At 41.7% G+C, this 215059-nt stretch overlaps 1 protein-coding gene, 2 long non-coding RNA genes and 1 other non-coding gene across 4 annotated transcripts in view; 3 read left to right on the forward strand and 1 right to left on the reverse strand.

Annotated features, from left to right (window-relative positions):
• Positions 1-6137: 6137 nt before the first annotated feature.
• Positions 6138-160741, reverse strand: Grb10 (growth factor receptor bound protein 10). Its single transcript, XM_026403659.2, has 17 exons — positions 160634-160741; positions 153713-153817; positions 108705-108771; positions 83607-83826; positions 79658-79802; positions 43754-43910; positions 36484-36599; positions 35382-35450; positions 33764-33901; positions 32319-32429; positions 29699-29797; positions 19078-19155; positions 18017-18133; positions 17087-17153; positions 16769-16856; positions 11505-11598; positions 6138-9233 (listed from the first exon to the last, which is right to left on the reverse strand). Exons 2-17 carry the CDS (start codon positions 153803-153805, stop codon positions 9087-9089), a joined length of 1806 nt encoding a protein of 601 aa, XP_026259444.1. The 5' UTR covers positions 153806-153817; positions 160634-160741; the 3' UTR covers positions 6138-9086.
• Positions 95376-95481, forward strand: LOC113193259 (U6 spliceosomal RNA). The gene has a single exon (XR_003302121.1). It is a non-coding gene; the product is annotated as a U6 spliceosomal RNA (small nuclear RNA).
• A 34160-nt stretch (positions 160742-194901) lies between the features above and the next one.
• LOC113193246 (uncharacterized) lies at positions 194902-197436 on the forward strand. The gene is made up of 4 exons (XR_003302120.2): positions 194902-194982; positions 195339-195413; positions 196466-196519; positions 197295-197436. It is a non-coding gene; the product is annotated as an uncharacterized LOC113193246 (long non-coding RNA).
• Positions 197437-209618: 12182 nt separating this feature from the next.
• Positions 209619-215059, forward strand: part of LOC144253500 (uncharacterized) — a 15957-nt gene continuing 10516 nt past the window's right edge. The window contains exons 1-2 of the long non-coding RNA XR_013343294.1: positions 209619-209702; positions 210117-210213. This is a non-coding gene — a long non-coding RNA (uncharacterized LOC144253500). The remainder of the gene's footprint in view (positions 209703-210116; positions 210214-215059) is intronic.

The following is a 215059-nucleotide window of genomic DNA, read 5'->3' on the forward strand; positions in this document are numbered from 1 at the left end:
TGTATGCCCACTCCATTTTCCCAAACAGTTCCAATTAGGTCATTCCACAAATTCCAGCACTGTCACAGGTAAAGTCCACTTTAAAGATGGCTTCCTGCCCTTGGAGCCAGCTCCAACACAGCCTGTAAGTTCCTAGTACTGCACATGAAAAATTATGGCTGGAAACTTTCTGTCTGGATAATTGGCAGAACCCAAGCACCATCTTCCTTCCCCAAATCCATTGAAATGATGGATGAGATATGTGAAACAACACTTCAAAAATGAGATTTTGGCCAATTTCTAGAAAAACAAAAGTTGACGGAGTTTTATTGGGGCATAGAGCTGAGAAAGCAGCAGTGAGAAAAGCTCAGGAAAACTGCAGAGAGCCTGGGTGCTAGGCTTCTAGGCAGACCTGAAGAGGCTGCCAACTCATACCAGTGGGCTGTGTTTGGAGCAACACACTAAAGGATTGGATACAAGGCAATAGAGGGCAGAGTGGCTGTCACCACAGGTGTTTGTTTCCCAGGCTAAGAGATAATGTCATGAAAGTGTTGAAAAGAATTTTGAAGCAATGAGATTGGTAGAGTTGAGAGAGAGCTCTAGGGGGGGCAAGGTCAGGGTCGGGGGGCCGGGAGCCAAAGATTTATACTGTTGAAACTGGGACCTTAGAGAGGAGCAGAGTGACACTGATGAGACTCAGTACCTCTACAAGAGCCATTGGAGAAAAGGGAAGAAGAAATTGTAATTCAGCCACAGAGGGACACACACCAAAGGGCTCCCCACCCAGTCTCCCATGAACTGATGGGCCTTAGCAAGGGAAGAGCAGGGAAGGACACCTTATGAAGGACAGCATCTGTGAAGGTCCTGAGGCTAGAAAGAGTGTGGTGTCTTCAAGGTCCTGCAAGAGAGCCAACCCCAGAGTACCATACAAAGTGGGGGCTCTTGCAAGCCATGTTATATAATGTGTATCCTCTAAACTGTAATGGAGGGCACTGAAGTGTTTCTAGAAAGCTGTTCCCTTATTTTTTGTTTTAAAATCACTCTGTTATGGTTTTGATGTGAGTTGTCCCCAAAAAGCTGACATGTGAGACAATGCAAGGTGGTTCAGAGGAAAAACGATTGGGTTGTGAGAGTCTTAACCCAATCAATGAATTAATCCCCTGATAGAGATTAAATGAGTGGTAACTGAAGTGGTAGGGTGTGGCTGGAGGAGGAGGGAATTAGGGTGTGGCTAATTTTTTATATATTTGTATATATTTTTTTATATATCTGTATCTGCAGAGTGGAGTCTCTCTCCGCTTCTTGATCACCATGATGTGAGCTGCTTCCCTCCACCACACGCACTGCCAGGATGTTCTGCCTCACCTCCAGCCCTGAGGAACGGAACTGGCCTTCTCTGGACTAAGACCTCTGGAACATTGTGCCCTCAAATACACTTTTCCTCCTTACAGTTGTTCTGGTCAGATCCTTCTAGTCACTGCAGTGAAAAAGCTGACTAAAACAGGACCAGAAAGAGAGGAGTGAAAGTGTTCCATTCTTCAGCTTTGGAGAAAAGCACGGAAATTCCGTGGAATGTGGTGGGACTTTGGGATGGGCTGGGGAGGGCAGGGCACTGAGATGAGAAAGAGTGCAGGGTAGGGTGCTGGCTAGGCATGTGCATGTGTGTGCATACATATTAGGAGGCTGCTGGGGAGGAGGGAGGGGTCGGAGAGATGGGAGACTTCATGGGAATGAAGCCAATGGGCAGATGATGAAAGTCATGGACTGAGAGGGAAAGACTGGTGGGGACCAGCACTGGATCAAGGGATGGAAGGACACCAAGAATTTTCAGTTTGGGAATTCAATTTTAGATAAATTCACATATTATCTGAGCGGAGACGTCCTGTGGGCCTTTCAATATTATGAATTTAGAGTCCTGAAGAGAGGTGTGGACAGGAAATAATGTCATGAGTTGGAACTGTTGCAAAGAATTTTGAAGCAATGGGACTGGGTAAAATCACTTTAGAGTTCTCACAAATTTAAAAATCTACAGAAAAAGAAAGATAACTAACTAGTAGTGTCATTTTGATCAGCAGTTTTTCTCCCCATAGACAAATCTACATAGGAAATGACATCCATTCCCGACAGTGGCTCTTTTCCCTTTTCCTGTCTTCCTTCTTATTAGCTGTGGGTTTTATGGGGACTATGGAAATGCTTAGAACACAAAAGAAAGAAACAAACCCAATACAACCTAATACAACCCAACCTCAAGGTTGAGACTTATATCAGGGTTTTCCAGAAAAATGGAGCCAATTGGAAATTATAGTGTATATGTATGTATGTATTCTTTATCTATCCATCTATATTTGGGGCTAGGAGATTTATTAGGAGAATTGTCTCATATGATTATGGAGGTAGTCCCCCAGCCTGCCTTCTGCAGGATGGAGTACAAGGAAAGTCAACCGTGTAATTCAGTCTGAGCCTGAAGGCCCAAGAACCAGGAAGTCTGAAATTCAAGGTCTGGAGAAGACACATGTCTCAGCTCAAGCAGAGAGAACACATTCTCCTCCCCTTCCATTTTGTCCTGTTCTGGCCATCAACGGATTGGATGATGTCCACCACATTAGTGAGGGTGGATCTTCTTGATTCAGTCTGTGGATTCAGTAGTGATCTCACACACAGAAACACACACACACACACACACACACACACACAAATAATGTTTTGCCACCTCTCTGGGCATCCCTTAGCCCAGTCAAACATAACATTAACCACCCTAGCATGATTGATGTTGGGGATGGGTAGGTAGCTCTGTGATGGGGGTAGTTCTGGCCATTGTACCCTGTTAGTAGTCTTTGTTCACTAGATGATAGTAGTTCTCAGTCGTGACAACCAAGAATGTCCCCAAGCATGGTACATTTTTTCCTGGAGGTGATGTGCCCCAGGAGAGAAGGGGCAGAGGATGTTATGATCCAGGGCCGAGGATGGAAGCACATCCTACAGTGGTGGCATTCCTTTATAGTCCAACCTCTATAGGGGCAGCACGTGGGCTTCTCTCGTGTGACCAATGCCAGCAGTGTGTGTAGTGGGGGAGCCATATAGTAAGTGAAGATATGACAGAGAAGGCTCATGTGAGCACACTAGGGAGGATCCTGGGAGAGGAGATGGGGCTTCATGCTGAGGCCACTGTCTGAGAAAAGTGGAACCCTGGAGACTGGTGAGGTCAGGGTGAAAGAGAGGAGGCCACCCTGAGGTGTCTACTGTGGACCCAATGCACAGAGAAATGTCAAGGGAATCTAATTTTCCTAGAAAATCCACTTTGCCTAGAAGCTGATGAGAATATCAACTCAGTATTTTTTTGTGGTGGTGGTGGGGGGTGGCAGGGAAATTTGTAATTTTAATGACATTTGACTCATCTTATTTTTCTTCCATAGTTTGTGTCTTTGGTATTGTATCTAAAGTTACCATCAAACCCAATATCACCTGGAATTTATGTTGTATTATCTTCTGGGAGTTTGATAGTTTTGTTTCAGGTCTGTGATCCATTTTGAGTGAACGCTGGTGAAGTGTGTAAGGCTTAAGCCTACATTGATTGATTGATTGTGGATGTTCATTTGTTTTAGCCCCATTTGATGAGAAGACCCTCCTTTCTTCACTGAATCGATTTTGTTCCTTTGTCAAGGATCAGCTGGCTGTATTTGTGTGAGTCTATTTCTGGGCTCTCTATTGTATTCCATTCAGGGTGTTTCAAATCACTGGTTTTGGACTATCCATGGGTTATGTAATCAGTTTTGAAGTTCTCATGATCAGTATTTATAAAAAGTGGATCAGAATGAAATATAAAAGAGGAGTCATGCTATTTTCTGAAACTGTTTTGTTGTTGTTGTTTGTTTGTTTGTTTTTTTTTTTTGGTACTGGGGATTGAACTCAGGGGCACTTGAGCCACATCCCCTATATTTATTTTATTTAGAGACAGGGTCTCACTGAGTTGCTTAGCACCTCGCTTTTTCGGAGGCTGGCTTTGAACTCGCGATCCTCCTGCCTCAGCCTCCCAAGCTGCTGGGATTACAGGCGTGCGCCACTACGCCCAGCTGAACCTCTGATTTTTATCATGTACATATATGTGTATGCTGGGTCATAATATCAAATTTATTTCTTACTGTTAGTTGCAATCAAAACCTTTAAAACCCTCTATAATGATACCTTTCTATGGAAATAAAGGTCAAGATTTGTCACACCTGAAAATGAAAACTAAAAAATGACTACAGAAAGCTCAAGAGGCAATTCTTATGGCCAACAAGCTACTTCTATGATTATATTTTATTTAAAAAATTATATTAAAGTGTTCCTAAGCTTTGTTCAGCTTTTCTTCGGTGAATGTTCTTCTTCCATTTCTGATGATTTCTAGTTAAGTAGTGACAAGGACTTGGCTTGTCATGCGTGATGGCCCTGGTGTCTCTGCAGGACCTGAGTCCCCTGCCTGGGGCGGGGTGGGGGAGGTCTATGGATCCTGATTTATAATCAAAGACAAGGTGATCTGTTTGTCTACTTTAAATGAATTATAACCAACCCACCAGTAACCAAGTTTTTATGACTTACAGTGGGATTTTTATGCATATTATATCTTGGATCCATCTACAGATTGAAGACTTACACTGTATCCTAGGGAACAAATGACACCAATCTACTATTCTCAGCTGTGCCTTTTTTCCCTATTCCCCCAATGGTCACTGGCTTCCCCTCTGGGAGTGCCATTTGTCTTAAAGTGCCCTCTGCTGGCCGTGCAGAGATCTGCAGCTGTGGTTGCTCTGTTACCTTGTAGTCTCTGCTAGATCTCTGTGGCCTGGTGAACAGCCCCACCGCCTCTGTGGGGGTTGAGGATGGCAGATGAAGGCCAACTTTGTCTAGAGTGGATTTTTCACTTTTTATCGCTGTCCTTATAAATATGACATACTTCCAAGATGAAAGGGGCTATGACTGACCACGTGTGGTGAATATTTTTATATTTAACAAGCACATTCATTTTTCATTAAAATAAACAAACAAATGAAAAAAAATCCTTTCTATAACTTCACTAATCACTCAAGAGTCAGGCACAGAGGCATACTCCTGTAATTCCAGTGACTCAGGAGGCTTGCAATTTCAAGGCCAGCGTCAGCAGCTTAGCAAAACTATCTCAAAAAATAAAAAGGGCTGGGGAGATAGCCCAGTGGTAAAATGTCATTGGGGTCCATTCCCAGTACTGCCAAAAAAAATTTTTAGAGTGGGACAGTTGCAGAAGACCAAGGTTAAAGTGTGCTGACCCTCATTTTTTTTTTTTTCATTCTATTTGGTGTTTTGTGTGGCTGCTTGCGGCATCTTAGTTGGAGTTACCATCTAAGTCTGCATTTGAGACTTGGGCCCACTGGGGCCTCACTCACTCTGGATCTTTGTTAGAACTGTGGAGCTCTACAGTGACCTGGCTATGTCATAAGGAGAGTAGTAACAGTGTCTGTTCTACCTTTAAGGTCTGCTTGTCTTTGGGGGAGAGCTATCAGAAATCAAGGATTCAGATTCTAAAACTAAATGACAAGGGCGTTCTGAATACTATAAGTGTTTTCCTGAAGTTAACAGGTCAGGCATGTGATAATATGCACTATTCCTCTGACTGACTGGGGGAAGGCAGGGAGATGGCATGAGATGGCAAGACAGGTCTGAGTGGCTGGTCATGAGTACATTAGGGTTTCCCCAGGTGAGGGCCTGGAAGCAACAGCAAAGGCATCCATTATCTGAATCTCTTTGCCAATTTCTTACATGACTAATTTCTTATGTGTCAAAACCTCTAGTTCTTGATATTTTAACTGTCCCACCACTATGGGAAAAATGGCACTATTGGAATCGTCAAATGTGAATGTTTTGAGTTTGAGGGTTCTTGGCTAAACCTTTGTGGCTAACTGACTTGCTTTGAAACCTGGGATTCTTGTGGCTGAGAATGTCCAGGTATAGTCATGACCTGGAATCCCACATTTACTCAAGGCTGAGCAAGCTTTCACAGGACAAAGTACTACCAATTCCTTGTGCCAGCTCCTAACTAGTGGCAGGAAGCCCATTTTTTAATACCGTATGTCACTTCCAAAGGTTTTGAGTGGATAACCAGCAAGTGTTTTTAAATATAGAGAGACATAACAAACAGCAGAAAATGAAGAACACTGTATTAATGTTTATTTCTAATTACAAGAACCAGAACATCAGTCCCTTATTTGTACAAAAATACCTGAAAGTTTACAATTAGGTTCACGAGCCAAAGAGCTATATACATAATGAAGCAAAGCACATGGAGTAAAGGTTTTGTCTCTTAATTAACACCTTCTGCATTCCCTGAAAACGTTCACACGTCAGGACATTTTTATGGTCACTGCAATTTGCACTATGACACCACAAATCTACGATGAGCTAGTCCTGCCCTCATAAAGGCGCAAGGATCAGTCAAATTGTCAGGTATTAAGTGCAGAAAGGAGAAGACAAAACATCTAAGCTGAGGCACATGTTTATTCAAGGTTTAGCAAACAAAAATAAAGAAAAAACAAAAAGAAAAAAACACATTCTGGAACTCTAACACCTAATGGAACAGAGCTTACCTATTAAACTCTAATACCCAAAGCATTTGGCGTTTTTCCTTCTCGACTTAGTCCAGGTTGCTACATGGAGTTCTCATTTAGAAAAGAAAATCACAGGCAGAGATTAAAAAGTCAACAGGCTCCAAAACAACCCTGAGCTGTCCCCTTTACATTCATGTCAATTAAATACAAAAATAAAAGTCAAATGTCCTTCAGTCCCTGGCTTGGGGGCTAGACGCCCACGACTCAAGGGACTTGCTGTTTTCAGATGGAATTCCCAGCTACCTGCGTAAAGGCGGGAGAGCCAGGGCCTTTGGAAGTCTGCGCCGCACGAGGCGGTTTATAGCAGCCTCCAACAATTCACTTCGGCTGGGGAAGTACAAAAGACTGCGTCAAACCAGCTACATACAAAATTATGAATCAGAGTCAAGCTTTTATTTCTCCTTTTAAATAAAACGCATACTTATAAATATGAAATACTGCACATCCTAGCTGTCTATGGAGAGGCATAAGAGAGGGATGATACACAATGGGGACTGGTCTGCGTAAAAAAAAGAAAAAAGAAATCTTAGAATTGCTGCTTAAGGTTTTTACCGCAAACCAGTGAAGAGAAACAAGGTACAAAAACGATAGAACTGAAGTAACCGTCTCTAACATGGAGATCAGTAAAAGCATGATGCTAGGCAAGAACTTGAGAAATTACCTCACTGTCAATTATTTGATTAACTGGCTGCCAAAGAAAGAAATACAAAAAGCATTTATGGTTAAAAAACATATCCTACTAAAGAAATGCTTCATTTGTGAAGGCAGACATCTCATGGAAATGGATGGAATAAACCAAAATACAATGTTTCTATCCTGCGGACCGACTTGCAGCCAGCCGGTCTGCCTCACTGAAGCACAACACACATCTTTCCTGAACTACACACATCAACACAAGGGCAGAGAGAAGCGGTTCCTCTGGGAGCACACATCAATGGGTCGCATCTGGAACAATCCAGTGGCCAGCACAGCTTCAAAGGAGCCTGTTGGACATTGTTTTAGAAAAGAAAGCTTTCTGCTCACCACAGTAGTCTGCATGCTTGTCAAGGGAGTTTAGTTGGTGTTGCGGGGTCAAGCGTCAAGAAATAGCCACCTTCACACCTGACAATCAGCAAAGGGGACACGCAAGGGGTCTGCTATGGAATACAGGGGACTGTGTTACAACTCAAGCCACAATCTGACCATCTCTTTTGAATGGGAAGCAAGTGTCCGGTTGCTAAAACTCCCCATTGTCCACAACCATTGTGAGGTACATCTGCCCTTAAGCCATCAGAGGAGGCACCTCTGGCCGCTCCACATCTGCTGGCTTATGGGGGTTTTCAGCAGGATGCAGAGGTTCATCCAGCAAAGACCTTCAAATGCCAACCTGCACCTGAGCCCTCTGCAGCAGTTCCTTGTCTTTATCACTATGGAAACCCACAGGACCCAGCACAAAAGCCACCAGGGTGTCATGTTCTTTTTAGATCCTTTAATTCCCCAAGAGAGATCAATCATGAAATGACCCAAGCCACTGTAGGGTCTGAATGATCAAGGCAGTGATCATTCTAGAACAGCTGCAAAAAATGTGAGACTGAGGGTACCCCAGGTGGACTATTTGGCATCCACCGCCAGCAAAGGATGGGTACCAGGTGTGTCCCAAGAAGGCAGTCTTACATCAGTCTAGAGGCGAAGTCATGCAGCTGTGCTGTGTTGGGGAATAGTGGGGTTTCCAATGTAATAAAGTCTCCTGCACCGTGGAGAACTAGACACACTACTAACAAAAGGATCAGACATCTACGCAGAGAGCAATGATTAACAGACTGTGGTAGCTCGACTGAGTCCACGAAACATGCCAAATGCTGACCACAGTTGACACCTTTTAGTAATTTTGTTTTTCTTAAAAAAAAAAAAAGCTTTTCAAGTATACTGGGAAGGGCTGGGGGTGGTTTTTTAAATTTGAGAGCCGAATCCACACTGTGGCAATCTCTAGATATCTTTGGGGACCAATCTGCAATCTGAAGTCATCAATTCAAAAATTTTTCTGTCTCATTTGAGTTGAAAAGCCACATCCCCTCCTACCATAGGCTGAATACAATATTGACAACAAAGGAGTGCAAAAATGTGATCAATACAAAAAAAGTAAACATATCAGTTTTAATTGTCAAGATTATTCCAGGGCAAGAGTTCATTTCCAATTTCTCTTCGGTTCTTGTTCCTAAAGTGGCCCAGCCAAGATGATCATTCCAGTTTATTCTCAGAATTGTAATGGATCTCTCAACACCCTCCCTGATTTGGCCAATGCAGAAGGAGGCAATCTGGCTGGATCTGCAGCAGCAAATCTTAACAAAGTCCAACAAACCAGTCGATCTTGATTGGCTGGCACCAAAAAAACGAACCCATGTTGCTCTCAGTCCCAAGGTGCGGAAGATGTACGTTCTCATCCCTCGTTTAGACCTCTTCTTCCTTCCAGTGTGCACTTCCTCCCTTCTTCCGCTGAGAGGATGTGTGAGGTCATAAGGCCACTCGGATGCAGTGGTGCTTCAATTTGCAAGGCAGCACTCCTTTGTTGAGCTGGTAGAAGTCGACCAGCTGGATCAGGTCAGAGAATTTGGTGTTCCCGTCGTCCAGAGTGAAGAAGGTCTGCCCTTCATCCTCAAACTGGGGGGACACAAATAAACACTCGCCAAGTTAGAAGATAAGACGGTGGGAAGAACCTGGGCCCATAGGGAGTTGCTATGGATGCTTAAGAGACACACAGGGGGGCTGGGGATGTAGCTCAAGCGGTAGCACGCTCGCCTGGCATGCGTGCGGCCCGGGTTCGATCCTCAACACCACATACAAACAAAGATGTTGTGTCCACCGAAAACTAAAAAATAAATATTAAAATTCTAAAAAAAAAAAAAAAAAAAAGAAAAAAAAGAGACACACAAAGAATCTGCAAGGTGGGCTAGAAAACTCAAGAGTTCACAAAGGCAGGGGAGCAGAGCCTCTGTGCCATGATGTGTGAATGATGCTGGGCGGGAGACTAAGGCCAACTGGCAGGGCTGGTTCCCCTGATCCCTGAGGAGGTCTGGGGGAAGAGCTTTAAGCAGCTCCTAGCTCGCTTTGCTTATACGGTAAGGTTGACCGGTTGACTAGTAAGTATCCACAATGGGACACAGGCAACCTTTAAGCTCCGAAGTTCCCTATTGCACGTGTGGCATTATTGTAAGGGATTAATAAGATCATATGGGTAAAACAGCTTTCCCAGCTCCTGGGACTATTTTGTAGCTATTTTGTTTATTAAAGCAAGAATTCCACAGTACCTCTAAGAAAGAACTAGATTCTTAACATCTATTTCAACTCAGTAAGTTTTAAATCTAATGCCTGCAGTACTGTGCCAAACAGAAAAGTTACCCTGCCCTGTTCACATTGACAAGGGAAGCTTTAAACCTTGGTTGATTAATGAACTTAGAACTACTTCTTAACTAAAAGCAGTATTAGAGCCAAACACACATCCTGTAGCTTGTTTTCAAGTTCAGAGGCTGAAATCCTATAAGTCCCAAATTGCTATTGCTCTTTGGGGCGGGAGAACGGCGTCACAAACTTTGCCAACATGAAAGACCTTTTATTTTACATTTTAAGTGAAGAAAATTCTAACTTTTGCATCAAAACATAATGCAGTGGGGAAAAAAAAGAATTGCAAATGAGGCACTTTCTCTTGAATGATAATTCTGTGCATATAATGTTTGGTGGAACCTGAGAAGCCAGAGCTCAACCCCAGATTCTGTTCCTTTCCCCTAGAGTGGTGTGGGGCAAAGGCTCATTTTCCTCATCCATAAAATGGGTACATCAGAACACAGTGGGAAGCAAGAACAGAAAGTGCCTCAGAGCATATTGCTTCTTATATTTCACAAAAGGAAACCAAGATGCCCTTCTCCTTCCTTACTACCCCTGGGTTTCCTATTCTTACACTACTGTTGAGACTGTAGTGAAGTTTTGGGGTCAATATTTTTAGAAAACCCTAGGCTCAACCATGTGAAATGGGTACATTTAGTTACTTCAAAGACTTCTCGGGACTACTTCTTTGTTCACCTGAGTGTCCAAGAGGAGAAAGTGTGGTCATCTTTTGCACAGTGTTTCCTGGGCTTAGGTTCCACAAGAGATATTTTATAGTAGCTATCTTTACCTCCAGAAGTGTATGTAAAACATTTGATGTTAATTTTGTGTATTGTATCCCTACCTAAACTGAGTTCCGGGAAGTGCTGAAGTAACACAAAAATCATGAACTAGAATTTAAACTCTGGCATAGTAAAGGAAGAGTTAAAGTACATTAGAAAGTATAACAATAATTGCTTGGTTCAAGCAATAACAATAACAACAAAAGGCCGTCTGTAATGATGTGGCAGGATAGTTCAAAGGTGAACTCAAAAGGTTTCTGGTAGTTCAAAGCTTTTCTGGTCTGATAGCCAGGTGCAAGGAGGAACAGTTTCGCTTTGGGGGGGCGGGCACTTGACCATAATTAAGCTTTTCTACAATTTTCTTGAGTAGCTCCACTATATAACAGCACTAATTAGACAATTCCTTAGATGCAAATGGTCAAGGGTCAAACCTGCTATTCACCACCCGTCTTCTACATACTTGTGCTCAGGGCCACCTAGCTCTTTGGTCCTCATCATCCCCTACATTCTCCTATCTGCTGATCCTCCCAGTCAGGTGGCCCCTTCGGTTACACCTAGGAGCTAAAAGGCACATGGGAAGCCCCAGCACAGGATAAACACTTCTAGCATCCTCTGTAGGAAAAACATCCTAAGATTGAAAAACAAACTTCTACAAAAACTCTTGCAAGTTGCTTGAAACCTCCTCGTTGGTTTATAACTTAAAAATTGAATGAAGAATGAAACTAGAAAACCCAAAAGCAAGAACTGATTTAAAAATGTCACTACTTACAGGTAAGATCTGGAAGTTTTTAATCTTCTGGTGGTGACACAGTGTGAGTACAAATGCCTTTGGATTACTCTGACTGTCACGGAGGAGGAAAAGCCTGGGGGATGGAAAATCAGCAATGAATTGTGAATGACGATTAAAATCCCAAACTACACACACACACACACACACACACACACACACACACACACACACCTCCTAGCCCTGTTCAATAACATGGACTTGAAACCCTGATGCTTTAGTGCTTTGGCATTCAAGTGGCCTGGAGTGGCAACATCAGCCATAGCACCCACCGGGTACTTTTGAAATGTCATTCTACATTGAAAGGAACCAGGGATTCTTAGGAATGTGACTGACTCCAGGGAGAAGGCTGGGAAACTGCAAGATGAAGCTGGAACATCTTGTGCTGGAAAGTCAGAAAGTGCACAAAGAATGGTGGGGACATGTCAAAATGACACTGGGGGCAGGTTGACTAAATTTGGGCATCAAAATAAATCACAGAAGCATTGGATTATAACCTATAAAATATATCAGGAATCCACAAATCCATAGGTATTAGAAACAAATGTGCAAATAAATTAGCAGGGGTGAAAGAAAAGTTTGTCCTTAGAGGAGAATATCAAGGAGTGACGGATGGAAGAACTACCATTTGGCAACTACCCAAGTAACAATTGATTAAGACCACCTTCAATGGATGCTAAAACCAGCAGATGAAAGTTTGATGAGAAACAGAATGTTTTCATAATCTCAAAGTGTCTTACTCCTAATGTTTATTTTTTAATAAAATAGAAAGCATTACAGAAAAGGGAAAATAGTACAGAACCAGGTTAAGACCTTCTTCATCAACTGTTCAAATTACTGCCACCAGGAATGAGGCAAACAGATCTCAAGTGCTTCCTGATAGGATGTGTTGAAGGTGATATCACATCATGCACTTGGGATGTTTCTACCCAAAATGCATATCCCCATTTTAGTCCCTGGAACATGGTCTAGTGGAAAACAATTCATTACTAAGAACTGGCTTCTACTTAAGACAAGGTCAAGATTATAAACACCTGTTCTAGGAAATGAGAATATACAGGATTATGATATTTTTCCTCCCTTTTGCTACGAAGGATACAATCAGGAGTAGGAGTAAAATTTGAATCAGTGTCTGGAGTAGATAATACAACTTCAACGAAGCTCATTTCCTGATTTTATAATGGCACTGTGGTTACATAAGAAAAGTACTTGTTTTTAGAAATTTCACACTGAAATAATTAGGACTTGGGGGGCATCAAGCTGCAATTTACTCTCAAATGGTTTGGGGGAAAATATTACAGGAAAAGAATGATAAAGCTAATGTGCCACTACGTTGGCAAATGGGACATCTGGGGTGAAGTATGTACCAGATCACTGCATTATTTTTGTGACTTTTCTACAACCTTGAAATTATTTCAAAATAAAATAATACAGGGAATAGCATAAAGAAGCATAGAATCACTGAATCTAATCAGCTAAATCTTCAGTTTCTAGATTGTAAATGTTAAAGATCGAAAAGCAGCTAAATAGGACTGGAAAATCCCTATCTGAAAGACAAAACAGATTATTTTTTTTTTCTATAGCACTTCTCATAGCCTTTAAAATGCAAACATCCATCATAACTCTCTAAGGGCTCTATCACAAAGAGTATCCCAGTCTTACCTAACTACCCAATCCCTTTTTATTAAAAAAAATTTTGCAGCAACTTGTACTCTTCAGAATATCCTTTGAGAATCGCCACCCAGATCTGAATTCTACCGTTTGGCCCAGTCAGGCTGGAACAGACAGTGCTAAGAACCACGGGTCCCGTTCCCCAGCTACAGAACATACTCCACAGGAAGAGAGAGAACCGGAAGCTCTGGGTCCTCTCCTGGAGGATCCCTCTTCTTTTCCCAGAGTCATATCATACCAATAAAATATGGTTACAGGGTAGAATCTCAGGAGCTTGATCTAATCTGAGGAAAAGACAGGGCTGCCCCTTTCTCTGTTACATGACTACCTGTTTCCTTCCACAGAAAGAAAACTACAGACAAACACGTACATACAACCTATGACTGTTCATTCTGATCACCCCTGAGAGGAGCAGGCGGCAGATATGTTCTCTGTCCCTCAGTTTGGGGTGGGGTGTGTAGGGTCTACCCAAACACTTGGATTTATACAGGCACTGCCTGAAGGTTGTCCACCTGAGATGATCACTAATATGGAGGAGGCTGTCAAGTTAGCAAGGATCCTGGATTTGCCACTTCCTAGCTTCACAATCTTGGGTCACATGCCTTCTCAGTGTTACTTTCTTCATCTGCAATAAAACCTCTCCCGCAGGACTGGGGAGAAGATCCCACACAGTGGCTTGACGTATCAAGTTATTGCAAGCAGCACACCGTGGGGATCCAGTGATGCCGAAGAGTGACCATCACAAGGAAGAGGCAGGGAGAAGCCAAGCATGTCTAGACATTGCTACCGAGGTTAGGAAGTCCTGAACAGGACCCAGGAAGGAGAGCAACAAGAACCAGGGTATGAAGAATGGAGGACAGTGATGGCTTACTCACTCCCTGAAAGAATTGTGAATCTTTTGGGCTAGGTGATGATGGTGACCAGGTAACATTCCAGCTCACCATTATAAGGGACTTTTGCCTCAAGTATTTCATAGCTGTATTAATCCATTTAGTCCTCATAACGACCCTGTCATCCTCATTTTGTGAAGAGGGGTGTGGGGCTCAGAGAAATCAAGCAACCACCTCAAGGTCACTATGCCAAAGCTGGTGGAGTCCCTGGTCCAGCGGGAAAGGATTCCTCTGTACAAGGAATTGTTTTCCTTTGGGGGAAGGGAAAGCTTTAAAGAACTCAAGTCTCACCGAAGAAACCTCCTTCCAACAAGTCCAAGAACATGGAGGGCAGACAGAAAGGCAGCATGACAGGCAGCATGGGGACTGATGTTCATGTCAAGGGCCCAGCAGGGCTAGGCTGGAATGTGGGGGTGGGAGAGAGGGAGGTGTCCTTATATCCTAAGGGGGCTGGCAGAGGCATGGAGAGAGCTAGATATGTCCTTGGAAAGATTCTTCTCCTGATGATTCTGAGAAGAACAGGAAGGAACCCGGCAGTGAGCTCTGTGCAGGACTAGTGGACACCAGAGTTTATACTCACACACATAGGCATGCTCAGTCACATATATGACCCCAGAAATATCAAGAATATTTCTGGGGGTCCTATAAGGCTTTGCTGTCTCTTTCTTTCTGGCCCTGCTCTCTAACTCCACATATCACTTCAGGTTCAAGCCTCAGGAAATACCCCTCTATTGCCTTAGCTGTTCTTGCCCTGTCTTTCAGAGTTATTTCCTTTTCATTGTTTGACATTCTAAATTGACTTGCCTTCATTAACTCTGCAGGGATCAGTAAAGATTAGAGATGGGTTGTCTGAAGCACATTTCTTCCCTAAACCTTGAAACTAGCCCACGAGCCGTCCCTGCGTCAGAGCTGGATTAGCCGTTATCTGCACGTCTGTTAGGCCAGTGGACACATGCTTCTTGGCCCTACATAGCATCACAATGAGCCCCCTGTGTAGCCTTCACTACACAAACAGTGTGATGTCACCTGGCACGTGAACTGGCTCAGCCTCCTTAATGAACCCCACAGACACTGTGGTTAATTGGGACATGCCTAGAACATTCAAGAGGCCAACAGTTGAAGGGGGTTCACAGTTACAAATGGGCATAAGAAAATACACATCTATCCCTAAATTTTAAAATGTCACAGAAATTTCAAATGTTAGGCTTTTTTCTCAAGTATGCCAGTAACTTTAGAGGAGAAGCATACTTTTTTTTATAAGAAAGGAGTTATTTATAATGGTTTAAAAGAGATACTCTATGACACAGGTGATTATCAATTATTAATTACCTACAGTAATTAGCTTTGGAACAATTATATAGCTACCTGGGAAACAAAATGAGACCTATTCTTTATATAATACCTAAATATAAATAAACTCCAAATCTATCTGGAATCTAAATAATAATGATGATGAAAATAGTAATGATAATATAATAATATCTAACATATGTAATAATAATAAGAAACCAAAAAACCAATAAATGAGGAACAATACCAGTACTAGAAAATAACATAAATGAACTCCTCTATGATTTCAGAGTAAAAAAAAATAAAAAGTATTTGTAATTAAAAAATATAGATTAGAAAAATGGATAGAAAGTATAAATAGCTCAGAACTACAAAAAGAGTAAGAAATCCAAACAGCTTTTAAGCACAAGGAAAGAGGCTCAGTCTGCTTTATGAGAGAAGTGCAAATTACAGCTTTTCTCTCTGATGGAGGAGGCTATGGGAAAACAGTCACTCATATGCTTCTGCTGGTATGACCATGTGACACAAACCCTGCTGAGGAGAACTGAGAGCTACTTCACAATATTATGTAAGCTTTCCACCTAAAAATCCCCCTTTGAACGACTCACCAGCAAAGAGATACCAGTAAAATTAAGAAATGACACAGCACTGTTTGTCACAACATAAGGGACTGGCTGGAAAAAAAATCATGTTCTATGTACATAAAAGAGAACCCGAGAATAGAATAGAAATGAGGAATGTTTCTATGTGCTGCCATGGGACAATCCTCAGGACAGAGAAAGAAAAATATGTGTTATAGTTCAGATATGAGATATCCCCTCCTAAAGTTCAGGTGTGAGACAATGCAAGAAAGTTTAGAGGCAAAATGACTGGGTTATGAGAGTTTTAACCTGATTAGTGCATTAATCCTCTGATAGAGATTAACTGGGTGATAACTATAGGCACATAGGGTGTCCCTGTGGGTGTGCCTCTGGGGCATATATATTTTGTCACTGGTGAGTACAGTTCTCTCTCCTTCCTTGTTGCATGCTAAGGTAAAAGTAACAAGAATGTGTATAAACCAAAATGTACAGGCAAAAACATTTTTTTCTATTTGTCCACTTACCAAGAAAGTAAAAATAACTACCTTTGCATTCTTCTCCTACTCAAAATTCATCTAAGAGGTAGAGGAAAACTCTAGATACAATCTGGACAGATATGGGTTAGAATCCCCTCTGCCCCTCACTAATTGGGCCAGCCCTGCACAACTCCTACAATCTCTGAGCCTAGATTTCTCCTCTTTAAAATGAGGATAAAACTACTGCCTATCTTACAAAGATGTTTGAGAAACGGAATATACACCCAGCAAAATGAGAGCTCAACAGATGACAGCTCTTATCAGTGGAGGTCCCTTACCCATCCACGAGGCCTTGCTGCTTAATGATCCTGTGTGATTCCTCTCTGGTGATTCTGCCATGAAACCAATGCTGAGTCCTGTGAATCACTGTGGGGGTAAGAGAGGAGGTGAGGAAGGTGACATCTCTGCACAGTGGTTTCCCTGAGAACATAACCCAGAGCCCTGACTCCCACAGCTGTACCTCTGTGGTGCATTCCAGGCCTGGGCAACAATGTAAAGTTCGGGGAGTGGAGGGTATGGGTGGGTGGGGGTGTGGAAGGTGAGGACTGTTTAATTTTCTTTTTATACAACAACATTAGGCAACTTGTCATGCTTACCTGTACTCAGGGTAGAAGGATGAAGGGGACTTTGGCTTCCCAGGATATTCATCCTCATGCTTCTCTTCTGCAAAAGAAATGCCCACATTAGCACTGAAGAAAACAGACTGATGCACAACAAGTCACCTGACTTCCCACCTCAGAGCGGGTAGCTGACCAGGATGCCACGCATCATGTGAAGACCCTGTCTAATCACCAAGGATGAAGAACACATGGATCACAGTGGTGGTTAAAAACAAACCAAAAGCATAATGGTGCATTTCCAACCATCCCGGTATTGAAACAGAGACACTTGCTTCTCACATAGAAGATGTATGATAGAAATCCTAAAAAATCTTAGCAGAAAAGCATGAGCTTGGGTAAACTCAAGCAGTTCTCAAAGCATGGGTCTTGAGAATCCCCATACTTGGGAACTTTCTCCTTTTCTCAAAGTACTGGGAATGCTTTCTAAGCCAAGGTCCTGGATTTATATTTTACACATGATCTTTAAAGACTCAGCTGAAAGATGGGTGATATTCTTCCCATCTGGAGATTTAGAACTTGAGCCTCAAAGATGAAGGAACTGTTTGGGTACAGCCCCCGCCACCCCCATATGCCCAATGGCCTCATTCAGGACAGGCTCTGTGCCCTACACAGACAGTTGCTAAAAATTCATCAACAATAATAGTTCTGCCCATGAACCAAAGAGGTAGAAGGTTCTGTTCTTCTCTGCCCCTTCCATGGGATCCCATCCATAGGGAGGCAGTGGGGGCTGGCTGGGTGCTGGACGCGTGGAGGACTCAGAGGGGTCAACTGCTTCCCGCAGTTCCTTACAAGCATCCCCTCCCTTGCCAACACCACAGAGCCATTCTTTTGGAAGAACAGCAAATGCAGGGGGGGCTACCACCCACAAGGGAGCCTCTTCTTGCTGGACTGGGGCCATGGTCTTACCCGCCAGGCATGGCCCTCTTCCAGGGCAGCGCTCTGGGCTTCAGCCGGATTCTCTATCACTCTTCCTGTTTGCCCAGAAAAATCCATTGCCACGAGGGAGTTCTCAGAGACACTGCGCTGGAAAGAAAAAGCCATAAATTTGTAAGAAGCAAGGAAATCAGTACAGAGGGAAATTTTGGCATGAAATGATCATAAAGATAGCCAGGAAAGGGTGCCCTATCTCCATTTCTGAACCCCTGATTCAGGATAAAGATCCACAGATTCAGGTTGAAAATTCAGAGGCACCTTGGGCTAAAAATGGCTTTGATTTTTCTTAAGAATAAAAAATGATCCTGTCTTCTCATAGTATTCACAAGCTGCTGGCAAGGTCTCCTGACACCAGTAGGTTATGGACTGCACTGCCCTTTACTGGTTTCCTGACCTGTGCTAAAACACATCAGAGACATGAAAACACAGGGTGAGACTAGTCCTCAACTGTAGATGACATCTTCAGGTGTGTTAGCTCAGGACAAGTAATACTGGACTCTCGATGGAGTCATCTGCCATCTCAAAAGAACAGATAAAGAAGGATCTTTAAGATCATATTTTGAAGTCACGACATGTTTCTGTGTCTCTGGGAAGCAAATCACATACTGAAGACACAAAAGGAGTAATAATAATGTCTCACTTCTAACCAAGGAATGATCTCACCATAATGGCCAACAGCACCTATGGGTCCCATGGCTTGAAGGAACAAAATCCCAGACAGAAGAGGATGCTCCTGTAGAGCTGGAAGTTGCAGTTGGTATTTTTAGCACATGAAGTTATTTACCTAACAACCTTGAGTTAAGATGTAAGGATGGGAGAAGGATGATAGAGAAATTTCTTCCCTGAAGCATGATATTGAAGTACAAGATTCGTGTTCTGGAAAATGGAATGCATGAGACATACTGGTTTCCTTGGAATGTGTTCACTCTTTCTGGAGCTTCCCTTACCAGTTCTTGTGAAATGTTGTCTACAAAACACGGAGACACAGCAGCAGAAAAGGCTTCTGAGCTAGGAAAGGCCAGCCCTGTACTTACCACTGGTGTAGCAAAGGGAGACAGCAAGGCTTTTCTCTGTTGAGGGATGCGGTAGTTCTGATAGAGGAGCATTCCATACTGAAGAGAAAGATAAGAGTCAGCACCAGGAGGGTAGTAGGAGCCCCAAGGTCCCAGCACATGTAAAATACCAAGGCTGGGAAGGGCAATGTTGAGTACAGAACAATGAAAAATATTGTTAACAGCCCCCACAAGCCGAAGCACATTCAAGATGGCGCACTTCTCTCAGTTCTGTCTCAGTTCTGCTATTACACTGCAGGAGATGAGCACTGACTGGTTTTGGAATGTTGGAAGGGGAATATACAAGACAGTGACAAATGCAATTATAATAATAGGATCAAGAAGAATTAACCTCACTGAGTGCTACTATGGGCCAAGTACTGTCTTAAATGGTTGTTGTATTATTTTCACTTAACCATCTCCATTTTGTGAGCTATGTACTATAACTTTCCCCATTTTACAGATTATGGAACTGAAGCACAGATAATGAAGCAAATAACCCAAAGTCTCAGGAAATCAATGATTTAGAATTTGAATATACCAAAGCTAATGATTCCCCTGACTACCAGGCTTACTGCTTAACCGGCTCAGCAGTTTGTGCTTTATTTTTCTTGGTAATAAGTACCCAGGGCATCGAAAAGTCTTACACACATCCAACATCCCAACCAACACTCCCAAATTACTGGCTCACACCACCCACTTGGAAGATAAAAGAATCAGGAAGAGGAAACAAAGTTATCAAGCAGAGTGCATCTTCCTCTTGACATTCCTTCAGGGGACGTAAGCTCCGATCCAGCTCTAGGTCCTACAGTATGTACTCATTTCTAAAATAAAAACATTTAGAACATGACAAAACAGTCTAACATAGGTATAATTGTATTCCCGTGAGAGGAGAAGAGTGAGAACAGGTCAGAAGAAACAACCCAAAGTGACAGTCGTCATGAATTTTCCAAAATCAACAAAAAGACATCAAGCAACAGATTCAAAGAGTAAGATAAATAAATTAACACCCAGACACATCATGGGAAGACTGCTATTTAAAAAAAAAAAGAAAGAAAACGTAAAAAGCAACTAGAGAAAAACATTCATTATTTTCACAGAAGCACTAGAGGACAGACGGCTGATAGTTTTGTACAAATGATGAGATCCAGAAGACAATGGAATGGGAGCAATTATAGAAGAAAATAACTGGCACAACCAAGAAAAAGTTCCTTCAATAATGTAGGTGAAACAAAAATTGAAAAAATTTCTAAGGCCCATATTTTAAAAATTGCTAGGCTGAGTTCCTCTAGTCCCATAAAAAGAATGCAAATTCAAGAAAAATTAGAGTACAGATATGGAAGTGAATAAAATAAAAATTGAGTATATTAAACAAAACAGCAAAATTTCTTAAGGTATTTTAAATATATACAGAATTAATATTCATAATGAAAACATTTCAAAATGAGCAATGGGGAAAATGGATAAGTCCTTAGGCTAACCTGAAAATTAAAAAAGGACTAAATTATAAATATAAAAAAATATAATAAGTTAAAGATGCATGTTGTGATATCCAGGTTAACCACTAGAAAATAATAAGTGAATATCTAAGAGATAAGTTAACAGAGGAAAAAATATAAATAAAATTACTTGACAAATCCAAACAAGAGAAAAAAGAGAGGAGGGACAACTTGAAAACAACTAGCAAATGGTAGGTTCAAATACAAATACTAATAACTAATAATCACATTAAATGATACAATTAAATTAAAATAAATGTTCCAGTTAAAAGATGAAGATTATTCAGTAAAGAATAAGATGTGATGCTTATCAGTGATATTCCTTAAACATAAGGACCCAGAAAGTTGAAAAAATATGGTTAAAACAAACTATGCAAACACTAATCAAAACAAAGCTATATTAATATTAGACAAATTAAACATTAAGGCATGGGGCATTACGAGGGAAAATGAAGTGTATTTCATAATGACAAAGAATTGATTTACCAGGAAGACATAAATATCCTAAACATTTGGGCACTAATAACAGACACATTTCAACTTATTCACATATTTTCATGTACATATATGCAGTCATCCCTCAGTATCCCCTGGGGTTTGGTTTCAAGATCCCCTGCAAATACCAAAATCCATGGATGCAAAAGTCACCTATAGAACATGGTGTAGTATTTGCATATAACCTACTCACTTTAGATCATTTTTAGATTATCTAAAGTAACTAATATGCAAATGCTATGTAAAAAGTTGTCCTGCATTATTTAGGCAATAATCACAAGAAATCTATCTATCTATATAAGTTCAGTAATAAACACTTACCCCCCAATTTTCTTTTTAAAGAACATTTCTGATCTGCAGTTGGTTGAATACAAAGATGCAGAAACTAGATATAGAATGCCAACTGTGTGTGTATGTGTGTAAATGGATAGAGAAAGAGACAGAGAGAAGTAATGCGATGGTAACCTTGCACAAGGAAAAGTCCCCTGTCCAACCCCACTCCTGGAAGGTGATCTCTAAGTCTTTGGAATGTCCTGCCTGAAAGAAATGACTGGGTTTAACTGGGGTACTTGGCTAGGCCATATAGTAAATAACAATGTGATTTATGCTGGGACTTTGGACCACACTTATTAACTTGATTTTTGGAAGGGCTGCAGACTAAGGTCAGACACATAGGTGGTCAGCCACATCTATATGGCCAGCTATTACACCAAGGCTTGGGTAAGCTTCTCTGGTTGGCAAATCTTTGTGTGTTTGCACACATCTTTGTCAGAAGAAGCAAGTACTGTGCACATGACTTCTCTAAGAGAGGGCAACTGGAACCTCCTACCTGGAACTCTCTCGGGTCCTTCCCACACACATTTTCCCATTGCCAATTTTGACTTGCATCTGCTCAACGTAATACCATGAATGTAAGAGCTTTGCTGAATTCTGAGTCCTAACAAATTAATGAAATTGAGGCTCGTTCCAAGAGCACTGTGCACATGCATGCACACACACACACACAAACACTCACACAGGCTGAACATCCCTAATCTGAAAATCTGAAATCCACAATGCTTTAAATCCTGAAATTTTTTGAGTACTAATGTCTTGCCCCAAGTGAAAAATTCCACACCTGGCTTCATGTGATGATGAGTTATAGTTAAAACACAGGTGTACTAAAATTACTGTATAAAATTAACTTTAGGCTATGTGTACAAGAGTATGTAAAACATGTAAGAGTTTTATGTTCAGACTTGGGTCTTATCTTCAAGATATCCCATTATGCATATGCAAATCCTACAAAATCTGAAACAAAGTTCAAAAGCCAAAATGCTTTTGTTCTCATATTTCAGATGAGAGGTAATAAATATGAATTCTGGGCTTATATAAAATGAATTTAAGATTCACTAACATGAGGGGGATTTATCTGTGCAGGAGACATATACTCATTAAGATGGATATGAATAGACAGGAAATCCATCATGTCCAAGTGGGCTTGGGTTTCCTGGGTCCCTGCAATTCCATGGATCCATGTGCCTAGCTCAGACCAATGACAGTCTAATTAATTTGATTGCCCTTATTGAATGTCTTGAACGAGATACTTAGATCATTGGTTTTAAGCCTTATTTTACAAATATATTTATTTATTTATTTATTTAAGACAAAAAATTTGCCTCTAAAGTTTTATAGTTGTGATTTAGTTATATTTATGATTATTCAGTTGACATACACTCTAATTTTCTTCCATATTTCATCTTTGATCCATAAATTATTTAATATTGTCTCTAAGTTGGCATAAAATGATACTTTATTTGATTATATCTACATTTGTTTTCAATTACTAAGAAATTTGAGTGTTTTTCATTTATTATCTGCATCCTAAGACTATTAATTTATGTTGTTTCAATTTAGAAATATGAAGGCCTAGATGGTAGTAATTTATTTATATGTAATCTTAATATTGTTTAGATATTAACTTATTATATATCAGCTCTATCATAAAGTTACCTTCTTCTACTTTCTTTTTTAATTTAAGTTGACTGGATTTTAAACATGTGTATAATCCAATTAATGTTTTTTTTTTTTCTTAAAACTGTTTCAGAGACAGTATGACTCCAGAAATGTTTCTCCTTCTTTTGCAATACAGATTTCTTATTTCTTATTCTCATTTAATTGAATGTTTAGATTCAATAAAGAAGAAAGGCAACAGTGGCTATTTTGCATGTGTCTGTAAAGCAATTATAGAAATGTTTCTGCAATAAGGATAGTGGCAACACTTGGCTAAACACAGTCAATATCTTGCCATGGTAAAAAACATTCTCCCCATACAATATGTTAGCAAAATAAGTAATGTTAAAAATATAAATGACATAAACAAATTCCTAAGAGTTTAAAATTACAAATGGGGTAGAGTTTTGGGATCTAATGAAAGGAGTCTATTTTACTTTGTATCTATTGTATACTAATAGCTTCCCATTAATTCCTACTTCTAATTCTTATCATAAACACTGAAGAATCACAGGATGCCACACTTACATAAAATGAAAAAATTCCATTACCTTAAAATTTATTATACATGTGACCTTTCTGTTCTTAACTAAGGCCATACGTAAGTTTTTTTCTTTATAAAAAGATAAAACAAAGTCATGGTCAAAGAATGATTCATGAAATGACAGTAAACTCTAGGGATATAAATGAATTTAAGATTCACTAACATGAGGGGGATTTATCTGTGCAGGAGACATATACTCATTAAGATGGATATGAATAGACAGGAAATCCATTATGTCCAAGTGGGCTTGGGTTTCCTGGGTCCCTGCAGTTCCATGGATCCATGTGCCTAGCTCAGACCAACAACAGTGCATAAAGTGACATATCATTTACAGTCAAGTAGTTAACTGGGGATGCAAAATCTTCCTGGACTTTTGTGGCTTCCTTTTGCCATATTGGATGTGGGCAATGTTCAAGATGGCAGCCGCTCTCTACCTGTCAGATTCAAGCAGGGCAGCGGCAGGAGCTAACTATAAGCCAATGACACTGAGGAATGTTTGCTAATTGGGAATAATCTGAAATATCACATCATTTGATCAACCTTTTTATCTATCCTGCATTTTGGAGAATTTTAAGAGATTTTTGCCTTGAAATGGGGACAAATCCTGCTACAAAATACTTTGAGACCCATTAGATTTGAAAGATCCTCTTACAGGGAAGAAGATCTTCTTCTAAACCAGGGATTTTTACACTTTTAGATTTAAAAAAGAAATAAAAATTTGGGGAAGGAAAAAAAAGCCATCGTTGCCTTAAGTTTAGCAATTAAATTTATCAAGTAAGACAATTAACATACACATAAAAATTAACCCAAACCCATTACTTGATATCAAAATTTTATAAAATAAAGGACATCAACTAAGTGAGGTATACATAATCTCAGACTCAAGGAGTTAAGTTCTTTACCATGAGCACAGTTAGGCTCACGTATAGCTTTTTACATTGGATCTTGTCTATTTTGCTGCATCATGGAGTACAGAGATGAGGACTGGCTTTTGGGAACCACAGGTCAAAATCCTGGCATCCAAATAGTCTGTGACCTTGGTGTGAGTGTGCAGCAGGTAGGTATCATTGAAAGGGGAGGGGCTGAGGCACCCTGAGCTATGCAAGTCTTACTATAACTCTGAAGATGCTCCCATCTCGGGGATCCTCAACGCATCACAGGACCCTCAACTTCATCAAAATTCATCTGTACTGAGACCCGAGCCCTCCCCCACTGGATTAAGCAAAATGAAGTATGTCAAACTCCTGGCCTTGGACTTGGCATAGAGTAAGCACTCAACAAAGTTACTCAGTATGTGGATGGTTTACTTTTGTTCTGCACAACTTTTTCACTATGCTGAGATGACTCTGTTCTCTGCATTTAGCACGCTGCTTCCCATGGTTGCCATGAATTTTCTCTTTGTTCCAGACACACATTGCTGTATTTTAACAGCATTAGTGCAAGACAATGTGCCCGGTTTCTCAGCAGTCTGCCTTTCTGCTGAACATCTAATTTAATTGCCTTTCTAGTGTCAGCTCATTTAAAACCAAAGCAACCACAATTATAGATTCTTGGATTGATGAAGCGAGACCTCCCTTTAGGGGATGAATTTCTATAGCAGTTTAAGAAACTTTAGAAGACAAAGGGAGGAGGTAACAGATAACTGTTATTAAGTTTTAACACTCCCTGCACAGACCCTACTATATCCAAGAAATTACTTAACAATGTACTATGAAGAAATGAGGAACCTGATTAATCTCTGCTGCTCTGTGTTCCAATAGCATCTTCCTGCAAAGCTGAGTGGAGCCCTGTTAGGCTTTTCCTAGGTATACACAAGATATACGACTTGTTTGTTTAAAGTGTCTCTGTGCAAGCACCTACAGATGTATGAAGGTCTTAGGGTTAATTTAAATTAGTAAGGTTTTCCTTCCATAAAGGATTTCCAAATAATAAAACTGCTATTTCAATATTCCTGGCATTGATTATTATCCACTAAACCAGAAAGGATACCTGGATATAATTAGGCAGAGTAGGAAGGTAATTCTTTATGATTCAAGACTCCAGGGTCTCAATTTTAACAGTTGTTCCCAAAGAAATAATCCCCCTCATGTCATCTACTTCTCCAGGTAAGGACATAAAACATCTGATGCACTTTTAGGGGACAAGTGTGTTTGAGGGGCTGAAGCCAACAGGGACCTCTCATCACTTACTACAGAGAAGACCTGCATATCCACCATAAAAAAGACTCAACCCAATGTTACTTTAGTCTATGCTGGTGTCACACTGTGGAGGCTCAAAAGGGGTTCTTACAGAGTCGCCAGTGTAAGCTCCCTGTCTGGTGACCTGCTGCACCCATCTCAGGTAGATTCTGGCTCTGTCCATGATATCCAGCATCCAAGAGGCAGATACTACATCAAATGAGGAAGAGTCAGAGGTGCATGGGTAGGCTGGTTCCTGCTTTGACTCCATTATAATTTTCTGAGCTCTGCTGTGTTCTGTGCTCTAAGAAGTCCTTGCCCTCAGACTTTTGGAGGTGAGTTAGTCAAAATGCTAACCTGATCCCTGACTGAACACAGTACTAGCCCAGGAGGGACGACGGTTTGTGGATCCTGCCTGGTCCTGCTCTCTGTAGCTCGCTGTGCAGCCATGACCCACTCCAATAAGAAGGCTTATGAGCATGGACTAGTTCAACACACCGTCTTAGAAGCCACCCTGTGCAAATAACCAGGTACAAGATGTAGAAGGCATTTTAGCAGGTTTCTCCCCTGGCTTCATATAGCAAAAATTCCTGGAGCATAAAACACCTTGTTCTACAGGCAACATGGGGATGCAAAGAGAAGGAGTCATCTCCCCTAGAATCTCAACTCTTAATTATGCTTTTCTCTTCTTTGATTAAGACCATTTGACAGGGGGCCAGGAGGGAGGAGACATTTCAGAATGTCCTAGGAAAAGACATAGTTTTTGACATCTTGAAGCCTGCTCAAGAGGATAGTAGACCTTGGAGTGTAACTAGTTAGGACAGTGACTCTCACAGCACTGGAAATTGGTCCTCATGGCTGCCACTACCATGTTTATGCAAAGTCTAAGTTCCCAGCCTCCTTAAAAATGGTAGTTTTTTTTATCCTGAATGCCTCTGGAATCGGGGTCTCTGGATTAAATTAATACCCCTGAAATGGCTGGGACACCAGGGCTACATGTAGAATTAGATCTGCAGCTTCCCAGGGTCTCTTAAAGAAGAAAAGGAAGAAATCATGGTAGTCAGGAAAGGGATTCAGGAGCCCGAGCACTGAACTCTCATCCTGGCTCTGCCCCATCCATCCAGTGGCTATACCTCGGGACTTCGAGTTGTCATCTGTACAATGGGATAATGATATGTATGTCATAAAGCTACTGTGAGGAGGAGATAAGGTAATGGATGTAAAGGGCTGAAGAGCGCTTGGCCCATGGTAAATGCTCAACAAATATTAATGATGTTATATTAACATTAACACTACACAATACATCACTGTTAGTGCTAATGACAGAGACAATACTGCCACTTCCCTTCCTGTGACTAGCTATGCTTTGGCACCTGTTTTTACTCATGGTACAATGGTTAAGAACTTACTGATTTTATTATGTATTACCTAGTATAATAAAATTTATAGTTTCATAAAGCATACTGCCATTTTCCTTTTTCATTTCCTTTTTTGCCTTTTTAAAAATAAACTATTCATTGGTGGAGTAAAACAAACAAACATAAAAATGTCAAAGTTCCACTGTGGCCTCTGTGCTCCTCTGCCCAGCTGATTGTAATCTCTTCTCCCCCCCAGACTCATACATATGCATGCACGACAGCAAATACAAACACACACTTCAATTTTTACTCCCTTTCTTCTTCACACCAACGTAGTGTATTCTATACATACTGTCCTAAACTTTTCATTTTGATTGTTAATAGTTTTTCCACAACAGAGCAGAGACCAACCTTTCTTTTAACAGCTACCGAGTGTTCCTCTCAATGACTGACATCCTGTAACTTAAATTTAACCGGTGCCCCATTGATGACAGACTTAAACCTGGCTTAGAGAGAATCGAACTATGATTTGTAATATCTTATAATAATACCGTCTCCTTTTCTATTGTGAATCAGTAAAATTTTGTTTTAATATTTGTGTGTGTGTGTGTGTGTGTGTGTGTGTGTGTTAGTGGAAAAAAAATAAACAGACTAAAGTACTGGGAGGCAGACATAGGAAGCTATTAGGGTTTGGATCTGGAATGTTCCCTCAAAAGTTCATGTGGGCCACATTCAGAGATGCACTGATTAAATTATGAAAGATGTGGCATCATGAGTGGATTAATCCATTTGATGGGCTAATAACTTGAATGGACTACTGGGTAGTAACTGTAGACAGGCCGGGCATGCTAGAGGAAGTATGTCACTGGGGGCATTGTCTTGGGCACTCTACCTGTCCCTGGCCCCTTCTTCTCTCTCTCTCTCCTCTCTCTCTCTCTCTGCTTCCCAGCTTTCATGAGCTGAGCAGCTCCTAGACCTTCTGCCATGATGTTGTGCCTCACCTCAGGCCTAGAGTAATGGAGTCAACTGACCATGGCCTAAGGCCTCTGAAACCATGAGCCGAAGATAAACGTTTCCTCCTCTAAGTTTTCCTTATCAGGTATTTTGGTCATAGTGATGAAAATCTGACTAACACAGAAATCTCTCCTAGAGCTTATTTTCTGGGCCTCCTCTAGGAGTGTTTGAAGCTAAGCTTCCTTCCACTTGTCCATCTCCTCAGTTTGTTTTACTCAGAGCCTCTGGACCAAATGAAAAGCCACTGTAGTTTAGTGAAGGATGGAAGTTGTTGTAAAGTAATCCCTGGACGACTGCATGCATCAGCCACGGCTGGCCAACTATCTCCTCCAGAAACTGCTGGATGCCGAGTTCACCTTGGTCAGCTGATGAGCAACCTGAGTGCCCTTTACTGACATAATTAATTACAGACACATGGGATGTACTATATATGTACATGTGTATGTGTGTGTGTGTGTGTGTGAAAAGAAACACTGAGGAAACAATGTGTTATGTGCTTTTACCGTTCTGTTTGTAGCTTTACTAGGTGATTTTAGTAAAGAGCTATAGGACATCACTTTGACAATTACTATGATTGTCACCAAGGGCACTGTCTCATGTAAGGTTTTATTTAATAAATTCTTTTAGAACTGGTCAGGAGATATTGGCTATGCTGAACCAGACAGTTTGGGGTCATGCTTCTTCTCATGGCCCTGGCTTTTTGGAAGTTGAGTCTACTCAGCCATGAAAATAAGTGACCTGTCTCATCTATTGCTATGGTTTGGATATGGTTTGTCCTGAAAAGAGTTGTGTTGCAGGCTTATTCCCAGTGTGGTGCTTTCGGAGGTGGGGCCTAGTGAGAAGATCTTGGGAGTATGTCTTTAAAGAAGATGTATGGCACCCCAGGTTCCCCATCTTCCTGTTTGGAGATGCAATCTCTTCTTGCCATGTGTGTTTCTGTCATTATGTTTCGCAATGACAATAATACAACCAAAAGACCTCTCACGGGAGCTGAGCTGATGCAAGTACCATACCCTTGAACCTTCAGAAATAAGAGCTAAATAAATCTGTTATCTTTATAAGATAGCCTACCTCAGGTATTTTGTAATAGTAACAAAAAGAATGGAATAATATATCTATTATTACCTGTAACCTAGTATTTCTCAGTTAGGGGCAATTCCTTACTCTTGGGCCCTCAGGAGTCATGTGGAAATGTCTAGAAGTATTTTGGTGGTCTCAAAAAACAGGAATGCTGCTATATGTCCTATAATGCACAGAATTTCCCTGGCAAAGAATTATTCCCTGCAAAGTGTCAACAGTGTTGAGGTCAGAAAACTGGGTTCTAATCTTAATATTAAGTCCTCTGTTAGAAGCCTCTGAGATCTTATTTAGAAGGATGCATAACTACATCTGAAAATAATAACATACTGTGATAGAATGCTGGAAAAGTTACAGGCATTTTCATGCCAGAATAGACCCCAAGTCAGACTGCTCATTTTCCACAAGGAGATGTAAGTGCACCACACACCGCAAGTCATCAAGTACCTTGAGGAGTCTGAACGCTGTCATCCAGCAGATTCTGGTTTGCTCATCCTCGGCACAGAGCAGTCTCAGCTCTTTAGCTTCATTTTTCACTTTGTTTGGCTGGAGGAGGAAAAAGGAAATCCAATCAGCGCAATGTGGTGAGTGTGGAGCACACTTTACGGCAAGGCAGAGCTGCACAGCACTCAAACCCAAGGCAATCAGCTGTGGTCATCCATGCAGAGAGCATAGCACATGCACACTCTCCTCCAGGTAGATATAATCCTCTTTCACACAACATAGACTAGACCAGGGCTGGTTGTAGCTACTTATTCCTTAGCTGAAGCATATACCCTTCCCTAGCTGGGAACTGCAGAGCAGTCAGACAGCCAAACAAATCACCATGAGGGAATGAGCATGTGAAGAACGATGGAACAAACAGGAAGATATGTCCACCTCTGTTGAGGGGATACTGGAATCTATGGGAGGACAACCTCTTTCCTGAGTTACAGAAGGAAAGGTCTTCAAAGTCACTCTCCCAGGGAGACTGAGAAGGTGGCTGGGTGTATTAGCTGGGAAGCAGGGAGGCCCCCAAGGGGCTCAGAGGTTATGGAGAGCCAAAATGGTCCCAATGTGGACCCCCCAGTGGAAGTCCAGAGAGGAAGGGCAATGCAGAAAAGGCATCGAAATGGAAAAAAAAAACAACCCAAGACAGGTAGGGGCATGTCACATATCCTGTGGACCCAGAAGAATGACAGGTTTGCCTGGCAGAGGCAGGGCTAGGAGCTGAGGGAAAAGCCTGTCACAGGGTAAACTAATTTGGGCTTCCACTTGAATCCCCTGCTGCAACTCAAAGAACAGTGCTCGGGGTGGACACTGATTTTGCCTTTCACTTCAGGAATCTGGAGGATCCAGGGGTGAGAATGACTGCCCAGCACTCAGGGCACCCTGTAAGTACAGAAATAGGAGCAGAGAAAAGTATGTAGCTGGTGTGGGTCAGCAAGAAGGGTGAGGAGCTTCTCCTGTGGTCATCATGGGCTTCTATCTGGTTTGAAGTAGATTCATACTATAGTGGTCTCCACTTAATCTCTGGGATACATTCCAAGACCCCTAGTGGGGACCTGAATCCATGATAGCTTCAATTCTATAACTGAACACTTACCAACCCACAGTGGCTTTAACTTTGGCAGTATGCGTGGGAGGGCAGAAGTAGCAGATTTCTTTCCCCCTCTTTACATTTTAATGGGTATTAGATTTGTTCTGATTATAGTTCTCGGGAACCTTAGCATATAATTCTTTCCTTTCCTTAATAAGTCCAGAACTTTCATATTTTTCCTTAAAAGGAACATCTGATGGCCTCCCTTCAGCATATCTGGATTACTGGCAACACTCTTGAACTTTCGAGCCACTATTTAAAGTGAAATAAGGGTTATTTGAAAATAAGCACTATAAGTACTGCAGTAGTAGATCTGATAGCAGAGAGAATGCTATAGTGACTAATGGGCAGGTAGTATATACAATGTGCATATGGTGGATGAAGGGCCAGTACCCTGTGCAAGACAGAGCCTGAAAAGTGTGAGACAGCAACATACTACTCAGAATGTTGTGTCATTTAAAACTTATAAATTATTTCTGGAATTTTCTATTCAATATACTTAGACCCTGGTTGACCAAAGGTAACCAGAATCAATAGAAACAATATCAGGAATAAGGGGAGCACTACTGTACCTGATAATGGTATTTCAGGAAGGCACTGCTGTTGTGATACAGTCTGAGGAAGGGATCCCAAAGTTCTCTTTTCCCATCAGAATGAAGCTTGAGCGCTGGCTCGGAACTTAGCCCACTGGGGTGAGTTCCAAGCACAACCACTCACTAGCTAGCTAACATGGGCAATGAAACTGGATGGTTTCCTACTCTATTAGTATCCATGGAATAAATAATAGGTATGAAACCATTAGTAGAACATTCCATACATAGTAAATATTCAGTAAAGATCACGTACCATTATGATTGTCAATCTTGCCATTACCTCACTGGGGGCAGAACATGGTCCTGCAGGCATGTGTGTGGGTATACGTGTGTACATGTGCATCTTTGTATATGAGTGTATGTGTATTTGTGTGCATATATGTATAAGCATATGCACTGGAGTACACATAGTATTGTTGGCCACATGCACACAAGTGTGTATGTATATGTGCACATCCATGTATACACATGTGCATGTGCATTTCTGTGCATATGTCTGCCCACGCTCGTTCATATACACAGAGTGTGGGCAGTGCTGTAGTCATTCCTATCTGATTATCCTCATGACCAAAGATGCTAGCTTACACAGTACCTGGAGGTTACAGGTGACAGGCCAGGGGTCTCCTGCCCAATTGACTATCCTTCTCCCACTACTAATACTTGGCTCAGACATAGCTCAGTCACACCTGGTCCTAAGTCATTGAGCCCACCAACTGCATTACCCACAACACTTTCTCTTGAGCTCTGAGCTACTTGAGAATCAACATGTCATAAGAAAACATGAAACTGTATTTCTATTAAGAACAAAAGAAGCAACGAGCACATGGTGAGCAAGAGAGGAATTAGTCATTAAAATTCCAAGTCCTAGCCTTTGGACAGCCTCATGGTAGAGTACCTTAATGCAGAGCCCATGGTCCGTGGGAGCGCTGTACTGCTTCTTCCCAGCGATCAGGAAGAAGATGTTGCTTTCCTCCAGGTCAGCCAGCAGCTGCAGGTGTCTGGGCTCCTGCAAAAACAGAGGTCGGGTCTCAAGCACAGCAAAGAGCAATTGTTCTCACATCTTTGTAAGCAGAAGACAGCCTGTGCATGCTCACACAAACTCCTCTCCTGGCATTTTAGAGACTCTGACCATGGGGTGAATTAAATGTTAAATGAGAAACAAACTTGCACAGCCCTCACTCAAAAAAACCTCACCTTTCAAAAACTCAGACACAAGACTATTGGAATGTTTCAATGCTTCTGCCAAATCACAGCCTCATGATTCAAGTAAAACCCAGGAGAAAGCCTGCAGCCCCAAGGTCAAAGTTAAGAGAACATTCTATGTTCAGGGCCATACCACCGATGACATACTGTGTACTCGAGTCCCCATGGTGCCTTCAGTTTTCACACTGACAGCCTGGCCCGCCCTTCTGAACTCTCCAGCCAAGTCCTATTTCCTGCTCTATGCTACAAACTGTTCCTGGCTTCAACACGAACGAGGATGATGAGTAAGCCATAAATCAGAACTGGGACGTCAAGGAGTTGCCCTGCCCTGCCCTGCAGGCGATCAAAGCCACTCAATGAAGATACCCTTTCGCCCCAGATAGAACATCATCTAGCAGCTACTGAATTCCCAGAGCCATAGCTGCTCAGCACCTTCATCTGGGCTCCCCCCATCTCCCTACTCTCTCCTGGAAAGAGCAGAAGAGACTGCAGCTCTTCAAAGGCAAATGTTCAGCCAAGTTTGGCTGGACACAGCTCCTAATGCAGAGTGTTTGTAAGTCATTCCCAAGAAAAGAGTAGGAACAAATGTGCAAAACGTCCACAGGAGACCTCCAGGAGGAGCCCATAGGAAGTCTATAACGTCACCTGCTTGGTTTTGAGGTCTGCAGCTGTTTCCCATCTCTCACCCCCTCTTCCCAAAGTGCACACACATAGAAAGTACAACTGACTACAGAAAATGTCCATAGCAACATATGTTAGATAGGCATTAAGGTGGCAATAATCTTGCAAACATCCTATGGCTAGTTTGCATACCAGCTTCTAAAATTACAAAACAAGTCAATATTTGTAGTGACTTAAGTAGTCAGAAGGGTCTTCTTGTGACCCATAATCGGGGGGAGCTGGGATTGAGCAGCCCAGGGGTGCAGGAGTGATGTAGCAGGCCATCCCAGATCTATATTATCACCCAGCTTCTGAGGCAGCCCAACAGAACTGTCATTCTTACACAATTAGCTTATTATCAAATCATAGAAGAGGTTAAAATCCATTTTAAAATGAAACCTAGGTTCATTCTTAGTCACATCATCCTGGGATAACTGGGCAGAATTGGTACTTGTGGTGGGGGGTTTTCAAACTCACCTTTGAAGTTCCCTTTGTAGAGCAATAAAGGCCTGATCTGCGCAAACACACGTATAGCTTTTTCCAAGATTTTCTTCCCAGCTCTTTCACATGCAAAAACCCTTGAATTTCAGGACAGCTGCTGGCATTCAGAAAATTCTGAGGAAAAGCAAATTTTAAAAAATCAGATAATGCTAACATAAAATAATTAAAATGGAAATGTTATTGTTGCAGTTGACATTTTCTGAATTATTAAAATGGGGTTTTTTTTTTTTTGGTCAAACTGAGGTCTTGCTCCTTTCAAAACTCTAAAATCCCATCTAAATTGGCATTGTGTAGAATATAATGAGCACTGAAACACAGGCAAGCAAATTAATCTAACACTGGTTAAAAGCATAAAGTTATAATTTCCTTATAAGGCAAAAGACTTAAGGATTCTGCTCTTTGTTCGAGTTTTCTAAATAGTATCTAATCTGATTATCAGAACTAGGAGAAGAACAAGTACCAGCAGCAACTGATTAGAAACACTGAGAATTGAGAATAAGAACCAAGCTGCCACTTTTACCTCTGCGTTCTTTCAAAAAGGAGTTACATAAAAGGTATCTGTCCATGAAGTACCTGGGACGCCGTGGTGACAGCTCACTGTCCCAGTTAACAGCTTTTATATAGGCAGCTTTATGCATAAAATCTTAGAACACACACTCACACACACACACACACACACTCTCTTTCATGGGGAAGAAAAAAGACGGGGCGTGGCCTTGGTGAGTCCTCAGCCCTGGACGAGAAGCAGACAACGTCCCTCCCCACAGGTCTGGATACTGTTGGTTTGTTCTCTCGTTTGACACGTTGCACACAGACACACGTCTGGGGGGCAGCAGTTACATTCCCTTTCACATTCCCGACTCCCCAAGAGGAATGTGAGTCGGCACTCAGCCCAGAGGCCCTGCTGGCCCCATCCCCTGGAATGGAGTGGGGACAGACCAGGTTTTTTTTTTTTTTTTTTTTTTTTTTGAATACACGTTAGAAAGCAGAAGAAGAATTCAAACAAGTTTCCTTAATTTTAATGTATAGTAAGTTACTTCTAAGGACTTTGTGGGACTAGGGTGTGGCTCAGTGGTAGAGCGCTGCTTGCCTAGCATTCACAAGGCTCTTGGTTCCATATCCCCAGAATCAAACACACACACACAAAATTTTTTTTTAATAAAAGTAAAAAGGACTTGGTGTTTTTTTTTTTTTATCATTCTTCAATCTGAAATAAGATTCAGTATTTTTGTAGAAATTTCCAAGCAGCCGGGCAGTGGCCTGTCCTGGGAACCCATGCACAGTTAAGACCACAGCGTCTCCCTCTTATCCTCCTCCTGGCCCATGCTCCGCAATGGCAACATTCAGATTGCTTTTAAGTCACAGCAAGTTTATTCTGGGTGTAAATGCTTATTTCGCTTTGAAGGAGCCTGGCTACACACAGATTTCCCAAGCACACATTTATTTCTGGTTACTCTAAACTCCACTAAGAGCCAAGGTTAATATGTGATTAAGGACCCAGCCTCTTCAAGTTTTTACAAGCTGCCATAACAGTTACAAGAGGACTTTTATCTGGAAACTGTATTTCAGCAGAAACTCTATTTTCGTCCAGTACCTGCAAAAGCTGGGTCTGACTGCCGTTGGACTGCTGGCACCAAGTAACCATCTGTTCTGGGAAGAAGTTCTGAGGAAATGAGGAAAAACAAATATGTTAAAGGTTAGCTTCAAAGTTGGGGAAAGCACACTTACAGGTCTGTCCATGTTAAAAAGTTCCTATCGGTATGACTGTGCACATCTGTACTTTAAACAGCCCCTTTTATTCCCTTATCACACAGTGGAGACACCTCCTTCAAAAGGCTGCATTTAGTTTTCTCACACGAAGGATCCAAGTTTGGAAAATATACTATATTAAGTACAGAATTCATGTCTCACGGCATGTCCCATGGCAAAGAGGTACACCGGGGTTATAACTCAGTGATGAGAAGCATGGCATGAAATACAGAATTCCTGAAGTGTATAAGGTGGGCACAGTTGTGTGGGAAAGCCTTTTCTGCTATATTACCCAGAAAGAATTATCAGATTTCTTCCTATGCAATAAAAAAGGCAGATAAACTATCCATGCCAGAATGGACCTAGATCTTTCCCCAAGTTGATGCTGCTCTGTCCCCTGACTCAAGTTAAGAGCAAGTGCTATGGACGTTATGAGATTCTTGCTCCTGATATGTCCCAGGACAAGTGTCTCTCAAAAAAACAGAAGAGGAAAGATCAGTCAAGGAGACTACATCAAGACACCAATCAATCACATTGATTGCTCTACTCATTCTTCTGGATATAATCACAAGATAATATTTGCTATTTTCAGAGAATCAAGAGTATTTCTTCTGCTCAGTTTTGATCAGTTTGTTCCAATTTCAATACTAAAATAACTAAACAAGCCCAGTCTCTCCTCCCCCTTTTGACTTCCAGACTAATGCCCTTTCCATTGTTACTATTTGAAGGCAACTGCTACCTTTAGCCAGTCACAGGAGTCTTTAGTTAAGTGCCAGAGATTGTTTTGGGCAAGGACTGCCTTCGTGAAACAGCAATTCAGATTCTCACACCCATATGCTGACCCACGGATCACAATGATGTTATAATCTGATATTACTAAATACCCAAGCATAAACTTTTAAGATTTCAATAGTTTCAAACCCCAAACCTGAAGAGGTAAGACTCACCACTGGATTCTTAAAAAACTCATACTTCGCGTAATTCTTCCTGAATAAGAATTTACTCTCACTTCCCATGGTACCTTCCACCTGGACCACCAGCTCATGGTCTTCCAGGAACCTTTCTGCAGGGTAAAAGTATCAAGTGTGAGATAAGAGAGGCAAAATCTTCAAGGCAGTTTTACAACAAATTACAAAATCTGGCTGACTTTCCTGTTCTTAAATGTTGTGAACGAAGATGAGGTCAGGAACTAAACTAAATTTAAATCTCTCTTTAATGCACTATTCGATGCCTAAGAGGTCTTAAAATACATAGAATGCAGAATTCAGTTCAATATGGACTTTTATATACTTCTTTTACATTGGGCATCAATAAAATGTTAAGGAGAAAGTCAAATGATTTTTGCCCTTACATTAAGAAATTTCAATGCTTATGAAGAACAGAAACTGGGAAAATATTCAAAGACAAAGGAAAGTAGGGAAGTCACTGTGCAATGAGGTGTGGGGTAAATAAGAGGAGAGGCTACAGAGGTGGGAAGGCATGGGGAGCCTTTGGATTCCATAAAATCTGGTTGCCTGAAACCGCCCTGGGAATGTAATATGGGAGCAGGCACATGATGCTGCTCTCAGACAGGATGTACCAATGTACTCATCTTTCACGCTGAAGCCAGCACTAACCACATCATGGAATATTCTCATCAACTGGATTATATGTGAAGCAAAGAAGAAAACACTACACAGAGTACTCATTGTGCACGTGCGCACGCGCACGCACGCACATACTTCAGAGCATCTGGAAAGGTTATTTTCCCCACTGCTTGTACACTTGATTAAATGTGAAGCATGAAGAACTTGGCCTACTACCAAAGAATACGTGCTTAGAGAAGCTTTGCCTTTCTGCTATCTGATGGAGGTTACATCCCCTCCCATGGATCTGAAAAACTGTAATCAGGCTGGGATGGTAGAAACAGGGGAAATAATTACATCAAATGATGCAATAAACAATAATGAGTAAATCTGGATTAGGGTCAGTGTGTGGACTTGCACCAACGTGGTACAGAGTGAGGTGCTATGCAATGGACAGAGGGCAGTTCTGTCCTTCATGGAGCCAGAACTTAGTCTCTAAAATATAGACTCTCATCTTGTACGGAACAAACAAAGTTTAGGGAAAAAGCATTTCCAAATGAAACTCATCTCAGAATTTGGAAGAATTTCTGCCTGTAGAGGACAACTGCTACCAAGGGTATTCCTCTAACAGGGTCACTGTTGGCACTAGGAGCCAATTTTGGGCGGATATGTCCTCGGCCTTGATTTTGATGTTACAAGGAGCAGTCTTCCTAGCAGAAATGTATTTAAAGCCAGGATTTATGAAGGAAAGGGATTTTTGTCCCTGTTGTTGCCAAAAAAGCTCACAGAACCTCTGAGGAAGGGCCAGACCTGGCACCACCAGCAGACCTGGGATACTTCCCACTTGTCCCTGTCTGGGAGGGAATTTTGCCAGCAACATGTAATCTAAAACACAGACCTTATGTTTTGCTAGGACAGAAAAGAAGAGAAAAATCATACAATTTGAGCATGTGACTAAAACTCTGATGCTTGTTTTTTTAAAAAATGCCAGACTCAAGGTTGTTCCTTTAAAATAGATGTTCTGGGGAGAAAACAAATCAATGACTTCCATTAGAATTTTTTTATTCATGGAAAAATTTCTTTCTGTTGTTACAGGAAACACACACACAAAAAACAAAAACCAACAACCTAATAACCTACTGATGGTTGGTTTATAGAATAAAACATTTTTACCGGGTAAAATAAGGAGAAATTAAAAGGGGAAGAGGCAGCTACCTACGTGAGGATGTCTATCTCTAAAGCAAAGGGTATCTTGTCTCCAAAGAAGCCTGAGGAATCAAGAGGGACCCTCAAGGGAGAAGTAGACCTAAGAAGCCCATGGTCAAAGAGCATATGCTCTGATCTTGACCCTAAGCCCCTCCTTCCCTCTGTACTGGAGATCCCCTGGGGCAACTGCACACAACTGTGAATGCACACAGAACTGCCCTTAGTATCACACCCCAGGTGGACGGGGGGGAACTGCTGTCCTGGAAAGGGAGACCAGGGGACTCAGGTTCCACTGTGGCCTCAGATAACCAGTAGATTGCCAAGCTGGCCAGTATGTGGAGCATGCTTCTCCTACTCAGGTCATTCTGGTAACCCCAGAGGGGCTTGAGATCTCTAGGTATGGCTTCTAGTTCAAAAAGGGTGGATGAGGTGGCAGGTAAGCCCCCTTCCTCAGGGATCTAGAACCGTGTAGCCTTAACCTGCCACCAAATGCCCCTGGGCACAGTGTTCACAGAAGTCAGTGAGTGGACATCATCAGTTCAAAGTTCTCCCATCCGGTTTTTAACATTCACAGGGCTGTCCATAAACCCCCTATTGTTCTAGTGGCTCTAAGTACAACCAGAATGCTACTTTTCAGGGCGGTATTCCGAAGTCACTGACTGTACACAAGAAAAGGCAAAAATTCCTTTAAGTACATTTGTATTTTTCAAATTTCTAAAATGATGTCCAGTATCTACACTATAATCCTATTCCATGAGAAAAAGACTTAAATGTCAGACAACACCACAAAGAAAATTTTGTTTCTCTGCCTTAAACCAAGCAGCTTTCACGTGACTCTTCGCCATACCCCTCTAGTTGGTGGTGGAGGGACACCACAGAACTGGTGCACAGAAAAGAGGCTGGAGTCCATTGTCTCCTCCTGACACCAGCTGCTGCCCCTGGGCTTGCCTGAGCCAACCTCCAGCCCTATTCAGCACATCCTTCCTCGGCACAGCCCACGCAAGGAAGAGAAGAGAGTTGTCAATTAGTTCAGGGCTTTTCGGGCTAAGAAACTGGGAACAAAGAAAGCTTGTCTATGGAAAAATCACCCTGATGCTGGGACAAGCCCTGTAAGTGGCTCTCTATCTATACATATTTTGGTGAGGAAAGAACATCATTCTGTACTCCTCTAATGTAATAGGGAGCCCCAGACAGAAAAATCAGTCTGTGAACGGTTCTGCCTGAGAACTGAGGATGCAAATGGGCCAGTTTTCTCCTTCGACAACTTTCTGCGTAAGTCAGTTGTCAGCATCCAAAGCAAAGCAGCTGCAGGACCCCAAAGAGTTACTCTCACAGCATTTCTCACCCAACTGGTAACAAACACAAAGCTGGAAACAGCTCCAGAAAGAACGGTGGCTTTTCCTGAGACGTTTCCGCCAATTTGCAAAGGATAACAGAAATCCTCAAATGCTTGAAATCCACAGAATCTGTCCGGAACCCTCTTCTCTTTACTGGGTTGTGAAGGGCCCCCTCTCCTAGAACATCTGTTCTTTCCTCTGTGCCTAATGCCCACATTTTTTAGAATTTGAATGTGAGAGCCTAGCCCCACCACCCCCAGACTTCACAGGATGGAGTTTATCTGCAGTCCCACTTTCAAGTTCAGGATTATACCAAAATGCCATTTGGTATACTTAAATATGTATTCTTCAAAAGTCCTTTAAAAAATTCATTTACTTGCTATGTGTGCAGGCTGACTGTTTAACATCACCATGTTCTCTACATGGGAAGCTGTGTTGGCCAAAGTGGAGCTTCCAGAAACTCTTTGTGCTGGGGGAAGAGGGATAGGGATGCCTTCCAAAGGACCTGGCCCATACCAGCACCCTGAGCTATCTTACTATTGGCTGCTGAGTGGCGTTGATCAGGGATGGTGTTGCCACTGCTGAGATCAACTCTCAGATACTGAGACTAAACCATCTCCAATAAGCTGGTCTTGTGGGAAGTGCTAATTATCAAGAGAGTATTTAAAAGGACCAAGAGAATGGAGCAGGACTCCTGGCAATTGCAAAATATATAACATGTTCACCTAAGATCACCAATCACTAAGGGACTTTGCTGACTACCAAGGGCTTTGCACCAAGTTTCCAAGGCACCTTGAGTGGTGAATGCTCTCAGGTGCTGACAGGAGGAGCCTGGGAAGGGTGACAGGCTCCTGGCTCACAGGTCTCTGCCCATTTGACCACAATGCAATGCAGAGAGGGCAGGGCTAAGTCCCATCAGCCAGAGACATAGCTCTACAGAGCAAGGGAGGCGGTCACTGTTCAGCTTCTCCATCAGTACAGTGGAGCAGCCCAGATGGGAGCCCTGGAGGCTCTTCTCTAGAGAGAAGGAAGCCACCTTGGAAGGACCATCTTGGGAATTGCCCTTACTTTCTCCAGAGCTATCATTCCTTTCTGTGCGTGAAAAAGGTTTAATATTGTTCAGAATCTAACATTGTATTTGGTGAAGTCAGTATAGTAATTGTACTTTGAAATCCTCAATTTCTGAGGTCATATACAGTAAAAAAATGATGTCAGATTGAGATATCTTAAGCCATTCATAATCAGAGGACGGGCTAACATTCTGCCTTAGAATCTGCCTAATGGATATGCAAGCACTGCTTCTTTTTTGCCCAAACTGTCATCCCCATGTATGTCCATGTCCCTATGTGAAAACCCAACATGTAACTACTTAAGAGAGTTACTCCCTACATAGAGATAGCAGCATCTGGGGATGTGGGACAGGATGCCCTACCTGGAGCATCGGTCAGACCTGAGCATGCCAGAAAGACCCAGAAACATGCACTAGAGCGTCAGTCACCACCAAGAGTTCCTCACAAGGCTGTGGTCTTCATAATCATCCCAGGGTGAGTGCTGAGACACCTATAGGGCTCTCTGGAAGAGACCCCACAGCCCAGTACCTGCACCTTCCTGCCAGTGAAGTCCTGACAGTCAAATGCTGCTGAATCATGGAAGAAATAAGATTTCCCCCTAATGAGCAACCGTTGTTGCTATAAATTAAACAACATGCTTAGATCACACATTTAAAAAAAAAAAAAAGCATAAGCAGAGAAGTTAGAAAGATGGGAATGCAGAAGCAGAACCTGTCCTGGGGGTGCTGATCTTTCCAGATAGTATAATTTGGTGACTCTTAAAAACTCTCACAATCCTCTGCAAAACCCAGCCTATATGAAAACATGACCACTTGTCCCTAATGAGAAAGGAATTGATGTTAAGCAAGGCAACTAAGGAAGGATAGTCAAGGGAACTTCAAGTATCTCTAAATTCTGTTTGTGTAAGGCCATTAATTTTGTTTGTTTGTTAAGTAGGATCTAAATTTTTGACCAAAGTGCCCTGTTCTTTTTTCAATCATTTTTCTTGATTTCTTACTCCTCCCCACCTTTGCCTTTAATTTTAAAATAAACCATCATCCCTTTAAAACATGTATTAAGTCCATCCGTGAATAAGACAAAGAACAAAGAATGAGACATAGAAATATCATATTCCTAAGAATATTGTGTATGAATGGGTATTGATTTCTTTACCTCCTCAGTGTAAGTTGTGACGCATTCATTTATTTCCAAAATTTTAATGTACAATTTGCCTATCCACTGTATAAAGTTGCAGAAATCAAGGGCTATAAGAAATATCTGAATCAAAATTTCTAAAACATTCCTTATATGTTAAAATCTTATGTGTATCTGTACCACAAGCTCTAAGTGTGCATCATTATATTCGTGTGTTAAATATCTGCAGAAGTGGGCTGGTTGTAGGTCAGTGGCAGAGTGCTTGCTTGGCAATGCTCAAAGCACTAGATTCGATCCCTAGCATTAAAATGAAAGAAAGAAAGAAAAAAATCTGGAGAAGTCCCTTCCACTGCTCCTTTCAGATAAAAAGAGTTTTCTGACTTTTGAATGGGCTTTCAACAATATTTACTGTTTGGTACTACTATTCAGACTCATTTTTGCAGTTAGTATTCTGCCTATGGTTTTCATACACATATGTGTGTACACACACACACTGCACATTTCCCACTGTTGTTAAATTTCTAAGTTATCTGTGTGTCAACATATGATTCTGGTGGTTTTATCAGACTACTGTAGGATCCAATCACAGATGTCCCAAACCAGAGATTGACCAGAACAGTCAGTCCATCTCCACAGGAGCAAGGGTGACATCACAGTCGCTCACTGTAGAGCAGGTGAATGAACCTGGCAGAAGGCGGCTGTTGGTGACAATGGAAAAGTTCTGTTGTCATACAAACAGGCTGGCCATCAGGGGAGATGGGAAAGAAATCAGCAAAAGCTCTATCTGCTTCCTTTAAAAGAACACATGTATCTATAAAAGTCCAGATGGAGCTGGAAAAGTGACTTACAAATGAAAACTCAAATTTACATTGTGTCATTTAAGCCTATATTGTACCCTATCTGTTGGAAGAATTTGGTTAAATGAACATTCTAGACCTAGAGATTTAGATTCAATTGATTAATGTTTCAAAAGGTTCATGAGAAGACTTTAAAATTATGGGAAGTCTGCTATCTGAGTTTTATTTTTCTTTTTTGCTTTGAGAAGTGGAAGAAACATAGCTGTTGATTTAGAGAAAATTCTGTCTTTAAATATATATCTATGGTTTTTCAGGCACCACACTTTTTCCAATAGGAATTTAAATAGAAGTCTGAAAAGCTTCTTTATCCGAGACAGAAAATCTGAGAAAAACAAAACTTCAAGTCAGTTCTGGAAATAGTACATATTTTCAAATATTCCATGATATAAAATATTCTCTTTGCTTTCTCAGCATAACCACACAGTTATGTGTGTAAGTGAATGGGCGGGCGGGCGGGCGCGCGCGCGCGCGCACACACACACACACACACACACACACACAGAGGAACACACCATCAGGGCATCACCAACCAGCTCAGAAATGCTATGAAAATATCAAGCCTAGGATGCAGCTGCTTTTTGATGTGCTCCCTTCCCAGAAACCTGGAACCAGGGCTCCCTTCTTAGCCAAACACACTAGAGTGGCAACTACAATCCAATCCTGTGATTCTCCAGCACTCCCCAGGGCACTGCAAGGGTGCCCTCTCCCTCTCCTGGTTCATAGATGTGCGACAAGCCCCCGTGGCTCTGAAAGGAAGGAAAGGAGCTGAGACACAGAGAACCTTGGTGCTATACTCAAGTCCTTTGGAAGTTACCACCTTCAACCATCCAAGGCAAGATTCTCAAAGCACCAGAGGGGAGAGGGCTAGGAGGGAGGAAAAATAAAACTTAGGAGGAAAAAAAAAAACCAGCAGCAGAAGTCGAGGGCAACATGTAAGCTGCATGTCAACTTAGCAGAGGGCAGTGAAGTCTCACTTTTGGCATAGCGTCTTCATTTGACTATACACTGAGGTTTCCAGGTGCTATCCCTACCCCAGGCTGTTCCTTACCTAATCCCAGGTGGGGGTGGTGCTCCACCAGTGTCCAGCTGTTGTCATCCACGCAGTGACTTTTGTAAACCAGCAGCTGGCACAGGTCCCTGGCCGTCATATCTGTCAGAATCTCCACCACCTTGCTTGTTCCATCTTCACTAAAGACTTTAACGTCCTGCAACACACAAAGGGGACAGGTACGGATAAACAATTTTGTACTTATAAGAAGTAAAACCTGAGACAAAACAGAAAGAGTGAAAATAGTATACTGTGTTAAAACACATGGACAACTTTTTTTGGCTGCAGTGATGCACGATGAGGGCCCGTTGATGTCCCCTTTCTTCTTTTTCCTCCTTCCCTTTCCAGCTCTTATGGACAGAGCGGGTAGGATCATGACACAACATTTTTAAAATGCCCACGACATTTCACAGGAACGTGGAGCTCACAGCCAAGCCACCAAACTGGCTCAGGAAGCAACAGAATTCACTTTAAAATACTGACGGTGGTCTCAGGGGTTGGATATTTTATATTTGAACCAACTGCAAAAACAAGCACACCAACAAAAAACTCCTGTCAGTTTCCCCTTCCCATCCTAACTTTTGATGACTCTGTTCTCCATTTTCTAGGTTCTGGGCCACCTGCTCCTGTGTCCTCCACCCATCCCACATTCCCTGAAGCTGAGGAGGAGGAAGAGATAAATGAACATGCATATGCTAAAGTTTAAATCAATAATAAAAGGGCTCAGTAAGAATACAGTCATGACATTACAAGCAGGCTTCATTTTTCTGGTCCTGTTCAAATCCATAAAAACCTAACAGGTCACAGGCAAAGGGATGGTCAAGCAGAAATTCAGATTTACAATTCAGATTATAAATACAGTTGGTCCCGGCCTCAACACCGACAGGGACGCAATCTTTAGAGGAAGGTGAGATGTGTTTAAAACAAAACAAAACAAAACAAACTTACCTCAACTGCATGGAAAAAGCAGTCAGAGGGATAAGACGGCATTTTAAATCCTGATTGCCTTTCGCACAGGAGTTTGTTCCTGGTCTCCCTCAACTGTTCCCAGCAGGCTGGGCTCCCCCTTTCAGGCTGTGGATGCCAGTCCTGCTGGCTGTGCCCTGACTAGCTGCTTCTGCCCACCCCCAGCTGTCTCACTCTGGTCCTTAGATGGTGAATCAAACCACTCCAGTAGCCCAATCATGTCCTTCCAGGGGCTGATGTAATCACCACACAGGCTCCTCTCCCACTTTACTGCAGGGAGCTCCATGGCAGAGGTGCGGGGCGGCGGTGGGTGGGTGGGGGGTGTACAGCTAAGGATGATGACGACAACAACGACAACAACAACAACACACCCTCAACATGATCGACCAGAAAAATCCCTGTTCAATGTCCTCCCCAGGCAGTGAATCATGGCAGGCAGCTCAGGCTGGAGCACGCATGTTCCCTGGGTCTAGACCAAATCTCCAACTAACCTTTGTCCCCCAGCTGCTGCCGTCAGTGGCAGCTTTTAGAAAGCTGGTCTGCCACCGGGTGGTTGAATGTCCCTGCTCTTTCCAACTCCTTCTCATGTGTTTTGCACTAAGGTTTTGTGAAGGGGTGCTGGGACGAGTGCAGCTGCATTGGGGGACAGGGCTGGGAAGAAACTAGGATTGCACCATTCTGGACAGATGGTCCCTACGGTTGCTGGTCGGTGGTCATCCTGAGGCTGGGACACAGTTAAAGTCATGCAACCATGACAAGGGTAAAAGTCATACCCTGGGCCAGAGGTAGCAGGAAGGACCTTTCTCTGAGAGGCTGGTGGACTGGCTTGGTGGACCCTTGCTTTCCACCCTTCTGCACTTCCTGACTCAGAGAAAGCCCAGGATGGGTCAGGACTGGAGGTCTTGCTTTCAACTCCCATTCACTTCAAAGAAATCCACCTCTCTCTTTTCTGGAATGTAGGTTTAACTCAATGAAAGCATGTTTTCATGATTGAATTGGTCTATAAAAATAAAATTTTATGTAAGCTGAGAAAATATGTCTCTGGTCACAAGGTAAAAACATTCTTTATTAAAATGCTTTAATGTAAAAGACAAACAGAGGATTGGGAAATATAAATGCATTCAAACAATGCCTCGGACACATGCTTATTGTGATATCCTGTATGTCTCCTAAAGCAGTGTATGCTTTCCCCTTCCCACATTGTGTTTCCTGATGTTCTTTCTTTCCAAAGGTTCCAAATGAGTTCATCTGTGATTACAATACAGATTTTCTCCTCTAGGAAGGTTGAATAATGTTGTAGTAGGAGTTTCACATCTCTCCAAGTTCACTTAACATTTTTCCCACCCAGATAAGCTGTGGCACCAGTTTCCTAATTTTTTTAGACTTATGGTATTTTTTTCTTTATTCTCTCCTCTCTTGCTCCTTGGAAATTCCCCCAAAGGTCTATATACAGTCTGAATACTAAAACCTATGATGTGTTTGGACGTATGTTTACCTCCTCTCCTTTTGGATCCCCACAAAGGCCAGAGTAGCAAGACCACGGTATTGTGGGTTGGGCAGGAGGCTGGGCCACTACTGTAGCCTGAGGCAGGGGATGGGCACAAGAGTACATATGGTCTGGTTATGGCCTCTGTCCCTGACGCAAGCAACTTCTGGCTACTACCACAAATATTAGAGCCCTCAGACCACACACCCAACACAAGTCCCCAAGACAGAACATCAGGAAAAGCATTACATATGCCAGTCATCTCAATTCGGGTCAATGCAAGGAGCTGTAGATGAGAATGTGTGAAATAAATACGCAACACTACACAGAAAGACCCCACCCCACCCTGCTGCAGAGCTTTGAAAGTAGGAGTTTCTGGAAGAAGCATTTTGAGCCACCTGAACTGCCTCTTAAGTAACCACCTGGGAAGTGCTGGGGGGTTCATTCAGATTGCAAAGGAAGGTCCTACAGTTCAGGGGTCAGCTGCTCCAAGTCCAGGGCTCCTAGGGAGCAGCCTGGGTCCTCCTGGTTCATCCAGTACTCACACTTATTGCACCAGAGTGAGCACAGAAGGTTCTCTCAATCAGGTCAAGACCCTGTCCCACAGCAACTCACAGTTCATCAGGGAAAGATCAATACCACAGGCAGTAATTTTCCAGGGGAGCTCTGTGCAGAGAAAAGATGAATCTGGGTAATATCAAGAGAAGGTGGAGAAGTTGGAGAAAATTCCATCCTGGCTCAGCCATCTACTAGAGCTGTGAATTCAGGCAGGTAACTACCTGCCTCAAATTCACTTTCCTTCTCTTTACCAGGGGGCACTGCTCAGAGAATCGGTGTGGTGGAAGTTACGGCACAGGGGTGCTTTCAAGTAGAAGCTCTTAAAATCAGAATAGGCTGCAATTCTATTTCATCAGTTATTAGTTGTAGAAATTTGGCTGAGTTAATCAGCCTCCCTGGGCCTCAGTTCCCCTATCTGTAAAGTAGGAATCCTTAAGGAGCACTGGCCTCATGATTTTCACGTATCTGCCTTGAAGTGGGCTCCAGCTGAAGACCTGCGGAACGACCAGGGAAGGGGTGAAGGTGGGACCCTGAAGACTGCTTCCCACTCAGATTCCAATTCTAAGAAAGCAGACTTCATGACCAGTATGATGCAGTGGGAATGATTCAGTTGGGAAAAGCCAACTCCCAAATCCTCAATTTCCTTTTCTCTACTGCAAAGAAAACCAAATAGCTAACTGCTTTTAAAAACAGTAATATGAAAGAGGGTGTAATTATGTCAACAGCATAAAACTCTCTTTTAGAGAGTGGGGGAGGAAGCTTTGACGTACCCTTGGGCTGGTATGCCACTGCATCCTGTTATGGAAGCTTGAAGCAGTGGTAGAATGTTCCACCATTTCCAGACTTTCCGTGGTCATTTTTTTATACATTCACTGTACAGAGAAATAAGTGTTTCATTCTTTGCAAATTTGAAGGAAGGAGCTTAGGAGTAATTAGATCTGAGGGAAGAGTCAGCTCCATGGTCCAAACTCCACTCTGGGACGCCTGGCTCTTAAATCTCAGTGGTCCCCAGCAGGTACACAGTGAGGGTCTTCTGGGCCCTTCCAGTTCCTAATCTCAGCATAGACATCCCATTTCAGCTTTATGCAACAGACAGACTTTGCTGCTGCTGGCTGACTTACAAGTTCAGGGAATCTCGTTACTGAATTCAAAAGACCTCCTGACTTTGGCAGTGAGCCTCTGCCAAAGGCTCAGTGATAATCACCTTATAAAAATAGAAAATGGGCCACTCTCAGCTCTTTGCCTCCCTCAGAGCCGTCTGCAGTGCAACATGTCCCTGGGCAGACAGCCCGGCCCTGTGGTGCACAGACTGACCAAGAGTTGCTGAGGTTCCCCGCCCCCAGGCACCCATACAGAAACCAGGACCTTGTAGGGCATCTGCCCCAGAAGCTGGTGGGCCTAGTGTTGTCTTCATTCTTCTTCACTGGAGGTACTTCTTAGGTCAAGAACTCTTACAGGATGTAGGCTGGAGTTTTTTTTTTTTTTTTTTTTTTTTTTTGTAACTCCAGAAGCCTCTTCTGAATATTGGGGAGTAAACACTTTGGAGAAGCTGGGTTGTAATCAAAGAGCCAAGAGGAGGCTGTCCTCAGGAGGAAGGATACGCCATGGAACACTGATGGGGTCCTATTTTAAGTGGTACAAACCCTTTTTTATTGTGATTCTATGGAACCTCAAGCAAAGAAAGCAGGAAGACCACTGAGCCAAAAGCAGGTAGAGAAAACCAAACGCTGAAACAGATATATCACACCCCTTACCAGATGTGCAGCTTTTTTTTTTTCTGGAAGGCAGCAAACCTGGCACAACATGAAGGAGAATGGAAAGTACTGGAGCCAGAAGTTGAACTCAGGGCTCTCTCATTCCATTGCCCTTGTGCAGAGGTCACTGGACTGGTAAGATCTACTCACCGAGGAAACATTAGCAAGGTGCGCCCCAGCACCTAGAATCTTTCTTGCCAGGAGGACTCCAAGGCTCATGTGAAAAGGCTTTTGATCCTAGGTGGTCCTAATGTTTCTAAATTTGGTGGGGAGGAGTTCTTTATACCTAGGAGGTTTGAGGTAAACTCAACTGACTTTGAAACATGCAAGAGGCTAGGTTTAGTTAATTTAAGTGAGAAAGAACAGAATTCTACCAAGATTTTTTTTTTCCACTTTTGTTCTAGATGTTACTTTAAAACTAAAGGAATGATAACCAAAGGACTACATGTGAATATATGGCTGTGTTCACCATCATGAGAACATACACAATAATTCTGTTCCATTACACTTACTCAAGTTTACTTCAAAAATATTTGCTTTATTAATCTATGGATTCCAAGTTTTCAGTGAGATTTTAAAATATTTTAAACTTGCAAACCTCTTCCAAAAGAGATATAGTTCTAAAAATAACTTTAAAAAAATAGTTCTTGAAAGTCAACCATGGGTTTGGAGACACAAACAGGACTTTACTCAGTTCTGAATGGGTCTCTCACCAGTTAAGTAACCCCCCACAACCGTTTTATACCAGGCAGAGAAGTTTATCTGGAAGAATTTATTTCGTTTTGGTCATCTGTGTATATATTTTTAACTTACCTAAAATGGCTATGTACAGCCTGTTATTTTGACAAAAGCAATTTTTATAAAATGGTCTCATTTATAGAAAATAAAACTGAAAACTACTTTGAAAAGAATCTTTGATGGTGAATTGAAGAGTAGCAAAAAGAAGGTATAGTTACTCTTTATCCACAGCAGGGAATACATTCAAGATCTCTAGCAACTGCTGAAACTGAGGATTCTATACACATTTTGATTTTTTTTCCTGTATGTGCATACCTATGATAAAGTTTATTTTATAGACACAGTAACAGATTAACAATAAAAGCTTAAAGCACTTTATAGCTTCTGTTTGGTACCATCCAAACTGCCAGTGTTAATAATGTCCTCAAAGCCCAAAGTAGTAACTAAAATTAAGTTTACTTGAACATAAGCAGTGCAATATCATGGCAGATGATCTGGTAATCAAGATGGCTACTAGATAATTAACAGGTGGGTGGAATATACAGGGTAGATATTCCAGATGAAGGGATGATTCATATCCTAAGTGGGATGCAGGGTGACAGCATGAGATTTCATCACCTTACAGACACACAATTTAAAACTTAACATTTATTTCCAGACTTTTCCATTTACTATTTTCAGATAGTTAACTTTGAATAACTGTGGAAAGTGAGAGCATGGGTAATGGGACAACTGTATGCTATAAAAGGCTCGGGAGCTGTGACCATCCATACAAGTATCCTCATGTCCTTAATGGGCATGGTATCTTCAGAAAATCCCGATCTGGGTTGGGGACCATTTCAGGGGGTCTCCCCAAAGCAGATCAAGGCCCTCTTAGAGTTATTGGAGTGAAGATTCCAGAACAAGCACATAACTGTGCTTTGCTGTTAGATTTCTGTTTCCAAACATGACTCCTTTTTTGTGTGTATGTGTGTGTGTATTTTAAGAGAAAACTGACATTCAAAAGATGGCTTGGCTGTAAGTGCTGGAGACCCAGATATGGACCAAGTTCTGTTATTTAAATTTTCACTTTAATCATGCACTGTCATGACAGCGGTGGGACCAGGTACAGAGTGACAATTGAAGGAATAGCCATAACCCTCCCAGTCACCTTCAAATTGGTAACATCCCAGAGGAATGCCCATGGAATATTTGGAGACTATGAAAACAGGCCAGGTTTACCAAAAGCTAAGCATTTTATCCTTGCACCCTCCTTCCAGAAAATGCTGAACTTCAGAAAGATGCTGCAACCTCCAACCTATTGTATTTAGATTTAGAATTTATGTATTTGCCTTTGAGTCAGAGATGACCACAAAACTGAACTATTAAGAGATTAGTAACTTCTGACACACACACACGTACATATTCTCTCTCTCATATATATATGTATATATATATGTATATATACACACACACACAGAAACATTCATATGTACATATAAAATGTGCAAACATGAATGTGTATAAAGCATACACACAAACATGCATTTAAAGACAAAACACATGCACAGTACACATGTGCACACAAGTTCACACTAGCACATACACGTACATACCAACATGTGCACAAGTGCCGACATGTTCATACATGTGCACTCCCACATACACCTAAATACAGATACATACATGTGCGCTCAGGTCCATGTACACCCTCATATATGCAAACATATGCATGCAAATACGTGTACACATGTATATATACAAACAATATACATACATAAATGTACAAATACATATATATATATATATATATATATATATATATATATATATATACACATACAGTATATAAGCATACATAAATACACAGGCATAGACACATACATTAGTTTTTTGTTGTTGTTTTTTTTTTTGCAAAAATAATGTGTTCATTGTAACAAATTAGAAAAATACAATAAACAGCCAAGGGAAAACAGTTCCTAATAATAACTGAAAATTCCTAGACTTACTGTTGCAGGATTCTTTGCACAGATATTTACAAACAGACACAATGCAATCATTTTGCATCCAGTTTTACAATCACACTTACGTAGCTTCAGGCTATATCATCAACATCTTACCAGGTCAACGTTTCTTTGATGCCTTATAGTCTTCAAAGTATCAAACATGAAGAACAGTTGATTCAAACACAAAAAATTCTCCAATGTTTCCCATTGGAGTTTTCTCTAATCGTTTGTTCTTGTCATGGCACTGCTAGGAATATCCTTACCCATGAGTCTTAGTTGTATGTTTATTTTCTTTAAATAAATTTTTAAGTGTAAGGATCTATTATAATATATCTCCAATAAAGAAACATTTTCAAGAATGGAAATGATCACCAAATTTTTGGTAGAATATTCTTGCTTAAAGTCAAATCTTTTGAAAACATATGGGAACTGTGAACAAGTCCATTTAGCATCTCTGGATTTTCAGTCTCTCTGCTCAGTAAACACTTGGTGAGTACCTTCTCTAATGCAGTTTTCACTCCTCTGAATAGCTATAGTTTCCCTGTGGAACATGCCCCTGCCCATGTCCAAATTGTTCAAAAGCACAATATTGGAAAGAAATTCTGGCATAGCACAGATTCCGAAACCTGCTAGTCGGGATTCAAGCTGCAACTCTGCTGCTTGCTGCCTGTGTCAACCCCTCTGCTGATGTTTTCAGCAATAAAATGGGGGATTGCCCCATAGGCTTGAGGGTCAAGCAGCATAATGTTCCTAATAGATTAAGTACTAAGTAAGTGATCATTTTGAAACAGATTCATGTGTCTTCTTCTGTGGCCAGGTTGCTAGGGGGGCATCCAGTGCTTGTAAGACAGCCCGGGGTACAGCTCCAGATCAACACCTCTGTAGCATGCACCTAGATGGCATTTGGGCAGGCAGAAAAGAGGTTATCCTGCAACTTCTTCTCCACAGATATTTAGGGTAGTTTGAACAGTTTCAGATTTAATCAGCTGGGAATCTTGTAATTAGGAGTTTGCCTTCTAATCACAGAAGCCAAGGTCTGATGAAAAAGGAAGTGATGGTTTGAGAAAAGGAAGTGGTCCCCCCATCATATACTGACCATCAAGGGGAATAGGAAGTGAATAGAGTGCAAAAGCAGGAGACCACAAGGGTTGGAAGGAGGGCTGTGGAGGGGTTTTCTACTTCAGTATCTTCTAGGTGATCAAGAGGTTGAGATATGATTTCTAAGCAGTTGATCTGATATGATCGTTAAGCAGGTAACCAGATGATCTCCAAGCGACTGATCAGATATGGTTGCTAAGCAGGTTACTATATGCTCTCTAAGTAGATGATCTGATCTGATCTCAAATAGGGTGGCCAGATGATCTGTAGGCAGTGACCTGATGATCTCTAAGCAGGTGACCAGATGATCTCTAAGTGGTAGACTTGATATGATCACTATATGGGTGACTATATGATCTCTAAGTGCCTGATCTGATATGATCTCTAAGTGGGTAACCCAATGATCTCTAAGTGGCTAGAGCTGATGATAACTAAGCAGGTGACCATATGATTTCTAAGCAGGTGACCATATGATCTGTAAGTGGTGGACCTGATATGCTCTTTAAGTGAGTGATCAACTGATCTCTAAGTGGTTAACCTGATATGATCACTAAGTGGGTGACCTGATGATCTCTAAGCAGCCCATCTGAGAATCTCTTAGCAGGTAACAGATAATCTCTAAGGGGTGAAGAAAGCTTTTGGAGGACAGGCATCTCCAAAGCATGAATAAAGGGGATGTAGTCTGCAGTGCAACTTTGGGCCCAGCCTCTTCAAGACCAGAGTATTCAATGGGATTAAACTCTGACACTAAACCTTTCCTGAGGTTGCAAAGTCTTTTAGTGGAACTTGCTACACTAGGACTGCAAAAAAGTAACTTAAACATATCTCTTAATTTAAGTCTTAGATAGAACAATCGCATTTTAGCATTTTCTGGTCAAAAAAAAATATATAAATGTGGCTGGAGATATAGCTTAGTGGTATAGCACCTGCCTACTATACGCTAGGTCCATGTGTGAGCATTACAGAAAAACAAAACAAAACAAAAAAAAACGAACACAAAAAAACCCTATATGACATTTTACGGAAACATTAAAAAATTTAAGGATGAATGATAGAACAGCTCTGATTCATGTCAAAACATCACAAAAGGCAGTAGCTCATATGGTAAGGCTGAGACACAAGGCCACAGGCTGACGGATATGGGAGCCAGGCAAGAGGGACATGGGGGTTCATCACAATATTCTGTCTACTTTTGTGCAGTTTTAAAGTCTTAAAATTTAGGAAATAGACTAGGGAGAAAAAAAAAAAGCCTAAACATTCTATGCATCTTTTATTCTTGTGCTACGACTAAATTAAATGAAACATGTTGCCACTTTTCCTGCTCAATCTATTGGAAGAATTCAATGGTTTCTCTTACTAAACATAAAATTCGGGAAAGAAACAACATTCCTTCACCCCCTTCCTTAGCAGGGGCTGAGGGGGGAGGCAGATTTTGCCTACAAGGGATATCTGCACTCCCCGTGATGACATGTCTGGTTGTCAGAATTAGCATGAGTGTGGAACTGCTGTCATTAGTAGTGCCACATCACTTAGACGACAGCAATGACACTGTCATCTGACAGCAGTGCTGGAGGACTGCTGTCACCTAGTGGGTGGAAGTCCCAGATGCTGCTCAGCTTCCAACACTGCACAGGGAACCTTCCACAAGGAGTGATCTATACCAGTGCCAACCCTGCTGACTGCAGAGCAGAAAAATCCTTGATGAGGTAGTAAGGAAGCAGTTTGTTAGGGACAGGTTGCCAGGAAGCAGGAGCTGGCCTGAGAGAGGCTTCCACAGGCACCAAACATAGAAGCAAGTGATATTAATGGAGTACAAGTCATTTACTAAAGTGATAATAATTATGTCATAAACAAATGGGAGAGAAGGCATTCCTTACAATAAAACATCAACCCAAAAACACAGAATGAAAGAGTTAGAAAGACAAGAATCATTAACACATGACAAAACTAGTCCATGAAAGTCTGGTGGGAACAGAGTATTAATACAGTCTCAAATTACTTTCCCTCGAATTATTTCTTAATTACAAAGGGAAAAGCAGTAACTTAACAAGGAGAAACTTAGCAGACAACACCTAAAACAAGCATTAAATACTGATATCAGTACAAACTGGACAGATTATCACATGAGTATCTTGAGGTGATGTCCAGAGAAGGACATATCCTCCCTTCTGAGGACCTGACTGAACTCCAAGGATGTGCCACACAAACCATACTGGGTCCTTCAAGAAAAAACTGTTGGCCAGATGCAGTGGTGCATGCCTGTAATCCTCACAACTAGGGAGGTTGAGGCAGCAGGATTGCAAGTTCAAGGCCAGTCTCGAGTTCAAGGCCAGGCTCGGTGACTTAGAGATGCCCTGACTCAAAAAGAGAATAAAATAAAATATAAAGCCCCCCCAGTTTCAATCACTAGTACCCAAAACCAAAAACAACCAAAAAATAAACCTCTCTGCTACCAGAGATGTGGAAGGGCTGAGTTTCACGCCATGGCAAAAAAAAAAAAAAAAAAAAAAAATTAAAGAGTTTATTACAATGAATGCAATTGGTTTAAGAGTCAGAAAAGCAGAAAATCTTTAGGATATAATAGGGAAAATCAAGGAAATCTGAGTATGTTTTGCAGGCAAAACACTGTGCTTTATTAATGCTAAACACCCTAATTTTAATAACTGTACTGTGCTGTAAGTGAACAACCATGTCTTTAGGAAATGGACAAAGAGGTATTTAGGAGTAAAGGGAACTGATATCTGCAAGTTAGTTTGAAATGATTCAGAGAAAAGAATGGTATATATTCATGTATTAATGTATATACATGCATAAATGTAATCTCTACATATATGCATACACACATGCGCGCACACGCACACACAAAAAAATGCTTGAAATGTGCCAAGTATTAACAACTGGGGAATCAGAGTAAAGAACACATGAGCTCTTTGTATTATTACCACAACTGTTCAAGAGGGTAGAAATTAATTCAAAATGGAAGTTAGAAAAATATGCTGTGTGAAAGTAATGGTATGTGGGTCTCTTCTTCCCACCTGGCTTTTCTCAAGTGTCTTTTCACATTGCTAACCATTATCCCCAGAATATGAAACTTAACAGATGACACTGAGGGTATTTGCTTGGTTGGTCTCTTTACCAAGAGCGCTTCCATCTCTTCTCCACCAAGCAGTTATCTTCATTCTTCTGGATATTTATAACACAATACACGCAGGCACCATGGCTCAGTCCGAGTCAAATATCTCACCAGGGGTCAACAAAATATCCCCTGAGCAAATGTGGAGCTCTCTGAGGTCATTCCTGGAATCAGGCCGACTTATAGATGTGTGTCTGTACCAGCCCAGGCAGGTCCCACAAGGCTGGCCATCACAGGGCTCCAGGCTAATGCCTATACTATTTTGGTGGCTATGGGAAGGCTGAGGTCAGGCACATAGTGGGGAAATGAATTTGCAACCTCACCCAATGCAGTTCCTCCCAACCAACCTAAAATTAATCGAGTATAATGAATTTCCTTTTAAGAAAATACTCTGGTTTTACTAGGGCAATTTATAATACAAGATTTTATTTTATTTTTTACTCAATTTTGGAAAAATTCTTGCCTATGCCCATCCATAAGTAGGAGAGACTCTAGTATTAATTTTGAGCAAGGTAACTTTTAGTAGCCTTTTTAAGACCAGCTGTGCTAGCAGTGTCCTGGATGGCAGCACTGGATTACCAAGAACAGAGCATCAGCCTCTATGCAGCCTACCGGAGCTCAGTTGTCCGTCTGCAAAGATCCCACTGTGACTGTGGTGTTGGTGGGAGGGTGGGGTACACAGCTGAACAGACACATTAATGACAGACAGACAGACCTGGGGTCTGCGATGGGCAGACACTTTGGTGAAGGAAGACTGGCAGATTTTACTGGAAGTTTAGAAATTGGGGCAAGAGAGCTCATGCAGGATGGTTAAGATTAATAAGGGCTGTACCTTTTAAAGTTCTGAACAACAAAGAAAATGAAGGACATGATAAAACTTTCATAGAGAGCTGCCATTTAGGGTCATATCCAATTCATCCCCAAAATACAATTGCTATGAGCATAGTTTATACATATAATCTATATACTACCCATAACTTTTTGAAAACTAAACTTATTCATCATTAAAATGGATTACAGAATCACAGAAACACCGACGACTAGCAAGAACTAAGTACATTAATTATCGAGACTTCTTTTAAAAAGCAGAATGCATTCACTGAAACCACATGGTTTCCCAGATTGCTGTTTTTCCAGCACAAAGAAACGAGGCAGCCCAAGCAAAAATCACCCGAGCTGACGGCCTATGGCAACTTCCAGTTTCGTACGCGGATATGTCCGCTGGACAAACAGAAGAAACATAAGCCAAAACACAGCAATGTGGGCAGTGACTCTTCGAAAACCAAGATTATGAAAAGGTTCTACATAACATGAGCTGGGAAGGTCTAACGCCAAAAGGAATAAATATCAGAAACCAACAGCGCACATCTTACCACCATCCTCCAATTGCCTGCTGTCCTCAGGCTCCAAGAGGTTTCCAGGGTTTATATGAAAGCAAATGTCACTTGTCAAACCTCTTTGGATTTGTTCCTCTGCTCTCTGACAGGCTCAGTAAACATCTTCTAGAGTTTCTTGAACTACAGAAACAGCCAATCAATACGACGGATTCCCTGGGACACCGCCTTCACCATGACCTGAACCACTGTCATTCGAGCTCCGGGGCTGCCAAGTCTGGTGGTGAGAAGAACTTGCCCACAGTCACACTGCAACAAATGGCAGAGCCCTGGCCAGATCACATGCCTTTCCATTTTATGACAAGGGATAGACAGCACTTTTGACATGATTTATAAAATGTATTTTACACATATAAAATAACACATAAATCTTTTAATCTAACAATGACACTACTAGAAATTATCTCTCCATCTATCAATCATCCATCCACCCATCCATTAAATGAACAAAGACCTAGGAACGAGAATGTTCACTTCATTCTGTTAATAAAAGAAGAAACTAGAAACAATGGAGCTGCTCATTGACAGGTGATTTGGTTAAATAAATCTTGCCACCTCCATTCAGTGGGATACTCCTGAAATTTGGGGGGTAAACTGTGAAAAAGCACATAAATTCTGTAAAAAGACAAACAGGATACCGTCTACACTGCTCATCTGTGGGGAATGAGACTACAGTTGGGAAGTGAGGAGAAAGTAATCTCATTTTTTATTATATACCTTCTTTTAGTGTAAATTTCACTTTTTGTTATTACTGGGAACATTTGTTGCTTTTATAATTTAGAAAAACCAGTTTCTTTTTTCTTCCTGGTTTCCTGGTTGGACACAGAACATTTGCTAATGAATCATAACTTATTCCTGACTCCTAATCCTGTTTGCAGTGTTATGTTTGACAACTGTCATGCTCCAAGTGGATGAACTGGCTTCCTTGGATGGCGATAGGTGGGGATGGATGAGCAGACATTCCAATGTGAACACGTATAGGGGAAAGCTAGACTCTAGTGCATGGCTTTTATCAGAGGGTTTTTTTTCCTCCCTTCCTGGTAGGGGTGACCCTCAAAACAATTAGTATAAAGAACCAAAGACCAATTCTAGGTCTCATGTACAGATTTCAACCGTGGCTGCTGTGAGTGCCATTCCCACCTGGCCAAACGAGGGAAATGAGAGAGGAATGCTGCTGCACAGCAAGTTTATGATTCCTTCACTGAGCCTGACCACAAAGTCAGCTAATGCAGGTGTCTCTAAATGAGCTTAAAAATGCCACAGACTGGAAAGGTGCAGAACAGGTTATGCAGAGGATGAAATATGCCTATTAACAGAAGAGAGCTCATTTTGTATGAATAGCACAATTATAGTGAAATTGTCTTTACTGACAATCATCTTAACACAACAATACAAACAAGGAAACCTCTTAAAAGCTAGGCTTTTGCTGGCACTTGCCTCCTGTAATCGGGAGGCTGAGGCAGGAGGATTACAAGTTCAAGGTTAGTCTCTGCATCTTAGTATGATCCTTGGCAACTTAGCAAGATCCTATCTTATAATAAAAAGAACTGGGGATGTAGCTTAGTGGTAAAGCACCCCTGGATTCAATCTCCAGCACCAAAAAACAAATCTTAAGATCTGTCATCTTCTACATTGAAACCTTTTCTATAAAGATACAGCATCCAATCATAACATCTTGCAACCTGAAAAGCAGATCAAAATAATCAGCACTACACAATTACAAGTGGGATTTCCATAAGTAACATTTTTTAAGAGGGTTTTTTCAAAAGTAGTAACCAAATATACTGTGAAATATTAAACCTAGAATGTAATATACAATTAAAATCTATATTTTTAGATTGGAGTTAGATTGGGGGAAACTTTTTGAGCTATTCCAGATCTACCTTCATGAGGAAGAGAAAAAAAATATCAGAGAACAATCAGAGAAGCAAAATCCAGACAGTGTCAGATGCTGGAAGGTGAAAGACAAAAGTTCAGCAGAAGGTACCAGGGAAAGGAGGTCCTCACTGGTATCTGAGAAAACTTGGGCTTCCACCATGAAATGCAAAGTCCTTATGCAAAAGATGCCATGCTCTGACAGCTGGCTTTCAAATCATCACTTGAGTGCTGTGTGGGGACACACCCTGGGCAACAGCTGAAGCTGAGACCATCTGATGTGGAAATTTCCACAAAGGTCTATGCAAGAAGGCAAAGCTTGGACCTAGGTTCTGTAGCAGAGGTAGAAAGACTGTTCGGTTCCGGAACCCTGACTGATGTGGTATGGAACACCACAGCAAAGACGAAAAGGAGATCAGAGGTTCTGACCTGGGTGGCTGAAGGACTCGGCTGCCATTTCACTGAGATGGGGCATCTTGGAAGAATCAGGTTTTGGGGGCAGAATCCCATGTTGAGTTTGAAGTGTCTTTTAGACATGCACATGGATGAGATCCCAAGTGGAAGCTGGAAACATGTCTGGATGAGAATGTAAACTGGTTTTCAGAATGGACAGCCAAAAGTGGGTGGGGTCACCCAGGGAATCGACATGGAGAAGGAGGGATTCAGCCCTAAGCCCTGTTGGCCACTCCTCCGAATGGGAAAGTGGAAGACGGAACAAAGAAGGCTGAGATGGGACAGTCATGGAAGAGAGGCAGAAGCCAAGACCAAGTTTTAGGAAAGAAGAGCAGATGGTGTTTCTAGGCAGAGGGAGAAGCAAGAGTAAAAGGCCAGATGCTGCTGAGAAGTTCCGCAAGATGGGGACTGGATGGACCCTCTGGCTTAAATCACTATGATGGCAACAAAGGGAATTTGGTGGCGTGAGGATTACAAAGGCAGGATCACTGAAACATATTTAAAAACACACCCCATCCCTCCTGCTGCTCCATTATTCTGGGTATTGAGTTAAACTCTTTAGTGTAATACACTGTAAGCCTCAACCTACTACTTCCAGAGGCCATCAAGACACTCATAATATTTTCATGGTGTAAGGGCTACCTGGTCCTATTTATTTTGAAGCTTCCAAGGGACACAATCCCTACCTCTGCGATTCTACCTGTAGAAGACAAAGAAAATACTCTGGGCTTGATTCCCAGGCCGTGGGTCACCTTAGCATGGTTTGATCTATCTTTTGATGGAACTGTCTGTTGACAAGATTGGGGAATTTTGGTAAGAAAAAAAAAAGTTTCCTCTTTTTGCTATTTCGTGGCAGCAGATTTGGATGTAAAACACTGTATTTAAGAACTGGGATTTAATCCTTCCTCTGCCAAAGCGAGGGCAACCATCCCACTGGGGCAACACATGGCACTTCCATGAAACAAGCCCCACTGCTTTTGTGCTAGCATGTCTGGGGTGTGCTGGACTCCATTCGAGGATGTAGGGATAGGACAGGAGACCTTGATCCTGTCCTCATATTCTCATGGTAAATGTTAGAGGACAAAGGTACCAACAAACAAGTCCATCTCAGGAGATGTATGGACATCACAGCAGAATATCATGTTAGAGGAGGGCTGCGGCCACCGCCTGCCCCAAAGTGGCCTGGGAAGGACCCCAGAGGGAGTGATGATAGATGACAAAATGGCAGTCGAGGAAAGGTTTCAAGAAGGAGCTGCCTGAGGGTAGAAGCAACAGAGACCCTTGGCTGAGTCTGGATTTAATTTGAGGTACATGGGATTTATTTGGTTCTCCCAAAATGGCACAAAGTCTGTGGGCAGTGGGTAGTGTGAGAAGATGGTTGAAGAACTGTTGTAATGCCCCAGACGCAGACTAGAAATTTAAGTGGAGATGGCCAAAAGTGGCTGGACATGGGACATTCTACAGATGGACAGTCTGCTGGATCTGGGCATGAGACAAAAAGAGAAATCAAGGATGAAATCCTGCATTACTGGCCAGAGAAACTGAGTGGACAGCCAAGCCATTGTGTTAGGTTGTGAGGCTTCAGCAGAATGTATTTCAGCCGTATTTCATTTATGCTAAATTTCAAATATTAACTAGAAACCTAAGTAAAGCATCTTCCAGTAGTGGAGAAGTCCTGGTAATTGAGGACAGAGCCCAATCCAGGGAATGGAGATAACATATAATGGCCTTACTTAGGGTAAGCAGTTTACTGAAGAGTAGAGGAGACCAAAGACAGCAAATGAAGAGATGTAGAAACAGGGGTCATGGGATCTTGGAGAAGGAAGTGTGTAAGAATCAAGGCTGTCTCAGAAGCTGACAAGGTGTCTCTGAAGATACCCCCCGAAAATGGACCACTGGCTTTGACAGAGGTAGGTGACTAGTCTTCTTGAGAAGGTCCATTTCAGGCAAACTAGTGGCACTAAAATAATCCACTGGGGTAGGCTAAGTCAAGACCAGGAGATGAGAAGTGGAGACAGTGAGTCAAACAGCCGGTCCAGAATTCTGCCAGAAAAGTGACAGAGAGCTGGAGCAGCAGCTGGAGAGGGGGGTGGTGAAGGGAGGGCCTCCCTCGGATGAGACATATTAAGGCATGTCTGGACACTGACAGGAATGACCCAGGAATGAGGACAAGACTGCTGATGAAGGAAGGAGAGGGACAACTGCAGGCAGCGTCCTTGAAAGGGCAAGGCAGAGGCTGAGAGTGGAGGGGCTGGCCCCAGGAAGATGCAGGGACATGTCCCTACATGGATGGGAACACAGGCAGTGGGTGCAGAGGCAGGTGGGATAGACAGGTGGTGGACAGAATAGGCAGCTCTTTTAGACAGCAGTTCCTGTCCATTAAATCTGAAGCAAGGGTAGCAGGGCAGAGGGAAGAAGAGGTATGAAAAGCCGTCTTTTTCTTGGGAGGAATTAAAAGAACGGAAAGCGGAAAAAGTCTTTGGAGGAAAAGAGATAAGGAACAAAGAAAAGAGATTTAAAATCTTATTGATTCGTAAGAGTTCTTTACTCGGGATATTGAAAACAAGTAGCGCAAATATTCTCTCCTGTGTTCGCGACAGCTTAACATTTAATTTACAACATTCATTTCCTTTACGGTCAAATCCATCGCTCTTCTACTCTCTGATTCCATCATTGCTTTAATAGGTAAGGTGTTACTCACTAGTCCCAGGGTTATTCCCTAGTTCCCTAGTCTGAGGACTAATTATATATTTTTTTCTACTTAAGGTTTTTTTTTTTTTAATTAACAGATCCATCCATCAATCAATCTAAAATTTATTTTAGTATATGTGTATTCATTTGCTAGGGCTGTTGTAACAAAGTGCCACAAACTGGGGGCGGGGGGGGGGGGGGCTCAGAGGCACTTCTTTCCTCCCAGAAATGGAAGTCTAAGATCACAATGACGGCAGGGTTGGTTCCTTCTGGGGACCTCGGATGCATCCATTCCGTACCTCTCTTCTAACTTCTGCTGGGCTGCTGGAAGTCACTGTCATTTGATGGCTTATAAAAGCACCACTCCAATCTCTAATGTTCACACAGCAGTCTCCCTGTGTAGGTATCTTCAGTCCAAATTTTCCCTTTTTGTAAGGCTACCAGCCATACGGTACGAGGGGCTACCCTACTCCAATAGTACCTCATCCTAATACAGCTGCCACATTCAGACATATTGGAGGTAAGACTCCACGATATGAATTTGGGGGGACATAACCCATAATATGGCTAAGAAATATATGACTCTTCATCCAAATAGTTGTAAAGTGTCATAGTACAAATGAATTCAATAATGATGCCATGCTCATAATTGTCTAACAAAGAAAAGAGATTTATCTTTAGCTTATTGATTGTTGGTACAATCTCCACTACTCCAGCACATGGAACTCATTTCTCCATTCTTAAACCAGCACTGTGTGGTTCCCATAACCATAGCTGTATGATAGCCCAACCACTCTTCTGAAGGAAGCACCACCAAAGATCCAATCCAAATGGCCTCTTCTATGCTCCCATCAAATGCAACCTCTCTTCAGGACTGGACCCCGCTGACAACCCTCGTGGTCTGGATGACCAGCCTCTCTGGGCCCACATGGGCTGTCCCTCTGACTGCTTCATCCCAGACACCTAAAGTGTTGTCCCCACTCAGAAGTGCCCTGATCTATTCTGGAAGTTTTCAGTAGAATTTTGGATTTTGAAAAAAGCTAGACTGTGAAAAATCACAGCACACCAGTAGGTTTCTGGTTGATTCAGTGGCCGAGACAACAAAAAACAAAGAAATTAAAACAAAAACTCCCTCTATAATAAAGAGAAAGCAAAAACATATGAATTGATAGTTTTGTGGACATCCCTTAAGTAGCTGAGACCTGGCTAGTTGGGCAGCAGTTTCCATGTTCACATCAGGGAGCATGGATGGCTCTTATAGTCTATGAAATAAAAATCGTACACCTACGGCAAAAGCTTTGTTTTCTACAAAAGCCACTTGATCTTTTTATACTACGTAAGATGGATTCAGGATAAGAGATAAAGGACCTTCAGGGAGAGTGGGACACATACCTGGCTGCTAAAAAAAAAAACCCAAAAACCCAAAAAACCCGCCGTTGGGACAGGTGGCCACGCAGCATCACTTGACATGCAAAGATGAATAACATTCAACAAATGTGTGTCCAAAGACTGAATGGTTTTTATAGAGGAAGGAGACAGATTCTGAGTCTTCTACTGCTTAATAGCAATCAAAACTGCCCTAGAAAATAACTGAAACTCATCATAGCATAAGACTTCCCAGCAATGACACCAAAGAGACCTTGTTTAGACTGCAGATTTTCCCATCAAAATGTTATTCCTTAGCCATCTCCTCTACTTTCCTTACTTCATAGTTTGGCATATTCCCCCTTATAGAGTTTGTGACTAAGAATCACCAGCACTGGGATTCTACCCTGGATTCTTGAAGGGCTTGGTCTTCCTTCTTCCAATTCCTTTTTTTTTTTTTTTTAAAATAATACAATTCTAAGTTTTCAAAGATCTCCCATTCCTAAAGGCGTTCCACAGTTATGGTCTTGATACATATTGAAGTCTTAATGGCATAAAATTGTTTCTTTGGCTTCTTGTATAACTGTTTACAAAAGAGGTAAGCAAGCTGAGCACAAAATAACCAGGGCTTGCTTCAAACCTATTCCAGCAGCTCTTGAGAGTTGGCTACCTCCTCTGTGGGCACAGGGTTGGTAGGGGTCACGAGCTGTCCTCTCGAGCACAGGCAGCAGTAGGCACTGCCTTTTCCACTAACCCCCAGCATCATCAACTCCAGGTCATGGACCCCAGTATGTGCTCCAAGGGAGATTATATAGCCGTCCAGGAAAGAAGCAGCCAGAGCTGCAGGACGGAGCCGGTGTTGTATCACTGCCATCTCAGCTCATCACTGACCTGGCAAGGAGGAGCAGTGTGTACAAGGGTGAAACGAACACAACTAACTTCTTATAGCCTCTGAATGCACTGCACTTCAAAACCATTGGTAGCAGCAGCCCACCCCAGGGCATCTGGGATGGCCAAGGGAGCAGAAGGGCTCTGGAAGAGATTCAGACTTGATGTTTTCATCTCACAGAAAAAGGCATACATGTGCACACATATACAGCTTATACGACTCTATACAATTGCCCAAGTGCTTTAAGCCCTCCCAGCTCTGTCAATCTTATCACATTCCGCCCCCAACCAACAAAAAGAGACCATGCAAGCCACTGGCTTGCCCTGAGCTGCTGCAGCAACACATCCTGAAAAGGCTTAAGTTTTAGTTCCACTCACTTTACCACTGTTTGCAGAGTCCATTATCAGCCCCTGTGGATGAATGAAAGATCTACTCACATTCAGCAGATCAAAAGAGGGCATCTAAACTTCAGGCTCACAGCAGTACAAATTTAAACAAGATCTTCCTCATGCAGGCTCTTGAGATGGAAGAGGTACAGATGATCATCTAAATCAGGCCCAAAGTGTGAGGAAGCTGGCACTGCCTTTGAGGTGATGAGGTATGCATTCCTTTACCTTTTATCTTCTCAGGAGCCTTTCATCGTACATGAGGGCTCAAAAGCTAAAAGTCTCAAGAATTCTTCTCCTTGGATGATGTCAATGTGCACCAAAGCAAGAGCATGGAAAAGACTAATCTTCTTAGCAGTGTTTTACATGAACACATGATGGCTTCTCCATATGTTTTAAAATTAAAGAAGAAATAGAAGCAGCATGTGCTAGACTTCTCTTCTGACAAGAGTGGAGTGCCTGGAAGATCTGTGTGACCCTAGAGGAACTCTGGGCATGTCTACTTTTTCCAACAGCACCAGCTCCCAAAGATGCCTTGGCCCCAGAAGTCAATGAAACCCAGCAACACGTCCACTGATGGCCACAAATGTCCTTCTGCCTTTAGGTGGCTGCTGCTGACCCTCACAGAGGACTAAGCCAGGGCATGCCCACAGAGTCTGACCTGATGTGTGTATTAGAAGATGCAGCCTTGGGTTGGGGTTGTAGCTCTGTGGTAGAGTGCTTGCCCAACACGTGTGAAGCACTGGATTTGGTCTTAGCAACACATAAAATAAACAAATAAAGATATTCAGTCCATCTAAAACTACAAAAAAGTTTCTGAAAAAAAAAAAGATACAGTCTTGCTAAATATGGAGAATTGTGGAGGCATTTTCTGGTGACTTTGCCTCCTGCCATATTTTTTCTCCTGGAGAATAGCACACTGAAACATCTGTGCTTACAGAGGTATACATTTTTGGTTTCAAACAGTTTTTTTTTTCCTTCACTTAGCATTTTATTTTGAAATGATTTCAGACTTGCATATAATTTGTATATAGTACAAAACCTTTCTGCATATCTTCATCCCGATTCCCCAGATAGTAAGTTTGGTTTATGGTATTCTCATTTTCTTTCCTGTCTACAAGAGTGGGCTGCACACATCTGGCCTTTTGTCTGCTGGATAGCTTGGTGTGGTTTTCCTAAAAAACAAGGATGCTCTCTTACATAACCACAGCACTGTGAACAAAATGTGGGAACTGACACTGATCTACACCGTGAGCTAAGTTACAGACCTCATTCACATTCAGCTGTGTGTCTGACTACTGTCCTTTACAGAAAGGGGGAGAAAATGTTTTTCTTGGTTCAGGATCCAGTCCAGGACACAAGCTGCACTTGGCTGTCATGACTCTTTAGTTCATCAGAAATCAGTTTTAGTTTTTATGGTTAGTTTTTGTTTCCTGGGGAGCTTTTATGACCTGGACAACTATGAACAGTTATGCCACTTTGTAGAATGTGTCTAAATTCTGGTTTGGGTAATGTCCCCTAGGATTTGCTGTAGCTCTGGTTTGGGGAAAGATCACTGCAAATGGGATGCTGTATCCCCAACAGTGTGCTACTCCAAAGGCATGCCACATTGAGCTGCTGGCTTCCTGGAGGTGGCTGGTGGACCACCTGGCTGAGGGTGCCTGCCAACCCGACTCCCCTCATAGAAGGTATTTTATCTGGACCTTGAATTTGGTTCCAGATTGTTGTGACACGTCCTCTTCATTATCTAAGCACCTGGAGGCAACCATGGCTCCATTTACTGGTAAATGGTATTTAGAAACCAAGAGTATAAGCTATGAAGTGTGTGTGTGTGTGTGTGTGTGTATGTGTGTATGAAGCTCACATTAAGAAAACTTTATGGTTTATAAAATGAATTAAAATGTATATGAGATTATATCTGCCTTTACTAAAGCCAGGTAAAATACAGAAGGATAGGTATTGGACCAAACTATGGGCAGAAAAAAAACAACAGCTAACTTTGTCTTTTACTGCTGTGCATTGAATGAGTATCCTCCAACGGTGTGTCAAAGGCTTGGTAACCCAGGTGGTAAAACTGGGAGATGGTGGAACTTTTGGGAGGTTCTTAAGTCATTGGGGGGTATGCTCTTGAAGAGAGGACTGTGGAACTCTGGTCTCTTCCTCTTTCTCTATTCTGCTTCCTGGCTCATGAGGTGAATAGTTTGGTTTGCCACTTCTGCTATGATGTGTCACCCTTACCAGCAATCCAAAGAAATGGGGCCACTTTATGTTTGGGACCTCCAAAACCCTGAGCAAAAATAAACCTTTTCTTTTTATAAGTTAATTGCCTCAAGTATTTTGTCACAGCAATGGGAAGCTAACATGTTATATTTAAAATACTGTTTTTGTAGCTTAATGATCGGGGATAAATGGTGATCACACTGATATTTCAAGTTCAAATGAAAAAGAACGTGCCTCCCACTGCCTCGAGTATTTGTAATATTCCTGCCACCATTCTGGTCTCCTTCCAGGGCTCTGTGGAGAGTCTAGGTGCTGTGTGAACAGAAATGCTTCCCGTGAGCAAAAGCTGTGGAATGTGCTGCATAACTTGGTATTTCCATTTATCTCATTTCAGGGTTCTCCTCATATAAATGAATCAGAAGACACCAGCATTCTATTTAAGGGATAGGAAGAGCTGCTTTGATTCGGGAGAATATCTATTGTGCAGTTTTAAGGAGGAAATTACTTTGGGATAAGGGAAAAGAAAAACCATCCTACTCATTAGCACTGGTTCTCTCAGGGAGACCCCCCTCTTTCCCAACCCTCACACACACACATAAAATTACCAGCAGAGAATGTTTCATGCACTTGTAAACCTTCCCAAACGGGGTCAACATCTGTGTTCTCTTTCCTAGAAATGTTGAGACTTGGCACCAGCAGCAGGAGGATGTTTACCACATTCCCTCTTCCAAAGGCACTCAAAACACCCTCACTTGGTGTCCTCCAGGGAGTCTTTGAGTCATTTTTACATTTTTATGACTCCAATTACTATTCCATCATGCTAACTAAGCGACTGAGGTGAGAACCTAAGAAAGGAAGACTAGAGGAGATAAGGAGGGACAGCGAAAGTGGTTGCCGGGTGGGGTATAAGAGGCATGCAGGGTCCTTCCAGGCACTGCACAGGGAAGACAGGCTGGGTGGGGCCGTGGAGACCAGGAGAAAGGCGACTTCCAGCCTGGGGAAGTGTGTTTTATGCTCTGATTAATATCTGCTGCGGCAGGGAAAAGGCTTCGGTCTTACACCCAAGAAGGATAGTCAAGACTTCCCCGCAACATGGAATGTCCTCGACCAAGACCCAAGCATCGAGTTGAGGAGAAGACTCGTCAACTTCAGAATTCTGTAAGACACTTAATCCTACACCAAGAGGAACTGACGTGTGACTTGTAGCGCAGACTGCAAGAAAGAGCAGAATTCTCTCCTGACTGTTCACAGTCTTACCCAAAACGCTATGGACCAGAAGTCTTTCTGATTTTGAATTTTTTTTTTTTTTCAGATTTGGGAACATATGCAGGTACATAATGAAGTTATCTGAGACCCAAGTCTAAACATGAAACTTACTTTCATTTCATATATACCCTATCCAGTTAGCATGAAGGTCACAATATTTCTAACAATTTTGTGCATGAAACAAGGTTTCATGGTATGCAATTTTCCATTTGGAATATCATGCTGGTGCTCAAAAACTTCTGAATTTGAAGCATTTTGGATTTTGGATTAGATATGCTCAACTTATTTTACTAAAGCATTGATGGTCATATTCTGTGGATATAACCGGCCTCCTCCATTTGGTAAACTGCGTATATCAACACAAGCACAAACACAAAATGGCAGGGTGTTTGATCACATGCACCATGACAAGCCATCGTACAGGATAATCAGGGGGAAAAGCTGACTGCCAATGACTTCCCATTTTCTAATGAAACTAAGTCAAAGCAGTGGTAAGAAGGAGCAGCTCACTCTGCCAATGGAAATCACTTTTTATTCCTTGCAGAACAAGTGGGCCTGTTTGGAGAACACCAATGAGCACCGATAAGTCCTAACTCCATTCATCCTGGGCTTTAATTCTGCAGCAGGACTCTCACCATACTGGATTAGCACACCAGTAAGGCAAAGATGTATATTTGGGGCAAAAGTATGGCAAGTTTTCCTGCAAAAGACATAGATCATTGACATGCTTAGGTTTCCAGCGCTCCTGAAAGGTAAGAGGTGTTCGATGCTAGAATAAGGGATCAGTTTTAGAATCCTTGAATTGAGAGAATTTATAGTTAAAGAGATATTTATAGTCCAGAGAAACACTAGTGTTTGGGATTTCACATGAGATTCCTGGGACGATTTCCTGTCTCATATTTAGCCAAACACATGGCCTGCTCCAGGTCATGACTCCTGCTTCAATTGCATCACTTGTTTGGAGGCAAACATAGAAACATGAAGGTACTGTCACGTCGGAGCCGTAAGGATTATTCTTAGGCTGCAGGGGCTGCACTCCCCAGAGGGTTGTGAGGATTTAGCAACACTGCTAGAGAAATGTGAAACAGGCAGTTACAGCCTTGACCGGTTTAAATATGATCCAGGACAACTTAGCACCCTTGCCCAAAGTGGGTTCAGTGGGAAGTTTATAGGTGCTTTGTGTAAAATGGGTCTGTGATTAAAACAAAACAAAACCAAATCAAAAACACCTTGAGGGTTTTATGTTAATTAAAGTCAAATGCATTTTCTTTTCTGTAGGCTTTTTTGGATCCTCCAAAATGAAACAGGAAACGTGAATTTATAAGGAAGTCTCAAGAGATGCAGAGTTTCCCTAAAATACTGGACTTCCATGGTTTTCGGTTTTACTTTTTTCTCTTCGAAACAATAGGTAACTGAACTCCAGAAATTGCAAGGTATGAAACACGGGTAGAAAGGGCTCTTAGCCAACTTAGCTAAAAAAAAAAAAAAAAGGAAAGACAGTATCCAGACACCATGGAGAGCAGCTCAAGTTAAGGACTGGGGGAGGGGCCAGCAGAGCTACCCTTCAGGAAGGAGCAGTTACCTTACTAATTAAAACCTATGCTACTAAGCAAGGACCATGCCATGGCAGCCACCAGAAGCCTGGAGACATTAGGCTGCTTACAGGGTCCAGGATTCTAGGGGTCCTGTACATATTTCTGATGTTGAGTTGCTAATCAGCTATGTAATGTTCTATTTGTTCGTGTCTCTCTCCTCTGCCTGCCCAGGACTGTCCTTGAAGACATAATGCACGACACACTCACCTCTGTCTCAGGGTCTGCCTGGTACAGAACTTCACAGAGGAGTGTGGGATCTAGGACCAGATGGTCAGAAGGTCCATCCTTACCTTTGTCACCTTAACCTCAGATACAGCATTAATCTCCAAGATAAACAGAGAACACAGGAAACCAAATAACCCAATCAATAAGTGGGTGAAGGAACTGAACAAACACTTCTCAGAAGAGAAGAAGTACAAATGGTCAACAAATATGTGAAAAAAATAAAATGTCCACCACCTCTAGAAATTAGTGAAATGCAAAGTAAAACGACACTGAAATTCCACCTCACTCTAGTTGGAACGACAGTTATTAAGAAGACAAGTAACAATAAGTGTTGGTGAGGATATGGGAAAAAGTTTCACTCATACATTGTTTAAAGGGCTGCAAATTGGTGCAACTACTCTCTGTAAAGCAGTATGGACATTCTTCAGAAAACTTGGAATGGAACCACCATTTGACCCAGCTATCCCACACCTCAGTATATACATAAAGAACTTAAAATCAGCATATTCCAGGGATGCATCCACATCAGAATTTAAAGAAGCTCAATTCGCAATAGCTAAGCTATGAAACCAACTAATGTGCCCTTCAACAGATGAATGAATAAAGAAAATGTGGGGTGTGTGTGTGTGTGTGTGTCTGTCTGTCTGTCTGTCTGTGTGGAATATTATGTGGCCATAAAGAAGAACGAAATTATCATATTTGATGATAAATAGATGGAATTGGAGACTATCATGCTAAGTGAAATAAGCCAATCCCCCCCCCCCAAATGAAAGGCTGAATGTTCTACTTATGCTAACACACAATAAGAAGGGGAGGGAAGAATAGAAGTACACTGATTAGACAAAAAGGAGTGAAGGTGAGGGTGGGAATAGGAAAGACAGTAGAATAAATTAGGCACACAACTTTCCTATGTTCCTATATGAATACACAACCAGAGTAACTCCATATAATGTACAACTTGTAATTTGAACAAGTTAGACTCCATGTATGTATAATATGTCAGAATACACTCTACTGTCATGTATATCTAATAAGAACAAAAGGGAAAAAAAGAAAAAGAAAAAGAAAGAATGCCCACCCTTTCATGACTGCACAGTGGCACAGGTGACCCACAGCAATGCAAAGAGACCTACGATGCTTGTTGTTTCTGCTTGGTTGGTTTTGGTGAGTTCACATAAACCCACCCAGGAATGAAATGCTATGCAAATGTTCTCTTTATGGAGAGGTGCTTTTGTTATTTGGAATGCTGCTGTGAGGTACTTTGATCTGAATCTTTTTGATGCTTTAGTTACTGACCTTGGGAAGTGGCCTTATTCTCCCTGGGCCTCAGATTCCCTCTAAGCACATCTCTAGTGTGAGATGTGGAAAGAAGCCGATAAGCATCCTAGCATATTGGCCACCATGGTGTTTGTGGAAAAAGCAGCAGCGCTCTGGCAACATCTTCCTGGGTGCTGATTTAATGTCACAACTGCCCACACAAGACCAGTACTGATCTGACAGCCTCCTTTGACAGATGAGGAAGTTCTGAGGCTTTCGGAGGTGCCACTGCTTAGAAGGGGTAGAAGTAGGTTCCCCCAAACCCCATCTCACACGAGCTAAAGTTCTCTCTGTATTCACTGGGCCTCCCAGGGCAGAAGGGAAGAGGTCGTCCATGTAGGATCTCTCCTGAGAGGTGTGAGTGTTAGGATGCAAGCAGAACGATGGGATGCAGTTTGAAAGATGCTGATTAAAGAGGATTTCATCTTTATAAATGATGGGAAGAGCTGATGCATCTCCTATGCTGATTTTCGTGTTGGGGAAGCCAGGAGTGACCATCACAGACAGTGGCCACACAGCTGCTGGACTTATGAAATGCAGCACTCTGGGCTTCACCTGCTATCAGGCTATATTTGCTGCAGGAAACCAAAGACCCAACCCAACTGGCTTCCATGGTAAGAAAAACTATCTTTTATAAAACAGCATGTCTGGGGCAGGTACCCTCAACAGGCTCACATTGTCTCTGCAACCTGAGCTGGTGAGACCAGAGTTGGGCGTGTCATCAGGAGGTAACTGCTGCATACACTATGAGCCAGGTGCTCATGAAGAAGGAAGCTGAGGCAATGTCTGGAAGGATCCTCTGAGGCTGGGGATTCCTCTCTCTATTGCCATCCTGCTAGGGCCTGATAACTGTTCTGAGTGGCCACAGCCAGGTGTCCCTGGCACTCAGGATAAAATTCAATTAGATCCAGGTTCTACCAATGGATCTCAGAAAGAATCAGAAAAGATAACATAGAAGATTGTGGAGGTCCAGAATGAGGCCTTCGAAGTGATGCAGGCAAACTGTTTCAGGATACACAACCAGGCCTTACCTGATGCCCACGAAGCAGGAGGCAGTGTCCTCTCTACACCACACATCCTATAAAACAAACTGCATGTGGTGGCCAGGACTAGATTTTCCCACTGAAGATGGTCTAACATCATAGTATATTCATCAAATTGTAGTTAAATTCTCAGAAGAATTCATTTCGACCATTAATAAATGTAGGTGCAGAAGCTTGTGCGAAGGCATTAATTTGGTTCCAGAAAATAAAATTTTAAAGTTTGAGTAAAGGGAGAAGAGCTGATTGGAGCAAAGACAATATTTATGTTTCATTAATGATGGGGTTACAGTATGAGACTAATTGTATTTAAACAGCAGATGGAAAAATGTGCTGTAACAAGTCATTATGTGGCCACATGAAAATCTTTATTGGCTGAAAGAAAGAGCAGCTTGTCAAAGCCTTTCCAAAGTACCCACTGAGCTCAACTTAAATTCAGAAATAAAGAAGTTGTTATTAGCATTTGTACGTTTTCCTAACTAGAGCTCCTCTTGGGGGCTCTCCTGGCCTCCTTCCTTCTCTCTTTCTCTCTCTCTCTCTCTCTCTCTCTCTCTCTCTCTCTCTCTCTCTCTCTCTCTCTCCGCATCTTGGCACATTAGTGGTATGTTAATTCTCTCTGCTTCCTCAATATGTAAATCTGTTCTGGGTGCCTCAGTTTCCCTCTCCATGTGACTGAGCACCTGGCTCACAGTGTATGCAGCAGCTGCCGCCTGGTGACACACCCAACTCTGGTCTCACCAGCTCTGGACTCAGAGACAGTGCAAGCCTGTGGGGTTATAGCTGACTGCCCCAGATTTCCTGCTCTGCAAAAGATAACTTTCCTTACCATGGAAGCCAGTCAGGTTGGGTCTTTGGTTTCCTGTAGCAAACACAGTCTCAGAGTCTTTGGTTTCCTGCAGTAAACACATTCTGAAGCAGAGAATTTTGGATTTCATAAATCCAGCAGCTGTGTTAGTTTTTTTTTGTTACCTGTGATGGTACAGAGCTGCATTCTGTACCCACACCCAGGTGCCCTGTTCTTCTCGGTCTGACATGGATCCCTCACAGTCCCAGGCTGGAGCACTGAAGTAAGAATAGCAGCTTCCTATGGTGCTGTCCTGCAGAGGCAGGGGGCCTCCTTCTCCAAAAGCCTTCCTCAACCATGATCGCTACTAAGTTAGTCTGATGCCATGACAAGGCTCCTGTGTAAGTGGACTCAAAGCTTCTCATCACCCCTCCTCAGAACAAAGGGCTCTTAAGAAACGGGTGCTGAACTCCCACCACTCCTTACACAAAGCCTCTCTTTTCAGCAGTGAATGCCAGTGTGTGCTACATTCTAGGGTGGGGCAGAAGCAGAAGCCTTCTTGAAATCCAGCAGGGTGCTGGGGGAAGGTCTTCCACTGACAGATAAGACAAGGCATCTGGGTTCACCTAGACCAGTGTGTTTTCTGCCTGTACTGCTAGTTGGCTGCATGATTCCAGTTAAAGTATTTCATCTTGCAGGGCTTCAATTCCAGGACACTGATGGGAGAAAGGACCATCTCCACCAGATCTGGGATGCTCCTCCCTACACTGTCACTGGCCCTTGCTCCAACCTCTGAGCCCAAAGAGCAGATGCCCCTCATCAGTAGGTACATGATCTTCAATCATTCTCCATTTTCCTCTTTCCCTCTTTTTTAGGACCTGTTCCCTTCACCTGGGATGAGCTTCATGTGATTGGGGTCCTTCTCCTGATCCTTGATGCAAGCAGAATTGTCAAAGTAGCCTTTATCTGTCTCTCACAAGCAGCAAAAGCCACAACTGCTGTCCTTTTTGTGGTACTTTTCTAGTCGCTTATGGTGAATGTCATTGTAGCTCACTGAGCCCTTTTTGGACACTAACTCTTGTGGTCCATCAGTGAGTGCCACTATGGCACAGCCTCTGGGAGGCCAAGGTAGATGACCCTGGGACTCACCTCCCAAGATGCCACAGTCTTTGTGTCTCTAACAGAACCCTAGGTGGCTTTCCTGCAGGACAAAAAACCTGACTGCAAGGCTGTCTGCCTTGGCCTCTTTTATGGATTTAGAAAATTGAAACACACAAAATCTAGAGAATCCAGATTTCAAGAGTATGAATTTTGATTTTTCTGGAACCATCCAAAAACTTGGAAACGATGGGCCAAGCTTGGCTATGGCCACTCAACCCCTCTCCCTCTCTCCGCCAGTGTGCGCCCTGACCACCAAGTCTCACTACGTGATGATGCTTCTCCTCAAACTTTGATCCCTCCTAAAATGATCATCAGAAAAGCTTAGAGAATCAGGTCTGGGAATGCCTTTGGGATGAGTTCTCTCCTGGGTCTCATGTTCAGAAGCCCCAATAGTCAGCTGTCCCTAAGAGGACACTGCTTCCCCTCAGCTTCTGGGAGCCTATACCAATATCACCCAGCATTCTTGGTAGGAAAGTGGTGCCCCAAGTGATCTTCTCTTCCCTATGACAGAATAAGGGTACAATACAGGGAGATAACCACCAGGGCTGAGGTGTGGCAGAAGGGTCTACAGATGTTCTGGGGTCCACTGCATTGTGTGTGGGGTGGGGGGTTGACTCTGATGTTTACCTCCTACTACCTGGGATCTGGACTAAGGGAAAATTCTGCCTTTGAAGAGCATCTCTTCATATTGCCCCCAAGTGTTTCTCACTCCTAACCTACTGCACCAACAGTCAATTCCTGGAAGACCATATTCTTAGCTCAGAAGTGCAGACCAGAAAGACAAGGGCCCTGACCCAGAACTTAGGCTCTGTCAGGTCCAAAACAATGTATCCCATTCCATCTCTTGGGCTTTTGCTGTAGCTCTAGGCTTCTGCAGATCAGAGAGCAGGTACCACATACGTCCTGGTGGCTAGAAGAGGCCAGACGTAGAGTAGGCACTCAGAAATGCTATTAGATTTGTATATACCTTGCCAAGTTCTGGGCTGGTGATTCTGAGGCACAGAAGGTCCTGTGGGTGCTCCACAAAGGAGAACCTTCACGGCCTGTGTACACTGAGGCACTGAGAGCAAAGGGCATCTCACTACAGGACAGGCCAGCAGAACTGACTGGTGGACCCCACCTCTCCAAGTCAGTGTCCCCTGTGGGCATGGTACTCCATATCCCATGACTCAGAAATCTCTGCTATAACCATCGTCCTTATCCACAGCAGCCTGTTTTTTTCAAATGAGTCACAAAGCAGTTAAAAATGCCATATTGATTTTTACCAAGAATTCAGTGTTCTGATACTTGACTGACTTAATTTCATTACCCTCTGGAGAAAAGAACTTTAATACTCAGAAAGAAATCTTAGGCATTTGCATTTTTGATAAATAAATGATGAGAAGTTATTAAATGACTTAAATAAGTTAAATCACTAAATAAAATTAAATGCTATTAAATAAATGATGGGATGATTTTCTCAAAGTTGTATCTCCGGATAAGATTCACAAATCTGTTTTAAAATAGCTAAGGAAGACTGTTATAATCACTAACAGATTCTACATAAGGTCATAGTGTTGCAATTCATGTGTTCCCTCTCATTGGGCAAAGGTGGAGGCTTCTCTAACACTAGGTATATTCATTAGAGCTCAAAGCCTGTATACTGAGGCTTTGCATCCACGGATTCAACCAAATAGGGATGGAAAAATATGTTTTAAAAAACAGCACATAATAACTATTTACATAGCATTTGCATCGTATTAAAGATGATAAATAATTTAAAGGATTCAGGAAGATGTGCATAGGTTCTAGGCAAATACTATAACATTTTTACCTAAGGGACTTGAGCATTCACAAACTTTGGTAGCCATAGGGATCTTAAATCAATTCTCACCCACGTACTAAGATGACTGTACTTTCTTTTACCTTCCACGAATGAACAGTTCTATGTGTGCTCTCACTTCATTGGCAAAGCCATAGAATACAACCTTAGATAAGTGCAAGATCTGTAGACTCTGGCATGTAAATATTTACAAACAAACCAACACTGTGGTCTTTTAAAATCCATAAAATCCAGTAAATCGAAAAAGAAAACTCCAAAAGTCTGAGTTTAACCCAGGCAAATCGAAACTTCTCACGCTGTTTATGATCACTGAGAACATTAGGGAGGACCCGTGAGCACGTACAGAAGTCACACCACTGGAACTAGGAAGTGTCTGGGCTCATGGTCTCCAAACTCCCAGCCATTCCTGCCGAGTCAACAGCACTCTGAACAAACTGTACTCGGGACAGTTGTAGAGCAGGCACCAGGCCAGTTAGGGGAGGTAATAAGCCAGGGTGAGGCTGGAGAAGTCAGACCTGCCTTGTGCTGCTCTGTCAGAGTACTTGGGTAGGATCCTAGACCCAGGAAAGAAGCAAAGCCTGGGAAGCCTGTGGGAGTCAAGACCAAGGAAACCAGACAGGACTGCACCAGGGGGGCAGTCAGCTGGTTTTGTCCCAGAACAGTGATCTCTGATCACTGATCTGGTTGGTCTCAGTGTACCCCAGTTTAAGGATCTTAGATGCTTGTATGAAACTTAGCTACTCCCACCAACCACGAAGACAACCCAGTTAAGCCCCGTGGGCACCCTCAGCACAGCACCTGCCAAGAACTCAGCCATCGCTCAGTCATTAATCTGGGGTGAGGTCTTCGTGTAAGAACTTGTAGAGTTTGCCCTGTGGCTGCTGCACCACTGGGATTCCCTAGGACAAGGTGCAGGGGTGCTCAAAAGAAGACTTCCCCATCCTTCTAGATGGAAAGGACAACCTCTTTCTTTCCACACATCACCATTACTTATTAATGCCGAATACTCCCTTCTGCCTTCATCTTGGATCACTTGTCATTCTCTGCACCACCTTGACAAGCTCTGAGCTACAGGGTCTGCAAAGGCGCTGGCACGGAATAGAGGCTCAGGGTGACAGGGGAAGGCAGACAGGTCAGAGGGAGAGTCAGAAGTTCCACATGCTGCTGGCAGTGGTGGGGCTGAGGGATCTGCTCCCCCTACGACTGCTTCACTGCAGAATTTTTCCGTCCCTTCATTTCATTGAGTCCTAGGGGCCACCAGCCTTTGCAGGGTGCTGAGTTTGCATCTGGCACAGTGCATAGCTGCAAAGCAGTCAGGCCAAAACTGCAGGTAGAACTGAGACTCTTGTAAACCTGCAGAGAAGAACACTGAACCGGATACAACTCAGCTACCTCGTCCCTTCACTTTATTCCACAGCACGAAAGGTCTGCTTTGGAATTCTTCAGTCACAGGAGCTGGCTCAAGGGGCTATCTCCATCTGGGCCATGTCCATCCACATGCCATGGCCCACTAGCTCACCTCCTTGTCCTCCTGGGAGGTCAAGCCAGGAAGCTGGCATCCTGTGATGACCACCAAGTCCATATTACATGGTCTTCTTCAGAATTGGGATCCAGGTACCCATACCTGACCACTCTGCCCCATAAGCAGCCACCAAGGGAAAAAGAAAATCAGAAGCAAAAGAAAAAAGCTACCTACTTACCTAAGTGAAGATTTTAGAATGCTTTAGCTTATAAAGCCTTGGGCAAGAATAATTTTTCCTTTCCACAAATGATTAAGCATCTCCACTTGGGTTTTCCCTCTTCTGGCTCCAACATAACCCTCACTAGAGTACACAATGACATGACCAACGAGCTTTCTGACTGCTCACTGTCCCCAGTTACCAAGGAGCTTTATACTTTTCTTTTTTCCTATGTTGACTTGAGTTCTTCCCAGATATTGTAGCTATTTATACAGGCAGGATTCATAGAGAATGCATCAAATCTTTTTATATTACTTCAGAACGTCCTACTGAACCCAGGTCCCATGGTTACTCCTTTGACTTCACATGGAAGGATAAAGAATGTCATATTTCTCTCCTCCCCTCAGGAAAGTGACAAAGAGTAGAACCCAAATGCTTTTGCCCAGTAGCACCTCCCGCCATGATCCTAGCTGCAAAGCTCTAGCAGATGACTGCAGGTGGCTTGGATCCCACTAGAGCAGAACCAACACAACATGCTGTTCCTGAGACCACAAGTCAGGAGGGAGTGTGGATGAAGAAATGACCCTTCACACAGGCTATAAACAACAACAAAGAACAATGGCTTTCTACAAATAGTGCTAAGTGAGAAACATCCTTCCTGTTCTTGCTCGTCCCAATTGGCTTGAAGAATTTGGGCAACACAGAAATCAGCACAATGTTCTCACTGGGAAGCAACTCAGATCCCAAGAAAAACACCATCAGGCAAAATTCCTGGGTTTCCTTATTCTTACAAATTTGAACAATCCATGGGGGTGGAGGACTGTTTTCTTGCCAATCACTAAGAGGGCCAGATAATATTTTCGTGGTATTATTTTAGGAAGGGAAACTTTGTAAACAACCTCAGCAGCAAATCCATAGACAGCTTGTCTGGATCCTTATTTGAAGCAGAAGGTCACCAGGGAGGTAGATGTCCCAGATGCACTTTAGGCATGTGACAATGTGCCGAAGCTGGGCCAGTGCTGGCTTCCAGACAAGGAATACTGACCTCACCTTCTAAGTTTTGACAGTGCTGTAATGCAGCCTGCCTGGGACGCATGTGTCAGAGTGGAAGCCATGCTCAGAGGCTGGCGTATAGTAGACAAAAAGGTCTGTCTCCCAAGAGCAAGGAGCCTACACGACACAGGACAGGCATATTTGGAGAGAATGGGGACTGCTGTCCTACTCTAAGAATAGTAAATGCGAACAAGTGGGGAGTGTGTTGGGAGAAAGAATGAGTCTAGTGGAAAGGCAAATAATCTTCTGAACTACATTTGTTCGAAAAAGGAGAGTCGAGGTGGCAGGAAGCCCATCAGTATTATGGCTACCAGCCCAGGCTCTGGGTCTTGACGCCAGGTCAAACCCAGTTCTACCACAGGCCTCGATTTCCAATGCTGCAGAGCAGAGACAATGATATTTGCACTTAATTCCCTCGGTTGGTATGAGGAATCAATGAGCACACCAATAAGCAAACAACAAACAAACAAACACAGAAGCCTCTTAGAGCAGTGTTGTCTCCCACACAGAAATCACTCAATAAATATCAGATGTTGTTGTCATTCCCATTGCTATAATTACCACCACCACCCCCATTCTGTCGTGGAGCATGACTGGGTCCCCTCCAGAGCCTGGAATCCATCTTGCCAATCAGTAGGGAGAAGCTGCCAGTGTATTTCTCTGCCAATTTCTCTCTGATAAGTTGACTAGCCATTTGACAGTCTTCTCACATGGGGACAATGGCTGCATAATATCTACATCATAGCTCAACTTAAATGGAGAAATTACAAATTCAAAAAGTTGGCTATCTCTTTCAGGGTCAAGTGAAAATTCTGCCTTTAACAGGTCATATTCAAAGTCAAGAACACAAGACAGAAACTCAACAATACAACCCACAATAAAAAGTTCACAAATTCCCTCCCTTCTCCCCAAAGTAACAAGCCAAGACATCTGCGCAGACCCCATAGCAGCTACACAACAAGTGTACTGACCTGCTTTGTAGGCGCCTGGGTCGGCGGAGGCAGGGAACTTGCTGTGACCACAGGGGGGCTCCCAGGGCCACAGAGCTCAGGGAATGGATTTGGTATGGCCGGCAGAGATGAGGTTCTGAACTGCTGGTCTTCCTCCTGAAGGCGCCTGTAGGGAAGGGGATCATCATGGCTGGTTAAAATCTGCCATCCCCAACCTGTCCCAGCCTTGCTACTTCTGGGTCCATGCCTAAAAGAACTGAAAATACCAGATTTGCAGCAGCACTATTCACAATAGTCAAAAGGTGAAAGTAACTCAACTGTCTATTAACAAATGGATGCAAAAGCAAAATTACCCTATCCATACAGTGGCATATTATTTGGCTTTTAAAAAGCACGGAAATTCTGACACATGCTAATAGCATGGATGAACTTTGAGGATATTATGCTAAGTGAAATAAGCCAGTACTAAAGACATATACTAGATGATTCCACTTATATGAGGTATACAAAGTAGTTGATGGGAGCTTCCAGGGGTTGAGGGCAAAGAAAATAGGGAATTTAGTTGAGTTCAGAGTTTCAGTTTTATGAGATGAAAATATTCTATAGATTAGAAAATTCTAAGTGTGTATTAATATGTGAACTGCAGACTTTAAAATAGCTAATATGGTAAGTTTTATATTATATATATTTTACCATGAGTAAAAACATTTTTTTGAAGTAGTTACTCTCAGACCCAAAGAGTATAAATTCCCTCTTCATTATACTCCCCAGGGGATGAAGAAGCCATGGTTGTAGTGACTTCATGCACATCTCCAACAATGCTCAGTGTACGATGTGTACTTGGCATTTGTTCAATGAATACCTGGTGTGTGAAAAGGTCTTGTGAATAAGAGCATTTTCATGAGAACAAAGATGTTTCAATGTCCTTGAAATGAACCTTTACCTAACCAAAGGAAAAAACTGGAAGAGGCTTTATGTATCCTCATCTGACTGTAGAATAAATGCTTATTTATACAGAACGGTAGTTGATACTGAACTAATTAGAAATCAAAGCTTCATGTATCTACCCCTCCTCAAGGGTAGCTCAGAAATACCCTCTAATTCAATACTCCACACTTCTTGGCACTTCTCCAGAGTCAACTCCTCCCTCCTCTGAAAAATGCAAAGTTCGCCTGTCATACACTGAAGGAAAACGCACAGGATGACGAATTGGGTGCAATTATGAAAATAGCAGAGAAATCATGTTCAAAGTCAAAGCAAAATGAATGCAAAATGCTCTGTGCTTTTCTTCCTGAGAGTCCTATGAACAACTTCCTGCCCACAACTCCAGAGCTTTCCTGGGAACTCATGGCCTCCTCCATCCATGCCTGAAGCATGTTGCCTAGGGCACAGACACCTGCCTTCCAGGAGAGGAGAGCAAACCTGAACTATAGAGTCTAGTCCTAACCCTTCGCCTTGTTTAAATACACTTCAGAAGCCCCTTGCGAGGGCTGTGTCTTCAAATAATTTTTTGACTATTTTTACAATTGGAGAAGAACAATGATCCATTAGCTTTCCTGGGGGTGGCCATTAGAGAATTCCCTCTGTGACTATCTTACTTGTTCTCTCTTGACCAACTACTCTGATTTTAAAGGAAAGCCTGTCTATCCACATGCACCAGGAAATGATGTACTGATTTAAAATACCAGAACTCAGATGGCATGAAGGGAACTGGTCCTGTGAAGAAAAGCCATTCCTATAATGGATTAACAAGTCAGAAAGTTTATTTTTACTGTTAACAAATCCTATTCTTCATATAACAGCTTTGGCCTTGGCAGAGCATCCTACTGTCGAGTCTGACCACTATCATACAGACGAGGAGAAAAGGTGACGGAGTCAGGATCACTTTCAACCAAACGCCTCTACCAATGACTTAACCCCAATGACCGTTTTGTCTTTGACTCACAGAACAAGATACAAACTTGTTCACAAAAGCTTCCCTCTTTCAGCATCTCTAAATATTTTTAATTTAATTTTTAGTATTGGTTTTAATATTGTTTTTGTTTGTTTGTGTGTTTTACTTTCTAGTAGTTCAGATATTTCCTAGAGCAAAAACTAAGGGGTATTACACAAAGATGAAAAGAAAAAAAAATTCCCCACTAAAGAGCTCCACAATAAAAGGATGCATCCCTTATAGGTCATTTCCCCAAAGAAAAGTTACCATGGTGGGGCTGGGGTTGTGGCTCAGAGGTAGAGCACCCGCCTAGCACGTGTGGGACACTGGGTTTGATCCTCAGCACCACATAAAAATAAAATGAAGACATTGTGTCCACCTATAACTAAAAAAATAAATATTTTTTTAAAAATTACCATGGAGATGAGCTAAGATTCAAAGATGTCAGAAAGGGAGAAAAAAGTGCCATAACGTGGAGGCAGGAGCAGGTGAGGGCAGGGCAGGGGTGGAGGTGGGCCCTATTCTGTGTTCTCTGTGCCTTTGCCTAGCTCATCCTTTTGTCCAGCTGAGAGTACACTCACAGTCCCTCGGCTCTCTCACCCAAACCCTCCTCCTCCTTCACAAATCAGCTCAACTCTCAGCAGGTCTATGAAGCCTGTGTACCTGCTCTAGGCTTGTCCTCTATCCCTGGCTCCACCCAGCCCATCTGAGTGTGGAGTGGCCACTAGCTCCACACCGTGTGGACTGTGTTCTATGGACCTAGAACAAGGCTCAAGGCCTGTCTCATCCAAGCTGCATAGCTCCTCAGCCTAGGTCCAACTGCTGGTTTCCCACACCTTTTAGGTATGGACCTATTTACCCCTGAGGCTGTAGGGGATGGATCCAGATGCCTGGATCCCAACTAGGTCACTCCTTCTGGACTGAACAGGAGACAGATACAGGGAGACACTCTAGAGAACAAAGTGCGACAAACAGTGGAGGAGGAGATGACTCACCATCCCCAACTGTGACCAACAGTGGGAAGTCTGAGCAACGGCCCAGCAGAACACCAAAGCACCCTCTCTGCCTCCTCAGGAAAGAGAAGTCCCTTTGGGTGAGATGCTTTGACCCAAGGTGTCAAATTGGAAATAAACTTCTTAGAAGCTTCTGGAAGCAAGAAAGATCCCCAGCAAAAGGAATAAAGCCATCCAGGTTATCAGTCTGACTGTCACAGCATAACATGCCTGCATTCAAGGAATACTTACTTATTCTACTTAATAATGGCTCCAAGAGCAAAAGCAGTGTTATGTTTTGGATGTGAAGTGTCCCCTAAAAGCTCACATGTGAGACAATGCAAGACTGTTCAGAGGGAAAATGACTGGGTTGGAAGAGTCTTAACCTGATCTGTGAATTAATCCCCTGATAGGGATTAACTGAGTGGTAACTGAAGGGGTAGGGTGTGGCTAGAGGAGGTGGGAATTAGGGCGTGGCTTTGATGTATATATTTGTATCTGGAGAGTGCAGTCTCTCTCTTTGCTTCCTGGTCACCATGATGTGAGCTGCTTCCCTCTACCACCCTCTCCCGCCATGATGTTCAGCCTCACTTTGAATGGAGCCGGCCTTCTCTGGACTAAGATCTCTGAAACCACGGGCCCTCAAGTGAACTTTTCCTCCTTACAGTTGTTGTGGTCAGATCCTTTTCATCACAGCAGCAAAAAAGGTTGACTACACCAGGTAGTGATGCTGGCAAATCTACTACAGCATATTATCATAATCCTTCTATTTTATTATTAGTTGCTAATCTCTCACTTTGCCTAATTTACAAACTAAACTGTATCACAGGTCTGTTATGTATAGGACAGAACAGTGCATGTAAGATTCAGTCCTATCTTTGATTTTAGGCATCCACTGGGAGTCTTCGAATATACCCCAAGGATAAGAAGAAATGACCACATCCATTATTAAAATAAAGGGAACTCATCTGTCTCTTGACTTTGCACAGTCACCTCCCATTACCACATCAAGGGCACAGGGCAGCATCTTGTCTGCTGGGCCTACCTGACAGCGAGGATGTGCACCGGCTGGGAGCGCTGCACTTTCTGCCTTGGGGACGCCTGTGCCTGGGCAGGCTTTGAGGCCGAGGCTGGTGGCTGGCTGCGGGCGTGCTGCCCATTCTGCAGGAGAGGCACCGTATCGGACTGCATGTTGCAAGCTGAGTAAAGGCTCTCCAGAGATGCGTTCATATCACTCACCAGCACTTCCAGGTCCACATCATCCTCTGTACATGAAAAGGCAAGAACAGAATGAAATGTTAGTGGCAGCAAGGTTTCATACCCAAATGTGCATTTTTTTTGGTGACTGGTCACCAAAGTCAACAATATTTTTAAAATATTACATAAGGATGCATAAATATCTTCAAGTAACCAAACATATTGCACTAATAATTATTGATACATAGAGCCATAATTCAATCGAACCTCCACATGTCCTTACAGGGGGTACCAGGTGGAGCCCCTGAATAGCTCAATACCCTCCTTCTACACCTCTTTCCTTCCTCCCCACTGTCACTGGAGTGGGCTGTGCACAGCCAAGGTTATATAACATGACCCCACTGTCCTAGTCTTTGCTGGCAGGATCCCAAGTGGACAGTGAGCCCTAAGGCCAGACTCTTCTTCCTTCCTTGAAATTCCAGAAGTACAACAAAGAAAGAACAGAGTGGCACCAAACCTTGACACCAGTCCCAGCCCAACAAAACTAAAAGGTGGAGAGACAATGGCATAGAAGTCACTGTGCAGCTACTGCTAAAACATGTGCCTACAGACTTCTAGACACCACCCTCTACCCCTTGAGTGGACTGAAGTCTGAGGAAGCCCATTCTGACAGGGGAGGGCATGAATCACACTTAGACAGAAGGCACGATGGTATGGAGGGCAAGCCAAAGAGAATGACAGGAAACACAGAGAAAGGTATGAGTGAGCACACAAGGGCTGTGATGGTTAACTGTGTGTGTCAACTGGCTGGGCCATGGTATTCCAGCTTAACATCCAAATAGAAGTTTTCCTTTTAACAACCAAATAGAAGTTGTGCTGAAGGTGCTACTTAGATTAATATTTAAATCAGTGGACATGGAGCAGGCAGACTGCCTTTGCCTTATCCAATCAGGCAAAGGCCAAAAAGAAGAGGACTGACTTCCTGGGGGGAAGGTGCGATTCTATCTCTAGACTTGACACACGGTTCTTTCCTGAGTCCCCAGCCTGCTGCCTACCCTGTGGATTTTGGACTTGCCAGCCTCCACAATCATTTGACTTCAGTGTGCATCACTACATACATCTTATTGGTTCTTACTGATTCTGTCTCTAGAAAACCCTGACTGCACAGAGACATAGGTATGTAACAGTACACAGAGATGGAGGAGAGTGGGGATGGGAAAAGAGACAAGGATCCAGGACTGGGTCACATAGCCAGGGTCAGAGTGGTCTTGCACTGCTCAGTTTTCAGGGCTGACTGCATCCCTGCCCAGGGAAGACACATAAAATAAATATTCTCCCACTTCTATAATAATTGTATTTTCATGTGTTTAAGCTATTTTGAGCTTGTTTTTTATCTGTCACCAATGTTTCCTAATAAAAACTGACCCCTTTTTTTTTATTTTTTGCATTTTCAGGTTTGCCCCTTTTTAATAAAAACCAAACAAATAATCACCTAGGCTCACTGTAATGCAGCACTTTACAACTAACATAATTCACCATCTCATTTGCTCCCAAAATAATCTCAAGTGACATTCATCCCACATATAAGACTTAAGAATCACAGACATCAAGACCCTCATGCTACTAAAGGCTACATACAGGCTCCTAATAGGGAGGAAGGAACACAGAGACATTTGCAAACTTGGACACTGCAAACTTGCTTATTCTGGCCCTGCTCCTACTGCCTTGAGGCCCAGGACAAGAGACTCAGCTTTCTATTCTTGGCGTCTTCAAATCTAACATGGGGTGAGCAATAGTAGTCACACCTTTGGGGGAGGGGGAGGATTATGCTTTACATAGTGCCTGGCATGGAGTAAACAGTAAGATGCTACTTATTAGCTCTATTTCATCTATTCCTTACAAAATAATGTAAAGCGGTCACTACTAACTAGTTTAACAGCTCAACATAAAGGTCTGGAGGACTTAGGTCGCACAAGCAGTGTCTGTAGAACCTAGAATTTGAAAACAAATTTAGCTACTCCTTTGACCTCACCAGGTGTGTGCACAACAGATGAGCGCACAGCTCTTCCTGGAACACTTGGCTCTTCCTGCCTCTCCGGTTCCCTACACAAAAGCCTCGAATGACAGCTGGGGAGTGGAGCTTAGTGGTAAAGCACTTGCCTAGCATGCTCAAGGCATGGGGCTTGATCCTAGTACTAAAAAAAAAAAAAAAAAAAAAAAAAAGTCTCAGAGGGTCTTTGCTTTGGCTTCCCTTATGTCAAGACTAAAGGGCATAACAGAACAAAATCACTTCAAAACCCAGCCTAAAGAAGGCCTGGCAGCCAAAATGGTACAGAGAATGGGAGAGAATAGAACAGGGTTGCCTAATGGTTAGCATCTGGGCATCTGTGGTCAGCAGGACAAGGGGTAAAGCAATGTATAGTTACAGGAAAGCTTGGGCAGAAGAAGAAGGGCCATGGAATCCTCCATGTGCTCTTTACTCTCCTAGAAATGGTACCCAAAGAGGGTCTCTGATGAGGCAGGTCATGCTCAAGGTCATGAGGAAGACAGACAGACATCAGGGGACTAAAATAGCAGCCATAAGACCATGATATCTGATGTGCCCAGTCCCAGCTGGAATGAAGAATGGAAGCCATGTGGGAGAGACGCTGGGGTTGTTGAGTAAATAGGAACTGGGAAAGAATGGGGATCATTCTGAAAAAAGGTGCAGACATCAAGTTGGACCTCAAAATTTGGACTGCCCTGAAGGTCCAGGGTCTGTGTGGGGAGGAAGAAGAAGAGAGGACGAGAATGCTGCTATAGTTCAGGTTATAAGCAGTCAAATATTAATCCTGTGGCCAAATATTAAAAGGACCAAAGTGCTGAATCAATAACTAATGGTCACCATATAATTAATAATTAATATATCACAAGGGAGAACCCTCGGGGTCAGCAGGCAGAACTCCTATTTATAGTTGGGGGTAGGGGGAGACAGTGGGAAAAAGTTGGTTGACAGAAAACCAGAACCTGTGGGAGCTAGTGTATACATGCCTGTAGTTTCTGCTGTCTGCTGACGCTGTGTGGCCTAGGAGAAATCCTCCTCTGTACAGCATCAGGGCAACACTTGGCAAAGGCACAAATGTCGGGAAGTAGCTGTCCAGAGACAGCCAACTGCTAATGAAAAGACTTCAGTTCTATATTTATTAGGACCTCAGAGAACTCATTGTGAAGAAAAGTGTAAGTTACACTAGAGCTCACAAACATGGGGCTTTGGGAAAGTTCTAGAATACATGCATCATGAATTCCACTCACCTACACTCACCGCATTTAGCTGATGTGGTAATAGTGGGTTAATCTAAGCTCTGTAAAACAATTAAGGTCACACACTGCTCTTAACTCACCATATTAACTGCTCAATATTTCCACCTTAATGGACCATTTAAGAATCAATACTGGGTGGAACACAAAGTTCACTGTGATTATGGAGTCAGTCTTGGGGAATGCACCAGGGGGGCCTCATCACCTGCACACGCAGACTCAGGGAGCACTCTGCCAATCCAGTGGCACTTCATGGAGGGATGTTTTTTAAGTATTTAAAGATGGGAGGAACCCTGGCAGAATACAAAGGCCCCTGTTTTCACCGCTCACATCCTGCTTTAGAAATCAAACGGTAACACAGTTCTTACTCTCAGACAGGTCTCGTCTGAGAAAATAAAACGTCTCGATTCCTGCTGGCATATTTTCAGCTGCAGTTATTCCCCCCCCCCCGGTATTTCTGACAGCCCTTGGCAGTGCCCACCCCCAGTGACAGTCCCTAGTGTCTCTGGTCTTTTTGCTCCTGTTACTTCTCAGTCAACCAAATAATTCCTGGGTTACACCTCTGTAGTCAAGTCAAATGCAAAACAATTTTGACATTATTTACAGTAAATATATGGTAAACAGATGTCAAAACAGAAAGGTAACACATGTCCTCAGAATATTTTTACTCTCTTCAGAAGTAGGTTATTTACAACTAATTTCTACTTCAGTACATTTGGGTTTCTTTAAACACACAGCCAGGTTAATCTGGTAACATTCACTTAGTTATGATTTTTCACAAATTGAATATATATATGGATGCTTCAAACCTGTAAACTTTCTACAGCTTTTAGAGCAAAAACAAAGCTTTTTAAATAATCTGAAATGCCCTCCTGTAAAATAAACTTTAAAATGTCCTGCAGGGTCAGTTAGCATTTTACCTGTTTTGATAATAAAATGACTACAGTTATCTGACTTTAGGCAAACTTCCTTAAATTCTAAAGTGAAACTAAATGAAATCTTTCTAACACTACTTCATATTTTACAGCAAGTTTTTAAAACTCTTAGTGTAGACTAGGATGTTACTGAAATCACATTTAGTTCTTATAAACATTCCATATGGCTTATGTTCCATCAGCTCATCCATCTCAGTGAGAATCCTGTATGTCTCTTCCATACATGTAGCCAACTTCTACATTCTTTTCTAGTCCTATGAATCCAAGTAGATCAATAATCACCCATTTGTGAAAGGCTTTCTGCCAGGTAAGAGAAGTGGGAACATCAGAAAAACTGATGCTTCTAGAAATGAATGTTCAGATTAAGTATCTATTCAATGCTAACCTGGTACAAAAATATTTTCCATGAGCTTATCTTTCTGGAAGGAATACTAGAAGTGAAAGGGAAAATGATTTTATATATAAAATGCTACTTCATATGAATTTGTGAGAATGTATTTACTGCACAAATATAGCCAAAAAAACATGGCTGTTAAGTTATTAATAGTTACTTTCCTTCCTTAAATAACCCAGTCCAAAACTGGGCATGTACTTTGTCCCAAATATTTGAGTAGCTCATCTTAACTCAAATTCACATCTCTTTTCTGTCACTGTCATTAGCAAACTGAGGCTAGTTTAAGTTCTAAAATAAATTCAGGGAAACAAATTTGCATTTGGCTTTATAAACCATTATGAATGAATGTTTTCCACAAACCAAGAGAGACATGCTGACCAGGAAATGGCAAAGAGGAGAAAGATGGTGTTAGCAGAGGAGGATTTAACTTCCTACACCACCTTACCTCCTTAATGAATAATGCACTTCTTAGTTTACAGCACCATCTAGTGTCTTCTTTATGTTAATTAGAGATTAAAGATGGCATTGGATTCTCTTCAATAAATTATTGTGGCACCTTAAAGATATGCAATTTGCACCATGTGTTTAGAATACACCCACTATGTTCTTTTCTGTGCAGACCCACATAAGTCCTGGTAATGTGCAATGCCATCCCTGTTTCCTCTCTTATCCCTTCCTTTTATTTTTACATTGAGCGTCCATCTTGTTAGGGAACAAAGAGCTGTGGGACGGGGGTATGTGTCATATATGGTTAAGCAAGAACAGACTGAGTTCCTATAAAGGAAAAAAAAAAAGGTGGTACTATACCTGAAAAGTTTCTAAGAGAAGTGCAAAGGTCAAAGTTCCTACCCATGCCTATCTGGAAAAGAGCTGAAGGCTAGGCTATGAAAGTGTTTAAACCCAGACCTGTTCACTCGGCAAGCTATTTCTGTTGACTTTTAACCAATTAAAAGTTATGCAAATGTAACAGTCTTACTGAAATATTTTTGCATACCAATTCATCTTCTATTCTCATATTTTCTAAACACATGTGTATAGATCGCAATATAAATTGTTTTTGGCCATAAATATGCATATGAAAATCAAGTACTATACTATTAGTATATTTTTCTGTATTATTATAGGATACTTGAAGATATTCAGCTAATGTAAAAGCAAATCACTTTATAACGCTAAAGAAAAACTCAAATGCAACTTCTAAAACATGTCACTATTTAAAAAAAAAAAAACACATGGGATTGATGTTCTATTGGAGTAATTCCTAAAGGCAGACAAGAAATAAAAGCTCCAGAATTAGTCTATCTAGTAAATGCATGTAAGTACTCTCATATATAAAACCAGAGTTGTTCATCCACAATACCGGAATTTTCAGTGTTTATAAGAGAAACTTATTTTCCTAACCTTGGATGAAAAGGGCATCCTTTTCTCTCTACCCAACTCACATCAATGTTAGTTAATTGCCATTTTCAATCTCTATTTACTGAGAAAATGCATACCAACAAGCTGATTGAGTTAATAATTTGTAAGAATACCATGCTTTTTGTTGTTGTTTGTTTTCTTGCTTGATGGCCATATACATTTGGAAGAGTGCCTGGAGCAGCTGCTGGGCTCCAATCAATGCATTGTGCCTGTGTAAATTCTCTAGCCCCCACCTGGAGTCAAGGACCCACAGCTTATGTGAGAAGAATAATCATCCAAAGTATTTTCAATGATCAGCTGGTGATATGAATCTGGATGAAAATAAACACATATCCTACGTATACCACAGTCTAACAAAGCTAACCTCACAATGGCTCTTCTAATTTGTCAATGCTGGCTCAACCTATCTGTTGCTTTGTATTTACAGGTGGCATCTTAGTGATTTTTCTTGTAATGCTTTTCCTTTTCCTAAAGCAAACGTAAGGCCATGCATTCAAGAAGGCTACCTACATATTAAGTCCTATATCCACTATTCCCAGTGCTAAGCATTTTCTTCTATCACGTAAGAACTTTATCTGAAGCCTCCTCTAAGAACATCTACTAACAAGTTTTAGGTTCAGAATCCTACTCAACAGATCTGTAGATAATACAAGGAATGTTAACCACTGATTCTGCTTTCATGAAATTTATATGCTGTTCCCCTTAAAACTGCATTTAGATTCTAACATTCCTTCCAAGTAAAGTACTATCCCTGATGATTATTTAAGTATCCATAACTGCTAATTAGATTCCGAGAAATCAACAACCAACTGAGATCTAAACTTTGTGTACAACCAGGCAGATGAGTTGCAGAGTAGGCAGTCCACGGCTGCCTGACTGGACACATGAGCCATGTGGTGGTTGGGAGTTCCCTCAAGAAGCCTCAGGCTCCCTACCAGTGCAACGCAAGAGGACCCTGGACTCACTCCATACCCCAGTTCCACTCTAGACAAGCTGCTCCCCATCCTCGGGTCTCCTTCTACTCCTGACTTGGGGGATGATATCAACTAAGGCCCCAGGATGGTGACCAACTTCAGGGCTGCCTGCACCCCTTAATCTTTAGTTCCTTGAAGATATGAGGATTAACAATGGGTGGAGAAAATCAGCACTGCAGAATTGTGTTGCTAAAATCATCTCTCTCTCTCATGGAAGGGGGAAGTGTTCCTGTAGTTCCCAAATGCTAAAACTAGAAACAGTCTAGTTGTTGAGTGAATCCAGGTATATATTATCCCCTCTCCTGTGTTATGAAGCCCTAAAAAAATCTTCCTGGGCATCTGAGTGCATTTGAGTTCATGGGGTTCTTTGGAAACATGAAAGCCAACGTTTTGACACATTTCTCTGCAAGTTCCAGGTTGCATCTTTCATGTTTCCCGGGAGCTCCACCTCTCCATCCACACCCATGCAGCAACTTCCTCATCAAACACTCTGCACTGGCTATTCTACTTCTGCACCTGCACTTCTGTTGAATTTTACAGACAGTGATGCCATACTGGTAGAATTCTAGATTTTGGTTGTGTTAATGTTGGGCACAGGAGCCTTGTAGGCCCCTGGTCAACAAATCCAGAATGTTAGGTGATCCTCAGATCAGCCAGAGCAGGGGACAGGGTGGGGTGCTCTTTGTTCCCTCAGCTGGAGGGAGCTTCTCTCCCATCCTTCTTCTCCCTCCCTCTTTGACTAGTGGCTGAAAAATTGGGAAGGGACCTGAAGGGCATGAGGGATGACTCCAGGACAGAATGGACAACAGCTCACCCCAGAATGCTTTGACCAACTGGCTAACTAGAATTATTTCATAACTCCTTGGTCCCTTCGCACAGTGTGAAGCGAGAATCACACCAGTTATGCAGAGTTTGGTAGGTGGTAGACTAACAGTTCTTTTCAGGTAGACTACTAGAGTATTTCATTTTGACCTAAACTATAGCTAACATTTTCCCCAGATCTAGAATCCCTGAGGAAAAGTCATTTATTTCCCCTCAAGCCAAGTCAAAGATCAGTAGTTTGGTTAAGTGAGGGAAAAGGATTGGTTAACAATAATTTGAAAAGATAATCACGCCTACCATTGCTTGATAACATCCTAACTAGGGAAAAAGTTCCACTTTTTTTTTTTCTGGTACAGGGGATTGAACCCAGTGACACTTTACCATGAAACTATGTCTTGTTAAGTTGCTTAGGGCATCACTAAATTGCTGAAGCTGGCAGACAACTTGAGATCCTCCTGCCTCAGCCTCCTGAGTCACTGGAATTACAAAAGCATACCACCACACCTGGCTCCCATTTTTGATTTTTAGTTTCCAAGACTTTTCTATTTCCTGTAGTTTTTTACATAGTCAAAAAGCAACCTGCATGCTACTTTGTTTCTCTGCATTTTGACTTGTCATTTCATAAAAGTGGCTTGAAAAGCTTCAAGACAGAAATGAAAATCTACATTTTGGGAAACATATTTGAATCTGATGAAAGGTGACCTAATAAATTTCATTATGAAAAACAGATTTGGTAATTAGCAACTATGTTACAATTTCCATTCCAACCTAAAAGAGAAGGAAACATAAATGAGCTACACCTCAATGTCCTATCAAAACATTGCAACAGAAAATTTGGGTATATTAATATTTAATTGTTAAACATCTTCAATAATTACATGAAAGTCCTAAGAGTCAATATAGTTATTCTTTGTTTCATTTACAAACTGTAAAAGAAGGAAAGTGGCCCTACATTTCCTTGGATTCTACATTCACATATTCAACCAACCATGGCTCAAAAATATTCAGGGGATAAACCAAACCAAACCAAAACAAAAACCCTGTGCCTATATTAAACATAGGCAGATTTCCCCCTTATTATTCCCTAAACAAGCACTGTAACAACTATTTACAGTGTTGACTTTGCACTAGTTATTACAAGTAATTGAGAGATGATCTGAAGTATAAGGGAGGATGCACGAAGGTTATATCCAAGAACTACACCATTTTGCAGAAGGGACTTGAATATCCAAAAAAATTTGGCTTCTGTGGGGTCTTGGAACCAATCCCCCAAAGATCTGAAGGATAACTGAATATACCCAGGGAAACTAAAGACAGAGCTTTAAAAAAAAAAATGCATACCCATGCTGACAGCAGCACTACTTGTAACAACCAAAAGATGGGTACAACCTAGATGTCCCTCAATGGATGAATGCATAAAGAATATGTAATATACACATAAAAGACTATTATTCAGCCTAGTAAGGAAAGAGATACTAGCTACCCTATAACATGGATGAACCTTGAGGACATTCTTTCCATGAAATAAGTTCATCACAAAAATTAGTAAATAAAAACCTTATGATCCACTTACATGAGGTCCCAAGAGAGGTCATATTCATGAAGACAGCGCAATGCTGGAAGCCAGGGTGGTGGGGTGTGGGGAATGGGGAGTTGGTATTTAATGGGTACAGAGTTTCAGCTGGGGAAGAAGACAGAGTTCTACAAATGGATGTTGGAGGTAGTTGTGCAACAAGGTAACTGTTCTTAAAGTCACTGAACTGTATGCTTCTTAAGAAGGTTAAGATGGCAAATTTTATTTTAGGCGTGTTTTATCATAATTATCCACAGTAAAAAAAAAAAAAGCCATTTTAAAATTGGATTTGTCAATACCCTCAAACATGGTCAATTAAAGTCTCTGTCTTCCTAATCTACCTTAAATGTGACACAATGCCACACTCACTCTTCATGAAGAGAGTCTCCACCCCATGGCACTATGTACTGCCCCTTCTGGTGGGCAATGGGGTCTGTCCTGAGCTCAGCCCCTTCTCACTCCAGCCCTTGTGGGGATCATTCATCCCTATCACTGAACTGCCCTCTCGTCACTGTTTTCTTGACTCTTGGGCCAGCATGCCTACTCAAACTGGTCCTCCTCCATGATTGGAGCTGAAAAACTCCAGGAATGGATGTCACTCAGGGTGGCCAGTTTAGGGGCTGGGCTCACAAAAGTCAGCCTCAATGTGGTCTTGGACGATCAGTGGTGACACAGGCTTAGTTGTAGGAAAATGTCAAGGGGCAGTTATCAAAAAGAAATATTCAATCAACAAGATGAGGCGTGGACCTGGTCAGGAGGAAAAATAAGACTCATAAAAACCCCAACAAGGTGAGAATGCGCAAAGGCACCTGGAACTGGCTTCCCCTCCAGGTGATGACAAGCAGACTGGCTTGTTAAAGACAAGTCTGTCCATCTCTTTGTAGAGTTGCAGTAAACACGTACTCCTTTATCCCAACAACAATAAGGATTTCTAGTATAAATTTTGCATGCTTCCTCCATCAATCCTCTGGACTGTGTTAGATAGGATCTGCTCAAAGTGTTCACTTTATAATGGTACATGTAAAGCCTCAGTGCCAACAGAGTCTCAATAAATAGAACTATATAAACACAGAAAGTCTATCTACTCTTAGAGACAACCGTTTCCTCAGGGCGACTCCCCATATAGTTGGTATAGGCTAAGGTCTAGAGCAAATTTCAAAATCAAATCAAGATATCCTGGTGACTAGGCAATTCTACCTCTACCACCACCACCACCACCACCACCACCACCAAAAACCAAACAAATAAACAAACCAAAAAAAAAGCAAGATAATGATTAATCCCTGTGTGCCTTGATTCCACTGAGATTTATATTTTAATCTACGTTTTTAGGGCACTGTACAATAATCTATTTTTAAAATAAGGAAATCTACTTATTTTACTCAATGATTCCGTTCATTAAAATTAAAGACCTGGCATCCAAGATTCAGTGAGCGTCACCTAGTAAAGTTTGTAAAGTATTCTTTCTTATATTTTATCCTGCCACATTGTTGCAAGGAAGCACCTGGGCATTACTAAATCTCTGTTGGGTCCTTTAAGACTGCCTGAATTCTGCACCACAGAGCCTACACAACACATTAAAGGAATTTTCCACTACCAAAAAGTTTCACCCTGCCAAGTAAAGACCAAGGACCTGAGCTACAAATTGCATTTTAAAAGCACAGATTCAGCTATGCAATTTTCTCTTTGTATTTTAGAAGAAACGGGGTAGGAGGAGAACTCTACCCAAAAAAAATATCATTTAAAAAGGGCGAAAGATAAACTGTATCTTTCTCAAGCAATTTAATGTTTCTTTTCAACCTTTTGATTTTAATTCCTAATTCTTCTATTACATCATAAATCAGGCAGAAGCCTAGGTACAAGAAACTATATAAATAACTTGTCATTCTGGAAGGTTCCCATTTTCCATCAACCCTAAAAATATTAGTCCAAGAACACTGGAATTGAAAAGGGAAAATCCAGCTTATGGTCCAAAAGCCTGTCACTCACTGGCATTGGGCTCTCAAAAAAGTCGATGTTTTAAAGGTAAACGAGACACTGGGGAATCTTTATTATCACATTCGACATTAACACTCTATAATTCCATGAACTTAACTCCATAAATTTAAAATCCGTTCATGTGACCAACATTTTTCTCCTTCAACAAATATTTACTGAAAGCTGACTGCATATCCAATATCGTTTCAGGTGCTAGAATACAGATGTTAACAAAGACAGGATTCACCTACAGATTGGAACAATACAGAGGCCATCAGCACAGCCCCTGTGCAAGGATGACAATGCAAATGCATAATGTGTCCCATGTCTTTTGAATATTTTCACCACAAAGAAATGCATGTTTAAGGACACAGATGAGGGATGCTTCCCTTGACCTGAACATTATACAACTTATACATGTATCAAGACTTCATGATACTCCATAAATACATATAATGTTTATGTGTAAATTAAAACAAAAATCCCTGCCACCCAGATGTAATGCCTTAAGCCTCAAGCTCTGGGAAAGGATTCCGATGCTAAATATAAAGTAGCACAGAAGGATATGAAACATTTTTTTACTACCTCTGGAAAAATAATTCCATCTACAAAGAAGTTAAAACCTGATCTGGTTAAGTGGCAGCTAACAAGGAGAAAGGAGGTGGATGTATCCTGTAGGAATAAAAGAATAGGCTTCCAACTGAAATGGCATGCCTCAAGCTGAAAAGGGCTGGGATGGGGAGGGGAGGTCCCAAGACCCTGTATTTTGAGTACCGTTTAGTGATAGGTAGGAAGTTAAAGGGAATATGGAGTACAGATCATGTCCTCAGACGAAGAGATCCGTGGCGAAATGAATAAACTTCCTGGTCTATGAACATATACCAGGGGCCAAAAATTCTCCTAGCATGGTTATGCTTACTGCTTGGCAGAGAGAAGAGTTTTAAAATGAGATCTCTGTTTCCAGGCAAGTCAATCATGGAGAGGGTATTCAGCTCAAAAAAGCCTTGATTCTGAGGCATCTGGAGGTGGAAAGTCATCCCAGGAGAACCCTACCAGGCGATTCCAAGAACTGGCACATCTCCCAGAACTGAAAAGCCCAGGAGACAGGAGCTGGCTCTCCAAGACCAGGATGGGAATGCAGTGTATCCAGGACAGGGCACTCAGGATGGGGCAGAGGGGTGGTTTACCCAGAGCTTCCTCTGTCAACCCATCCATCGGCAGGACCACCAGGGGTTGGGGGTGGCGGTATAGGTGAAATCAGGTTCCTGGCACTTACCTGATATACTGCATCCTACCCTATTGGGTTTGGCTCAAGGGAAGGACAGAGACCCCGCTATAGTCTGAATGCTTGTTTTCCTTGAAAATCTATGTGTTAACAGAAACCTAATTTCCGAGGTGAAGGTACGAGGAGGTGGGACCTTGTGGGGTGGTTAGGTCATGATGGTGGAGCCCCCTTATAAAACGGACCCCAGAGAGCTCATTTAACTCTTCTCCCAGAAAAAAAAAAAAAACACAGCAAGACGGCATCTATGAAGATGTGGACCCTCACATAACACTGGAACTGCCAAGGCCTTGATCTTGGATATTCAGTCTCCAAAAGTGTGAGAAACTGTAAAGAACCTAGGCACAGTGGAGCACACCTGTAATCTCAAGAGGTGAGGCAGGAGGATCTCAAGTTCAAGGCTAGTCTCAGCAACTTGGCAAGACCCTGACTCAAAAACAGTTAAAAAGGCTGGGGATTGGATCAGTGGTAAAGCATCCCTGGGTTCAATCCCAAGTACCAACAAAAGGAAGGAAGGAAGGAAGGAAGGAGCAAATGAACGAATGAACTAAATTATTAACACATAAAAAGGATGAAGTATGTCTCACTTTGAATTTAAGTGGAGGTTCCACTATATATCTTGGTAACTGCGTGACTATACCTAGAAATAAACTGTTAAAACAGAGATGTGTTTGACAAATCATAAAACAAAGTGTGGTATGTTTAGAAGAAAAGTAAAAAGTTGGAAAGGAATACAAAGAGGAAGCAACTTATTTTAATGGTCAGTGGAGAACAAAGGGAAGTGCCCAGGGAGAAGGTAGTAGTGGTATGGACCAAAGAACAGCTGAATTTAAACATACAGAAATGGTTATACTAGTCCTGGATGATGGGTGGCTAAAACACCAGATAGAGAAGGTCACTAATCAATAGCAGGTTCCAGAAAAGCAACCAGTCTATGTCACTGTGCCCAAAGGATGTGTACAGCTGCCGTGTGGTGTGGTAAGACAGAAAGTTGAGAGGCCTCCCACAGGGGCCACAGAAAGACATTGAGAACTGCCCCATCTGCTCCACAGCTAGTCCACCTTCTATGATACAGGACTCAGCCTATTCCTCCATCAAGAACAGGGATGCAAGATTCACTGCACAGAGTTCTCCAGCAGGAAGCATTAGTTATTAGTTTATGCTATTTGACAACCAAATACATTTAAAAATACACAGACAAGGGGCTGAGGCTGTAGTTCAGTGGTGGAGTGCTTGCCTAGAATATGTGAGGCACTGGGTTCAATCCTCGGCACCACATAAAAATAAATAAATAAAATACAAAGTGTCCATCTACAACTAAAAATATAAAAAACAAATATACATTGACAAAAATGGGAGGGTTAAGAAACTAAAAGTTAACATCATCTCATGGAGAATGTTATCAAGGACTTGGTCAGAATTGAATCTAGAGTTGAACAGCGACCAATCATAGGACCAGCCATGTCCTATAGGAAATGGCGGAGGAGAGGACAGCAGCAGGCTCTCCAACCGTTGTGGATTCCAGGGGCATCCTGGATAGTTGATAGACTGTTTTATTCCCCTGAAATGTTTACTCCTTCTAGCTACAAAGATTCACTGCAAATATGCATGCATAATAGTGCCTGCCCACAGGTGAGGAACTAACATTTTTGAGTAACTACTTAGAAGTGGGATTAATTCACAGTGGGGTATGCATTAGCTATGTTAATGAAAGTGATTTTTGGAGATCTTGTTAAATTGCTTCTGAAGGCAGTAGTACATTCTGTACTGAATGACAGAGGGCTTTTTAACCTTCCTTAAAATCTCTAGCTTGAGGTCTTACTTTGGGGATAGAGTTTAAAATTATGTAAGAAAAAGAACTGCTTCCAAATTTTTTTTTAAAAAAAGCTTTCTATGTACTGATACGGATGGAGGCTGATTAATACAGGTTAACTATAGATTTCAAAAAATTAGATAAGGTACAATATGGTGAAAAAAATATAACAATATTGAATTTTAAGAGAAAGGATAATTTTGTTTTATTTTTTACATGGAGGAAATTTAAAGATATTCTTTCAGAATTAAATAAAAGAATTATTTATTTCTAAATGAATCCTGCTACAACCTAAAAAGAATTTGTACTTCCTTGAGCAAAAGGATCCACACATTACATGATCATTAAGACAGAATTGACACAGGGATCACTGTGTATGCCCTAGGCCTGGGCCTCATGCCTCTCATGGCTTTGACAAGCACCAGACACACTCGTTTAACGAGTGAACGAACGAATGAACGAATGAATGGAAGTAACGGGAGAACCACAGGGCAAATGAGCGGAGGAAAAGCAAACCCACCAGGAGAACAGAAAGAGTTGCTGGGATAAAGCCCTCTATTGAGCAGGGAGCATCCTGACAGCTAAAGGAAACATGAAACATTAATGGAGTCCAATTATCTGCTCAAAGGGACGAGACAAAAGAGTGGCGTGAACTGTCAGAGCATCAGGAAAGCGAAGGCCCAGAATAGCTGAGACTTGAAAAATGACAAAGGACGACAATGGCTTTTTCAGTTCTGCTCCAAATAAGGACCAGGAGGAAGAGGTCTGCTGCTTTCTTGACATTGGGGAAAGACAGAGAGAATGCAAGCTCCTCAATGCCTTTTTGTTCCTATCTTCCTTATTAAGACAAATGATCTTCAAAGTGGAAAGGAAGGAATAAGCACAATTAAGGAGAAGCCACGGTCCATGATGGGGGTGGGGCTGCAAAGATCCCATCTCCTTGGCTGCCTTCAAGGCCAAGGAAAATTGATCCCTACAGTTGAAATCTCAGTTCCAGTCACTGAAAAAAATCTCAAGAGCCAAAAAGGAAGGAGAATACTGGTGGGCCTGGATAAGGAAGTCAGGCTAATCTGGAGGTATGAAAAGCAGAGGAACCAAAGGCTCAAAGAGGAGTCTACCGGCCTTGGTCAAATCTCAGTTCTGTAACACATGATGGGTGTGGCCAGGGCAACTTGCCCACCTCTGGCCTCTGCTTCTTCCCGTGGAAATAATAATACCTCCATCATGGGGCAGTTAGGTGGACTCAATGGGGTAAAATGTTCTCAACACACACAAATATAATATTAAGGTGATAGATGTGTTAACTGTGATAATTATGGTAATGACAATGTTTTGACATATCAGCATATATTAACATTTAAATAAATTTTATGTAAATCAAAAAATAAATAGGAAAGACTTTTTTTTTCTCCCCTAGCAAGCAAAAAACAACTATAATTTAATACTGGATACCTTCAAGAGTTCATACTGAAAAATTCAGTTACATTCTAACATCATAGGACTTATTGAGCCATCCACCATTCCCTTCTCATACTTTTTCTGACATTAAATCCCATTATTTAGATAAAATAGTTACTTCTCTGCTCAGTCCTTGAATATATAAAAATCAGTTACTAACCTAAACTTCTAAGTATGGAAATTCTTAATAGTTTAAGATCTTAATTTTATAATAGGGAAGTCACCTAAACATGGAGGAAGTAGAAGATGGGAAGAAAGAAATCACAGAAATCTGAAAGACTACAATATCATCACATTACCTGACACTACAGGAGGATCATCACCAACATGTGTATATGCCCTTATTCTATGTGGTAAGGCCTATTTCATATTCCATAAAGCAAAAAGAACATGGACATTGGGAGAATTTTGTGGGGAAAGGATTATACGATGATTCTCCTAGCTTTTCTGGCATCTCAACCTCAATAAAAAGTGTTAGGCATATTGGGGGGAAGTGGACTAACAAATCAAAATTAGCATAATCTTAGGTATCAATAGCTCATCAAAGGCCCATATTCACAACTATTCAGTATTCTATTTAGCATTTTGGAAAAAGAAACTTATATATTTGAAAATAGTACAGTTTAGCCATGAGGAAATGATAACTGAGAAAAACAAAAGTTACTTTTACATGTATATGAATACAAAGAAATGATTAAAAGTAGGAAGCCATTTTTGTAAGACTGTTGGACTAAATGAGAGGTCATTAAAGATTCTGCAAGCCTGGTTCAAAAGCAACCATGAGGAGCCACTGTCTTCTTGGGAGACTTGTGTGTATTCTCTATGATCCTGTCCTTATCCAAGCTTCTCCTGATGCCCGGGAATAGCCTGGCAAGAAGGGAAGGGCTTTGTCAGCTGGTTGTCTTTGCTTGCCTGGAATTACCAGAATGTCACATGTGCAGGCAGGGCTTGAGAGTTTTCTGGAACTCACGTCTATTTAGGACATGTGAGTTCAGGAATTCATTAAATAAATACCTATGAAACATGACTCCAGACAGCGCACTATAGTAGAACCTTCAGGATTAAAGTAAGACTTGGTTAGAGTCCTCAAGAAATCTATATTCTCTGGAGAAAGCAGACAGGGGAAAGGCAAAGCTCCTTCAAGTATCATTTTATGTATTTTCAGGTGTGTGCCTGGTGGCCCTCTTGAATTTTCTTAAACCTGGTGCTAAATGCACTTGGCTTTGATTCCCATTCCACCACTGCACTAGAATGTCCGTGGTCATAGGAACATTATGCACAAAACCAAAAGGGGGAAACAACCCAAGCACCCATCTACAATGAATGGACAAACCAATGTGGTATATCCATACAACAGAAATATTATTTGGGTATAAATGACACGAGATTCTAATATGTGTAAAATGGATGAACCTCGAAAATATGCCAGATGAAAGAAGCCAGTTACAAAAGAATAGATATTATATAATTCCAATTATATGAGTTATCTAGAATAGTCAAATTCAGAGTCAGGAAGTAGATTAGAGGTTACCAGGGCTGGGAGAATTATTGCTTAATGGGTACAATTTTGTTTGGGGTGCTAGAAAGTTTTGGAAATAGATAATGGTGATGGTTGCTCAACACTGTGAATATAATTAATGTCGCTGAACTGCATACTTAAAATCATTAGAATGGTAAATTGTGTTTTATATATTTTACCACAATGAAGAAATAGTTCTTAGAAATTGTTTAAGAGTAATTCCAGCTATTACAAAACCATGCACTTTCAAAGGAAAATGCACCCCATCCTGCAGGGTGCTACTAAGAAAGGCATGAAGCATTTTTAGCAACTGTCACACAAAAATAAGCAGCTTATGTTAGGAACAAGGTAATAAAACAAGAGCAATAAATCCTCTTTGCCAGATAGAAGTAACAGGTCAAGGAAAGTCACAGCTAATCTTATATTCTCAACATCAGGCCCCTTGTAAGGAACCAGGCAACTCCAGATCTAAATCAGAGTATCTGACCAGGACTTGAAAATTAAGGAAGCAGAAAAAGAAAATCAACAACAACAACAACAAAAAAAATGGCACTATATCTTGTCATATTTGATCACACATCCCATGGCATTTTGTTAAAAAGAATTCCACAGGATGAACTTGGTGTCAGGCACAAGAATGGGAAGGGAAGGGAATGAAGATGTGAGGGAAGTACTGAGAAGGCACACCACAGACTCCTATAGGTCCTGCAGACTGTGCTCCATGCTGGCCTGGGAGACTGGCTGACCGCTCCCAGGGAGGGAATGAGCCTTTGTACTGCACTGCCAGAGAGCAGCACATCCCAGGTCCACTCATCATAGACTCCCAGGGCTGTGCATGTGCCAAGAGGGAAGATGAACACTGCACTTGGACACACTTGAAAGAGGGACTGTGCCCTTCTGTTCCCTGAAACAGACCTCGGAGCACTGGCTCCCTTGATTTCCAGCTCTGTTGGTTTCCTTATTTTTTCATGTAAAATAAGTGTCCAGAATCAGTTTGCTTTTTTTTGCAAACTGCCTGCTTATGCACTTTGCTAGTTTTTCTATTTGCCTGTTACTTGTTTTATTTATAGGACTTACAGAACTTTTTTTTTTAAATAAACAGAAGACAGTAATTCTCCACATGATACATGCATTACAATTTTTTCCCCAGGTTGAAGTGTGCTTTTAGTATTTTAAATATCATCTTGTGTGTTTGCATAAAAATGTACTCTTATACGCAAACTTACCATTTTTCCTTTATAGTACAGCTACATCTTATTTAGTAAAGTCTGATTTTGACATACTACATGAAGATTCTCACTATTCATTAATTTCTGTTAAATAAATAAAAGACACTTTATTTTTTCACTCTTGTTATTTTCTTGCCTAAAATTGAATATTAGGTATAATACATAGTAAGGTTCCAGGCACCTGACTTGCCCCCAATATAAATAGTCATGTTTCCTGTGATCTCGGTTCTCCCATGACTATTGTTGCTGTATGTCATTTCTGTTAATGTGTTGGTGTCAACAGGGTATCTACTCTGATCCTTGGATCTCTCTCTCTGCCCATGAGTAAACCATATACTTTCTTCTTGTGAAGTCTCATGAGAAATCTTGCTATCTGATAGTGCAAATCACCCCTCCACATGTCTTGTCCTTTTTCACATTTCTCTTGGCTATTACAAAGTCTTACTAAGTTTCACTCTTCCTTATTAAACTTAGGAAACATTTGTCAAGTCACATAAAACTCTGCTGGATATTTGGTTGCACCTGCAACTAATTTAAAGATAAATTTGAAAAGATGTGATAATCTTCACTATATTCTGTCTTCTCATCTATGACCATAGTATAACTCTCCATTTCTTCAGGACTTTAATCTCTTTAGCAACATCCTATGTCTGGTAATCTTGTTGAGTTTATTCCTAGACACCTTATAATTTTCATTATTGCCAGGCATGGAGGCATACTCCTGCAATTCCAGCAACTTAGGAGGCTAAGGCAGAAGGATCACAAGATCAAAGCCAGCCTCAGAAACTTAGTGAGGCCCTCAGCAAATTAGCAAGACCCTGCTTCAAAAAAAAAAAAAATTTAAAAGGGGCTGGGAACGTGGTTAAGTGGTTACATACCCTTGAATTCCTGGTACCAAAAAACAAAAAAAAAAAATTCATTACTAATATAAATGAGATTTCTTTGGGCATTATATTTCCTGATTGTTTCTTATTAGTATATAAGAATACTATTAAATTTTACTTGTTGATATCACATTATATCTGCCATCTTACTGAACTCTTATTCATTTTAGAAGTTTGTATATTGGGGCTGGGGTTGTGGCTCAGCAGTAGAGTGTTCACCTAGCATGTGTAAGGCCCTGGGTTTGATCCTCAGAACCACATATAAATAAATAAAATAAAGGTGTTGTGTCCAACTACAACTAAAAAAATAAATAAATATTTTAAAAATAGTTTGTATATCTGTGCATTTTCTATTTGAATAATCATATTATTTGCAAATAAATACAGATTTTTTATTTCTTCCATTTCAAAGTTTACATTTTTGTGTCTTCATTTATTCTTTTATTGCAACTGCTAAGACCTCCAGTATACATCTATGTCTGATTCTGGATCTTCCTGGGCATGACTAATATTTCTCCATTATGGATGATGCAAGCTGTAGGTTCTTGACAAATCATTTTTTTTAAAAAAATATTTTTTTGTAGTTGTAGATGGATATAATACCTTAATTTTATTTATTTATCTTTATGTGGTGCTGAGGATTGAACCCAGAGCCTCACATGTGCTAGGCACTAGCTACCACTGAGCCACAACCCCAGCCTCGACAAATCAATTTTAAAATGTTAAAAGTTTCCTTTTCAGTCCTGGTCTCTTAAGATATTTGTTGTTTGTTCTGTGTTACAATGAGCAGAAAATTCTCTTTTCATGTCTAGTGAGATGACCACTTGATTTTTCTTTAATCTTTATATTAAATGTGTTACTGCCTACAATGGTAAACCATCCTTGCATTACTATAATAACCTCAACTCGGTCATATTAATTGTTTTACATTTCATTTAAGAGAAATTGCTGAATCTGATTCATTTATGTTTTACTTAGACTTTTGTTTCATTTTGTAAACATGTGAAATGGGATTTTGATTTCTAGTATTGTTTCAAAGCTACCTAAACGTATCATAAATAGGGGAAAGTTCTTGGTCCTCTGTCTAGCTCTGAAAACATTTGTATAAAGAAAGACATTATTTGTTCCTGGAAAGTTTGCTAACATTAATCTACAGAACTACCTCAGTATTTTTGAAGGGGCAGTAATGATTATTGCCAGAGTTATTTTATATTTCTGTATCTGAAGGCTGGAGATGTAGTTCAATAGTAGAGCACATGTCTAGCATGCACTAGTTCAATCCCCAAGACCACCAAAAAAAAAAAAAATGATTTCATAAAGGATCAATTTTACTTTTATATTTTTGCAATAAATTGTCTATCTTCTTTCATGCCTTTGTCCTTCTACACATCTGTGCTAGAGGTTTACTGTTAGGATGTTTTTTGTTTGTTTTGTTTTGTTTTGAACAAAGACTGGATTTCATTTTGTTCTTGTTTATTGACACTTTATTTCAATAATTTCTCATTTTAATTTTTATAATTACTTCCTTCTGCATTTCTTAGACTTATTCAATTTGCATTTTTCTAATTTCAATTTTTCTTCCTTTTGAAGCTTAGGAATTTAGTCCTACTTTAGTAGCACTATACAACTTTCCACTTGTACTCTGTTCATTTCCATTAGGTTCTAAATGACTGACATTTCCATTGTGAGTTTCTCTTTAACCCATGAGTAAAATATGGGTCTCTTTTTAAAAGTTTCCACAAACATGTTTACATGTTTTGTCTTGAACTTTTTGTGTTGACGTCTGATTTAATCACACTGGGTCAAAGAACGTGGCTTGCGTTGAATAGATTGCTTAAAATTTAGTGCAACTTTCCATATATGGTCAATTTCTCAAAAAAGTTAAGACAGGTTTTAAGAAGAATCAAGACTGTCTCTCTGTTGGGTACAGGGTCCTAGGTGTCTCTACCAATGGAAGTCTGGCAATACTGTGGTGTATATATCTGGGATTACCCCTACTATCTTACATTGTATTTTCTGTTTAACATCTTCTTTCTTTCATATCTTAATTTTTCTTCTTTGTCTACTTGATGTTGTTTGATTTTTTAAAAATATGTATCCCCTTGTACTTTTTTTCTGTTAGGTTAGAAGCTATAAATTATATGTGTATTCTTCCAGTAATAACCGTCAATATTTTAGTTGCACATAATATGTTAAAACACATGATTAAATATATTTTTCCCTAAAAAGATGTCCAGTTATTTCACATTTTACTCCTCCTTTATGAATCCCTTTTAGGATTTAACCACTGAGTAATCTGCATCCCACAAAGACACACATACATACTTTCAACATCTATATGGAGATTCAGCTTAACCTTATCTTAACAATTCATATGGGATTACATTTTCAACATTGTACCAATGTCTCTGCACATTACTGTTCCTTATATGCCATGTTTCACATTCCTTCTTCCTGAAGTAAATTTAATTACTCTTTTGGTCTTTACTGGTAAACCCATTTTCTCAATCTTTGCCTTAGAAAGCTGTCCTTTGCTCTCACTGTGGAGCAATATGTTGGTATAAAATTCAAGATGGACAGTTATTTTTTTTGCCTCAGCACTTTGAGAGTAAATCACATTGTCTCTGGCATTTATTGTGTCTAAGTCAACATCAACCCCAAGGTTGTTCCTTTGTAAGTAAATCTGTGTTTTCCTTCAAGACTTCTTCTCTTCCACTTTTTGGACTAGCCCTAAATGCTTTTAGATATGAACTAATCTTCCCTTTTCCTTGGTAATTCTTTGAGTGCAATTTGAGAGTTGCATCTTTTTTCAGTTCTGGCCAATTCTCATCTCTTATCTCTGTTATCTCTGAGTTTCCTTCTCTACTTCTCCCTCCCCAAAAGATTGTAGGATCCTTGGTACCTAACTGCTCACCCCCCTCTTCCTTTACCTCTCTGCAATCTATGCAAGTTGACTCTCTTAGGACTAACTTCCAACTCTTGAACTCCCTTTAGAGAGAAGACAACACTTTAAAAAAAATGGAAATGATATAATAATATCAATAATCGTCAATAAAAATATTTCAGTGTTTGAAATATTTCATTTTCAAAATTTCTAGCAGTTCTTTTTCATACCCAGCTATTCTTGCTTTGTTTCTTCAGGTTGTGTTCATGATTTCTTGCAGTGTTACAGACATTAGTCTTTCATTCATCTGAGTAATATAAACATGCCTATTTCAAAGCCTTTGTGAGACTTATTTTTATTGCATATGGTCTAAATTGGTCATCTGTTGATTTTGTTAGCTGTATTTCCTAGTATGGGATTGCTTCGTGTGTTTTGGAATGTTGGTTTGGAGACTCATTTGGGGTGGGTTGTTTTGTTTGTCTTTTCCACCACTCTCCCTGCCTACTCCTCCCTATGGAGTGGTAGGGCCGGGGCAGTCTGCAGCCACTGCCTGGTGGAAGACTGCGGAGGTTGCAGCCTGAGTCACTGTGCCCACCAGGACGCTGCTCCATTTAGCTCTGGCGGCAGGGCTGTGCCTGGCTGCTTGGCCACGAGTTCACATGTGCTCTAGTCCTCCCTGGCAACGGTCTTTTTCCAGTATCTTCTGAGAGCAGGGAAGCCCCACCCCAGCTCCTGGCTGGATACAGTGGGCTTGGCTCTGGTTCTGCTCCCCAACACTGGCATAGGGAAGGGACCTCCATCCCCAGGACTTGAGTGGCCTGCACTGGTGGCTGTTTTTGGTGGTGCAAGCACTGTTAGTCAGTCCTCTGTGGAATAGCCTGTTCTAAACCAAGCTGTGTCCTTCACTTTTCCTTTTCTGATATGCTACCTGTGAACAAGGACTGAAGCCAATGTCATGAGTGCACTTACAGGTAAGAACTCTGGGAGGTTGACAAGTGGAGTTCAATATGGAGAAATGCTCCCTTGTTCGTTTAAGCCGTGTTTCAGGAACTGCAATGCATCAGAGACCCAGCCTCAACTGTGTGCTGCTTAACTCTAAGCCAGAATGGAGAACTAGCTCTCTTCTAGTGGAAGGCTATTCCCTGTACTGTTCTGCAAATTCCCCTTCAGGACACTGCTTGGGTATATCTGATACCTAGAGAGTATCTGAAAGTATGATGTAAAGACAAAGGATGAGAGATAAACTATGGAAATTCTCTCTGTGTAATTTTTCTTATAATTTTCTGACGGAAGCATTAACAGAATTCTAAATGAACATCGATACCAAGATCTAGGTTGTTTCAGCTTGAAAGAGATCATTCTAAACAATACAATGTAATGAGTCAAAATTGTTCAAAATTTCAAATCCAGTACTCATAAACCAATATCTTTCCCTTCCATCATCTCATATGAATGTTTTCTGAAATGTGACCCTGAAATTAGGCTTGTTACAGAAAATCCTGACTGCTTTTATGAATCTTCTAATGCTTGGGAACACATTTATTTGACTTCCTAGTTAGATCTCAGCTTTGATTTTTGGCTAAAGTCATCTTCTTTCTCATTAAGCAATTTTTAAAACTCTGATTATTCTAATGCCTACCAGCTCTAAACCTTATGATTCCTTGTACTTAAACGCTACAATAATCCATTACATTGTTTGTGCTTCATGTAGGGAGCAGACTCCCCATCCTCTATCAGTTTCTCCAATTTATGAAGTAACTTTGTATTCCTTTAATGTGATTCCATACTTCCTCATAATGACGGAGAAGAGAAGGAACAGAAGAAACTCGAAAAGGATCAAGAAATACCAAGAATACATACATGCAAAACCAGGCTAATAAAACATACAAAAATGCTAAAACAAAGGGGTTCCCCTGTACACGACCCCTCACAAAAGGTAACATCAAACCGCCTTAAGTGGAATACCAAGAAACTTGCATAAAACAGATTTTTGAAGTTTAGCTCAATGAAGTCTGTTCATTGAAATATAGATGACTATATTAGAATTTGTTTCCTTAAACCAGTAAGATTAGAGTCTTATTCATTTGTGTCAAAAATAACTTTTGCAGTACATCCATGAATTCAACCAATTATGAATTGAAATCATTTGGGGGGAAAAAATCACGACACATGTACTGAACACAAACAGACTTTTTTCTTGATCATCATTCCCTAACAATACAGTATAACAACTGTTCATTTAGCAGTTACATTGTATTAACTAACTAATCTAACAATGATTAAAAGTATACAGAAGGTAATGCATAGCTTCTATGCAAACATTAGGACATCTTATACAAGGGATTTGAGTATTCTTGGGTTCTGCTATCTCTGCAGGATCATGGAACTGAGCCCTCCACCCCTGCCCCACCCCACGGACATGAAGGAGGACTATAAAGTCCTAGTGCTATTGCAAAGCTATAGTTAAGTTCTTGCTCATTACTTACTTGGATTGTTCGCTCGTTCAGATTGTGCCAGCTCTCGTGGACTGGGAGGTGCTTGCTCCGCTTTTTCCTAAAAAAAAGGACAACAGGGTCAAATGAGGCATTTCACACTTTTCAATAACCATCCTCCATGGCATTTCCATTCTGCTCAGTTCCTTAATTCTTTTTGACTTATTTAGTTTCTTTTCATTTTAAATGATAGTCTAGAATATGCTATATTAGGAAAGTCAATCATGAAAAGGTGTAACCTGTTGGCGATAGAGTGAGAAGAATAGTTACCACTGAAATAGCCCCCCCTCCCGCCCCTGAATAGCAATTCAAAAAGAATGATTATCAACTGCTTAGCTTAGGCGATGAATGCCAATAATTAACATTCCATGGAGCACATGTACTTTCTATAACAATTACTGGTAATTGAGCCTTGGCCTTCTGCTACCTGGAACAGAAATGTCCAGATAGTGTATTATAAATGGCTCTCTCCACAATGGATAAGGAGTTCAGTGGCATTTTTCAGATATCAGAGTGAGGGAAAAAAAAATTTAGGCAAATTTAAAACAGCAATATCAAACACACGAATTCTAGAAAAACATCTTCATAGAAACACAATTTGCTAATGAAAGGCATAATAAACTGTTGGGGTGCTTTTTAATATTTACATACTTAGGAAAAAACAGCAATGACTACTTACAGTGGGGAGATGCTGACTTCCTCTTACAGATTAATGAAACCTGTGAAGTTTTTTTTACAATCATGTATATTACCTCTATAATTAGAAAGAATCTGAATTGTGCCCAAAGCACAAAGTCTTCACTAAAATCTATTACTAATACATAGCACATATAGTCAAAATATAGTAGATATGCCCCTTGACTTATACCCCAATACACATCATAAATGGAAAATATTGTACATGGAAAATGCACTGAATTCACCTGCTGACCAAACATCACTCTTAGTGGCACACCCCACTGTAGAGTATTGGCTATTTCCCTCCTGATCACAGGGCTGACTGGAAGCTACAGCTCGCTGCCTATGCCCAACATCACAAGACAGCATATTTCATAGCACTGGCTCAGGAAAAGTTCCCAATTCAACATCTGAAGTAGGGTTTCTACTGCATGCATATTGCTTCCTCACCATTGTAAAATGAAAAAAAAATTATTAAATAGAACCTTCAAAAACGGGGCTCGCTCCCAGCTGACATCAGCAACCTCATCCCTATCTATCCCTCCCAGCATCGCCACTGAAGCATGTGAAATATCTGGCATGCTTGTGCACTGCAGAGTGTTGGCAAATGCCAACGTGCACAGTGTGAGTACTGTGCTAGGTGGGGCACCTACTTCACAGAGGAAGGCATGGAGGCACTGGAAGGTTGACTGCCTTTACACCCACCATCCCCAGTGGTCTAAGCCACCCCAGCATCAGGATGTAAGCAGCTGGCTACATGTTCCTTGATTGTTCGCATCCAAAGGCCCCAAAAGACTAAAAACGGGACACGGGTTTCACCAAGGTATCAGAGGAGCAGGACATGAATACTTCATTGCCTGAATGCCTCCCAGTAAGAGGCTCCTGTGCCCAGAGCGTTTGTTGTCATGTACGAAACGCACTCAATGCTAACATCTCATCTACGAGCACAACAATCTGCCAGTGAACAGTTAATGTCTGGTCCATGCTGTGCTTCGGGGCCGCTCACAATGGGGGAAGAAGAGGGAGAGCCCAGGGAAGAGATTCCACAAGAGCCAGCTCATTCATATCTATACTTCGAAGAAAAGCGAAGCCACATTCACACCCTCCTCCAGAAAATCTGTAGAAAACAAAACAAAGTCCTACGAAACTGCAGATATTTTCACTGGTGCCTCTCTTCCCACCCCTCCTCCCTCTGTATGTCTTTTTCATTTTTTCCCCTTCAAAAGAAATATCGTTTTGTTACTCAGATAGAATACTCGCTAATTATGAAAATATCTATGCATTAAAGAAAAATATGAAGAAAAAAGTCAAAGCAAATCTCTCTCAATATATTCTCATACCCAAGGAGTTTTCTAATCAGTTTCACAAATGTTCTTTCAGCAAAGGAAAGGAACAAATAGGAAGGAAAAAGAATGGGAGAGGAGAGAAAAAAAAAATCATGTGCACATGTGCAGAACATTTGCATTATTTACAGAGAACATGTATGTTATATTTGAATCACATAGAAGTTACAAATGATCCTAGTTTAAAAGCAATTGTGGAGGGAGGGACATGTACTTTTTATGTATACTCCATATATATAAAATAATATATTCTAAATTATTGTGTTTTAATGCATATCTTTGAAAATTTCCATTTCAATAAACGTTATCTCCATTGACAGAATTCCTTCGTAGGTCTACCACACCTCACTGAGAGGATGTCTAAGGTAATTTATTTAGCTAGTATCCTACTGGTGAGCATATAGATTGTAAGTACAATAATTTATACCTGGAATATTCCCCAAAGGCTCATGTGTTGAAGACTTGGTCCCTAGTCCATGGCACTACTTGGAGGTAGTGATACCTAAAAAGCTGCGGCTTAGTATGAGAAAGTTATTTCATCAGGGGAGTGCCCTTTGAAATGAAAAGGACCCCAGAACCTCTTCCTCTCTTTGCTTCCTAGCCACCATGAGATAAGCAGGTATCCTGCACCAGACATCCCCACAGCAGGCCAAGCCATCAAGGACCAAAACTTCTGAAACCATGGGCCAGAACAAATCTTGCCTCTCTTTAAGTTGATTATTTCAGGTATTTTGTCATAGTAACTGAAATCTGAATAATACAGTAAGTTTTTGACTAGGAAAGAAGGGAAGGATACTTTGGGGAAAATAGTATCCAGAAGAAAAGTGGGGAGGTACCGAGAAAGGAGATATGCTCTCAGGGTTGATTAATAAGCCTCCCAATCCCCCAGATTCAGCGGCATCCCACTGGGGTCAGCCCATCTAATTTCTGAAATTCTATAGCAAATGTTGTCCTATCCAATTTGCTCTTTACCTTCAAAGCAAAATTCTTTTCCCCTCTAATCTGAATTTTAAAACAAACTCAATTTTTTTGGAAAATCAGACAAGGTATAAAATTGAGATTGGCATGAACCTTTTTCTCTTCTCTGAATTTTATAACAAACCATGTAAAAGTTTTAGAAATACATAATAGATATAAAACTGAAATTAGCCTAAACCCTGTGATGGTAGGATAAAGGCAGTTTCGTGGTCTTTGTACCTTTTTAGTGCATAGATAGTCACTGTGGAAATCAAACTGAGTAAACTATTTTGTGTTTTGTTGCCCCTACCTACGCACCTGTGATTAACATATAGGTTGTTTTATACCTTCATGAACATCACCTTTTTCATATTGGAAACTACTGTAGTAGACACTCTCCCGTAGTCCAAGCTTGCAAATAACATGAACAATAATCAGAGAGAAGTATCTTTGGGCATAAAACTTTTCTCACATTTCTGATTATTTGTGTAAGATCCTCAGAAGTAGAATGAATAGGCCAACGGTCACATGCAATTTTTTCTAAAAGACTCTAGATAATATCTTCTTCACCCAATTTACCCTTCTGCCCAGAATAGAGGTGAAGTGTCCGTTTCATAACACCAGAGGAAGCCAGGGCTGTGACTGGTTATTTTTCTGGAAATTTTTTTCTTGCCAATTCCAGAGGTAAGCAGTGGCTTCAACCCTGCAGTTTTAATATGCAGATCTTTAATGTTAAGGTTGAGCAGTTTTTCATGAGCGTATTAGCCCGGGGTCTTCTTTTTCTTGGAGGCTGGGAGGTTCTCTTAGGCTAGCTATCCTAGTTCCTGAGAGCACAAGAGCTTTCCAATAAATATGCCTGTGAACTTCATACCATTCACTAGCTGGGGGCCAGTGACTTACAGTCAACTGGTTCCTCCATAAAATGGGTTAGCGCTGGGTCTGCAGCTCACTGTCAGTGCTTGCCTAGTATGTACGAAACACTGGGTTCAATCGTTAGCACTGCATAAAAAAATAAACAAAGGCATGCTGTCCATCTACAACTACAAAAATAATTTAAAATAATAAAATAAAATGGGTCAAAGAATCTCTTAGTAACTGCTGGGAGGTTTGTTTACCACGCAGAACGTCAAGTTGGCTTGTTGTGGTGACCCATTCATGTGCTGGCCCAGGGGAATTTCATTGTATCTTAATTTTCCTGTGAAGACTTTTAAATACTGTAGGAAACTAGCTTACTTATACTTGTAGCAAATGCTCTTCCCATCTCGTTTTTCTTTAGATGCTATTATAGTTTTGATTCTTAGAGGTTTCCTTCAATGTAATCAAGTTGACCAAACTTTTCTTTTCCATTCATTATTTTGAGCATTAAAAACTGTTTTCATCATCTATCAAAAAAACTGAAAAGCATTCGCTTGTATTTTATTCTAATTTCCCTTCTGACCTGATGTCTTAACCTTTCATCTAGCTGATGTTTATTTGGGTGGGTAGTGAGAGGGGAGAAATTACACTGAAGCCCCCACCCATGGTGAATCCATTTTCCCAACCCATTTCTTTCAGTGTTCTGTTACTATAGCAAATACCTGAGATAATAAACTTAAAATGAAACACACACACACACACACACACACACACACACACACACATGCTGACTCACACTGTTGAAGGTTCTAGTCCAGGACTGGTTGGCCCCTCTGCTTTCGGGCCTCTGGTGGGTGTGCTAAATGGGAATGGTGGGAAAACAGCTAAATGGCAATGGGAGCAAAACAGCTTACCTCATGACCAGCACTTAAAAGGAAAGGAGGAAAGAAACAAGGTCACACAATCCCCTTTCAGCACAGCCCCCAATAACCTAAATAGCTCCCATTAGACTCCACCTCTTAAAGATTCCACCACTTCCAGTCGTGCTACCTGGGTATCAAGCCTTTAAAACCTGGGTCTCTGAGGGACAGGTAACACCCAAACGATAGCACCATGTATCTCACGATTCTTCATTTTGCCGTACTGGGGAAGTCACTTTGTGCACACATTATAATCCTATATACACATTCATCTGTTTCTCTGTAGAGCTGCCCACTCCTGGGCTGACACCCCACATTTTTCTATTCACAGTCTGTCAACATGTTTTATCATCAGCAGAATATTTCCTCTCTTCTTCTTTTGCATGAACTCCTTAGTCATTTTCTTCCAAACAAACTTAGGGCCAAGAAAGATTTAATACATAAGTTGATGCACCTATAACTACATTTCTGTCAATCACAGATTACAGGTGTGATGGTGGCTAAGCCATATAACCTAGGGTACTGGATTATATCATCTAGGTTTGTGTACCTATGCAATATGATGTCCGTGCAATGACAAAATCACCTAAGAATGCACTTCTCAGAACATATCCCTGGTACATGATTTCAGTCTTAAAATTTTCTTGCATTATTAAAACTTCTCATCTGAAATACGTACTTACATGTAAATGAGTAATTGCTATGCATTCCTCATACAAATTCTGCTATTGGATCATGTCCTTGGAAGCAGATCATAGAAACACTGAGAAAATTATGTCAAATAGATAACGTAACACCAGAGAGAGTGGGACCAGCCTCTTGGTGCCCGAAATCTCACACACTTGTAAGGATCTTCAAGGGATGGGCATGGCCCTACAGGTTCACCAGCACCTGGGTGTTTCCTGGGAACACTCAGGTTTGAGACCCACTGATCCCCTGGATGCTCCACTTTCCCTAGGAAAGCCTGTTAAGTAACAAGGAAACCAGGCTCCAATGACGTCACCAATTGAAAAGACAAGTCACTGGAAAACTTAATTTAATGGAAACTTGCCTAAATAGTGTCACTAGATTTACCAAATAAAAACACAAGATGCCCACTAAAATATGCATTTCAGAAAATATCTAATCATTATTCGGTACAATGTATCAAATATTATAAGACATATCCTAAAAACTTATTAGTCGTTTACCTGCAATTTTACTGGGCATTCTCTATTTTTATCTGGCAACTCTATGCCTCAAACACGTTCAATGTCTGACAGGCTTTCAGGAGAAAGTATGGCAGCAACCATGAAATCTCAAGTGGCTCAGTGTTTATGAATTTTCAAGGTCAAAAAAGTTGTACCTTTTTCAACAGACCAGAGCTTCAGACAAGAATTCTTTTCCCTTGAGAAGTCAAGAAATAACTAATATAGGTAGGCTATCTCTTATCTGAAATGCTTGGGAACAGAAGTGTTCCAGATTTTTTTCAGATCTTGGAATATGTGTATACACATAATGAGATATCTTGGTGAGGCGATCCAATTCTAAATATGAAATTCATTTATGTTTCATATAGAACTTACCCACATAGCCTGAAGGTAGTAATTTTATACAATATTTTTAATAGCTTTGTGCCTAAAAAAAAAAAAAAGTCTCATGGTGTAAAATTTTCCACTTGTGGCATCTTGTTGGCATCCAAAAAGTTTTGGATTTGGAAACTTTTTGAATTAGGGATGCACAACCTATAGTATGGATAAAGTTAGCATTTTGTAAAATAAAGCCAACACACAAAAGGCAATGGGGAAAAGTTAACCACTGACTGAGTAGTTAAAAAAAAAATTCCTATAGCCTGGAAGGTCAGGAGCAAATGTCCATCCACCATTCAGAGACAAACAGTGCAGGTTGCCAGGAGGAAGGGAGTAAACACTGGGACAAGACTAAAAGGTTTATCATTGCACTGGCATGGTTTCCTCTATTTGTGTGTTTGTTTCCGAAGCCTCCAACGGCTCTCCATAAGGGAAGGGCTAGACAGGGAGGACAACGATGCCTTATGGTTAGAGCTATCAATGTCTTGCACAATTTCCAGCATGCTGGAAAGGGAAGCTGGGGTTTTCTTCTTTAAGTCAAGTTAGCAGCAAATGCCTTTTGTAGCTCTTCACGACTATGCTGTCTACCTCCAGGCAAAGGTAGAAGGATGGAAGAATACTGTCCCAAACCTCCTCATAGTCACACAAGATTTTTTAATATTTAATGCTGGACCTTTCATATGGCCAAAGTAAAAATCCAGCCTAGGCAGAAACACCACCTTCATAAAAATCCACAAGAAGAGTTCACTTTTCCCCAGAGTGACCCAATCCTTTATTATTCTACAGAACTCATACAAAGCCCTAGCGTCAGGAGGGAGGCGGGTGAAGAGGACAGTCTCCTCCATTCCTTTCTCCTGTGCATGCCAGATAACTCCTGGCTTCCAGTAGGGGTGGCAGGTGGAACAAGGCAGGCCAGGAATGGACAAGGACTGGATGAGGGCTTGGTTCTCCTGCTCAGCTGTTCCTTCCATAAATAAGACTTCACGGGGCTCATGAAGGCCCCTGGCCTGGCTTTTTCAAGACCCTTACTGGTCCCCAGGCCGGGGCCTCTATCTGCTGATTCCCCTGACCTCCCACCTGTCTCCCCCTTTTGTTCAAATCTTTTTCTCCAGCCCTCCAGGATGGCACCCAATGCATACTTCTGAGACCCTGGGTCCAGGGAGGCAGGTCACTTAATTTTCCCTATTCTACTGAGGTTTCGATGAATGCACTTAAAAGTGACTCAAGAGAGAGAAAAGTGGCAGAGCAGGATGTGGACTTTAGTGGGCCTGGTGTGTAGGTGTAAGGCCAATCAGTACCCTAGGTTGCTTTAGTCACTGACAAGCTCACAGTTTGTGCCATTTTAATTTAAACCTCACAATTGATCCATGACCTCCTGCCCACCTGGGAACCTTGGCTGGGATAGCTGGTGCATCTTGTTGCAGCCCTGCCTGAATTACAACAGGGCAATGCTTCCCAAGACGGGTATGTGAAATGTAACAGACTTGGGATGTCGTTTCACACAAATTGCAGTTAAAGTGATTCCAACTGAAAATCGACTGATGTATGAGATTACTGGCCTAGTGAAGAATAAGTGGTAAAGCTATCTGCTGCTGTGTCACCTGCACCTCTGAGAAGAGCCATCGTCCTACCATCTTATCAACCTCTTTCCAATGCCAGATGCCCACTTCTACTTTCTGTAGGCATGCCTACTCCAGAACTTTCAAATACAGATGATATTTAGGTGTGATGGAGTTAAAGACTGATAACACTTACCATCCCAACTCTACAATTTCTTATTTTTATTAAAAAACTTAATGCAGAAACAACATTTTCTACTGCAATTCCTGAGTTTCCGATTCGGTGGCACTAGAAAGTTTATATGCACTCTTATTTAATCTATCTTTATCCTTACAACCAAAAAACCATTAAGTATCAGAGAAGTGCTAAAAGTCACCATATCAGCACTCCAATTCTGATAGTTGCAAGATGTATAAATTAGTCCCCTCAAATGGAAATAACATTTATATCAAATGAGCTAGGGTACCCCCCCTTTTTGGAGGGCCCCAAATGTCACTGCCTGTTTAGATTCCACACTTTATGTCTACATAAAAGCAAAGGGAGTGAGAGTTTTCTCAACAGAGAATTATGTCAAACTCCTCTTTAAAAATCCAGACTAAGAACTGTTTCCAAGATCTTGAGATAAAAGAAGGAAAACTCAACATGCATGCCAACAGTCCGCATCAAGGAATGAGGGTAACTTTTTTTTAATGTATTAATGGTATTCAATGATGCATTTATTTATAATTTTATTTATGTACTTTGCTGAGTATGACACGAAAATACCTGGATTTTTCTTGGAATATAAAAAACTTGCAGCAAAAATGCTACCATATTTTAAAAAATGATCAAGTTTTCCTTTAAATCTTCCTGCACACAACTCTGTACATGTAAAAAGACACACACAGCCATAGGTACTCGACACAAAGACATTTCCTTCAACATAACTACCTCCATGTGCAGCTATTCTTGACAATATCAGCAAAGGTAATACATAAATTGTCTATCCTAACCACCCATTCTGCAATGTTGGACACAGAAACATCAATTTCAGTTATTCATGGAAGGGGGAAATCCGTCAATCTTTCATGTTTTAAACAGCTTTATTGAGATATGCTATATAATATGCATGTCATCTGGTGGGAGTGTACAATCCAATGAGTGCTGGTATAATGACAGATCTGAACAACCCTCACCATGTTCTAATTTTAGAACATTTCCATCACCCCACAAAGAAACCTCGTGCCCAGGGCCTGTCAATCTTGACAAATGGTTTTCCCAAAATAAAATGCCTTTGCCAAGTCAGTTTTGTTCCCGGTTTTTGATCCAATATTCCCACATCAAGGAAGCAGCTCATCCTAAAGGTGAAGGGCACTAGCTCTAGAATTTCTGCAGATGAGCAGCTTCATAACCTTGGGGAAGACATTCAGCCTTCCCGTGACCTCAGAAGACTGTTTTAAAGATTTAGTGTGATCCTGCACGTAAAGCCCTCCTCAGTAAATGTTAGCTGCTATTTTTACTACAACCACTACTGCTCCTGCTGCTCCTCATCTCCACCTCCCATTATCTCCTCCACCACCTCTATCTTTTCTACCTCCTCAATTCCCTCTCACCAACCTCACCATCACCTCTACCTCCCACTATCTTCACCAGCACCTCCTCCACTCCCTGCTACTAACTCCACCACTACCCCACCTCCACTTCCCACTCTCTTCAATATCCCCTCCTCCACTACCTCCCCCTCTTCTCACCAACTCCCTATCACCCTCACCTCCTGCAATCTTGGCGATCACTTCCTCCATCACCTCCAATTCTTCCATTCCCACCAGTCAACTTCACCATCACCCCACCTCTACCTCCTACCTCCACCATCACTTCCACTTCCTTCCCCTACCTCTACCTCCACCATCACTTCCTCCACCTCTACCATCACTCATGATCAGCAATTCCATCATCTCCTTCACCTCCTCCCATGAACTTCACTTCCACCTTCCCTTCCACTACTCCACTACCTGATACTCTAACAGTACATTCTATCAGCTCCACTTCTATATCCTCCATCCCTTTGGACCCACCCCTTTCTCCAGAACCTCCTCCCCTTTTCTCTCCACTAGTTACCCGTTACTTCATCCTCCTCCACCACCTCCATGTTCTCTGCCTCCACCACCATCACCTCTTCCATCTCCACCACCACATTTCTCTGTTACCTCTATCTCTACCAGCTCCAACCTCCTTCACTTAAACTCTACCTTCACCATCTTTGTGATCTCCGTCGTCTCCACCTCTATCACTACCAGCTTCTCCATCCTCAATTTGAACAAACCTCTTTGTAAAAGGCAACTGAATAGACACCAAAAGTTCTCCATCTATTAACATAAGGTTAATTTGTTAGAATAGTCAGAAAGCAGCACCTAAACCCACTATGAGTTCTACAGTAGCTTCACTCAGGAAATTAGAAGATCCAACTACAGAATCTCTGAACCTCCCACATAAATAATGCTAACAGCCTACCCTTTAAAGTACTCTAAGATTATCAGTTAAGATGCAAATTATGGTATGAGGGTAATTTGAAAAACAAATAACAAAATTTCAAATGGAATAAAATGTATCTTCACTCTAGCCCCAAGTAATTATGGCCAACTCTTATTCAAATTTCTGGAAAAATGGAAGAGATTCATGTTTTCACTCTTTATGAGTACTTCCTCCAATCACTTGTTCCTCCCTGTCACAGAAAATCACTATGGGTACTGGGCTTCAGGAGTCTCAGAGAACTAGGCCAAAATGCCATCAATGAGTCAAATCCACCCAGAAGACAAAAGAGAAATCCAAAACCCCCTCTCCTACATATGAACCCACAGACCTCAAAGAAAAAAGACCAAGGTACTAGTTAGCATATAGAATGCTAACAAGAACATACGTCTGAACCTGAAAAGACAAGGTTTGGAATAGTGGTGTATTAAGGAATTGGGGACAATTCCTTAAGCATCTCTGAGCTTCAGCTGACTTTTGAAATATGAAGCCTAAGCCTATGGGGGTACACAAAGCCACTGCAATCAAGCTGAATACAGCTTCTTCAGCTTTAAGCTTTGCCTTTTTTTTTTTTCATTTTCATAACCCCTGCAACATCTGCACTAAAACCAGAGATGCAAACTCTATGTATCTAGAACTACTGAGAAAACGTTAACTTTATAGCAGACAATCAAATACATACTATAGTAGGAATATGATAAGACATGCCTATACTCTTCTCCATTTAGCAGAATAAGCACTGACATCTCTTCCTTGAACTTGCTCAACAACAATTTCAGAACTTGGAAAGAGTTCTTACTGTCCTGGCTGACCAGGAAAAGGCCCCAGGGTTGGCTCCTCCTTCCTCTCTAAGTCCCTCTGGCAGGCAGAGGGCAGAAACCCCAGGGTAAATGGCGGCTTGCGGCCAAGAACCTGGAGTCTGAAGGAAGTGAGAGAGATCTGGCCCAGAGCTCCAGTCTGAGTCCCCAATGGCATACCTGGACCAGGTTTGATAGTTCCTCAGAAGGCAGGTATGAGATAGAGCAAGGAAGGACAAAGAGCAGCTGCCAAGAACACAATGAAAAGCATGGCTGACAGGTCAAGGTGATAGCAGTTCAAAGAGATGCTTCCTTGAGGTCTATCTTCAATGGATTTTTAGATAAAGCAACAGGTTAATAAAAAAAAAAAAATGAACAACACAGCACAGATTCCAGGGCACAGCAGACTCAGTCCTTCAGCTACTTTCCCCCGTAAGGCAAAACAGCTAGCCCTCACAGCAGGCAGGACTGTTTCATCCCTACAAGAAACAGTTCACCTCTTACTCTCTATATGAAAAACCATATTGTGGCATGAGCCAAATGCTTATAAACAGCTATGAGACAAATTCAGTGATACTGAGCAAATAACATCACTTTCTGGGCCCATTTCCTCATCCAAAAAAATCAGGTCTTTGGACCACATCATCACTAAATCTCTTTTTACCATCAAGGCTGAGTCTGTCCACTACACAAAAATATTCTACAGCTAATCTCCTCCTAGAACCACAGTTAAAATAATATTACATTTGATTTCTGAGCTTCTGGCAAACATGGATCAGATGTACCCTCTCTCCTAAAATGACTAAAAAAGTTTTCATACTTTGGACAATAGGCCAAATGGGAGAGTGATCCTTGGGAGAGAGGACCCAAAATAGTGGGTCCCACAAGCATCTATCTCACTTGCTAGAGTGTTTCTAAGCTGTGGTACAAGGGGTGGTATACCAAGCAGAGAATGGGGGTCTCCTAATGAGAAAGAACTTAGCATTCAGGAAGGCCAAAGCAAAGAGGAAAGGAGTGCTCCATAGGGGAAAGTTCTGGAGCTCTGCAGAGGGTTTTCTGCAAATGTTTAGCTGAGTATTGATTAGTGCATACATATAAAAAAGGGCAGAAGAACCACCAGAAAGAAGGAGGCAGAGCAATCCTCAGAGCTTAAGAGGGTAGAGAAAAGCATGGTCCCACAAGCCCAAATGGACAATTTCCTTACACAGGAGCCATTAAGCAGAGTCCCCAAAAGGATCCTTCTACAACAATAGCAGGAAATCAGTCCCACACTAAAAGTACGTGTAGACCCAACTAACAAAGCTTAAAAGAAAGTCTTAAAAGGATCAAATTATTCCTAAGAAGCTTAAACATACCCAGAATAAAGCTCAAAAATATTGAAAAGAGTATCTTCCTCTGAAAATAAACCAGCACCCCATCATGTAAAACTCATGATGTCTGGCATCTAAATGAAAATCACCAGACACAAAAAGAAAATAAGACCCAAAACGATAAAAGAAATCGACCCAGAGAAACAGATCTAGAAATGTCAAAGATGATAGAAACAGAAGACAATAGGGTAAAATAATGATAAGAAGCACATTTCGTTTGTTCACGGAGGTAAAAGGAACCATGAGCCTGATAAGGAGAGAAAGGGAAGATATAAAATGAATAAACCAAGCCACTGGAGATTAAAAAAAAAATCATGTGAAATGAAAAATATTTTGGATGAGATAAACCAAAGATGAGAACCACATTTCTTCTCTATTCTCCCTCCCTGAAGACCAATGTCCAAGGACACTTCCTGGAGGCTCCTTGCCATTGAAGGATGATACGGTCTAGGAAGCAACAGAACTTTCCAGAATGGTACACAGAGGATGAACAAAGATGGAAAAGATAAATGACCAACTCCCTCAAATTACTCCCTGTGAGGGGAGTGCAGGAAAGGAACTCAGGTTTGGGGCCAGAGAGCATTGATGTGGAAGCTGGCGTCTTCTAATTTGTAGATATCTGGCGTAGCTAGATAAGTCAACAGAAGTCGATGTACCTCAGTTTCATCACAGGCAAACCTGGATATTAATGATACTGATAATATTCCCTATTTCAAAGGGTATGCTGGGCAGTAAGTGAGACGGGATATAAAAAGTCCAAAGTCCTGTCACAAAACATATGCCAGTTGTCTTCTCCATCCCCAAGGAGACAGTCTTCCACTCTGTCACATCCTAATATGGGCTAGAGATGGAAGGAGAATCCAGTGGAGAAAATGGAGGGTCTTCACTGTTCTTTTTTAATCAGAGGTGTACATTCTCTTCCATCCTTGAATAGCAGTTATAAATGGCAACAGCCTGGCTATTCATAGGGCCACTCCAGCTTCAACAGACAGCAAGGGAGGTAGAGCCAGCTGGCCTCCATTACAGGAAGCCAGCTGCCAGGCTGTGTGCTTCTAATAGTGTCACCAAATGGAATAACGCTAGCAAGAGAAGGTGGAGGAGTATGGGTGTATGTGTATGTGTACCCACACAGAGATAACATACAACACTGTACACGTGGACAAGCAGTACAGAAAACACACGCAAGGCAGAGGTCATCTACACCTACTACAAGCCCTTTTTCTATCACTAAAGTTACAAAAGGTTTCTTTGCCCCAATTTTTTTCTCCCTAGTTAGTTGTTTTAGTCAGATTTTTTGCTGCTGGACTCAACCAGAACAATTGTAGAGGAGGAAAAATTTATTTGAGGGTTCATGGCTTCAGAGATCTTATTCCATAGAAGGCTGGCTCTATTCCTTGGGGCTCGAAGTGAGGCAGAATATCGCGGCAGAAGAGTACGACAGTTGGGGGAAGATGCTCATATGATGATCAGGAAGCAAAGAGAGAGAGAGAGAGATCTACACTTGCCAGATACAAATATATACCTCAAAGCCATGCTTCCAATTCCAACCTCCTCCAGCCACACCCTACCACTTTAGTTACCACTCAGTTAATCCTTATCAGGAGATTATTTCACCCATTGGGTTAAGACTCCCACAACCCAATCATTTCTCCTCTGAACTTTCTATTATTGACTCACATGTGAGCTTTGAGGGGGTCACCTCACACCCAACCAATATTTGTAAGTCTTATTCATTTTCAGTGGATCTCAGAAGAGTACCTTCCTGTTTAAGCATATCTCAATCAGGTGTTAAAATTAAAACTGCTTTAAGCACCTCTATCTAAGGTCTCACTCTCTAGAATGGGGTCCATAAGCTAAGAAGCCCCTGGATTCATATGACACAATAGTCTGATACACACATCTGTTAACCCTGCCCTGGTACCAGTTCCTGGAGGGATGTGTGAAGAGTGATAACAAGAGTTATCAAGAGTTTCAACTGACTCTATTCCAGCTGCTCAAATTGGAAACGATGAGAACACAATGCTTCTCCAAACTGCTCAGGATGGAGCAACTGGGAACAGGGCTGACACGATCTTGATTCCCAGGGTGATGACTCCTCCGCCACTCTGGGGAACCCAGGGGCTCCAGGAGCCTGGAGAAGGAATGAGACCAAGAGCTCTGTCCAAATGATTCAAGCCCAGGAGACTAAATGCTGGGATATGAGACAGGACATGGGTTTCCAAGACAAGAACCAGAGACACATGGAACCATGTTCATAAGGAAGCAATGGAGAAAATACAATGGATGTAGAAGAGAAATCGGTAGGGGAATCCCAGCTTTTCAAAAGTTGAAAACCTGGGTGACCAGGACAAGGGTGAATTAACAGAGAGAGAGGTATTAAGGGCAGCGTCTAGTTGGGGAATAGGAAAGGGAATCTGAGCTGACACACCTCTCTTCTAAAATGGTGACATGAACCTGCTCCTGAGAACCAGGTTACTGAATGCCAGTACCTTCAGTTAGTGACCAGGCTGGAAATCATAGTGAGGCCCAAACTCTTCGTTATCCATGTTCTAGTTGGTCACCAAATCCTCATTATTTTACCTTCTAAATTGACTTCCACCCATGTGCTATTCTCATAGCCACTAAAGAACTTTGGGCTCAGGTTGTACTGTCTTGGCCTGAACACCACTGACTGAGGTAGCCAAGAAGTGACTGCTCTGCCAGAATCCTACTCCCTGGAAAGCTAGATAGCATGAAACCCAGAGATCAACAAGCCTTCATCTTATATCCTTATTCTACACCTCATATCTCAGTCTTTAAAAAAACCAGAGATTAATAAAAATCACTCCAAATTAGTTTGCACATTAAAAAGAGGGTTTCAAAAACATTAAGATCTGGTTCATAAGAAACTCAACATACACATTGACCATAATGAAATTCCAACCATCAAAAGTACAAATTGCTGTTCATTGGTCTCAGAGATGACAGCTTCACTAAGGAATGTGAAGGGGCTCACAATTGTAGAACAAATTTCTCCCTAAGGATGACACAGCCATGGGGGACCCAAACACAGAGCTCTGTAGACATGGAGTGTATGACTTTAGAGTCACCTAAGCAGAGAACACAAATTACCCCTGACATGCCTGTTTGACTTAAGATTTGTTTTTTAACATTACAAGAATACCAGAGCAATACACATTCGATATAATCCATACTCTGAATTTTGATTTGGATCTTTTTCCAGCTAATGATAAACATGGTACAATCCTCTCTCCTAATGCAGGTTAGTGGCAGAAAGCTGCAGCCCTGAATCTCTAGGGGAAACTGACACTGTGAGGCATGCTGGGTTGTAAAGCTAGGATGGCCAATAAATTAGATGATTAAATGAATGTTCAGCTTATGGTAGTATTTTCAACTTACAATGGGCTTTACCCCATTGTAAGCTGGAGAGTATCTATGTAGTTGTTGTGCAAAAAGAGACTCATCCATTCAACAAATATTTACAAGTACCTATTAGTCTATACCTGGCACATTAGTGACTAACGCAAAGATCCTGCCCTCATGGAGTTTATAATTTATCTGGAGAAAACAAATAGCAATAAACATACTATGCAATTTATTTATTTATAAATTTAAGAGAATGTTGCTAAGGAATAAAAGGAGGCTGAAGAGAAGAACAAGGCAGGAGGCTGAAATTTAAAGGGAACAGTAGGAGCAGCCTCCTTAAGGTGGGCAAGAGGGAGGCACTATGGCGGAAGGCTAGAGCCATGGGTCTCCAAGGGTCAGGTGTGCTACAGCCATGCTAAGAGATCTATAGGGCTTCATCTAAACCTTAATCATCCCTACTGTTAAGTAAATATCACTTTACCCATGAAAAAAATCTCTCTACTATCTCATCAGATTTCCATCACACTTTGGAATTTGCCACCAATAATGGAAAATTGGTTTTTCCTGTATTTGCTCTGTCTCTCCACACCTCTTTCTACACACACACACACACACACACACACACACACACACACACACACTTTCTCTCTCTCCCTCTCCCCTCACCCCCCTCTCTCATTTATCTATCATCTCTCTTCATATATTTATTTACTAGTCCTGGGGAAGAATTCAAAGGCACTTTCCTGTCACGTATATCCCCAGTCCATTTTATTTATTTTTTTTTTTTGAGACAGGATTTTGCTAAGTTGCTGAGGTCTGCCTGGAATTTGCCATCTTCCTGCCTTAGCCTCCTGAGTCTCTGGGATTAGGTGCACCATCAAGCCTGGCTCCTCTTATACATATATTTTAAGCACTCCTACCAAGTGGTCAAATCCCAGTTCCAGTATCTTAAGCAGATCCTCAGGCACCTAGAAATAGCTGATGGGAACTCATCCTTCTCCTTTCAGCACCCCAGCTGCCCAAGGCAGAAGTGACAACTGTCCCAGGATGTTAATGCCTCCCCCAGAAGCCCAGAGAACCCCAGAGCACAGCTGCAGGCAGAAGCTCATCTTCAGAAAGAGAAATGCAGGGCTTCCCACCACTTTTCCAGAAACACTAGGAAACATGGCTGAGTTACAGAAAATTCAGTAATAGGAAAAACGGAACGTAAGCTAAATATTTACCTTTTCCTTAGACAATTAATTATAGATAAATCTCACAGAAATCAAAAATAATGTCAATCTTCATATCATAGTAACTTCAAATACTTCTTGTTTCTTCTTGGTTAACAAAATTTGAAAAAGAAGAAGGAGAAGGAGAGAGAGGGTAAGGAAAGAGAGGAGGAAGAGAAGAAACCCCTGTAATGTAACCACTTTCTCGGGATGGGGATAAGCCTCAAACATATAGGACTATTTAATACATTAGGGAGAAAACTGACAAAGCAAGTTGCTTCCTGTGTGACAAAGATATGATTGTGAAGTATAAATGGCCCTCTTTCTGCTGAGATTCAGGGGATTATAACTGGAGGCAGCAAGAGCAGGTGAGAAAGCTAAATACTGCCTGTGCCATGTGAGGTATGGAGTAGGGGACACAGCATGCCCCAGGCAAAGAGGCCAGAAAAAAAAAAAAAAGGCATTACTTACCTAGGAAGAAAAGAATAGTGACAATAAAAGAATTTGTTCATGCCATTACAAAATCCAGGATGAGTCAATATGGTAAAAGAACATAAAAATAAAATTTAAACATAGTTATAATACTTTAAAGACCAAACACGTAAATAGGAAGTGAAATAAAGAAACTCATGTTTAAATTACTCTGTATGCTTTAATAAAAGGAGCAATTTTAAAGTTCCTCTATCCCACCTAATGCATCATTTTTAAAGAAATAGCTGCAATTGCCTGAATTTTCATCAATCAGTATAATTACTGCTTATTTAAAACATATCATTTTTCTCTGTGGCCATTCAAACAGCTAACGGTAAGTATCCAATAGTTTTTCCCTTCTGCAACTGAGTGAACACAGAAGTTTTACAGCATCTAAATTCAGCGAGTAAAATTATCATAATAAACACCCTCTTCATCCAGGTGCCAAAAAGGAAAGAAATATCCTGCTCCACTGAAGTTTCATAAACAGTTAGCATGAATACCATGGGTATTATTTGCCACATTTAAGTAATTATAACACGGTAAAGGTACCCAGCCATGAATATATTTTAAACTTTCTTGGCAACGGTTATAGGACTGTGTGTTGAGCAGGCTTCAGCCTCATTCAAAAACCAATGCCCACCTTCCTGAGCAGGTATCAGCCATGCTGAGCCACCCACAATGCAATGCACATCCTCTTCCCTACTTTACCCTCAAAAGAATACCCTAGGAAGACACAGAAGGGATCAAAGCTTTCCAAGAAGCAGCCAGAGCCTCAGACCCACCACTGCAAGGGCTACACTTGTCCATTTTCTCCTGTCCATATTCCACTCCCCTTAAGGGCAGCCCCACCATATTCCCCTATGTAGTACAGCCCATAAGGAAGTCAAGTGAAAAGTCCAGATCCCACTGCCACTTTCCCACTGGGATGGCCCAATCCTCTACCCTACCAGCCTTTGTCTTTCAATCCCTGCAACATAAGGCCTCAGCATTCTGACCTGGGCAGGGTATAGTCCCACATGGGGCCATCTATACCCCAGCACTTCACCAGAAAGGGGCCAATCAAGGTGGTGAAAAAAAATTTGCTGTCCTTAGGTAGTACATCTGAGATGGCCAAAAGATAGAAAAGATGGCAGCATGAAGAGAAACCCAAGTGGAGGCAGCAGCAGGACTTTACTTAAGGGATGGGTCAGCTCAGTGGAGATAATGGAGACCAGGGCAAAGGCAGAGGAAAGGGCTGTGCAAAGCAATAGAAGAGAGAATGTGGAGAAAGGTTGGAAGAAGGCCAGGATACAGTGGTCAGCACTGCCATGGCAAGGGAGAACCTGGGCTGGTGGTGGGCAGGGATAGAACATGGGTGCAGGGTGAGATGGCTGGCCCAGGCCCTCCTGTCCAGATTCCACTCCCTTTGAGGGCAACCCCACCACATTCCTCTGGCCAGATTTCCCACAGGGGCCCCAGTGATCCCAGCAGTCCAAGGCTACTTCTTCACCAGGTGAACCTACCCACTACCTAGTCACACCATGGTCCCTACCCTTCCCAAACAGGACACCCTGAAGAATGGACCCTATACTTATGTTCATGACTGTAGGCTTCCAGTAAGGGTCTGTCCAAGATCTGGAGCAGCTCCCTAAGAGAAAGATACAAAGGGCCCCTTAAAGGACCCAAAGCTACTTGCCTGGTGCTTCAGGAGGTAAGATGACAGAGACACCAGACAACAAATGCAGATTGGTTTAAGGCACCTGCAACCCTGCATGTCAGCCCAAACATAGAAAATTTCACCTGCTCTAAGAATTTAAAGGCAAATAAAGTATGTTTCTATCTGCAAGAACACAGCAGACAGATTGTACAAGGATCAATGGCTTCAAAGCTTCATGATGGAAAATGACAACCATTTCTACATTGTCCAAAGAACAACAACAAAATGTTATAATGCAGTTTGCTCTCATCTTAGAACTAAGCTGGATTTCAGCTGGTCTGAAATTGCAGTAAGAACCCCCTACCTACAAACGCATTTCTTATGATCAACTGTGATTCAAAAATATTAAATAAAGTTCCAGAAATAAACAATTTATAGTTTTAAAGTGAGCATTGTCCCGAGTTGCATGATGAAATCTCACACTGTCCCGCTCAGTCATGACCTGGATATGCATCTTCCCTTTGTTCAACGTGTCCTCATTGTATAAGCTACCTACCTGTTAGGATACTTAGTAGCTTTCTTCATCAGATTGCTGTGGTATCACAGTACTTGTGTTCAAGTAATACTCATTTTATTTAAAAATGGCCCCAAAGCACAAGAATGTCATGCTGGAGATCTGGATATGCGAAAGAGACGCCCATAAGGTTTTTTCCTTTAAGTGAAAAGGTAAATCTTTACTATGTATGCATATAGAAGAAAAAATAGTATATATAGAGGATTTAGTGCTATCTGTATACAATTTCAGGCATCTAATGGGGGGGGGTCTGTGAATATTTCTCCCATAGATAGGGAGGGACTACTGCATATGATAAACTCCTTGGACAGACCCCAGTGCCTACTGAACCAGAGCTTTGGGGCAGAGAAGGGGAGCATCTTTATGAAACAGTTCCTTGTATTCCAAGAGCAAAGATATGAGTTGACTTCTCGAGCATCTCACATACCATCCCATAGCGGCCCTAGTCAAACGGGAAGTCCCAAGTTTGCATTCGTTTGGCCCTGGGGTCTCCCATTTCATGAAAGTGAGAATACAAATGTTGGACTCAGGTACACAGTGGCAGCATAAGGATTAGAGAACCCAGGACTGCTTGGCTCTGGAACTAGCTCACTCTCACCAAGCCCTGTAACATCCATGACAGGCATGGTCTCTTGGCAAGGTTGTCAGGACTAGAAAGCTGCTCAAGACAGACAGACAGACAGACAGACAGGTAGAAGACAAGTCTCTTTGAGAGCCCAGAGAAACCTCACTACTTAAAACTCCTCAACCTTCAGACCTCAGAGCAGGGGCAAGCAGTTGGTCAGAGATTATTGGCAAAAGAACAGTAGGAGTCGGGTTGGGTCTCTCAAGTTGCCATGAAGAGAAAAGCCACAAGCACAACTGGCATATGCTGAGCTGGTCCAGACCAGCATTTCTCAAACCATAGGGAAGGAGGTTTTGCTGATGTTCCTGTGTCCAGTATGTCAAACATGTATATTTCATAAAACATGCTATAGTGAATTAAAGCAGTTTTGCTTTCTTCAGGTAGCTGCAGTCAAGATCCAAGAATATTAAATGGAAATTTCTAGAAATAAACAATTCTTAAGCTTTAAATATCTTTTATTACAATATGTTGTTTTAATTATTCTATTTTATTATTAGATATTGTTGTTAATCTCCACGGTGCCTAGTTTGCAAGTTAAAATAGCTCAAGGGTATGTATGAACAGGAATAAAAAACATGTATTAGGTTTAGTACTTCAAGGTTTCAGGCATCCACTGGGGGTCTTGTAATATATTCTCTGCTGATAAGAGGGGATGACTACATAAGAAAATAAAACAACAAAGGTAAGATACATACCCAATTTTATATTATTAAATTCAACAAACCAATTACTATAAAATGACTCCGCGCAAGGAAAATAGTTGAATCAAGGACTCAGAGGGCAGCTAGGTATACCAAGATGCCTTTCCAACTCCAAGAACCTGCAACACCTTTGTCTGTAGTAGAGAAGTAGCCGTGCAAGAGAAGTCATGCTTATATCTGCTGCCCGCCTTCTGCCTGTCTCTCAGGACTTGGCTTTGCCTACCAGCAGGTGACTTTTGGTTTTTGTAGGTGCATGTAAACTCTGAGATCATACAACTGAAGAGGCAACCTTCTGATCTCATGAGCACAAAGAAAAAAGGCACTTGATAAGTGGATCCCCAATGACCCATGGGCATATGGGAAAGGAAAAGGTGATTATCAAAAGGTGATCTGACCTTCGTAGGATGGAAAATTAAAAGAATATGGCTTTCTCTGTGGGGACTTATTGTCCCTGACAAGCAAGAGGAAAACAGAAGTGGAATATAGTTGTCCAGAATTAGGTGTATGTGTCTCTCTTGAAGGTAAGACAAATTCATAGACTGATAATGATCTCTGTTCCTCTACTGCCTATGAATTCCTACTAAAGAGAAATGACTTCCACCCCTCAAACATCAGTCAACCTGCACACACCCATCCAGACATACATGCAATGCCACAGAGACATGGACTGTACAGTGGTCAGGGCATGGGCTTCCAACAAGGAACACTACTTTAATCCCTGCTCTATCATATACAAACAGTGTGACCTTCTACTGAGAACAACATCTGCAAGCCTTGGTTTCTTAGGGGAAGAAACCAAATGAAAGAACACATACAGAGTACTGCCAAGGTATTGGGCACAAAATAATACTGTTTGTACTCAGAAGAAGTCTTAGGATTTTGGTTCACACTTAAGGGGATGTCACTACTATAGAAGATGAAATTTATGCATTAAAAAGAAAAGTATTACAGAATACTGCACGTCTATATACACATATATAAGAAAATGTACACATTTATATTTACGTATCTTTATTTACTTGTTAGAGTTTATTGGTTCTAAGGCATGCCTCCCCTTCTTACTAATTTTGAGATGTAAACACCTTATGGTCAGTACACATTTAGAAATTGATTATAAATTGTAATCTTTTTCTTATTTAGGCTGAAAAGCTATCATTAAAATTGACTTATGTCATTTTAGGAACAAAGAAATTCAATAAGAGAAAAATTACAGGATCTAAATTAAATGTTTTTTACAGTAACTCTGAGGAGAATGGGATCTTCATCATCTGCTCAGTCTCACCAACATTAAACAACACAAGCCTTGCTGTGTTACTCAGGAGGTGAGATGGCCTTTTTCTGCCTTGGTACTCTCATTTGAAAGGGAAAAAACCTGAAGGTCCCCATCTCAGAGTATTGGTAGAAGGTTTAAGTAGAAAAATACAAGTCAAGCCCTTGGCAAGGGGGCCAGCACACAGTAAGTGCCTCCATTTTCTCATTTCTAAAATGGTTATCATGAAACTATCTGCTTCACAGGGATGGTGGAACACTTAAAGACAAAACATGTATACAGAAAGCTCTTCATCTTTTCCCCATGCCGCCTCACCCCCAATGAGTAGACAGCTTGTGGGCTGTTGAATATGGAATGACATGAGGTGGACAATTAATCCCACTCCCCGTTACTTGACCTCACAAAGCACACCACTGACGACATCCAAGCTATGCTGACCTGGATAGTTTTTGCACCTGTCTACCTCCCAATGGGCCTGGGAGTCCTCTGGAGGTAGGTGTGGATCCTGTTCATCCTGTACCCCAACCTGCCTACCAGCTGTATCCATGAAATGGTGAGGAACTAAACAAATTAGCCAAACTCAGTCAGAACATTTAACAAATGGGAGTTTGTTAAACTGATTGCTTAAGTTACCGAAAGTATAAAAAGCACGCAGTATTTTTTCACAATCATTAGCTACCTTGGAATCCAATACATAAAGAAGTGTTTCCCCAAACCAAATAACATCTATTTTTTTTAAGTGACTATTCCACTGTTATCTCAAAGGTTTGGAAAGATCATATCTCAAATGTTACATTATAAAAATCACTTAAAAATTCTATATTCTTGAAAAATAATTCTATATTCTTTAAAAAAAAATCACATAACCAGCTCATGTTCTGAAACTGATGAAAATAAAGGCTCTTTTAATGAAGGTCTTTTATGTGCTAAGCACAATGCCAAGGGCTTTTTGTAAGTGATTTCTAATTTTGTTTACAGTGTTACAATGACACTGTAAACAGAAGAAGCGTATAGAGGATTTTTTAAAAAGTACCTACACACAAAGCTGAATAGTAATGTCAACACATTTACAAACTGCATGTTTCACCTCAGAAAACATCTCTATAATATGGCTGCTGTTACTAAATTCAGAATCACAGTCTTATCTAATTTGTAAAATTGTATGAGGTGAGTGTCCTATCAGCTGGCACAGTCAAATATATATATAAAAAATGCTTTTAGTGATCTTTGCATCCCCTCACCTCAAGTATAAGAGCAGAAGTTATTATAAACAAAGTTCTTGAAGTAGATGTGGTCCTTGTAAAGGACCAAAAACTACTCAACTCTGATGAGACAGCCAGAAAGCAGTCAGGGAAATAAATAAATGAACTTGTCTGTGTTCCAATAAAACTTTATGTACAAAAGCAGGTGGTGGGCTGGGATTGGGCCATGGGCTGTAGTTTATGTTAATTCCTATGCAGGGAGAGAATATTCAGAGGTGCAGCACTGAGCCAGAACCTAAAAAGCATTTTTTGGTAACCTGAGGGCAGCAGGGAATTCATGAGCACTGGTGCTATTGTCCAAGTCTCCACCAGCAAGCCACAGCTCTGGAGAGGAGAGCAGGGACTTATAAGGCAGTTCGTTTCTAACACAGTCAGGTAAGTTTTTAATTTGGGAACCAACAAAAAATGAAAATTAAAATACTGTTTATGGAAATTCAATAATAAAGGAAGTTTAATTAACACAAAATTTAAAATTCAAATGATTCATTTCTAAAGCACAGTTTTATAATGTGTGCAGGTAAGTGTACTTGGTACATTTCACTGTATTTTGCTGAAAGGTGATATATGTTGCTTTCATTTACCATAACTCCTGCCACTGGTGCATAGTCCCTTCTTCAAGACCCTGGAAGGTAGATGTGTTTGAGGATTAAGAATGTTTTGGATGCAAAACAAATGCAGGGTCACAATAATAAAAACAGACAAACACAGACACACTGGGGTCAATGGTGATCTCCATAAATCTCATTATGTGGCCAAGGCAGAAGGCATGGAAAGCAGAGTTCTGGATGGGTCAGTCCGATTCTGACAGAACAGGGTCCAGAGCTTCAGAGATTCCATAACTACCAACAATGAACTACAGACTATTTCTTGATCTACTTCACCTTCTAGCCAAGGCAGCCACCTCTACACTTATTGTCCTATTTCGTTTGCTTCAGAATTGTTTTTATTATTATTGTTCATGAAGATCTCATTTACCAATCATTCCCTGTCTACCTCCTACTCCAGGATCCATGAACCTCATATGGATAGGTCTGTTGAGCTCCAAAATGGCTCCCTAGCCCCAAAAGTGTGCCTGATAATCTGGTTTGTGCTCAGTCAATGTCCCAAGAATTAAAATTTAAAAATCATCACCCTTGACAAACATCTGAAATGTGATGAACTCAAAGCTGGGTAATTTCCATGCATATCCTCTATTCCCATCAACAGCCAGGACAGCATCAATCCGTTTTTACCAGCTGAGGTGCTAGAAAGTAGCATGATTTCTCCAACATAAAAGAACTATAAAGTATCACTATTTAAAGCAACAGCCCAGGTTTTATAAGTGAAGCCAGTCACTCTCTACCTGCCAGACCCCTGCCTCACCACTCCAATCCACCACCTCCATCCTAAAGCAGAAAGCAGGATAATTAATGGTGCAAAATAATTTTGGTGCTTCTGCATGTATTTTTGTAAAAAAAAAATCATATTATCAGTGACTCACTGACTAAATCATATATCCGATCCAAGCCACAACTATTAGTGAGCACAGCTAGAATTAGAAAATTATTTGTATGTTGAAGATTTTAAGAAGAAATTTTTCTCTATAAAACCCTGGAGATTTCTCTAATTGCTGTAATTGCAGATTGCTCAAGACTAGAACCCACTGTAAATCATCCCGTCTTCTGAGAAATTCTGGAACTGTCATCTAATTTTCCAGGAACACAGAATAAATGCTGCCAAGTCTTGTGCTGGATTTTTATAAGAGTAAGACAGTGTCTTCAAAAAGCCACTGAAAAGCACTGAGCATTTCCTCAAAGGATGACAGAGGAGTCTGGGGAATGCCCACTGGTGCTTCAGTCAGTGTCCTGGCTCCTGGGGTGAGGTCTTGGGCACAGAAGCAGGGATGGCCAACACACAACAATTCTCTGAAATGAGGTCCTGACTTGAGTTTGTGCTTCTGCTGGTTCTGTATGTACCAGCAGGAAGTGGAAATGCCAGCGGGAGGTAAGGGAGAAGTCAGAGCAGCTCAGTGCCATGACCCTTCCCAACGCCATGACTTAGCCCTTCCAGTCTATCCTGCACACTGCCCACAATGACCCAGTTTCTCTAAATTAACTTTCAGACAGACTTCCTCTTGGGATGCTATCCTCTGAATTCAATGATCCCTTTCTCCTGGGACTGAAGGTATGAAAGGCAGGGCATCAGGCTGGGGCAAGAAGTGCAGCCTGGTCCCAGAGGAGCCAATGCTTCGTGGCTACACGAGATCAGGCCTGTGACTGGTGGATGTGGCACGGACCTTAAATCCACCACAGCTTCTAAAAGAATGAAGAAACATTATCTGCCTTTCCTAGAGTCACAGCCTAAAGAAATGCGGAGGTCACTACCCAACGTGTGCTACAGATTTTGTCTCCTTCAGTGTGTAAGCAATTTTGGTTTTGTGACACATTCAATGATTAGAATCAATGGTTTTCCTCATCTTCAGCCTTTCTCTGAAGGTTGGTTCCACTTGGAGATCAAAAAAATGAAAGAGATTTCTCTTTGTAGCCAAAACACTGTAGGCAAATTCTCATCTTTAAAACTAAAAAAGAGATTTCACAGACTACAGAAAGAAAAAAACACAAATTCAAAAATCTGATCAAAGCTAGAACATATGGAAGGACTTCGAAACTCAGAGCTCTTCCAGCTGGATGGATAGAGTCCTGGAGAGAAATGTCCCACGTGCTTCCTTCAATAGAAGGATTGATAAGAATAAACCAAGATTTTACTCATCAAATATCAGAAGACAAAGTCCATCTTTTAAAAATGTATCCTACACCTCAAAGTAAAAGTTCAAAATCAAATCCCTTCCAGAAAGTGAAGAAACCTACAGATAGAATTTTTCTAGCAGCCCATGAAGAAGAGCTAGAGAAACTGAAGGAACAGAAATGAACTTGTCCTCCCACAAAACTTCATCTGAGGCCACCAGGAAAAGAAGGCAGACTGTGGAAAGGATTCTTTCTGTAAATGGCAGGTAACAATCAGGCCAAGAAGTAGCCCATAAAGAAACCAATGGCTCCTTTTCCATTCTCATTCTTTACCTGCAGCTGATACCCATCACGGGTATTCTGTTAATATTCACCATCATCCTTCCAAGTTGCCATGCAGAATTTAAGAGGCCAGGAGGTGAAAATTCCTGCTTTCTCCCAAATACTAATCTCAGCTATCAGAAGACAAGTTTGTGTGATAATGAAACTCTTTCAGAAGAGGATGCTGTGGTCAAATGGGAATAATTGTATTATCTTCTTACAACGCAGAGCAACAGAAGGAAGAGGGATGCAACACGTGCCAAGTTTTTCTGCACCGTGAGGCCAGCCACCCGCCCCTACTCAAGCATTTCCTTGGTGATGTCCTAGCAAGGGAAATGGTCCAAGGCTGATGGCTACCTTTTCTTTCTGGCCCTCAACCAGCACCATCTTGCCAGAATCTGATGTATATGCTCATCCATACCTGGTAGTACTGATGGTGCTAAAAGGAATCTAGGCAGCCAGCTAAAGCCCGGTTCCTTCTGCCTTCTTCAAATTACATTTACTGCACCACAGAAAGTGGAATAAAGACAAATTGTGAGAAGCCATAGCCGAGAAACAAGTCAGGGCTTATAACTGGCTCAAGTGTGGCTTGTCTGAGTGGGTGACTCTTGGAAGACACTTGAGGACTGCTCACGGGGATGCCAACTTCTTCCTTCAGGAGGAGATGGTTGTCAACATGTACAGAACCTTGAGAAGATAGCTGAGTGGCTTCAGTCTTTGTAGGAGAAGGACAGCCAGAGGATGAAGGTGACATCAAACCCACTAAATTAAACTCACTCATTCTCAGTACTTGCCTAAATTGCTTAGCTCTTTTCCCCCCAGAGCATTCATGAACATGCTAAAGACTTTATCACTTTAGGAAATATTGATTTGGCCGAATTCCAAAGAACTCCTAAAGGAAGCTGGGTGTTTTTGGGGCCAGAAAAACTGAGTTTCACCTGTGTGAATGCTGACTACGCCAGCCACAACCAAGAATAAACCATAATTCTCAATGGACATCAAACCATACTGATTCTACACACTCTCCTGCAGGACACAGTACCTGCTATTGTGTACAATCAGGGATATTAATTCTACTGACAAAAATAGCTTAAAAATAACAGTAGTAATTAAGATAAGACTCTGTTATAGGCTGCATCAGATAACAGTTCTTCCTAGCCCTGGAAGAGCAGTCCCTGTTGCTCATCCCATCAGGCTGCCCCATGCCCCACACAAATGACTCCCTGCTGCTGTTATTTCCAGTCTCCCTAGGCTCAATCCATACACACTTATTTACCCTAATTTGTCTACCCTCTGAAATGCTTAGCTATGTTCAGGATATCCAAGAGTTATAGATTTATATGTTTATTTTCCTGTTGTATCAAACTTAATGTGCATAAATCTCAAAACTAACATTTAAAAACACCTTTGAAAGTATCTGCCAAATAAAACTGCATTTCAGCCAGGAAAATGTGTGTTCCACAATCCCTACTGAATTCTCCTTCAGGACAAGTAAACTACTATAAGATACAGTAAGAAAGTAGTACTATCTCTGGTATTTAATAAAATGTATTAAACCTAAAGATAGCATAATATTCAATGGTGAAAGATGGAAAGGTTTCCCATAAGATCAGGAATAAAGCAAGGATGCCCACTTCCATTCAAGATGATACAAGACAAAGCAATTACATAAGAAAATAAAAACACCAAAATTGGAACAAAGATTGTCTCTGTTCACAGATGAAATGACCTTATATGTAGAAAATGCTAAAGATATCACACACACACAAAAAAATCAGAACTAATAAATTCAGCAAGAGTACAGGACACAAAATCAACACACAAAAATCGGTTGTGTTTTTAAATTAAGGATAATCCTAAGAATAATAAACAATTTATTTACAAAAACATCAGAATAATAAAATATTTAGGAGCAAATTTAAAAACTTGCATACTAAATATTATTAAAAACTTACATACTAAATATTATAAAATGCTTCTACAATATAAAAACATAAATAAATGAAAACATAAATAAATAAAAAGACATCCCATGTTCATAGATTCGAAAACCTGATATTGTTAAACCCATCTACAAAGTCAATGCACTCTCATCAAAATCCCATTGACATTTTTTGCAGAAATAGAAAAAAAAATATTCTAAAATATATAGAGATTCTTGAGGGACCCAAAATTGCCCAAATAATCTTGAAAAAGTACAACTAAGTTGGAGCACTCACTTTCTGATTTTAAAACTTACCACAAAGCTCAGCAGTTAAAACAACATAATGCTGGCATGAGGACAGATAGAGGCTACTGGAATAAAATAGCCCCAAAATAAATCCTTGCATATATCAATAGAATTTCAACAGCATGCCAAGACTATTCACTGAGGAAAGGACAGTCTTTTCAATAAATGGTTCTGGTTAAACTAGATATCAACACAAAAGAATGAAATTAATCCTAACCTTACAATATAAACAAATTAACTCAAGGTAGATGAAAGACCTAAATCTAAGCGCTAAAACAATAAAACTCATAGAAGAAAGCAATGAGGAAAAATGCAACAAAAAAAATGATAAATTGCACTTTACCATAAAAACTTTTGTACATAAAAAAAATTTATCAGGAGATTGAAAGAAAAGTAGGTGGAAAGAAGGGAGGGAGTAGATGGGCTGGAGTTGTGGCTCGGTGCTAGAGCCCTTGCCTAGCATGTGTGAGGCCCTGGGTTCGATTCTCAGCACCATATATAAATACATGAATAAAATAAAGGTCCATCAACATCTAAAAAAATATTTTATAAAAAAGTGGAGGGAGTGGAGAGGTGTCAGGGAATAATACTGGCCAAATTATATTGTTTTATTGTATACCTTATATGAATATGTAACAAGAAATCCTATTATCCCGTACAACTATAATGTACCAATGAAAAATGTGGAAAGAAAAAAAATGATTGAAAGGATAAGCCACAGAATGGGACAAAATATTGGCAAATCCTTTCTCTGATAAGGGACTAATATCTAGAATATACAAAGAATTCCAAATAAACCAATTCAAAAATAGGCAAAAAGCTTGAATAGATATTTCTCCAATGAAGATAAACAAATGGCCAATGAGTGCATGAAAAAGATGTTCAAAGGCACTAGAAAAATGCAAATCAAAACCACAATAAGATACCAGTTCACACTCAGGAGGACTAAAATATGTATCTAACAGAAACTAACAAGTGTTGACAGGGATGTAGAGAAATCAGAGTCCCTGTAAAATGGTACAGTTCCTATTGAAAACATTACAGTGATTTCTTTGAAAACTGAATTAACTAACATAGGATCCAACAATTCAACTACTAGAAATAAAACCCAAAAGAACTGAAAGCAGAGACTCAAAACACTTGTTTCACCATGTTCATAGTAGCACTATTCTCAACAATCAAAGGGCAAAAGCAACCCCACTGATCATCAATAAATTAATGTAAAGTATACTTATAATAGAAATGATATTCACCCTTAAAAAGTTATGAATTTCTACATTACAACATAGCTGAAATTTTAAGACATTATGTATGATAAGCAAAATAAATCAGTCACATGATAAATAACATAATCTCACTCATATGAGATAGTTATCATACACAAATTTATAGATAGCCAGGTGTAGTGCTGCATGCCTGTAATCCCAGCAGCTTGGAAGGCTGAAGCAGGAGGATTACCAGTTCAAAGCCAGCCTCAGAAAAAGCGAGATGCTAAGCAATTCAGTGAGACCCTGTCTCTAGATAAAATACAAAATATGGCTGGGGATGTGGCTCAGTGGTTGAGTACCCTGAGTATCATTAAAAAAAATTATAGACAAAAAGTAGAGTAGAATTCACAAGATATTTGGGGGGAAAGGAAATTGTTTAATGAGTACACAGTTGCTCTTTAGGATGATGAAAAAGTTCTGGAAATGGAAATGATTGTTATACAACAATGGTTGTTATACAACTGTGAACGTACCAATTTCACTAAATTGCACACTTAAAAGTAGTAAAAAACATTAACTTTTATATTTTGTATAGTTTATCCCCCAAAAAATATTATCAGGGGCTGGGGATGTGGCTCAGCTGTAGCGCACTCGCCTGGCATGCGTGCGGCCCGGGTTCGATCCTCAGCACCACATACCAACAAAGATGTTGTGTCCGCCGAGAACTAAAAAAATAAATAAATATTAAAAATTCTCTCTCTCTCTCTCTCCCCTCTCTCACTCTCTCTTAAAAAAAAAATATTATCAAAAAATTGAAAATTTAGTGAGCAACATTTAATAAAATTAATAATTTCCACTGAATTTCTGGTACAACCATGAAATTTAGCAGAATGTCTTAAGAAACCAAAGCTTGGAAATACATAAAGTACTGATTCTAAACAGCACTTCTGTATAAATTCAAGCTTTTTAAAGAAATAACACCATCATGTTTTCTGATCATATTTGTCACTTGGAATTTGTTTTCAGTTTTTGATGCATTTTTCCAATTCTGTAACTCTATGTACACAAGGCATCCACAAAGTTAGATGCAATTCATCTATAAAATTATTCTGCCACCCATACCCAACAAAGACTAAAAGCTCGTCATTATCGGTGCTTTTATGAAGACTGGAAAACCTACACAGATTGAGCATTCCATATTTGAAAGTCTGAAATTCAAAATGGTCTGAAATTCAAAATTTTTGGAGTGCTCGTACATGCTCAAAGAGTTTTGAATTTTGGAGCATTTTAGGTTTGGGATTTTTAGACTAGGGGTGTTCAATATAGAAAGTCTATAGAAATATTCCAAACTCTGAAACACTTGTTTTCAAACATTTTGGGTAAGGGTTACCCAACCTGTACCAAACCAGCTCAAAACCCTCATTTTTAAGTACCCTACAATTATATAGACCTGATGATCTATTGTGCTACTTTTTCCTCCACTACTAAGGATTAAACTCAGGATGCACTACCATTGAGTTACATCTCCAGCCTTTTTTATTTTCTGAGACAAAAAAAAAGTTGCTAAGTTGCCCTGGCTGGTCTCAAAATTAGTGATCCTCTTGCCTCAGCCTCCAGAGTCTCTTAAGATTACAAGTGTGCATCACCGCACCTAACTATTGTGCTATCTTAAAAAGTTCAAGTTCTAAATCATCAGCTGAGTTACCAAAATTATGTTCACCACATCCATAGATACTAAAGAACAATTTTATAAGCCAGTAATACATAGCAGCTTTATATCCATGACAAAAAAGTTTAATCATTAACAATTATAGAATGACTACGAAAATTTGCCATTACTGTATCCTTACTGTCTGTCTTTGGTTAAAGAAGCTTACTGCCAAGTTTGTCTTACTGTGTTGATTTCACATGTCCTTTCACTATTGAAGGTTAAGCCTTCCTTTGCAAGACTACCATTATAAATAATGTATAGAAGCCAGTTCATCTTAATTGAGTTTTGACCTTATCATAAAAATTTAAATAACCTTCATTATAAAGTTTGTACTTCTTTATTAGACTACAGTTAAAAAATATTTCAGGCAAAGTCAAAAGTTGGCTGACACTGAAGTCAACATTTTTCTTAACGATGTCAATATTTATACTTTGGGATCCACCAACCGAATGTGAACATGCCTTTGTTCTTTTGACGCTATGTTTTGTTTTGTTTTCCATTTTAAGAGTAATTTGTCCTAGTTAAATTAAAATTCTACAACTGTAATAAATTTGAAAAATATTACACCCAATAATGTTTTCTGAAAAGTATGCTGGGTGTTCGGAAGAGAACCCTGGAGTCTTTGACAGACTACAGATGACATTCTTAGGTTCTTGATATCACAACAACCTGAAAATTACATTTATGGTAGATTTGAATGTAGAATGCTCATCCTCCTATTCAGATAATGGTCAAGTTGACATCATTGCTGGGCATGGAGGCCTGTAATCCCAGCAGCTTGGGAGGCTGAGGCAGGAGGATTGCAAGTTCAAAATCATCCTCAACAAAAGTAAGATGCTAAGCAATTCAGTGAGACCCTGTCTCTAAATAAAATACAAAAAAATGGGGCTGGGGATGTAGTTCAGTGGTCAAGTGCCACCGAGTTCAATCTTCAGTACCCCCTCCCCCAAACTGACATCATCTACCAGAAAAAATCAACATGATGCCAACAGATGACCAAATTGACACTATCATGACCAATCCAGGCTCACCTGTTCATCTCCTGGGACAAAAGCTCATCATCTTTTGCATCCAATGCATGCAAAGTATCTATGTGATCCACCCTCTTCAATTTTGCTGATTAAAATGCTTTTTATAACCTACTAACTTGATTTTGAAACATGATTTGGTGGGTTGTAATCCACAATTTTAAATAGGGTCAGGGTGGGGTTTGGGTTTGTCGATAAGTCAGGGTTACCAATTCTACCCAAGGACCCCCAACTCCTACCCACTATCCTTGCCCATGGCTCTAAACTCATGAACTGCTTTCCTCACACCCAGGCCACATCTAGCATGAGAGGAGGCTCTGTCACTTCTACTCCTCTTCACTCCTCAGTCCTAACTCCTCTCTTACCTGGCTCAGGATCCACAGCCTACTGCAGAATCATTCCCAGCAAACAACATGGCTCTCATGCCCATCTCTCCTCTAACTTGCTCTTTCAGGAAAACACTATTCATCAGCTTATAGAATGTCTATACCTCAGTAGCTGCATGAGACTAAAGAACTCCTACAGGTGTGCTAAAGAGATGCTTTTGATTTTTCTTTGACCACAAATTTAAAATACATATTCAATACTGCCAGGAAATTCTACTCTTGTTTCGTTGGGAAATCTTTGTATTCTGCAGAATGGATGTTTTATACGTTTTCCTCTGCCCCCTCAAATGCTGCTGCCTACTCCTGGGACATTCAGGTGATAGTCACATGCCTGTCCACCTGACCCCTTCAACATGTACAGTTCTAACTCATTGTTTATGGCAAAAGCCATGCCTCAGTTTGGATCTAGAATGTCCTCCAAAGCCCCATGTGGTAAAGGTTTAGACCCCCAGTCACCACTATGGAGAGGTGGTAGCATCTTTTAAGAAAGAGAGTCTAGAGGGAGGAAGTGAGTTCACTGGAGGAAGGGATATTGGGAGTCTGGTCCTTCCTGTCTCTCTTTGCTTCACAGTCATCATGAGGCAAGCAGCATTACTCCACCACACAGTCTCCACCATGATGTGCTGGCTCCCGGGGTCTTGCTAACTTGCCAAGGCTGACCTTGAACATACATAGTATGTTCCGCCTATCCACATAGTAATAGGGACTTAAAATGATTGGCTAACTAGCAAGTCTAGAAATCATAATTGTTGACAGGCAGGTTAAGTAATAAAATTCAATATAAAAATTACAATTGAAAGAGGAAGTTTCAAGTTTAAAATAAATCTTTATAGGACTTACAGGGAGAAAAAAGTCATACTTCGAATAAAAGCTAGAAAATCTTACTCTTTGTTAAGAAAAATATAATTGAGCAATGATAGAGTAAGATGATCACATATAGGACTAACAACAGAATATTTGCATTCTAAATCCTAATAAAAGGATAAAAGGAACCCAATAATACATCAAAGGGAAAACAGAGAACAGACAACTGAAGAAACATATGAAACAGAAACAATTTATGACAAAAGATACATGACATGTAGCAATAAATGTCAACTCTCCAATTATCTCTGGTTCAGGACACTATTAAAAATATTCTAACATAAAAAAACACTTGAGGCAAATTGAAATAGAAAAGCATTAAAAAGAGAAAAAGGAGAGGAAGAGACAGAATGGGCACAGATATAAAAACCAAGTACAAACAGACACAATGAAAGCAGTGGTGGCAAAATACAATTTAAGGCAAAAAAATACTAATTCAAATTTTAAAAATATGATGCATTGGATGACAGTGTAGTTGATAATACATAAAAACAGCATCCAGCTTTTATCCTCCAAAAAGCAAAGAATCAAAATACATGAGCCTAAAATTATAAGAATGGGTGTTAAAATTTAATAAAAAGTTTCCACTAAAAATAAATAACTAAAGATGCAAAAGAAGCTGGGCACAGTGACACTGAGGCAGGAGGATAGCAAATTCAAGGACAACCTGGATAACTAAGCAAAATCTCATCTCAAAAATGTTTAAAAAAAGGTTGGGGATGTAGCTCAATAGTAGAGCACCTCTGAGTTCCATCCCCAATACTACAATAAAAGAAAAAAAGGATTCTCACTGAGAAACCGAGAAAAACCACCTGCTATTAGAAACTTGGATTCATCACACAGGGCACAAGAAGAAATAAAACTAGGGTAAAAAGAATGCATAAGCTGTGTGTATTAAGAATAAAAACAAATGCACATTTATGAAAAAAATTCACATCTGCAAACTCCTATAGTTTATTATTTTAAAAAGACTAAAACACCAAAGAACAAATTCAAAGATCTCTAATGGTTAAGAATATGGCTCTGTGGCTGGGGTTGTAGCTCAGTGGTACAGTACTGCCTAGCACATGTGAGGCTCTGGATTCAAGCCTTAGCACCACTAAAAATAAATAGATAAAATAAAAGTATTGTGTAAAAAAAAAAAATGTGGCTCCAAGGAAGAACCTATTATAGGTCACTTTTTCTTGGTCTGGTTGAAGATTCAGATGGAATCTCAGGGGTAGAGGTGCTGATATAGGGACTGTGTGTCCATTTGGCAAGGGACTCCACACCATAGACAAATATAACAAAACCAGAAATTAATTACATACATGTTTAAAAGAAAGAAAAACTTAAGTCATTTGAAAATTAAAACCAAACTCTGGCCTAAATAACTGGGCCAAGGAGGAAATTAAGATACAATAATAGTCTGTAGACAATTAGGACAATATACACAATCATGTGTCAAGACAAATAAAAGAGGCAAGAGAAATAAAAGAGGAGGAAAACTAGTTATCATGACACTTGTGTCTTTTATAACAGAAAAAAATAAAATAAATGAACAACACGAATCTCTTCTTAAGGCAGAAGGAAGAATAGTCAAAAACAAGTGAGAGCAAAACATGACAAAATTTATTAAAATCCAAGAAAGATAATAAAAAAGATAAATCTTTTAAAAATGTAAGAAGGATGTAAAAGTTTATCAAAAGAAAAAAATAATTTTAAAATCAAGAATAATTTGGGCTGGGGATGTGGCTCAAGTGGTAGCGCGCTCGCCTGGCATGCATGCGGCCCGGGTTCGATCCTCAGCACCACATACCAACAAAGATGTTGTGTCCGCCGTGAACTTAAAAATAAATATCAAAAAAAAAAAAAATTTAAAAAAAAAAAGAATAATTTGATAGGCATTCATAAAAAACCTTAGAAACTTCAATGATATCATAATTTTTGTTAAAATATTGAACAAAAATCAAAGTAAAGGAAAAGCTCTTAAAATAGAAAATACAGGTATGCAGTGGCTCAAACCTGTAATTCCAGCTACTGGGGAGACTGAGGAAAGAGGGATCAGAAGTTCAAGTCCAGCCTGGGCAACTTAGCAAGACCCTATCTCAAAAAAATATATATATAATTTAAAAAAATAAAATAAAATAAAAGAGGCTGGGGTGTAGCTCACAGGAAGAGAGTGCTTGTCAGCACAAAGTCATGCATTCAATCCCAGCCATCACCAAATTAAAAAAGGAAAAGAAAACACAAAAGATGAAATTGAGTCAAACCCAACCTCCTCCACCCACCTCACAATATAAAGAAAATCACAGATTTGGATGTTCTTACTAATAAATTATTAAAATTCATCATAGGGGAAAAGGATGCTGATGTACTTGTTTACAGCAGGCACTTGGCTCAGTGCTTTACACTTATTTGACTATGTGTAAATACACATGTGCACACAGAGTATCCTCTATTATTATTCCCGTTGTTCACATGAAGAAATTATAGTGCAGAGATGATGGTCCCAGGTCTGGAAAAAGGGACCTGAAGGTGGTGATGGAGCTCAGTCCAGAAACCCATGATCTTTTAATCTATAGTGCCTATGGCTTCAAACTATGGTCCCAGGTCAAACAGCATGGGCATCACCTGGGGGTTTATTCAAATGCCAGTTGTGGAGCCGTGAACCCAACCAATTACATCAGAAATTCCAAGAGTGTACTCCTACAGTGTGTGTTTTCACAAGTCCTTGGGGGATTCTACTGCACAAAGAAGCTTGAGAATCACCCTAACTTGGCCCCAACTCCTGAGATGCACATTATAATTTGGGGGAGAGTTTGTAAAACTTCAGGTGCCCAGGCTAGCCCTAAGTCAATGAAAATGAAATCTCAGGGGTGGGGGAAAGTCTTGTTTGAAGTTCCTCAGGTGTTTACAAAGAATAGAATCATTACTCTCGTTTCTTCTCTTCAAATTATTCCTTTTATATGATGTTTGCAGGGGGCAAATTTTGGGAGGAAAAAATGCAACAAAGCTTTGAAGAATCATGCATCATTTTCTGAGGGCCAAGAAGGGGAAACTAAATATAAATACAAATGGAAGTATAAATACAAATTTAAGTGTAAGTATAATTGTTAGTATAGTCAGTTACTAGAAATGCAATAAACGCTAGACCCTCAATCGAAGCTGTTGTTTTCTACCTTTTAAACATCTTTTTTTCTATACAAATATAAAGAATCCCTCTAAATAACCAAGTTTAGCTTTCCTTTCATAATGTATCAATGGACTAAGGAGAAGGCCTAGAATAAACAGCTATTTTAATCACCTGAAGCAGAAAAGAACACCCTTGCCTCACACTACATGTTATTAGAAACAAGGGTCTACAGTTTTATATTCTCAGCTTTTGAAAAAGACTTGCTGGCAAATTCTATTCAAGTATCAACAGCCCGTTCCACTACGGTCTGGTGAGCCTCCCAATAAGAAAGGGTAGATTTTAATACCTGTACATGATTTTGAATCTGTTTCAATGACCTGGAAACATGAGTAGAGGTCAGAACATGCAGCTCCACTAAGCAGTGCCTCACCCTCTGACAGTTGTAACCCACGCCTCTACCGCCATTGTGTGAAGCATCAAGTCCCCTTCATAGTCTTGTGTGGAGACAACATTGACTGTTCTCATTAAGAGACAGGAGACAGAGCATGAAAGTTCTGCTTTTGGTTATACTGCTGGGAAGCTCTATGGTCAGTATTCGGGTTCTACTCTCCCTAAATCCGTAGCCAGAGCCCTGAACCAAAAGTGGCACTGAGCTCCTATGAGCAAGGAGAGGTCAGTGCTAGAAGTTGATTTCCACTTCCAGGTCCTCTCACCCCTGGCACCATGACCGAGACATGGTCTTCACTTTGGCAGTGCTTTGTGTGCAGCAATGGAGGTACATGGCAGAATTGCTAACCCAACCCTCAAGGGTTCCTTTTAAGGAGGGACCCCACTGGTTCAAGACGTGCATCAATGGACAAAGTCAAGAGCAAACGTGAGCAAGGAGAATCACATAAAATAGCCTCAGTCACCCACAGGCAGAGCGTACCGGAATCTCTCCATCCTAAAAGCTTAACCAGAGGAAGACACCACGAGCCTTCTGGGGTACTGAGAGGACCAACGTGAACTCCTCACACAGACCTTTTCATTGCTGCATTCACAGGAGAGCATGTCCCTGCCCAATGGGTTGATGAGTGCATATGACAATATGAATACATTTATAAACTGAAGCTTAAGTCACGTGAGTAGAACAGATCAGCACCACTGTCCTGATCTCACAGTTAGGACACAGATACCATGACATTACAAACACAGGACCTCTTGGACAAGGAAAGAACCACAGGGAAATCCTGTAGGTTAGCAGACTAGAGAATCACAGAAAGGCACAGGGGGGAAAGAGTGGCATCAGCTTCCCCTAAGATCAAAGCATCCTACCTACCTGCAAGTAAACCCCAGATATTGCCAAGGGGTATACGGGAGAGAAGAAAGAACACCATTATTAAGTGTAGATTACTTACCTACAGAACTAAAATTGGAGTCACTGAAAAACAAACATATTTTCATACATTTTTCTAGATTCATTAAACTTCTTTTTTTCAATTGGTATCATTACTTTTCTAGGAATTTACAAATTACTGAAAGCTTTCGCATGTAAGGGAAAATCTTTGTACATGTAACCTATTAAAAGGAAAACAAAAGTTAAACAAAAATTAAACTGATTAAATTAAAATAATTGTAAAGGAAGATCAGGGTTTTAACTCTGTGGATGAGCACTTGCCTAGCACGTGTGAAATCCTGTGGTCAATCTCTAGCCCCTCAAAACAAAAAAGGACAGGAGGGAAATAACCATGACACCTCCATTACCAACCATACCCCCCACACACACAACATTTCACATGGAACAGTTTATAAGAAAACAAGGCATTCAGATTTGACTTGACTTTGAACAAGATCCTGTAGTGGTTGGGAAATGTCTAAAACTTCATCAGAAATAAAATATAAAATAGCCCTTGGATTTGAACACTTTAGAAAATATATATACTCTAGAATCTTTTCAATCCACACTTGTCCCTGTAATGAAATGTGAATCATGGTGGTAGACTTATTTTTACCTACAGGAAAATTCTTCAAAGTCCAAAGAAGTTACACCTGAATCACCCTTTGGATCCGCTGGACTGAGATCCGTGGTTAAATTATAAAGCACTGAAGACCCCAGCATCTGATGGTCTTAATCTCACTCTTTCAGCAAACCCTGTGAAATGTGTGCAGCCCTCTCTTCCCAATCAGGCTCACGTGTAAGTTTAGGTGGGGATGCTGTATCCTCAGTGTGGCTGAGAATGGGGCAAAGAAGCATGAAGCCAAAGGAGCTTCACCAGGAACAACGTGGCTGCAGAATCTGAGTTACAGCTTGCCTTCTGTACCTGTTGCTTCCTGTGGAAACCACAAGAAATCTTCTTGCCCTGTTCTCCTTCAGTCCCTTAGCCTCCTGATGAACCCTGGTGTTTTTCCACATACCCTGCACGGGACCTTCCTGCTACTTCTAGAGAACTATGAATAGAAATTTCTTCCTTCATGACAGTCATTTCTACATCTTACCATATCAAGTAAAACCAATCCCAGGTCCAATTTAAACAGTTGACATTTGGGTAGACGATCCTCTATTTCAGGGGTCTACTGGCCACCGCCTGTTTTTAGAAATCAAACCCAACCCTACCCATTTTCATGTTATGTACGGCTGCTCTCATACCAAAATGACAGCTGGGTAGTCACAGAGACTATGTAGCCTGCAAAGTCAAAAACATTTACTATGTGGTCCTTGGCAGAAAATGTGCAAACCCTGTTCCAGTCATTTATTCCACAGACGGCTGTGTGGAGGAAAAAAAAAAAAAAAAAAAAAAAAGATTCACAGTGTCCCAATCACACGCCAGACACTGGAAATATGAAGGTCCATCTGAGATCCCAGAATTCCATCTCCTACAACATAGGAGATGTTATGTTGGCTTAAAAACTTTTGGGGGAAGTGCTATCAGTTACCCATGAACCTTGGAGAGACTCATATAATCTTAATGTGACGTATCTGTTCTAAGCTACACTGCCATGCAGAGTTCCCCACAAACTGCCAAACCCAGGTTAAATCAGTTAAGAAATGTCTTCCCAGACAACTAGGTTAGTCTCCTTGGTATAATTAATTGGCATTTTCTCTTGTGTACTGTAGAAGACATACAGGTCCATCTAACAATGACTGTCAAACCAAAGAGACATTTAGGAGAAGACACAAGGCCACTGTATGCCCCTCGGCTGCCCTTGACTAATAAATTTTGAAAATCAATAGAAGCCAACAATCAATTTTTATCCACGGTATCAGTGATATATCAGTGATAAATAATACTGCAAAAGCTGATAATAGTTTAGAAGATTAAAGGTTACCAGGTTTTGAATTAAAAAAAAAAAAAAAAAAAAAGACGACGACGACAGGTTACTATCTTAGTTAACTTAATGTCATCGTGCCAAGAGACTCTAATTCCAGGGGCTCTTATTTTGGTCTCAAGCTGCATGTCTTAACAAGAGCACTGGAATTTTAAGCTCCATCAAGATGTGGTCCCTGTTTTTGATGTAGTAGTGCTAGAGAAAGGAATGAGATTAATCCATTAGATCCAATTTTGTTGCATGAGGTTTTGCTCATATTTCAAAAGAACTGAAATAGAAAATACACCCATTTTAATTGATAAATAAAGTCTTTTCTGACAAGTTATTAAAGCATTTTGTTCTTGGCAAGACTTGAATACTTCACAAGTCAAGTAAAGACACTGATTCTCTCTAAAGAAGGGATAAGTGACTTATTTTCTTTTATCCGGAAGATCAGGTTTCCAAAGAAACAAAAGTCATTACCTGTGTGAGTCAGATTTCCATCACTATAACAAAATGCCTGAAATAAACAATATAAATATAAAAGGTTTATTTTGGCTCACAGTTTCGGAGCTTCCATCCACTCTATAATGAATTGGTTCCATTGCTTTTAGACATACAGCAAGGCAGCACATCATGGGAAAAGCACAATGGTAGAGTAAAAACACTCTTACCACATGGCCAGGAAGCAAAAAAGAAAGAAAGAAAGAAAGAAAGAAAGAAAGAAAGAAAGAAAGAAAGAAAGAAAGAAAGAAAGAGAGAGAGAGACAGGAATCCTACAATCCCCCTCAAGAGCAATCTCCAATGACCTTCCACTATCCCACCTCCTCAAGGTACCACAACCTACCAATAGTGCCCAGCTAGGGACCAAACCTTTAACACAAGTACCTTTGAGAGACATTTGAGATTCAAACTACAGGGACACCCTCATGTCAGAGAAAAACCCACCAAATCAAAAGCTTTATGACTTTTCTAAGGAAACACAAAGGAGGGTAGTGGCAACCACCAAAAAACATACTCTGAGGAAATCTTTCTACTCTTTGGCCGTCTTTCATTCATCCTCAGTTATTTATTCTTTCCCCACAACACTTTTTTCTATTACCCTAAGTCTTCCCCCATCCCATTCTCCTTTTCCCTGCAGAAAATGGACACCCCTTCAGGATGAACAGATCATTCTCCCCTCTCCTTATCACCAATCCCCTCAGGCTTCCTCTGCCAGCACTGAATCCTGCCCAAAGCCTCTGCTTCCGGTTCACCCCATGATGGCGCTCTTTGCTCTGCCCCTCTGTATCTGATCTCTCCCTCCCCACTGTCTCCTTCCCTTGGGTTTTAAACATTCGTGCGCATTTCCCATATTCAGAAGGAAAGGAGAAGAACACTTTCTCTTACCATCTTCTCCTCTCTGGCTCTTCAGTCTCTCTGCACTCTTCTTACAAATGTTGATAAAGCTTATTCTACACCAATTGCTTCCAATGCCTCAAATCAATGCAGTCTCTTCAAACCATGATCTCTCCAGTGAAATTCTCTCCCAACTTCTCCAAAGATCATAGGTACAAGACAACTCTCTTTCCGTGTTTCTCTCTGGCTCTCACACCCACCATTATCTGACTTGGCTGAAACTCTTCTGGATCCTGCACCCTAAGGGTATGTCTTCCCTAAGGTTATATATTTGGGATTAGACTGTACCTAGGCTGAAGGGTTGTAACTGTGGTAAAGATAGGCTTTGTTTTAAAACAGCTAGAAACTGTACAGTGAGCTGTGAGTGATTCTGATTCCTTGAAAACTTATTAGAGGCATTTAGAGTTCCCTTCGTGGTCTCATCTTACTCTTGGTCACTGGTGGTAGGCGAGGCTGAGGAAGGACAAGGAGTCCTCTCCAAGCCAAAGCAGCAGGTGCAGAATTTCAACCTGGAGTGGGGCGTGGAAACACGCTCTTGAAGAAGAAGCAAGCAAAGCAGAGCAGAAGACTGGAGTGGCTTCCCAAATTCCTTCCAAATCCACAAAAACAGAAAAGGCTTTACAGTAAAATAAGTTTGGGTTTTATACAAAGCCAAATGTTTTACTTTCTCCCAACACGTCTTTAAGCCTTTAATCTAGCAAGGCAGAGCTCTCAAGAGAAGTGGGAGGAAGTGTTTTTCAAACATGCTGTTACCTTCTCTCCCAGTTTGGGGTTTTCTTCTTCCATTCCCCACCCCCATTCTCCTCTTCCCTTCCCAGCCTCCCACCCTTCAGCCCCTCAAAGAACTGCCTGGGCAGGTGGAGTAGAGAACACACAGTGAGCACTCTACTATACTGATCAGAGAAGCGGGTGGTCATCACTGCAAGCATATGAGCAGGGGAGCCGGGCAGCAGGAGCACACCTTACAGGATCACCCTGGCTTTTCTGTGGAGAATTGGCAGCAGCTGGGTGCAGAGAGAAATTGGGGTGAGGTTACTGAGACCATCTAAGTTGAGGACCATCTGTATATTTCCCTACTCATTTTTCAGCAGCTATTGCTCCTGAGGATTCTGAGGCTTGGGAATTAAGCAACACCCACATTTCACTGTTGTGGCTGGGACTTGGTCCTCTGAACCCCAGAGTATCCTGAGAATAGAGACCAATTGGGGTAAAGCATAATGATATGCATCTTGATCACACACACTTTGAGGCACAACAGTCTGTTTTCATGGACAATGTGAAACCCATGTATAAAAGGTTTCCCACTGCCACGGTTTGGATGTGGCTTGAGCGTGTACCCCAAAGGTTCATGTGCTGGACCATTAACTCCAGGGTGGCAGAGCTGGGAAGTGGTCAAATCTTTAAGAGGTGGACATTAGTGCAAAGTAATTAGATCACAAGGACACTGCCTTCAGAAGGGATTAATGCTGGTCTTATGGGGTGAGTCCTTAAGAGAATGGCTTGTTACAAAGTGAGGCCACTCATGCTCTTGGCCTCTTCGACATACAGTCATTTCCCCTTCAGCTTCTTTGCCAGGTAGTGATACAGACAAGGAGATCTTCATCAGAGGTCAAGCAGATGGTGCCACCTGATCTTGAAGTTTCAGCTTCCAAAACTGTGAGCCAAATAAACATCTTACCTCTTTTCTCTATACATTACTCAGCCTTAGGAATTTTGTTACAGCAATAAGAAAATGGAGCAATATACCCCTCAGACACAAAAAAGGAAACAGTTGCAAGGACATTTCTTTCAAAACCATCATCAGAAGTCAGACACTCTATAATGATATGCTAAATTAAAGTACACATTATGCAAAAACTCTGGTTTTTGTCACCTACAAAGGTTGGAATGGGTCTAGAATCTAATCTGTACCAGGCTGAAATTGTTAAAACTGTAATGTTCTAGATGTTTACAAACATGTCAATCTTCTTTATGTAAAACTTGGATTTTTATTTTAAAATTCCTAATGTCCAATTATAAAATAAAATTTTAAATGTTTTTATTTTAAAAAAAAAAGATTATCTATTCTGGCCACACTGGTGCCAAACAGCCAGAGTTACTACAAATGACCATCAGGAGTTTTAGGTATGAAGTTGGCAAAATCTGCATGATCTGTCATTTCAAAGGGACATTCTTCCCCTTCCATTGGCTCTAAAAACTGCAGTAACTAAGAAAGTAATCATCTTCGGATGAAATTAGCCACATCAATCACACACACACTGGGCCCTCAGTCATCAACTCATCTATGAAATAATCCATCCAAGGGAAATAATCCCTTGACAGTACAAAGAAGAGGGCACCTTTGAAACGTTACCCTCTTCACGTCTCCATCCCGTCTTTAGGCCCACAGCTCTGTTATTACTGAAAGCATGAAATGTTTTACATGTAGCTTTTCAATCACAGTTGTACCTCTTATCATAAATCTCATCACATGTTATTACATTCCTGTATCTTCTCTTAACTGAGACTATAATTTTTCAAAAAATTAATCCTCCTTTCAACTTAGAATGAATTGTAACCGCCTGTTGATCTGAGGACTCTCTTGGCAATATTGTCGCCAGGCTGTCCCCATGCTCGAAAAGAAAAAAGAAAAACCTATTTCTTAAAGACAGTTGGAATGTCTGGCCTTCAGATCATACATGGAAACACAGAGAAGCCCCTGGCACTTCTCCACAGGGAAGCACCCTGAAACAAGTTCATTTTGCTACCTCAGGAACTAAATTTCCTTAGGAGCTGCCAGGGCAGAAAGTTCTTAGCAAAATTTACCTTCTTTTTAATCATGAATTTTAAAGATGACCATAAGCAACATTTTGAGAGACAATGCTGTACATATAAAACATTGCATATACATAAAACCTATATATAAACTGAATTAGCTGCAAACACTGGATAAAGATCACAAACCAAAATAAAATTAAAAAAAAAAAAAAACACAACAAAAAACAGCAACAACAACAAAAAACAAATTAAAAAATAAAATAAAATAAAAAACAACACCAAAATTGCCAAGATGCCTTACTTTTTGTTTTTTTGCACCTTTTCTTGTTTTCCACCTAAGCAGGTACACACGCAGACAAGGCTTCTGTTGGTTGTTCTTCTTCTGTGTCTCCATTTCTGGGCAATCCTGTTCAAGATAAGCTTTAATGGTGACAACAGAAGGAGAGTCTGGCAAGAGTCACTCTTGGGATGAGACATCTAGAAGTGCTAGAGCATGCTATCCTACAGTTTTAAATAACCAACAGTGGACATAAATATATGGATAAGTATCATGCCAGAGTTTCCCAGGCCCACCCTCTTACATGTCCATGGCAATGCCAGAAATGCAAAGCTTTAGTATCACAAGAGTTATAGGAGTTCCCAGTATAAGTAGCTAGTCATTTTAGTAGAAGGGGCAAGACAGCAGGACCTTGGATAATGATCCACCCCAAGCCCCAAAGTAAAGCTTGCACTGATCTCCAGGGTCCCAAAATAGCTCATGCTGACCACAATGGGCCCTCCAGAACCAAAGGCTGGGGTATCTGAGGACAGCTCTCCCAGGAATTATCTTTAACCACCTTATGCCACACCTGGAATCAATACAATAAAAGGTGGATTCTGAGGTCCACAGTGATTTGGCCACTGACACTAGAGATCAGACTCAGGAATAATTAACTGATCCACACGCATCCAGAACTTTCAGCCCCGTCAGAGACAGTGGTCTATGGCTTGGTGCCTCAGCTTACCTCAGACTTTGTCTTCCTCACCACTCAACCCTACTCCGTCCTAAACCAGAACTCAGATAACTAGCAGACACACAGTCATGCACCAAACCAGATGTCCATGACCTCAGCAAGAGGAGACTAAATCCAAAAAGAATGACAGAAGGATAGATAAGGCATTCCCATAAGCCAAGAAAGATAAACAGATAAAGACAAAGCAACCTCCAGAAGCTGTATTCGAAATAGCAAAAGCCTGGAAACATCCCAAATGTCCATCCCCAGGTGGATGGATGATCTAACTGTGACATCATTAATTCTACTCAGCAATAAAAGGGAGCAAACTATTGATATGTGCTTTAACACAGATAATCTCAAAATAAATATGCTGAGTGGAAGAAGCCAGACAAAATACATTGATTCCCTTTATACAATGCTCTAGAAAACAAAAACTAATCCATAATGAGAGAAAACAAATCCAAGAAAGGGTGGGTAAGGAAGGACTACAAAGGAGCATGGGAAAAACTGAAGTGATGGATATTTTCATCACCTCGATTCCCGCCATAGATCAAAACACAAAAAAACTACACATTTTTAAAAATGTGTAGTTTATTGTCCTCAGTGTATGACACCTCAACAACTGTTTTTTAAAAAATAAATAAAATAAATAAAAAATAAATAAAACAAATTGGGCAAGAGGCTACCCAGGGACTTGGTGTGACCGAGGACAAGTAGAGCAGTAGTTATGTTCTCAAGTCGTCGTGAACACTGAAATTAGTGAATCTGGAAATCCTGAGTCACTGGCCCTGGAGGAAATAGAGGGAATAGAGGAACAGAGCTCTAGTCACATTTTTGTCAACCAACCAATATATGACCTTGGCTTACATGTGTTTCTGTTTAAAGACGCCTTACTTAAAATATATTGTTGATTCATTAACACTGAATTTACAGCCAACAACACTGTAACTCATGCCCAAACAACGATCATCTAACACAAGTATTTTCTCTATGAGCCATATTACAGCTTTCTTGAGCTCAGAAACACATCAACACTATGATTTGGGGCCATTTCAAACAGCGAAATCACCACCAACAACAAAAAAAATACAATGGGAAAAACACGACACCACATAGACTACCAAAAGGACACTTGTCCCCAGTACAAGAGCCTTCTTCAACTTCCACTGGGAATGTGTGTGTTTTCTCACCGCTCTCTGCATGTCCATGGATGATCACAAGGGTACCATGAATATGAATTTGGGGATTATAAAAAAGTTTTAGCAAATAGATACATATTTGTGAATTTGCCTAACTTCTTTGTGCCTTGATACCCTCATTTTTTAAAATATTTTTTTTAGTTGTAGTTGGACACAATACCTTTATTTTTATTTGTTTTTGTTTTTTTATGTGGTGCTGAGGATCCAACCCAGCGCCTCGCACGTGCTAGGTGAGCGCTCTACTGCTGAGCCACAGCCTCAGCCCCTGGTCCCCTCACCTTTAAATTGGAGAGAGGGATAGTTACTTCCCCTGACTACCATGAAGACCAAGAGTGCTCATCCCTGGGATCACTTAGAACAATACAAAGCACACACGAAGTGTGTTGAGTTTTAGCTGGTGTTCTTGTTGCCACTGGTATTACTCGGATCTGGACTCTATATCCATAGCTACAGGCACCTCCCTCTCTCCATGTGGCACGTACTTCTCTGCATTATTATCTACTTCCCTACACACCACTCCCAATATCTGTGAACATTCCAAGGACCAGACCACATTCTGTGACATCAGAGGCGCCACAGATTGTGCCTAAGCTGAGACTGCTGGGTTTTGATCTCTGTAACTTATCTTAAATACCATACAAACTGCTTTGATTTGCAGTACACTATGTTCAAATGTAACTTTGGCATCATCACTGCTTAAAAACCTCAAGCTTAAGGAAATAATACCAGCTACCTTATCTCTAAATACGCCAATGCCCCCAAATTATCAGAAACTTACCAATACTAATATTTTAATGTAATTTCAACTCTTGAGAAAAACTTATCTTATAGATACAATGGAAGTCACCAAAATTAAGGCACCATGATTTCCTGAGTAGCAATCGGATCTTTACCTGACTCTGATGGACAGAAATAATGGCAGAAATACTGTTTTTGTTTTGAATCTTCAGAATGATAGCAAAAAGACAGACTAACGACTTGAAAAGACAGAGAAGACTGACAAGTTATCAACCACTAAGATTACTGAGTCATAATCCTTCCAATTTTGGAAAATGCTGGAATTTTAAAAATCATCCACTTTGCTTTATAAGTATTTTTCCTCTAAGAGGTAGGATCCTGACAATTAAAATCATCTTTTATAACTTTCTCCTTAACATTCAATAGCCATGAGAGAATAAAAGCTTTCAAACAGGAGACTTCAAACCTCCAAAGTAGAGCCTTCCAATTCCAAACAAGATGAAGTATGATCAATCCTAGAACAAGCCAAGGAAGACTCAAGAAAGTGGCCAAAAGAAGTCAGATTGTGAAGGGGCCTCAGGAGGAATATGGTAGTGAGTTCCCACGTTCTTTATTCCTCTTCGAATCCCAGACAGGATACTGTGCTAGTCTCCAGCCCAGAACTGCCAACAGACTCAGGTCAGAAAAGCTCCAAGAAAGCCTGTCCCTCAGCCAAAGGATCAAGAAAAGCCCAACCACATGCTAACAGTTTCCTGACACTCTAGTTTCTGGGGGGAGCTAAGTAAGAAGCTAATTTTCTACCCCTTCCTGGCTTCTTGCATAAGCAGGTACTCACACTCTAATCTTCAAGCATGGTGTCTGTTAACAAAATGGGAGCAGATCTATCTCCCACTTGGAAGCAGGCAGTGAGCCAATTCCTCCTCAGGGGTAAAGTAGGTAAGGTTCAACAGAGAGCTCAAGTTATAACCCCACCCCGGGTCCATGCGGAGAACACGGTGGTCAGAGGTAGAACTAAATGACATCTGCTTCCTCCTCACCTCCCATGTAATCTGTCTCCATCCACATCCTACAATGTGGAAGCAGTGTGTGTGTGAGCCCTTCACCTCCACATCCCCTTACGTGGGTGTTAGCACTACCCAACAAGGAACAGAATACCCACACCAACTCAGATCTACACACTACAGGTCAATAGTGAATCTGCCTTCTAGATTAAATAGAATCCAGATTCACACAAAGTAATACTCAAAATGACTAGAATACAAGTGAAAATCACCTTTCAGACCAAGAATGAGGACAATGACAACTTGAATGAGAAAACACAATTATCAAGTGCCAACACCAAGAAGACAGAGAGGCTGGAATTATCTGACAAGAATTTTAGAGCAGACATCATAAAAATGCTTCCACAAGAATCACAAACACTCTTGAAACAAAGAGCTAATGTGCTACTCACAAGTAGAGAGATTATTTTTCTTCCTTTAATCTTGGTGATTTTTAGATTCTGTGGATCAGTGAACAACGTGTTAAGACTCCAACATATTAGAAGCCAACTGAGGCAACAATTCAACCAGGTGATTATCAAGATTCTGCCTGAAGAGGCATTATACAGGGATAGCAAGACAAATGATATGTGATATGTTTTCTGGTGCAATGTGTTAAAAGAGGACACACACAAAACCACCAAATCAAAATGTGCTGGGTTAAGTGCCCCAACAAGGCAAAAATAAAACAATAAGGGAACGCCACAGGATAACACAAGTCCAACCAAAGAATATTAAAGTGTTTTCATATAGATCAAACAGTAGACAAACAGATAGGAGAACAAGAAATGCAAAAATAGAGGATAAGGGGTATTAACTGTTAAAGAAGGCAAAAACAACAAGATGTCATGAAAGGCAGCAAGATACAACACCACAGTGTACAAGAGTTTCTCAAAGACCAGATCATGACTATCTGACCTTACCGACCAGTTGTGCGACACAGCTGCTGCAATTTTCCAACTTAGGAAAGAAAAAGGTAGAAGTCACATCATTTTTAAGTTAGAGTCTCAGAATGTTTTGGTTTAAAGTATACCATAAATGAGAAAGAACGATCAACCATTGCAACTGGGCAGAGAAATGACGGCTTATATAAGAATGGGTGTAGCCACAGTAATGCGCCCTCCTCCGATTGAATCTTCCAGGGTAAGCAGAGCAAGCAGAGAACCACCCTCTTCTATGAGAAAAGCCCACTGAGAGCTGCACCCTGGGGAGGCTGGTCAGTCCCCAACAGCCATAAGCAGGAGAGTGTCTTCCTCAAGGTGCAGTAGCACTAGGGGGAAGCTGCTGCACTGAATACTGAGCTTGAGGATGTCATGCTCCGAACCCAACTCAACTGTTGAACCTAGAAATTCTCTAATAAGAACAAAATGAGCAGCCAAAAATGGAGGTAGAAGAGAGCCAAACTAGACCCAAAGAGGTACAGGCTTAAGGCAAACACTCGGTCCTCTTTAGTTCCAAGAGTAGGAGAACAGAAAGAAAATGGAATGGTTAAGACACTCACACAGTAGTCCTACACTATCCATGCAGGATAATCCAAGACCCCCTCCCCACCCCTTGTGGATGCCTGAGATGGCAGCTAGTACTGAACAATATAATACCATGTTTTTTCCTACACATATATACCACCTGTGATAAAGCTTAATTTATAAATTAAGCACAGTCAGAGATTAATCATAATAACTAATAATAAAACAACAATTATGATAAGATAATAAAAGTTATGTGAACGTGGTCTCTCTTTCAAAATACCTTACTGTACCATAACTGTGACTTCAGGTTACACTTGACCACATGTAAATGAAAACATGGAACGTAAAATCCAGATAAAACTGGAGGACTAACTAACCCTTTCTTCTCTCCTCACTATGACCACAAATAAACAGGGATGGCTCTTGAGATGCAGTGAACACTGAAGAAAAAAGCAAGGTCTATCCTGATACCCGCCTAACCCCCTCATAATCTAGCCTGTGAGGCTCCATCACATAGGGTCCCTGATTCCCACCTATAGCTTCGTCTACAACCAGGCCTGGGTGCCTTTAGCTGAGACACTCTGCAAACCATAAGCTGCTCTGACAAAAGCTGGTTCCTCTCACACCCTCTTGTTTTGTATCATCCTTCTAAAACCCTAAGGAATTGGGCTTCAACTTTTAGGTGAAACAGAATACAAGCTCTTGACAGAAAATCTTTCTACTAAAAATATACTCCCTCCAGGCAGGGACTTTGGCCATCTAATGCCCATGGTGCTTGCAGCACACAGGACAATACCTGGTACTAGGTGGGTGTGCACCGGTAACTTATGGAATGAATACCAACAAATTAGGAAATTGAGAACTAATCCTCCTAACAATTTCAATCAAATACATTCTAAAACATTCCCAAGTTAACTGCGTCTAGCTTTGGGTCAGTTTTTTTTGTTTGTTTGTTTTTGTTTTTTTAATGCAGAGGCTTTTCAGGGATGCCAGTGGCCCTGGTGGGGTTGGCACTGTCTTAGAGAGAATGTACATTCTAGAGCATAGAGCCTAGAGAGTACCACCCATGCTACTATCAACATCTCCATCAGATTAGGTTTTAGTACCTGTCTGGCAAGGACTTGGGGTGCAATGTGAAGCCATGTAACAAATCAACATAAATAGAAGTTTTTAAAAGCTACGACTTTCTCTCTTGGACTCATCCTTGGAGAACCCAATTGTAACATCTATCTTGGTGAACAATGGGAAGAAACAAGAGCATGCAGGTCAGGTGTCCTGCCCTGGATCCCAGGTCCTCTCAGCTCAGTCAGTGAAGCCCATGCCCACTCAAGATCACAGCAGACCTACACACACCTTGTGGGAAACAAGTCAGAGGTCAAGATGCCCTCCACCCCAGCCCAATTTGTGGTAGCCCACCTTTACAAACAATAGCTACCAACTCTGAAGGCCCACAGTGTGACAAGTTGCCCAGAACAACCCAGGAGGCAGCACTGATACCCCAACCTCATGGAAGGGCAGAAGGGACCTGCAAGATCAAGTGGCCCAGCTCTCCCAACACACCCATCCCAGCTCAGTGTTCCCAAGCACAACGGAGCCAAAGAGGAGCAAGAGAAAGAACAGACAGGCAAGGAAACGCCCTTGGGAACCCTAGAATAAAGGAGCTAGTGTTAGTCTTTGTCTATAGTGACATGCATTTATTGACCTTGCCTTGATCAATATTTAACAGACAACTCTCCTGCAAAGAAAGGCACTATCTGTAGCTGAAAACACCCAGGACTTACCTGTCAGCAGCTGGCTCAGCGGCTCTGACTGCCTGGGAGGCCAACCAGGATTCACTGACAACACAGGTGAGAACCCCTCCAGTCACTGGGTCGCTGCTCCCCAGGGCTGTCTCCTCCCACTCAGCATCGCTGTCAGCACCAAAGCTGAAAAGTCAAAGAGACCATCACTGAACTTGGATCAAACTTTTAAGACATAAATGTGCACTTCACACGGATACCCGGGACTGAAATTTTTTTTCCCCCCAAGGAAATGGTTTAAAAGACTCTTCCCAAGAACAAAACAAGAAAGCGAGTCCACGAAAAGCAGGTTTCTAGTTGCCACTTCCACCAAGGCACCAGAAGATCAAAGGAAAGACTCAAGATGAAGTTGACCTAGAAGTCAAGTCTCAAGCCCAGGTCAAAGACCACATCCTTCAAGGGATTCTCCCAGATAAACCCATACTCTCCACCAACCCCACGGAGACTTGTCTCCACCTCAGACCAGACACCAGCCCATGAAACCCCACACCAATCTCCACAAAGGATCACTGAGCAGAGAACAATGCACACAGATTCCCCACAGCAGAGGGAGGCAGGCCTGCAGCTTGGCTCCTACCCCTTCCCATCGACTTTGATTCATTTACTTAAGTTCTATGCCCTGGCAGTCCAAGGTACTGTTCCAGTCATGGAGAGGGTGGTGAGAAACCCTTGTCCTTCAGGAGGAAGCTTTGTAGTGAACTGGGCGATTCATTCACCTTCCCAAACCCTGGCTCTTCAGTAGGGCACTAGGGATAAAACCCACCTCATCGGGAATTTTAGTATATTGCACTGGGGTGCCACTGTGTAATATTGCTGGATGGAACATATTCCTAAATGACTTACAAGAGTGATTAATACAGAGCAAGGGCATAAAAAAAGGAGACTTTATTATGGTTGTTGCTGTTTTGGGTGTCTCCCGCCCTATCTGGTACACTTGTGACATGGGTGTGCTCTGAACAGGTCACTCAATGAAGAACAACTAAATTTCCCTAATATTAAAGGGTGAAAATAAAGCCTACCAGCTTCCTACCTGTCTTGGAAGAAGTCCTGAGCTCAGAATCCGGATAAACAATCTGCAAATACAGCCATTTTGGTGTGTCCTGTAAGGCACCCTGTCTAAGAACTCAACCTTGAAAACCAGACAGCTCCTGACACAGCAGGTGATATTTGGGCAAATTATTAAACTCATTGAGCCTCAGTGTCCCCAGTTACAAAACAAACCAAAAAAACAACAACAACAAAAAAAAAAAACAGTACCACCCTTGTAGAACCTTGACAAGAAATAAATGAGTTAATGCACATAAAGACTTAGGACAAGATCCAACATCCAGTAAACACTAAACAAATACTAGTTATCATGACCTATAACATGCCAAACAATTTCCTCATAATCAGATACAAAGTTAAACACCTGCAACCTGCAAGCTTGATGTTTAAAGAGGATCTTGATCTTTTCAGGACCCAAATGGGAAATTCAAGACCATTTGACTACTGAAGGCTCCATATGTATACATCAAGGTAATTTATTAAGGGTACCTACTTTAATCCTTTAAAAAAAAGAATTAGAATATTTGAAAAGTATCACAATGATGATGTCATCCTGAACATGTTGAAATTCAAGTAGCTAGTGGAATACAATTTGGGGGGGTGGGAAAGGAAGGTAAAAAAGCAAGGTACACAGTAAAAAAAAAAAAAAAAAATGGTTTTTTGAAATGGCAGTGGGCCAGAACATTGGGAAATGGACTTTGGGTCACCATAATGACAGCTTATGAATCACTTGTAATCCTCATATCCTGAGGGACTTCCATCTCCAGGGAACCTAATCTTTTCCTGAATTCTGATCCGAATGCCCCAGGACCACTTCCCAATGCATCTGCCAAGCATATGCCTTCAAAATCAGAACATATGCTTAGGAGATTTGGTTTTTTTTTAATTGTGGTTGGGCGCAAGAAATTGATTTATAATTAAGGTAAAAGGAAATAGAGTTGTCCTGTCAAGCTCATCACTACTTCAACCATTTTTGCCTATTTTCAAGAAAGTTGACAAGAAACTTCAATTTTCAAAGACAATAGGAATTTTGAATTTGATAAACTGAACAGAGTGACTAAGATACATCCCTTGACAATAACCTCAGTGCTGACCGGTTGCCATCAAAGAGCCCGCTGCAAACACAACCTCTGAGCACTGTTCAGGACAGTTCATCGGCACCTACACCCAGCAGGAAAACACCCCGAACACAGATCAGCACGTTTCACACGCTGACCTTGACCATGGGACAGGCACCTACAGAGTCCAGATGGAACTCACGTCTGTCTATTTCCCCGATCAGTAAAGAGAGTGCTTCTCTTGCAGTTTTCCAGTCAGACGTGACAAAAACTTAAGATCCTATTAAAGAATATACTAACCTGGGCAAAAATAAATGTTTTATTTACTTCTAAAATATTTCAGGAACAAAATGCCTCTTGATTCCTGTCGAGGATCTTTGATATCTTCCAAAAATTCCTATAAAGTTTTCCTTCTGTCTAGCTTTCTCACACTAAATATTTAGAGTAATAACAGTGACTATTTAGACACCCAACAAATCACAACTTTCACCACAAAGACTTTCAGCCTCTTTGCCAGACAGCTCTGAAGTGAAGTCTAGGCTTTCTCAAAAGGCAACAGAATACCTTTAATTTACAAAAATTAAATTCCATATTGGACTGATATCAGAGACGACTGTGTTTTCACTAAGTAAGAAGGCATTTATGAGGACAAATTAAGAAATACATGAATAAAATGAAATTGAAGAAAAGGCTAATTCCTATAAAAAGTAATTATAGAATTTCAGAATGCTGTTGCTAAAACTTGTAGACAGCTTAAAAGTGAATCAATAATTAAATACAGGGGTTGGGTGTAGCTCAGTAGAAGAGGACTTGCCTAGTATGTTCGAGGCCATAAATTCAACCCCCAGCACTGCCAAAAGAAAAAAAAAAATTAAATACAAAAAGGCTACACTTCACACCACTTGTATTGGGAGGCACCTTCAGACAGTGCACAGTCTAAATGCTGTAACTCCTCAGAACATGAGGACAAAGGAATACAGCAGAGGAAGTAAGTTAAAATGCAGGACATTTTTCACCTAACTGCCAACGTCAGACATTCAAATTCAAACACACAGAAAACTTAAGAAACAACTTAGTTGTTATAGCACTTTTCATCTTGTCCAACCCCACAAGGGTCCTTCCTTCAGTGACTCATCCACCAGCAGACACCAAGAGAGGTCCATAGAGATGGTGCACCAGGCCATGGGACAGATGCTGACACAACAGAAAGACCTATGGAACTGGCCGCCATCACTGAAACCAACAAAACCTAACCTAAAGGTATAGACGGGCCCAGGCTCCACCTGCGTCTCAATTTTAGACTCAAGTAAAACCAACAGTAACAGTTCCATTTACAACTTTCTCTCATACCTTTTTTCCACACAGTCCACCAGCCTTTGGATTAGCTTTGGTTGTAGAAGCAAATGAAAGCCATCCACTTCCCTCCATCTCAGTGGCCGCCACCTCTCCCTGACATGAACATTGCCACTTCATCTCCCAGTACCTTCTCTGTGCCCACCCACCATTCTCCAACTCCACAAGGCCTATGACTTAGCAATGGTTACATGCCATGAAAATCCATTTTCTGTTGCTCTAACAAAATACTTGAGACCAGGTAACTTAACGTATGGATGGAAGGATTGTTTCCAACAGATGAAATTTGGGGGCAAACCTTCAAACCATAGCATTCTTCCCTACCCCCTAAAATTCAGATCCTTCTCACATGCAAAATACATTCATTCCACCCCCACAGCTAGAAAATTTCAGCTCCTTCCAGCATCAACTCAAAAGTCCAAAGTCCAGAGTCTCACGTGAATCAGTGATGGGTGAGATTCACAGCACTACTCATCCTATGGTAAATTCCCTCCTTCTGTGAATCTGTGAAATTGAAACAAGTCGTCTACTTCCAAACCACAATGGTGAGACAGGCACAGGACAGACATTTTCATTCTGAAGGGGAGAAATAAGCAAGAAGAAAAGAGTAATAGGTCCCAAGAAAATCCAAAACCTAACAGGGTAAACATCATTAAATCTCAAAGCTCCAAAAAAAAAATTCTTAACTCCATATCCCACTTCATGGATACATCTAGTACAGAGGCAGGCCCCCAGGGCCTTGGACCGCCATAACCCCACAGCTTTGATGGGTGCAGACCATGCATCAGCTCTCTCAGGTTGGAGTCTCTTGACTGCAGATCTCCCAGCTCCAGCCCACACTCATAATTCTAAAACTCTAGGGTCTTGGTAGTGGTCCAATTCCCACAGACACTGCCCTACTGGGGACTGTGTGCAACAAGTCTCTGCCTGGTCCATGGCCATCCACAACAGCCTTTGAAATCTAGAGGGGCATGCTCTGAGGATAATCTAAGTAGCCGTGCCCCGGAGACCTCACATTCTGTTTTTCTGAAGAATTAATACCATGTGACGTGGCCATCATTTACAGATTTTTGCCCTCCGGAGCAGCAGGTTTAGCCATGCCTGGGGCCACCTGAACCATAGCTAGAGACACCATGGAGCACTGTACCAAAATGCTGAGAGCAGCAGCAGTGCAGACTCAGGCGGTTCTGTGCAGTAAGCCCTTGGAGAATGCCCCAGGCCCATCCCCAGAAACCATTCAGGCCTCTTAGATCTCTGGGAGGGACAGACTTGAAGATCTCTAGGTTGCTTTCTGGGTCCTTCTCCCAATGTCTTGCTAAATAGCACCTTGCTTCCTTCTCTCCCTATTAATCTCTTAAGCAAAAGATCACTTGGCCACACCTTAGATTTTCTCTTATAAAAATGCTGTCATTCTCTACCACATGGGCAGGCTAAGAATTTTCCAAATCTTTCCACCCTTTCCCATGTACTTAATTATAAATTCTATGTTGAAGTCATCTCTGCTCTCTCATTTCACTATAAGCAGTCAAAAGTAGGCACGCAGCAGCTTGACTGCTGCTTAGAAATTTCTTTCACCAGATATCCTAATACATTGCTCCAAAGTTCTACATTTTATAAAGTCCTGGGACACAGACACAATTCTGCAAAGCTGTTCGCCACTATTAGAAAGAATGGCCTTCCCTCTAGTAACCTCCACACACCTCCTCATTTTTGTTGGAAACCGAATCAGAATGCCTTTCTCTAACATCTCTATCAACATTCTGATCATAACCACTTAAGTAATCTTAAGTTCCAGATTTTTCCTCAACTGCTGACCTCCTGAGTCCTCACCAGAATCATTCTTATTGCTCCATTCATGGCAAAACAGGATTTTTCTAGCCTGCTTTTCTAGATTCTTCCAGCCTCTGCCCATTACCCAGTTCCAAAGCTGTTTCAACACTTTCAGGTATTTGTTACAGCAAGGGCCCCACTTCTCGGTACCAATTTTCTATCTTCACCCATTTTTGTCTTATATAACAAAATACCTGAGACTGTGTAATTTATAAGTTCACTGGAAGCTGAGAAGTCCAAGAGCAAGGCACCAGCATATGCTGGGCATCTGGTGAGGGCCTTCCTGATGCATTACCACATAGTGGACAACATCACATGTTGAAGTGACCAAACATAGAAGATTTGCTTCTTGGTCAGTGCAAACACAAAGAGCACAACCAGAAGATAAAAGAATGGAGAAATATTAACCATAGCATGTAAAGAGAGCACCAGAGTTGTCCACAAAGCAATGTTCTCCCAGATTAAAGGAAGCTTAGTGATTTGCTTTGGCAATCTATACATATTCATTTTAGGGGGAATGCATTTCTGAGCATGCACAGTTTAGAATGTCCACTTCTGCTCATGCTCTTATCAGCGTCACAGTTCAAGAAGAAAAGATGGCGGGTGCATTCCTAAGCACACTCACCTCAGGTCAAGGTTATAGAGGACAAAGTAAAAAGTTAAAATGGTGGACACAAAAATGTAGGGTGGCCAACATGGATGATTCTGGGCATGCTCAGTTCAGGGTCGGAAAAATGACAGACATAAAAATTTCTGGGCATATGGCTTAAGCGGTAACGCACTCGCCTGGCATGCGCAGGGCGCTGGGTTCGATCCTCAGCACCACATAATAAAATAAAGATGTTGAATCCACCGAAAAATAAAAAAAATCAATCTCTCTCTCTCTAAAAAAATTTCTGGGCATGTTAAGTTCAATACCATAACAAGCCATGTGTTTGCTAGGAAGTTAAGAAGGAAATTAAAAAAACTTAAGAGTATCTTCAAGATTTTGGAGATCATGGCTGACTCTCTAAGTTTCTCCAAAAAGTTTTAGCTAAGACAAGAGAAAAGATAATTTAAAGGTACCCCAATGTAGGAATCTGATCCTAAAAGTGCCTCTCACTCAGCAACCAATGGCCAGAGCAAGCATACCAGCTCAGGTCTCTCTTTTTCTTCTTACAAAGTCACTAATTCCATCACAGGGGCTCCACCATCATGACCTCATCTAATTTTGATTGCTTCCAAAAGGCCCACTTCTAAATACCATTAATATATGAATTTAGGGATTCAGTTCCCAACACATGAAATTTAGGGGGACACAGTCAACCTATAACACTTGCTACACTCTGAATGCATTCAAACACTCAAAACCAGCTGCCATGCGTGATCCAAGGGCTCCTGCCTCCCCTCAGACTACCCAGAAACCAGTGTCCCATGATTAATTCACCTTGTCCACCAGGTTCTCACTCACACTTTTCCCTCAGAGGCTAGGCATGTTTTCTGTTCTCTATCTGGAATTCTCCCAAATATCCAAGCCTCCAACCTCTTCCACCTTCCTGTCTACAGCCCCACTGGAGAAACCAGACTCCCATCTACTCTGTCCCGTCCCTGTGAGATCTGGCTGCTCTGTGTACTCACGTACAAGTAAGTCCACAGTGATTCTGTAGCTCGGTCAATTGACTTCCTCTTCTTCAGAACACAACAGGTTCGTTGTTGCTGTTTCTTCCTGCCTACTTGTTTTGCAGTGATTTCTCCTCGGAGAAGCAGCTCTGAAGCTTGGGACCCCTCTGTCCCAGTCACTGCTGTATCCTTGACTCTCAGCACAAGATCAAGCAGCTCAAATCTTTGGTGAACAAATGAAAAATGCCCTGATAGGCACCTACTTAAATAGAGTAAAGCAATCCTCCAGAATGCTAGGCATCCAAAAAAAGTATGCAGTGGCCACAAAAAGTATGCAGCGCACACCTTTTATCCTAGTGATTTGTGAGGCTGAGGCAAGAGGATTGCAAGTTTGAGGCCAGCCTGGGCAATTTTGTGAGAACCTATCTCAAAATCAGCGGGGGGTGGGGGGGGGAGAAGAAAAGAAAAAAAAAAAAAAAAAAAAAAGGCCAGGTATGTAGCTCAGCGGTAGAGTGCCCCTGGGTTCAATCCCCACAAGAAAAAACAAAATTTTAAGAAAACTTGCAATAGCCTTTTAAAAGAGCTCCCATAGAAATGAGTCTCTGGTCTGTGGCAGGCAGTTTCAAAGTGGTTCAGAATCCAGCTTCTGCCAGCTCCAGGAAAAAAAGGCAGACACAGCAAGGATTTAGTCTCTCAGTGCCTCTATTTTTCTCCTTAACCTGTAAAATGAGGACCACAATCCCAGCCTCATGCAAGAACAAAAAGACAGTAATTTCTACAAAAGGCTTTGCACAGGATTCACAGAAGTTTAACTATGTGAGGAAGGAGGCAAAAAAAAAAAAAAAAAAAAAAAAAAAAGCCAAGGAGTAGAAATAAGGAGTTGGTGCTGTGAAAAGATACACGTGGCAAGCCTACATGTGTCGTGATTCTACACAAGGAAAAGCCGAAGAACCCAGAACAACTCCCACCCCCACAGAGGGCTGCCACGTGGTACAGACAAGAGGCGGGAAGTGGCAATCTCTCACTCTGCACTCTAGGTTTGAATTTTTTAAATAAGGATCTCAAATTACTCGTCAAATTGAAATCTATGTAAAAAGTGCTTTAGACAAGTTCTGAACCAAAGACCCTGTTTGCTTCTCCCAGCCCTCACCCCAAAATCTACATGCAGAGTCCCCGTGATTCTCCCTCTACCCTAGGCCAGCTCTCCCTCCCTTTCTAGGGATTCCAGAGAAATCCCTGCTCTATACCTAAACACAATGAGCCTATTAAGTGCGTCAGGCTTAGTCACATGAACATTAACTGCACAGACCCTTCTCTGTACAGGCTGCTTCCAGAAGTGCAGAAGGACTTGGCCTTCTATTTTTCTTGTCTTTTCCTTCCTTCCTTTCTTTGTTCTTACTCGTCTTTCTTCTCTTAAGGGGTTTAAAACAAGACAAAGACAGATGTGCATACTTGGAAAGTAAAGAAGAAATACACTACTGCTTGTAGATAAATTATATAATGCAATCATTAACATTATTCAAGCAGGAAGTTTTGAGCGAAGCAGGCATAGCAAACAGATAAGATCTTGCCCTCCTCCATGAACAGCTCTCTTGAGAAGTGGAGTCAATGTTGTTCAGATGCTTTATCAGCACACCAAAAGAAGCCTGTTATCAAAACTGGCCAAGTTACCCTGTAAACCCCAAAGCCCAAATATGCATCACTTCTAGGACCAGAACTTCAGATTTTAAAATTAATCACATCTTTGCATTCCCAGTTATCATTCTTTATATTCATTAAGCAACTACAAAGAGCCATCGTTTTTCAGGATAAAATACATACATTCATATGTAAGAAAAATTGATCCTTCAGCTCAGGAAAATCAACATTTTAGCAAGAATACTGGAAATACATGGTTCATCCAAATAAGAATGATAAGAAAGTAATTATAAATGGCTTTGAAATGAATTATTATTGCACTAGGCAGGTATGATAAGATATAGGGTATGGACCTAATAAAAATTTAAAATGACTTTATTTAACAATGCAATCTTTTTTTATTACTTTTCTAAAATTTACCCATAGTTTTTTAAAAAGACTATAAATGATTCTGTTGTACTTGATACTCTTTGTCCCCTGTTAAACCACTGCAGCAGCTGAGTCCCCAGTATCCGGCAGCCCAGTCCTATGAAGTGGGAGACCCTATGGTACAGAAACACTGGACTACCTAGCCCTTTCAGTGCCTGATTAACCCATTCCAAAGCGATATCTGGGTCCTGTATTATGAGAACAGTGACCCTGTTCTGCCTAGTTAGACTTGGGAGAGTCCAAACTGAGTGAGCAAAAGAAACCACGTCATGTTCTACAAACCACAAATTCTCACGTGTGCAGAGAGCCTGGGGTGCTCATCTGCTTCCTATCTCAGGGTTCTGAGAGAGAGCTTTTCCCACTTGTAGGGAAGTGATCTATGTCCAGAAATATCTACACAGTAGCCTATGGTGCTGCCCCAGCTGGGACTTCTCAGATCCCAACACCCCCAACCACATGCCATCGCTGATAGCTCAACCCTGCAGTTGCTCTCCACCTGGCACCAGCTCTCAGGATGTAGGGATGGACTGTGGAATGAAAGTGGCAGACACGTAGCAATGCTTTGGCTCTTTTCTTTTGGACTAAATGAACTACACAACCAACAATGTCACAATTTAGGAAAACCAACGTGGGAAGCTGAAATAGCAGATCCTGCACTTATTTCTGGTTTTACCTGGCTCTGGTAATTTAGGTAGAAAAGGTAAAGGCTTGTGTTGTGACATCTTTCTATTTTCATGACTCTCAATTTAGAATCAATTGCCCTAAAGGAAGAAAATATTCTTTCTATACCAGTAAGGACGCTTTCATCACTTTTCCAGTTCTCTTAAACCTCGGACTCATGGCCATCTGCTGTGTGGTTTGTTTTAACTTTTCTAACAATCTTCCTTAACCCTTTACATGATCACCTTTAGTCCTGAAATTCATTATTCTTTCATTAATTCACTCAACAAACACTTTTAAAGTGCTTTCTATGTTCTCAATCTTAGTACCATCAGTTACACAGCCATCTCCAATCTGGTCCCTAACCTTGTTTCTGTAGGTCTACGGGTTCAAGATGTCAGGAGTATGGCCAAATCTTATCATTGCTCAAGACCTAGGAATGAGAATGTGGAAAGACAAACAACTCGTAGCATGCATGATCAACCATCGCTTTTATCAGTTCTGCAAAAACTACGTGCCAATGTTCAAACACATTCTAGATGAGCTTGTCCTCAGGGGTCTGGAAGGGGACCTTTAGCTTTTGACCTCCTGGCTTCAGGCGCCAGCCAGGCTCACAGGGCCTTTTGATGGGGCGCAGCACAGCACATCCAAGTGTCACATGGGCAAGGGCAGGAGAGGAAGAAAGGAGTCAGGACCCTCTGCTTTTTCTGCAACACCCTACCCTCATTTCTCAGCTCACCAAAACCCTCCTTTTTACATGTAAGATACAATGGACTACCTGTTCAAACTGTGCAGGTCATTGCTGAGTAAGATTAGCTCTTTTTGGTTCCAAAGCACTCTTAATTATGTTAACTCACGTTCCAGTGCTCCCCTAATTTGGTGCTTAAGAGTTATGGACCAAGTGTTCCCCCGGATCCCTGAGGTTTAAGTTGCCGAGTCTGAAGTTGACATAATAAACAGAGATCCACCAAGGAACCAATGGGTCTGACACTCCATCTTCACAGCAAGGGGATACTGCGGGGCCAGGGCTTCAGAGTAACCCCTGGACTTTCAGATTGATGCTCTCCTCCCACATGTCATATGAAGCCCAGTGATGATGGATCTCCAACCCTGGGGCAGAACCTCCAGGATCAGAGAGGCCGAAAACTATCTTCAAAACTCTAAGATGCGATCTCTCCTTTTCCTTCTCATTCTCTCATAAGTGTAGGTTGGAATTTTCTGGAGACCACAGGACATGTGACTACAGACGCAAACAGGAAAATCCAGCTGCCTTCTTTGAAACCAGACATTAAAGGAATTTTCAAAATTTTTAAATAATGCCGCTCTTTTTGTTATTTTTTTCTTTTTCAAAAATATGGCTATTCTTCCAAAAAAGATGTTATTTATATTTACAGACGACGGTTTTGTTATTGTTGTTTTTAAGTGGAAGGGTTTTTTTAAAAAAATTTCCTGCCGTAATTTCTAAAATGTTAAATGTAAGTATATATAGTCATATAACCACAAGCTCTTTGTGGTCTTCAGTCATTTTTAAGAGTATTAAAGGGCCCTGGGACCAAAACGGATTAAGAACTGATGCTTCTGATACACGTCCTTTGCCTCCACAGCCCTGCACGCACGCCTGGGGTTGCTCCCCTGGGAATCATGACCTCACCCAGCACCCAAGACTTCAATGTACATGGGATCATCCACCACCCCCTGGACACTGCATTGCTTCTCAATAGAACTCTTCAGGGAAACTCCTAGCTTTTGTGCAATAAGAACCCATGGAGACTTCTTCATTTAAATAGTTTTTCTTAAAAATAAAATTGACTTCCAGAACTTTTTTACCTGAGACCTGGCCACAGACATCATTATCCCTAGCCAGACCACGTGCAGTGCAGCAAGCTGCACACAGCCTGGCAGGGCAAGGCAGGGCAGGGCAGGGCAGGGCAGGGCATTCCATTCTGCTTCTCAAGGGACTAATAGGGGCCCCAGGAGGGTCAGAGCCTTTGAAAAGTGGCTCAGCTGTAGTCCCTAAAGGCTTATCCTGCTTGTTGATTCTGGCAAGATGCATAACTCTGTCATTTAGAATGTTCTTCCAATGCCTCCTGAATAAGCCACACCAATGGGGAGAGACAGAAAGAAAATGTCACACGTCCAGTATTTCCAGTTTCCCGGCAGAGTTCGAGGCCTGGCCCCGGGTGAAGTGCAGCCGCATGACGGACTGCCTCCTCGGGGCTGCCAACACTCACAGGTGGCCAGAGCCTCCCCATCTTCCCTCTCCCTGTGTGAGAACAGGGGCCAAAAGTGAACAGCACACATCAGTGCCCAAGTTTAGGTCCTCCCAACCACAGAAAGAACAACTGTTCTCCACTTATCCTGACGCCAGCTATCTGTGTCCTTCTGTTCAAACTGTTTGATGTTTTAAAAGACCATAGTCCGTTGCCGGGAAGGAATGATCCGAAGGGCTATAGAGAGCGACAGCGTGTCCCAGGCCTCCGCAGCTCCAGCACGAGGCCCCCCTTTTTGTTCGTGGCTGGATTACTACTCTGGGGACTGGACACAACACTTGAAAGAGGATCTATTTCTGACCTAAGAATGTGAGATGTACTCTTCCAAATGGGGCAAGGCCTTGCTCACACCTCTGACGTCTACCCCTGAGCAGTCAGTATACTGCAAGAGTAAAATGTTCTCCCTCTGGGAGGCCAAAACGGACCCTGGGGAGGTATTACAAAGTGGACCTAACGTGAATGCCTTGTGTACCCTAAACCTGGTACCAAATCAAAGTGACCATGGGAAATCACAAGAGAGACATGGATCTGTTCAGGTAAATTCACTCACCACAGTCACCATTCCTTCAGTCTCAATTGCTCTGAAAAAAACAAGAAGGAACAGGGCTGGGGTATAGCTCAATGGTACACCTGGCACATGAGCGGTCCTGGATATGAATGCTAGGACCACAAACACACACACACACACACACACACACACACACACATATATATGTATATGTATATCTTGTGTATATTTATGTGCATATATTGCACATACACACAACAGAGTTGTGGAATTGTGGTACAAGATCTACTTCCTGTCTCTAAAATCTAAAGCCTTTGCTACCACACTCAGAACCACAAAATGGCCGCCACATCTGGAAACAAAGGAGAACGGACATTACTTACAATATAGTACAAAATAATATCACCTATGTTCCCAAACTTACCAGCCAGCTTGTAGTTCTGGTTTCAGACCATTCTCAATTCAAGAGTTCCAGGGTTGTTAAAGAACACAGAATTTTCCTTAAAACAAACAAAAAAACTCTCCCAGGGAAAGGGAACTGAGTAACTAGTAACCCAAAGGGTGCTGGGCATGCTAAAAATCTCTCAGCGAAGCTCATACTCAACAGTGAAAGAGTAAAAGCTACTTGCCCAAGATTGCAAACAATACAGGGTTTTTACTTTTGCCACTTCCATTCAGCACAGGGAAGTCCTAGCTAGAGCAATTAAGCAGGAAAAAAATAAATAAAAACAATAAAAGCCATCCAAACTGACAGGAAGAAGTAAAATCATCTCCTCTCAATTAAAAAAAAAAAAAAAGGGAGGAGGAGGAAATCTTTATGACTTAGAATTTGACAATGACTCCTCAGATATCACCCCAAAAGCACAGGCAACAAAAAGAGTAAAATTAAATTGAACTTCATTCCAAAAAAATAAAATTTTCATGCATCACGGGACTCCACCAATACAGTCAGAAGATAACCAATAAAAAGGGAGATAATACTTGCAAATCAAATTTGATAAGAGATTAGTATCCAGAATATGTGGGGTAAAAAAAAAAATTCCTACAACTCAAAAACAAAATGCACATCAAGACCACAATGAGGTACCACATTTTACTTACTGGGATGACCATAGTAAGAATAACAACAGAAAATAAGTGGAGAAATTGGGCCCCTCAGACACTACATTTCACATTCTTGATGAGAATATAAAATGGAGCAGCCATTGTGGAAGAGTTTGGCAATTCCTTAAAAAGATAAGCACAGAATTACCATATAATCCAACATCACATCTAAATATAAGGGGAGGAGGGGGTGAAAGTAAGTACTCAGATAACCTGTACAACAGTAAGCATAAAAGCACTATTCACAATAGCTGAGAAGTACAAACAAGCTAAATACCCATCAACAATAGAATGGATAAATAAAAAGTGTTGTACATATTCAGTGGAATATTATTTGATAATAAAAGGGTATGAAGTGTAAAAAAAAAATGTTACAACATGGATGAACCTGGAAAACACCATGCTGTACAAAGAAAGCCAGTCACGAACACCACAGATGATTACTTTTGTATAAAGTACTCTAGACAAGGAAATCTGTGTAGACAGAAGTAGAGTTCGGTGGGGTTGGGTGGGGTGAATCGGCGGGTGGGGGGCACTGATAGCTAAAGATAGAGGGTGTCATTTTGAAGTCATGAAATCATTCTAAAACTGGACAATGGTAGTGATTCCGAATATCTGGCTAATACATACAAAATACGCGCATGTGTATGTATGTCTTAGTCTCTCCTCGCTGCTATAACAACATACCTGAGTCTGGGTGATATATAAAGAACAGAAATTTATTTCTCACAGTTCTGTAAGCTTGGAAGTCAATCAAGAGGTACGCAATTAACGACGAGAGCCCTCTTTGGAATCCTTGAGTCTTCCCATGGCAAAAGGCAGCAGGGCAAAAAGAAGACCCCACCTAGTTCCCTCCAACCCTTTGATATGAGCACTAATCTATTCACGACCCTTCACCTCCCAAAGGCCACACCTCTTAATACTGCTGAATTGGTAATTACATCTTAATGTGAATTTTGGAAGGGATGTAAGCATTCAAACCATAGTACGTGGATCCTCCCCCAAAATACATGTCTTTCTCACAGATAAAATACATTCCCTTCCATCTTAATAGCACCAAGTTTTATCTCACCCAGGGCCAACTCAAATTTTTTTAAAATATTTAGTTAAACACATACTTTTTTAAAATTGTCTATTTATTTATTTATTTTTATGTGGTGCCGAGGATCGAACCCAGTGCTTCACACATGCTAGGCAGGTGCTCTACCACTGAGCCACAACCCCAGCCCACCAAATGAAATTTTAGACTTCATAGTTTCATCTAAGTATCACCCAAATCTGGTATCAGTGAGACTCAAAGGAATATTTCATCCAGAGGCAAAATGTCCTCCAGCTGTGAATCTGTGAAATCAAGCAAGTTGTATTCTTCCAAATTCAACAGAGCAACAGGCACAGGACAGACATTTTGATTCCAAAAGGGAGAAAGAAATAAGAAAGAAGATGTTAACAGGTCCCAATCAAATCCAAAACACCACAGAGCAAACATTAAATCTTAAAGCTGGCAAATACTCTTTGACTCTTCAGTGTGCTCCATCTTCTGAATACGCTGAGTAGGAGGCTAGATCCCCAAGGCACTGGAGGATCCTGCCCCCCACACCTCCGCTAGGCACAGCCCACCCAACAATTCTCATGGGTTGGAGTCAAATGCCTGCAGGTCCCCCAAGCTAGTGTTGCATACTGGCGGCTCTAAAGTTACAGGCTCTCAAGGGTGACCCGGCTACCATGGTACCATTGAGCATTGTCCTTGGAAGGGCTCTCTTTAGAAATCCCTATCCCCAAAGCTCCATCAGGCATTAACGTAGCAGGAATTCTACACTGGCCTTGCCCTTGTGGCAATTCTTTGCCTGAGCACCCAAGATCTCTTTGAAATCAAAGTGGAAGTAGCCATGCCTGCACAGATCTTACACTCTGCGTGCCAGCAAAGTTCGCACCACATGAAGACCTGCACCTTCAGAGGCAGTCCTCTAGTTGCATCAGGGCTTGCCTGAGCCATACCTGGGACAGCCACGGAGTGCTGCACCAGAATGCAGGTACAGAGACTCAAAGGGGCACTAGGCAAAGGAATGCTGCGATCCTGTGGGCACCTCCTTTGAAACAGTTTTGTTCCCTGGGCCTTGATAAAAGCTAGGCAGTATTATTAATCCCCCAAATGCCTTCAAGGTTTTTTCTTTCTTTGTGTTATTGAGTCGTATCTGGCTTCCTTCTGCTGTTCATATATCCTTAGTATTTTCTCCTAAGCATGCCTTTATAATTTAGCCAGGGTGAGAATTTTCCAAACCTTTAAATTCTGTTTCCCTTTTGAGTATAAATTTTCCCTCTAACTCATTTCTGTCTTTTCACATCTTTGTGTAAGCAGTTAAGAGAAGCCATGCAGCACCTTGAATACCTTGCTTGGAGAGTTCTTCTGCCAAATATCCTGCTCTTCAGGTTATCTGAATCAAAGAGTTCACTGCTCTTTCACTCCGCCTTCCACAAAGCCCCAGGACAAGAGCACAATTCAGCCCAGTTCCTTGCCACTTTCTAGTAAGAATGATCCTTCTTCCAGTTTCTAAAAAATACTCCTCATTTCTTAGACTTCATCAGAATGTCTTTTACTCGCTGGTTTTCTACAAGCATTCTGATTACAACCACTTTGATAATTTCTAAGACTTGTGCTCTCTATACAGCTTCTCCACTTCTGAGCCCTTACCAGAATCACCCATAAGACTCTATTCACAGAATCTGGTGTTTTGTTTTGTTTTTAGAACACACTTCTAAATAATCCCAGCATCTACTTCCCATTTTTAGGTATTAGTTATAGTAACAAACCATTTTAGACACAAATTTCTTAAGTCTGTCTGTGCTGCTATAATAAAATACCACAGTTTGTTAATTTATAAGTAATAGAAATGTACTGCTCACGGTTCTGGAGGCTGGGAAGTCCGAGATCAAGGCGCCAACAGGTTCTGTATCCTCTGAGTGCTGTGCTCTGCTTCCAAGAGGTGTCTTGTGCTGCATCCTCCAGAGAGGACACACACATAAAGTCCTCACATAGTAGAAAAAACAGAAGAGAGTGGATCCACTCCCTAAAACCCTTTTTGAAAAGCCCTAATCCCATTCATGACATCTTTGCCCTCAGGAACTGATCACCTCCCAAGGACTCCAACTTTGAATACCACCTATCGCCCTGGCTGTTTAGTTTACATATGGATCTGGGGGATGCGTTCAGATTATGTCAACCTGTATATATACACACACAAACACATAAAAAATTGCACATACCTCTGAACATACTAATTATAATTAAGCTGTACATTTTAAATTTAAGTGAGTGAATTGTATGGTATATGAATCAAATCTCAAGAAAGCTGTTTGTTTTTTTTTTAAGACAGAGAGACAGAGAAGCTATGTAAAAAGCTAACCCCATAAAATATCAGCAAAAAAAAGGGGTTCCTATGTCGCCTAAATTTGGAATCACCATTGTCATCTTCCGCTTTGGATTGTCACAGTACATGGTGTACTAAATTTTCTCAACAGTTCTGCCATAAGAAACCAACTTTAACCCACCATTTCTAAGCTTCTTTGGCTATAGGTGACTATATCTCATAGTACTTATTAACCTGAAGAAGCACTAAGTTGTCTAACATCACAACATGACTAGGAAAATTCTTGTTAAGGGATGACTAGGAAGCATTTTTGTAGCAGAATTTTTCAAAAGGTGGCACTAAGAAGAGGTGATCCACAGAGTGCAACCTTACACAGAGAAAACAGACCTACGGGTACAAGTAAGAGGAACACTAATTTAATGCCACGTCCCCTAACAGGGAAATAATCAGGACACCCAACTCTACCTTACAGGGCACAAAAAAGGTCATGCTGACAGAAGACAGTGCAAGGGCCCCAGAAGGCAGCCTCCCTGGGACATCTTTGTTATTTCTCTTCACAGTTTGAAAGCCCTTCCTAGTTCCTAACCTGAGATGTGGAAGCACTTAGCAGGGGCCTTCAGAAAAGAGAGGCATTAGAGTACCCAAGCTCAATGTAAACACAAATAATAATAATAATAATTAGTAGTAATAGCAGCAACAGCAGCAGTAGTCCTGGAATTGAACAGGGGCGTTTTGCCACTGATTTATATCCCCAGTTCTTTTGATTTTTTCTTTTGAGACAGAGCCTTGCTAAGTTGCCAAGGCTGGCCTCAAAAACGATTCTCAAACCTCAGCCTCCCAAATTGCTAGGATTACAGGACTGTACCACTGAGCCCCACTACAAATTTTATATTTTTAAATGCAGGCAGGTAGGGCTGCTCAATCTGTTCAAAACATTTCTCAGGGTTCTACCATCCTTAAAAAAAAAAAAAAGAGGGAGAAAAAGAGAGAGAGAAATCACCGAATAAAACCCACAGGAATCCAAGTAAATAGAAAAGCAGGATAATGTGCAAATATTTATTATTGGAATAAAGCATGGGCATATTTAAGAATGTCACTTATAACAACTTCGGGCTAATCACAGGAAATGTGTTGGCAAAAATTCCTAAAGAGTGAAGTGACCTGTTCAGAGAATTTCTAGAGAAAAAGAAAGCAAAGATAAAATGGAGGAAAGTACATTAAGACCTTACCACACAAAGCCTCCGTCACTAATTAGCTACACAGGCATCACCATAAAGCCAGTCAGAAAAAAACATAATCTCACGTCCCATACCACACGTACCAAGGTTGCATTTTAACATGACCCCTAGGAGAATCACATGCATATTAAAGTTTAAGAAGCACTATTTTCAAGCACTGTTAATATTTAACTTATATCCGACCTGAAATGTGCCTCAAGAAAATAAATAAGTTAAAAAATATATATTAATATCACTACGATAGTCCCTCCTTACTCATGGTTTCAATTTCTAAGGTTTCAGTTATCTGCGGTCAACCAACGGCTGAAAATATTAAGTGGAAAATTCCAGAAATAAACAATTCATCAGTTTTAACTTGCATGAGTAGCGTGATGAAATCCTGTGCCGTCCTGCTCTATCCCACCCAGGATTTGAATCGTTTCTTTGTCCAGCATATCCACACCGTATAAATTTAACATCCACCTGTTAAATCACTTAGTAGCCATCAGAGTAATCAAATTGACTGTTGGGGCACTGCAGTACTTGTGTTCAAGTAACCCTTTATTTTACTTAATAATGGTCCCAAAGTGCAAATTTTTTTACAGTACAATGTTATAATACTCTATTTTATTAGCAGTTGTTGTTAATCTCAGTAGTGCCATAGCTTGGAACTGGAATGTCTCCCAAAGGGCCACACATTAAAGGCTTGGTCCTCAGTTTGGCACTGGAGGAGTAAGTTGGAAACCATTACAGGATAGGGCCTAGTGGGAGTTTTTAGGTCACTGGGGTCGTACCCTTAAAGGGGACTGTGAAATGCCAGCTTCTCCCCAACCCATCCCCTACCCCATCCCACCCTCTGCTTCCCAGATGCCATGAAATGAGCAGCTTTATTCTACCACACATTCCCCACCATGATGTACTGTGCTACCACAGGTCCCAAAGCAATGGGACCAAGTGACCATGAACTAAAACCTTGAATTCATGGGCCATGAGTCATGAGCCTGAGATAATCACCTTTTTTAGGTAACACTAATGGTGGCACTAATGGAAAACTGACTAACATTAATATTATCTGCAGTTTCAGATATCCACTGGAGGTCTTAGAACACATCTTCTATGGATAAGGGTGGGAATCCTGTATTTATCACTGAGTCATCCTGAACCATCCCTCTTCTCACTGTCCTTCTCTACACAATGAAAGGTTTTTGTATTTTCAATCTAAGTAGGGCAAGAATGGGCTGACAAGACAGCCTCAAACAACTCCAGTGACTCCAGGAAGAGTCCCTGTCAAGAGCCGTCAGAGCACTCCCTGCAGTTCTCACCCCCACCTACATGCTAAACCACTGCATGGAGTTGCATGGCCTTGAGTGACAAATGCAAATAGCCAGTCTCAAGCCACCAGTACTACTTTAATAACAAATAAGTAAACAAAGGTTTATTAGAATATAACCCCATCATGAGTTAAAAACACTGTAAGTTGAAACGCAGTTAAGATACCTACCCACAGAGCGTTATAGCAATTTAGTACACTAGGGTATCTGTCGGCTGTTTCCCCTCACGAGCTTGCTCCCAGAATCGCAACAGAGGATAAGAGCATGTATTGCTAGCCCAGGAAAAGAACAAAATTCAGAATTCAAAGAACATTTTCTACCAAATGTGTATTGCTTTCACACCATCCTAAAGCCAAAAACCAGGGACCCTGGGTAACGAATTCTATGAAATATGAGTAAATACAATCCACCGCGCCAATTTTGGATGAGTGGCCACGCCAACTGCCAGACTTGCTTCTCACTCTCCTGCACTGGGTGGAGCTGGGGGAGCCCTGGGGACTGAGCCAACTTCTTTTTTTAAGTCTGATGGAAGAGTGAATAAGAAAGCCCACACAAAGGCCTCTTGTTGACACATGTTCCCAGACCTCACAGGGGCCACAGGGCTCAGATTGCCTCAACGCCACCCGTCATTCTGCCCTTGTCCCTCCAGTCAGGCAACAACTCCACCAGACAGGAGCTGCCAACTTTCCGACCTAATCGCCAGAAAGCGGGGTGGTTCCAAGGCCAAGAACATAGCATCGCTTCCCCAGCTTTGTGCCTGTTAAGTATCACCTGGTGTGCCTCATAGAAATGGTGGATGACATTTCCCGGGCCTAGAAAATTAGTAGCAGAGAGCCAAGAGGGGCCCAAAGATAAGCATTAAGCGGCGGGAGTTCAGGGTACACCCTGATGTTCCTGGTCTTTCCCCACATGTTTTTCCACTTGGGCATTATCAAAAGTGCCGCTTCCCAAGCCTGAAAGGAATATAAAACTGTTCTAGTCCAAGAGAGTTTCCTAAAATATTCTTACTAAGTCACAAGTACATACTGCAACAAGCTGCCTGGCTTTTGTGGGGCCACAAGGGCTGAAAGTCAGTGAATTTAGACTGTCGCCTAAATGTCACCTAATTCTAAAATTCAAAAGATGCAGTGTTCTCTGAAAGTTCAGAAGCCCAGTTCTGGGTGGTAATTACATGAGGGCTGGAGGAGTAACTGGTGATGGAAATCCTTAGGAGAGATTTAGGAATAAAAATAACTCACATTTTTATTCTACCAATCTGGAACTTTCCCACCCACTTCAAACTGGTAGTGAATTTGCCATTAACTCCATTTACTGTGTTCTTCCACAGTTAGCATACAATATTCTTAATTCTATAGGGCAGAAACTATTATTCCTGCTGCACTGGTCCAGATACAGGGAAGGACAAGAAGCACAACAGGGATTCAATCCTAAATCCACAACATGATATCACACCCTACACTACTATTAAACTGTGCTTCAGCACAGAGTTGCCTGGGACCTTGAATATAAAGTGTCTTTTATCACCTTTTTTTTTTTTTCTGGACTAACAGAAGAAAGAGAAAAATAAGCTCCTCTACCCTGCCCCCACCCAATATGCTGAGCACAGGGGCCATGGCTAAAGGGGAAATACATGGGCTGCATTCCCGCTGCAAACAGGGACAGTATAACCAAGATGCTGAAAAGCAAAGGAACAGAGTCAAGCAGTAAAATAAAGGCAGTACCCGAGCTCCCTGACCAACAGGTCAAAATCCCTGCATTTCAGACTTAAAGAGAACCGTGACCAAAAAAAAAAAAAAAAAAAAGAAAGAAAGAAAAAGAAAAAAAAAGAAAGGAAGAAACGGAAAAAGAAAGAAAAAGGAAAAGGAAAAAAAAACACCCACTTTTTACTCACTGGACTAGGAACGAGACTGTTAAGACAGTGGTCTCCCCAGCCAACAGCTACCTGTGTGCCGACTCCTCTGTCCAGGCCTCCTATCAATACACTGGCAAGGACTCCTGCCATCAACAGAAAAATGGCAGCTGATGAAAGGGACAGTCTACGTGTAAACAGGTGATCTGACTGTTTTTCTGAATATGGAGGGCACGTCCATATGAACAATTTGTTGAACTCCATCAAAAACGCAAAACCTATTCCAACCTCTTCATCACGCCAATTCTCACTAATTGATATTCTCCTTCCATAGATATGCAGGACGTTTTTAATGGATAAAGATGCAATATTAAAATATGTGTCTAACGGAGGCTTTTTATACCAGACTATACGCCATCAAGGTTTAAAACACATCCAGGCAGACCTTGGTATTCTGTTTTTAACAGAGAAAACAGGTCCAGTTACCCCGGATGCCCGTATATCTGCTCATTTCCCAAGCTGGTTCCCACACGGCTACCCACCACTTGGCTAACAGATAGCGGATGAGATATCTCCGAGTTCCTGTTACAGGTTTTTATGGGGACAGTTATTACTTGTTACATAATATTAAGCAATTAAGATTAAAAATGGTTACATAATACTGTCCTACAGCTAACATCAACAGAGGTTCTCGCGATCCCGGACTGCAGGCGAGCCGGCAGCAGGCGGCGAACAGCGCGGCCGAGACCGCCGGCCATTCGCGTTCGCGAGCTCGCGGCGAACTGCCGACCGCTAGGGCCTTTCCGCAACACGGAGCGCTGACCCTTTCCGACTGACCACCGTGACCTTGGCTGCTATCCCCTACCCCCGGCCCCCCGATGATATCCCCGATGGCAGTGCCCACCTGCGTACCTGGAGAACCCGCTACCGCAGCCTCTGCCGCACGGGGTCGCTGCGTGCGCGCCACCGGCCCGGGGAGGGCTCCGGCGCCCGGCACTGCCCGGCGCGTGGACAGCGCTCCGCATGGACAGCGCTCGGACACGCGGCTCGCGCTAGTTCTCCACGGCTCCGCCCCGACCAGGGGCCTGCAGCGCAGAAAACCAAACCGGAGGGCCGAAGCCCAGGCGAACACCAGGCGAACGCGCGCTAACACGCTAAGCGAACCAATGCCGCCTCCGGGGACGCCATCCCGGCAAGGGTGCAATACCACCCCGCCTCCCGAACATGCCCAACTGGACCCACCCCCATCACTGCACAGGTGCCAGGAGGCCAGTCCAGCCTAGCCGACCCCTGTCCACGACTGCACTCCTCGGCTTCCACGAGACCGGACACCGCTGAGGACAGGGACGCGGCTGGGTCCTTGCGCACTATGGGAACCCCAGGACCAAACCCATGTGACGCGGCCACGCCCCGAGCCCCAGCGGGGGCCCTCTGCTGCCCAATCCCCGGATCCCTGGTTCTCATGGCAACCCTGAAGAACCTCTTGCTCCCAGCATTGCTTCTTCCCCTCCCCCACAGGCCCCCTCCGCCCTGATGGGCAAAAACACGCACGCTGGCCGTTCTCATGACGCCGAAAGTCCTCCATATCCACCCGTTAAACCAGATTCAGAGAACGGGGCTGAATAGTGGGTCCCCTGTGAGTCGGACATGCCACCAGCAGAACCACTGTCCTGAACCGCATGGGGGGGAGAGAGGGCTGAGTGACCAAGGCCAGCTAGTTCTGTTTTGTCAAGCCCACTTTCGCCTCACACCCCTCCCTCAAAATGTCAGAGCGAAAAACAACCAAGAAGGAAGAGGCTCTCTCTGGAAGCCACAGGCATAATGCTATTGGACATCAACGAAAAAGTAGGGTTCCATTTAAATTAAGAGTTAGTGAGGAAAATAACAGATAGTATATATTAAACATCTGCTATGCTATGCAGCAGTCACTTCTCCCTCTCCCTCTCTCTCCCTCTCCCCTTCTCCCCCCCCCTCTCTCTCTCTCTCTCTCTCTCTCACACACACACACACACACACACACACACACACACACACGAACCTGCAACAAAGGAAGCAAAAAAGGTCGGGAGATATTTGTGACTTCATACAAACACACACACAGTCATCCCTCACTATTCTCAGAGGATTGATTCTAGGACCGCCACTGATACCAAAATCTGTGGTTGCTCGAGTCCTTTATATAAAAATGAAGTCGTATTTGCATATAACCTGTGCACATCCTGTATTCTTTAAATCATCTCTTGATTACTTATAATACCTGATACAATGTAAATGCTATGTAAACAGTTATAGTATATTGTGTAGGGATAATGATAAGGAAAAAAGTCTGTACATGTTCAACAGAGATGCAATTTTTTTCTGAATATTTTCGACCCACGGTTGCTTGAATTTGTGTATGCAGAACCCACGAATACAGAAAGCCAATTGTATTTAAACACAATTGTGCAATAAAGGAAGCCAAAAAGAAGGTTTGGAGATATTATTTGTGACTTTAACAAGGTCACAAAACTAGTAAGCGGTAGATTTTACAATCTTCTCTACCAGAGAACATGGTAGAAAAAGCTAGAAGTTGTAGATAGCAGAAAGAACAGTGACAGCCAACAGCAGGCGATGGATTATGAAACTGAGATGCTTCACTACCTTCACATCTACAAAGGGAGCAAGGAGCTTCGGAAACCAAGTCTGAGCACGGTGTGCAAAACAGCAGAAAAGCTGCCCAAATCCAGCAGGCTCAGAGGCCAGCTCCAATCCCTAACTGCATCAGAGTAAGAGGCTATGGAAACTGCAGATGTTCACCCCAGGGAGCCGAGGTTCCAAGGTGGACAGGATCACGAAATTCCAATATTATAAAGTCGATCAAACAAAAGCAGATTTGAGGCAGGTTCTGAGAAAAGACACCAACAGAACATTAAACCCAAATCAAAGGGCAAAAAGCCCTTCTCTCAATCCTGCACTAGCCCAGCCTGCTCCTGGAGGCACTGCATTACAATCACCTAAGGTGTGAAGGCTTTTCACTTCAACTGGGCACCACCTAAGTGGAGCTGTTACAGAGTGAACATCACAAGGAATAAAATGGCAGACGGAAGAACAGAATCCAACCCTGAGATTCTTTTAAAATATCAAGCACAGAGAGATTCCATACCTCACTGAAGGCCCCAAGAAAGAGGCTGGCAGGGAGAATCTGTCTTCCTTCGGTACACCAGACTCACTGGAGGCTTGTCTGCAATTCTGACATGGTGACTCCACCCGACCTCTGCAGTCAATACCACAAAGGTGGCTTAGCTGTCCCTAGGCCTCCCTGCTTGGCTGCTCTCTGTCTGCGCGGTGAACTCCCTTAGCTGAACATCACACCCACCCTGCAGGCACTTAGGCTACAAGAGTTTACATCCACAAAGGGCTTCCCTAACACACTTCCCTGATTTGGGGGGGGGGGGGAGGGGAAGATCCGAGCTCAATGCAGCTCTTCCTAGATGTGGGAAGAGCAACGGAAAAAGGTCCAACATTGGGCAAGGAATCAGAGAAGTCCTACTCTGCTAGAACAAAGAAAGATAAATCTTTTGAAGATACCAAAACCCCCATGTTATGGGGGTAACTGATTAGGAATGTATAAGACCTGAAAGCTAAGTCAAAAAAACAGAAAAAGTTTGCTATACTCAGGGAAGTCCAGAAAATCTCATTAGAAATTAGAACTATCATTAGATTGCCAGAACTATCAGAACTATCTAAAAATCCTTAGATTAGTAGAAATATCATTTACCTCCAATATTGGAGGGAAGGCAAGGACCAAAATAAGAGGATGAATTAGAAATCTACTGAAGAGTTAGAACCACAGACTCTCCTGGGCTCCCTCACACAGATAAGTGAAGGGGCTTCTTTTCTGGAATCAATGAGACAGGTCTCTGGACCTAGGTCAGCAGGTTCATTCAATTCTTTGGTCCTAGACTGAAAACAGGTCAGTCAAGGGAGCTCCCCAAGCCTCATTTCAGAAGGAACAAATAAGGATTCTCAGAGTCATGGAGAAGAAACCTGAGGCATGGGTTCCTCCTCCACATAACTGGGCAGCTGAACATCTGTCCATGAATCAAAGCACCCACTCACAAAGGCTCACAGGATAAAAGACTTCCAAGTTCCCACAGGGAGCTGTGGGCCTCACCTCTCTGGGCCCTGTCCTTGCCCACTGCAGAGCATGTTCCTCCCAGGGCTCCCAGGTACCTTGCAGCCTGCATGGGAACCACTAGGTTCCTCCAGGCCCCCAGACTAACAACAGAACAGTACAGATTCACCCCCTTGGATCATGACAAGGGGCACTGATAGAAGATACATCGTCTATTCCCACCTGTTCCTCAAGTCTGTCTGAGGATCAGGAGTTCCTGCCACAAGTCAAACCCACACTGGAGCCCCCCGGGGCAGCTTCACTGAGTTCCATGCAATGCGGCTCAGCAGGATCCCTCCTTCCTGCCCCCTCCCCCAGCTCTCCCACCCTCCTTCAAACACACAAGTGTTTGCCATAGGTCTGCTTTCCAGGTAAGCCAGACACAAACAATCAGAAAAGTTTAAAATTGGAGAGAATAAACTATGCATGAAACGTTTCTGTTTTTTTTTTTAAGTCTCTTCAGCTGAGATAAAAGGGGCTATTATATCTATGGAAAAAGAATATCATGCCACTAAAAAAAAAAAAATATTTCCTTCTGGGGTCAAAAATGTGTTAGTTAGCCTGCGTTCATTGGCTGTAACAAATGTACCACTCTGGTTTCAAATTTTCCATAGTGGGGGATATCACAGGAGTCGGGCAATTGTACTGTGAACTTAAAATGGCTCTGAACTAAAGTCTATTAAGAAAAAAGAAAAAAAAAAGATCCTTGAAAATAAAAAATGTCAACAGAAACTTAAAATAAATTGGAAGGTTAAAAAGATCAAATTAAGGATATAATCCAAAACCTAAAACAATACAACCAATATAGAATAGAAGATTAAAAAAAATTAGTAAGAGATCCAATGTAGGAGGCTAACAACTTCCATTTTAGAAAAAAAAAGAGAAAACGGAAGAAAGTAAATTAAAGATTTTATTCAAAAACATGTTCAAGACCAGAAAGAGGGCTGGGGATATTGCTCAGCAGTATAATGCTTTCCCAGCTTACATGAGGCCCTGGGTTGGATCCCCAGCAAAACAAAACAAAACAAAACAAAACAAAAAAACAGAAAGATCTGAGTTTCCAACTTGAAAGGAACCTCAACACGCTGCATAATATATGCAGACCCAACAAGACACATCTTCAAGGACTTCAGAATACACACACAGAAAGAATACCCTGGAAGCTTCTACCATGACAAAACGAAAGGAAACAAAAGCCAAAGCCAAAAAATAAAAAGAAACACTTTGGTATTCTTTCATACTCAGAATCAAGAACCAAATGAACTTTACTCTCAACCCCACAACCCCATACTGCCTAAAGATAGTAGGTGTCCTTCAAAATTTTTGAGGGAAAACTGTCCTGTTTAGAAATTTATAAAATCATAAACTGTGGAATTAGAATTAAGAACATTTTCAGACAGGCTCAGTCTCAAAAAATTTACATCCCGTGTATCTCCAACTTTGGGGAATAAACCAAGAAAGAGCAAGTCATGAAATCTAAGAGAAAAGCAAAGGGCATTTCCAGGATGATGGAGATGAAAGATTCCAAGATGACAGCTGTGCAGGGCGCCTTCAGAGTGACCGTTCCAAAGGGCACCTGGAAGACTGCTTGCAAAGATAAAACCAGCAGATTACCTAATGCTTCTAAGATTCATACAACTGTGTAAATTTGAGGGGAGTGGAGTGAGTAAAAACATCTAAGCAGAAACAACTCCAGGATAAAACAAAATAACGTATAAAGAAAAAAAGTTTCACTATATACTATATGGCTCAAATATGAGCAGCATTTAGGGTACTGTCCCCACTCTGCATAATGATCTTGATAAATTTACTGAGGAGGGCAGGAGGAGTAAGCACAGGATATGGCAAAAGGGTGAAACCTCAAAGAAGTATGTGAAAAACTGGGCTCTACTAGGGCAGCAGAACAGGGATAAACGGAAAGGAATTATAATATATTATTCAGACCTCTATTTAAAAATATGAAGGTAAACATGGGGGGAAAAAACATCCTGATAATCCTGGTTATTTCTGGGGAATTAGGTGACTCTTTAAACTATGTCCCTCCATCATTGATTAAACTGAGAAAAAAAAAAAAAAGTTCAAGAGTCAAGGAATTACAAAGCCAAGTACCCCTCCAGATGAACACAGTAGAGACACTCATGTGGTAGGGACAGTGTCTCAGCTGAGGAAGGAGGGCCACAACAGGGGTATTTGTCTGCATCCCCTCCCTCACAGCCTGCAGGCCCCAGAGTGCAGGGTAGGGCAGGCAAGGCCTGCAGTTGGGGATGACCCAAGAAGGAAGCAAGGAGCTCCTCTTTTTGCTTTATTCCCTCCTCCTGGGCTCCCCCATCCCAATAAGGAGATGCAGGCCATGGCGCATAATGTTCTCATATCTCTAGGAACATCCTGGAGCAGTTTCTGTGAGACCCACACAATTTTCATTGGAAGAGAACAGGCAGCTCCCTAGAAATGGCAACGTGGAGGCTCTCAGGGAACACACCACAGCCTGTGCTGGGCCAGGTGACGCTGCCAGGGTGGAAAGGAGAGCAGCAGCCTCTGCCTGAAGCCAACCCACTCAGGACAATCAGAGGGCCACTGAACTCGCCTAGTTCTACCTTCTTCCCAACACAAAGACCTTCTAAGGACAGCTCTCTCAAGCAGAGGCCCAGACTCAACGAAGGGTTTGTGCTCAGGCACAAGGGTACTATATAAACATTTAAATTTAAAAGTCATTCAATTCATAGCAGTTTTTCATCATTTTAAATTTCCTGTGGTACGGACTCCTAAAGTTATTGCTCTGGGTAGTATTCATTATCTAAAATGCCTGGTATCAGAGTGTTTTAGATTTTGATTTGTTTTTCAGATTTTGGAATATTTGAACACATATGAGGTATCTTGGGGAGGGAATCCAATTCTAACACAAAATTCATTTATATTTCATATATACTGTATATACATGGCCTAAAGATAATTAATTACGATATTTTTACTAATTCTGTGCATGAAACAAAGTTTCATGATGTAGAATTTTCCACTTACGGTATCAACTTGCCACCCCTAAAAGTTTCAGGTTTGGGGACATTTTGGAATTCTGGTTTCCAGATTAGAGATGGTCAAGCTGTATTAGATTTGTGAAAGTATTAAGGTTTTTATATTAAAAGGATTTCAGGTTGGAGTGCCTACACAACATACACTGAGCTCTTTCCATGCCATGTGCTTTAGTAGCCCATGTTAGTTGTGAGATGGCAGCTGCTTGTGCCTAGGACCATTTAACTGGCTCAAACGCTGCTAAGACTTCAGGGAGGAGTGGGCTGCCCACCAGTATAGCCCTTGGATGGGGTTCAAAGGCACTCCCAAAGGCATGCTCAGCATATCCAGGATGAGTGGCTCATGTTCATCTCATTCCAATCTCAGGGGCCCAAACACAAATGTCATAGGCTCCACGAGGGATCTCTCTGTTCACCCAAAACTGCAACCAGCTGAGCTTGTACCTTTTGGAGGTCTTTGCATCTTTTGCTGCAGGTCACAGGGAACCAATTTTTGATACCTGCTATACACTATTATCTGTTTCAAATGGTTTTCAGAAAAGTGAAGTCTATGGTCCTTCACCTCTCTTTGATCTTAGCATCCTACCTGTGAGGAGTTCAAACTGCCATGCTAAACATAGTCAATAAAAAGATTCTTAACAGTGACAGTGGCCCACAGAACATTCAGATCAATTCAACAAGGTTTTGCACAATGAATGTGTGCAAAGCACAGCAAGACAGAAAAAGGAAGAGCAGGGTCCCCTTTCTAGCAGACCTTAGAAATGAAGAGAAAGGAAGCGATCAAAAATACAAACTACTCTGAGACTGACTGCACAGTACTGTGACACATCACCACCAAAGTCAGCATGTGCCATGCACTGCCCCTATCATTCACACAAACCTAATGTCATTCTACTTTCATGACAACACTTACAGATGAACCATCCTATAATTTCTGTTCTATGAAAGAAGTTAATTAACTTTTTCAGGCTCACAAAACTTGTAAATGGTAAGACCAACAGTTCAATCGAGGCAATAAGCCTCATAGAATGGTTAGTGTGAGCCGCTACCTTGATCTAACAAAGCAAAGAGGGCGCAATATGATGGGAAAGGCAACCTGCACCCAAATGCAGTACCTATCTCCATTGCCCTGGTAATTGTTAACAATAAAAACTGGGGTTGTGGCTCAGTGGTAGAGCACTTATTTGGCATTGTGTGAAGCATTGGGTTCGATTCTCAGCACCACATATCAATAAATGAATAAAATAAAGGTCCATCAACAACTAAAAATGCATATTTTTTTAAAGTCTATTGTGTTGCTGGACCCAGCCTAAGTAAAAAGCTCTTTGAATTTAAGGTCTGCTCAAGGAAAATCCGTATATAAAGCAGATGATTGAAAAATATTAATATTCTAAAATAGGAAGAAGGGAAATCTTCTTATTGTCTATATGCCAAAAGCAGAAACCAGCACCACTCATTTCTACCTCTGAGATGAGTTTTGATAACCCTAAGAAATGGTTTTTGTTGCTGACTTCTCAAAGGACAATCACACCATTTTTCATTCCATTATTAAAGAAGAACTTGTCAGTCTGCCTTTACATGAGTGAGCAGGTGATTTTACCCTTCCCCCCGCTTTTATGTACCCACAGTGAACAGGTCCTGGTATCACTAGGAGGGTAGACAAAAGCCTCCCAAAGACAAGTGGCAGGAAAGGTTGCATCTCAGAGTCTGGGAGGGCAGTTAGACGTCAGGATTTCCAACCAGAAGGGAGAACAAAGAAAGCCCCCTAAAAGTGTACTGCTCAAATAATATTAACACAAATTCAGTACCATCCAGTGCTTAAATAGATCAGAGCAGTCATACACCCATTACTGTGCACACCCTGAAAAACACACCTCAAATCCCAAAGCACCTGTTTGCCAAGCCCCACCACATAGTTTGACCAACCTAATTTCTTCCATAATCTCCCATATTTCTGAACTCAATTTTATTAGAAAATAACAAAAACAACATCAAAACTTGTGGAATGCAGCTAAAGCAGTGCCTAGAGGGAAACTTCTAGCTTTAAATGCTTACATTCAAAAAGAAAGGTTTAGATTCAGTCCCAAGATTCACCTTAAGAAATGCTTAACAATCCACGAAATTCTAAGACTCTTTAAGATGGCACTAAAGGCACAATAGATTCCTTTGTTGAAGTAGTAAGTAGATTGTTTTCTATACATTGTAAAGTTTCTGACCCAGCCAAATCATCAAAATTAAAAACAAGTAAGAAAAGAAGGAAATAAATTTCCATAGATAAGCAAAAAATAAGATAGATTAAAAAAAATCTCCACTAACAGAAAAAGTTCATTTAAATTTTGAACCTACAACTGAGTACTTAAATCAAAGACAAGGCAAATATTTTCTCCTCACAAGCCCATGCAACTCCACATTACTTTAACAAACGGATTATGCAGTCAACATGCAAATGCACATGCTTCTCTCCTATGAAACAGGACCAAAATCCCCTGCAGTTTGCTCTGAGTTCTGTCAGGTTAGCAACATAATTCCACTTACAATCTCAAATAAATGCTACTATTCTGTAGGCTCTTCTTCCCCTGCAGTTAAAAGGTGGACAGAATTCCAAAGAAATAAGTTCCTTAACTTATGCCACTTTAAAGCATTCGTTTTTATGTGTTCCAACCAAAAAAAATCTGCAGCTCCAAGATGAAGATAGATTTCTTTGTTCACTCAGGAGTTTGAGTTCCATACATTTTAAAGTCTCTGACCCGGCTAAGTCATCAAAATCAAGAGTTCTGAGCCAGCACTTAGATTCTAACTTTATTTTTTTTCTCCTGCTGGAGACTGACAAGACACAGACCCTGTCACTAAAAGTGAGCCAGGGCTACCCTGGGTTCCATTCCTGGCAGTGGGCAGCACACAAAGCCCGGGACAGTTAGCTGCCATGAATTTGCTCAGCTCCAGTTTCCTGGTCCACAAATGAAAACCATTTTAACCAATTCAACACTGCTCCAAAAGCCATGCAGACCACAGATGATATGCAACAGGTGACTTTAGGGGTACTCAGATTTTCTATTTTAATTACCGTAAACATAACTACCATATCAAACTTATGACTTCATGGATATCAAAGTTACTTCCCAAAACAAATGTGTGTTCAAGTATAAAAAATAAATATCGATAATGGTTTCGCCAATATGGCATTAATCTCGAAGGCTGGGAGTCACCAGATTAAGTAACATCATGCCACAGCCTCTTATTGTCCAGCTGTGTGAGTGGCAGGGTGTACTTCCTCCATGCCATTTCTCCTTCAGCAGTGGATGTACTTTTGCACAAGCATAAAACACACAGGACTAAAAAGAATCCAAAGCTTAGGCTCTAGTGATAGTTCTATCCTTTGCCAGCCCAAACGACCTAAGGCGTGCCAATTAACCTCATGAGCCTCGGTTTCCAGACCTGTAAAATGGGGATCAGGGGGACTATACAGTGGATTAAAAGCAACAAGGCTTTTGAAAGTGTCTTGTAAACTGTGAAATGCTACCAAAGTATCAGTGGCTACACTTCTCAGTTACTGCAATGCCTGCTGGGCATGTAACTCTGTCTGTCCTTAAATTCCCTCCCTGTAATCTGGGGATTGGCCTGTGCAGCCCTTCTCTTTCAAGTGCTCCCAGTAAAACTCAAATATTATGTGCAGGAATCCTGGAGAATTGATTTTTAACAGAAAAACCTGGACATCAGCAATCATTCCTGGTGAAAAAAAAACGTTTGAATTCAGGACTTTTACTTCGAAAAATACTTTCCTAATAGACACTTCATCATTACCTTAGTCAGAATCCACTCTGCTGTAAAAATCTAGATTCTACCTCTCTGTTCTCCTGGAAAGAGGAGCTCTAGGTCAACTCTTGTTAAAATATTACCATCATTGTGCTATAAACCCTAGTCTATGCCTGTTGCTGCGCTAACAACATGTGTTCTTAGTAAAACAGAGAGAAACGTTAAATAGAACACCATTTCTTGAAACTCAGGGGCTCCAAACAGCTGAATCAGCATTTTGTGAAACAAAGTCTTCTGGGCCTGGCCTTTTAAACAGCAGCAAAGAGAAAGTTGTGCAATAACGCATATTTACTCACGAGCGCTACTTGTTTGGGTCTTTTCTTTGCATCTCTTGAATGAAACCTTTTTCAAGAAAACATTCTTTCAAAAGCATCCTAAAGATCAAGGCCCCTGTAAAAATCACCTGTGGCTCCCCTACTTTACCACAACATTTTATCAAACCAAACGATAAGAAGTTGGCCTTTCTTCCAACCCCAAGAAAATTCAAACACAATAAAAAGTAAAGAATACCCTAATTTCCATAACGCACATGCTCAAGGGCCCTCGCCAGGCAGGCGTTTGGAGAGGCAATCAGCAAAGGCGGAGAGTTGCATCAGAAATTTCCTTCTGCAAACGGTACCGCTCTTATCACGTTTCCACGGCTGGCGGGCGGCTAGTTCGCGAGCCCTCAACTTGGTGTTAGGCCCCAGTGGCGGGTAACCGGGTCACTTCACGGGACCACGAAGAAGAAGAAGAAGAAAATCCTCCGTCGGAGGCTGGGCCGCGCTCGGGACTTGGGAGTGTCTGGCACCGCTGCCCGGCCCGCCTGGGAGCGCGCGCCGAGGCCCCGCCGCGCAGCAGGAACACCAGGGGCTCCTGGGGAGCCTGGGCGCCCACCCTTCAGGGCGGCGGCCCAGGGGAGCGTGGCCTTGACCGCAGCCCCCGCCCCAACCCCCTAGCCGACGGCGTCTGACAAGATGGTTCAAGAATGCGACGCTCGGACTCCACACCTCCCCCCAGGGGTCGAGAGCGCAGCGGGGAGAGCCCGGCGGGGCGCCCCGCCGCCTCGCCAGTGTACCCGAAGTCCCCGTCCCGCCTCACTGTACTGCCCGCCACGGGCCTAGGGTGCAGAAGCCCCCGGCCCTGAGGCGACGCCCTTCCGTCCGTTGCGCCTCCGCGGGGCCCGCCGTCCCTGGCCGCAGCCGGCCAGAGCGCAGACAATGACGGCGGGGACCCGCCCGGCCCGCCGGGGCCCCGCGGCGGCGCGGACCACAAAGTAACTTGCTGCCGCGCTCCCCGCCCAACTCCGTACCTGCCGCGGCGCCGCTCCTCGCCGCCTCCGCGTGGCCGCCGGCGACACTCAGTGCAGCAGGCGGCGGGCACAGAGTCCCCTCGGGGCGAGGACGGCGTGCAGGACTGTCCCGGGCGCCCCGCACTGCAGCCTCCGCCCTGGGGCTGCTTGGAAACTTTGGGCTCCGGCGGGTCTCCGAGCGCCAAGCTCGCCCGCCCTCTCAACAGCAGCTCCCTTCCCTTCCTGCCTCCTCGGGGCCTCCCCACCCCCTCGAAGGGCTTTAAACTCGCCCGGCCCCGCCCGCCCTCCCCGCCTCCGCCTCCGCCGCCGCCGCCTCCGCCTCCTCCCCCGGCCGCTTTTCCTGCTCCTCCTCCCGCCGCCGCCGCCGCCCGGACCGCTCGGCGGCCGCCAGCGCGGGAGGAGCCGCGGCCTGGGCGCAGGGCGTGGCGCGGGGCGCGCGGGCCCAGCCGCCTCGGGGGCCTGACGCGCCCGGAGCCTCCTGCCCCGGGCCAGCGCACGGGAACACCTCCTGCTGGCCCCCGGGATCCCTCGACACCGAACCGCGACAGCCGAGCTCCGGCGGCTGCCCCAGTGAAAGACAAATCGGACCCGTCCCGAAAGGCACGGGTAAAAGAATTGTTTGAAACTCAAAAAGTGTTAACTGTACAATTCAAATCCTTTAACCCGGACAAAACGAAGAACGAACTGCGGCTGGCGGTCCCTGGCCCGGTGAAAGGCAACCTGGGTTTACTCACAGGCGGCCAAGTCTAGGGCCTCGCTTCTCCGAGCCTCAGTTTCTTCGTCTGTGTGTGTGAGTATTGGAAGGCGGGCGTAGAGAAGCCCTTCTTTTTTCCTTAATGCTGCCTCGAAGTTGGGGAATAAAGCCCGCCTGTGAAGTGATGTCCCGGGATTCAAAGAGGTCATACCGGGAACATAAATTGACTGCTCGACGGATTCCGGAATTAATGAAAATCACTGTCATAAATGATTCTTAATGTCTCTATTGTGTCGAAGTTGTAATACAGATAACGTGACTTTTGAGTGTGTCTCTTTCTGGGTCTTGAAGTTATAAAAACACCTATTGCAATAAATTACTTTCAGTGAGCAAACACTTTGTGCAAAACATTCAAGAATGCTCGTTTTTAACCCTCACTCTGGTCCTCTTAGGTGATTCCTAGGAGATACCCACTGTACAGAGCCGGAAACTGAATCTCCAAGTGATTTCTGAAGGTCAAGTAGCTGGTAAGTTCAGGGCAAGAATCGAAAACTGTTCATTGTCCCAAAACCCTTTTTAGGCACTTTTTTTTTGTTTGTTTTAAACTCTTGTTTCCAGCAATAGTTGCTCTCACCTTAGACCACTGTAATCAACGAAAGGTCACCCTTTTCTATAACTGAAACGGGCCTCTCCAAAATTTCTGTCCTTTGGTCCAAGTTCAGAATCCCAGAAGATAAAAATCAAGAGAGAATAATGTGAAAGGATCTTAGATTCCTGGAAGAAAGGAGCACAAAGGACTCTTATTGTAGATAAAGAACACAAAAGAAAATTAAAGAGAAAACTGTTTGAGCCAACTTTGGGCAAGTTTATAAGCTTTGAACATTGTAGCTATGCAAGACGTGCTCTGATCAGAAATCCATGCCTGTTCCAGACAGAAAGCCTGACAGGTCATGGGACTTTTATAGATGTTTGAAAATTTCTACATACTTGGACATGGTATTTTTTTCAGAGCCATTTGTGGATAAGTTCCACATTCCATGGCCCCTTACTCCTCTGCACATTGGTGTGTTTTTTTCTACCAGTAGGGAGATTATCTTACACAGCCACAATGCAGTTACCAAATTCATGAATTTATGTTGATAAGATACGTTTATCTAATCTAGGTCTATATTCCAGTTTTGCCAGTTGATCTGATATACTTTATAGTATTTTTTTTCCTCTTGATTGTAAGATCTTTTCTAGGGCCAGACATTGCATTTAATTGTCTCAAATTGTGTGAGTTTTTAGATATCACTATCAACTGAAATAAGTTTCAAGTGTTCTCATCCTGGCATTGATCCCTAGAATTCCTGGGACAGGCCCTCATTCCCACATTTCCTGGCTCACTGAGGACTTCGGTGAGCAGGACCCACTCAGTACTACTTTCTGATAAAAGTTCATGAACTTGCCACTCTGGAGTTGTAGAAGCTGCAACTGGCCCCATTCTGTGATCCTGGCTGAGCAAATCCTGTGACAGACTACCTTAGTAATTTCCTATCCCCCAAACTACAAATATCCCTACCTATATGCTTCCTTACAGGAGGATAGCAGCCGGGCAATATACAGATGATCCTGGAGAAACCTACCTCCTCAGGCAAGACAGTGTGCCTTTATAGTTTCAAGCACCTCACCAACGGGAAATGTATAAGCTGGATTTAGACCTCAGGACAAGAAACAGGATTCCATGACAGTGAAGAATTCAATTATCCAAATATGAGCTAGAAGATTCATTCAGCTGAAAGTAGAGAATCTGATAGACTCTAATTTTTAATTAGTAATGAATTGATTAACATTTGTCTCCCCAGTTGACTGTAAGCATGGTGATAGTGGTAACCATGTGCCCTTCACTAGTGTCCTTCTAGTAGTGGGGAGTCCCTAGCACAGAGAAGGCATTAAGTGGAACAAGTTATGTTGAAAAATAGTTATCATGCAAATGAATTTATCAGTAGTGTAAATGAATGGAATAATGGAATGATTCACTGTGAGCCTCAGGCACCATCTCAAACATTGCCAGTAGCCTTGGCAAAGAGAATGAGAATATGGTGAGTGGCATCCTGATGGCTGCTAGATGCTCTGACCAGCTGTGGTCCTCACTTCTCTCATTTGGTCACAGCTGTCCCTCAGCCCAGCCCCCATCGCACATGGTGCATGCATATGTTGCCCGGAAGGCAGAGCTGGAAACCAGTGATCATCTGTACAAAAGACTACCCACCAGCTCACCTACGTGGGGCAGGGAGAGATCTGCAATCATAAGACAACCATAGTACCTACCCCAAGACCAGGAGGAACCTATTCACACTGCAGATTCCCATGCTTATCTAAGTCCTATAGCATCCATAGCTTGTGAGTTAATCTGCATTTTTTAACAGACTCCAGAACCATCTACGTGTGTATCAGTATTCCAAATACTTCAGCTCCTCAAACCCTCTAAAGCAAAGTCATAGGCTGCCTCTGGAGTCCAGATGTGAGGAGACTCATCACATTCAAGGACTTTCCAGTGATGGTAATGCCCCCATGGAGTCCTGGAACATCAAACATGGTAAGTAAAGCAAAAAAGGAGCTAAAGAAAGGTCCAGGAAGAGGCATGCACTTTAGTCCAAAGCCTGAAAGACCTTGTAGTTACTTAGTCATAAAACTAAGTAACTACATTTAGTCAGATAACTTGGAGATGGAGCTGGTGGGGAGGGACAGAGTCAAGAAATCTGTCAGAGACCAGGCTGGAGAGGTAAGTGTGGACATATTCATTTATACCTAACCTAAAAGTGATCAGAGGGTATAAGATATGCCGCCCTTGGATTTACCAATATAATCCCCACCCTCCAAACTGGAGCTGCCCTGTGTATAGCCATCTGGCCCAAGTCCAGTTCCTTAGGTAGGTGAGTCAGTGGGCAGAGTGATGAGTTGCACCTAGGATTCTGAACTGGAGGGGTTCTGGACCAAAGAGACCAGGTGAGGACAAGGCAGTTAGGCTCAGTATACACAGTTTATAAAAAAGGAAGATCCAAATAAATACTCTTAACCTCCCCTTTCCCTAGGTTTATGCAGCTCCTGTTTAGAATTTTCATAAAATTCCATTCTTTGTGATACCTTAATATAAGCTCCCATGTTCCTAATAGCTTAATTCAAAATGACTTTACAACCAAAACAGGGGATCTCCGAAGGATGTTTTTACAGTTTGGTAAACTGAGGTATATTTTGCTGAAAGGAAAATTCAGTTATTTTAAAAAATATGCTTTTAGGATTTAGAGAGGGATGCAACTGGGCAACCGATAAAGATACAGAGCAATGATTACCCCAAAAGTTTGCCTCTCAGTCTCTCAGAGTTGATCTCCATACTTCCAATAAATAGTAATCTACTTTCTCTTCTCATAGTTTTGCTTTTTGAGAGTGTCTTTTGAATGAAATAGGGCAGAATGTCATTTCGCCTAAGTACTTCCCTTTTAATACAGATTAGGATCCCACTGTATGAAATTGCACATTAATTTGTTCATTCATTCACTGGTAGAGATTTGGGCTAGTCTCAGTTTTAGGCAATAACAAATAAAACTGCTAGAAGTGTTGTGTAAAGGTTTTTTCTGAAAAACCTAAGTTTTTCTTTGTCTTTGTAAGTAACTAAAAGCAAAACTGGGAGGTCATATTGTACGTTTCATTTTATCAGAAACTGCCTATACCATTTGCATGCATGCCAAAAAAATGTATGAGTGTTCTAGTTGTTCTGTGATCAACAAACACTGGCTAGTATCAGACTTTTAAATTTTAGCCATCCTTATTGGTATATAGTGATATCTCATTCTGATTTGAAGTTGCATTTTCCTCCTGGCTTATCATATTGAGTTTTCATACACTTACCTGCTAAGCCTATGCATTGTTTCATGAGAGGTGTATCCAAACTGTGTGCCCATTTTTAAAATTGGGTTCTTAGTTTTCTTACCAGTGAGTTTTGAGGGTTCTTTATATATTAGGGTATGTCTTTAGCATATATATGTCTCACAAAGATTTTTCTCCCAGTTTGTTCATTTTTTTCAACAATGTCTTCCGAAGAAAAGTTTTTATATCTTAAATATTAAATCATCAATACATCCTCTCATGGTTTTCATTTTTGGAATCCTATTTAAGAAATGCCTGCCTAATTCAATGAAGGAACAATTTTCTTCTGTGCTTCCCTTCAGAAGTTCTATAGCATGAGCTCTTAAATTTGGATTTTTTTTTTTTTTTTGTGGGGAAGGGGAAAGGTGGTTCTTTTTGCATCTGGATATCTGCTTGTTCTACTGGGTGGCTTGAAGAAGTTAGATGATTCCAACTGAGTTTTTAAAAGCTCCATCAGGTTTTAACTGAGAGTCAAGGAGACCAGTTGAGAGACTTGCAGGTGGGAACAGTGGTGTGACACAGGGGATGAATGAGAATGGACAGATTGGGTGAGGGTGGAATAGAAAAGAATTCCTAAAGATGGGATACGGGTGATTGGATGCATTTAGTGGGACTGAAGATATAATATAACCTTATAGAGGGATTTGGAAGACAGGGAATGTCTGGAAAGGGCAGCCCGGGCAAATGGACAACACATTTCTTGGGTTTATGTTATTGTTGGTGGTTTTGGAGTGGAGGTTGGTTTATATTGTACTTAACATTTTTAGAAAACAATTCAAAGTCTGAATCTTTTCTATAAATCTCATAAGTAGCTTCTCTTTCAGAATCAGCAGATCTGGCAATACAGGTCCCCATTCTTATTTAACAGCAGTGATCTTTTGCTGAGCAGCTAAGGCGACCTCTTCATGAGGTATGCCTGTTAACACAAGTCAGCTTCATATAAAGGCTCAGTCCCTTTCAGCTGGAGCCTAGTGGCCTTGCCAGGAGCTTGGAGAAAGTATCTTTAAGGCTCACTTTGTCACCTGGAAATGGGGATCAGAATTCTCTACCTCTTTGGTGACTCTGGGCTTAGATGAGACTACAGAGACCATGGGGCAGAGAACACAGTACCTGTCATATATAGAGAGAATCAGGGTGCAGGGAGAGCTTGAGGTCCATGCTACTGTGGGAAGACGCCATCATGGAACAGTGGCAGAGAGCTTAGTGAGTTTGTCACCTCCCCGGGGCACCCTCTGAGACATCTTAATCTTAGTTGAAAGGATACTACAACCATTAAGATGCTTTGGGCTACAAGGAACAGAGCAAGGCTCACCAACATCACCCAGAAACTAGGAAACTAGTTTTAGAAACTAGTTTCAGAAACCTAGGAACTGTACAATTTTGCCTCTGGTCAACCCTCAGGCAAAGTTTACCTGACATGTCCCCAGTGGTGTCAATATCACAGAGCAGGTGCTGCCTCAGGCATCAGTTCTCCTGACTACTGGTGTTCAGAGGGTACAAGAGGACATTTCTTCTCCATTAACTCATGCCAGAAACTTCCAGGAGATTTCTACTCACATGTTAGTATCTAGGATGTGTCATGACATGAAGGACCATCCCAGCAGGAAGTAAGATGAAGATGTGAGCATGTTGGTTTGTGTGTGCATGTGTGTTTAGTACTGGGAATTGAACCCAGGGCATCATACATGCTAGGCTGCTAGGCAAGTGCTCTGCCACTAAGCTACACCCCAGCCCAAGCATCTGGCATTTTTAACTTCTGTATTTGGGACACTTTTATAGCAAGAAAGAAGAGTTAAGGATAGGGGTGACTGGTGAGTGGACAACCAAAAGGACATGGACAAATAAATGACCCTTCTAGGAACAAAAAACCAAGACTTCCATCTCATTTAGATGTAGCTTCCTAATAAAATACAACCTGGGAATTAGAATCCTAGAGATGGCATGCAGTTCCAAATCCCTGGGTATCCAAACCTAGTTATGCCTATAAAACATGAGCAATTTTTCAACCTCAAAAAAAAAAAAGAAAGGAAAAAGAAAAAGAGAAAACTCAGCTTTTTAACTCAATTAGAAGTTAATATAACCACTAATGTCATTGTCGTATAAACTTTACTTAATGAAATATATCTCCATCTCCAAACACTTCATGATCTTAATAACTCAAGTTCCATAGCTAATAGAAGAATCCAGAATAAGGGCAAAATTACTTAATTGTTAAAAAAATAATGTAGAACTACTGGGGATTTAATATTAGCACGATTTCCATAGTGTGTGAGGGGGTAAAGGAATGTATGTTTTTAAGGCAACACCTTAGAGTAACGTTTAAATTGTTAAAGCCAGAAAGTATTTCCATTATCAGCACCCACTCTTTAAAAGGATTAATCTGCCTGCAAGGGTTGTGAGACCACACAGAAAATAGGACAGATAATCCTGGAGATGTACTGGCTAAAGGATCATACAGTTGTACTTAGAGTGTTGAGAAGCCCCATCCAGGTGGAAGGTGATAGAGTTTTGGCAGAGAGGATTGTACCTCTGTTAGTCAAGTTTGAATTGACTGTTTGAATTGCACTGAGGGACAATTCCATTTTATAATAATGTGCAGAGAGTCATTCTCTTTTATTCAAAAGTGTAGTCATTCTGATTTGAAGATTGAGTGGCCAATCGTGACGATTTTTTCCAGAAGAAACTGTCTTCCCCTTTCTTTCTTCCCATGTCTTTCTATTTCATCATCTTTCTTTTCATTCCTTCTTCATTCTCAAAATCAGCAACATTTTTTAGTGTCTGCCCTACATAGGCAGAGGATATATGTGTGTGTGTGTGTGTATGTATATATATATATGTGTATGTATATATATATATTTCCATCCATCCATGGGCCAGTAAATATATATGTATGCATATATATAGCATATATATAGCACATATATGTAGCACATATATATAGCATATATATGTGTATGTGTGTGTGTATCACATTAGACCAGCCACTTTGAATACATATTTCAGTTGATCTTCACAATAAATGTTTAGGTAAATAGGTAAATGCTTTACTTTTATAATTAGGGAAGCCAACACAGAGAAGCTATGAGCTATGAGACTTCTCAAGGTCACTTAACAAATAAATGACAGGGCTGGAATTTGAAGGCACATTTGTCTGACTCTGAGCCCCACCTACCTATTCCCTCTATTCTGAGCTGTCTCAACTGTCATTTCTTGTCATTTTATTATTTGCCATGTAACCAGTCATTTCAACATATGACCTCATGAGATATCTTTTGTGCAAAATTCTGCAATTAGATTTTAATATCATAAACTTCTTGCTATTTAGGATAGGTGCTCAGTTATTTTTGGATCATAAAATGTGATCTCATTTCTACTTGTGAATGTAAGGTGGAGGACAGGGAGGGCCAGGAGAGGAAGATATTAAGTCCTTTGTTGCTGTGAAAGATTTTAACCTGCCCTGGTCCTCCCACTGACCCTTTGCTTTTAGAGAATTTGAGGACTCAGTCATAATGCCAGCTTGGGAATTCTGACCTCCTGGAGCCCGGAGACATCCACAGGATGGGGACAGCACCTTGTTAAGTAGACCCAGAAATTGACAGTAGGAAGAAGAAGGGAACCAGGTCTGTGGGTAATGCAGCCAGGCAGTAGATCCAAAATGTCCTACAGGTGAGTGACCCCATAGGTGATGCATCACCAGGTGTCCTTTAAATGTATAACATAGGGCAAGTTGATAGAAAGGGTCAGCAAGGCACATGCATAGAATGAAGTCCAGGGATAGAGATGCAGTCAGTCTCTAGGCAAGAACAAGATGGACCTTCCATCCAGCAGGAAGTGTCTTAGAGTTCAAGGTTTGTTTATAGAAAAGGTGGGTATCCCGCTGCTTGGAATGGGGTATGACCTGACTTCCTGAACACCTCTATGGTGTTCTATCCTTTTCTCCTTAGGATTAGATGAAGCACAGCATCTGCAGAGGTCTTTGAGGAAAAGTGGATGAAAAGAAACCATTTATAAAGCCTGTGCTGTGGAGCATCCAGGGGCCAGTGGCCTTGGAGTTGACTCATTCAGTTAGCAAATGCTGATTAAATGCTTACTATCTGCAAAGCACCATACAGATATAAAGTAATTAAGAAGGCAATTAGAAGGTTGGCATTGATGGTCTTATAAAGGCTTCCTTAACAAGACTCTGGGAGTGTTAGAATAGGCTCTTTAGAGAAGCTGTGATGCTCAGAACAGAGATGCCTCTAGGAATGCCTCTCACAAGGAGGCCTGCATAGACCCTCCAAACTGTCAAAGGACCTAGAGTATTTGAGTCATCTGGAATCCAAGGAGACAGCCATGGCTCCATGCAAGCAATCAGCAAGGACTGCACGTAGCAGCTGCTTTCTTAAAAGCTCCCATCTCTGCATGTCCCATAAACAGCTAGGGGACTCTTCCTGTAGAGGCCACTGGGGACTTTGGAAATAGGGACCATCTCCCATGAAGACAGCTCTTCACAATGTCCTGGTGGAGGGTTGATTTGGGAGCTGTATATTCTCCTCTAAGTACTTGTGCTTTAGAGTCAGAAATGGATACAAATTCTGCCTTTGTTTCTTATTTAGTTGTGTGATCTGAGGCAAATTATATAGACTTTTCAACTCAATTTCTTTAGCTATAAAATCAGGAAAATAGTTCTTACCTAAGAGTTGTTTTCATGGATTTTTATATTTTACTTAATTGTTTCCCTAATGATTTAACAATCTAGTGCAGCATAATAAACCAACCCAAACTTAGTGGCATGAAACAATTGTGTATGTAGTATTATAAGTCAGTGATTAAATGATTGATTGATTGATACTGGGGATTGAACCCAGGGATGCTTAATCACTGAGCTATATTCCCAACCCTTTTTAATTTTTATTTTTTAAACAGGGTCTCTCTAAGTTGCTTAGGGCCTCTCTAAGTTGCTGAGGGTGGGTTTGAACTTGCAATTCTCCTGCCTCAATCTCCCTATTATTGGGATTACAAGCATGAGCCATGCTGGGGGGTAATTTAGATGCAGCACAGTAAGGATAGTGGTGCTTGCCTCTTCTCTACCATACCTGTTAATCAGAGTAATTCCATGCCCCAGAGATACAATGGTTGGCTTAGCAATGGGTATGGGAATCAATTCAAACCAAAGAGTAAATTGGGCCAGGGGTGTTTATCAGGGGTGCCTAGAAAAGGAGTTTCCTTTTGGACACAAGCAGTGACTGAGAAAGTGTAGAACTGTGGGTGTGCTGGCAACCTTTCTGGCTCCATGGGGCATCTGTTGACAAGGAAGCTGACCATGCGGACCTCAAAGTGGAGCAGCAAAGGAATGTAGACACCCCAGACCACTTAACCCTGGTCCTCACATTCCAAGGGTGGACAAATGTCCCCATTATTTAGTTTTTAAACTATTGTTGCTTATATATGCAGCTTAAAGCATTATGACTAAATTAGTTGTTCACTAAGATAGCATGCAATACATACCTCATAAAGGGAAGGGTCACCTTTCTGCACAGAAGCCTCTGGCCCTTTTGCTATCACAGAATAAGGTACTTCAAATACTCAGTCCTACTTAGGTAGGACTACTTGATCATTAATTCTACTCTTTTATAAGATGTGGATTTCCCTAAGTAGGAAAGGTAAGTTTGGAAGCCTAGAAACTGAGAGTGGACCGCAAATCTTCAATGCAGGCTTTGAACCATCCACCCTGCCCTCTAGCTCACCAATAGCCCTGGCCTGAAACAGATTGTGGACATTTTTGGAAGATGCATTTGTCACCCTATAAGATGTTTTATTTGTATTGTCTTTCAAAAAGATATGTACATACACACCGTAATACATTGCTTTTCAGAAGGTGTTAAGGAATAACATCACCTACATCCATTCCTACCATATTAGTCAAATGTCTCTTAAAGAGTCTCTTCGAATTTCAATGCCCAAATTCCTCACAAACCCCCAAAGACACAGAATCAGGGACACTGCTCCCCCACCACCACACACACACACTGAATTATTCCATTTTTTCATTATTTTAGGGAAATAATTGAGGTTGAGTAGCTTTATAAAGAAAAGAGGTTTATTTAGCTCATAGTGCCAGAGGTTCAAGGACATGGTCTGACATCAGCTCAGCTCTGGTGAGAACTTCATGGTGATGGCATTGCAATGGCAGGAGAATATTTGAAAGGGAGAGACTGCATGACCATACAGGAAGCCAGGGGAGGTTCCAGGTTTGCTATTTTCTTAATAAACCTCAGGAGAGCTAAGCAAGATTCCAGTGGAACCTTAATCTCTTTTGAGGGCAAGGTCCCCAGTGACCTCCCATTTCTTAATGTCTCTTCACCTCTTAACACCAGCACACTGAGGACTATGCCTCCAACACATGGACCCTTGGTTCACACTGCATTTAAACCACATCTGAACCACAGCAACCACTCAACCTGAGATGAGGCTATCACTGATCACTCATGGTAGGGTCTTTGGGGAATGATAGGTACAGTCCCAAATCCTGCAGAACAAATTATGCTTCCAGAAAAGCTATCTAGAAATCCCATTGCAGTACAGAGGACAGATTTGGGGATTTGGGATAGCTTTACCCCCTGTTTGCCATGAGGTCTTGAGGAAGCCACCAGCAGACACCAAGCTGAGCATTAAGGTATAATGCAAGGATCATCTACTATGGGGTGGAAAATGAGTAGATAATGTGTCTGAAGCGCCTCGCAAGATGCCAGCCCACAGAAAGTGCTCATCAGTTAGATTTTAATATAACCGCTACCCGAGGCACCTTGGTAATACTTGGAGTGTGCTTAGTTCCCACACTGCAATTTGGTGAGACACTTATTCTCATGGTCAGATGACTGTACTCATCTGTAACATCAGGAATCAACAGCTCCAACTTCATAAGGAAGCTTTTTAGGATTAATGGAGTGTGTATACATGGAATGCTCAGCAGTGTCTACCATCAGTAAATGTTGGGAACTACTGTGGATTCACTGTAGTTTGTCCACATCGAGACTCATGTCCAGGCTTAATTCTCCAGTGTAAAAACTTCAAGATTCTGGGTCCCTTAAAAAGTGGGGCCGAATGGAAAGTGGTTGGATGACCATTCTCATGAAGGTAATAATGCTGGTTTCCCTGGGTGGATTAGTTCTCTTGAGAGTGGGCTGGTAAAGAAGAGCTAGGCTGACTCCTTCTCAGTCTCTTAGTTTCCTGTCTCATCATATGATTTCTTTCTTTCTCTTTCTCTTTTTCTCCTTCTCATATTCCTCCTTTGTCCCTCTCTCTCGCTATGTGATGCTATCTGCCATGAGGTGCTGTGACCAAGAGGTTCTAAGCGGATGCTGGTACCATGCCATTTGGACTTTCCAGTCATCAGAACTGTGAGCTAAATAAACCTCTTTTATTTATACATTATCCAACATCAGGTATTTGCTATAGCAATGGCAAATAAACTAAGACAGGGACTCTACCTCCATGTGAGCAATCCATATGTGTTGGGGATTACTATGTCTCTCAGCTCTATTGTTGTTTGTGCTCCTCCTGCCAGGAAGATAACTTGACCTTCTTGTCCTCAGTCACTTTCTTCCTGGGGAAGAAAAGACTCAGAGCCACTGTCAGATGACAATGTCCAAGGAATATATTGTCTACCTCCTGCCCAGGACAGATCACCTGCCCCATCCCTACCTGATTATGTTAACAGGTCCTTTCAAGGGATGCCTACCAGGTAAGCTTTGCGTTGGACCCCATAATCCTCTCACCTGAAGGGGGACTCACTATACACATCCAGTCCTGGGACATTCATGAAGTTCAGATGGTGGAACCTGATATCAGTGACTGTATAAAAGAAAACACAGAAAACCATGCTGTATGACACTAAACATCCCTTTTTACAGTCATCGGTGGAAGAATAAATTTCCTTTATATTCCTTATATTCTCCAAGAAGAGTTAAAAAAAATACTTGAAATGTCAACTATTTATATAACCTTTGGCCTTTCCCCAATATGATGTCCACGGTTCCATCTCAACACAAGAAGAGTGAGTTTCATGTTCTGTTTTGGCTGTAGCTGCCTCAAGGCACCCCTTTCTATGAATCGATACCCTCCACATGCTTGTCTGTTGGGCATTTGGCTTGTTTCCAGTTTTTAACTGCTATGAATAGCATTGCAATAAACACCCTCGGGCAAGCTGCTTTTTTTTTTTCTTTAAAAACCCCTTCACATATCTTCCTACAACACTAATGTTTTCCTTTCCTTCTTTTAGCATAGCCAAGGAAGAAAAGATTCACTCAAGTTACCCTAAGCAAAAGGGCTCCTAATGAGGAACCTGCCTGAAACATGTGGACCACAGGCTGCTCTGTCCTCCTTGTTATCTCCCTGTCCTTCATTTTACTGGCTGTTCCACTTGTGTAGCATGTGCCCTGTGCCTACCCTTCCTCAGGACTTTGTGGCTCCTTCCACACTGACCAGTTTCCCTACAGTTTTGATTTCTGTTTCCATAATAGGTGCCATAATTCATATTCGTAAGCAAGGCTACCCTCTTAGTCTAACCCACATTTCACACAGGGCTGGAGATCACTGATGAGGCAGGAGGGCCATATCTTGAAGGGAACTCAATGTAATTTTATCTCCAAATGGAATTTTACAAATCATTTCCCAAATCTCAGTGATGAAACCCTGACACCCTCTTATTTGCTCAGAATTTTCTGGGCCTCTTTAGACTTAGACCTAGACAGGTGGTGCTTCTACCAGCATTAACTGGTGTCTCTCCTACTCGGCAAAAGAGCACAGGTGGGCTTGGGGGCTGCCAGGGTCTTCACTGTCTGGGGCTTCCAAGCCAGGACAGCTGTCTGGGCTCCATGTGACTTTATCCTCCAGTGACTCAGACATTGTCTCAAGGTGAGCTCCACTGGGCAAAAGCTTTTCAAGTTTCTGTGTCACATTTGCTGAGGTCATACTGGCCACAGCAAGACAGGAGCCAAGACCAGCATCAGTTTGGGAGAGTGATCCTCAAGGGAACAGCAAGTGATGCAGTGAGCTTCAAGGCCATTGTTCTAATACCACCACATACAGGCATGAAGCCCCGAATCTCACTGAAAAGGGGTGCTTTTCCTATTTCAAAGGTGTCTCATTTCTGGAACTGGTCACTGTGAATACATATCTTATAATTAAGCCTGGTAGTGTCTCATGAATAGCATGATCCTATTGCATCTTTTGTCTGTTTTGGTTAAAGGTTCTTTTTCTTGTTGTTGTTTGGTTTGGTACCGGGGATAGAACTCAGGGACACTTCAACACTGAGCTACATCCCCAGCCCTTTTATGTATTTTATTTAGAGACAGGGTCTCACTGAGTTGCTTGGGGCCTCGATAAGTTGTTGAGGCTGGCTTTAAATTCTCGATTCTCTTGTCTCAGACTCCTGAACCACTAGGATTACAGGTGTGTGCCGCCATGCCTGGCTTTTTATGAAAGGTTTTTATGTCTTTGAAATAAAAACATTGGGAATCTACCACACACCTTTGCAATCCTGCTTTAGTAAATTTTTTTTCTCATTTTTTATTAAACCAGATGCTCTACAAAGGGAAGTGTCATAGCCCTCGACTGGCCCCTCCCAACCTTGGGTCATAAGCCTGGTAATAGGGTCAGCTGGTAGGTAAGCTGTTCTGGGGTGAGGTGAGGCCAATTCAGAGATAGAGATTAGTGTGCAGGGCATTCATTGAAGGGTATTCTTGGGAACACCTGTGGAAGGGAAGGGAGGAAGCCGAATTGGGTGGGGGAAGAAGTGGAACAGCACTGCAGTCATAGGATGTCTTAGCTGGCCCCATGGGGAGCTTTGGTACAATGAATCTGAGCCCTTATTACCAACCCTCCCCCACTGAGCAGCTGTTGGAGGCAGCTGCTCCCAGTAAGAGGACCTAAGGTTGGGCCAGTCTTGAAGAGAGACTCCAGTGGATGATGGCAGCCATCCACACTCACAGCAGCTGGGAGAATGAGGCCCTTAGTCAAGGAAGGGGAACTGGGCCACATGGCCTGGCATCCACATCACTTCCTATATTGGTATTTTCTGTTGCTATAACAAAGCTCTTGAAGCTGGGTGCTTTTAAAGAAAAGGTTTTGTTTTTGTGTTTTTATTTTTGTTTAGCTCACAGTTTGGGAGGCTGAAAGTTCAAGATCAAGGCAGCCCCATAGATTCAGCCTCTGAAAAGAGCTCCTTTAACTGTCATATGGTGGCAGATGGCATCATGGAGAGTGTATGTACAGAGAGAAAGAGAGTGAGGAGGGTCACATGGTAAAATAGGAAGCCAGAGAGCAAGAGGGACAGCCCATTCTCATGGGAATTAATTCACTCTGTGAGAACGCAGCCTCTCCAAGGTCAGCACCATCAGTGACCTGATTACCTCCTGCTAGGTCCCACCTCTTAAAAGTTCTACTACCTCTTTACATTGTCACACTGCAGACCAGGCCTCCAACGTACGAACCCTTCGGGGGGGACACACTCAAACCTAATCTCCTCTTCTTATAAGGACATCATTCCTATTGGATTAAGATACCTTAATAACCTCCTTAGGTAGCCCATCTCTAGATATTGTCACATTGGAATTAGGGCTTGTGGGTTTTGGGGGATACAAGTCAGCCACAACACCTTAGAGTACAGTTTCCATGCACAGCCTCTTGTGATGATGGGTTCCAGCCCTGGCTATGTCTGATCTTTTCCTTTCCTTAGCTACTCTTCAGAATTCTTAAGCTTAAATATAAAGATGTGGTTATAGAGTAAGGATTTTTTTTACTTTTCTCTCTAGATGAAGATCACAGTCCGATGGTGTGCTGTCTTTCAACATGGTCATCCTAATCAAAAGATCTTGGAAACATCCTCTTGGGGAGAAGTCTCAGGCAGAGTTCTTTGGCCACAGCAGGTGCAGCCTCATCCCTTTGTTCTTCCAGAATCCTCTCTGCCTTCTTCTCGGCACTCGTGTCTCTAGGTTCTAGAACTGTCCTCTCCCCTACCTCAATCCAGCCTAGAGTTCTCACTATCCAGTCACCAAGGCTGAGAACTCTAGAGAGGGAGCCAGGGACTGATACAGCCTCCAGGAGAGAGGGGTGCCAGCAGGGCCAGGCCAGACCACAAGCAAAGAAAGGGAAGTTGTAAAGACAATTTCCAAGAGAGCAGGTGCCTGAGAAGTCCACAAAATCTATGGATTATCAGTGCTTGGGAGAATAGTGTACATGAAAATTCCTGGAGACAAATTATAAGAGTGTTTGACTGTGAGGGAAGATGGGGGAAAGAGAGAGAATACGGTCTTCCTGATCCCATCCTGTAATTCTTCCAGAGGCATGCCGTTTCCCTTCTCACTGATGACTGCAGTCAACATACTGTCTGAACTGTTCACCAGACATTTCTACCTGTGTGTCCTGCACACTCTTCAAGTAAGTTCATCATTATAATTTGGGGGACTCAACCTTCTTTTTATTACCCACTCACATACCAGAGCAGTATACAAAATATGCTGCCCAAGAGGCCACCCACCCAGTAGAGTGATTTTCTCAGAGTTGTCCTCAGACTGGTAGGATCCATCCCTTCTGCAATAGTGCCAGAAATGCTGAGGGCCCTGACCAGAATCAGATAACTCTGGTGGCTCTGCAATGACCTGAGCTCAGACCAGTTCTGGCATGCTGGCCTTTGAGAACTACCGGCTAAGAATGGGAAGACCCAGGACTCAGCCCGGACAGAGATGGGCCTGCCGGGTCCCACACCTTTTGTACTATTAGGAGCAGATCTTTGTTTAATGTTTATCCTTCCTCTTTGAGCTCTGGGGATAAGGATTCCATCCCACTCACTTTTCACATCAAAACCTGCACAGTGTCTTTCATGAGTAGAGGCTCAAATGCTTTTTGTTATAATGAACCACTATCGTGAAATTGTTCAAATGATTAACAGTATCATAGATGGCCTGATGCACAAGAAAAATGGGACATTTTCTGGCAAGTCCTTAACTTGGTTGGGCTCTGCAGCTGCTGGTAAGGAGAAGCTATCAGTAGACACATTTGTATGTACCTTTGTAGGCAGCATCTCCTTATAGCCTTGCTATCTCCTGAATATTCCAAGTGTATTTCTTTTTTTTTTCTTTTTTTTTTTTTTTTTTTTGGTGGTGCTGGGGATTGAACCCAGGGCCTTATGCACACAAGGCAAGCACTCTACCAACTGAGTTATATCCCCAGCCCTAAGTGTACTATTTCTTAGTACAGATTTTATTAAGATTATTTTTGAAATTTACTTAAACCACATTTTTTTTAACTCCCTATAAAAATATTAGGTATGCTCTGCAATTTGTCCTGGCCCCTACACAAAATGGTCTTGTGTGGCAGCAGCTATGAATTGCAGGTATCCATCCCTTATTCTCCACCTTGGTTAGGTCCCTGAAAGTCTTCACCACACTGAGCGCTAAAGAAATAGCACAAGGCATGGTTGAACCCAGAAAATGGCTTAGAGGAAATAAGTCTTGGCTTTGCTGAAACAAGATATACATGGAATTTCTCAACATTTTTTTTTTTTTACTTGGAAGTCATAATAATTCACCCAATGAATAAACTTACTGCCTACCAACTCCACTATGATTTATAATGTAAGACTACACCTCTCTTCCTCTTTAGTTGACTGGACTATTGATAATTACCTGGCCCAAAGTAGCCAGTTCAGAGGCTAGTGAGAGACCAATGAAATGGTCTAGATTGAAACAGTGCCCCAGTGTCTTTGATTCTTGCTTGAGAGATTCTATTTGGGAAATATGGAGAGACTGACTTAGTTTGCAGTGAAGGTGTCAGGGAAACTAATGTCATGAGATCATATCCTCTTGGAGGATGAACAAGCATTCCCTGGCCTACATTCTCAGGTGACTAGAGACCGCTTTCTATCCTCCCAGAGGAGAAAGGAAGCAACAACCCCCCTGGAGTACAGTACTGTCCTTCTCCTGTGTTGAAATAGGCAGGCTTGCACATCACCTTGTAGGCTTGCAAGTACCTCACTGCCAAGTCTCTAAGCCTGAGAGGCTGAACACGATGTCACTAGACAGGGGAAGCAACTGGTACCTTCTGTGCTCAGGAGCTTCAAGGAGCTAGTTGCCCTCTGCTCTGCTCCCTCTAGAATAGGAAGGCTCTGCCCTGGCCCCCAGCAAAGCATCCTGTCTTCCCCATGGTTAGTGCTACCTCACCTACCTACCCTAGTTTACAGCAGTTTCAAACTAAAGTACTTCTCAGTTAAAAACAAAGCTTGCAACACTAAGGAGTCAGGATATTCTTATTATCAATTTGGGGAAAGAAGAAGGTTGTTGACTGAATTCTTCTCATTTTATTCACGTTTTGATACCTGAAAGGCATAACCCTGGTAGGGATTTCTGCTGCTTTAGAAAACTTAGAGGAAAACACAAACTTTCACATGGCAATTAATGCATTGATGTAAAATCTGTTAGCTTTGAAAGGCTCTGGGAAAATCACTTAGCTTCTCTACCTCATTTTTTATTTCCTCTATAAGTTGGCATCTTGATGATTTTGTATGGCTATAACAAAATACCTGAGTCTGGGTATTTCTAAAGAATAGAAGTTTATAATTCAAAATAGCATGTAATATTTGAGGTGTATTATGAAATATGCTATTTCATAATTTATAATTTAAATGCTATTTATAATTTTATTATAAAATAGAATACTATGTAAAGCTGAAAATAAAGTGAAAAAAAGTATTACATGTACAATAATGATAAATAAGAAATGTCCAATTTGTATTTTCTTAGTTATTGCAAAACACTTTGTCTTGATACTGCGTTAGTATTAAAATATACCTTCTTATAAATTCTATTGAGTCTTACCACATTGATTCTCAATCTCTGTAATATATATTGGTCACATTTTAATTGGAAGAATTTAAAATGAAAATTCAGATTCATTATTTATAGGAAGGTCCTGCCCTGGCCCCCCACCATGTTTGGGGTATGTTTGGGGTAGGACCTGAGACCTGAAATTTTCAAATGTTTCATGGACTGCACATTGAGCATCAGTGGTCAGAAACTGCTTTCTCCAATGGCTGTAGTTCAAAAGTGTCAACCAATAGTCCATTTGTTGGCCATTTATTCCTCAGATTTATAGGTTAATGGTATTTAGAGGTGAGGTCTTTGGGAGGTAATTAGAGTTAGAGGAGGTCATGAGAATGGGTCCCCATGATGGCATTAGTGTCTTTATAAGACAAAGAAGAGAGACTCAAGCTGGCATGCTTCCTCTGTCTCATGATGAGATACCTTGTGCCGTGTTACCATGGAGCAGCAAGACCCTTAGTAGATGCTGGCACCAAGCTCTTGGACTTCCCAGCCTCTAGAACTATGAGCTAAATAAGCTTCTATTCTTTATAAATAAATAGACTCAGGCATTTTATTATAGCAGTAGAAAACCATCAAGACACTAATTTATAGAGGAAAAAAAATGAGGTTCCAAGAAGCTAAGAGATTTTCCTACAGTCTTTCAAAGCTCACAGGAAACCATGATTTCAAATGAGTTCCTTCCACTCTGAGCTCAGGATCTTTGTACAGCATAAAGATGCCTTATATAATGTAATGCTACCTCGCTTCACATAGATGATAGAGACTTACAGCCATAGATTTCCCATTGTCGTACTCCTACTCCTGCCATGTTTTAAACGCCGAACAGAATTCTTACTTGTTTTGTTTTAAGCAGTTATCTCTTAATGAATATTTGGAGATTAGATAAAAGATCTTTTCTACTTATGATGTTATTTTCCATGACTGATGCCCTTCATTCCTTTGTGTGAATGCAGATTTAATTTTACTGTTTTTCTGCTGATGACAATTGCTTTGGAAGCTTTTTAAAATCAGAAAAAGTACTTATTTGCTTTCATTTCTGAAAAATATTTTCATTAGACATGGAATTCTATGGAGCGTTGTTTTTTTTAACTCTAAGGATATATTTCAGTGTTCCTGGCTTGCGTATATCCAATAAGTCTGTTGTTGTTTCATGTTTCTTGTCCCTGTTTTTCGTTGTTTCAGTGGGAGGGTAAATCTGGTGTTCTTGATTTAAGTTTCCCTCTTACTACTTCTTGGCCATAGGTTGACATTCTTTTCTCCATTCTAAGGACCTGTGTGGCCTCTGTTTGTGTCTTCTCTTAGGTTCCCAGGAACTACTGATCACTTGCAGATAGGAAAGGTACCATGAGCTCACCTGTCTGTGTATCTTTGCTGCTGTGTTTGTGCTGCATGCAAAGCTTCTTCCTGACACTTTCAACCTTCTCTGGTGTACTTCCCCATTGGTGTGTTCACTCAATCACACCGGTAGCTCCAATGATGGAGTTTCATATGTGGTAAAGGACTTAGTCTCTATTATATCCTGCTCCCAGTCACAATGCTCACATCCGGACAGAAAGCTTAAGATCCCTAATTCTCCTCATCCATATGAGATAGATAATTCATATCATCATTATGTGAAGCTTAGGGAAGGCAATGGGCACCAAAGCATTTAAAAATCAAAACAATTCATTAAAACATGAGGTGTTATTTGGCACTTGCATTTTGTATGATTGTTGTCTAACAACCTCAGGTTGTACTTTAGGATATACAGATAAAGCTCTCAGGGAGAATTAGGAGGAGCTAGAGATGTCTAGAATTTTTGCCCATGAACCACCACCACCTTGGCCAAGGTTTGGCAAATCCTATCCCTTAGGCAATCATGCCTCTCAACACCCCTTAAACATCTCATTCACCACCTGATGCAATAAACCATCCCAAACTGCTCTTCATCTCAGACTTTGGTTAGGGAAGTAAGATGACCCTAAGTATAAATCTGGACAAACTCTGATGCCTTTGGGAGAATATAGTCCCCGAGTGAGTACTTTTGATCTGCACAATGTTGAACATGCCCGTTCAGGCAGAGCTGTGTTTTCTATGAACAGTTGGTTCAGTGGCTCCCTTGCCCTCTATCCATTGATCTGCCTGATTTCTGAAGACATCTGGCCCCAGCCACTTAAGCAGAGACTTCTTTGCTGAGAGAATGGGAATCTTTTTGCTTTATATTTAGGAAAGGAAAGACGTCTGTTTACATTTTTCTTCAAGGGTGGTGGTTTTCATGTTGTCTCTTAACAGTTTGCAGTTTGATGACTTCTCTTATGCAGTAGGTATAGTAATGAAGCACTTTCTCTGGAGTTCTCATCTTTCTAAGCCTACTCGTTCTCTACTCTCCCATTCTGCTATGCTAGATTAACTCCCAGCCCTTGTGC

This window comes from Urocitellus parryii, chromosome 3, assembly GCF_045843805.1.
Source record: "Urocitellus parryii isolate mUroPar1 chromosome 3, mUroPar1.hap1, whole genome shotgun sequence".
Lineage (NCBI taxonomy): Eukaryota > Metazoa > Chordata > Mammalia > Rodentia > Sciuridae > Urocitellus > Urocitellus parryii.

What these genes read in the sequence shown, in the direction of transcription:
- Grb10 (XM_026403659.2), bottom strand. Translation starts at nt 153,805, where the DNA reads ATGGAGACACAGAAGAAGAACAACCAACAGAAGCCTTGTCTGCGTGTG. An exon ending in CCCAGGCGCCTACAAAGCAG is followed by an intron (nt 43,911 to 79,657) that starts GTCAGTACACTT and finishes TGTGTGTTGCAG; the next exon opens with GACGTTAAAGTCTTTAGTGA. An exon ending in ACCATGGGCTCTGCATTAAG is followed by an intron (nt 29,798 to 32,318) that starts GTACTCTACCAT and finishes TTCCTCCTCCAG; the next exon opens with CCAAACAAAGTGAAAAATGA.